The sequence below is a fragment of the Botryllus schlosseri genome, chromosome 2, assembly GCF_051294905.1.
Source record: "Botryllus schlosseri isolate E-star chromosome 2, Bs_hap1, whole genome shotgun sequence".
Lineage (NCBI taxonomy): Eukaryota > Metazoa > Chordata > Ascidiacea > Stolidobranchia > Styelidae > Botryllus > Botryllus schlosseri.
Genome location: NC_137237.1, coordinates 8448706 through 8652671, shown reverse-complemented (window position 1 = coordinate 8652671; position 203966 = coordinate 8448706). Strand labels below are relative to the sequence as shown.

General features: G+C 41.0%; 19 protein-coding genes across 23 annotated transcripts; 10 read left to right on the top strand and 9 right to left on the bottom strand.

Annotated features, from left to right (window-relative positions):
• The first annotated feature begins 2797 nt into the window (after positions 1–2797).
• LOC145433314 (serotriflin-like) lies at positions 2798–41453 on the top strand. Its single transcript, XM_080310379.1, has 5 exons — positions 2798–2885; positions 18589–18796; positions 35627–35803; positions 39635–39764; positions 41112–41453. Exons 1-5 carry the CDS (start codon positions 2812–2814, stop codon positions 41324–41326), a joined length of 804 nt encoding a protein of 267 aa, XP_080166505.1. The 5' UTR covers positions 2798–2811; the 3' UTR covers positions 41327–41453.
• A 1555-nt stretch (positions 41454–43008) lies between these two features.
• LOC145433315 (IQ motif and ankyrin repeat domain-containing protein 1-like) lies at positions 43009–45988 on the bottom strand. The gene is made up of 4 exons (XM_080310381.1): positions 45766–45988; positions 45464–45704; positions 45099–45227; positions 43009–43182 (listed from the first exon to the last, which is right to left on the bottom strand). Exons 2-4 carry the CDS (start codon positions 45505–45507, stop codon positions 43026–43028), a joined length of 330 nt encoding a protein of 109 aa, XP_080166507.1. The 5' UTR covers positions 45508–45704; positions 45766–45988; the 3' UTR covers positions 43009–43025.
• A 442-nt stretch (positions 45989–46430) lies between these two features.
• LOC145433304 (IQ motif and ankyrin repeat domain-containing protein 1-like) lies at positions 46431–53517 on the bottom strand. Its single transcript, XM_080310368.1, has 12 exons — positions 53376–53517; positions 52220–52355; positions 51845–51926; positions 50973–51137; positions 50737–50908; positions 50522–50667; positions 49865–50004; positions 49252–49399; positions 47538–47646; positions 47250–47481; positions 47034–47162; positions 46431–46908 (listed from the first exon to the last, which is right to left on the bottom strand). The coding sequence occupies exons 1-12, from the start codon at positions 53461–53463 to the stop codon at positions 46737–46739; spliced, it is 1719 nt and encodes a 572-aa protein (XP_080166494.1). The 5' UTR covers positions 53464–53517; the 3' UTR covers positions 46431–46736.
• LOC145433309 (uncharacterized) lies at positions 53515–56120 on the bottom strand. The gene has a single exon (XM_080310374.1). The coding sequence runs from the start codon at positions 56050–56052 to the stop codon at positions 55264–55266; it is 789 nt and encodes a 262-aa protein (XP_080166500.1). The 5' UTR covers positions 56053–56120; the 3' UTR covers positions 53515–55263.
• Positions 53738–55205, top strand: LOC145433313 (cystatin-A-like). Its single transcript, XM_080310378.1, has 3 exons — positions 53738–53877; positions 54639–54740; positions 54810–55205. The coding sequence occupies exons 1-3, from the start codon at positions 53806–53808 to the stop codon at positions 54927–54929; spliced, it is 294 nt and encodes a 97-aa protein (XP_080166504.1). The 5' UTR covers positions 53738–53805; the 3' UTR covers positions 54930–55205.
• Positions 56121–57012: 892 nt separating the features above from the next.
• On the bottom strand, positions 57013–69101 carry LOC145433302 (centrosomal protein of 78 kDa-like). Of its 3 annotated transcripts, none has more exons than XM_080310364.1 (17): positions 68059–69101; positions 67844–67987; positions 65625–65772; positions 65329–65501; positions 63377–63449; positions 63209–63312; positions 62234–62408; positions 61160–61273; positions 61032–61099; positions 60259–60367; positions 60093–60192; positions 59590–59644; positions 59344–59529; positions 58754–58837; positions 58067–58215; positions 57621–57876; positions 57013–57260 (listed from the first exon to the last, which is right to left on the bottom strand). In XM_080310364.1, exons 2-17 carry the CDS (start codon positions 67955–67957, stop codon positions 57222–57224), a joined length of 1947 nt encoding a protein of 648 aa, XP_080166490.1. In that variant the 5' UTR covers positions 67958–67987; positions 68059–69101; the 3' UTR covers positions 57013–57221. The 3 variants fall into 3 exon arrangements, with proteins under 3 accessions (XP_080166490.1, XP_080166491.1, XP_080166492.1); XM_080310365.1 differs by having other exon boundaries at positions 60093–60189; positions 68059–69100; XM_080310366.1 differs by lacking the exons at positions 67844–67987; positions 68059–69101 and adding exons at positions 65832–65950; positions 66027–66487.
• A 9761-nt stretch (positions 69102–78862) lies between these two features.
• LOC145433306 (uncharacterized) lies at positions 78863–81858 on the top strand. Its single transcript, XM_080310370.1, has one exon. It carries the CDS (start codon positions 79726–79728, stop codon positions 81184–81186), a length of 1461 nt encoding a protein of 486 aa, XP_080166496.1. The 5' UTR covers positions 78863–79725; the 3' UTR covers positions 81187–81858.
• Positions 81859–85224: 3366 nt separating this feature from the next.
• On the top strand, positions 85225–87428 carry LOC145433305 (phosphatidylserine decarboxylase proenzyme, mitochondrial-like). Its single transcript, XM_080310369.1, has one exon. The coding sequence runs from the start codon at positions 85684–85686 to the stop codon at positions 87193–87195; it is 1512 nt and encodes a 503-aa protein (XP_080166495.1). The 5' UTR covers positions 85225–85683; the 3' UTR covers positions 87196–87428.
• A 362-nt stretch (positions 87429–87790) lies between these two features.
• LOC145433299 (trifunctional purine biosynthetic protein adenosine-3-like) lies at positions 87791–91654 on the bottom strand. The gene has a single exon (XM_080310360.1). It carries the CDS (start codon positions 91648–91650, stop codon positions 88567–88569), a length of 3084 nt encoding a protein of 1027 aa, XP_080166486.1. The 5' UTR covers positions 91651–91654; the 3' UTR covers positions 87791–88566.
• A 25-nt stretch (positions 91655–91679) lies between these two features.
• On the bottom strand, positions 91680–100766 carry LOC145433297 (histone-lysine N-methyltransferase EHMT2-like). Of its 2 annotated transcripts, XM_080310358.1 has the most exons (3): positions 100616–100766; positions 100026–100552; positions 91680–96732 (listed from the first exon to the last, which is right to left on the bottom strand). In XM_080310358.1, the coding sequence occupies exon 3, from the start codon at positions 95692–95694 to the stop codon at positions 92239–92241; it is 3456 nt and encodes a 1151-aa protein (XP_080166484.1). In that variant the 5' UTR covers positions 95695–96732; positions 100026–100552; positions 100616–100766; the 3' UTR covers positions 91680–92238. The 2 variants fall into 2 exon arrangements, with proteins under 2 accessions (XP_080166484.1, XP_080166485.1); XM_080310359.1 differs by having other exon boundaries at positions 100026–100753.
• Positions 100767–100895: 129 nt separating this feature from the next.
• Positions 100896–103851, top strand: LOC145433307 (uncharacterized). The gene has a single exon (XM_080310372.1). It carries the CDS (start codon positions 101609–101611, stop codon positions 103010–103012), a length of 1404 nt encoding a protein of 467 aa, XP_080166498.1. The 5' UTR covers positions 100896–101608; the 3' UTR covers positions 103013–103851.
• Positions 103852–103870: 19 nt separating this feature from the next.
• Positions 103871–105436, top strand: LOC145433312 (TIMELESS-interacting protein-like). Its single transcript, XM_080310377.1, has one exon. The coding sequence runs from the start codon at positions 103871–103873 to the stop codon at positions 104372–104374; it is 504 nt and encodes a 167-aa protein (XP_080166503.1). The 3' UTR covers positions 104375–105436.
• Positions 105437–105459: 23 nt separating this feature from the next.
• LOC145433296 (codanin-1-like) lies at positions 105460–118983 on the top strand. Its single transcript, XM_080310357.1, has 18 exons — positions 105460–106362; positions 106425–106528; positions 107079–107206; positions 107275–107438; positions 107500–107583; positions 108015–108183; positions 108493–108580; positions 108643–108860; positions 109797–109935; positions 109998–110086; positions 110785–110980; positions 111357–111546; positions 111878–112081; positions 112899–113122; positions 116073–116196; positions 117696–117821; positions 117884–118040; positions 118679–118983. The coding sequence occupies exons 1-18, from the start codon at positions 105460–105462 to the stop codon at positions 118894–118896; spliced, it is 3525 nt and encodes a 1174-aa protein (XP_080166483.1). The 3' UTR covers positions 118897–118983.
• Positions 118984–121893: 2910 nt separating this feature from the next.
• Positions 121894–122992, bottom strand: LOC145433310 (demethylrebeccamycin-D-glucose O-methyltransferase-like). The gene is made up of 2 exons (XM_080310375.1): positions 122311–122992; positions 121894–122248 (listed from the first exon to the last, which is right to left on the bottom strand). The coding sequence occupies exons 1-2, from the start codon at positions 122969–122971 to the stop codon at positions 122214–122216; spliced, it is 696 nt and encodes a 231-aa protein (XP_080166501.1). The 5' UTR covers positions 122972–122992; the 3' UTR covers positions 121894–122213.
• Positions 122993–129321: 6329 nt separating this feature from the next.
• Positions 129322–157073, bottom strand: LOC145433293 (uncharacterized). 2 transcript variants are annotated; one of them, XM_080310354.1, is made up of 7 exons: positions 155364–157073; positions 149880–149996; positions 149657–149813; positions 146615–146770; positions 131303–131370; positions 131130–131242; positions 129322–129965 (listed from the first exon to the last, which is right to left on the bottom strand). In XM_080310354.1, exons 1-7 carry the CDS (start codon positions 156350–156352, stop codon positions 129385–129387), a joined length of 2181 nt encoding a protein of 726 aa, XP_080166480.1. In that variant the 5' UTR covers positions 156353–157073; the 3' UTR covers positions 129322–129384. The 2 variants fall into 2 exon arrangements, with proteins under 2 accessions (XP_080166480.1, XP_080166481.1); XM_080310355.1 differs by having other exon boundaries at positions 131130–131239; positions 155364–157071.
• A 6100-nt stretch (positions 157074–163173) lies between these two features.
• On the top strand, positions 163174–170276 carry LOC145433292 (cyclin-A2-like). The gene is made up of 5 exons (XM_080310353.1): positions 163174–163513; positions 164015–164876; positions 165979–166138; positions 169662–169747; positions 169814–170276. The coding sequence occupies exons 1-5, from the start codon at positions 163284–163286 to the stop codon at positions 170009–170011; spliced, it is 1536 nt and encodes a 511-aa protein (XP_080166479.1). The 5' UTR covers positions 163174–163283; the 3' UTR covers positions 170012–170276.
• Positions 170277–176904: 6628 nt separating this feature from the next.
• Positions 176905–181078, top strand: LOC145433300 (leucine-rich repeat and coiled-coil domain-containing protein 1-like). Its single transcript, XM_080310361.1, has one exon. The coding sequence runs from the start codon at positions 177573–177575 to the stop codon at positions 180531–180533; it is 2961 nt and encodes a 986-aa protein (XP_080166487.1). The 5' UTR covers positions 176905–177572; the 3' UTR covers positions 180534–181078.
• A 9-nt stretch (positions 181079–181087) lies between these two features.
• LOC145433301 (pentatricopeptide repeat-containing protein 1, mitochondrial-like) lies at positions 181088–189430 on the top strand. The gene is made up of 12 exons (XM_080310362.1): positions 181088–181274; positions 181851–181993; positions 182344–182561; positions 182730–182820; positions 184560–184709; positions 184831–184940; positions 185791–186247; positions 186306–186461; positions 186623–186748; positions 188880–188961; positions 189021–189151; positions 189218–189430. Exons 1-12 carry the CDS (start codon positions 181088–181090, stop codon positions 189320–189322), a joined length of 1956 nt encoding a protein of 651 aa, XP_080166488.1. The 3' UTR covers positions 189323–189430.
• A 925-nt stretch (positions 189431–190355) lies between these two features.
• LOC145433308 (homer protein homolog 2-like) lies at positions 190356–202610 on the bottom strand. Its single transcript, XM_080310373.1, has 8 exons — positions 202321–202610; positions 202099–202255; positions 200588–200745; positions 199378–199480; positions 197244–197386; positions 196384–196540; positions 194653–194844; positions 190356–193194 (listed from the first exon to the last, which is right to left on the bottom strand). The coding sequence occupies exons 1-8, from the start codon at positions 202323–202325 to the stop codon at positions 193015–193017; spliced, it is 1095 nt and encodes a 364-aa protein (XP_080166499.1). The 5' UTR covers positions 202326–202610; the 3' UTR covers positions 190356–193014.
• Positions 202611–203966: the final 1356 nt, after the last annotated feature.

The following is a 203966-nucleotide window of genomic DNA, read 5'->3' as shown; positions in this document are numbered from 1 at the left end:
ATAGTACAAAGCTAGTAACTATGCTGGAAAGAACATATTTCTGAAGTCATGATCAACCCATAACGCCACAAAGTGCAATGAACTGGTATAGTCGAAAAAATTTCTGACAGGCGTTATATTCGCTGTGGACGCATAAAAGATGCAAATTTGAACATGGACATCATACATACCGTTATTACGTCATAATGACTGATACTCGAAAACTCGACTCGACTCGAAGCATAATGCGTGATTCAGAATCGAATCACTCAGGTACTCGATTTTGCCCAGCCCTAGACTCGCAACTACAGGACAGATATGATAAAGAAAAAGAAAACAAAGAGCGAATGGGTCATGGCGAGATTATGTACACAATGTACAAAGCGATATAATGAACAGATAGGAGGGTGTCGAAACGACCAGTTGCAGTCTCTTGATCTGCCATCCACGGTGGCCTAGTGCTCGCTGTTATAGTTATTTTCGTTGTTACTATCTATGCCGTGGCTCATTCTTTCTCTTTCCATTCCTTGTGAGTAGTTCTTTCAACAGGTCTTTACCGGACTTTTTTAGTCGCCTTAACGGGTGGGAAGAGAAACCTAGACAAGCGTCCGACGCAGAATCGAACCCGGGCCGCCCTGGTAGCAGACGCTTATCGTTACCACTACACTAACTCACTAAAATAGATCCTGCGCCGCTGAACGAACAACACATATGATTAGAAGATTGGAATTGAGGCTGCAACAGTTGATGTGTAAACCGAGTTAAGAGCCAAAAACCATGTGAACCCAAAACAGTCCCAAATGCGTTTTTGTTTGTTTTGTGCGTATTCATGGTGATTGTCGACTACTATGGTCACTTACACCAGGCCGATACTCTTCATTTTTATTCTGTAACTGCCACTTCTAGGCCTTTTGTAAGACACCGCTTACGCGGGGATGGCGAGGTGGAGCCTAGATAAACCCCCAACACTTAGGTAGGAATTCTGGAGTCGACCTCGGTCGGACTCGAACCCACAACCCAATGGTATTGCAGCTGTGGATTATACCACTATGCTATCTCGCCACTCCCAAAGGCGTGTAGTTATCGCAAAGGATTGCATATGTGAGCGTAATTTCCCCCTACCTTTTCCTAGATCCGGAAAATTCTCAGCTCGTCAAAATTTTATGTTTTAAACCTGTCTGCAAGTTGATATGATGTGTCGGGAATCAATCGATTACAATTTTTCGAAATGAATAGCAATCCGGGTAGGCCTATTCCAGTTCAGGGGTTCTCAAACTGTGGGCTTGGAAGTGAGTCACAAACTGTTTGTGGACCAGGCCTTACAAACAGTGGGCCGTAACTGCCACACCCGAACCCCCAATTGGGGGACCAAGCTTAGACAGAATTTTTTCATGAATCAATACCAACAAAATATTTTTGGGCGGATTTACGGTACATGAAATTTACTGCATCTAGAGCAGTGGTTCTCAGCCTTTTTGGCTTCGCGGACCCCTTTTGACCGTCACGGACCCTCGCGGACCCCTTCAAGTTTTAGTTAAATTTTAGCTCTATTATGGTGCAACATCCATCTGTTTTGTGCAAATATGAACTATAGGCTTGTGATAAACAGCAGACTAATGATTTCTCTTGAAATAACATCATACTATTTATGTAAAAATTGATAGACTTTTATTATGTCAAATCTAATTTTGCTGCTGTATTTCTTGAAGTACGTGGTCGTGTCTTGAAAATCCGCGTCTTCCTTTGGATATGAACGAGGAGTGCCAAAAACCATTTCAGCAAAGATAGATGGAGGCTAATGGAATATTAACGCATAACGCTTCCGACCATACTATTGGTGTGATTGCAATACTTATGGCCCCAAAATGAGGAAACATATATTTTATGCGCAAAAGAATGGACCCAAGTTCTTTAACCTGAGAAAGACTGTCATGAAACGACTTGTTCTGTTCGGGTTTACGAGCAAACATTTTCGACCATGAACAATTGAACATTGACAAGACAAGGACGCATAGCAATATAACTGGTGATATGAATTTCAGGACTGGAGCGTAATGCTTTGATAGCAACGAAACACTCTTTGTTCGTCAGAAAACAGCCTTGTCGATAGGGCATCCGCAATAAGAATGCGCCAAATCTGATAGCCGAGCTTTAAAAGTAGCCTAGGTATATCATTTTCCGATTTATCACGAGTGTCAGCCGAAAATATTCGGGTTCATTTAAACATGAATATACTATTCAATTGTATATTGCAGTTCTGTATCTCCAATAAGCATTTCAAATAGTGGTTATGTATATCACAGGATAAAATGGATTTCGTGGCGAGGTTTCAATCTCTGCATTGGGAAAAATTAGAGATTTACTTCGGAAATTTTTATTTCAAACGACTGTTCACTAATTTGATGAGACTGACAACTTTAAATCGAGAAGGTTTCGCAGACGATTATTATGATGATATGAGTCATGAGGTTTTAGCAGTTGTGGTGCGAAACTGCCTCATGCTTTCTCAAATTAAAAAATAAAATAAAAATTAGGTCAACAGCCATTTCAAAAATTTAGAGGTCTCGCGGACCCCCGGTTGAGAACCGCTGATCTAGAGTCTAGATATATTGATCTTGGTAAATTATGAGTAGCCTACCCCTCCGTCACAAAGATAATATGTGGTCGATGTGGCGTTGTTTTGAATTGATAAAATAATAAACTGATGATGATGATGATGATGATGATGATGGTGCAGTAATAATAAAGCAAATTTGCGGAAGTGACTCAATATTTCTATCTGGGTTATTTATAAATGAGGCCATAACTCTCGCTGGCATTTATCATTGAGAGATGTTGAACTACGCTTTGTATGCTGTACTGGTGGCAGCTATATCAGCGACCACGTATGGAATTGGTCTAAACGAGTGAGTAGATATGCAAATTAATTAATGCTACAAATGAAGGGAGATCTCCAAATGGAGATCATATACTCATGGGCTGAAAGGTATTCTATGCTCTGTACAGATTACTACACTATGGAATTAGTGGGTTAGTAATCTATATCTCTGTGCTCGTTAGCGCTAGCCGACAATAATTAAATCGGCTAAAAGTCAGAAACTATATAAACGACTAATCGACAATATCCGCACTGGCCTTCATAGCGCGGAAATATATTAATTCGTTATTTCTAGACAGATGGGAGATCGTAACCCTGATGGCAGCCGATCCATCAGCGACCAGTAGGGGTCTCAGCTTTTCCGTGGCCACTTACTGGCCACATATTTTTTCATGGCCGGCCACGAATATCTCGTCGTCGGCCATGAAAAAGCAGTGTTGGGATGACTCGAGTCATGACTTGACTCGAGTCAGACTCGAGTCACTTTTTCGTATGACTTGACTTGACTCGAGTCACTTTGCTAAAATGACTTGACTTGACTTGACTCGGCGTATCCGAAATGTGGATTGACTCGTGACTCGGAGCAAAATTCACGAGTCAATTTCAAGTCATCAAGTAATCGGTGTCGATAAAAATCACTGTATCTTACATATGTTCGGATTGTTCGCGCAACGCTGGTGTAACCCAGGTGTAACCCGCGACCAATCATTCGTGCGTTTTACTGAACCTTCATTGTTCTCTCAAAAATATATTGATCGCTAACGAACTGATCGAAGCTGACAGCATACGTTGTCGTCTATAGTATAGTAAAGTAATTTAATAGCAAAATGTCTATTTTGTTCTGTGTTCTTAACTTAACCAAACCTCTTGTTTTATTGAAATTGAATTCGCAAATAGTTCATATAGTCCTCAACCATTGGCGCAGGCTCGAATTGTATCATATCAATTTGTAAAAGGGTAATGTATTGCATCTTATCAATTCGTTTCTCTATTCTCTATTTTGGCTGGTAACTATAAACTGAGGCTGTGCAATTACTTACGCAGTTTATTAGTTCTACTTATATGTGAGCGATACAGCGCCTTACTTGCGTGTATATTTAACTCTATATTCGTTTATCGGTTCAAAATCAATGACCACTCAATCTGTATTTTAGACAGCTAGCAAAATACAATGACGTAATCACGCCTCATACCTCGGAAAGGCAATTTGACTTGAATTGTGACTTGACTCGTGACTTGACTTGACTTGACTTGACTCGACTTGACTCGAGTCACCTCCGAAAATCGACTGACTTGACTTGACTCGAGTCACCTTCGAAAATCGATTGACTTGACTTGACTCGAGTCAAAATGTGTAATGACTCGAATTGACTCGTGACTCGAAGGTAGTGACTTGATCCCAACACTGTGAAAAAGCTTTGTCTCGTGGCCGGCCGCAGTGAATTTCATGGCCAGTTCGTGATTTTGGCACATCTAGTTGGATGAAAATCCGCCCTTTGCCTCTACTTTGACTATACTCGTGTGGATCTTCTTCATTTGCACTACGAATTTGCTGGCGGCTAGGTTTGTAGACGGCTTCCACTAATATCGCACGTACTCAAGTTACATTACCATTATATTGAGCAGTTCGGGGATTGGTTCGAAATTACCATGGTTTTACACATGTTTACCTTTTGTGTTCGCTGTAGAAATGAATTTAATTCCCTCTGAGTATGAAAAATTACTCTTGGGCGGTGTGTTGTAAACCATAACACCGAAACATGTGTTCCTTGAACTTCCTAGATAGTTGATAGAGTAATGTTAGAGCGTATATATCTTATTGCTCGGCCAGACAACAGAGATGAGCGGATTTGAAATTTCTATGTCCTAATCCAATCCAAATCCGAACCTTCAAATCCAAATCCTAATCCTAATCCATAACTTTTTCATATTCAGGTCCATGTCCAATCCTAATCCGATTCCAACTGAAAATTCAGAAAAAATACTAGTTTATGCAGAGGAGGGATTCGAAAATTTTCTTTCACAACCAACGATTCACTTGATTCAAGATAACTTGATGACCATAAGTACATTAATAACTGATCTGAATAAAGTTTGACGCCATTCGTCACACGACATTTCAATCTCCCAGAAAATATGTAAATCCAATCCAAATCCTAATCCGTTCTAAAAAAAATGTCTAATCCAAATCCAATCCAAATCCGACAAAATTTCACAAATCCTGTTTTTTCAAAACCTAATCCTAATCCATGCTCATCTCTGCCAGGCAAACGACTTTACATTAAAACTGTTGTCCACAGCTTCCACGCCAGGCGCTCAACGCACTGGGATTGTGTGGAGAGATAAAATCGTGGTGCATACTCTATAGCCTTGCAGTCTCTTCGCTTCTCCATCGTCCCATTAGTGATGCAAACGTAGATAATCCAACTCCCTAACCCTCCTTCCTTTTCTACGTAAAGAAACCGTCATATTTTTCTTCAAAAAGTTCGTTTATTCCCGTTATTACCAATTTCTCAAAATCGAAAGCAATTGAAGATATGATTACAATCACTCACATACAGGTAGTTCAATACAATGTGTCGAATGCATGCTTTTCATAGAAGACACCCAGGGGCACGAGAGATCAGATGCACTTTACACCAGACATGGGGTAATCGCGATTAGTAATCGTAATCGATTACGACGATTACAGCATTTTGAAGTAATCGTAATCGCAATCGATTACATTCGAAAAAAATCCGAAGTAATCGTAATCGTAATCGACTACTTCCCATATCTAATCGATTTGTTTGTGAAAGAACGATTACTTTTTGTTTGTACAAGGACTATGACATAAACTGAATATTCGTGAACAAGAATGAGATAATATACCACGTTAGCGTTAGCACAAACGTCTGTTTTCAAACGCCACTGACTCATTATTACGTCAGAAGTATTAGCTCCGCTCGTCATTGCGTAACAAGTATCCACACATAGTAAACAGACATGCGATGGACATTGTAGTGTGATTGTAAGAGCACCTCCCGTGGTGTATATCAGGTTATCAATACACTACAGAAGCCGCTACCTCGCAGCAGGATATTGATCACCACTCTGCCTATAGTTTCAAATAGTAACTTATGTATTAATGTTTGGTTGTGCTTAGTTAAACGCAGTTTACCATTGCTGCTTGGCGAGCAGGAGGCCTACGTACGCACGTGCACCTGACGAAGATTCGGAATTTTGTACTCGTCGAATAAGACATTGCAGTTTCCACAACGAAGCATTACAAATAAACAGCTGCTGATATATATCATAACCGAGCCGTGCTTAGCCGTTTCTCGTAACAGCAGCTCGCTGTATAAGTGTATATGTATTAAGTTGAAGGCAGAATTTTTATGTTAATCATATCTTATTCTCATATAACTACTTGAAACGGGCGTCAATCGTTATTTCACAGTTCGTTACTTAGCATTTGGACCTGCCGCCATAACCATCCGCTTATATAGCCTGACATGTTAGCGTGGGTTGTAGCTAGAATCAGCAATTCAGCCAAAACAGCAATTCCCCAGTCCAACCGTTGGTCAATTTTCAAAAGTGAATTTCGTCAATAATATTGGTAATTGCATTATATTACTATTCATTTATAACCTCTTTGAGCCCCGAGTGTCAGATTTACCTGTAAAGCTGGGGCACGTAATTCATATTCATAGCATCTGGTATGTTGTTATAATTACTGTATGTTGTTAATTCGCGACCTCCAGTCCGTTGTATAATCACAAGATATTGTACTCGACAAACGTAGCAGACTAAAAGAATATCTTTTGTGAGACGCACACACAAATTGTCATGGCTTTATTCTTTTGTGGATGCGCCGGGTGACATTTGCATTGTGGGCCCAGATTGGAAGGACAGGAGTTATTAGTCCCGCCCACTCAGCGCGGCTATTGACAATGGACGAATACCCTAAGTTTCGGCCAAGGTATTTCTTTGGTATCACATCACGTGGAGTTGCGTGTTGGCCGAAACTGCATATGCGTTTTGGTGTGTTGTGGGATCGTGGCGCGGTAATGACCGGCTACGAAATGCCTGTTCCCATAAAATATAGCCTATGTATGTTTTTTCTTGAGGGGAAGAGGTATGCATTTCAAACCCAGCTATGTACTGGAGCAGGGGTCACCAACTGTTTTGAAACAAAAAGCTACTTCTTGTGTAGTGTGTACTGATTATTGCGACGACCGACGGGTTACCTCGTACTCCCGTCGTTTATCCATGTTCAGTTGGATTTCTTCACTTAGAGCAGTGGTTCCCAACGTGGGCGATATCGCCCCCAGGGGGCGATTTGACGGTTTAGGGGGGCGAAAACAGACGAAGGGGGCGATAGGGGGCGAAAACAACGAAGGGAGCGATATGGGTGATGGTGCTTTAAAACGGCTATGTTGGAGTCGGGACCGTAACTATTGCATCCCAAACCCCCAATTTGGGTGGGGAGCCCGAAATCGAAGGAAGCCCAAAATTATTTGGTGAATTAACATGAATGATAGAGTAATTTTTTAGAAATTCATGCGACTTTCTCAAAAATTTTTAGCGCTGCGCGCGATTTAATATTTTCATTTATTTTGATGTTGGGGGCCCCATCACCCAACAAAAATACGTATGATTTAAAATGGGAGACTTCGGCGTCGGTCATTACTGCGCCGCGACGCACCAAGACGTATGAAGCTAGAGGCCATGTAACATGCGACTCCGAGAAGTGTGCCAGAACGATCAGAAGCGAGAAGACCTTGGCCGAAAAGGAATGCCCTTGTGCTGACCGAAAACTTCGATATATATACGATACATATATGTTTAATTGTCCATATAGGCGCCTCAATGGCTGGCGTCGAATGTTCCTGTCCTGGCGACCTTGACGCTACAGGACAAACGCCATCCCGCAAGGAAAAAATTACTTGCCAGTAAAGAAATACCAATATGAAATCCTGTGCGTCGTTTAGTTTGGTACGTTTTGACGGTTTGCATATCTTCTGACATAGCAGATATAGGAGGTCATGAAATAGCATCATGTAAAGAAGTCAATATAACAATGATCCCGCCCGAAGATGTTTAATTATTATTTAGGGGCCCTACCTTATCCAACATACCACATCCACCATATTTACCGATTCAAACATGAATTATATAAATTTGTCGCACTTCACGCGTTTTGGCGAAATACGGTGACTCACCAAACAGTACAGGGAATAGGGTATAGCTGATATGTAGCGACAAAAAGCCCACTGGCTGAGGGGGGTCAGGGGTCTGGGACCAAATACCAACGTTTCTTTTTTGGGGGGCTGACGAAGTGCTGTTTTTCGGTTCCCAATATTTGGGGGGCGATGATCGGTGCGGAGCTTCAAAAGGAGGCGATGAGTCGAAAAAGGTTGGGAACCACTGACTGAGAGTAAGACAATCAGAGCACTGGGCCGGGTTTCCGCCCCTTACCAAGAAAAAAATACGCTCACTCGCAGGGACTCACACCAGCTCCTCCAAGCTCAGTTGCGTTGCTGCAGTGCGCGCAGAAGCGCCGATCTCCGCGTCTAGACTCGGGAATATTAACTATATAGATTCCCGTTGAGCCGCCGCGTGGGCGAAGGCAAGCAATGCCCCGAGCGACTGCGTTCGTATGTTCCTTGGCGTCGGCCGACCCATGTTCAACTGCTGCTCATATGAAACGAGCTTCAACTATCAAATCTCTCATTTGGATATTTGCTACAGCGCAGTGGTGGCCATACGAACGGGGGGGGGGGCTGGACGAGACTTACCGGGGGCCCCCTATAAGTATCTATCCGTAACTTATGGGGGGCTTCGCCCCCCAGACCCCTCTTTCGCATCTGTTATTTTTATCTATCTATCAAGGTTCGGCCAGGTGCTGGATTCGGCCATGTCTATTTTTACATGTGTGCACAGATACACGACATTAAAACTAAGTAATTCTACCGCATGCAGAGACGTGATGATTATCGGGATATGGTACTTTTCTAACAAGTGCAGAGATTTCATAATGATCGACACATCTGTACGGAATCCAATTCTTGCCTTACACGGATTTCCATGTTTATTCGTTATTATCCTTGAAAAATGCGCATAATCCAAATAGGGGAGCCCTTCGGCCAGCCCCCCTGGCGACCGCCCACCTCGCCCACCGCAAAAGCCGCGGGCGACTCAGTTGGTCCGCGTTGGTGACCCCTGTTCTAGATATATTTGAATCGCAAAGCTCGAAAAACATTTACAGGAATTAATTAAATTCTCGAAAATGCTCTATAATATATGCTTGTTTACGAAATACTTTTGGGTCCCCTTCGAGCACGCTCCCCACTCTATTAAGGAATTTGGGGCGCGGCAGGTAAAGACCTGGCAATAATGCAAATCGTTGGATGCGATAAATCATCCACTATAAAGTTGGGCAATCGATATATTATGACGTAATAAGCAAATGACGCATGATGAAGAAAGTTGATATCTCATTAAGCCTTTTCATCGCAATCCTTGTATTTTCTTCCCATATATCATTTAAGATTATAGTCCTAAGCAAAACAAATGTAATCGTGAGTAATCGTGATTACTTTTTCAATGTAATCGTAATCGTAATCGACTACTTCCTGATTTTGCTGTAATCGTAATCGTAATCGCGTGATTCCGAAGTAATCGTAATCGCAATCGATTACATTCATAAAGTAATCACCCCATGTCTGCTTTACACAGCGATAAGCATTTGCACTGCCTTCAGATGCTAAACTATAATGAACGATTCGAACTTGTCTGTGTCATCAAAATTGTTCCCTGTACATTGTTTGAGGAAACATTCCATTGCTCCTTGCATTAACCACAAATATATTATGAGTAATGAGTCAATACGCAGGCATAGGCATTTTTTCGTCGGTCGATGGAACTGCATTTGATGACGCAAAGCATCTGGAGTGATCTATTAGGCCTACTATAACATAAATTTGATTATAAAGCAGACGTCCTATGCCCACCACATCGGTTAGCAGCTTGATCTAACAACGACATGCGATACAAAACGATCCTTGCACTTGCACCCAAGTAATCATATATCCTCTGGCATGCACGCCATCGATAGTGACTTCGACATCCATTTCATTCGTACATGGTTTGTTTCAACCTGGAAGAACGGCTCCTAGATGCATATATATTGTCGCAGTGGAATCAAAGTGACATATGTCCAGTTTTCAAATTTTGAAGGTCCATTTTTAAAACTTGTAAAAAAAATCAAGATCAATTTTTTTCGGCCATGGTTACTTCTGTTTCATTAATTTAAAGTTAATCAGGGCCAATATATGGATGAAAGAAGAATTTTCTCAAAATGTGTAAAATGGACATATAAGTCACTTTGATTCCACTGTGACGATATATACAAAATATATGGGATCGGAAACGTGACCAAAATCGAATTTCTGGGAACAAAGCCCCACATTTTATCATTAGTACCGGCAGTAGGTTAGGCTACATCGTTGACTTCTTTTTCACACATGCAGAAAATCTGCAGTGCGTCAAGTTCAAGTGCTGCTACAGCATCGAAATATTCATAGATTCATCGACACAATTATCATCGTCCAACAATATGAGTGCAGCAAGCTCCATTGATGTTGAGGATAGCGAACGTCGTATGTATAGCAGTACGATGATCAAATATGTATATGACCGTATATCGTGGACTTATCATAGACCTGATACAGAAAAGAAGGATTGTATCAGCCAGGCATTATCCAATTCACTGCTATTCAGCTATACGAAAGATAACAAACTATGGAATTGCTTGCAACTACATATCCTATCCATACCTATAGATTACTAACCTACGTAGGTTAGTATTCTATACTATACCTATGCTATACCGCTGGAAAGAGATATCAGATCGGGGGAAGCACCGGCCACAGCGAGCTGCTCTGTGGCCGGCCACAGAATGTTCAGTGGATTTCACAGCTTTTCTGCAACTTAAAGAGTATTTTCGACATATTCTTGGTTCTTTGATTCCCTATTTGTTTCTTTCGGGTACTGCGATTACGATATTTAGTACTGAGAACGAGAAAGCAGGTAAAATGACCGCATACTGACCGATTAAGTATTGCGATTAACATACATATGTATCCATAAGGAAATATAAACGTAAATCGAACAAATCTGCAGTGAATTAGGACAAATTTCCAGTACAGTATTGTACTGTTCATAAATTCATCAGGGTAATTCACGAAAGATTTTAAATTGCCCCTACATCCTTAAAGTACATGATCAAATATATATGTATAATTTCGCATCGCAGACTAATCCTAAACGATAAATATGGCTGAAAAATGAAGGACATAATCCGCCTCATATTATTTAATCGCAGGTATGCATATTTATAAAATATAACGAACTAAACAATCGATTGCAACTGTACAATGCACATCTTTCCGTAGAAAATCAATATCAGAACGGGGGAAGCACCGGCCACAGCGAGCTCAAATCTATTCTGTGGCCGGCCATAGAATGTCATGCGAATTTCACAGCTTTGGGGGAGCTTATAGATATTTTCTACCATATATTTGGTGTACATTGTTTTTTCCAATTCTATAAAGATTCTTACGATTAGCCGGGACGAGTGTCAGCCGAATATTCGGGTCTATTTTTACAAAAAAAAAATCAACACTTACCGGTTACCAGTTTTGATACTCTCTTCATTGCTTCCAGCTTTCTATACCATTATTTCCTATTTCATTTAGCGGATATCCCTATTTTTCTGCATTCTTTACATCATTTTGTGTGTTTTTAATTGATATTTTAGAAACTCTGCTTAACCGTTTCGACTTCTTTCTGTCGTTTCATTGTATCGCTATTCGTCTGGTATTTCGGGTGAAAATGCTTATAAACTGAGCTAAACTCTCGCTCTCACCTAGTTTTATTGACTGTACGCACATAATAGAACATAATTTATCATACATTTGACCATGGCCGGCCATAAAATTCACTGTGGCCGGCCTTGGAATAGCACTTTTCATGGACGGCCACGGAATATTTGTGGCCGGCCACAAAAAAAATCGTGACCAGTGAGTGGCCACGGGAATGCTGAAAGTCCGTCTCTCAGCGACTTTGCCATCTCTTTTTCTAAACTAATAACAATTTGAAACGGAGTAATGGCAGTTCGTGTCAACGAAGAATTCGGTCAATGCATCTAGCACAGGGGTGGGCAATTATTTTTCACCGCGGGCCAAATGAGAAGCACAAAATACGTTGGCGGGCCGAGTCAGAAATTTTAGCTGTATTCTCCCGCGTATTGATTTTATTTCTAAATTGAAAGCAGTGGATATGCTGATATTGGGGAATGAGAAAGTGACGGTTAATTACCAAAAAATATTTATTTGCCGCCATATTTCGAAACAATGTTAAACATGAGACATTTTGAACCCTCTTTAAACCCCTACTCGCGTTTTTCTATCAATATATTAAAATGTATTTGCAATGGCCGAAACAGCCCGTCGTCAGCCCCCCGAAACGTTGGACTTGGGACCTAATCGGGATGCACGTTTTTAACACTGCTTCTGAGCGAGATTTCTTGTATACACTAATTGGCAATGTTTTGTGCCCTAATCGCGCGAAGCGCGGCATTTTTTCATGATTCATGATTCAATCGGTTAATAATATTAGTAATTGCACATATATTGCTATATTTTTTATTCTCTAAGCCCGCGTACTCAGTTTTACCGCTAGAGCTGAGTGAGGTGCTGTCTTGGAAATATTCGGGAGGGCCTGTTGGTTTATGTTCATTCACGAAATAATTTTGGGTGCCCTTCTAGCTCGCCCCCCCCCAATTGGGGAGTTTGGGATGCGGAAGTTACGGTCCTGGGGATACGATAAAGCTTATTGTCTTGGTAGCGGGTTTCCGAGAAGTGTGCAGCTTGCCGAGATGGCTTTCTTGTTGACCTTTCTTGTTGACTTGCCGCTATTTCGAAATTCGCCTTCTCTTGATCGAGTGTAGCCGATGTCTTCGTGTTTTTGTCATAGAACCGACTTAAATTATACTCGTTAAACATGACGACGTGCGCAGCACTAACTGCTAAAAAGACGGTTAGTAAACAAATAGTTAGTCCCCCGAACCTTCTTTGAATTTCAACTTTCGACTTTCCTTTTATACATCCTTTACGGGTGGTGATATACTCATAGAAATCACGGGCACCGATTGATTTGTCTTACAAATTAAGGATTTGGAACTTATCACGTAACAATTTGAAACACAGACCGTTGTAATGCGTAATGTGACGATGGCAAAAAAGAAGGTTTGGTGACTTCTTGTGACTTTAATTGTAACGGCAGAATTTTGACGTTGACTCTACTTTGAATCTGGATTAGGCATGTGATGTACGTATAGGCTGCGTAATCGCGGCAAGTTAATGAACAGGCTTGATAGTAAACGAATTCACGGTCCAATTCATACAACCTAAAAAGTTTATTTTATATTTTCAATTTCAAGCAACCTTACACGGGCTGCACATAATAGCTCCACGGGCCGCATTTGGCCCGCGGGCCGCACTTTGCCCAGGCCTGATCTAGCACATGTCTCTTCAACCGGGAGTATCGTACACCCCAGGGTGTACCATAACTTGAAAAGGGTGTAGCACTCGGATGGAGTGTACTGAGGTGTATTAAATGATTCGCATTAGGATGGATCGATGACTATAGCTATCACAATAAATAGGCAAGTTTGTGCTTCATGACAGGTTGTTTATACCAGCTGTGCACAACTTGTAAATTACTTCCCTTTTGTGATGTCATAAACAGATACATCTCCTCATCATCTAACACAGTGGTTCCCAACCTTTTTCGACCCATCGCCCCCTTTTCAAGGTCAACACCGATCATCGCCCCCCAAATTTTGTGCACCGATAATTGGGCATACAGGCTGTAATCACCGGCGGGTTGACTAAAAAAAAAAAAAAAAAAAGGTCATCTTTCTCTGCTCAGAGCTGAAAATAACGTTTTTTCTCTCCGAATGGCTAGGTGGATGACTAAAAAAAAAAAAAAAAAAAAAAAAAAAAAAAGGTCAGCCGTTTTGACGCGTCATCGCCCCCCTATCGCCCCCTTCGCTATTTTCGCCCCCCGTCGCCCCCTTTGTCCATTTTCGCCCCCCTATCGCCCCCTTCGTAATTTTCGCCCCCCTAGATCGCCAAATCGCCCCCTGGGGGGCGATATCGCCCACGTTGGGAACCACTGATCTAACACATTGGTTCCTTTTGCATTGGATTAGGATGGATTTAACATGTGTTCAGCTTGCGATATCTGTCTATAATGATTCTCGTGAAAACGACCGCGATAGGTCAGACATTTTCAATTGGTAACTCCTGCGAGATGCTTATAAATAGCGCAGTGTACATAATTGCAGGGGCACACCCAGGAAGTCTCGGGGTCGATTTGAGAATCACTGTGTTTGATCGTGGTCCGGTAACATCGAGCCCTGATTAGTATTTAGCATTTCCTATACGTTGCAGAGTTGCTCATCTTCATTCCAATTAGGCCAGGTGTGGCCAACCTGCGGACGAACGGCCGCATGCAGCCGTAAAACAATATGCGACCGTATTCACATAATCAAATCATAGTGGCCGTCAATATGCAATTTGAATGAACGAAGTGGTTACCAAATATTTGAGAGATTTTAAATGAACTTAAAAAATTTCTTCATGCATATCGCGATTTGGGGTGACTTGGATTATTACAATCTGAGCTCAGCACTGTACAAATGCGAACCACAGAGAAAAATGATGCACTCCATAAAGAAATATCTAGTTAGAATCGTGAGTGTCTCACGAAAAAAGTTTTTCTGGTACGTTTGAGCGATTCCAATAAATTTTAACTATACCCACTATCCTGATGGGAGGTCAACAAATAACATCATGCAACAAAGTGGTTAATAAAAAACGGAAGTGCATCATCACTAATGTTGTGACCAAAATTATCAAAGACATCTCTGTCGGTTAATCTGATCTACTGGACTGAGAATGGATAAATATGTGACAGTGATATGTGAAACTATCTATAATCGACGAAATTCATTCACTAGTTAGAAAAAATTTTCGCGCACGGCGCGACTGGAAACCAGATACCAGTAACTTTTCCTGACATTTATACTCTCGATTTTGGAACAGATATATTAAGCCTGCGGGGTGCTCTGCTTCTACAATTAGGAACTTTTATACCTAAGGTATATCTCAAGAAATCAGCGATGGCGCAGAACACCACAATGGCTCTCTCCGAAGTTCCTAGTATCCAATTTAACATGAATATTTGTCGTCCAGATGGGTCATGACGACTCTCTACTAAGAATGCGGCCGTATGCTAAATATGTAATCGAAATATGGCCGAGAATTGCAAAAACGGTTGAGCACCCCCGAATAAGGCTTACTACGGAATCTATGTATCAAGGGTGTACGAGTTTTGAGTAAACGTTAAAAGGGTGTACGACGACGAAAAAGGCTGAAGAGCACTGATCTAGAATACGCGTATATCAAACTGATATATCAAAACTGATAAACGCCTTGTAATACTACGAAGTTATACTAAGGCTTCAATACAATTTATTGTTAGCCTAGCGCGAAAAAAATTGAAATATAGTTGGAAAAGTAAAACAAAACTCCATAATTTATGCTAATTCACGATATAATTTTGGACCCCCTTCGAGCTCGCTCCCCAATTGGGGGGTTAGGTGCGGCAGTTACGGTTCTGTAATATGTATACACCACAAGACTGCGATACAATGAAAGATAGTAAGGAGTCGAAATGACTTGGAGTAGGCTAGTCTTCGAAACCAGACACCCACCAAGCCTAGGCGATGTAAAAAGGAGGCATGTACACTGAATGAAAATTAAAAGATAATATAGAATGACAGGCGACAAATGAGGTGGCATGTGTCGGAAGGTGAGATCGATATGTCAGGTCGTGGTCCGGTAAACTAGTGGGCTGACTGGCATTGATTCAGTAGAAATTGTTTGTATTTCGACTTGAATGTGGACACTGGACAATGGACATGCTCGACGGCTGTCGGATAGCCGACGAGATACTGCCGAGATACTTCATCCGAATACTATAACGATGGCATACTGAATCAGACATAATGGCATAAAAATCGACAAGGAAAAATATGAAGTGAACATGGATGTGAGCGAGATAGTGTAATGGTTGTGCGTCCGGCTTCTCGAGCGGTAGGTCGTGGGTTCCCGGCCGGGTCATACCAAAGACTCGAAAAATGGTATCCGCAGCTATCCTGCTAGGCGCTCAGCAATCACGGATAGCATGGAGGAGAAAAAAAACGGGGGCGCAGACTAGATGACCTCATGGGGCCGTATCGCAACTCCGTCGTCAAAGCATCTCGATGGTGCAGGCGAAAAAGAATATCATATCTCTCTCTCTCTGCCTGTGTAACTGCTATTCATACTAGCTATATGGGCGAAATCGATATTACCTTTCATATTACAAGACAATGATATCTTTGATACCCCACTCCCCAGACCACAAATGCATGAGTGCGTTACACTATACGCTGACAATAGTCAGTTTCACACCAGCGAATTTGACAACTAAAAATCTACACCTGTTTAGTGTTCAGTTCAGTTTCAGTTCAGTTTCATCTTTTGTATGAATGCCGACACAGCCCTATAGTGATGTCTTGTGAGTTTCGTCTCAGGCCTCACATTTGACAATATTATTGTTAGCCTGACTCGAGCGAAAAAGCTGTCCAGTAACCGATGTGTCATCGTGGCAGTATAGAGTATGACTACTCTATAGTGGCAGACTTGTATACAAACTACTGAATTTTAAAAATGCGCTACTAGAATTAGAATTAGAACTAAAAGCACCTTTCAAAATCTGAACTAAGTGACTAAAACACAATCAACTAGATTCAATTCCGAAGCTACTTAATAATTATTGTCGGAATCGCATCGGCTTTCCGCACATGAACATCAGCACACGTTTGAAAGGAAGGACTTTTGACCTCCAAAATCCAGCCCATGGCTGCGCCATAGTTAGTATTGATGACTCTGAGCTTGCAATGACTGCAAGAACAACAAACAACAAAACACTGTTATCGCGATTCACGCCAAACGATGTCACGCGTTTTCTAATTTATTTATTAGAATCTTCAGCTAGAATTATAACGAGCGATATACTAACGTTTCAAAATCCGCGACTATAAGTCCAACAAGAACTACTCAGAAACCAAGTATGCTCGATAGTTTACCGTCAATCAACTAGATTTTTAGTTTAGTTTGTACAAGTCTGCATAATGAATTTCGAAATTCATGGGAATGTGAAATGCAACATATGTACTCTGTACTGTAGTAGGCTATGTAGGCCCTTCCATGTTATGTTCCACAACATAACAATCGCATGATGGTGCGCTGCTGTGACCCGGGCCGGTGAACACTGTCGAAACTTCAATGTGGCGTTATCCGTATAAGACCACTATATATAGGACCGTAACATATGCCGTCAATCACTCGATTCTAAAAATATTTATCGATTTGAATACCAATGATATGAGGGAAATGAAACTAGAATGGCGGCTTGTCGGTTCAATGGTGGCCAATGTCAACTCAACGCCGTCTTCACGCGGACTTCCCCCAATTAAGCACAACACACGGGGTGGCGAGACCCACAGCTGCAACACCAATGGGTTGCGGGTTCGAGTCCGACCGATGCCGACTCCAGAATTCCTACCCAAGTGTTGGAGGTTTATCTAGGCTCCTCCTTGCCATCTCATCCGTGTAAGCGGTGTCTTATAGAAAGCCTGTGGGCCGAGATACAAGAAAAACTTGGCCTTGTGTAAATGACCATAGTATAGGGTTACCATATTTTGGAAATCTGAAAAGAGGACACTTTTTTAAAATTTTTAGACTTGAGAAACCGGTGGAAAATTCTGAAAAAATGGTAAATTTTCCCCATTTCGTGGTCGGTTGACTAAAAAAAGGTCAACTTTCCAGCTCAGCTCCCGAAATACAGTTTTTCCTTCACATTATCCGTTGGTTGACTCAAAAAAAGGTCAACTTTCCGGCTCAGCTCCCGAAATACCCACCGGAGCTTTACTTCAGTGCTGATTTATTGTATCTCAGTCAATTTCGCCCCATATTTAACCAAAATTCTCAAAAAAGAGGACAAAATCTCAAAAAGAGGACATTTAGGCGTCCTCCGATGACACTTTCAAACAAGTCAAAAAAGAGGACAAATCCTCTTAAAAGAGGACGTATGATAACCCTACCATAGTAGCCGATAGACACCATGAATACTGCAAAACAACACAACACACGTGGGTCGAATAGCGGAGAATTGGAGCGAAATGCATAAAAACTCCACGCGCAAGAGTAACTTTAAAACGGAGGTACTTAATCACTTCTAGAACCATGCAGAGTTAACATTAGTGGAGCACGTTTTGAGATATCCTGCAATAGATCTTTAACTCGTGCCAATTTATGCCCTTGTCTCTATTTGTCTGCCCCATTTTTATATGGCAATTTCCTCATTTCCAACGAACGGTGTACAACTGTACGTACCCCTCATACAATGTCATTTTATAGGCCCAGATGGGTGTTCGATAAAACAGACTCCGTAATGTCGTTTGGGAAATAGTCTCGATTGATTCACATTATATACAGAGAGCAGAAAATTAAATCTGGATCTGGATCCGGATATAAAGAATCAGTCCTAACATTGCATATTATCATAAATAGATATCCTTGCCACAACATCACGAAGAGGGCTTTAAAGACGGCACACGATTTAACAGCTTCCCAGAAAAAGAAGATATTGGATAAGCATAATGAGATGAGGCGAGAAGTGAAACCGGTGGCAAGCAACATGCTTAAGATGAAGTGGAACGAGGATTTGGAAAAGTTAGCTACTGAATATTCGAGGAAGTGTTTGTACGCACATAATGAGGTAAGATTCAGGATTATATAGTAGTTAAATTGTAATAGTTGTTTTGCGTTCCGTAGAATCACATCGATTAGTCAAGGTGTTAACTTCTCATGTTGAGGCATGGAGCCGCAGTCAATCACCAGATGCTAACGCCCTATAATACTGCCATACGAGCCTATATACCGTGATTACGCCATCATTTGTGGATGATAAGCATATCTGAGCGGTCATGTTTCATTTTACGGGTACATGGGTCCTCTTGCATGACCACACAATCATCCGTGACTCGGTGCACCGCATGGGGTCACTATATAAGATTCTGTGCAGGCTGCATTTGAGAAAGGATGCCATTAACTTCCCTTTTGCCACATTATCAGAACGGCTCTCCAGTGATAGCTATATTCTGTTCTACAATTGTGTATGGCCCGGTATAGCTTATGATTTTGTGGGGATCTAAGCAATAAACCCCTATCGCATCCATTCTCCGGCGACGTAAAGGCCACAGATACTGTAAGCATCACGGAAATGTGTGCAGGTCTGATGTCCATGTGACCACTAAAAAATTGCAGGAGTTACAGCCAATAGTCGGATCGCACGGGTTATATTATAAGCTGCACAGTGCACAGTCTCACAAAATTTTATGAAAGTGAAAGTGGCCATCTGTAACAATGTCGGTGGTTTCCAACTTTTTACAGCGCGACACTAATCTGAGTTTTATTAACTTCTCCCGACCAAAGCGAGCTCCCACATAGATAGAAATGTATTTCATGTTAGCATGCTAGATGCTACATGGATATATGAAATAGAGAAGGTGCAGACAACCAGTTTTAGTACGCTACGTAGGCTAGCAGGGCTGTGGAGTCGGTAAATTTTACCACCGACTCCGGCTCCGACTCCGACTCCACACATTTTCAATATACCGACTCCGACTCCTGAGTCTTTAAACGCACCGACTCCGACTCCTGGGTCTTTAAACGTACCGACTCCGACTCCAGCATTATTACCAATTTACTTCTTTACTTATATGCCACATTGTCGTTTGAATGACTATCATACAACCATTAAACATATGCAAACATATGATTAACGGTGGCATGCTAAATTGTTACATTGTGGCACAGCTCGAATTATCCACTATGCAATTAACATTAAAGAAAGATTTGCTAAATATCCCTCCTTTTTCAAGTTTTTATAACATGGTCTCTGAAATGTATGAATCATTCAAATATGGCAGATATCCAATCCTGTGTAATAAAAATGTAGATAAAACATCCAAGGTTAGCTATTGTGTATGAGTCAGCAACTAATAAAGAGATTGAACTTACTAATTTTGTAATTGCACACTATCCTGATTACAAGCACACACACTCTTACTACTAATAGACATTGGTCATAAATGGAATTTAGTTAAGTAGTCAAAGACCATAGCCTATGTCTAGTCTACATGTACTTAATCAATTATTCAAGGATTGGGACTTGCAGTCTTTCTTAATCATTCGTTCGACCCAAACCGCTAAGCTACACTACAAATATTTGGAACTAGTGCACTATACACCAACATTACCCGTTCATGGTGATCATTTTATTGACTAAGTACTTTTACACGTCACCTTTTTTTCTTTTATAATTCTCTCGAATTGATATTTCATGACTCACCAGATTTCTAGTTACGAGGTTTCAGTTTTTTCCGTTTACGCCCATTACGTAAAATACTTCATTAGATACTTATTACATACGATGCGCCGCCGGTTTATTTTTGTACGCCTTATACCTATCGCAATGTTACTTCTAAAATTACCAAATTTATCACACCACACTTCACTTCTTCCATAAAACAAACTATGAAAATCACGTATTTATCTCCAAATCTCAAACACCCATTCTTACCTTCAGATTTAGTCATTCTCCGTTGTGTTCCGTATTACTCTTATCGCCATCCATTGACTTGTTCCGTTTCGTCTCCTCGTGTTCCTCATACGACTTGAGGTTCTACGTCGACGACACCTTATACAACCTACCCATAACACAATCAACAGAGCAACCAACCCTGTTACCACCATTATTACAACCACTGGTTCCACGATAGGTATCAGATTCGCACCTTCCATAATAATCCTATCGATCAAGGATAATTCTCTTACCTTATATCCACCTTCCATCATCACCAGTTCGTGCAGCCACCAAGTGTAGTTGTAGTCAACGAAACTTGTGGTTGTCTTCCCCACGGTGGTTCTTGATATTCGGGAATACTCAGGAGCGGGTGTTCCCAAACTTCGGGTTTTCTTCCCGGGCTGCGGCGATGTGTTAGCCATCGTTGACTCCAAGGTAATATTCATTAGTTCGACACTCTTCGAGGACGAGTCGTCTTTGTCGTCTCCTGTTAAATACAAAACAGTTGTTTCGGTACTTACCTTGCGGTTGTGATCCGGGTTTTGGTAATCCGCTCCGATGTCGGTCCTGCCGTCTTCCGTGGAGTTCTGCAGAGCCTTCGCAGTGGTGACCGGATGCACTCGCGTCGTTGTAGGTGTTTCACCAATGATTTTCGTCATTCCGTCGGTTTGGTTTCGCGCGCGAAGAGTTTGCAACTGTTGCTTCCCATAAGTCGCATCAGTTGGTTTGACAGTTTTATACTCCCCCTTCTTGTTAGCCATCGATTTCGATCGTCTTACTTGCACCAGCCTCGCTTTCATCCGCCATTGTATTGTTAGGGGTGGCAGATGTTTCAGCGCTGTAGTGCTTGGATCATAGTCTTTCGCCGCAGGAGTTACCCACGTCGGACTGTAGTAAGCGATCATGTACACTTCTTGGGATGGGGGTTTACCTCTGACGTCCGTCTTGCTACTATCGAGTGCGACTCGCCTTGTCTTGTAGTCTTTCATTCGTTTCCTCAGGAACAACACAAATAGCCAATTTTCATTCGGCAAAACCTTGTTCAATAATACCAAAATCAGGTATTATCTATTGCTTCCTTTAGTGCCTTCGCCTGGCCCTCCCGCGTCAGGTTATAAGGGCCAGAAACGAAAGGCTTAGTCGATGGGTCCTTACGTTCGATGTCGCATTGGTATTTCATGGATTGGGGGGCGCTGAGGTGGCCCCGCAGGCTATCAAGTTCGGAAGCAAATGGATTATAAACGGCTGTCAAGACTCCTTCAGGAACGGCGATATTTTCTAGGCCAGTCAAAAGTCAGGAGGTTTGTATGACAGTTTCGCCAGTGCTACCGATTGTGCACAGAGACTTTCGAGTTCCATCTACACGCTGGGACTGGTGTCTTGTCGTAAGGTTAGGCTACATAGTAATTGGGCCAGTTATTGGCCCAGTGCGAATCTCGTGATGAACGGGGTTTTGGTGTTGGTGGAGAGAGGGCGAGGCTCTTCGTTGTCAGCGGGGATTCCCAACCTATTCAATCTGACCTCTGATCTCGGCGTGTGCCCACGCCTACCGTCACGCCGGCGGATTCGGTCGCCACCGGGGCCCGTTTCTGGGGAGACGTGCATCTTAAAATCCCCAGACTCCTTGCCGGTCATGACCGGACATGTGTCCGGTTAGCCGGTAACAGCTGCTTTGTTTGGGAAATTACTCATAACTGTGGCTGTCGTCATGCATCTATGGGCCGAATCATTACAGTTATTCGGACAAGTGCATCCACGAGAGCATTTAGGACCAGTTTTCTCGTGCAGGTCCTTATTTACGCCAGCCGGGATTCCGCGCTCGACGTCTTCATTAATGGTGCCAGCAGGGATTCCTGACTCGACACATCTTTAGTTAGTGCCAGCAGTGCTAACTGACCCGACACTTTCTCGACTAGTGCCAGCAGGGGCTACCTGACCCAACACTAGGGATTTCCCATATTTTTGACCTTTTGGGAAAGAAGGTAAGACAGTTGCCGTCGTAAGATCGGCGTATTGATGATTGGTGCCAGCAGGGATTCCTGACTCGACACATTTCGCGCCAGTGGTGATTACCATCTCGACACTTGCGCCAGCGGCAACGGCCTGCGGCGACACAGACAACGTGCCGGCTCGACGCTTATCTGATTTGCAGCTTCCATCAACCCATCATCGGTTACAGTGTCGCGAAGACTGATTCCGACTTTGGTTCCGTCCCGTTGATCACACGAGATCCCGTCATGAAGCGTTACTAAAGACAACTCTTCGTTTGCATTAGGCGGAGATTCAAATTCAGTCGCTATGTTTGGTAATTGTTGTACATGATCAATCCATTTTAGACCTACAATATCGAGAGGTCTCCTTTCTCGATCGCGAATGGAGCCGATAGTCCGTTGAAATTGATTATTACTAAGGAGTCAACGTGGGAGGAGTCACCTATATTACGTAGTTTCATGTCTATAGGTTGCCGCTCCTCCCAGCTTGGCGGGTATTAGGTTTCTACGACGTTTTTCAATTTGAGGACGCTTCCCGTGTCGGCGCAGAAAACCCCAGTTGTGATCCTTCGACGATCTTTTCTTTTCATAGATTGGCGTTCGCAGATAGTAAGGAGGTAATCGATGTGTTCGTCTTCAGACTCTCCCCCGTCCACTGAAATTGCCAAGAAATGACGTTCAGCCCTGGAAGAAGTTCAGTTGGTGCCTCCATTTGATTATAGTGTAGCTTCATGGCGCTTGCCATGCAAGTATTCCACACTTGGTTCGATTTACTTCACAGAGCTCAACCCCATCTCCTGGCTTTTCCACATTTTTCCACACCCCTTATACAACCCGGTTTTGTCGACGTTGATTGAAGCCTTGGTTGTAGATTGATCGAACGAAGCAGTGACCTCGGAAGGTCCAGCGGCTCAAACTATTCATACAATAGACAAGCCCCTTGGCTTAATTCAACCAACATACTCCAATAATTATCATGCCGACAGCAATGAAGTATCTTAGTAAAACTCGGTTAAGTTGGCACACGGAACATACGTCAATCACAACACGGGTCAAGATTTAACCTATTCATATCTATGCACGATTAATAACAGTTCAATACTCCAAGGTGTGTTTACACCATAAATGTGACGGTATTTCCTGCCGACAATATACATGCATATAATATACAAGAAATATGCCAATCGATGCCACAAAAAACAATACCACACAGAGTTCAAGTTGACCAATTTGCCGACCACCTTGTTTATAAGAGTTCCCTAATCTTCCAGATGCAGATATCAAACCGCAATTAGTCCAGGAACCGACTCCTTGTTTGAGTCGTTACTACTTAGGGTCATCAAGTAGCCTACTTGCGTGCTGTCGATTCGGAGATCGGGCATTCCAAGTCCAACAGAACGCGGCGTTTGTTGAGGTTTCGTTGTAACGATATTCCGAATGCAATACCTCTATGTTCTTGGCTCTTTCCATTTTAGCTCATCGGTTTTATGGAGCGATTCCAGCAAATTTAATCGAGCTTTTTCATTTATGTATACATTGCAATTTCGGTTAGCAGTCGCTCCCATTTCATCGCACTGCTTTATTTCTGTGTACTTTGCAACTACAGCAAGCAGCCGATCCAATCAATAGCATGTCAAGATTTTTCAGAGGGACATCGGAACATCACCCTTCAATCTCAAAAGACGTCAAACCCTTCCGCAATGCCTCCGTCAATGTCCGGTTTTTTGGATATAGTCTGCTACTGGATGCTTCGTTTGGGGCTCTGTTTCAGACTGGCGGATTTACATTGGCATAGAGTCACAAGTTCGCCGAAACTAGCGGACGTACCGATGTCGTCTTTATATGCAATAGTTGGATACTACAACTGAGTGTACAATTCATGTGGACATCATACATGGCATAGATATGCATACATATATCAGTCATACTTCGGCTCACTGTAAAAGCTCGCATACATGAAAAAATGGTGGCGCCATTTTTGGTAAAGCAAACTGATGGTATAGCTAACACTTAACATGCATACGACACAGTCCCAGATAAGCACAAAATGATACCATCTCACTTATAATAGTCATATGTGAACCAATATCCCAATTGTAATCATGCTATATTCCTTAATTTCCAGTATTGGTGTGCTTAAGCTTTTTTATTAATTCGTATATATCGTGCTTCATAGGCAATAGACTACGCTTATCGCGAATTTCGAACTCACATATGCTCCAATGCCTTACCCCGAGAGGTCTTTAAATACCCATGTTTTTATTGTCCTATGGTCCATTACACATCAAATTTTCAAACTTTTGTCCCGTTGGGGTGAAGGGTCCTGATACTAGTATAGGGGCGGGGTCAGTTATGACGCCTTATTAATACCTACAGTTGTAGTACTCGCTGTTAAATTACTGCAGTAACAACCAACTATTCTCATATTAAATTTTCATAACTTATACCTATATCTAAGACATGTTAGCGTCATCTTAAAGCAATATGATGGTAGATGTCAAAGATTAGGTAAATGCAGTACTTGAACAATATAAGAAAGATAGGCGTCACGTTGCAATAATACGTCATAGTAAACCCTCACATGAAAAACCCTTTTGCAGATTGATTTTTGCCAATACAGTAAACTTTCATAGTTCTTACACGTAATGATTGCAATGCGACAAAATGGCGTTCGTCAGGCGCATTCACTTCGTAAAGTGAATACGCGGACAAAGCGGGTTTTGGCCTAGTGTCATTTTCCATCATCGACACATCAGTTTCGAAAAACGAATGTGTGGATAAGTTCAACCATGGGTTACTTTTCTAAGGTCTTTATATTAGCAGTACTGGCCTGAAGTATTCCTAATGTTATAGGCCTAGTAATTCCGGTTACATTATACTTCTTTATTAATCCTAGTTAGTGACCAAGGTATCGATGTTTATTAATCACAATAGTAGCCCTAAAATTTTGGAATATTAATCGATCTTCTCCAAGGTCTAGCACCAAAGGTATCGATGTAGCAATTTGAAATCCGTTGACATTGTTGTTTGCGATTAGATAGCCGGCAACTATACTGGCGCTTCAGCGCTAGGACGTAAACTCGACACAAGGCCCCGATATACATGACAACACAAAAGGGACACAGTAGCCAACGAACTGACTCGCTGCTCCGTGACCATTTACAGCAGAGGTCTCAAACTCAAATGAGCTCGCGGGCCATTTTCCCAGTTTTTACGACGCCGCGGGCCGCAGCATCAATAAGGGTATTCCATGTCTTTCCAAGTAGGCCTTAGTTGACGGGATGAAATTTTCCTATTGAATGTGTGCCGATACAGCACTCTGACATTCAACACACATCATAAAAATGTTATTTACTCTTGTATCAATTTAGGCCTGGCATGAAAAAAATCATACATTTATAACTATTTGAATAGAAGTGTTGTTGTACTTGATATATATTAATTTTAAGATATAGACGCCATGTGAGCGGAAAAATATACAATGCTATCATAAAAGCTATCACGTTATAATTTTGCAGCTACAATGAATATTGTGAATCAAACAGATTAATAATAGAGATCGATCTGATATCACAGCATGTGGGGTTTAGCAATGTAGCCCAATCCAATATTCGGGTATACTCCTGATAAGTGGGTTATTAAGCTCATGGTCAATTACCTTCGAATATTAGAGCGGAAAAATAACATTATAAATATATTAATGAATGTGTCATAGTTATAGAAATGCCGGAACGCCGAACAACCATTGTTGTTACATCGTTGGAGCGTAACGCTATACGGCACTCAGTACATTTAAGTGGCCTTATAATAACATGGTTTAGCGACCCAAGATGTAACTAATAGATTGCCAGTGGTTGCTTGCTTAGTAAGCGAAATACCTCGCTGCGACCTTCTGATCTATTACTATTCCCACGACTCCGTGTCCACCCGGGTCATTTTAATTTGGCCATCGAGTCAGCCCGAGTCCGAGTAATTCTAATAAAGGTCGCGTCCAAGTCTACTCACAAATTTCAGCCACGAATCGTCTATAAGCATAGTGCTGTAAACGACTATCGTCTAAGGGTCAGGGTTTATCATCATGAACTGGCAATGTGGCGAAATAGTGAATCTTCTACTGCATGGGCGCAAATAGTGAAAATTGTTGAATAGTTTCAAGCTTTCGGAGAAATTAAAGAGCGAATTTTCACTTTAAAACTTGAAAAGATATATGTGGCACTTATATATTGTAAAATTAATGAAAATCTTAAATGCCGTCGCGGGCCGCACAAAATGATCTGGCGGGCCGCATGCGGCCCGCGGGCCGCGTGTTTGAGACCTCTGATTTACAGCGTCTCCACAGGGGCATTGACGTCCTGATCAGAATGGTATTGAGTGTGTTGACCTTGCCGGAATAGTAGCGCTTGTGACGTTCAGATATAGGTAAATATATTTTCATTTCGAGTCAGACCCAGACAACTAGAAAATTTTCAGCTTTTCCGAATTAGATGAGATTTAGAGCTACACAGCTTTTTCCAAATTATGTTAAAATTAGAATTAGAGCTACGCAGCTTTTTCAAATTAGATTAGAATTATATTACTGGCATTTCGCTCTAATTTCGTGAGATTAGACGACTAGAATTATTTAGTTGTCCAAGCCTGGTTCGAATCGCCTGCTAGCAGTACCAATAATAAATCCAATTTGACTTTGTCCTTGTTATTACTTAATGCGACAAGTGGGTATATTTCTGAAGCTATTTTTGAGTTAGTGCGTTTCATCTTACGTCAGCGAGGTAAATTGTCCTCAAAAACACTAAACAAGAATGCTCTAAAATGCTGACAAAACCATGGAATATCTAGGTACAAAGGCACCCGCCTTATTGTCGGCATGAATATGCACAGCGAACGGCACATATTTATTGACGCACTGCGATACTACACATTTACAACGCCGCAACATACCCTACGGAAACTTTATCGCTGCTAGTGATTATTTTTCATCCTCACTAATTCTTGGTCCTAGCTCGGCCCATGTAAGCTTACACGAAATAATAGAGTGTTTTTCGGCATATTCAAATCTTGACTGGAGTCAGGCTCACTTTCAACTATAGACACTTTCATCTCGCCAAATCTGTCGCAGCCAATTACTACACGCGACAGGATAGTTAGTACGACTGCCCTGGATCGCAGTTTCGTGTTGTTTTGAAATGATTAAAATATTATTAAAACTAATTGACTAAACGCGGCATAAGCACTCGTCATTTCCTGCTTTTATATCTCTAGACATTAGTATCTCTGGACTTTAATTAAACTATACTAACTGTCCCACTCGAATTTTCGCGTAAATGAATTACATACCTTTCGTATTGATTATTCGAGCGGGTTTCTGCAGATATGGATCAATACCGTTAAGCATGATCCGTTTTGAATACTATTGATAAAACGTATTAATATAGTGTAGCCTTCTTTGTTTCATCCATGGCGACTAGGACTATGCACCGCACATGTTTGAGAACAAACGGCAATATTCGCGAAGGATTTCATATGTCATCACCCATTCGAATTACAACCGAATATGTCTGAAAGCGAGAGGTGGTCAGTAACGAAGTACTTCTACTTTTTGGAATTACTCAAGTAGTTTTCCTCTACTTCTGGTACTTATTCAAGTAGATCTGATTTTCTCTACTTCTACTTCTACTTCGTAATATTTTGTGATCTACTTACTTAATTTTCGCTATTTTCAGTTTGTCAAGTAGAAGTAGTCTAATTCCCCAATACGAACGATAACTTGAGGAATTCCGCGGCTGTTTTCATGGAGTACCAACATTTAATATTCATAAGAGTCAAGTAAAGCCCAGGAATTTTATTGCGCTTCGCGCATAGTAGTAATGGAGTCACAAATATGTTTTCATGAAAGTATCAGTGAATGTAATTTAGGTACCGGATTGCTTGGTTCCTCTCACACCGCATTGTCGTCCTTATCAAATATTTCATCACAGTAAATATGGCCCACCACAACATTTGAAACTACCGTTTCGCAATCTAGCAATTACCTATCATATTGTAATCTAGCAGCCCCTTACGTGTCTTGATAATCTGAAAAATCCAGCTTTTTTGAACGTTACACCTGTTTTAGCAGATGACCTTTTAAGCTTTGTGGACAAAATACAGGAAATATATTATCCGCTTTTTAGAAGTGGTATCTGTATTTCATTTTAATTGTGAGCATCATACTTTTACTTTCATAGATGCTAAAGCATAAACACATGTGTAGTAATGCCTCTATTTTCCGAAAATAAAACTAGCCGACACTAAACATAACTTTCGCGATCCACAATATTTGTTATTAACGTATAATAATCACGCAAGGTGATGTAACCATATCCGATACATCCTACACATGTAGGGCGCCATCCCATGATATTCTCTAAAAACGGGATGCTCTAGTAAACAAAAGATAAGTATCGCATTTTCATATCAGTACTATAATTTGCATCCCATGATGCGAAACAATAGTTATTATGTCGAAAGTTGATACCTCCTGGGATGCATCAATACGAATCAAGCTCCCTGCACGGGCCGCATAGCTCAATTCGCAGCTTTTGACAGTCCATGCGAACGAATTAAGACTGTTTTCAAAACTACTTACTTACTTGAGTAGATATAAAGTCAGTTAATTCTACTTCTACTTCAAGTAGTTTTAGGTGGCTTATTGAAGAAGTACTTCTACTTGTTCTTGAGTAGATTTTTCCGTCGCTACTCCTACTTCTTCTTAAGTAGCTTTCTTGACTACTTTGGCCACCTCTGCTGATATCATCCATAAGTCAGTTTTTCTTTTATTTAGCAATTGTCATATAATTCGGACCCTCTCTGTCTTTCAGCGTTTCCTTTATTTGAATTCAAAACGACTATCACTTTTTATACAGTTGCACTGTGTTCCAGAATAGCTATAACCATAAACTCTTGTGACCTCAGAACAGTGTGGAGATCAAACCACTACCTTCGAGTCACGAGTCCCCTTGAGACATTACACATTTCGACCCGAGCCCAGCCAAGTACCGTCAAGTCATCATTTAAGCCAAATTGAATTTTCGAAGTATGCATGATTGCATGATGATGCAAAGTCCCTACACTTTGCCAACTGGGTGTTGGACAAATTAATTGGTCATTTATCTTGAATCAAATACTGAATAAACTTAAATTTACATACGCTCTGATCTTCGATGACGTAACCTCGGTGCAACAATGCCAGCCTCGTCCGTGCGTAGATGCGGTCTGTCTGAGCTTCAATTCCTCCGCTTCGTGTTGGAGTCCGAATTGGACTGAATTAGGCTGTGTTGTGCGGCCGATTATATGGGTTTCTGATTCAAAGAATAAACAAGGCTTCCTCTACTTAATAGCTGGTAGTTAATTTCGGGCCTAGCTCGTGGCAAGTAATTTTCTTTCTACATTTTTTATGAGTAATTATTCGTGTTCTAGCTGGGACCATTGACCAATTGTTCTTTTGCTCCAAAGCTATTGAGTATCCTGACTACGTGCGCGATCTGGTCTGTTTTCGGCTTTATTAATGACCACGAGCCATGACTCGTGCGCAATTTGATGGTCCGGGAGTTTCGGTCCCCTTTTTTTTGAAAAGGCGGCCGCCATTTTGGTTTTGCGTCAATACAATGCCTTGCAGTGCAGTACCTTGCTCGCTGCAATCACCCTCTCCCCGCTCAGGGAAATACTTTACTTTTTGGTTGTAAAGTAGGTATCCTATTTAGGTTTTCTTTCGCAAGCTTACTCAGCAACCCACACACCACAATGTCTAACAACAAGGATCCTTCAATTCGGATTCCCATGCGAAGCGTAGCCAAAACTCCGAGATCTCAGAGTATTTTCTAGGCACCAGAGGCATACCCTTTACGTCTTAAGCTCCGTCGACCCATAATCGGCTGAAGCGCCGACTTTGAGATTCATATTTAGCCCCCCTTTTTATCAAAACACCCCTATTTCTTTAGGCCGCCAGCGGGCGCTGTTGCTTCACTATGCGCATACAAAGTGCAACCGAGCTTATTACAAACTGGATCATGGTATGCAAATCTACAGCATACATCTTAACAATTGGCTTCTTTTAACGTTACATTGAGGCCTAACCAGCCCATGGATCGTTTATCTACAACTGGGTCTTTCCTTACACTATTCTCAGGGTATAACTGAACCGAGCGCCATTCGTAAATCATGTCATTTGAGATTGTTCGCTCGCACCACTAACGGCGCCCAAGGTTCACGTCAGATCAATGTTGCAATGCTAAGATCAGATTACTTGCATTCGTCCCAGTTTTACGAAACATCCCAGTTTTCATGATGAACAGTATCGCCTTACAGTTGACATTTTCTGGTTACTGAAGCAAGGGGTACATTCCTTTTGATTTGCCTCGAAGGAATGAACTAATACAATATAGTCCATTATAAAATCATTTCGGCCGTACGGGATTATATTCCAGTTACCTTAGGACGACCGTCCTCGAAGCGCTCAGTCAGGAAGCCGCAGCGAGTTCATGCGGGTTTCATTATACAGTGACCATATGGCGCAACCTCGCTACTGTCACGATCTCATTTCCCCAGAATTGCGAATCCCGACGGTTTGAAATTCGACCCGTGAAGCCGCCTAGCCTGAAACAGTCCGCTCCGCTATTCTACTTGAATTCAAACTACTTGAACAAACGCAGGATTCGCGCGACAGCCAATCCCACGCCGAGCATTCCGACGATTGGACATAGCAATGTCGAAGGTTTTAGTCAACCAGCGACGGTCATTTTGGCAGAGGTTTTATCGTCACCGATCTTGTTGGCACCGGACTTTCCCTAGCTGTATGTCGGACAAAATTTAATGTCTTCATGTGTCCCAGCGTGGAACGGGTTAGTTTCGCAAGACCTTTGTCACATAGATACGCACCCGATCGCTGCACACCCCTACGTTAGAACATCTCCCATGTACAGGTGAAATCAGAATACCTATATTCTTGCGCGTTGCGTTAAACAGATGCGGCATCATATACCGACGGCGTTGATCACCTGAATTTAGTGCGAGTCTAGAATTCCGAATAATCGTTGATTTTCCTGAGGCGAATTTATTGGACTAATTTCAACAGCAATCCTAAAGGTCGTGTATTTTCTTGCTGCCGCAGCGCAATTCTTAGGCTATGCGTAGTTCTCATGGGCCGTAGCTGTTTGATACACCCGTATTGTAATTACCGCGTAACTAAAAGCCTGGATTGCAATCGTCTTGGTGGCGAATCCTGGCCGGCTGTGAATTAACTTTATATTTTCTTTCGCCGAATATTCGCAAAGATGCAGTGTTCTAAAAGGGTCAACAAAGTACAACTACAGGTCTCATTACTTTGGTATAGGTACAGTATCACGTCAGATACATCTTCGCTTGTATACTTATGTCGGCCGCATAGTCGTCGAGTTTTCATGGAAAGTGATACGTTCACGCGGGTTTCCACTATGCGGCCTATCCATATGGTAATCTCATTATTTCATGTTACGCAACCGACCAGCAAACCAGCTAAGCTTACGCACATCAGAACTCAACGGCCTATTTCGCACACATAATTAATCCTTGATAATTCTCAGTATGCGGCTTTCATCGTGCTAATTTGTACGTCAGTACTTCTGAAGATCAGCTGATATTCATGCAATGGAGCCCACCTCCAATACGACAGAGAATTCGAAGATCGCGCACCCAATCTAAGCGTGATAATCAAACCACGACTCGCACTTTATTGATAATGACGCCGTTTTGTCTCATTTTAATTTGGGGTCGGTGAGATTGACCGTTGCGTGATCAGTGGTCCATTTTTATGATATAAGCCAGCCTGGACCGGGTGCAGTACCAGTTTGATCCGGCCCTGGCCGTACAGGTATTACATGGGCTTGATCTAGCACTCGCACCCGTTCCCTGTAACGTAGATATAGACCGCCCATTTTGTTGCGTACAACGCAAGCTTCATAACATTCAATCCAGCGATACTGTCTGACATCATATCAATAGCGCAATCCTTAGTGGAAATGGCGAAATAACATGGCTTAACAAAGTTATAAATAACAATGGGCTAGCTCGAAATTAACTGCGGGAAACTAATGAATATTCTTCTCCGCGTAGCATGAATATATTGTAAGATTTACTGTAAAATTACATGCCGCGAATTTTCGAAGTCATCACTTCCATCGGGCGAATCTGACCACGTTATGGTGATATCGTACAATATGCAGAACATGCAAGTACAAGCACCAATATTGTTGAAGATATTCATTCCTTTGCCAACGTTGATCGGGGAATGCAGCACTGTACGGCGTTGCATTAGATCAGCTTCTAAGCAGCACAAATTTGTGATTTTATTCGATCCGTTTGAACGGGTATCCTCTGTCGATAAGGTCGCTGATCTTGTTCCCGTTTTCAATCAGACTTGAATATCCGTATCATTATATCTGACTGTATGTCTTGATAGTGACGAGCGCATTGCCGGTATTAAGACGTCACATCAGTGTTTTACCGCGGTAGGCCTATATCGATCGCATGTTTTGGTTTCAAGTGCGTTCTCGTGCATGTATGTCTGTCTTGTAGTAAACCCACAATATGTCACCATATCGTCATAGTGGAATCAAAATTACTTGTGTCCATATTTCAATATCTTTTGGCATATCAGATAGGAGGTCACAAAATAGCATGATGTAAAGAAGTCATTATGCCAACGGGTACGCCCGAGGATATTTATTATATTTAGGGATCCTACCTTTTCCAACACATCTCACTCGATCAGCTTTACCTGTAAATGTGATTACGTGAGCATAGAACGGATTAAAATTGATAGCAATATACGCAATTCCCGATGATATTGGCTGTTTTGATCCTAAGCTATAGAAATTTTTCGGCGCTTCGCGCGTTTAGTCGGAACGCCCACTAAACGAAGACCAGACATAGTTGATTAGTAGCGGTGAAAAGCGTGTAGCCTGAGGTGAGTCTTGCGGGCGAAGTCCCCCAGAAGTTCTGTTTATCACTCTCTAGGGGCTGGTTGCGCACTGCTGTCCAAGGGCCTGCGCAGTGAGTTGGCGTATTTGCGCAGGCTCGTGAAAAATTATAGGGAACATTGGTGACGAGCCTTTGGCCGGCTAGGTACTTTATTATAATCGCATCTCTTTGGTATCGAGTTTAGCGTATGGCAAAGATTATGAAATTCGACTCCTTATAACTTCCTGAATTCGCATCGCATCAAGCTTTAACGGATATATTCACTCTATCGGGCCAGATTTAAAAATGTTGCCGCAGTTCGCTGATTATAGCCGCGGCGTCGATTTCATATTTCGACTCATTCAAAATGGCCGACGAATTATTCTTCTGTCAATTTATGGTTGTTCCCAGCAATTATCCTTTTTACACGTACACCACATTAATACCCTCAAGTTCAGATTACTCTACACTACAATTCTACCATTTTCTTTACGCTTACACGTCAATTTTTGGTGGGGTTAAGTTCACCTGTTCCATATAAGTTCAAATAAACTTCAATAAATTATATGCTTCGTCATAATGCACTTCTTTTACAACCATTCTCTCGAATTTCAAACAGTGTTCTTCGTGTAGAGTAGGGTTCTTAGTATACTTGTACCAAATATTTTTAATTTTGTCAAGTGGGAAGCATCGTTCACATCATTTTTACAATTTTACAAAACCAGCCGATGCATTTGCTTTGTCACAGTATCATGGTATAATTCCAAAAATTGCATCAATTTTGACTGTATCGCGAAAAGGCATATTGCGATTTTCTTCCCCTGTGCAACTGAGTTGTAATTTGCAAGTAATGTCTAATTTTATCTATATCAGGGGTGGGCAACTTTTTCGGCCAAAGGGACACATGAGATTTACGAACCGTTGCGCGGGCAACTGAAATGTTGATAACCTGTTTTTAATCGTCCGATAGGAGCGAACCGAATTAGGTAACATTGCAAACAAGACTCCACAGCCCTGTAGGCTAGTCCTGTGAACATTATTTATTATAAAACAAAATTACTGATTCAGTGTGATTGATGCCCCTTCGTAGTATTTTCATGCACGAGTCTATTGTATTGTGAGGTATACGTACACCAATGGCTCCGAAAGTTTTTCACAGTTTTCTCGCATGAAACTTCAAAAGCTCACGGATCCCATCAGAATCATTCAAATTCGCGCTAACCAATGATTCTGCATAACCACGCATTGGGTGACAATATACTCCCGCAGCATGCTAAAGGTTATTATAGACTTGAATCAGAACTTCCACATGTCTTTGTTCTGGGACCTCCTTTTCCGCGGTACGACAATAACAGATGTCAAGTCGGTTCACAACCGTGACGTTGGTCTATTTTCAGCAAGCTGGACACCAATTCTGTGTCACTACCTCTCCACTGCGTGGCTATTACGGGTGCAATCTTGAGTTTTCTAGAGAAAACCAGATGACAGGAAAATGTTAATAAAAAATGTCATAGAACATGTCCATTTGTAAAATGAACTTGAGCGCGAAAATTGAGATGTAAAGGGAAGTAACCCAAGAGAAATATGACGATCATAAATCGAGGAGGTATTGAGGTAATATAGCATGCACAGTATTCACACCTAGAACCTACCACAGACTGATACCGCGGTGTAAATCAGAAACATCATGTTAATCAATCCAAATGATGCTTTTCACACGTATGGGGACGTATAAGAAGGTACATGCACTTACGGACGTATAGACACGCAGGATTTACAACCGTGATTTAATTCTCAGTTAGGTTCTGTTTTCGTGTATCACCTTTTGGGTGTGAATACACACCCCTTCCGCTGAGAGTGTACTGGTCGGTGAATTATGTGAACAGGACATTATTTTGAAAAATGCTCCTATAACAGTCGCTGTCAGACATCAAATGCCAAGAGAAAGTCAGTTTCGCTCTCACACACTTTATCGTATTATTGACCGTTTAATATACAGAATCGAAAGGTGGATGGAATGGATTATATTGGCGAGAATTTATTCATTTCTTCTCAACAAGACTTCACGGACGAATTTGGAACAAAAGCGGTTATTCGTTGGGATGCAGAGAAAAAAGATTATGACTATGTCACCGGGAAATGCAAATCAAACAGTGTATGCGGTCATTATACGCAGGTTGGCAAATTTATTGTCACATATATATATAATATATAATTGAGTAGCATATTCATATTGAAATGAACCCGAATATTTTCGGCTGACACTCGTCAGGGGTAATCTTCAGCAACTAGTAGCTATAGTATAGCGGTGGCTGTGGCTTCATTCGGTTAAATCGTTGTAAAGGTGAATTTCTGGTGAATTTGAATGTGTCATTGAGAATGTTCAATCTGGCTAGTGTCAGATCTTAAGACATTAGGGTAACACAGCACAGTGCCGGTATTGTACAACCGAGCCTCGACCAATGCGACGGTGAAGATATCGCGCCATAAATTCCGCAACAGGGTAATAAACGATGACGCGCAGCCGCGGCAGCTGGAGCGGAAAGGTCCTATGCAAATTTAACTTAATTGCAGCTCCATTACGGTGGCTTTCTGAAAAAAAATGGCTGCGGATACAAAATTTTCGATCTGCGCTTCAATTTGAGACCAGGTCATTTTTAGAGCGCAGAGCCCCTATAACTTTCACGGGTTTGGATTTCTTTACGAGTGACAGCTCGTTCTCTTCTCTCGATCGTAGGTGCTCCCCCGCAACCATGTAGGTGTACCTATCCCATTCCCTTCTTGTGCCTTCTTACCATTGCCACCGGTTTCACGGGACTTTTGTGCTTAATGTGACGCTTGAAGCAGTCCAGCTTCCAATTTAGCCTCCTAAAATTCGCTTGCTATTTTGGCTTCGCAACATATTTGCGGAGCAGAGCAGACCTTTCATGCCCGAAAAACAAAAAATCTCACCCAGTTTCAAAGTGTATTCTTCCGTTTGCATATTCGCATTACAAGTAGGGTTGTGTTTAAAATAAAAATCAATTCAAAACAAACATATTAAAAACAAGGCCCTTAAAACATGTTTTTTATTGGTTTTTTCAAGGAATGATGTCACGAATATTCTCAATTGTGACGTCATAGTGAATTGACATTGACAATTGAAAATATAGCTCCTTTGACGAAATAGGCTTCCAACCCCTGTCATATACGTACCAAAAATATCTTTAACCATGCAGCATTTTTAGGGTCGGCGGTCATCATCATCATCATCATCATTGGTTTATTAGCAATTTTATCAGTTCAATACACCACAAAAAAAATGCGATACAATGAAAAGACAGGAAGGTGTCGAAGCGACAAGGAGCAGTCTATGGAATCTGACACCCACCTTGGCATAGGCGATGTAAAGAGGAGGCATGCACACTGAATGAAAGTAAAGAAGATAGTATAGAAAAAGAAAGCGACAATAAATAGGGCGGCATGTCATGGGAAGCGAGATCGATAGGTCAGTCGTGGTCCGGTAATCTTGAGGATGGACTGTATTTATTTAGTAGTAATTGCTTGTATTTCGACTTGAATGTGGACATGCTCGTCGACTGTCGGATGGCCAGCATCATTAGAACATGCATTCCGTACCAATGATCTATATCTACGTGCTATAGCTGTTGAACCGACTATTTCGCGGGTTCCAAGCATTCCATATCGCAGTGCTTTTCAACCTGTGTGACGGTTCGAACTTGTCCAAATGAAAATAATTGCAGTGCGAATGACGAAGGTGGTGCAAATGGTGCGAATGAAAAATCCGGATTAGTGCGAATGAAAATCGTGAATAATTGCTGATTTTTTGACGTGGAATAATTCAAATAAACCTAATAGGAAATTCAAGGCCAGGGTAACTGTTTTAGTTGAGATGCAATTGTAAAAACTTGTTTAACTAACGACGCACCACTAATCGCAGCTCTCACAAGCCGTAGTTAATTAATATTTTCGCACTATAATTATTACGTAACCCAGAGTCTGGTTTGGAAGCTGGTGTTGTGGGTGGCACACCTACAGTATATCAGCGCGTCTGAGCCCGGGACAGGCTGAAAAACGACGTCAAATTTACTTTCTGCTTTCTTTCGCTAAACAACCATCATATTTTCGTAATAACTGTTCGATTAGTGCGCGCCACGAAGATCGTAGTAAATACCATCATTACAGACTCACATTTGCAAGTTATTGTAACGCAAATTTTTACCCCTTCAAGGTTTATTAAAATATGGACCGCAAAGAGTATAATTTTTGGTCGACACGGTGCCAGAGCTATCAGTTAATATGTATGTAACATTGGTTGAATTTATTGCAAAAATTTCTGCGATAGTTTTAACTTATTCAAGGTGACTATGTGTTAGGTACTGTAGCCCATAAGCGAGATACGCAGAAAATATGGCTTTATCATGAGAATTCATGATAAGATTTGCCCGACACTGTTTTTTCTGGAAAAAATGCTGGTCGAAAACCGTTGGGATGAACTAGTGTAGGGGTGAGCAAGGAGCGAGATCGGGCTTATGAGACTCATTCATTTCGAGGCCAACCACTTCTGCTTCGAGACATATGAAGACGTAAAGTTTTCGCCAACAAACCGCTGATAAAATGCGGTCCCAAAATCATAAGCGGTAAGAAAACCTTGGCAAAAAAAATGACCGATGCTTGGATGGCCAAACCTTTCGTTCTTGCAACCTGAGTAGACAGTGGTTACTGCGACACGCAGGGGAATTTAATTCACCATAATTTGAAATCGCATGCATCAGACATGTTTTGTAGAGCTGTGTTGGGTATAGAATTGTGGTGTGTGAGTTCTGTATGTCATACATGTCCGTAAAATATTATTGTAAATACTATTGTAATATTAAAAATGAATTCCTTCTCATGGGTGAGGCTCGGGTAGCGAGATGCCACGAAAACTCCGATTTTGGTGGTAGTCTAAAAATCTGCATTGCCGTTAAAACTGTTATGAATTCTCAAGTCAGATTGAGCTAAAGAGCAGAACACACGGTAGCGTGAGATTATTTGCTCTTCTCATTTACTCGCGAGACAGAAAATGGGAAGTCGTAAAAAAACAGAACACAAGCTGGAGCAACGTATCATAAGGTAGCGAGCTCTAATGTGCATTCTCTCCTTGATCGCTTTGGACCTTATGTTCCATAAGACATAAGACAAAAGCTTCAACAGTCAACACAAACATGCGAGTTTTTCACCCTTTCGGTAAAATGGAGCCTTCGGAACATTTGTGTCAGCTCTAAAAAACGATTTCTGCCAGCAAACATTATTCACTCACTAAAAATACGCTGTATTTTTGATAGGTGTGCAGAACAGATTTGAAGGGCTGGCCATCCAAGCACTAGTAGCACTAGTAGACGTTCTTGTACCCAACGACTTGTTTGGCCGAGAAGGGTTTTAGTGAAAGAGTTGACATCAGAACGAGCGAAAAAAGTTGCCTTTTTAATAAGACACTTTATAGCTTAAGCTACATAGTAGCCAATTTGTTGTATACACCTGAACAAAACGATGTTAAGTATCTTCATCTTCATTTTGTATAACAATTTTAGGTTATAGTTTGTGCGACTGAAATTTATTTTACAAAAAAGTGCGAATGGAGCTCAAAAAGGTTGAAAAGCACTGCTATATGGAATTCATGAAGTATGCGACCAGATTGTTGACGCCAATTAGATATTCATGGGGAAACACTAATATGTAAATAAAATGTACATGTACAAACACTAATATGTTCATGCTGCACATGAACGTGTATAGTAAGTGGGCGTCTGGTTCATGAGTTCCGAAGAATGGTCATTTTCTATAGGCCTACTTGCCGCAGCCCAAGAAAAATTGACTGCGGGTCGTAGTTTGGACACCTTTGTTACACCACATCACTTCATGATCCACACGGTGGTGTGATAAATTTTCCGATTGTCCTACAGTACATGCACTGCCGGATAACAGGCCCGAATTCCAGAGATAGTAAATATTCCATCTCTCATAGGTTGTATGGGCAAAAAGCGAGCTAATTGGCTGTGGTGCGTCTACTTGTGGCGAAGTGTACGTAGGAAAAGAAAAATGGGATCATGCAATAATATTCGTGTGTAATTATGCACCTGGCGGAAATACGCAAGGTACGTTTACTCTTTGACTACGTATATTATGATCTACGGCGGGAGAGATATAGAAGGGGTTCGAAACCGCATGTGGCTCTTTCACGCTCATATACTGTGGCACCCTGTAGCTTTTGAAAATATCAGTGAGTAATAGTATATAATCGACAAATTTGACAAAGTTTCAGTAACAATAATAAGAAGCATGATTTCTCGCTAATTGTACTAAAATTAATTGAGTCTGATGTCCGATTTCCTGCATCGGACTCCCGTTTTAGTAATCTCGTGTCACACGCTCTAAAATGGCATAGGTCATTGTGCAAACGGCTAAGGTCAGAAATGATGGCGGGCTATAGATGAATACCAATCCGACATAGCAAACCGAAACGTGAAAATATTGTCGTAGTTAGTAAATTTATCGTTTGCAGCTGCTATGAAGTCAGATTTTTGTGATTGAGGGATCTCACGAGCATAGGTTTTTCCTATGACTTGTCCACGATTGCGGTTGTGCAATGCAGAAGGCCGCTGTAATTATAATTAATTTTAACCACAAGTCGCAGTTGATCATCATGTCATTGTTTGTGTCATTAGGTCATTATAGAACCACTTCAGACTGATATCTGATCACTAATTTCCGAAAGTCATCTGGAAAACTCGCGTAGAATTGCTACATCGTCTATCTTGCCGAGTGTCGCCAAACTTGTTAGAGAAAAAACAGCACCAATCGTTGCATCGAAATGTCGACTGGTATAAACCTTGTTGACTATTCCTGATATTTCTGCTGTTCTTATAATCGTAGAAGAGGATAATACATATTTCTAAGATTATGGTTTCGGTGTGAGGGTTTACCTCAAAATTATAAGACAGAGCCAGTTTACAAGATTACAAATCAGCACCGACGTGGCATGCGCAATTGCGCATTCGCAAACCGAATGTGGCCATTTGGCCGAAAGATTGGACACCACTGATATAGGGCATGCAAATGCATATTGAATAGATATGTGTAGTTGTTTACAGATGAGGCGCTAAAAAGACATCGAGCTATGTCAGCAGCAAACGAACCTGCTATGAATGTTGTAATGTTCAGTATTATTGCAGCCCGGATCATTGACATTATCGTTGTCGTATGATTGTGATGGTTGTTACTGGAAATAGCTTAGCGCAAAACATAACCCTTATATTGGATTAGAATGATACCTGATTAAGGAAGCATTGCCTCGCTACAACAGACATGACATGTGGGCAACGGTATCTCGGTAAATGTTTGGATTATATGTGTAGGCCGAATATCATGTAGGCTACTGTTGTAAATATAGAGAGTGATGAATTTCACAACATTGGTTGAAGTCATCTCTTATTTACATACAGGGCAAAGCATTTATAAATCAGGATATCCGTCTTGCGCCTGTCCAGCTGGTTACGGAGATGACAACGGGCTTTGTGCCAATTCAACATCATCGGACAATTCGACCATCTGTGACATTAACGGCGGAATTAAATTGCAACCGGCAGCATTAATCGGACTGTCTCATCTAGTTATTCACGTAGTGTTCTCGCTTTTCTTGGAGCCTTATCTGGTATAACCTAAAATGTTCTTAATGTGAATTATGATTTAACCGCTTGATTGTTGTAGGCAAAAGTTCATATGTTCCATCGAACACTATAATATGGTACTTACAACGTAATGTTGATGCAGGCTATGTGCTATCGCGGTCTGACCGATTTTTTCAAAAGCTTCATGATATATCTGCAGAGATTCTTGGAGGTACAGAACTTCAATATACAATTAAATAGTATATTCATATTGAAATGAACCCGAATATTTCCGGCTGACACTCGTCAGGGGTAATCGTCAGCAACTAGTAGAGAATTGGAAAGAACATTGTATATCAACAATCGTATCACAAAATATGACGTCACCAGCATGAAATTTCGAATGAGAGAGCGTTCAATGTACTATTTTTAGGTGGTGCACGAACAAAAGGATGAATATGAATATACTATTTAATCTGCAGAGATCGTCAAACTAGTCAAGAAGGCTACTCAAGTAGACGTAGAAGTAGCAACGCAGAATTCTACTCAAGTGCGAGTAAAAGTAGTGCTTTTTGAAGGTGCCCAAAACTACTTCGAGTAGAAGTAACATTTGCTTTCTATCAAAACTACTCAAGTAAGTAAGTAGTTTTAAAAAGCAGTCATAAATACGCTTTCATTGGACGCTTTTGTCGCTACACCCGAAGCAGAGGATTTACGAAGGATTCGGCCGCAACATGTGATACAAATGATAGTTTTGCTATAGAACAGTGGTTCTTTACCTTTTTCATCCCAGTACCCCTTTTCTGAATGCATGACGGCATGTAGACCACTCTCGTATTACGAAGCACGGAGGTAATCATAATCCGACGATGAGCGATACGGATAAGTTGTTCGGATATTACTTAAGCGTTTTTCGCGAGTAGGAAGGCAACTGAAAATACGGTAAGTCGTAAAATTCCAAACTTTCACTGAGCTCTATTTCCGGTGATTAAACTATGCAATCTCCATAATTAAATCATAATGTCATACCATAGTGTCCTAAATGGTGTGGACACAACTAGATTGGACGGCTCACTGCATTTTGATTACGTCTCACTTTCAATTTGGCAAAAAGCAATTTTACGGCCATTTTTGATCTGCTATCCGAGCGCTAAATTTGATAAAACGGCTATCAATGGAAAGCTGCTACCGTACTAATTACGAAAATTTAAATTTTATTCTGCTCTTGGCCCTGGAACCCCCAAAATCAGCATCGAATTTTGTGTTGTAATGGAGTTCCGCATTGTGACGCAACCATGCTGTCTCGCAAAACGAGAGCAAGATGACGTAACCATGCCGTCTGGAATAACATGGCGCAGCTCAGGAGCAAGTGCGTACGATAGTGAGAGCATAGTGTTTTACCATAGTGTCCTATATGGTGTCGACACAGGCAAATCTCACGCCTCAGTGAAATTGTATCACGTCACAATTTCCATTTGGCTACAGGCAATTTTACGGGCACTTTTGACCGGCTTGCCGAGCATTAAATTTGGTAAAACAGGTATCAATCGAAAGCTGACTCTGCACTGATTACGAAAATATAAATTTTATTTCGCTCGTGGACCTGGAACTCCCACAATCAGCCTCGAATTTTTCATTGTTATGGAGATTGGCATTGGGACGCAACAATGCTGAACAATGCTGTCTGGCTCTTTTTCTCTTGAGCTATTCTCTCGTTTCGCCAGACAGTCCATAGGAGTCCCCATTGCTTTATTCAATTCTCACGGGGTAGAAAGTGCGCAGAAGGTTCTCCAGCGGTTCGGCTCTGCTTGAGGCGATAATCAACGAAAATTCCTCGGGTTTAAATTCGAATTGGTGATTATGTGAATATAATTCCCCATCTTCATCGCGAACAAGTTTCATATAACTGGAAAACAACGCAACAAATCACTCGTACTGCATGTCTACATCAAATGGCTTGTAAGATATACAATAGAATTTGAATCACAGCTCTACACAGTATTTTTGCAAATGAGATTTACTGAATGCGCAAAAACTTGGAAATTGATTAAATTACGAAGTAATACAACAATATCAAATTAGATTTCATTCTCATAAGCATGAGAATGGCAAATGTCTGAACACTGAACAGCAAGGAAAACCAAAAATTTGATTAGAATTAAAATTAAGAGCACGAAAACATTTCATAAATTATATTAGAATTACACTACATTATTACATTTCGCTATAATTGGCATAATTAGACAGCTAGGATTATCTAGTTGTAAAAGTCTGGATACGACCAGTAATTCCGGGTCGCTCCGTAAACTGATATTGTAATACGATGATGGGACGTGCTATGGCGTCACAATCAGAGAACGCTGCGTTAATACCATTGTATATATGTCACAGTATTGCGGCGCTTAGATTGTTCGGGTTCGGAGCAAGCAATTTTCGGGTAATTTTTAGTGCCGTTACCAGATTATAATATGTATTTTCTGAGTCAGCGCTACAGTAGCTTTCGTTTAAGAGCGGTTTTAATAAATTTTGCGCTCTGTTTGTCAGCTATAAGATTACCATATTTGTATAGGAAGCGACCAAAAACTGTTAGCTTTATCCATGTTTCGCAATCGTGCAATCACGTGTTCGCATCTATCCGCGGGTTAGTTATCTATATTCAAACTTTATATCATCCAGATGAGACCAATACTGGTCACGTCACCATAAATTTATCAACAGCGATCTATTTTGATGCCCCGCCGGAAAGGCACTTTTGACACTTTTGCACCGTGCGAGCGGGCAATCACATATAATTAATACACGATGCGTGTCTACGTTGGATTTCTGATATATGAGTGCCGACTCTCAAATATTTCACAATCGGAATCCGTCCCGCTTAGAGTGAACCTTACAAATTTAATTCTTCACAAACATTAAGAGTTCCACTGTTTCATCAGGTTGTAAACGTGGAAGTCTTTATGCAGTGCGAAATTATCGCGGGACACCGATCATGATGTTATCATGACGAAATAAGAATGTGAAAACGGAAACAACTTATTCACACCTAACACTGGTAGTATTAGTTAATATGCGATTTGTTTGACCACGCGAATAGTATATTGGATTCACAATTGAAAAAAGACTCCCAGATGTTGAGATGGTATTGTAATTTAGCTCTTTAATTGACAGTGACACTATATTCTAACTTCAAGTTGCTTTGGCCGCAGAACCATTAAAAAACTGTCATTTTCTTATGCAGTCACTTCAAATAAACAATAGCAAAATGTTAACAGAAAAAGGTTCATCTCAAACAAATTGCATGAAAAATAACAGATGTTTCAGATAGACCACGAGTAGCAGAGACTTGTAGTAGGAATGAATCAATGACATCATCTTTCTAGAAAAAGATATGAATAAGGTTTGCATAAAAAGTGTCAGATCACATTGCGTATAATGGTTAACAATACATATTGTATGTGGCTCATTGTAACGATTGATATAGGGCTGACGAGAACTGAGCTGGACGGGGCAAGTTGAGACGATCCGTCATATACGTGCTGTATTAATATCATGTGTAGGCTTGGTCTATATTCGGCAGATGACAAACGTTGTATTAGCTGTTCCTTTGTTTACATGGTTACTCTCAATTATAGACAATGAAGTTTGCTAAGAACACATAGAATATCGCTCGCTCACGTTTCGGGTAGATTCGTCACGCCGCAGCCTTTGTTACTAGTAGCATTCGTGATGCCTATATTTAGAATTCGTAGACGCGAAAACAAAGCCTTGCGGAGACCGTAGGTGTAGGATATCACTTTGCAACTGCTAAAATTTTCGACTCACTTTTCGTTTGCAAGAATTTCTTTACTGAATAAATCGTTCGCCAAATTCGGCTGGATAGTGTCCAACTGTTTCTTCACATAGTCCAGCATGTCAGCATCAAGGAAATCGATAACGAATGGCTTCCCAAATCTGTGTAAAAGGTATTGCTGTGTGAATTCCGCCACTGATAGATACGGTGATCTCTACGGGGCATGTTAGGCCTATCTGTAAAAGGATATAATTGTGTATCGGCCATATAACTGCCATCTCAAACCGGGGATTTTGCACTGGAGTTGTCGCAATTACCATCGTAGGTTTGTTTTGCTATAGCGGTATACCCGATTCAAATTTTCACAGATTAAGTCGATATAACAATTGATACGTACCTGATAGAGCCGATTAGTGCCTGTCTGATGGTATTCGGTTCCATATCCTTGCTGTTGGCAGTACAGAGGTAATTTGTGTCTCGATAACGCAAAAACGTGACGGCTCGGTCATTAGTATCAACGAGCAAAGCCCATCGTCCTGACTTCTTGATATCACCTTCCTGGTCTTTAACTAATACTTTATCGATATCTCTAAGAGAACATTTCAGACCCTCCAAGACTTGAGGCTCAGCCGGCTTATCTGAAAAAATATGTATCTATGAATTTTGAGCAAGATTTGCTTTATCACACCGTTAACGTACTCTTCGTGGATTTGGAACTACCTGCGTGCGGCCTGCACTGCGGGTTTCGCCGGTGTTTTCGCTGGAGCTTTACCCCTTTTTGTCACAGCAACTTTTCCTTTAGGTTTGCTACTCATGCTTACTTGAATTAGGATAGAATCGCCGCAAATCGGGTCTAATTGATGCCGAGTAATAGCCTATTCGCTACATAGTGGTGCTACTTATAGATGCTGCTTGCTATGGCAACTGTAGGCTTTTCTCGAGTGTTGTTACTCGAGCGCCCCCTCCGGAAATTATTGTAAACATAAATTAGTCATGAACAAAGTCACTCAACTATGTCATATGTCATAGTTGAGTGACTTTGGTCATGAACAACCAACAGAACTTGGTCATTGCCTTCGCAGTTGCCAGTTGGTTTGGTTGCATGTCGAGTATGTAGCTACGGTAAAATGGAGCGCAACTGAAAAATACCCGCGGTCAACTAGTTATATAATTGCTCAGCTCACAAATACTTCGATGAATAGTTAAGAAAAAAGCGAGGGCATTGATGACTGCCTGACGATTAGCTCACTGCAATACCTGGCGCTGGCAGTAACTTTACTAACTTATAAGTCCTCCTGGTCAACTCATGGACGTGTCAAATGTAACCAATATGGGTAATTGAATGAAACAGAGCACACTCGAAATAGCAGTCTTCAGTCTTATTTGGTATCCACAAAAAAAACGCCCGAATCACGTTCTTGATAATGCACAAAAGCAGCTCATATTTAGGCTCCTCATCAAATGTTGGATGATACACAAGTAGTATAAGGATTAAGGATACGTGCAATTTGGGTAACAGTGGCGATTACTCATTTCTGTCTAAACAGTATCACGCTGGTCAATCGTGACGAGAAAATTGTCTCTATAAATACTTCAGCTTCAGGTAAACATTCATTATAACCCAGCAGCAATAATGCAGAAGAATAAGCAGACATAAAGATGTGTAGGCTTCATAAACCGTCAGGCAGGACGATTCTTATTGCATATGTACTTTCAAGAAGAAAATCAGAAGGGAATTTGTTCTTTGTTACTAGTACAAACAGAAATTTATCAACTCTGTGATGCTGGAATTTAGATTTCTGATAGGAATCTCCATCATCAGGCTTTACCAATTTCATGTATCTGTGAAACATGAAGTGTATCTTGATAAGATGAGAAGTATGACACGAACAAGAATGAGGTGAAATTCGATCTTAGATAGACTGTTCTGTTTAATACAGATTGCCATCTTACTGTTAGAAACTTACCCTTCTTGTGTCAGAAGTTCCTTGCTCATAATGTCCGATAACAAGTTAGGTAAAATCTGATCAAAAATGTCACTTATGGTATCGTACATGTCGACTTCTAGCATATCAACAACCATTGGCTTTCCGAATCTAAAATAATTCAGTAACATTTTATATAACATGATAATTGTAGGATTCCCAATTGGATTTCAAATTTAGAAAAGATTTTTTTCGTACCTTATGGAGCCAAGCAATGCAAGTCGAATCACATCGGGTTGCATTTGTTGCGGATTGAGCGCACACAGGTAGTTGGTATCTCGATAACGCAGGAAGGTCGTTGCTTGTCCAGTTGGATCAATCAACATGGGCCATTTGCCAGAATCAGAAATTCTGTTGCCCACATCTCTCATCAAGACTTCGTCTAGTTCTCTTATATTGCATTTAACACCTGGTAATGCTTCATCTCCACCTAAAAACATACAGTGATATTATATCAAAGAAACTGGTTTGTTTGAGTTAACTTGCCTTCATGTTGTTGCTCTCTTAATCGCAGCCGTGCTTGCTCTAAATTGCTCCTGGCCTTATCAGCTCGCATTTTTGCGATTTCCAGTTCTCCTTCAGCATCGTGAACAGACTGCAAACAGGTCAAGCTGTGAATTAATGTGATCTCTCATATGCACTCTGGTAATGTTGGAAAGCTATGGAAAGATGTTGAAATTCTAGTTGCAGTTCAGTGCAGTTTATTAATAATTCCATCAACCCCACTAGATTGCGATAAAATGAAAATGGAGTCGGAGTCAAAACGACTTGGAGTCGGAGTCGAAACGACTTGGAGTAGCCTTTCAATCAAACACCCACCTTCGGTTCGGTTTAATAGCAAATTTTATCAGTTTATTACACGACAAAAATTGCGATACAATGAAAAGATAGGAAGGTGTCGAAACGACTTGGAGTAGTCTTTGAAATCAGACATCCACCTTGGCCTAGGCCAGGGGTGTCAAACTCAACTTGGGTAGCGGGTCGGATTCAAGCACATCAATCGCTCACGGGCCGGACCAGTCAAATAATTCCAATATGTTACGTAGAAATCCATATCTTTGTTTTCCACTGGAATGGTTTTTACCAACGCTATGCAAAATAGTATTATACACTCTATCACAGATCATGAGGGCTGAGGACTCTATTCGACCAACAAACAATGGAGTTGGCAAAAATACGATAATTGACCTATTGAATACAGTTATGTATTTTACATGCAACGGTTTCGGATTGTCGTTTCCGCCTCTGTGAATAACAATTATCTGGCCCATTTTTTCAGAAAATTCAGAACTGAGTGTGTACTATTTTGCCTTCTCAAAATGTAGTGTCAATGTCGTCGACTCATTGCTGATGGTTACTTGAGTGATAACTCAAAACTGCCGACAGATTGTTATAAGGTGGCCTATGAACATTTTCGACATTTGCTGTCTTGATGAGTTATAATATTTACGTCGCAGTACTTATTACTAAGAATCTCAACTTCTGTTAAAAAGCTGCTGAATAATGCGATAAATTTTCCATTTACTCAGTATGTTTGACACCCCTGGCCTAGGCGATGTAAGAGGACGCATGCACACTGAATGAAAAGTGAAAGAAGTTAGTATGAAAAAACAAGCGACAAAAATGAGGTGGCATGTCACCTTGGCCTATAGGAGATACATGTATACTAAATTAAATGTAACAGAAGATAAGAAAAAAAGGGCGAGTGATGAAAATGAAGTTTTATTCTCACAATATATTCCAAAATTTCTTGTGTGAAGCGAAACAGGGTCATTCGTGATAGCGAAATCTATTCAAAAACGAATACGGGTAAAAATTGCCTAAATACTGTGCTAAAGGAGCAATAATATGCAATCAAGACTTGTGGTGGGACCAGAGGTGGTCAACAACTAAGTACTACTTTTCAAAGTACTTCAAGTAGATTTTGTCTCAAGTGGTTTATGATTCTAGATTACTTCTACTTGACAGTTTTCAGTTTTTTAGGCAAAACTAGGCCAAGAATACTTACTTTTTTATTTACTTGCAAATCGCTACTTCTACTTGAGTAGAAATTTATGGCGTGACTTCTACTGTAGTACCAGGGGTTACTACATTGACCACCTCTGCTTAGGACTCATAGTTTACCGAAGTATTACAGTGATCAAGGCTGGAGAACAGCAGCAGTGTCCAAAAATACTCATCAACAAATCACAAATACAACCTGCAATGTGATTTCTGCGTGTTCCGGCGCTTCTAATGCGCACTTGTCATGCTCATGGATGCGTTTTTCCAATTCCATGTATGCTCTTTGTAGAACCTTCTGTGCTGTTTCGTATTGCTTTTGTATTTCTTCCAGTTCGTTTTGCAGCCTGGGATTTGTGAAGGTTGACATAAAATTTGTTCAGATCAGTTTGAGAATTTCATCAGATCGAACACCACAAGATTGTGATACAAGGGGAACGAAGGAGTCCAAATATCTTGGTGAAGTGAATCAATCAAACTCCCACCCTGGCTTATGAATATAGTAAAAATGGAAAAACGTCTTGAAAGAGGCGTACAGAGACAGACCCGATGAGAAATAGCCTACAGGATTATCAAAAATTACTATCATCCAGTCATCTGGAGGAATTGCAATTCTATATTTCAGTCGATTCATGTTAAATCTTCAAAATTGGAGTTAGATGGTGAGTCGTGCCACTTTACACAATCAGAATGGAGTCTTAAACAGGAGATGGAATGGAAGGCCGATATTCCAGAATCTGAGCAATGTGACTGAGGTCTGACTTTCCACTTAACACTGTCATGAAATATGAAGAAAAAAATCATGAACACACTTGCTAGCCTCTGCTTCTTTCCTCTTTTGATCTTCTGCTCTTCTTCGTTCTCTCTCGCCTTCCATCTTTTCTTTTAAGCTCTCGGTGATGGTGATGTCCCAGTTTTTTAAAACTTCATGAATCGCCTCAACAGAGCTAACCTGCAAAAGTCCAGGAAGTATTTTTACAACAGGGTGGTTCGTTTAAAATATTCGAAAATAAGTAGCCCTATCTGTGCAGTAAGAACAGATGTGGCGGTGGTTTTCGGTAGCACAATGTCATTTTCAATCGGAAATCATTACCAACGATCTCTGTAGGTAGATGTTCATTGTTCATTCACCAATCAGTTACTGACCAGAATTCTTAGCCAGCAAGGTCGGAGAGCGGAGGTAGGCTACTGATGCAGCACCATGACTTTGGAATTGACATTGCCTTATACTAATTTTATTCTTGAATTGTGTTTGTCCTTAAATTTCTACAGAGTTGTGACTGGCATAACGAGCTGACTATGAATTGGATCAACACAAACGGTCATGAGCACGAACGGTGTTTGTGCATGCAATAAGCAAAAACAAATTTTGTCAGGGTGGGGGGGACTTGGTAGCTGGTTCGTTACCCAAGAGGATTTTGTGCAAATATGTTCACGAAACACTGATATAGAACATACAAAGTTCTTACATGTTCAGGAGTATTTCCATCTTGGGCGTATATCCTCGGGTCAGCTCCGTACTGCAATAACGTTTCAACAGCGTCTAGATGCCCGCCAAATGCAGCCCTGTATAAAGGAGTCCGACCCCACGCACCTACTGTATTTACATCCGCGCCTGCATTCGATAGAAAACTATATTTCTCGGTCTCGAACTCTTGATATACAGCTGCATGTTCTTCCTTACCTCTTTCCACTAGGAATTTTATAGCGTCAACACTACCTCCACCAGAAGCCTCAGACAATGGAGTGTTTTCATTGGCGTCTTCACATTCAACGATGGCCATTTGATGATTCCTGCGGACGACACGTCCGATCTCATCGTTTGGAATACCATTTTTATCATCCAAATCCGAAACCTTGACAGAATATATAATGTCAAATGTGTCACGTTAATTTTCTTGAATTGTCGCAAACAGCAACCTCTTTGAGAATATTCTCGAGTTCTTCAATATCACCGTCGAAAGCGGCCTCCAGCATTCGTTTCCTGCATTTCGCTTCCTCTATCTTCCTCCTGCGCTCTTCATCTTCGCGAGCAAGCTGCTTTTCTGCCGCTTCCTGCTCTGCTTTCACCATGGCGACGAAAGCCTGCACAAAATATATCACCTGTGAAGGCTAAGCGTTCCCAAGGGTATTGGATGTCGGATCCTGTTACGATCGGATCCGTAAGTATTAGCATACTTGTAAGACATGAAAGAGCTCTTTCTTCAGCGCAGGGGTTCTTAAACTGGGGTCCACGAACCAATTAGGGGTACCATAAGGTAGTTTTAGGGGGTCTGTGCAAGGGCAATACGTTGTCAAGAAACTCCATAACCAAATTTTCCTTTGAGAATGACATAGTGAGTGGGACTGTGACTACCTTGTCTAGTCATTAGTTATCTTATTTTGGGCCTGGTACAGCCAAAATAGAGTTGAGCTTGATGCGATAACCCGCCATTCATTGGCTTCTGAAATTTTGGTGGTACAGGCAACCGCCCACAGAACTTGACGGGGTCGCTGATCAAAGAAGTTTAAGAACCCCTGCTCTGGCATGACTAGCAGTCCCGACTTTGAGGAGCTTAAAATTTCTGGAAGTAGAATTATAAATGTTTAGAAGTAGACGACTTCCTTTTACAAGTGAATAGGAATGTAAGCCTATCCATTCAGGTATTACTAAATCTCAGTTGAAATTGGATTGAACACACCGATAGTACTAGAATCATTCTAAAGCGAGTACTTGAGCACTTGTATAAATGAGAAATGTGGTCAGATATTATATATTGTTTCTGGGTGCTGTGGAGACAAAATAATCTCACCTCTCTCTGCAATCTTTCAATCATGTCATTATATTCTTCCTTCTGCGTTTGAAGTTTCTTCAATTGTCTCCTCGCTAGGAATCTGACACAATTGAAATGATATTCCTGATTTTACCAGTGCCCGACTGTATTATATTAGGATATTTGAACAGCCAATTTTAGGCCTTTGTCTTCATGTTTGAACTGATGAGACATAGCCTATTGGAGTGAAAGTTTTTGTAGTTTGTTCAGTCTCACGAATTGTATCCATGTCCATTGTACATTGAATAGATGGTTTTGAGGAGTTCTCTTTTCTTAATACTAGCCCAAGTTCCACAACATTTGTGCAAAATTTTGATGCCGGGTTTTTATCCATACTAAGTGGCAAAAACAAACCTTCTGATATTTTTTTGAATAGTGATCGCAGCCAAATCTTGAGGAGATGGTCCCTTTTTTTCTTCCTTTTTTTGAGGAGCCTTCGCACCACCCGCGGGTTTCTTTCCAGTTGCTGCAACTTTTTTACCAGGTGCACCTATTTCATGCCCATAACGAGTAATGCAATATGCGACTATATAGTTTACTTTGATCCATCATAACCACGAATTATTAGGATACTAAAGACTATATATAGTGTTTAATATCACGTTACTAACAGATGCGTTTGTGCTCATGCCTTACGTGTTGCCTTCAAAATTTGCATGAGCATGATGTAATCTCAGATATGGTCAAATTACATATTGATTGTGGGCCTACTCAAGCGCAAGTAGAATTAATGTCGTAAATTTCTACTTGCAAGACATGACAGAACTAAATTAAGAAGACATTGATGATACTCATGTATCCGACAAGTAAAAGTAATGCCATAAATTTCTTCTCAATTACGAGAAGAAGTCTTGATTTTCAAGACATGAATAAAGTAAATTAAGAAGTAGCCTACTCGATCAAAGTCTGAAAATCTCTGACGTAAGTAATTTGTAGAAGTAGATTGGGACAAGGTATAGCAGACTTTTGTTAGACGATTGCCAGTGATTACATTCAGGAATCATCAGTGCCACTAATACATCACGTTGATGCCTTAAATTGGTGAAACTTCTGGAGTTATATTGTATTACTGTGATACAGGGTTGTAACTATTGATCCAAATATCCTACCTCTTTCCACGTGACAAGATTTGAATCGTAAGAGGACAGTAGTTTGGCGTGCTAACATGTTAAAGTACAAATGAAAGTAGTCTAAAGTCATAATCACATGCTAGATCAAGTAGTCCAAGTATACAAAACCTACTTGAGTGGTTTGATAAAGTAGAATTACTTTGTAACTGACCAGTGACCACCCTTGCCACACCAAGGATAAAGAATATAGTGATATGCTTGGCCTATTGCGGTAAAGGCTGCTAATCTGATGAAAACACCTATGTAGATGATATGGTCTAGAGGTCGAGTACATGTCCAGTAATTGAGACATGAATTTGAAATGAATTAGTGCACATTCATCAGGTATAATGATGAGGTATAAAGATCATTCACTATTCAATATCGTGGTCTGAACTCACCTGAAACTGTTTTGGCTTGTGCTTGTCTTGGGCCGGGTGCCCTACGTACAGGTGCACTAGGTTTCGCGGTTTGCCTTTTAGGAGGCATTATGTGTATCAACGTGTCTCAGCCAGCATAAATCAACATATTTTTGTCAGATCTATGATGAATAAAGGGCTCACAATAAAAATGTACGAAACGTATATTGAATTGTGGAAGCTGACAATAGCATTGCTCATGTTTCTTTGTGACTCGTATACAAAACCAAGGAAATATGAAACTCTCAACCAGAAATCAACACTTCCTGTTGTTTTCAATAATCTCCTTTCTCAGCTCACTTAGTCACAACAGTGAGCGGTATAAATCGATGATGGAATGTTTTCAGATCATTTAAGAATAGACAGCTAGAGAATTCAACAGGAACTAGAAGGAATTCAAAGATTCAACATAATGACTACGATGATGGGTGGATTGTCTCCTGAGAAATCAGTGACAGAAGATGTACGGGAAATGGTGAACCAGGTAACTATAACTTCATCAAGATGGGTAATGGGTATGTGAAATATGATAACGATGGGCATAAACAAATGTTTGAAGGCATCTAATTTTCAGTGCTTCAATTTTGAAGGAAATACCTTATATTTAGGCAAGATTGAATATTGTAGTTCAATGACGATTTTTACACTTGAAGTACATGTATCTCATTCTCAAGTGGAGAATTTCAAATGATGTTGTTGTTTACAAAGCATCTCAGAATTGCAATACCGGTACTATGAAATATAGGAAGACTGAATCAAAATGAGATTGTGAAATCTACCAAATATTCAACTTAGTATTCAAATAGAAATGCACAAACTTGCTGAAAAGAGAAATAAACGCTGGGTGAGAAATCCAGACATTATCACATAAAAAGGGTGCCAGAAATCGAAGTCAAACGGCACGCGGCTACACAATGTTCACTGCGTTCTCACTTCAAAATTGATTCAGTAGCAAGGAATGAGGAATACTCTTCCACAGTTAGGGGTCAACAAACCTGATTGATTGATTGTGGTGGTTGTAAGAGACAAATAAAATACATCAGGCGGAATTATGCATGCGCACTGTTCACACAAAGTGATTTTGCTTCATAACAATCTTTTGAAAAGTGGAAATAGCTCAATATTCAAGTATTGCATAATTTGGATTGGGCGGTGCCTATACATCTGAATTCTCGCGTCTTTCATCACAAAATCATTCTCATTTTTGTGTGTCAGCTAGTACAAATGCATCTACTCTTTCCGTAGGTGCAAGCAGCAGCAGAGCAGAAAACAGGACAGAATTTCGATCTGTTTGAGGCTACCAAATATTCCTCACAAGTGGTGGCAGGAACGAACTACTTTGTAAAGGTGGTATACCGTAATTCAATACGAACTTAATTTTCAGACAGCAATCGTTCATGCGATATTGTCATACAGGTAAAGATCGGATGTGACTGCTACATCGAGTTGAGAATATTTCAGTCTCTGCAACAGGACATCGAATTGGCCGGGGTAAAAACTGGTCTGACCGAAGACTCGCCAATCACATATTTTTGAAAATTTGAACTAGTTTTGTTTGGAGACTGACATATAACTGTATTTGCCACAATTATTTTTACCCAATTAATATGCATACCGTTGTGTACTCGTGCTTCCCGCAATCTTTCAACATATTTTGTTTTTGCACTCTCCTTCTTGGGATGTGAAAGTGAAAATATAAAAATTCACACAGAATTTTGCTCTATAGTATTTAGTTTAACTATATCCCTCGTATAGATCTCTAGTAGGCTACTATTACTGAGCAATAAATTTTGATTACTTGTCTCTTCTGCACGCCTTGAATGAAATAAACAGATGCGACTGTGAAGAACAGAATTAGTTCCTTGTTCAACTACAATTGATTTAGGGTTACAACTGGAAATTCACCCACTAATATGAATTCCAAGCCTTTCCAGTGTACAGGTTTAGTCTTCATCATGTTACATCTCAAATCGACCTTTACCATGTCAGACATTGACAGAATCTCATCATCACTCACTGCCTCAATCATATTATGTGACAAGACCAAAACTTTGAGATTTTTTACATCTAGTAGAGGCGGTGGCACAGATTGGAACTTATTGCATGATAAATCGGCATACCGTAAATTTAACAATAAATATAGATTGCTTGGTAATGTCTCCAAATTATTTTCTGCAATAGATATCCATTTCAAATTTTTTAAATTAGCAATCTGTTTTGGGACGGTTTGCAGAGAATTCTTCCGTAGTCCAAGACGTGTTAAATTCTCTAGAGAACCGATCTCTTTCGGAATCGTTACCAACGAACATTCGGTAAGCCACAGTTCCCTCAAATTCGACAGCCTCATGATGTCTGGCGACAACGTACCAATTGGTGTGCGGCACAAGCTAAGCTTCTTCAATAGAATGAAATCCCTTAGTTTGCTTGGCAGTAAGGTGAACTTGTTCCCATCCAGAACCAATTCTTCGAGAGAACTGCATAAATGCATGATCTCCTCTGGTGGAAGCACAAGTTCATTGTCGTTGAGAAGTAAAACTCGTAAGTGCCGAATCTTAGCAAGCTCTTCGGGCAAAACACTAAGCCCTCGATGACTTATATTCAAGCATAGATGTCCGTTAGCAATTATTCTTTCTACAATATCCGCAACGGATTCTGCCATTCATAATTGCATTCCCCTTGATGTTAAATTCGTTTCGACGGACGCCGCACGATAGCAACACAGCTGATTTGGACTCTATCACCACCTTCCGGTGACATGGTAATGGATTTGGATGTTTAGAATCCCGGAAGAGAATATATGTCAGCACAGAGCACAGCATGGCAATTTACAGCGTTATCATCATCCTGTTCCTGGATAACTCAAATGAATATGCTGTAATCTCATATTGCTTAGCCTTAGGGTTAACATATTTTGGGATCCGGAAAGAAGGACACTTTTTACAAATCATAAAAGTCAGATTAACGGACTTCTACTTATTCGAAAATATATTTATCGAGAAATCCTATCGTCATTTTTGAACTACCGACTCCATAAAGACCCACTCCAATATTCATATCACGGACTTCGCATCATTTATGGCGTTTTTGTAGTTGTGCCTGTCCAAGTGTCCAGTGTCCAGTGATCTGGAGGTCTAGGGAGGACGAATTGCCAAAAGGGGGATATTTAGGCGTACTCGGACGACATTTTTGATTTCCAGAAAAATGAGGACAAATCCTCCTAAAAGCACACATGGCAGCCATAACATAGCGTCTCAAGCTCTGGTCTAGCACGGTTGGGAAGCTGCTTTCAAATATATCATATATTTGTCTTGTGATGTATATCAATCAGCTCGATGCCTTTTAGCCTGAACAAAAGGAATGCGACTCGTCTTCTTCAATTGGTGATTTTAGCGCTACAGATACACTAATGCAGATAGATAAAGGTGTGAATTCTAGTACATTGTGATTGCGTCGGAGCGATGCTGTAATCTACGAGTAGGAATTAGAGCTGTCTGATCGATCCTCAACTTGACCCTGACAGGACATCGATCAACAAGAAGGCATTGATTTCCAATCCATGGCTATCACTATACAGTATACACCCGCTACACAAGGACACATGAAGGAGGGGAACACTCAATTACAAGTATAAATATATTCTAAATCAATTACAGCACGAATCTTTTGAAAATAATAAAATAATACAAAGTATCGCTACAACTAATATCCACGTGACTTGATGGAGACGTTGATTATCGCCATAATCGATGAGTAGGCTAGTAGCTCGAGAAAGTGATGTCATCAATTCTGATTCCGGGATAAGATCCTCCGCAGTATAACTGATTTCTCCTAAGAGTCACCTTTCGCATTCGCTTCATCCTGTAAGCCCTGACAAAAGAGGATGATGATAAGTCGATAACAGTTTGGCCATATTTCTACTAGTATGCCAACTAGAAGATGTTTCAAACGATAATCGCCTTTGCCCCACACAATGTGATGTGAGATATCCCCATTGAGTTCACAGTGTTAAAAATATGCAATTGTTATCAAGGTCTATATTGTAGAAATAGGTTAAAATAGGAATGCAAAGTTTCTGTCATTTTGTATATTTTAGTGCAGTGGTTCAGATGAATCGCTGGGCCAGTCTTTTAAGGCCAACAAGGCTAGAGTTCAACACAGAAACCCGACTCATACTGCAAAAGTCACACTGATAGGCAGAAAATATTCATATAATCCGAGAGAACAAACCTGAAATCTGCTTTCGCGATTTTTCGACACCGGCGGCTTTGCGTCGCCAGATTCCCCTACGTTACTGCGACTGTGGATGGTGATAGGCGGGGGTACAGCAGCTATTTCATCACCGGCACTGTCAGACAGCTCAGGAGATTTCCCCCTCGAACGCTTCCTGGAATCGCGTCCTGATGTCGATTCCGCAGCGGTAGTACTTCCAGGCAGAGGAAACTTTATCGTCGAAACGCCTGCGTATGCCGCTAGACCCCCAAGGCTGTATGCGAATGAACAATATCGAAATTTCATGCCGGTGACACCGTATTTGGCCTACTTCACAATTCTCCGAAAATATACGGGTTTTATTTCAATACAACTATATTATTTAATTGTTTACTGAAGTTCTGTACCCCAAGAGTATCTTCAATACGGAAAAAGAAAAAAACAGGATATGTGCGTAATCCCACCCAAGCTTATCCAGCAGCTCCAGAAATTCGTGGAACTTATTGAAGGAAGTTTCGATGCTGTCCAAAAGCGTGTCGTCGTCGAGCGCCGAGCTTATGCGGCTAGCTTCTCTCGCGTCTTCCAGTTCTTTTTTCAGCCGGATATTCTCGATCTGAACCAGAGACGGACAAAGCAGTCAGCCTTGCTGTTACCCGTATATTTCTACTCAATTACAAGTACAAGTAGCCGTTTCCAAGATGTCAAAACCACTTCAAGCAGAAGTAGATACTGAAAGGTCTAATGAGTACTTGAGAATGTAGCCTAGTTCTAAGAAGTCGATTTGCTCGACAGTTGAATACTATAGGAAATAATCTCAGGCGACTACTTCCAAGACTGCGAAGTGTGTCTTAGTGACTAATTCAAAATAACTAATGGCGCAACAAACTTTGGAGATATTATATTCTGTTAACGTGACACAATGGCAATTTCCGTTGGTTCATATTAAATTCTCGGTCATAGAATCGAAACCAACTTATCACAAAACTACTTTTTACAAAATTGAAGGTAGAAATTAATCAGTTTTGACTAAACAACTGGTCAAGTAGAAGTGGAATATGTTGCAAATGTGAAAAAATTATACCCACTACACAGATATAGTCTACTGGTCGCGGATGGAAAAAGGTAACAAGCAAGAGTATTGATGTCGCTACCTCTAAATTCACGGCTCGTTCTTCAGTGATGCGTCTCGAATTTCTTTGCTCCGTGATCGCCCGGTGAGCGTGCACTAATTCCACCTGTAATCCCGCAGAAAGGGATTTAAAGTAATTTGTCGGCACAACATTGGCGACATATTGCGACTAGGGCTGAGCGCAGCGATCCGAGTGCTCGAATCCGAATCGACAGTTACTTGTAATGATTCAAGTCAGCAGTTAAAGACGATTTTTTCGATAGCCGTTCCACAAAGACTTGCATTATCAACGAGAATTATAGTTGCAATACTTTTTCCCCATCGTGTTCAATTCGTCGTATCACAGTATGTAGTACAAGGCTACGCACATTAGTGGAAACGACATTTCTCTGAAGTCGTGATAAACCCGGCAAAGAAAAATACCTAACAATCTTTATGTTGTGCTATCTCTTAAAAGGCATATATTTGGACATACCACAACATTCATACTCCTATGACATTATAAAGAATGATACTTGAATACACGACCCGAAACCAAATGCTAGTCACAGTCAAGCATTTGGTTTCGCCCAGTCCTATTTGCGGTGAAACAAATATCTGTAAATCCATCACCTGCAAATTCCTTATAGTCTGAGCCGGAGAATCAGATTTCTGGTTCCTTCCCGACTTCCTCTGCGACAACTGCAGGGCAGGTACCTCAGGCGACTTCAGATCGGAAGTTTTGATCGGCTGCTCTTCTCCTTCCTCCTCGGTAGAAGATGCGGATTCTTCCGCTTCTTCGACAGTGACTCGGAAACCCTGAATTCATAGACATTGTAACCGAGATATTATATCGGTCGAGAAAACATTTTAGCCAACCTCCGGGTTCTGTAGGTAGCGCGGTGTGCCGACGCTTCCTGCACCCGCGTATGCCCTGAAATGAAACCAAGCTTCATATTTCCACGTCGGTTTGGAAAACAAACAAGAAATCATACACGATGCTAACAGTTACTTGATTAATATTAACTCAGTACGTTAAAAATCGTAATCAACAAAAGGAATGGAACATGTAGCATAAGTAACGCAGATCCGATCCGGAAATGCGAAATGTTCTCTGACAGGGCCAACTATCCGATTGTTACATATCAGATCGATGTTCTGTACAACATTAAAACAAACTGCACCATCATTGTATCTAGGTGTCTGTATCACACGATAAGCGATAATGACATCTTGAGAGAAATTATAAATCAAAAGAAAATTCCTATCATCATATTTTGTGCCTTCGTTTACAAATTGGTCCAGACGAGCTCTCAATGTAATGGAAAGTATTGTGTACCGTCACCTCAACACAGTGCAAATCGCAATATAAGTAGACGTACCTTTTGTACTGCGATGCACGATACGCAGTTCTCCACGGCACTCCCTCCCGGCTGGGATTACCGGGAGTTGGACTTGTTGGTGCTTTCGCTGGTTTTACTGCTGACGTCGGAATTTAAATTCATGCATCCTTACGACAGACATGTTTTGGAAAGACATCGCACTCACCCGATCTTGTTGCAGGTTTTCTGCCGTAAGCACTACGAATTTGACGACCACGCCGACGTGGTCTTGTGCGATATGGGTCCTTGGGAGGTTCAGATTTAATCCAAGGAAACTGTGAAAAAAGAGACCGTAAACTGATGTGGTTGTCCAATGTCCATCTCGGCCTTGTGATGCCGTACTCAGGTATAGAAGAGGGTATTGAACAAGGAAATACCATCGGCACATAATAACACATTTTATCAAGAGCTGGAACCTGGAGCTATGATGTATTCCACACAAAGTTAGTGCTTCCAGATTTGGTCATCATAAGACATCGAGCAAGCACGATAAATGTGTCTTAAGCAGTGGTTGGATTCAGATGGTTCCACAGAGCCATCTCATAAATATTTAGGAGATCAGCAAACTGGTTTGCGTGATTGGTTACTACCAATGAGATTTTGTTACACGCAACTGAAGCAGGCGTAAATTATGTGTGCTGGGGAGATGGATACGCAAAGCAACTGCAAGATTGTCAAATCAGCACCACTATTATTCTAGCTACTTGCTATCCGAGAGCACTGAGCATCTAGCAGGGAAGTCTTTGATCTGGTACAGCCTGGCATCGAACCCACATCCTATCGATCAAGAAGCTGAACGCTCTACCATTCCGTTATCTCCCTAGTGCAAGGATAAGAGCTACAGAAGTACAGGTGAATAATAGAGAGGAATTATAGGATACCGATATTGAGCTTAAGATCATTGTTACAGAATAATTGGAATGTATGTTGACTCTTCACCTCTTTATCATCATATCCGTTAGAGTTGATGAGAACTTGCCCAATCACGGAATGCAGCAAACTACGATCTAACATAAACAACAATCATTAATTTCCTTGGACTGCCATCAATCAGACCATGTACTTACCTATCAGCGGGTTGACTCTCACGTCGACCACCACCAGAGTTTTATTCTGTGATAGCGTTTCTAAAAGGGCGTTAGCGCCCTCTCTGCCGACACCACATTTTTGAAGGTCAATGGCTTTAAAAGAATATCGCGTATCAGTTCAGTAAAAACAAATCAAAATCATCAGTGAGTAGCGCGTGTGACTACTTTCACCGTCTTTGCTAATGTGTCAGGCAGACTTGTGAAAATAATTTCAATACATATTTCAATAATAATCATGCACTTCTTGATATAAGGACCAATGCCCACGCAGTCTTGTTTCAGTTAAGATATTGCGGTACATTGAGCATAACACTATGCCAATCTATATTTGTTTCATTTGACCGTTTATGATTCACAATGAGTAGACAATGGGCCGCCTACAAGAGTAGGCCTATAAAGTAGGCCACAAGATGTAAAATATCAAATGATAAGTTCATCGACACTCGACAGTGCAAACATCTATGATGAAGGCATGTTGCACAAAAATTTTGACTTTGTAAACAATTTTGAAAACTTTTTGACCTAGCGCAACAATTTTGAAAAGATTTGGTCCCAAAGAGGCATCTTGTGACTCCCAAAGTAGCCACCTCCGAGGAACTACTAAATATATGCGACGCCTTGATCAAATCGACTTTTTGAAACTCAAGCACTTTTCAAACCTTCCATTTTTCAGGATGAGTTGGAAATCACTATTACTTGTAATTGAAATGAAATTTATGACATTACTTCTAATTGAGTTGAATACTTTGAACATTTCTGAGAATTTACATATATATTGCATGTTGATCAGAAATCTACAGAGGTCGTTAAAGTGTTGCTACTTAGGAAGAACTAGAAATAGCTCTGTCAATATTTACTCAATTACAAGTAGGCGTAAAGATTTCCAAAACATATAAAACTACTTCAAGTGGAAGTAAAACATATCAGGACTACGAGTAACCAACCGAAGTCGGTAGTTTCGTTTTGAGGCATATGCTTTTTGCAGTTAGTCGGACGTGGTTACTTTGAAAATTGCAATTAGTATCTCGCCAGGACCAATCTCATTCACCCCACCCTTAAGCCAGAGATCGTCTTTCAATGCGTCCGCAATCTGGCATATCCCCTCATCGCCAAGCATCGGATTGTGGTTCAAGGTGATTCTACGCAAGCCGGTCATGCTGTTCAAGTTCGGCTGGCGGTACCGGAGACTTTCTGCCCACGCTTCGCTGTGTCTCTCCGTGGATTGGTACTGCAAATTTCATAAAGATGGTGCCGAAGAAACTCGTGATGTACACACTTTTGATCATATGGTGGTGATGTGGTCAGTAACAACGCGAGTACAAAAGCAAGTCTTATTTACTCGCACCACTTACGACAAAGTGGTCCTATTTTTAGACTACTGATATCGGAGAACGGTATTAAAGTTTTCAAGTTTATTACTGATTCATTAAAATTCTGTGCGGTGAAATGTTGAGGTGTTCAATGAAATATTCATAATATCAGAAAAGCGCAATCTTTGTACTATGATCGTTGATGAGCGCTTCAAATCACGTCTTTCAAATACTTTATCAGCGGAAAGTCGTTGTCATCAGCTAGTTTCAGGACAATAGGTTATGAAAATTGCATTGTCCTACAGTCGCCCATACAATGTCTGTCCGTGTAATCAAGAACTTATTTCGTTCATATATTCAACTCTAAATTCAATAAATAAAACCCATCCTTTATGTCAACGTTGTTCTTTGATGAACACAAACGGTATTTTTATCTGTTGATTATGAAATCTGATTGAAATTCTGTTATTAATAAATAATCTTTCAATGACCATTTTGCTTCCATTCGAATCGGCGAGTCAACTGCATCAAGCCATCAGCAACTTTGGATCATTTAGCCTCTCTTCAGAAACACCCAACTACTTTTAACGCTGCTCATTTGAGTGCCTTTCCAATGGCAACTTCAACTGTATAGAACACTGTAGGCTATACACATTCAATTCAAGTTGATAAAACATTAGTTGAATGTATGTTACAGTTGTTACACCAGTATCCACACCTTGATGAGCTTCGATATAGTCTCAGCACTATTACGCGTTAAACTGCATCCGGTGAAGTTAATGTGAGTTAATCCAGGATGATGCTTCACTGATGTTGTCAACTCTGCGAAACAAATACAAGGACCTGACGAGTTCGACAAGTGGAAAATTATCAGAAGAGCACAAACTTTCACATCCATCGTCGCGGATATGGCAATACTCCAGTGAGAGGTGTGTAAGAGTGGCATTCCGTTCAAATCCCTGAAAGTCGAGCAATATCATATCAGGACACAGTTATAAAAGGTTAGCTACGAAATTAGGGTACCCATAGAAGTCAGTTTATTGCACCAGGGTATTTTAGGAATAGGAGTGCCCACTCTCTACCAGACTTGAACAATTACATAATTCTAGTTGTCTAATTAGACTATTTAGAGCAAAATCGAATTTAATTACTGGAATGGTTCTGATGCTCTAATTTCATTTCTAATCTAATTTGTGGTTTGCTTGAAAAGGCTGCAGGGGAACTGTATAGTGCTGATGTGTCTCAATTTCGTTATTTGGTGATTGTTTAGTTTCTCAATTATGGCTCATTGTAATTGAACACTAATCGACCGTGACAGACATCTCGCTTCGCACGTACTCGCCTGGCTTCACGCTGCGTGAGGGAGCTAACATTGTTTGCTTGTATTTCTTAATCCTTTTAGATCATAGTGTAATTGGGGTTATTGCCTATTAGCATACAATAAAACTGTAATCACACTCATACTGTGTATTGCGTGGGATTTATCAAGTGCTAACCAAGCTTGCGATAAAAACATTTGTGACTCTCTTGCTTATGTGGATAAACTCCAGGGTTGTAACCAAGTCACAAGGCTCCGAGTCACAAGTCAATCTCACTTTTATAGTTTTGACTCGAGTCAAGTTGAGTCATTTCAATTCACCACCGAGTCAAGTCCGAGTCCAAGTCAGCGAGCAGAGTGCTGAGTCCGAGTCATGGAATTATGACTCGAGTCCGAGTCCAAGTCATTGTGTTGACTGCTCAGTTTCCAGTTGAAGTCTTGGTAAACCCACTTTTTATAACTCTGTTTGGTGATATCGAATGGTTCGCATTTATAATATACCAATTTTCCTCACTTTTAGCAGTTTATGGTCGCATTTTCAAGTACCAGTACCAACAGACAAAATCCCAATAGTGTGTTGGCTTCGGAATTACAATGAAATGTCGGTCTTGGCCGTCTTTTGAGTTGAGTCATTTCCGTATTTTGATTAAATGACTCGAGTCAAGTCGAGTCATCAGAAAATCCTGCCTCGAGTCGGACTCGAGTCGAGTCATTACAACCCTGATAAACTCTGACTTGATATGAACTCGTCGAACCGACCTTATTCAATTTCCAAGATTTTGCGAATTCTGCAATACTAATTCTAATCTAATTTGGAAATCTAACAAGGGTTGAAACCAAGTCACAAGGTCCCGAGTCACAAGTCAACCTCATTTTTATAGTTTTGACTCAAGTCATTTTCAATTCACCACCGAGTCAAGTCCATGTAAGCTAGTAGAGGGTCGAGTCCGAGTAAGTGTTTTGACTCGATTCCGAGTCGATGAAAAAATTGACTCGAGTAAAGTCATTATACGCATTGGAAAAAATGACTCGAGTCAAGTCTAGCCACCAAAACTCGCGACTTGAGTCATTACAACCCTGAATCCAACCCTTGTGGATTTAATTCTAATTCTAAACAAATTTGGAAAAAATTGTGCAGCTATCATTCTAATCTAATTTGGAAGGGCTGGAAATTTTCTAGTAGTCCAACTCCCCTATCAATTCCAGAAAAACAATCTTTGAAGTGTAATAAGAATTGGCTAATTGAACAGCTGCAAAATTTTCAAATGGACTCACATAATGGCTTTGAACATAAATCATCAAAAAACATAAATAATTAGTATTATCAATTGCAATAATAAAACCGGTAATAACCATTGATCTCTATTCATCAACACATCAGTAGCAATATCAGAAATTAGTCTGCCAGCTCATTTAATCATGTCACTCATACGCCTATTCAGCGTCACATAGATTCGTTGAGTGTAATGTTACAATCACTAATCGGCTAAAGACATGCATCACCAATTATCAGCACCAACCTTTGCTAAGACAGTCAAGTCTTTTTGTCGAAATGGGACCCCTTGCATATCCAAGCATTTCAGGCATTCCGTTTGTTTGAGACATTCCGATATCGCTTGAGCCAACCTCAACGTCAAGTCTTTTTCTAGAATTGCCGGAGTTCGTCTTTTGAAGAAGTGTGATTTTTTCACATCTAAATATGTAATGTACTGTGTGGGGATATTTCACTTAAAAATGATTATGTACAGAATATGTCAGTAGAATTATAGCGAACGGCTGAAAGCATGTAATACAAGTTAAAAATTTGTGAAATTACCGTCTTTGATCGCTGATTGGGCGTAGTAACTGCGAACAGCAATAAATCGAAGATTCTTATTAATGCGCAGCGTATTGAGAATAGGAGTCCAGTCTACCAGGCGTATTTTGTCAGCATTGATATCAAGTACTCCTTGAGCAAGATGAGCCTGTAAAATTTACGATGTATCATTTTACGAATTCGAAAGAACATTCCTATATATCAGACCTGGGCAAAGTGCGGCCAGTGGGCCAAATGCGGCCCGCGAAGCTATTCTGTGCGGTCCGCGAAAGGCTGCTTGGAATTCAAAACATAAAACTTGCTTTTTCAATGGCCAAAACCATAGGCTGTATCAAATAAACAGGAAATTCGTTTACTTTGAAGCCTGTTTATTAATATGCCACGATTACACTGCCTACGTACCTGGCATGCGTAATCCAGATTCAAAATAAAGGCAATGTGGCAAAGTGTGAGTAGCAACAAGAAATCACTATTTCCATATAGTTGAGTTCAAACCTTCCTTGCTGACATTGTCACATTACGCATTATACGGCATGTGTTTCAATTTGTGACGTGACATGTTTCCAAGTCCCTAATTCATAAAAAAGTCAATCAGTGCTCACGATTACTATATGACTCATCATATCTATAACCCATAAAGGATCAACGAGCATGCCTAAAAAGAAAGAAAGTCGAAAAGTGAAATTCAATGAAGGTTTAGGTTTAGAATTTAGAGCACTAAATATTCGCATACTGGAGTCAGGGATAGCCCATCCTTTCAGTTTTTGCCGATCATGTCGCCGAGAATAAGGATTTTAATTAAAGCTTCGCTCAACATAAAGGCTATTCAACCTGCACACTTCCTGGAAGGCTGCGACCAAGTAAATACGCTTTGTACTATTGCATGTACATTTCAGTGCAATTATAGAATGTAAACGTGGAATGGCAGCGACCGATTTTGCAGTTTCGTTCCGCTTCACTGAAGCTTTACTCAGATTTATTTTACGGCAGCTACTGTAGGATTTATGGCAATCCAAAAGTTGTCTTCCAGAGCTCAGAACTTACTGAATCTGGTCTTGATCGAAAGCTACTGTCGCACTGATTCCGAAAATATCAATCAAAATACAGTCAGGCTCCGTACTTAGATGATAAATCACCCTCAACATCTAAAATCTGCATTGTTCAGAACAATCGGATGAACGCAAAACAATGACCACAACAATGACCCATTGCGGCTCTTCGATTGTTCGAACAATGCCGATAATTCAGACTTGAAGGGCGAATTCTAAGCGGCCCAGTGCCTGATCATATTTTCATTCACATTTTCGGAGTCAGTGTGACAGTAGCTTTCGATCAATACCAGATTCAGGTAATTCTGCGCCCTGGAAGACGACTTTTGGATTGCCATAAATCCTACAGTAGCTGCCGTAAAATATGTCTGAGTAAAGCTTCAGTGAAGCGGAACGAAGCTGCAAAATCGGTCGCTGCCATTCCACGTTTACATTCTATAGTGCAATGGTCCTCGAACTGAGAGATGTGAAAGCATCAGAACGGTGGCACGAAGTCGAAGTTTACTGAAGCGATATCATCCAGCTTGTAGGTATTGCCCTGTGTATTGTCCGACTTTCATACTACACAATTCTCTCATCAACAGCCATAATCTTTCATGCCATCAAATTATCCGTTGGGATTGCTAGCATTCTGGTTGCACTTTTTAATATTTTGTGATATCATCATGAGTGTTGCCGAAATTGTTCGCTATGATAAAGGGAGGAGTGCCTAAAAAAGTTTGAAAACCACTGTTTTAGAGTCTGAATAGAAGAACGTGGATAGGGGGTTAAAGAGAGCTAAAATGTAACATGTTTAACATTGTTTCGAATCATGAAAGCGAATACATATTTTTTAATCAACCGTCACTTTCTCATTACCTAATATCAACACATTTTTAACAATATAATTTAGAAATATACAATAAATACGCTGGAGAACATAGCTAAATTTTTTCACGTATTTATTTTTCTCATTTGGCCCACGGAGGAAAATAATTGCCCACCCCTGCTGTATATCAACAATAGTATCACAAAATATGACGTCACAGGCATGAAATTTCGAATAATCGGGGCGGAGTGAGCGCTTAAGCTCAATGTTCGGGATGGTACACAAATTCCTTCTGCAGCAACAGGCTTGGTTGGCACTTGTTTCAAGTTTCAAGTACGGGACAGCGTTCCCAAAAATCTTACCTTTACTTCTAGGAGAGGCACAGTATCTTGTAACGCACATAAACTGCAATAATGTGTTTCAAAGTCAAAAGCAGCTCTGTGCCTTATCGCTACACTTTCTGGAGCCGATGCCATAACGAAGTCCTGTTTTTCTTGACGTGGTATCTATAAGGCACAGTATGTACAAGATTGTGGAACAAAAGCAAATTACACCCGGAATAACGAAACAAGATTACTTTAGAAACGAATGTCCTTAACTTGGGCAATCTTGAAGACCATTCAATCTACATCCGGAAGAGCAGAACAAATTTACAGCACAGCGTGAAGACATCGACCGATCCCGTCCGAAACATTTGAATATGTTATGAACTGCGACCACTGTAGCGAATCGGCTAACGGTGCTGATGTTTATTTTGTTTATTTTGAACGGAACTTCACAGCTATATTTTCGCCTGCGCTTTCGCTTGCGCCAAGCAGGCCGGGTTATCACATCTTTTACTGCGAGTGGAATCCTTGTGTGCTGATATTGAGCGCCTATGGCTCGAAAAGACATATTCAATATTCGTCAGTTTAAATTTTCATCTGCCCAAGACACACACAATGCGATGTAATGAACAGAGGGAGGATGCCGAACGACTGGCATCCACCTCGGCCTATTGCCCGATGTCACAGTCTTCCTCGATGTTAATCTTTCACCGTCGCTATTTCTTTCTTTTTTCTTTCTTTCTGTCTTCATCGCATCTTTTTGACTGGGCTTTTTTGTCGACGTAAGAACAGCGAGACGGGGGACAAGGAGCCAAAAATAACCTCTAACAGCGGGACTTGAACCCGGGCCACTTGCGTAGTGCGACCAAGAAATCGATTTTTAAAATTAAGAATGGTCATTTCACCAAATCTGCATTGAACTCGCATGGTTGACATATTCGCTGTTAATCGTCAGATTATATTTTCATCTGAACGAGACACACACAATATACAATGCGATGTATTGAACAGATAGGAGGATGGCGAACGACCAGTTGCAGTCTTGCGGACTCTGCGGACTTAAACTGGCATCTACCTCGATCCTCGGTCTTGTGCCCGATGTCACGCCTTCTCCGCGCTTTAGAAACGTTTTCCGATATGCTCCGCCCAGATAGATTTCCATTTCTAGGTACTATGCCGGTTGGCAGGCTCTACATACCGGCCTACCCCTTCAAAGTTCACCGTGACATCGAATGTTCCTTCCACCAAATTCGCCTTGAAATCGCATGGATGCTTTTCCGCAGTTTCCGTGTTTTAGACACATTTTCAGCTTAATTTTATCAGCTACTTTGTACTCTCATCAGAGATGAGCGGATTTGAGATTTCTATGTCCTAATCCAATCCAAATCCGAACCTTGAAATCCAAATCCAAATCCTAATCCATAACTTTTTCATATTGAAGTCCATGTCCAATCCTAATCCGATTCCAACTGGAAAAAACAGAAACAGAAAAAATACTAATTTATGCAATGGAGGGATTCGAAAAATTTCTTTCACAACCAACGATTCACTTGATTCAAGATAACTCAGTAACCATAGGTACATTAATAACTGATCTGAATAAAGTTTGTCGCCATTCGCCACATGACATTTCAATCTCCCAGAAAATAGGTAAATCCAATCCAAATCCAAATCCGTTCTGAAAAAAATGTCTAATCCAAATCCAATCCAAATCCGACAAAATTTCACAAATTCTGTTTTTTCAAAACCTAATCCTAATCCATGCTCATCTCTGACTCTCATAAGGAAAAGGCCGCTGCTCATTTGCCGAGTGTTGGCATTCCGCGTTTTAGAGTTGCTACGGATGTGCAAGGGTTCCGCTATTTCATATTCAATGTTGTTTAGGAATATATTATTCAAATATGTTGTGATGTTCTGTACTCCTAAGCCGCTAAGCGTCTCTCGCTTTTCAGCTTTTGAGGGTGCCCATTACGATATATAGGATACGATAATCTCTTTGGCAGGAGGTCTTTAAGGTCCTTAGTTTTCCTAATGAATTCCTATATGGAATCTCTGTCCATTTTTTGAAATAAATCCTGCGTGATGAGAGCTTTTCTATATAGAATAATTAAGGAATTAAACAGAAAATCCTGCGTGACGTTGCCACCAATTCCAACCAGGCTAATGATTATTACCAGTCCAGACTATCACTACAAAAAAAATTAGACAAATATTTGGTCTCAAATTTAAGAAATGAGGATGATTTGGTCTCATTTTCAGCAATTTCAGTCTCACTGATGAATTGAGGTCTCAAAATTAAGAGTGATTCAGCTGTTTAAGACCATATATAATTGTGTCACAATTATTTGGTCTTGAAAATGAGACCAATAAAAAGCATCTCATAAGACATATTGTGCTTATTAAGACAGTTTTTGATGTGTTAGTATTTTTGGTCTTGTTTTTAAGGCAAATTTCGCTAATCAAGAAACGACATGATTTGTGGTCTTAAAAATGAGACCTGAAAGTTGACATGGGTCAGGAGCTTTAAGACATAACTAGCTTAATGAGACAGTTTTTGATTTGTCAGTATTTTTGGTCTTGTTTTTAAGACAGATTTCGCTAATCAAGTAACAATATGATTTGTGGTCTTAAATATGAGACCGGAAAGTTGACATGGGTCAGGAGCTCTAAGACATAACAAGCTGATTGAGACAGTTTTTGATGTGTCAGTATTTTTTGTCTTGTTTCTAAGACAAATTTCACTAATCAAGAAATGACATGATTTGTGGTCTTAAAAATGAGACCGGAAAGTTGACATGGGCCAGGAGCATAAGACATAACTGGCTTTTTGAGACAGTTTTTGATGTGTCAGTATTTTTGGTCTTGTTTTTAAGTCGGATTTCGCTAATGAAGAAACAACATGTTTTGTGGTCTTGAAAATGAGACCGGAAAGTTGACATGGGCCAAGAGCATAAAATTAGACAAATTTGGTCTCAAATCGATTTTTTAGAAAAAGAAGCCTCAAAACCAATTAGTCTTACCAAGTAGGCCTACATTCTGTCTCAAATCGGTTTTTAGCAAAAAAGTCTTGAAGACCAATTAGTGTTACCAAGTACTTTCCGTCTCAAAAGTAAGACCCAACTTGATCGATAATGGAAGCACTGCTTTGGAGGCATCCTTTTCAATGTTAGGTTCTGAGTGAAGGGGGAGAGTGAGAGAGACCATGGGACAATACTTAGGCTATCTAAGGACTTCACAGACACAGCTAGTTTATCGTGATAATTTTTAATGCTTCAGTTTTTTTGGTCTTGTTTTTAAGACGAATTGTGCAGTATTTTTGGTCTCATTTTACCCACTCACCATAAATGCTATTTTCGACTCAGACAACCATATATATATTGATCTGAATAGTACATGTGAGTAGTAAGTGGCATGTACCTTGATAACTTGTAAACTCTTGTAAACTCCTTAGTACAGTATCATCCCAACACTGCAAATTCTGGTCTCTCTCATGCTTCCCCTTCGCTCAGACCCTAACATTGAAAAGGATGCCCCCAAAGCACCCCTACTATTTTTGATCAATTCCGGTCTTACTTTTAAGACAGAAAGTACTTGGTAAGACTAATTTGTCTGTAAGACTTTTTTTGCTAAAAAATCGATTTGAGACAGAAATTACTTGGTAAGACTAATTTGTCTTTAAGACTTTTTCTGCTAAAAAATCGATTTGAGACCAAACTTGTCTAATTTTTTTTTGTAGTAGAAACACTATGGTTGTTTTCAGCAATAAGTTACGCGCGACGGAAGGGTTTCTTGCATAGTATAATTACCGTATGTAATTAAATGTTATGTTGTGTCGGCCCATGGTGAACTCGGCCCTCTGTGAATTTGTTGATACAAATTATTATCAACGTCGTGAATTTTATTGATATTATAGTCTCTTATGTCACTCTTCGCCGTGGTAGCTCAGTGGGTATCACATGGAGACAATGGCGAATTAGTAGTGACTAGTGGTCCTGGTGGATATGTCGTATATAAATGTCCTATTTAAGTTCTCGGAAATGAAAGTTTTGTAATGCTCGCATGTGGAGACATCCTATATGGGGCTGTGTAATGTTGATGAAGAGTGCGGAACGGCAACGACTAGACAGAAAAACCTCTAACATGCGCAGTCAGTCAGGCAACTACCCCATTCTCCAGCCAATAACACTGCTCACATACAGCTTTCTCTAACCCAGTGGTTCTCAACCACTGGTCCGTGACAACATTCCTGCCGGCTCGCCAAATATATCAGGCTTCTATATCAGAATTGTAAAATGCAAGAAGTTGAACGCTTTTATAGAGAAATGGAACATCGAATTTTATATTGAATTAGAAATTTGTAATTTGGAACGCATTTTTCTGCACAGTATCATAATGAGAGTTCATGCTCTGATTTGGACTTTGGGGACGTCAGAATGCAGATGCAGCCACTGTTGTAAACTTAAAACAACTGTACGCGCAACTCGTACAATTATACTAATTTCTTTGAATTTCGATCGTACCATTTAGCAATAGAGCAGATGCTAGCAGAGGTGCTCAAAGTAGTTAACGAAGCTACTCAAGTAGAAGTAGAAGTAGCGACGAAAAAATCGACTCAAGTACGAGTAGAAGTACTTCTTCCATGATCAACCTAAAACTACTTGAAGTAGAAGTAGAATTGACTGACTTTAAAAGTACTCAAGTAAGTAAGTAGTTGTGAAAACGATCCAAATTCGTTATCATTGATTGTAAAAAGGTGCAAATTGATCTATTCTATGCGAAAGGTGACGAGCTTGATTCAGATTGATGCATACCATCAGGTATCCAATTTTCGATAGCATAAGCATTCGTCCATATCATGGGATTAAAATGATAGCATTGATATGGAAATGCTAATCCTCTGTTTACTCGAACAGCACGTTTTAGAAAATATCATGGTATTGCGCACTCCCCCATGTTCTAAGGCCTGTAGTTTAGTCGAAGAGCAATACGGAGATATGGTGTTGGATACGGTGTAAACACTTTGTGCGATTAGTAAACGCTAATAAAAAAATATGGTGGACCGTAAAAATGCTATATTGTGTAGCTTTTATTTCTGGAAATTGAAGGCATTACTACACTTGTTTTTATACTTCAACATGTACGTTATCTAGACAAAAGAACTGATATTAATTAGAAATCAAAATATATGGTACTGGGAATTGAAACTGAAATATAATTCTAAAAACGGAACATGTATTTAATGTCTTTAGTCCAGAAAGTTTCGAAGGTTGGTATGCTAAAACAGCTCTTAAACTAAAAAAAGTCAGAGTCCACTTTTCCAGATGAGGACACGCCATGGACAGCTAGATTACGATATAAGTAACTGCTAGATTGCGAAACATCAGTTTCAAACGTTGTGATGAGTTATATAAACTGTGATGAAATATTTGATATGGCGAAGGGCGACAATGCGGTGTGAACAGAACCACGCCAACCCGCTACCTAAATTATATTCACCGATACTTTTGTGAAATCACATCGGATACTACGCATTCACTGCGCGCGAAGCGCGACAAAAATTCTGGGCTTAACTCAACTTTTATGAAAATTAAATGTCGATACTCCGTGAAAACAACCCCGAAATTTCTCAGGCTATCATCGTGATTGGAGGATTAAACTACTTCTACTTGACAAGCTGAAAATAGCGAAAAGTAAGTAAGTAGATCACAAAATATTATGAAGTAGAAGTAGAAGTAGTGAAATTCAGATCTACTCAATTAAGTACCAGAAATAGAGGAAAACTACTTGAGTACTTCGAAAAAGTAGAAGTACTTCGTTACTGACCACCTCTGGATGCTAGATGCTAGCACAGTTGCATTTCTCTTTAGTTGCATAGTCGTGCTGGCAATTTGGGTGAATTTTGATTATTATTGAAGGTTTGCCGGTCTGCGAAGTCAAAAAGGTTGAGAACCACTTCTCTAACCTACTTCAAGGTATTATTTGCATCAAGTCTCTGGCAACAAAATTCACATCCATAACACTGGTCAACATGATGGAAAAAAAAATTTTGGCAGAACATCTGAGAGCTGTTTCTGGGGTTTTCGAGGTTGCTGATTACGAATATCACATTATAGTTTTGCCGGATTGGCTCTTGTTCAGAAGATACTTATACCCCTCCCTATAAAAGCCTGAACAAAAGTAGTGCTGTTGCTGTATTTTGATTTAAAAGAGTTTTTGTGTGTAAAAATAACAAGTATATGGAAGGTCTAAGCTTGATAGTATGACTGAGCCGATTTTCTATCTCCAAAACAAGAGCCGATTGAAAAAAACTAAGGTCATATTCAGGTTAGTAACGAAGTACTTCTACTTTTTCAAAGTACTCAAGTAGTTTTCCTCTACTTCTTGTACTTACTCAAGTAGATCTTTTTTGCTACTTCTACTTCCTAATATTTTGTGAACTACTTACTTAATTTTCGCTATTTTCAGTTTGTCAAGTAGAAGTAGTTTAATCCCCCAATAAGAAAGATATTCTAAGGAATTTCGTGGCGGTTTCCACGTAGTACCAACATATAATTTTCATAAAAGTCGTATAATACCCAGAATTTTCCTTGTGCTTCGCGCACAGTATATATAGAGTGACAAATAGGTTTTAACGAAAGTATCGCTGAATATAATTTGGATACCGGGTTGTGTGGTTCCAATCACACCGCATTGTCGCCTATATCAAATATTTCATCACAGTAATTGTGGCCCCCATAACGTTTTAAACTACCGTTTCGCAATCTAGCAATTACCTATTATACCTAGCAGCCCATGACGTGTCCTAATCTGGAAAAGTGGGATTACTATCGCATTTCCATATCAATACTATCATACACATCCCATGATGTGGACGACTGCTTATTCTGTCAAAAATTTACACCTCATGGGATGTATCAATATGAATCAAGCTCTCTACACCTTCCGCATAGCTCCATTTGCAGCTTTTGACATTCCATGCGACCGAAATATGATCGTTTTCACAACTACTTACTTACTTGAGTAGATTTGAAGTCAGTCAATTCTACTTCAAGTAGTTTTGGTTGCTTATGAAAGAAGTACTTCTACTCATACTTGAGTAGATTTTTTTTCGTCGCTACTTCTACTTGAGTAGCGTTCTGGACTACTTTGACCACCTCTGGTCATATTCGGAATCAGTGCGCTTCAGACCCCCCAAAACCACTCTTACTTTGTCTGCCATCATCAGTGTAATAAATAACAGAGTGGCAACAAAATTCACATCTAATAATTAACAAAGCAGCAACAAATGCTTAGGAATAATCGGAGGATTTTTGAGCATTCATCATGGTGACGTGCTTTAGCAGTCAAGCGGGAGACTCCCAAATTCATCGTGAGCCGAGTTCACTGAATTTCTTTTGACATCCAGAGTAGGTACTGCACAAAGAAAAGATATCTCCACTCAGTACTCACGCCAGCGTCTCAAAAGTTCAGTTGGATTGCCCCAGGGTAATTCCAGCCCAAATCAACAGAATTATTTTCAAAAGATAACCCTATGGTCATGGATTTTCTTCAAATCGCACACAAAGGGAGACATTGATCGTCTGATCAGAAAAAACTTGATTTTATCAAAATCGGACAAGGCTTCGAGATTTTATCGCAATAAGAAAAATACCACTTTTTGCGTTCGTTGAACCATGTCAAAATGGCCTTTCTGAACAACTTATTTTGCAGTTATGTTTACATATAATGGGCTTGAGTTTTCGCGGGTGAATCAATGTTTTTGTGACCTCTGTTAACTGAACTTTAAATGTAAATAATAATTTGCTGGATATTCCAAAAGGTTATGGGTCAAATGAGCAGTGACAGTTGAACCACCAAGAAATCAGTCATGCGTGACACAATTTTCTGGGTCGAATTGTGATAAAAGGTACACTCCAAATTTATTGAGTAAGGTATCATATGAAAGCTGAGAATAAATACAATGCAGTAAAAGGAATCCCAATAGTGATTTCAAGGATATAAGCAGTTTAATAGCCTGAAAACTATGATCATGCTATTTCCCCTGTGTCTAAAGGTATTTTGGGTGGTATAATTTATACAGCTGCTTGGTCTTTGATAGGTTACGACCATTACTTGATTAAGTATAGGTATTAGCTAGCACTATCCATTTCATTGCATGGTACAAGTGATATCAGACATTTAATCATACTATTATTCAGTCAAAAATACGAATACAGAGACAGCCGACTGAGTGCCTAGTTCTATACTTCACATTACATTTCACTCTGACATCTCTGAGTAACTAATATACATAGACATTAGACAGTCATGGTAAAATGATCAGTAAAAGGACAACCTTTGTGCTACACTCTGATTCCCAGGCACTGTTTATGACCTAGTACAGTGGTTCTCAACCTTTTTGTCTTCGCGGACCCCTTTTGGCCGTCACGGACCCGGGGACCATCTCAAGTTTTAGTACAAATTTATCTCAATAATCCTGCAACAGTAATCCGTCTTGTGCAAATAACAATTGTACGCTAGTGATAAACACCAACAAAATGACTTGTCCTGAAAACAACATTTTACTATATGTAGAAATTGGGTAGACTTTTATCATTTCAAAGCAAAGTCTGCAGCTGAATTTCTTGAAGTACGTGGTCGTGTCTTGAAAATCCGTGCCTTTGATTTGATAAAAAGATAGGAGTTGGCGGAGGTAATATAATTATGTGTAATGCTTCCGACAATACCTTTCGGTATATAATCGCAGCATATATGGCACCAAAGGAAAAAATGGATTTCGTGATGAGGTTTAAATTTTAAACGACTCTTCACTAATTTGCTGCCTGACAACCTCAAATCCAAAATGTTTCGAAACCTGATTGATGTCAACCTGATTAACCCCTCGAAAATGCTTCGTGGACCCCCGGTTGAGAACCACTGACCTATAAGTAGTTGAAGTATTGTTGTCATCACAATATTTAGGGATATTCTCAAAAATATTTTCTCAAGCAGAGAACTGTTCATACACTTACAAAGAATAACTCCTATGGAACCAAATCATATGTGCCTAGTGTAGTTATCAAAATTATATTTTTCAACCATATTATCGCCTCAACAATCGGTCAAATCTCATACAGGTAAATTACATAGCATACTGGTAGAGCAATCATTCACTCATTTGGCCAGTCAACACTTGCAAAACATCAAAATTTGGAAATTGATTTCACAGAATTGTGAAAACGCCCAACGAGCAAGTTTACTCAAATCTGTTCACAGATTCTCAATAAAATTCTTCCGGGAACAGCTACATTTCCTGTACAACACCAGGGTTGTAACCAAGTCACAAGCTTCCGAATCACTAGTCACTCTCACTTTTATAGTTTTGACTCAAGTCGAGTCATTTTCAATTCCCACCGTGTCAAGTAGCCCGAGTTTCAAGTCAGTGAGTAGAGGGATGATGACTCGAGTCCGACTTATCAATCCGGTTTAACCTACTTTTCCCAACTCTGCTAAAGTGATATAAAATGGCACGGATTCATAATATTGTAATTTTCCTCAGTCCTAACATTTTCTGGCCCTATTTTCCAAGTATCAAGGCTGATAGACGAAATAGCAATAATGTGGTGACTTTACCATTCTTCGAAGTTACAACGAATTGTCTTTCTTGGCCGTCCTAGTCTCGAGTCATGAATAATGACTCGAATACAAGTCGAGTCAATACACAAATTGACTTGAGTCAGGTCATTTTAAACGTTTAAAAAAAATGACTCGAGTCAAGTTCAGTGACTATAGTCATTACAACCCTTTACAGCACTTCCGTTGTTACACGAATTCTTAGCTTATCACTTGCAGGTACGTTGATATTTTTTGTTAATTTGAATAGATCACAAGATTTCAGTTGCAGTTTTGTAGCTTTGTGATGATATAAAGTGGTTTGTAGTTGATGCTTGTCTCTGTTGATCAAGCTTATACTATAAAAAGTATTGCTGCAAATGTAACCCTGACATACTTCTGTACTACATTTCTAGTCAGAATGCCTACACAGCAAAAGTTTAAAATATGTAATGATATAGTTCTCATTGAAAAGTTCACATAAGCATTCCATCCTTATGCCGGGTCAGAGTCGTCAAATCCCATGTTTTTAAATCACAGATGTGACATTGAGCTTTCAAGTTTGCAAGATAAATCTTTGCCACTTACAAAGAATAACTCCCATGAAACCAAATCATATGTGCCTAGTGTATTTATTAAAATTATATTTTTCAACCATGCACAGCTGCTATACCGCCAGACTGTTTGAAGATTTCATTTATAGAAATGATGGTATGTATCTAAATAATCTATGCACGACTCACTTTATATTCTTGCTTTTTATATTTCATATTTTAGTAAGCCCTGCCCCAAGCTATTTAATATGCTTAATGAAGCATTAATCAATCATACATGTCAAGAATGTGTATAAAATATATAACCAAAAATACCTTGGGACACATGGAAAATACCTGAATATAGTTTTCTTGCTATAAGGCAGCTTAGATCCTTGAAATCACTAGTGGCATTGCTTTTATTGGACAGTGCTCATTCTTAGCTTTCATATGACACCTTACTCAATAAATTTGAAGTATACCTTTTTTCACAATTCAGCCTGGAAAAATTCATCACGCATGACTGATTTTACTTCTGCCTCACCTTTAGCCCCCCTTTTAACCCCAAGCGGATAGGTTATTATCATAATAAAAATATTCAAAATGAGTGTTAGGCTATGTACTTTCTGAAAATGTACTCCATTCAAAGCCATAGAAAAAGACTAATTTACATTAAAATTCTAAAGTTCATGTTCTAAAAATCATACCTTTTCACGGTTGACTGAGCACAAAAAGTGGTCTTTTTCAAATCCCCATAAATTCTAAACCGCTGAATGGATTTTCGCAAAATAACTTTTGTTCAGTTTGAAATATGTCTATGTTGCTGGGGAATTGCATTTGGTGTTTATTTTGAAACGCGTGGTTATCTGCATCAGTTGATTTGGGCTGGAATTACCCCCCACTGGGTGTCGGAGCGCCAAGATCCAAATGGAGGCATGGGAATATTATCTAGATTTCCTTTCAAACATTATAGGTGCGAAGACAAGCAACGCCTCTCTGGTCGAAAATTGCATTCACATGTTCATTAGGGTCGACTCGCCCATGTTAAAAAGCCGTTCACGTGGAACCCTTCTCTACATTGACCCTTAACGCTCATGAATAATTGCTACAGCCACAAATAACGACTCTTCTGGTCCTTACCTGTGACCTGATGCCCGCTGGCACCGCGCTGGTAAACCCCGGCTATAGTGACTATATGAAACAAAAGTGCTAACATCATGGAATAAAACAATATTGAGTTATGCATATGTTCCTTTGTATTTATTCAAGATAGGCTACAGTGTTTAGGGTCAACAACATCGGCCTCATGGTGCGCTATCATCATGAAGTTTTCAAGTTGGTTTAATATTGCACTAGAATTCTACCGTTTTCACGTATAGCAGATTCAGATCGCTACAAGAAGTTAAAATCACTATAATCATTTCATTAAGATATTGTAATATGTGTATCGTAATGAAACTGTATGTGGCGTCATGATTATTATATGGATGAAACAGGGTTAGCGGCGCTCCCTTGTTTTTATGTGATGGCAAATCTGTTGGAATAGCTCTTCCTGCTGATTGCTGGCCTAGAGCATCTAAATATGAGGCATGTGACTACTGATATATTAAACATTCTTCACACCATCTGGTCATCAGTTTTTCAGATGGATGATTTTCCCATCCAAGCCCTCATTTTCTTCACATTTATGTCATTCGGTATTTCAAGTTAATGATTAATCCCTATTTGCAGACTTGCTAACGTATTTTTTGTAGCATTACAACAGATCTTGTTGTGATATGGTGGTTGGTTAGCATGGAGGATAAGAAATGTGAATCAATAAAAGAGTCTTCTCCATCAACGGCAGTATTTCACGAAGAGGAAGTCGGTCAACAAATGGAGCAGCTGCAAATTGAATGTCAAGACGGATGCAGCGAAAGCAATAATGAACAACCAAAGAGAGATGAAACGGTTCAGGGACTACACAAGACATTGAGAGAAAAGCAACAAGCACTAGATGTTTTAAAAGACCAATACAACAAGGTGGTTATTGACCGTGAAAACTTACGAAAACAAATTGCAGGGGCATCTAACAACATTCACCCTGGTAGTGACCTATGCGTAAGCCCAATGGTTGGTGACGCTCGACTTCAGTCCGAAATTCAAAATAAGAATTATAAGATTGCGGAATTGGAATCTTTCGTAAGAGGGTATTACCAACTTGTGTTAGAGAAAGCTGAAGAAAATAACTGCTTGTCACAGCAGGTCAGCGCATTGAAGGCCGAGTTAACAGAAGAAAAGGAGCGCACATTGAATGAAGTACAGGATATCAAGTCTCATAACAAAAAGTTGTCCCTCCAAGCCGATGATTTGAAAGGAGAAAAAGAACGGCTGTACGACAAATTATCTAAAGCCGAATCAGAGCTTGACCTGTTGAGAAAGGCCAGGGACGATGGCAAAAAAAATTTCACTCAGCAAAATTCCGTACCCGAGACGGAGACAGAAAAATACGAAACCATGGTCGCTGACTTGCGACTCCAGAATCAAAAACTTAAACAAGAAATTGAGAACCATAAGCAACACAGTCGCGATCAGGAGGATAAAATCGAGAAATTAACTGTCCGATGTGGAAGAGCGGAAGAGGACGTTGAGAGGATGTCAATGGTCGATGGACATTCAGACAAATCTGCTCGGTCCTCTGATAGCAGAGACGCGATGATTGAACAGCTGAATTTAAACATATACCAGCGAGATTCAGAATTAGAGCGATTACAGCACGAAGTACAACTACTGCGTAATACTGCAGATCCAAATGAAGCGATGTTTGTGAAAGAGCAATTGAAAGCTTTTCAAGATGATTATCATCAGGAAAGACAAGAGAAAGAGAGCATACTGCACGCTAAGAAGGAACTTGAAAAGAAGAATGAATTTTTGCGTCAGCAGCTGCTTCACCAACAGAGTCCAAACCTATCCGGACCAGCCCATCCCCACGAACGCCACTATGCACCACCTACTCCCAGACATCCAAGTGGGAGAGAAGAGCCCTCACATTACTACAACTACAATACACCACCAACACGTTTGCCTGGGCCTCATATGTACGAAAATACCATTCCACCGAGGGATACTGTGCCATATGGCTCACATCCGCAAGATCAGCATCCTGTCCAATCACAACCATACCACGGTACAATGCCAGCTTCCAATCAAGACATGCAAGGTGGTGGTTATCACAACAGACCTCCTAACAGAGGTAACTCCCGGGAAAACTTTTGACAATGAAGCTTTAGTACGCTGCTTGATGCATCATTCATATTGACCGGGTGCTAGTAGTGAAGCTATTTACCGGCATGCTTTTGTCACTCGACATTGTGAAATTACTAAGAGACTAAGGTTCCTGCTTTGTGTACCATAGTGGTTGGTATGGATTGTAGCTTCCTAACCTCATTATGTATCACAGTGACGTCATTACCGTACTAAAGTATTCTGCGGCTTCTTGGGTGTAAAGCTGTTTCCACTACAACTTCTCCGTATTGACCATATACCCCTAGCAATTCAACAAATACCATCTCTGTAAGAGAATATCAGCGCTCCACTTCCACCCACCACTGTTGGTGCCTCTCCAACTAACCGGCATTTGTTAGTTCCTTTTACAATTATAACAATAGTGCGTCTTTTTATACATAGTTTATATTTGCAGCTCATTTAACGCTGGTTCCAACGTAACATTTGTGCCTGCAAAACTGCACTGCTATTGATAGCTTCCATTGCAACTTGAACCTATTTGTTTACTATTTCCTTATTATTATTATTATGTACATAATAGATGAAATACTTTTGAATTGTGATTTGAGCAAAGTTTTATACGACTTCAAAAATTCCAATTATTGATGAATTTGAATGTTCCATCGCCCTGATTTTGTGAACCTATAAATCGTTTTGAAATTACGCTGGTGGTGGTTGTATTGTCAGGGGATGATGCCACGATTGAGTGTGAAAAGTAGATGCAGACAAATTTTGAAGGGCTGTGCGAGTAATCTTCTTCATGCTGATCATTGTAGGAATTATCAAATCTTCCATCAAACAGTGTTGGTCGGACTCTGTTGGTGTTGAGCTTTCGGTGGCCTCGTCATCTGCCTGGTCAAAGAAGTCAGATGCATTCTCATAATCGAATCATCAGGTATAGTGCAGTTTTCAAATTATATTCTAGTGATACAGAGGCTACTACTTATTTCGCATGCTTGTTTTTGCAATTCCACCCATAAAGGAGATGTAATCAGAGGTGGTCAGTAACGAAGTACTTATACTTTCTGGAAGTACTCGAGTAGTTTTTCTCTACTTCTGGTACTTACTCAAGTAGATCTTATTTTTTTCTACTTCGTAATATTTTGTGATCTACTTACTTACTTTCCGCTATTTTCAGTTTATAAAGTAGAAGTAGTTTAATCCCCAATACGAAAGATAGCCTGAGGAATTTCGGGGCTGTTTTCACGAAGTAGCAACATTTAATATTCATAAAAGTCAAGTAAAGCCCTGAAATTTCGTTGCACTTCGCGCACAGTAATTGTGGAGTGACAAATATGTCTTCACGAAAGTATCAGTGAATATAATTTAGGTACCAGATTGCTTATGGTTCCGCTCACTCCGCATTGTCTCCCATATCAAATATTTCATCACAGTAAATATGGCCCACCATAACGTTTGAAACTACCGTTTTGCAATCTAGCAATTACTTATTCTATCGTTATGTAGCAGCCCATGACGTGTCCTGCTAGTCTGGAAAATCCGGCTTTTTAGAACGTTACTGTGGTTACACCTGTTTTAGCAGATCACCTTTATGGACAAAAGACATGAAATATATTTTCCGCTTTTTAGAAGTGGTGTTTGTATTTCACTTTCAATTCCGAGTATGATAGTCGAAGTGTCATACTTTGAGTTGGAATTACTTTCAGTTCTTTTGTATGCAGAACATACATGTTGAAGCATAAAAGCAAGTGTAGTAATGCCTATATTTTCCGAAAATAAAGCTACACTAAATTTTACGCACCACAATATTTGTATATTAATCGCGCAAAATGTTGAAACCGTATCCGATACAACTTCTACGTATTGCTCTTCGCTTAAACTTGGGGCCTTATTATATGGGGTAGGGCACCATGCATTGATATTCTCTAAAACGAGATCTTCTATAGTTAGTATCGCATTTTCATATCAATACCATAATTTGCATCCCATGATGGTGACGGATGCTTATAGGCTATTCTGTCGAAAATTGATACCTCATGGGGTGCATCAATACGATTCAAGCTCTCTACACTTTCCGCATAGCTCAATTTGCAGCTTTTGACAGTCCATGCGAACGAATTAAGACTGTTTTCAAAACTACTTACTTACTTGAGTAGATTTAAAGTCAGTCAATTCTACTTATACTTCAAGTAGTTTTAGGTGGCTTATGGAAGAAGTACTTCTACTCGTACTTAAGTAGATCCAGAGTTCAGTTAAACGGAAGACCAGTAGACAACAGAACACAGGGTATAAATACAAAGCACGACACACGAGGAAATAATGATTGGCGGTAATTACCAATCCTAGACAAATAAGAAACAAACGATACCAACGTAAAATGCACGAACATAACAGTCCTCCCCTGTAAGTTAAGAGTACAAGGTAATTTACGTTGGCCGATAGAACTCAAGTTTGTTTTCTAATTCTAAGCGGATAACGTCTGCCCGACGTTCGAGCAGGACTAGTTGCAGGACGTTGTGCCCTATTCCTGACCAATGGTTGCTCAGCTTGTGACCGTTGAGGCTGAGCAACTTCCCGTGTGGCTGTATTCTTGCCAGCTGAAATCAAGCGTGGTCGGAGTTGGTTTTTATGCCTTCTCCAATACCCATGATCTGTTTTAACAATGTACACAACAGTTCTATCAAATATGCCGGACCTGACATGTGGAACAGTACTCCGCCGGCCATCCGACAGTCGACGAGCATCCACATTCGAGTCGATTAAGCAACTTCTACTATGAATACTAGTCCGCCCTCAAGATTACCGGACCACGACCTGACCCATCAACCTCGCCTTCCGTGACATGCCACTCCATTTTTGTCGCTAGCTTTTTTTCTATAATACCTTCTTCTGCTTTTCATTCGCTGTGCTGTGCATGCCTCGCCTCCTCTTTACATCGCCTAGCTAGGCCAAGGTGTGTGTCTGATCTGATACCAAAGACTACTCCAAGTCGTTTCGTTATCTTCTTATCTTTACATTGTATCGCAATTTTGTGGTGTATTAAACTGATAAAAATTGCTAATAAACCGAACCGAATGTCGACATGTTCAATGACTCTCAGACAGCCGGCGAGATACTGTTTCACACTGCAGGTCTGGCATATTTGATAGATAGAGCGATGATCTTTTTTGCCGACCATATCGTATATGGACGACGTGGGCGCGCGTATGTTGTAGGCGTACTTATGCACTTTTGATACCGAGGTAAAGAAGTCATTGAAGTTTTCGAGACAGTGACCGCAGTGGAGCTGTTACATCATAAACTTGGACAAGAAATGAAATTGAAGTGACATGCTGTGTCATCTGTCGGTAGGAAAAAATCGATGTCATATCATTTTGCGCTAATCTCAAGCGTAGACTTGTATTCATTCAGTAAAATGTGCTTCTATTTTGCTTTGAATATGGACATGACATGCTTGACGACAGTCGGAATGTCGGTGAAATTATCGAATGTAAACATGTTTCACAAATACTGTTTCACAGGCGTGATTAATTCATCATGATCGATGACGAGTCATGCTATCTTGTGCTGATCTTCAGCGTTTTCTGCTTGAATTCTGAAAATTTATCTTACTTCTACTTGAAGAAAATTTAGTACAAATTTGCGACATTACTTCTACTTCCACTAATATGCCATGCATCAGCATTAATCATTTAGCGTCACTCTCGGCCTATGCATACTTCTGTAATTCTATTTTGGGCCGAGCTGGCTGTTTAATTAACAGACTTCCCCGTGCTATGGCGTCTTCTTTCTGTTTATATAGTGGCGCATTGGGTTCTAAAATATAAATCAACGATATTTGCACAATGCAAGCAGGCGTTTGCTGCGCATGAAGAAGAAGTCGAAATTCGTCGGTTCAGAGCCGCGCCAGCCCCCGTTACTATTGTCGATGTATGAACTGAACATGAAGATGAACATGAATTTGAAGATGATGAAATATTTAAAATTATAGCTCAACGAGTCGAACCTCTTCGCATGCATAATATGCGGCGATAGCGACAGTGGAAACATACAGAGTTGCTGGTTTAATTAGACATGGTCGACTGGCTATATTTTCAGCGCGAGGCTTCAGGTGCGACTGACCAAGGTGACTGTATGATACTGTATAAAAATATTCAGTATTTCGCGTTGCGTACAGATGTTTCCGGTCGCCCTGGTGATAGCTGATAATTCTTATCAGAACGTACTGTTTTTGTTAACATTTTACGGGATTTTATGCTCTTTGATTGAGTGAGGAACTACATGTTTCGCAATGTCGGGGCGAAGTCCAGGCGACAGCATAGTCATGCTGTTTGTTCGTGTTCAACGTTCATGCCAAGTAGAAGCTAAGGGTTGAGTGAGAGAGAGTGTGTTATGTAATCCAGTTCAATATATTGACCACATCATACGATATGCACTCATTAGCTAGAAATTGTTGTTCGATGCAGGTTCGGTATCATTCATTTTAACACAAAAGGGAATATATGATTTGATGCCGTAATTAATGGAATGGTCCTCATTTTTAGCAGATCGGTTCGGGTTATCTATTTAATAATGGTTACTGCTCTGAAAGCCCATGGTCTTCTTTTTGCCGCAGTTTTGAAATACATTGTGAAAAAGCCACCACAAGCCATGTATCATTGGACGTCATCGTTTGCAAACCATGTGAAAAATTCTGTTCCTGAGACTGGCTATGGAAGGCTTCAAAGTGTATTCCGGAATAAACCAAATTTACTTGGGCAGAAGTTGTGGAACCACCCAGTATTGAAGTCGGTGAGCTCATGTCCCAATCTATACTCAGCACTACCCTTTCCTGGGCAAGGTCTAAAAAAGAACGCCATTAAAGTAAATGATTCTAAGAGGATGCAGTCATTTGTAGAAAAACGCAAAAGAGACCAGGAATGGGGACGGCGCTTTTTCCCGGTATTTCCAGACCTGCTAAACTACTTGAAGTTCCTTGCAGTGACATCGTCTGGTATTTTGGTCGGATGGATATTTTATCCAGATTTTGTCGATCGCAATTCCGCACTTTCCGATCCAACCCTGGAATACAATCCGCACGTTGCACATCGTGTTGAGGATTCCAATTTAATGTTGCGGGTATATATGGGTATCCCGTGGCGCGCTTTGTCCCGTGCTTGGGGCAGATTCAATGCCACCATTGATTTACCGGTGTATCTGAGACCGTATCTGTACGGTATGTTCGGGAGAGTGTATGGCGTTAAATTCGATGAAGCGGTCGATCCGGATCCAAAAAGCTACTCCAATTTTTCAGAGTTTTTTCGTAGGCCGATAAAAAGCAGTGTCAGACCAATAGATGCGGGAGTGGATCTTGTAAGCCCTTCTGACGGCAAGATATTGCATTTTGGTAAAGTGGTCAACGGATCTGTTGAGCAAGTCAAAGGGGTTACTTACTCTTTGCAAAAATTTCTGGGTCCTCTACATTTTGATCCCGTCCATGAAGAGTGGGGCGAAAAAGACCAGCACGCTCACGACTGGTGCGCAGTTCCGTTGCCGAATTATGCCAAAGCTTTATTACACTATCCAGAGGAAAATGATTTATACCATTGTGTGATCTACCTGGCGCCAGGTGATTATCATCGCTTTCACTCGCCTACCGATTGGATTGTGCAGCATCGCCGACATTTTCCTGGCGATTTATTGAGCGTTAATCCGAAACTTGCATCCGTAGTGCCTAGCTTGTTCGTTCTTAACGAGCGGGTTGCGCTGATGGGAAAGTGGAAACACGGATTCTTCTCCATGACCGCGGTCGGCGCGACTAACGTCGGCTCCGTTGACATTTACGGGGATCTCACGTTGAAAACAAACAGACCAAAGCGTGTGTACGGTGCCTACTATGATGCAAAGTACGACGATGTGCCGGCCGTGAAGGGAATAGGAATGGGAGAATTCAACCTTGGCTCGACAATCGTGTTGATATTTGAAGCGCCCAAAGATTTCGAATATGCCGTGGAATCCAGCGACAAGATATGTTACGGTAAAGCGCTACAAAAAGTTTAAACACCTCAAGCCAGTTCAATTCATGATTATGCAATTAGATACGTTTAACAATCGTACAAAAATGTTAAGACTGTCTGTATCCTCTTATCTTCTTATACCTGCTTTCTTACAGCCAAACATACGTCGATTTTCTTTATACGTTGCCTACTGAAAATGCACATTTGAGCGCCAGATACGTTCTGCATTGACTATGGATGCTTTTTTTTTAATTGAAATAAACACTCTGAAATTGATGGTTCCTTTGTGCTGTGACAGCTGTTAAGGGGTAGTGGCGCTGAGTATTTGCGGGTTACAATGTTAGATATGCAACAAGCTCAGATCAGGGCTATGTCCTCCTTCAGGTTTCAGTGTTTCATATAGTTCATTTCTTAGAGCAACAACTTCAAATGTTATTACATAAATTACCCATATTGGGTGTACGAGTTAGGCTACATATTGCACATTTTTGCATCGACCTTGACACTGCTGCTTCAAGATCAAACGAGTACTCAGGTATTATGGCAAGTCTTTTATTGCAATTTCACGGTAGACTACATATTGCACATTTTTGCATCGACCTTGACACTGCTGCTTCAAGATCAAACGAGTACTCAGGTATTATGGCAAGTCTTTTATTGCAATTTCACGGTAGATGCGTAGTTTTCATACTGATAATCTCATGACAGTGGCAGTACTGGCAGACAAGCAGGCAACATTTCTGTTGCAATTTTTGAAATGATCGAAGGCGTTCATAGTGATGGAGCAGCGGGTGCGATAGATCTTAACCACAAAGGTAAGTTCTATATTTGCTTGGATTGCGATGGTCACAGTTGAAATACAAATGAAGGAAAGTAGGCCGTAGTTGAAAAATTAGGATTTACAAAAATGTCAATGCATGCACGTTTTATCAAGCCTTATCAAAATGCCGGTGGTCATGGTTCTACACGGAATAACGATTACTACTCCGGTGGAAGGTTGCAATTATAGTCACGGCATTGAAAATTTGTGATTGAGGACATTGTGTAAGAATAGAAATGAATAGACAAAGTTGACAAGAGATATTACAAATGCTTACGAAAGTATACTAATGTACCATTATGTCAGCTATGCGCAAAGTTCACGACAAAAACAGATATGATTGATGAATGTAACGGTAAATCAACAACGTAGACCAGGAAGTGAGGAATATTACGAATTCAGTAAACGAAAACTATTTTTGACATCAGTGAAATTATTTACGAAAGTCCAGGATTCATTAGGATGTTATTATGAATATGTCACACTGTAGAAATCAGAAATGCATGGGAATGGCAATAATAGGTACCTTAACAAGCCTCAAAATTCAGTCCTACATTCTGATCACCATTGACGATAGCAATCTCAATTTCCCAATTACTGCCGGATAACTCTGTTGCAGGAAGAATCCAATCCAACTTTCCTTTTAGCGACAAGATCCAACGCAGCAGGATAGGTCTTGTGCTCGTACCCTTTCACCCGTTCGGAGAGAGATTCCACATCATCGTCATCTTCCACATTCACGGCGGTTTGCGATATTATAGCTCCATCGTCCATTTTCTCTGTAACAAAATGCACCGTGCACCCAGTGACTTTAACGCCCGCGTCTAAAACCTGGCGGTGAGCGTCCATGCCTCTGAACGACGGCAGAAGACTGGGGTGGATATTCAGTACCCTACCTTGCCACGTTCGCGTAAACCACCCGGACAAGAGTCTCATAAACCCGGCGAGACAAACCAGTTGAATTCCATTTTCCAAAAGAGTACGGTGCACTTGTTGATCATACTCTTCTCGCGAACAAGCTTTTTTGCTGACCACCACAACAGTCGGAATCCCAGCAGCTTTAGCTTTGTCAAGGCCTGCAGCCGAGTTTTTATTCGACAGCACCAATGCGATAACGTAATTTGCTTTACCTGACTTTTCATGATCAATCAGGGCTTGCAAATTCGTGCCGGTACCAGATATCAGCACAGCGACTTTCGGCTTTTCAGCTGCATTGATATTAGGAATGATGCCGTTGCTGCAGCCATTCGTCGATATTGGTGTCCAGCTTTTCTCCAGTACAGGCTTGAAATTTCGCACCACAACCTTGTCACTAGTGTTGACGTTCATCGGTTCGATTCTGCCTACTAAATATGCTTCAAGGCCCGTACCCTGTAAATCTTTATTACACTCCTCGAGAACTTTAACATGATTCTCCCGATCGACGACGAGACACAATCCCAAACCGCAATTGAAAGTTCTGTACATCTCAACAGGCGATACGTTGCCAGTCTTTGCAATCCAGCCGAATACTGGATGCATATCCCATTTTTCAGCGTCAAGAACGGCACGCAGATGGACAGGAAGAACGCGGGAAAGATTACCGGGCAATCCGCCCCCGGTGATATGAGCCGCGGCTTTCACTCCCTCATTATTTCTGATAACAGACAGTATTGGCCTTGAATACAAAGCGGTAGGCGTCAGCAACGCTTCCACCAAGGTTCGCTCATCGTCGAACGGGCATTTCGAATTCAAACTCAATCGAGATAGCTTCACTACCTGCCGGACGAGGCTATATCCATTGCTGTGAATTCCAGTCGACGATATTCCGATCACAACGTCATTTTCGATAATACTATCGGTAAGAGGAAGAGGCGTGTGCCTGCCCTTATCGTAAGCGCCGACCGCAAAACCAGCGAGGTCAAATTCACCGCTCGGGTATAGCCCCGGCATTTCCGCAGTTTCACCACCAGCCAGCGCACAGTCACACGCCTTGCAAGCATCAGATACACCTTTCAGTATTTGAGCGGCAGTCGCGTCATCCAGCCTTCCACATGAGAAATAATCCAAGAAAAACAACGGTTCAGCGTTGTGAGTCAGTATATCGTTAACGCACATCGCCACGAGGTCCTGTCCGAGAGTGGAAAACAATTTGGCTTCCTGCGCGAGCAGCAATTTAGTACCGACGCCGTCGGTACCAGAAACCAATACCGGATTGGAATATCCAGCAGCCTTGAGATCGAAAACAGCTCCAAATCCTCCAAGAGACGCGTCACAACCAGGCCTTGAAGTCGCTGCAGCTAACGGTGATATTTTCTGCACAAAAGCGTCTCCCTGCCCGATATCCACGCCACAAGAAGCGTAGGTAAGTTTAGGCTTGGGCGCGTTGTACGCAATCCCTCTTTTGGCAATATCCCTACGATGGAACATGCCTTCGAAAGATATCAAACTGCAACCGCGCATGGACACGTCGACAGATTTTTCCAATGATTCAGCTACAGACGTGACAGATAAAACTCTTCCGCCTGACGTTACTTTCGCCTCGCCGACAACAGCTGTGCCAGCTTCGAATACTTGCACCCCTGCCAGTTGGTTGCATGCATCAATACCGCAGATCGTTTTATTCTTCTCATACTTTCCCGGGTATCCGCCGCTAGCCAGAACGACACAAGTCGCAGACACGTCCGTTTTCCACAAAACATTACCAGAAACGAGGCCTCCGTGGCAGCACTGTTTCATAATTGTGTAGAGATCAGAATCAAGTAACGACATCAAAACTTGACATTCTGGATCGCCAAACCTGCAGTTGAATTCTAACACTTTGGGGCCATCAACGGTCATCATAACGCCAGCATAGAGCACACCGACAAATGGATGCCCGTCTTCAGAGGCACCATCAATTGCTTTTTGCAAGACATCCCTTCTGATAAAATCTAACGCGTTTTGGTCCAACTGGTCGCAGGGGCCATAAGCTCCCATTCCGCCCGTGTTGGGACCTAAATCGCCATCAAAGGCCCGTTTATGATCCTGCGTAGGCGGCATCACCGCGATATTCTTGCCGTCGCTGAAACACAACACAGAAAATTCCTCGCCCTTGAGAAGTTCTTCGACAACGACCACCCCGCCCGAGATGCCAAATTTATTATCGTCGAGGATTTCCCTGGCCGCGTTGCGAGCTTCATCTCTCGTCTCGCATACAATCACGCCCTTCCCGGCGGCAAGACCACTGGCTTTCACGACCAGAGGTTCGTACTCGGCCGACGCAATAAATTTCTCGGCATCAGCCGACGACGTGAAGCTAGAAAATCTGGCCGTTGGTATGCTGTGTTTCACCATGAAGTTTTTCGAGAAGTCTTTACTAGCTTCCAGTAGCGCAGCCTTCTTCGATGGCCCAAAACAATCGACACCGTTCGCAGACAAAACATCAGCTATCCCATCAGCGAGCGGCACTTCTGGTCCAACAACCACGAGGTCAATATCCGAAGACTTGCACCATTCGGAAAGATTTTTAAAATCTCCGCACGGCGCTTCTACTGTGTTAGATATCTTCTGGGCAAACGCGTCTTTTCCTGCGGTAAGCTGCGAGGTGCCTCCATTTCCCGGACAAACGAGTACTTTCGAGACGTCGGCTGATCGTGCCAGTTTCCACGCGAGAGCGTGCTCTCTACCGCCAGATCCGATAACAAGCACCTTGGCCATGATTATTATTGCTTAGCGAATTAACAGACCTAAACAAACAGAAAAAAAGACGATTGACATATTCATCCGTTACCCGTTCAAACCCAGGCAATAACCGGGTCCAACAATAACATGCAGCAGATAAAATGGAAAGAGGAATTTTAAAGGCAAGTAACAGAGCCAAAGCGAATACACGATATCAGGATACAAGTTTTTGTATGGAAGCGTCTTCATGATGGAAAATTCAGTTGGTGTGTTGTTCAACAACGCTAAGGGCAGCAAAAACAAGATACAATTGTGTTCTGGATTAATAATCCTGACGGGTCGAACAGAACCTATAGTCTGCAGACCTGCGTCGGTCCAGGAAGAGTTTGTATACTTTTGCATAATGGTCTAGATTGCTGTTGAAATGTATATCGAAAGTTAATCTCTTTGATCGAAATGTTGTGCTACTGCCTTACTGGGCACCCTTTAGTGACCAAATAGTATATGAGCTGGAATCAATTTTTAATGTTTTTTTTTAAGACTGTAAAAATACGATTTTGAAACCAGTCCGCAAAGCAAGTAAGATTGCCTGGATCAGAATACAAATAACACTGGATTCACGCATCACACCGCAACATCAGTTTTTTCATTCTCTTCCTGGATTTTTTTGCTCTCCAATTCCTTTTTCAGCTTGTAAGCTTCCGCCGAGTACTTGCACCGACTCGATCCGCACCCGCACGTAAACGACCGAGACTTGATATCCCAAAAACGATCCCCGTAATCGAAACCGAGCTCTTCGCCAGCAGCAATGTCCTTTGTAGAAAAGTAGGCTAACCTCGGAAATCTCTTATCATGATGATCAATAAAAACACGAATGGGCATCAGGTTCCGATCGCAAAGATGGTTTATAAAACGAGACACGTTTCCGTAATACCGTGCGTCGATACAAAATATCTCTCCATCGCTGTTCTCCAAATCAAACAGATAAGAATCATCTTCTCTAATATCAGCATCCGCGTCCGATATCAACTCTCCGACATACTCACAAACGAACGCACCACGCGGTATTTCCTCTAGAGCGCGGACACTCCATCCCATCGTAGCGGTCCGGTGAACTTGCAGGCTGTATTTGATACCCTTTTGAACGACGCGATTATGACATGACGCAGGGCACCAGCACGTTTCGCTACATTCCACGATAAACGGGGCGTCTACAAAATCGAACTCATCGACGAGAAGTCCGTCTTTTTTGTACCAGCATTTTCCGCCCATTACGCTACACAAACACGACCCGTCTGTGCATTCGTTGTAGCAGCAGCAAGATTGTATTTTGCATTTCAGAGCATTCTTTACGATCGCATCGGAAGACGTTTGAACGCTGGCCGTAACATATTGGAATCCGTCTTGTCCGGCGGACGGGTCTATTGCGTCATCGACGGCGTTGATACAAGACACGGGGACATTTTCAAATCCTCGCGAGAGATCCGACGACAACAATTTACTGTCGCGGTCACGATCTTCCGCCAACTTCGGCAAGTTGAACATCATTTGTTCTTTCAGCTTAAGCAAAGCCTCCGAATCAGACCCGGCAGGGGCGCATTCCAGTGCGGTACTCCCTAGTGCGTTCTTGACTTCGTAGTCCGTCCCCCAGTTTATAAGACACAAAACGCATTCGACATTGTCCTGCCTTGCCGCAACGTGAAGCGCAGTGTCGCCGGTCAGATTTTGTATATTTGCGCATTCGCATTTCTGCAGACAAGCTATGATCAGATCCAGATTGCCAGAAAGAGCCGCCCAATGTAAGCAAGTATTGCCTTCGTTGTCGGTTTTCATCATGTCGGCACCGAAATGCTCCAAATATTTGGCAGTGGCGACGTGCTTATGCTCAGTGGCCCATAAAATTGGAGTCCATCCACCTTCGTCCTCCGTATTTACTATTTCCCGACTGTGCCTTATCAAAGCAGCGCAAGACACGATCCGGCCGTTTTTGGCGGCGTGATGTATGCACATCATGCCTTCAGAGTCTTTGACCATTATGTCCGCGCCCGATTTAATAAGGAAATCAATCAAGGTAACGTTTTCCTGTTCTTCGGCATAGAATAAAGGCGTTTTCCCTGCCTGATCAGTGACGTCGACGTCGGCAAAGGTGCTCAGGAGGAGATACACCATTGGTATGTTGGAACACGTGATTGGTTTAGTGAGAACAGATGAAATTTTAGCAGCCGATTTAAGTTCGCGAGCCCCGCTTTCACATATGAACTGAATCAACTTCATTGTGTCGCCTTGGTTGGTAATTTGAATGATTGTTTTGTGGAGTTTTTCGGGGACGGACTCTGAATACTCGCATAACGCCTCTTCCAAGGCTTCTCGGTCGGTGCCGACAGGGAATTTATTAGTGTCTACGGTGTAGACGCCGAGGGTTTTCACAATACCCGTACCCGAACTAGGAAAAATGCGAGTCTTATGACCCATGCGAGCAAATCTCTGCCTTGATTTCTTGTTCCTTTCCACTCTGGTCGGATCAAGTTTGGCAATGATCGCGCGCAACTGGGAATCTTGCTTCGGGTCGATGCACACTTCGCGCGTTTGCGACATCGGCGCCATACAATGAAGGCAACATTTCTCTTTGTACAACGACGAGACACATTCGTCGTGGAACCGATGTGGGCACTCTGCGTCAGCGACGCATATCAAGTAACCACCGCCAGCACAAAACATTCCGCACCCAGGACAGCATTCGTGTCTCAGCATTCTCTCCCGGTGTTCGTCGCAAAACGCACTCAACGGAGTCGTCTTTGATGCCTGCATCATCATTGATATTCTAATTGGGTAGATGCATTTGGACAATCTTGAGTCAACCCTATCGATCCCCATGCATTTCATAGGCTCGTTGCCTGATATTACAATATCTGGCTGCTTATCTCTGCAAATACATTTCTCTAAATCACGCCAGTCGTTCGCTGATGAGTCCTCTTCTTGCAGTACTGAAACAGGTTTCAAGTGAATTTCTCGCGTTGTGGCGCTTGTAGTTGAAAACGGAATATCGAGCGATTCACCCACAACTGGTGTTGTGTCATGGGAAGTCCTGTACTCTTTTTGGGCCTTTGCGCGTTTTTGAATTTTGGGCCTGCCCGGTTTTCTCTTAAAAGTCGGTAGGCCATCGCTACCAGAAGCTACAGCCTTATTTGTTGGCTGTTGATTGCAGTGCTTGGCTTTCTCAATTATTTCATGCAACGGAACACCGCTGCTGCTATTTTCCGGTAATGTCTTCCGGGCACGGTTCTTGGCCTTTGAAGAGGAAGATTTTGTTGGCGATTGTTCGGGTGTGATGTCATTCAAAATGATTTCACGAGGTTTTGGCTTTTTTCCACGTTTTTCCACATCGTTCTTTGGCGGGATGCTAGAGCTTTGTTGCAAAATCCCGAATAACTTGCTTCTTGGCGATTGCAAATTCTTGAGATATTCTAATCTGTCACAAATATCTGATACATCAACTAGAAGACTGTTTGCCTGATCGTGATTCAGCGACGAGAACAACTTCTTTTCCTCGATGTTTCTATCTTTGCAAAGTCGTAACAGCACCTTTTTGAAGTAGAATGTGACGGTGTAAGGAATTGGATCGTAGTCCAGTACTACAACAATAATCGACTCAGCTTGTATTTTCGATTGTGGATCATAGTACGGCGATGGAACAGGAGCTTTACGCATCCCTAACAGATCACGCAATACGGCAGCATATTCTGGTGTAGTTGAGACGCATAGCATCGGACAACCCCGACCGAAGTAAGATTTCACTACTGCAAGCTGGTCCGATGGTATCTTGATTTTTATATTTTCCGTTTTTTTATCGCGTGTCACCTTCACAGTGAATTTCATAGACTGTTCATTGAATCTTATGGGACTCGATTCCCCGTTACTGGATACTTTCATCGTTCCGATACGAGCAGTTCTGAACGGCGCTTCAAATACGGCATGATCTTCTGACAGCATCGTGAATAGATTCAAGTGAAGATTGCCTAGGGAATCTTGAAAAGTTAATATACAAGTGAAATATTGTACCTGGTATTGAAATTGAGGCATTCAACTGTAAATGTGAGCTCTTCACAACTAATATAAAACCATCGTTTCGGCTATAATAATTGGATTACAATTACGAAAAGTAAAGAGACATTCACGGCCCAGGCTGGAAACCATGGTTGTTTTCGGCAGTAAGTTGCACGTGACAGCCTGTATGGAATCGGTGTCCAGTGCTCACACCACGTTCTATTTTTTATTATTTTTTATCAAATTACTTTAACCTGGAGAATCATCCCTGCTCACCCGAAATATCAGGCAAAACGTACAGAGATTTCAGTATATAGGACGTGACAAAGGATTTATTTGATAGAATATGCAAGTTGCAAGTGACTTTGCCATTGCCACCACTTCTTTATGGCTAATGCAAAATTACTGATAATAATAGATTTAGTGGATATTCTGCTCAATGTCTGATGATAAATGAAAAACGATGGGAGGACTCACCTCCATGATATCCCAATGCATGAGCACCAAGCGGTGAAGTCATCGATACCAGTGTTACTAATCAGGTCTTTGGTCTGACCCAGCCGGGGATCGGACCCACGACCTACCGATCAAGAAGCCGGACGCTTCACCATTACGATATCTTGTCGGTTAGTCATTCTATACTAGCCTACCACTAAACCAGCAGGATTGGTTTACTGGTCGGCTAGCAAACAATATGTAATCCCTGGGCCTATACGACCAGAGTAGACGACATAAGACTGGAATTTATGAAGGCTAATTTATGGGTAGTACCGTAACTAAACATAGTTAAGGCGATGCAACCATAGTCACGTTCGATAATGAAACCACAAAGATAGCAGATATACAATTTACACGATGAAAGCGCTTCAAAATTTCCATTTGATTACCACCATAGTCCATCGGTACGAGTAACTGTTACCAATCAATTATATTTTGGGCGACATACCATGTTTATTTCACGGGAAAAGTCGCCGAAACACATCAAGATTCCACGAATTAGGCAGAACAACAGCAGTGCAGGCGTGCTGCACAGTACACACCACACGCCGTCAAGAGCCGATCAGCAGCTCACCACTACGGCGGCAATCGGGAGTAGGGGTTAAACCCGCTCAGAGGCCAAACGCCAGACGCCAAACGCCGAGCGGCGGCCGAATGTCTATACGGCGTTTGGCGTCTGGTTTTCTGAGACGCCGAGTAGCTATACGGCGTTTGGCGTCTGTTATGTTCAGACGCCGAGTAGCTATACGGCGTTTGGCGTCTGTTATGTTCAGACGCCGAGTAGCTATACGGCGTTTGGCGTCTGGTATGTTGAGACGCCGAGTAGCTATACGGCGTTTGGCGTCTGGTATCTCGGTAAACTGAGCAGAGGCTAAATCCTTTCATGGCGCGACTATTATGTTCTCGCAACTATATGATACCGAAGATTGCATATTGTTACATTTTTTTCATAATAAGCGTTGGCAGAATCCCAAATGATTGTCTGCCAAGCTGTTTAAAATTATTGTATCACCACCCAGGGTTGCAATGAATCGAGTCATGACTCAACTCACAATTTTTTTGCTGACCCGAGTTATTTTCTTAAAATTGGATTTACTCATTCTATGGCTTATTCAAGAATGGTATATCAGGACTGATAAATGAAAAATGTGCCCTAAACCTGCCTTTTATCTGTTACAATAAACATGTTCGGAGTGGGAAAAAATGAATATATTAATTATCCGAGGCCTTCGATATCACCCCCGAGAGTTCCACAGAAGTGACCTAAAGTTGAACTGGATGGGGTAACATTAAACACCATGACTTGGACTCAACCCATTTGCTCTCGGACTTGACTCGGTGGTGAATTGAAAATGACTCGAGTCAAATTGACTTGGTTCCAACCCTGTCACCACCCCATATCAGTGTTGGGATGACTCGAGTCATGACTTGACTCAAGTCACCTTTTTCGTATGACTTGAATCGACTCGATTCACTTTGCTAAAATGACTTGACTTGACTCGAGTCACCTTCAAAAGTCGATTGACTTCACTCGAGTCAAAATGCGAAATGAGTCGTGACTCGAAGGTAGTGACTTGATCCCAACACTATATCTGTACACTCACAATGAATTTCAGACCCAAGTCTGTAGATACAGTATGTAATGAAACCATAATAAGAAATATGCAACGAATACCACAGACCACAGTAAAAATTATCAAGAAACAAGCAACGAAACCACAGAAAAGTCACAGTGGAACCACAGTAGAAGTCAGAGAAATAAAATATGGAACCACAGTAAACGTCATTCAGAAATCAGCAGTGGAACCACAGTAAAAGTGACCGAGAAATAAGCAATGGAACCACAGTAAAAATCATTAGTAAATACGCAACGAAACCACAGTAAAATGTCCCCAACAAATATGTTAACATCAGAATTTACATCTGGGTACATAGCATATGCAATAAAAATCAGGATCAGGTATCTGCTGTCCCGGGCAACAGTGCTCGAGCGTCCATCGACCACAGCCGTCACACGCAACCTGGAAACAAGTTAGAATCAATATACCTGACAAATTTAATCTCGTAATTGCATAGGGGAGATGTGAAACCGATGGATCAAAAATTGCAAAATGATCTCCGGCCCGCAAATCTTCAGCCGAGAATATATCTTTTGCTGGCTCAACACTTAGATGCAATAAGCTCTACGTATCTCGGACATTTACATGAATATCCGTTTTTTATAAATATTTATGAACGTTCAAAATTTGTTGCTCGAACGCATCATTGGTCCCCACGGGTGGGTACAGAGGCACACGACCATGGGACCTATGAGACATACGTTCAAAAACTCAAATTTTTCGTATTGTTTTGTTTTGTAATATAATCTAAGCTACAGCAAGTCAATGAAGAATGTTTCGTCGCCACCTTCAAGAATAAAATAGATTATTTGATTACATCAACTCAAATGTTGGAGTAAAATCACCTTTCGATTTACGACCAAAATAACAAAATTATTGGCACATACATATTACCCGTAAATCGACATCTTGACATTCAATTACCTCGTTATAGCGATAAAGCACCACAGGAAACTATGATTTGCAGCCTTTATATGTGTAGGCGTGTTTCTGTTGTTAAGTGATTTTGCTTGATTTGGTTATGGTACCATAGGCCCCCCACCCGATAAATATTGTAATTGAATTGAAAATAGTCAACTCGAGGATGGTATTGAATTAAAAAAGGTGTGGCATTATATACCCTGATACAAGCCCTACACTTCACATTAAAAATAATGCCTGGTTTGTTAGTGTGATGGATTCTGCCAGCATGCATTTGTAGACAAATTCGCGTACTGTAATCGTAGGATTATCTCAGATAATTTTTCAAGTATTTTCGGTCCCACTATCTCATCGGTACCACATCTCCCCTACCAATTTCATGTCTTGTTTATTGGGTTTGGACTACTGCATTCAATGCAATAATCTTCCAATTCTTTTTCATCTGCATGCAAAACATGCTACGTATTTAAAATGGTTTCAATCTGACATTGACTAACATACCCGTCGCATCAAGCAAGATTTGACCAAACTGCTGGCGGTAGCTTTCGCAAGCTCGTCGAGAATGATCAAAATCCAGGTTTGCATCGGATAGAGTTCGGCGGCCTATTACGTGAAAGTATATTGCAAATCAATTTTCTCAAATCTCAATGCGTGAATGCATCACAAACCTTCAAAGCAAGTACTCCACAATTTCATTCATCTTTTTGAACATCAATCCTTCTCACAACCGAAGATCATTTGGAGTATACTTGTGTTGTGTAGAATTTTGCGAAGTAATATGGAAACGAAATTTTAGGTGTGTCTTGAATACGATCTCAGTGACGCGAACTGTTGATTTACCATAGCATACGTGAAGTGGAGATACAAAGGATTTTGCAGCTGTTTCAGTCTAGTCTAGAATCAATCACTAACTAACTATACTAGAAAACAATAAAATATCTTGTTACTTTACTAGTCACATACTGTAATCTTTTAGCGGTGGTTAAGTTCCCAGCAACAAATCATGCAGTAGCTGTAGTAACGTGACTGACGATCTGTCTAATACGAAACGTGTATGTTCTCAAGCAGCCAGATCAACTCCTGTTCAAGCCTCAACCTTCAAATCAAACCCTATTCTCAACATACCAGATGCCGAACGCTGTATGTATAGCTACTCGGCGTCTGAACAGACACCAAACGCCGTATAGCTACTCGGCGTCTGAACATAACAGACGCCAAACGCCGTATAGCTACTCGGCGTCTCAGAAAACCAGACGCCAAACGCCGTATAGACATTCGGCCGCCGCGCGGCGTTCGGCGTCTGGCGTTTGGCCTCTGACCGGGTTTAACCCCTGTTGGCAATCGGGGCATCATCAGATCACGCTGCTCTGCTGCGCCGTACCTACGCATTGTACTATGTGTTTGTTGGTGCAGCCTGGCGTAAAGATAACGATTATCGCAAATTATTTTGTGTTGTTGGGCTGAGTTGGGTTAAGGCCCGTAATCATGAATACGCTGAGTTGAATTGAGTCGGCTCCATGTGATGTTGTGTTATCAGGTCAGGATTATGAAAAAACAGAAAATGGTCTGGTCTCGTCAGATGGTCTCGACAGCCGCTTTGACTTTGACCGAATCGCATTGTACATTGTGTCTTGATCTGATGAAAATACATAATCTAACGATTATTACGATTGCGAATAAACCATATCATTTATAAAGGATATGATTAATCCATAGCTCACGACTCACGAGACACCCCAGCTCGACTCTCGTCAACGGTAGCAAGTTTCGAAGAGACGGATTTTCATCTGAACTCCCTCTCCCATGTTTTGCTTGTTATTACGGCGTCTTTACAACATAAAGCCCAAAGAAAAACCCTATGAAGGACACATACACGTAATCGAATGAAAATGAGGAAGAAAAACAGCCGGAAGACTTACATCGGGCACTAGGCCGCGGCCAGGGTTATGCGAAGTGGCTGTAATTTGTCGATTCAATATCCTCCTATCTGTTCATTACATCGCATATTGTCTTGTGTAGTTATGTATGGCACTGAATCGAGTGTGTCTCTTCTCATATGAAAATATAAATGCCTACACGATGATTGTCCCAAAAACATGCTTTCCGCTCAGGTGCTTTCCGGCCAAGCCTCAGTCAAGGTGGCAGTGGTCGGAGACACACGAGCTGGTTCAGATGAAAACCGCGACTTTTGAGTTGACTTTCAGAACAACATGGTTTTGGTACCACGTATGCCTCCATCGACAATTTGATTTGTCGATTTCTGCTTCTTCGAAAAATGTTTAGATTTAGCGCCAGACAAGCAGGGGTGAGTCTCAGACTGGGGGGTCAACTTTCCATGTTGGCACACGCCGCGAACCGCAACATCCCCTCCCAATACTTCAATGTTACCGTACGGCGTATACGGTATGCCCTCCTTCCTGTGTGGTATTTGGTGAGGTGAGGTGACTTGTTGCCTGGCATTTCACGAAACTTCATAAACATGAAACTTTGTAACAGGCCTGGAAATGCGAGTAAATCGCGCAAGGCGCGAAAAAATATACTGTTTACTTCGAAGATGTTGATGTTCTTGCGAGGTTGCGTGAGAGTTGAAGTGATTAGTGTGAAAATGTAGCGGAAATGTCTCACTGTTTGGCTGCATGGCTGCATGGCTGCATGGCTATTAAAATAACATATTTTCGTCATGGTATGATTTACACACAATTGAAATTGAAACTAATCTTTTTTCATTCTAATACTAGATTAGAAAATAGTGTTTTGTTCATTGCTTTGTGTGTCGACACTGACAGTAAGGGAGTGTTTTCACAGTGTTTGGTATTTCGAAGGGGTGGGGTGTGACCAGAAGAATTTATCGTTTTGGCACGTCATCGTTACTGGGCAACTTCCAGTTCCAGTTGACATCTATAGCTGTAACGATGTGGAAAAAGCAAACTGACAAGCTGATCAGAATCGGTCCTCAAATTCGGATTAAGTCGGCGCTGCGATCCAAATACACTGACAGAGTATGGATCAAATCGGGAACGGGTCCGCAAAAAAACTCTGGTCTCAGCGCCCAAGTGAGGCGCGGAACGCCAGTCATGTCGAAGATGGAATTTCAAAAGAAAATGGAAGCCTGTCTCACAGAACTGAAACAAGGCCCTCTTGTGCCACCAGATAGACCGATTGGGGATTTAGTGGAAGATAAAACTCTCAAAAGCCATCCGATTGTTAAGGCAATGGAAAGCACTGGAAACACACCATGGCCGGACAAGCTGTTGGATGAAAAATCAAGCGGTGTGCTTGCGAGTGACGAATTGAAACGTGAATTTGTAAAGCAAACTGCCATGGCGCACGAGTTTACTCACAAGTTGAACGTTCCCTCGTGCGAGTTTCAGTCTTTCTCTATGGAGGAAATTGACAAATGTCTTCGCCATAAGTACCAAATGACATTCATTTTAAGGAAAGCGGCGATGAAATACCGTGACGCTATCAACAAGAGCAAGAAACAGGCACAAACAGAAAAAGAGGATCCGGACAGGCCGGAGAGAAATGATCCCGTGCCTACATACAGATTGAAGAGAAGACAGCACGGGCTCACGGAGTACAGAATTCAAAATACGTTAAACGATGTGAAACCTCTCATCTTCGATATGTCTTTTGAAACGTTGATGAACGATAAAGGGAAGAAGAGCTTATGCAGTCAACTTGTTGCCGTTATGAATCATAATGTAGCTAACACTACTCCGTTCAATGTGGTGTTGTGTAATTTAAAAGAAAGCTCACACGTGTATCAGGTGATGATGAAAACTCGCCCGTTCAATTTTCCAAACGGTCTGTGGACTGTGACTGAAAACAGTCTGTTGGATGTAGAAGGAGTGAGTTTGGAAAATTTAATATACCTCACCCCTGATGCGAATGGCGACATGGATACTTTTGACGATACCAAGAGTTACGTAATTGGTGGTCTCGTTGACATAGGGGCAAACAGCTCTGTGAAAGCCACGTACAATTACGCAAACATGATCGGAGTCGAAAAAGTGAGATTTCCGTTACATAAATATCTGGTGTGGGGTAATCGTTCTGGCAGGGATGAGCTTACTCTGGACGTTGCTTATAAAATACTCCACACATATCGGGACACTGGTAGTTGGGTGAAGGCGTTTGTCCACACACCCAAGCGATTCCATCGTGGGCTAACAGAATTAGGTTTGTCAAAATGCACCGGTGAAGACGATGTTATGAAGTGGTACAGTCGTGTGATTGACCAAAGAAGCATGCCCAAGTACCCCAATTATCCTCGACTAAACAAAGCCTCGCCTTTTAAACTGGGGTGGAGGTGAATACTAATATATCCCTATTTATAATGATCTGAGTAAACATTCATCAATTTATCATTCTCGCCATTAGATATCCGTCATTCTAATAACTTGAATCCGGCTTCACGGAGCAAAATCACCAGGTGACATGTGAATACTTGCGTTTCCTATTTTTGTCAGGCTTCAATTATGGTTTGAGCAATGAGCATGTAGGCTATATTTTAAAACAGTTCAAGAATATAATTTCTCTGTGTGCCGCTTTAAAATGGCATTTCTAATAATTCGCTGCGATTGACCATGAAAACCAATACGCACTGCACTGGCACTATATAGGCCTATGGTAATACTGAAAATTGATGAAGGTCAGCATATATCGTATCACGTGCTGGAGAGCTAGTGCACATTTCTGCCACCTGAAAACCTAACCTATGTGGATAGCCATGTGCATACTGCCGATTTTACGCTTATTCACCAATTCCAAGAATTATTGCTTGTCACTTTAACGATGGAAAATTCATTTATAGCTCTTCTAGTCCAGAGTATGCTGATTTGAGTCTGAATCTATGCGCCAATTCTTCTGAGAAATGTCAAATTTTTCATGAAATTATTGAAGAAAACTGTTGAAACCTACAAAATCTGCAAATCCTATTAGGGGGCAACAAAGCGATCGATTCACTAATATTCATTGTTCACTTTATAGAATTGTACGGTGTTTATGTGGACCCCTCGGTTGCAGCTTTGGGAACTGACTCTCATAAAAACTGCCAATATGCTATTGCGCAAATTTGTGTTGTGTCGTACTATAATTGCCGCCTGAATCAAGTTACCAAGCAGTGATCCCTCATATTCCTTGCGTTTCTCAGTTTTACGTATCCAACCGTCATGGACGATTTAGATAATCTGTTCGATAATGCTGTCGGGGCAGACGAACAAGGCGAGAACGCGACTTCGGAAACTAAACCGCAAGAACTCGAAGACATCCCTTTGGCTGCCGTGAAAAAGAAACGCACTCTCAAACCTCAGCCGAAACTAGACACCAAAAGACTGATGGGAACCCGCGGCTTGGAGGCGTTGCAGAACGAATTCGATGGAGTTCTTTTCAAAGGCCGCGGGCATGAGGTGGAAGACTTGGACTTACTACTTGCGCGGCTGGAGCATTGGGCGCACAGGCTCCATCCGCGAATGACGTTTGACGATTGTCTGGAAAAAATCGAACGCCTGGGACATAAGAAAGAGATTCAGGTTTGCATGAAGAAGTTGAGGATGGGTATGCCGCTTTTAGGTACCGAAGGCGACAGCACTGTCATTACAGAGGACGCGCCGTTGACGGAAGACCGTGACACGGACGATGAGATTTTGAATATGCCGATGAACAATGATTTTTAAATTAACTGCAAAGGATATTCTCTCGATCCACCGGGTCTAAGTCTGAGTCACAATCGAAGCGGAAATGGTAGTGCTTCGTACTAGGCGTGCCTATTTCAAGGATTGTTCTATTCGCAGAGGTTTGCAAAGTCTTGACATCGTTCACCTGTCAGAATCTGGATGTTCGAAATGAAGGCACATGTTAATGATGATGTTATCCTATGCTTGGTAAGCCACACGAGGTCTGGTGACAAGCTGCCGTCATGGATTGGGGTCGAATGTACGGATATAGTGCCTAAAATAGGTCAAAACCACATTTTTTACATATGTTTGGTCACAATTATTGTTGTTATGGAGTTATTGATGTCATGCTATTGATTATAATTTCGTTCAATGCTCTGTGTGCGCGCTATATTGTAGTTGAAGTGGTCTAATATAACAGGACGCTGGTTTCCTTACTAGGGTTTGATACGTCTTCTACTCATTCCCGTAGGAGTCTGCATTGATAAAATCTAAATCGTTGAATATGACCAATGTTGACCGATGACTATGTAGTATGCGGTGTCAAAACATGCCATTGAGCCAGCATCTTTTTTGGTTTCAGTGTCATGACAGAGTCGGTTGCAAGCATTCAGGGCTGATGACGATCTGTACCTTTTTTTCAAGTGTCAGTATTCTTTATCGTAATTCATTCGTCACGCTCGACGAAGTACAGACATGCCTGAATTTTTGGTTGCTACAGTGAGACTGGCGTGCGAAATGCTTAAAGGCACGTGACCCTTCCATTGTTTGTCATAACGGGAACGTGATGTTTCGTATACCTTGTGCACATTTTTCATGTTCAAAGATTTGTATATTTTGTCGTTATGTCTTACCTTTATCTGACCATCATTTCTTTTTAATGCCTACTGTACCTTTTGTATTATTGCGCAAATGTGTCATCTTCTTCCTCAAAACTATCTGGAGTGATTCCCGTTTCAGTGTATGTATGTTATAGTAGTAGAGTGTGCTACTGATAGGGAAACCTTGCTCTTTCAGTTACCAACATATTCTGACACTTTTCCATCCCTGTTTCATCGATATTCATCTCTCACTGCCTTTTTTTGATGTTCAGAGATATTCTAGCTTTGGTTCTGCCATCCGACCACTGCCCCGATGGGATGTCTGACGGTTGTTTTTTTACTGCTCTCGACAACGTTTTGGACACGGAACTCCATCCTGTTGTCGACTTCAAAAGCTTGACCGGTTTAGACTTATCTCTTAAGCGAGCGCTCTACGATGAAGATTTTGTGTGCTTCTTTCTCGATTTCCTCCGCGAGTCGGCGTCACGCATTCTGTCATCACAAAGTAATGAAGCACATGAGAAGACGGTCGCAAAATCAGCGAATATTTCCTTCCGTCAGCCAGGCGGTAAAATAAATCATATGGTGGTGAAGCCAAAAGCAAAAACTCAAGAAGCTGATGGTTTGCGTAGGAGGACAAGTCCGAGAACTCAAGACTGCGTAACGCCGCGGTCCGATCAAGGAAGACATTTTCGTCAAAGTCGACGCGAACCGATTCATTTAACGGACTTTATGGTGCGTGATTTGAAGCCCGCTCAGCAAAATTCGCAAAGAAAGAAAGCGGGCAGAAAAGGGAAACGGGCGAACACGATACACTCTCCCGAAGGGTCTCGCAGCGATAATTTGTCGAGTGATACGAATTCCTGTTCGAAAACTTTGTTTGGAGAAGAAGATTTCCCATCGTTGTCCAATGCCGCACCAGAAAAATCTTCAAAGCCGTCTCGTAGGATCAAGCCGACGTTGATCGAAGTCGGCGGCCATGCAAAAACGAAAAGAATTGGCCCAGCTTTAATGTCTGTGCCTGGTACCAAGACATCGATGAAAGGAGCTTCGAATGTCGGTAATCCGTTTTTGAATGGCACCGAAGCTGACGTCGCCGAAAACGAACGCGATCTCCTTCTGAAAATGAAATCGGGATCACAGCCATGCGCTAATATGCTGGGAAAGGTGGATTTTTTCCAATTCTCGCGCCTCGATGGCATGACGAATATCGCATCTTATGCTTTCAGGAATCCCCGGCAGTGTCCGTTGTTGCTGATGATAATGCGTTTTTAAAATCCTGCCGCAAAACAGTTACTGTGGAACAAGTCTACCTGCCGGAAAAGTTGCACAGGTAACCAATTAGTCAATACTGTTCATTTTGTCATGAGCATTATTTTTTGATTCTCCATCTATCTACTATTCCTCAGTTTAATAGCCGTCAAGGTAACTTTAGGAAAGTGTATGTGTATATCTTCGTACATTTTCTGGTTATCATCTAGATGTGCAAATGCGTAGCCCAAATGTTTTTGTTGTTGTGTTGACTCCTATACATACCCTACTCTCTTGGATGCGTCGGTTCCAAAACCGTGGTTTATCAAATCGTTTTAACTGTTAGTTGTATATATCTCGTTCAAGGATTAGAGAACCCTATTTTATCAGTTGTTTTGCCCTTTATTCTGCTAGTCACAATAGTAACTGTTTTCTTCACTATTTGTAGAATTGTTTTGTAAGAGTATTGCAAAACTCAGGTACTGAAACATGTAGCTTTTGTTTCAAGAAACTTGTGCTCACTAAAGAACTCTCACCGAATCGTGCAAAACTGTTGAAACCTTGAAATCTAGGCTATCCAGCATACTTTTCTGATTTGGAATTACTCCGCAACACTGGTTTTGTTATTTCAGGCTTTGCGCTCTCTACTGCCATTACTTGAACACATTTTTGGTGCCAAGTTTCTTATCAGAGCTGCAATTTGTCATCGATCTTCTTATCTGTGGCTTGCGATGGAATGCCGCTGAAGAGTTACGTTCAGGTACCTAATGCCGTCCAATTCATTCCTACGATTTTTCCTGGGCTACTTCGGAACTTATGTGTTTCCAGACGTTACTGCGAAACAAACTTCTCCCCACCATGCCTTGTTGGCAAACGCTGCCAACTGTGTCTATTTTGCGGCACACGCGATACAAAGCCTGACCGACAGTGGTTTCATATCGGTCTTGAACTGCTCGACTCTGAGCTTTTTATCTCAAAACCAAGGAATCCAGGTAAAGCATGATTAAAATTTGTCGGTAAGTTGTGCATCTGTGTGGTCTCTGATTTATTCAGACTTTTCTTCCAACGCTGCCAAGTCAACTTCAGACACTAGTGAGCTCTATGGAACGCCGAGGCTGTGATGGTACATCGTCTGAGGTATTGGGTTTTGGCGATTCTTAGATTTAAATCGAGCATTTAGTTCCATTTTATCGAGTTGGAACTGTTTAACTGGTTCGAGAAATTGTTAATTGTAAGTGCTTGGACGGTTTGACTAAGTTAGCTGGTTTAGCACTGAAATGTAGAGAAAATTTGACCAAAATGTCTAAGATGTTGGTATTCATCGATTTGTGAGTTCCGTAGTTATCAACTACGTGGAATGTCTCTCCCTGTCCCTCTACAAGAGGAATATTTCAATTGCAGTGGCGAAGTATTATAGTTTGTCAAGTCAACGTCGTAATAGTTTGTATAAATGTGTGCCATTCATGTTCTAGACTCGTTTTATGTCGTTGACGATTGCTTAGGTAAGGTTAACCGTTGATCGGTATCAAGGGGTGACACTAAAATTTCTTCTTTTTTTTTCGGTGAAGAGTTACCAAGATGAGCAAAGGCATCGCGGGCTTTCGAGCGTCATTTTCGATGCCGATACCGACGACAGAAGCAACTTTTCGACGGACGGCGCGTTTCATTCGTTCAGGAAGCACCGCGACTTTTTCTACGTTATTCTGAGAGAGTACGAAGAAAGGAAACACGATCCAAGTATGACATTGATTAATAGTGTAATTTTATACGGCAAGCCAGAATTCGAACGTGATACAAATATACATTATACTTGAGCCTTGGAAATATTTTAACTGACGAGAATAATAGTGTCTGCCAGTATCAAATCTAACTATAGTTTGTTGATATTGAAGGCTGGTGCGGTAAAAGATCCGCTGATGGAGTTTCCTGGCTGATTTTTCAACCCACCAGTGCTGCCTCGATTTACCACTGCTCCTGTGTAGTTTTCCTTGCTCTGAAATCTAGCACTCCCACAGGAACAACCTTGGTACGTTTGATTATTTTCAGATTTCCGATTGCAGGAACACCTGTACAACAAGATCCACAGCATCGTGAAGCAAGTTCTTGTGTCGGGAACGTGTAGACATTTCGTCAGGTAACTCGTGCGTAAAATAATAAAATCAGATAGTAAAAGTTTACAAGGTTTTTTTCCTCAAGGCTTTTCGTCAACCAAATTCTGCAGGAAGTGACGTCAGGCTGTCGCGGAGACTCGGACCCGGGACTCGCCTGCGCCAATAAAGCCGACATACTAGTCAAATTCAGACAGGGCGATCCGGAAAAATTCAAAAGACTGCAATCGAGATTTTTCGGATCAAACGCTCAAAATTCAAATAAGGATCGTGACGTCTTGTTGGATAGCATATTCTTCTATAAAGGTTGGTAGGATATGGCTGTTGAGGTTATTGGGCCCAATATATGCCTTATGTAGGCAGGCATCTGTGTATATTTTGCCTATATGTGCCCATGAGAAGGGGTCAATTTCACCGATTTTGGTTTTGCGCCTCAATTTCTCGACCCCAGACATGGGTACCGGTAATGTACATGCAACTTGTCCAGTAGTTTGTGTTATTCGTGGTTCGATAACTGTTGAGACAGAATGTTGTTGGTTTTAAGCGATGTCATGCGTTAATACCAGGGGCGTAGCCAGGGGGGCAGAATTGCAGAATGTTCTACCCCTTTCCAAGTCATTATAATGCAGGTACAATTAGTATATGCGCTATGTTCGAAATGAATAGAATTAATACACCTAACAGACGTGTTACTCTTACACTCGAACTGAATCATGTCAAAATTCATCACGATATAACAGATTTCGCGCTGCATAGATTGTAATTGTTAGCTGTGAAATGTTCTTGTATATTTTCACGGTCGATTGCTTATTTGAATGCAAATGAGATCTGCTGCTCTGTTACAAGACGAGTGTGTGCACTTTGTAACATGATCCCTGTGGAAGTTGTTGATTGCTAACTCGCTTTCAGTAATTAGATTCGCCAGTTAGGTACACTTTCCAGCCAATCATCTGGTTATTACCGTAATGTACCGAATACAGAAGTCGCAAAAGATATGACTCAGAGATGTTTATTCTGCCCCCTTTATTCAGTTCTGCCCCTTTTTTTTTCTTGGCTGGCTTCGCATCTGGTTCTTGGTAATTTCTTGACAACAAATCGTAGATCATTTGATGTAATGCAATATATTTGCGAAATCGCTACCAGCATTTAGTTGAAAAAAGTCAAATTTGATGTTATTGTACACAATCGAATCTCGGTGAATATATAGCTATGTCCTTTGATCAAAATTCGCAACATTTGCAGAGTTTGTGTTGTGCGCCGATAACCACTCCTTGAACACCCACCTGTGCAACGAAATACGGAACAGGATATCAGACGCCGAGACCGTGCAGGTTCAACTAATCCTCGGCGAACTTCTGGCGGAATCGGTCGACATTCCAAGGTAAACGGACTGTGTGAAAATTTTAATCTCTCCAAATCTCACTGTCATCTGTATCGTTTTAGTGTCACGTCGTCGTTGACGAGACTGATATCATCCGTCCGACTGTTGGGACATTTATTAGGCAGCGTTGTGTTCGGACCTTACCGCTGTGGTAAGTACGCGGGTTGTCCGCTGGATGTGGTCGAAGTAGTCGTCGTTGGTACTCAAGTAGAATTAAAAGTAGCGGTGGGTATTTGTATCCAATTACAAGCACAAGTTGTGATTTTCGAGTCGTGTCAAAACTACTTCGAGAGGACTTGGAAAACGGAGATTTGAAAAATATGGAAGTGGCTTTGATCAAAACCATTACAAATTGACGTAATTTTCGGAAAATATTTAGTTAAGAGTTATTCTGGGGCTATTTCACCCAGTCGCTATGTCACTATGTCATTTGTAAGCGAGATGGAAATGTATTCCGAAACTACTTTCTACTTGATAAAATACAAAGTCTCGTCGGGTGGAAGTGGACGTGGTCGAAATGCAGATCCGTTTGAGTAAGGGGTGCGATGCAGGCAAAATGTGATTAAGGGCTCCAAAAAAGTAGAATGCGAAAAAAACTGTCCAAAATATGTTCTGGACTATTTCATTCATCAAAGTAATGCAAACTTATCCCAGAACCACTTTCTAATTCGACTTTTTAAAAGTAACTAGTTTTTCCTAACAAACTACGAGTAGAAGTGGAATTAGTCAAAAAACATTACCACTTCAGTAAGTAAAAGTGCGAGAAGGCGGAACCTACTTGAGTACTTCGGTAAAGCAGGAGTGCTTGGTTGCTGAGGAATATCATCACAACTATTTTTTCGTTCGCAGACGGTATTTCTACGGATGTCACCGAATTTTCCGTGTTCGATCGTGTTCTTCCCGCGATTCACGCGGCCGCCGAGCGCCAGCACGCGCTCGTCACCATTCCGTGGGCGGTCGAGTATTTGAGAGGTGCAACAAGTACGCCGTTGTCTGGATCGGCAAAGCTTGCCGCCATCATAGAAACGCTATTCTCCGTCTTGAGGTAGGCATATTCGTGTGGGCCACTAGAATCGAAGACAACACCCTTCCCAAGCTGGACTCCCTTTTGAAAGCCCTTCTTGTAACCTGCCTATCCTAATCTAGTTATCTGTTCTTTTGAATGCATTCTGATATTTTTCATATTGTGAAGGGTATCCCATCAGCACGTATCTATTCGCGCATTCAGTTATCAGTAGAAGCATCGAAATTTGTTTGCGGCTCTAATAAATCTCTATTTTAATGGCTCTTGGCTGGTATCTCCGCTATTTCAGAGTGCTCGAAAATGTTTTCCCTACTTGAACCGCTTATTCAAGTTGTTATGCTTGACCCTTTCCGGTCGACTACCTACTTTGGAATGCGACGATACATTTTGCGTTAAGGAAAAGTGTGTTTCTGTCGAACAACGCCCTATCCACCGGACAGTTTTACATGGTCTTGCTTGTCTCCAACCTTTCGGAAACGATCGTTCAGCCCGGCAACCGTGTTAGTGGCTTTGCCGGGCTTCCCGGCCCAGAATGCGCCCCTTCCGGGGTGATGAAAATGGACCTGGCGCCTAGGAAAAGGAAAGAGGTAAGGGATGTGAATTCTTCAAACCTAGTTATGCAAAAACATTGATTATTAGGTATGGATCTGTGACCGATCTTGCATACTTCTGAGCTAGGCTCCACCACGTAAACAGTTAGCCGGTTAAGTTACTAGAAATAGTAAAGAAAATCGAGTAAAGAAATCTTGAGACAGCACACTGTGACAAAATGCATCGTTGTATGATCGTCACAGCGACGAGATTCTGTTAACATTCCGAGTTCGGTTAACCACATTTATCGACATTAGAGAAGCTTATTAAACATATTGTTCGTTGCGATATATCCTTTTATGCGTTGAATTTTTCCTTTGCTGTCAGGCGTCGGAAACATCATCGTTCGATTCGCTCTGCGCGGAGCTGATCTCGTGCACTGCAATTTACGATTCCTTCCCGGCGACAAGGGAGATGACGACATCGATACTGACTTGCAATACGGGCTCGTCGAAAGCATCGCAAACGCCGTCCAGAAAAATCAAGCCCAACACCGAAAAAGAGCCAAGTGTTGCCGAAAAGAAGGAGAAGGTCGCGATTACTTTTGGAAATCAATACTTCTACATGTAATTGGGTTGCCCGCCATCTGAGCATGCGACACGATGAAAAACGACAGTTGAGCATGTGATGTTATAACCGAAAAACTAGCCCTACCCTAAACCTAACTTCCATCCACAAGCTGAAGTGGAGCATGCTCATAGTAGTATCGTGCCGAGTACGCAGGGTTGTAATGAAGTCGCAAGGTTTCGAGCCACAAGTCAATCTCCCTTTTATGGTTTGGACTCGAGTCAAGTCGTGCGATTTTCAATTCACCATCGAGTCAAGTTCGGAACCAAGCTGGGTTGCATAGGGTCGAGTCTGAATCATAGTGTCGAGCCTCGGGTCCAAGTCATTGTGTTGAATGTTCAATTTCAAGCTCGGGATATGTTCAACGTTCAGCCCACTTTTTACACCTCTTGGGTGATGTAGAATGCCACGCATTCATAATACAGTAGTTTCCTCAGTCCGGGCCCTATTTTTCAAGAACCAGTGCTGATAGACGAAATACGATAATGTGGTATCTTTACTATTCTTCGAAGTTGCAATGAAATGCGTGTCTTGGCCGTCAGAGTCTCGAGTCGTGCGCAATGAATCTAGTGCAAATCGAGTCAATACACAAACTGTCCCGAGTTGAGTCATTTTCCGTATTTTAAGAAGATGACTCAAGTCAAGTCGGGTCACCAAAAGAACACAAATCGAGTCATTGCAAGCCTGCTATCAATATTCGATTCGAATCGGAGTACACAAATGATTGTGCCCAGCCCCAGTGGTCGGCACTTCTTGATTCTTAACTTTCTGTTGTTTCCAGCAAGTGCAGCGCAAGCTGGAAGAGCATTTCTTCCGTGGACAACCGTCGTCCTTGAAGCGTACCGTGGAATTCGTGTCGGAGCGTTGCGCGTCTAACTGCGTAAAGCAAATCCGGTCTGTGTCCATGCTGGGTGTCTGCGACCAGGCTGAAGAGATATTCAGGGTGCGGTTAAGAGAGGGGAGCGTGGACTTGTCCAACCATTCGTCGAGAGTCCCGTTTATCAGGTGATTATTTGTCGACGATAACGTTTTTGACAAGGTAGTCTAATGGTGGAGCGTCCGCTTCTTGATCGTCCGGTCGCGGGTTCAATCTCCGGCCAGGTCAGACAAAGATATTTATTAGTAAAACTGGTATATGTGGCTTGAGGGGTGGTGTAAGATTAGAACGTCTTACAGGGCTATTTCTTCACCTTCCTTATACAACGGCATATGCACAGATCGTGTGTATGTGCATCATGAGTCGGTGTATATACGACAAAAACATCACAGACAAAATATAAAGTTTTCCAGGTCCGTTAAGCCCAGTGGCGGTCGGTGACGAAGAGCTTCGACTCGGGTACAAAGTCCTCCAGTAGAATGTGCCTACTTGCACAAATTGCCTCCGGTCAAGTCATTTTCCGTATTTTACGAATGACAGTTATTCTTCGAGTCGTTACAATCCTGGTGCTACTCCTCCATCAAATCTAGGTTTTGAAACTATTTGAGTATTTTTCATTCCGTCGTTTTCTACTTGCACCTGTCTTCAAAATTGCTACTGTAACTTGTAAGTTAGTAGAAATTTACAGCGTTAACGGTCCAACTCCTCTAGTTCTAGCACCTAGAAAATTTGAAAAAAGTATCAATTATCAGTTTATTCTTTTGGTAGGAATTTTTTACACGGTCCTTCTGTCATGGCCTTGTGTCACCGAAAAAATGTATAAAAATTGAAAAATTTCCATTTTTCTGAGCGTTCGTTTGGTATTTTCTTTTATTGCGAAATGTTCGGATGGTTTTCCTCCTTTGTAAAACTTTATTATATCACTTCGCCGTAAACTGAAAATTTTTACGAAATTTTTGTCATAAAGGACTCGCTCGCTGATATTGAATTCTGAAATTTGAAATTTCTCCATGATGAGTGGCACATAACACTGGTCTACACAAAATTTCAGGTTTGGGTTTTGACAATTGATTTTGGCTAATTTTGGGGCGCTGAATCCGAAAATGGCCTCAGATTTTCTCCATCACATCACGTTATTGAGATATGAAATATCCCTATTTCTTTTTAAAAATTCAATTTTTGACCCCCCTCTATTGTCAAAACAAAGAATTCTGATGCAATAAACACTGTTTTACCTGCAATAATCTAGCTTTAATTAGCAAACAAGCATTCTATGTTAGATTCATACAAATTTGTGTTGTCTTTATTAAAGTTTTATGCCCCGGAATTAAAAATAGGCGTGCAAAAGAGCAACCATAATAAAATTGAATGCTTCATTATGCTGACGAACATGTGGATAGGACAGTAGCAAGGTATTATCTGAATTACAGCCTAGAGTTCACACAATATGCACATAGACATTCCAACGAAGTGCAGAAATTCTGACGACGGACTTGGACAGGGCGAGTTCAGAAACAGTAAAAAAAGACCTTTCATAAAATATGAAGTCTTCACTTATAAGCTTAAAAATTATCTTTTGGGGGACTTTCTTTTACGAACAGCATCTGGAATTTTTCTTTTCCAACTCCATCAATAGTCGGCTATCATACGAAAATCCAGGTACATGTGGCAACTGTGTCCTTGTCCTTGCTGGTAGCGGATTTTTACTGGTGTGGGAAATAAATGAATCCATAAATCCCACCGACCTTGATAACGTGCCTCCAAAATTTTAATATCTTGGCTGAAACATTCATCACCCTGTTCTTCACTAACTTTCGCAAGGTTTTGTCTAAACTCATCCGCATGGCTCTTCAAATCGTTAATTTGATGCTCATCCTGCATCCCAAATCTTCATAACAAAGCGGTAGCTCCCTTGAGAGATCTTTATAATTTTCTGCTTTTTTGTTTCCCAAAAAACAGCACTGAAAGCATTCCAAGTTCTAGCCTCGAATGGCAACATTGATTATATACAAGGTTTTAATCCTTTAACAATTGCCTAATTTGAGGTCCATTGAAAATCCCAGTTCTTTTGTCTCTTCACTGAGACCATAAAAAGCATAACATATATCCTTTAAAACACCCCCCTTCACAATCTAAAGCTTTTACATATTGTTTCATGGGACCAGGTTTGACGTGAAGAGGAGGCAAGAGGTGGTTTTTTATAACAACAAACTGATCACGTATGATATTGTTGTCTCCAGGCTTCAAGGTGAGCCTTGGAGGCCACTCATCTTTGTTCCAGTAGTGGTGATCCTTGACCCTGCTGTCCCGGTAGCATAGGAAACATGGGTATTCGGTGTAGCCCCAGCAAAAAGTTCACCATTTTCAAATCTAGACAGATGAGCCAGCCATGGTCATGCTACTACAACTTTTCGAGAACGGGTTTGATGTTCTGATAATATTCTTTCATTGCTCATTGCGTTAAAATGTCACGCTTGTACCAGCTTTGTTAGTTGCTCTTTTGCCTGCTTATTTTTTATTCCAAGGCATGAAATTTTAATAAATGCAACGCAAATTTGTTTGAATATAATATAGAATGCTTGTTTGCTAACTAAAGCTGGATTATTGCAGATAAAACCTTGTTTATTGCATCAGATTTCCTTGTTTTGAAAACAGAGGGGGGTCAAAAATTGATTTTTTCTTCAAATTAGGGATATTTCATATCTCAAAAACGTGATGTGATGGAGAAAATCTGAGGCCATTTTCGGAATCAGCGCCCCCAAATTAGCCAAAATCAGTTGTCAAAACCCAAACCTGAAAAAAAAAGTGGAAATTTGTAGACCAGTGTAATCAATCCTTCGAACTTTAGCAACATATAGAACCGTCCTAGCTCTTCCTAAAACAGGCGTTGGAGCGGACCAGGAACATCACAATTTTGAGGTACAGTGTTTGGCGTGTCCGAGCACTATTTCTCTTGTCAAATCCAAATTATATGGGGTAGAACTACAATTTTAGATATTCTGTGGTGATGGGAGTGTAGCCCTTCGAAAGTTAACCCTGTTGAGGTGCTAGTCCCCTTGAGCTCTATTTTTCCGCCAGGGATATCGTCGAAGACGTCAAGGCCTGCGCCGGGAGAAGGATGCGTGACGAATGCGACCAATTTTGTTCCGCGGCGGTGACGGAATGCTTGCGATGCCTGTCCTCGTGTGAAACTGCTCCTGAGGTACTTCATACTAGAGGAATGTTCTCACTTCATGCAGCATTCATCTGGTTGTTCTCTACTCGTGGGGCTCGGCGAAATCGAGAGCCGGAGTGATGCTATTTGGAATAGAGCATTGGAGCACCACCTATTGTAACTACAGCCCGATTGGTATCAGACTTTTGATACTGATAAAACTAGCACCTTCACCGATAACCCGGTATTCAAAAGACGTAGCAACTACCTTAGAGGGGCACTGCACTCTAAAAATGATGTGGTCTCAAATTGAAGGGCAAAACAAAAAAAAAGAATTTTGGTCGCAGCCATTTTCTTCAGAACGCCACCGTAATGGAGCTGCAATTTATTGAAATTTCCACAAGTGTTTCACACTCCAGCAGTCTCGCAGAGATCAAACTTTATATAGTTGTCAGCCGATGTTAAGGAAGAAATATGTCGTACACGCCAAGGTGGTTTAGATACCCCGTTCAATGGACGATGTCCGGTAAGGAGATTTAGGTCAAAATCGGGCCTAGTGTATTCTATTCTATTCTAGTGTATAAAACATTGTTTATGTATAAAATATTGTTAGACTAGGCCCGATTTTGACATAAATCTCCTGACTGAACATTTTCCGTTGAACGCGGTATCTAAACCACCTTGGCGTGTACGACATATTTCCTTCATAACATCGGCTGACAACTGTATAAAGCTCAATCTCTGCGTGACTGCTGGAGCGTGAAACACTTGTGGAAATTTCAATTAATTGCAGCTCCATTAAGGTGGCTTTCTGAAGAAAATGGCTGCGGCCAAAAACTTTTTTTTCGTTTTGCCCTTCAATTTGAGACCACATCATTTTTAGAGTGCAGAGCTCCTTTGAGGTGCATTTACCAAACTTCGTAGCATTTATCTGTGTAACTTCACAGTCATTGACAGAAATGTCATATCTCGAATGTTTATTAGTCGTATGCAACATGTTTTACGATGGTGAGTCAGGGTTGTAGTGACTCGAGTCATTTTGCATGACTCGACCAAGTCATATGACTCGAGACTCGGATGGCCATGACTGCCGATTCATTGTAATTTCGAAGTTTAGCAAAGTTCCCACATTATTGGTATTTCGTTTGACAGTACTGGTACTTGAAAAATAGTATCACAAACTGTTAAGAGTGCGGATGCAAAAATGACCATATTATGAATGCGAGGTATATGATATTGTATAAGCAGAGTTGTAGCAGAGCGGGTTGTGTGTGACTCGAAATTGACAGTAAACACGTGACTTGGACTCGGACTTGAGTGTTAACACTATGACTCGGACTCGACTCGTTGCTCTGGACTTGTGACTTGGTTACAACCCAATGCTGAGTCATGACCAAAGCAAATGCCCCTAAAAATTTTTGTTAGGTTGAAAATGACGACATGACATTGTTTATAGAAATTCTGTCCCTCCCGCTCAATTTTCATCCGTCCTAGGTGACTACTCCCTGTTGCCGGAAAATATCTACCATGCGCCCATCACTCTGCAGGTTGTGCAATTGGCCACCACCATCGCCACTCGAAAGTCCAAGGAGAGCGTTCGCGCCTGGCTAAGCTCGCGTCTCGACGAGCTCGTTTCAATGTCGGTGAAGGCCAGGCTGACGAATATTTCCACGGTTCGCTTAAGGGTGATTGCCGGGCCGAGTATTTTTTGTTCTGACCCCTATTTCCTTTGTAGTCGTTGACTACTGTAGCAGTTGATCTTGGTGAGATGGAGATTACGGATTTTGTAGGGGCTTGCGAAGATTGCGCAGTGCCTGATATTACGTCGATCTCGTCGCTGTTGCAGGTCATGAAGGAGTACTGCGTCAGGATGACTTTTAAAAAAGAAAATGGTGAGTGGATTTGGCCATGCGAAACCGCGAGATTGTTCGTGCTGGTGACGTCGTATTTGTGATACGATTGTTGATATACAATGTTCTTTCCAATCCTCTACTAGTTGCTAACAATTGCCCCTGACGAGTATCAGCCGAAATTATTCTGGTTTATTTCAATAGGAGTATACTGATCAATTGTATATTGGATTGTTGAAAAATGGTTGTTTCACTGCAATTGATAGCTGCTGTGTCATGCCCTGTTATTTCACAAATTCTGCGGCAATTTGTAGGGACGGAGAGGACTCTGCCCCCGGTCCTACCTCACGCAACGCAACGAATTGCTGCAAAGATTATGATGACGAGTCATTTGCGGTTTATATCTACTATTCGAATTACTGAAGTGGGTTTTATCTCCTGCCACTGATTTCCAGAGGGGTTATGATTACAAAATTCGATGTTATGGTTTGGAAGCCACATTTTCGATTTTGTATTATTTAGAATGCGGTTTTGGAAAATGTTTGCATCACTTTTGCTAGTGAAATAGTCATAACAACTAGAGACTATTAGTCGAGGAAGGTCGTTCTGTGCATAATCATCCGCTTCGAGAGAACGAGTTTATGTATTTGGTCCGACGCCGAAGCATCTTTTCGATTCAGGAATATGTTCACAAGCTGTCTCGCGATTGGTGCCCGCGGATATCACCCGCGAAAATGTAGCCGGCCTGCTGAAGCTCGCGGACTCTCTGCTGCAACAGCGTTTGACGACGCCGGACTACAAGCTGATGGCGGAAGTGTTGAAGTGTTCGCCGCATCTGAAAAGTTCTCTTTCTCTCGCTTGCCGAGAGCTCTCCTCTCGTGCTCTTACGTATTTTTGACGCTTCGTCGCCTTTGTACTTCTTAGCTAGATCTCTATTTTTGCAATCGTTTTGATACATAATATATTGTGATGACTGTTTTGCATATTTCGGGTCTGTCGACTTTGCGTGCGTCACGTATGGGAAGTTGGCGATCTGGCTTTGGCGGTCAGCGAGCGACGACGAAAGACGGCTCAGTGTGTGCATTGGTAGGGATTTACTGTGACGTACAGATTGCACAGTACACGGCCATTAGGGCTCTTCAAAAATGACTTTTTTTCTCAAATCGTACTGGCTACTTGATAAAATTGTTAGGTTACCTAATTTAAGCCTGCACACCAAGTTTGGTACAATTCCAACCAGTAGCCGCATTGCTACAGGAGAAGAAAGTTTTTATTTATTATATAAAAATAAATAGCAAAAAATTTGAAAATTTTCTGTTCACACCATGAAACTGTTGGGTTGTGTATAGAAACTATGTTCACCTAATTTGGTTCAATTCCAACCAGTGGAAGCGGAGTTACGGCCGTCCAAAAATTTGGATTATGAATAAAATAGTATTTACGGTGACCAATTCTTTAATTATTTATTATAGTGGTGCCCACCGTAAATACTATTTTATTCAAATCCAAATTTCTCGACGGCGATAACTCTGCTTCCACTAGTTGGAATTGAACCAAATTTGGTGAACATCGTTTCTATACACAACCTAACAATTTCATGGGGTGAACAGAAAATTTTCAATTTTTTTTCCATTTATTTTTATATAATAAATAGAAACTTTCTTCTGTAGCAATGCGGCCTCTGGTTGGAATTAAACCAAATTTGGTGTGTAGGCTTAAATTAGGTAACCTAACAATTTTATCAAGTAGCCAGTACGATTTGAGAAAAAAAAAGTCATTTTTGAAGAGCCTTAACGGCCATGCATCATTTTATATAGCAGCTGTAGCCTACGTCTCGCCGAGGCGGCAGTGGACACCGGACAGGTTGAGCGGCATCGTTTTGTGACGAGTTTATATTAGGGTTACCATATTTTGGAAATCGTAAGAGGACACTTTTGAAGACTAGAATTCTCTTAAAAAACGATAAATTTTTCCCACATTGTGGTCGGTTGACTGAAAAAAGAAGTCAACTTTCCGCCCAGCTCTCGATATACCCGCCTTAGCATCACTTCGGTGCTGAATTACGGCATATCAGTCGCATTTTGCTATAAATATGACGTATACTCTCAAAATAGAGGACACAAGGGCGTCCTTCGAGGACACTTTCAAAACAGTCAATAAAGAGGACAAATTCTACTAAGAGGACAAATCCTTTTAAACGAGGACGTATGATAACCCTAGTCTATAACGGGTATTGCCGAGCATCTGATATAGGTCTGACTGATACTGAGGTGGTCAGTAACGAAGTATTTCTACTTTTGCAAAGTACGCCGCAAGTAATTTTCCTCTACTTCTAGTACTTACTCAAGTAAAACTAATTTTTGCTACTTCTACTTCACAATATTTTGTTATCTAGGCTACTTACTTTTCGCTATTTTCATTTTTTCAATTAGAAATAGTTTAATCCTCCAATCAGGTAGATATAGCCTGAGGAATTTCGGGGCTGTTTTCACAGAGTATCAGCGTTTAATAATCAGAGAAGTCGAGTACAGCCCAGAATTGTCGCCGGAGTGACCAATGTGATTTCATGAAAGTATCGGTGAATATAATTTAGGTAGAGGGTTGCGTGGAGCGTTCACACCGCATTTTCGCCCATATCAAATATTTCATCACAATATATATGATGGCCCATCACAACGTTTGAAACTGATGTTTTGCAATCTAGCATACTTATCATATCGTAGTCAAGTAGCCTAGTTCATATATCGTCCTAATCTGGAACAGTGGACTCTGACTTTTTTTAGCTTTAGACCTGTTTTAGAGTACATCCTTTTAAACTTTCTGGACTAAAGACATGAAATGCATTTTCCGCTTTTAGAAGTAGGATTTATATTTCACTTTCAATTCCCAGTATCATACTTGGAGTTCTAATTAGTATCAGTTATTTTGTCTGGAGAACATCATAAAAGGAACTAAATGCCTTTAATTTCCAGAAATAAAGCTACACAATATGGCATTTTTACTATCCACCATATTTTATATTAACGTTTACTAATCGCGCAAATTGTTTACACCGTATCCGATACAACTTCTCCGTATTGTTATTCGACTAAACTATGGGCCTTACAATAACGGGGAGGGTGCCATACCATTTCCTAAAACGGGCTGTTCGAGTAAAGTGCGGGTTAGTATCGCATTTCCATATCAATACTATCATTTTCATCCCATCATGCGGACGAGCGCTTATGGATACTTCATGGTATGCATCAATATGAATCAAGCTCTGCACCTTTCGCATAGCTCAATTGCAGCTTTTGGACAATCAATGCGAACGAATTACGATCGTTTTCACAACTACTTACTGACTTGAGTAGATTTTAAGTCGGTCAATTGTACTTCAAATGGTTTTGGGTTGCTATGGAATATACAATGAACTTACACAATATACAATGAGCTACGCAAGACACAATGCGATGTAATGAACAGATGGAGGATATTGAAACGACCAATTACAGCGTCTTAACATAAACCTGGCCGCGGTCTCGTACCCGACGTAACAGACTTTCGGCTGTTTTTCTTGCTTTTTTTCATTCGATTCCGTGTATGTGTCCTTCATATAAGGTCTTTTTTGGGACGTATTTTGTAAATACGCCGTAATAAAGAGAAAACAGAACATGGGAGGAGGATTTCAGATAAACACCCGACTCTTCGAACCTTTGCTACCGAACCGATCAAGCAGGCCTAGGGTTTATCAACCTCACATCCAGCTCAGCTTGGTGGTAGATCTTGATCTCTCTCGACTTGTCTTTTTTTCGACGTTTTGCTCTTTCAATTCGCTTCCTAGTATTGGTCCTTCTTGTTTTTCTATGTGATTTTGGCATAGAAAAACAGCGACTCAGCGGGGAGGATAAACCTCCAACACTTCGAAACAGCTTCGCGCCGATAGCGGTGGATTACCCAAGTACGCAAACACCCCCATTGCACGATTAATTGATTATGATTATGAGCGACTGATTGATAAGCCTAACGATACGTACGTGTTGCAATTTATAGTTTTCTCCGGCCATTGCTATCTGGTAGGTGCATGTGTCAAATCTTTTGAGTATAGCCCAGAAGTGACAGGAAACAGCATATCACCGCAAAGTAATTACTACGACCTCGGATACCAATTTAACTTTAATGTCATCTGAATCCATATTCTGCTTCGACCATTTCCTTTTCACCGCTTCCACGAGCTCAATAATCGGATTTTCCGTGCCTTCGCCAAGCTGCTGATAGAACGGAAGAGAGAGGTAAAAGCGCGACCACGACCCGAGACTCAAGATCGTCTCACCAGCACCAGCGTTCTCTATTTCATGTACGTCTCTGCTTTTATCCGCCCATTCCATCGCGTCGAATTGCGACCGATGGAGCTCGAAGGCGTGAAAGCACGGGTGTGCCATTTCTCGTGCCTTTTCTAAGCTCCTTCGAATCATGCGTTTCACCGGTGAGTCGATCACGGGTAGGGCTTCGTCATCGCCGGATATTATTTTCGATAGATTTTCCCGATAAAACAGTGCAACCCCGCCTGGCTTCAAAACTCGTTTGCATTCTGGTAGGAACGACTTCATGTCAACGAAGTGCAATGCAAACAGGACAGTAAGGACATCGACGGAGTGATTTTCTACAGGTAGTTCTTCTGCTTTTGCTATTTTAAATCCGATGTCTTTAGACTTGTTAAGGCTTACTGCTCTAGATATCTGCGGAGCACTAGGGTCTACCCCGATCGAATGGCGAAAGTGCTGTGCCAGCAATCCGGTCCTTGCGCCTTCGGCGCACCCTACATCCAGTAAGCATCCGGATTGGTTGTTGATTTTCCCCAGTCGTTTCAGCCGATCGACGATCACGCGAACCGGTCCTTCTAGAAATGCGTCGATTTTGTAACCGAGGTACTTTTGTACTGCCTCATCTGAGCTGTAATCATTCTGTCGTCCTATTTTCAAAGGAATTGACATTTTGTAGAATTCTGTGTTGGTTGAAAAGTGTTAGAAATTCAGAATAATAAGTCCGAAATCTGACAGTCATTCGGCACGGTTGTCCGTGTCGGATCATCTGCGGATCGCACGGATGACATAACATAATCGACTAGGGTTGCATTTAAAACAAATATCAATTTAGAACAAGCATGTTTAAAACAAGGCCCTGTTTAAAATATGTTTTTCATTGTTTTGCTTTTTCAAGCAATTACGTCACGAATATTCAACTGTGACGTCATATTGGATTGACATTGACAATTGAAAATATAGGGTAAATAGATCCTTTGACGAAATATCTGTACTATATAGCTGTTGAGTAGGGCTCTTCAAAAATGACGTTTTTCTCAAATCGTACTGGCTACTTGATAAAATTGTTAGGTTACCTAATTTAAGCCTACACACAAAATTTGGTTCAATTCCAGCCAGTAACCGCTTTGCTACAGGAGAAGAAAGTTTCTATTTATTATATAAAAATAAATAATACAAAAATTTGAAAAGTTTCTGTTCACCCCATGAAAGTGTTAGGTTGTCTATAGAAACGATGCTCACCAAATTTGGTTCAATTCCAACCAGTGGAAGCGGAGTTATTGCCGTCGAAAAATTTTGATTTGAATAAAATAGTATTTACGGTGACCTATTCTTTGTTTATTTATTATAGTTGTGCTCACCGTAAATACTATTTTATTCGAATCAAAAGTTTTCGACAGCAATAACTCCGCTTTCACTGGTTGGAATTGAACCAAATTTGGTGAGGATCGTTTCTATAGACAGCCTAACACTTTCATGGGGTAAACAGAGAATTTTCAAATTTTTGTACATTTATTTTTATATAATAAATAGAAACTTTCTTCTCCTGTAGCAAAGCGGTTACTGGCTGGAATTGAACCAAATTTTGTGTGTAGGCTTAAATTAGGTACTTTTATCAAGTAGCCAGTACGATTTGAAAAAAAGTCATTTTTGAAGAGCCCTACTGTTGAGCCGACTATTTTGAGGGTTCCAACCCTCCCATATCGATATACGTCGGCTGTATCGGGTGGTAATTGTCCGTAGGTTCATACAACATGCTTATGGAAAGTATTTACACAATTATGGCCTAGTTTTACAACTTAAAAAACACAATTTTTTTAAAGGCCTTTGTTTAAAAACTGTTTAAAACATGTTTTAAACAAAGTGTTTTAAAATACCGTTTGTTTTAAATGCAACCCGATAAATCGACACTGGGCATCGGCGTGCGGTATCTCCTTTTCGAACCCAGCTGATTCGAACGCCTGGCAAAAATAAAGACTTCAATATCAACCAAATACCAACACATATCTAGCCTATATAATCCATTGTTTACTGCCCAACATATCTACTTTCATCCAACCTATATAATATAGGCTTACCATATTTTGGAAATGTAAAAAGAGGACACTTTTTCAGAAATTTCAGACATGCAAAACTGGAGAAGAATTCTCAAAAACCGGTAAATTTTTCCCACTTCGTGATCGGTTGACTAAAAAAATAAAAGGTCATCACTTCCGCTCAGAGCTCAAAATAACGTTTTTCTCTCCACATTGCCAGGTGGATGACTAAAAAATAAAAAAAAAAGGTCTTCTTTTCGCTCAGAGCTAAAATCACCGCTTTTCCCTCCGAAATACCCGCCGGAGCTTCACTTCTGCGCTAATTTGCGGCATATCACTCGCAATTTCCTCTAAATCTGACCTAAATTTTCAAAAAAGAGGACAAAATCTCAAAAAAGAGGACAAAAGGGCGTCCTCCGAGGACACTTTCAAAAAAGTCAAAAAAGAGGACAAATCCTCTTAAAAGAGGACGTATGGTAAGCCTAATATAATATAGATATCCTGGACGAAAATCACGCAGCGAGTGAGCGACAACCATAAAGCTACATATTATGATCTGACCACACACCAACCAAATTCCCATCCAAATATTCTTATCATGATATTTGAGATTATGATGCTACAAGCATTTCACTGAATATAGAACCTGTCGTAAATATAGCCTGCTCAAACTTGGAATCTCGACCGCAATGACACAGTAACCGGAAAACATACGCATAAAGACAGAGTATCCCTATGTAATTCGTAGGTGAAACGTTTCCTATCGTGAACAAATTAAAATATATTCATGCAAAGTTCAATCGAATATAAGAGACTAGTAGTTAAAGCCAGGAATCAATCAAATTTTGAATGTGAACCTACTTAAATATTGCACAAGGCACTATTATATCACAAAATGGATGAAGGAAGTAATAGGGATGGTGTGAACGTGAGGTTCACGTTCGCGTTCTGTGTGTGAACCTCAGAAATTTAGAGGTTCGCGTTCACAATCGAACCTTGATAGGTTCTACACTGTGAACCTTTTTCATATATTACAATTTTCACTTCATTACAACATCTTTGGTTGAAATTTATTGCATTTCAACTGCGGGCCACTCTATGCATGGCGCTGGCAGCATAAAAACATCCACACTAAACGACCATGCACCTTGGTCATCTCACAAATTTCACTTGCTTTGCTACGAAAGTTTGCTCGAAATATCCAGCTTTCCGTTTGTGAATATTTAGTGACTCTCGGCTGTGAGCTTCACCCGCAATCACACAACATCAAGAGCGATATACACTACATGTAGGTATACCTATAGGTAGTCAGCGAATGATGGTTGTTCAACCAATCAATGAAATTGATATCGATGTCTGATGTAAAAAATCTAGCAGGCGTTCGGGATCAATCTTGATTTCATATGTTTATTGTATCATAAAAACCAATTCCTTGCGATTCGGGTATTGGCTACTGCTGTACGACTTGTTAATGCTATATAATATCGGTAGCAAGTATAAAAACCCGTTTTACACACTGCTCAATATCAACAGCAATATTCTGACGCCGAATATACATTGTCCGGTCTGGCCTATACCGTTAAGGCATAAGCTTATATTCCTTTGCAAGTCCTCGTCGAAATTGTTGGCAAAGCGACGGAAGATATTGATTTTCTGGGATGATTATTTCAATTGATTGCCCCAGTTGATACATCTGTAGACGTTTCAAACGTCGATATGTACTTCAGCATTGTGGCACTATGTGGCCCGAGTCGTCGCTAGGGCTATCACTTCACTGAAATGTAGAGTCGGAATTAGCAATATGACGTCACATGACGTCATGAGGTTCACGTTCACGTTCACACAGAACCTTTCAAAAAGGTTCGCGTTCACACGAACCTGAACTTTTCAGAGGTTCACACCATCCCTAGGAAGTAATTCCCTTTTCGACAAGCATGCATGCTTTAAATGGCCACAGCTACACATAATGTGATTTTCTTCTACTATGTCATTCAGGTCTCCCATGCAGCGATTGCCACAGCGTGCCACAGACACGTGTTAATCGTGATTTGTATTCGTAATCGGTTGGCATATTCATTGGCTTACCATACGTCTTCTTTTAAGAGGATTTGTCCTCTTTTTTGACTTTTTTGAAAGTGTCCTCGGAAGACGCCCTTTTGTCCTCTTTTTTGAGATTTTGTCCTCTTTTTTGAAAATTTAGGTCAGATTTAGAGGAAATTGCGAGTGATATGCCGCAAATTAGCGCAGAAGTGAAGCTCCGGCGGGTATTTCGGAGGGAAAAGCGGTGATTTTAGCTCTGAGCGAAAAGAAGACCTTTTTTTTTTTTAGTCAACCGATCGCGAAGTGGGAAAAATTTACCGGTTTTTGAGAATTCTTCTCCAGTTTTGCATGTCTGAAATTTCTGAAAAAGTGTCCTCTTTTTACATTTCCAAAATATGGTAAGCCTACATATTCAGGCCTAATCGTAATCGATGAGATTAAAAAAATTCAAAGTAATCGCAATCGCAATCGATTGTTTTGCCTATTCAGTGGGTTGCTTGTAAAAAGAGGATTAATCAACGTTTGATGACTTTAATCCGAACTACAATGAATCAAGTTATTGTTCATAAAAATGTCCTATTTGCGAACCTCGTGGAGGTGGATCACAGATATCAGCTGTATGCTTAGGGTTGAATTGAAAACAAAAATTAATTTAAGACAAGCAAATTTAGAGCAAGGCCCTCGTTTAAAACATTTTTTAAGCGGTGACGTCACGACTATTCGATTGTGACGCCATAGGGAATTGACATTCACAATTGAAAATATTGGGTAAACGTAGCTGTTTTGACGAAATATCTACGTACTACAGCTGTTGAACCGACTATTTTGAGATTTCCAATCATCCCATATCGTATACATCGGCTATATAGGGTGGTAGTCGTCTATAGGCTCATACAACATGTTTTTCGAAAGTATTTACACCATTATGGCATAATTATACAACTTTAAAAAACACATTTTTTAAAGACCTTTGTTTAAGACAACCATTAGTTTTAAATGCAACCCTATATATGCTCATCAATCTGGTCGTAATGAATTATCCACTCGCTGCGTAGTTTGAACATTGTACAAATTCGACCTGCTAGCATGATTGAGAAAACCCGTTGTGTCATATTTCTGGTCGTCGAGAGTTACCGCTAGCTCGTAGAACGAGAACGACAAGCACCATGCTGTATGAATACGGTGCACATGCGCAGCCACATCTCCAAAGATAGTAGAAGCAAAACACCTCTGCACGCCTGGACCCTGGTAGTGATTTTCACCATGATTCAAACACGTTCTAAGGCAGGGGTGGCCCCGCGAAATCTTCAAGTAACATAAAAACATTGATAAAATGCGTACTAAAAATCAAATTACTGTGGGTATAGGCTACTTGATTAAACTTTTTTTTTAAATATATTTCTACATGATAAGGATCAGTTATATTCTTACCATAATATTTTTATATTTCATTGATTACGCCATAGCCCGACCCCGAGTGCCATGCATTTTAAAGGTTTCAATTGCTGTAAGTGAAGCATAAATGACTTAATTCGGACTACGGGTGTGATTAGATTGGCAACAAGAGCGCAAGTTTAGTAATTTTAGTGCTGTACAATGGCAAAAGAGATTCGCGAGTGTGTTAGAGAGCATCGTTCTTTGTGTATGTAGAAGTATTTATATTTATAATATTGATATATTGTAAAAGCGTATTACTTGAAGGTAACATGGTAGGTTATGACGCCGTCAGCGTCGTATGTCCTGGGATTAAATCAAAAGTACAATCAGCAAATCTATGAACAGATCGCTGGTCACAGAATCCAATTTACACCCATGGTGGGACAACCGACTACCATCCCTAATTTTGGCAATCAGGACGATCAGCTTATAAATTCTCGTTAATGCTTCTGACGCGTATACGTTATCACCAAATCAATGTTTGGTTTGTGTTAAATATACAAATACATATATATTATTTCCATGTCGTCGGTCACTATATAATATGGTTACTATATTTTGGAATCAGGGAAGGAGGACACTTTTTCAAAATTTTCAGACTTACAATACTGGAGTAAAATCCGGAAAAAATGGTAAATTTACCACGAAGTAAAAAGTTTGCCCATCCCTGTTTTAAGGTGACCCAGATACGCTTGAATCCCATAGCATCGTCACCTACAAGGGTGTATTTTCATAGTACATTTAATTGTCTTTTATTCGAAATTTGATGCTGGTGACGTGATATTTTGAAATGCCATTGTTGATATGCAATGTTCTTTCCAATTCTCTACTAGTTGCTGACGATTACCCCTGACGAGTGTCAGCCGCAAATATTCGGGCTCATTTCAATGTGGATATACTATTCAATTGTATATTGAAGTTATGTACCTCCAAGAAGCTCTTCAGATTTATATATGGGTTGAAAATGGTTAGAATTCAGAAACTCGCTATTCGATCGGCAATGCTGCAATCTGCTCACCGTCGGAGGGCATAACATATCGACAGTAAATCTCTCATGATGAAGTCCCTTTACAACCTCGTTTGCAACTAGATAGGAAACTTTGCGAACTATGTACGGTCGTACATATTCACGCGAGCCCTTGTTGTCACACATGAAATTTAGAAGGAGCGAGTGTCAGGAATTTGAGAAAAGTACGTATTGTAACAACTAACAATCAGTGTTCTGCAGCAGGTTTAACCTTGATGTTGACACAGCATAAATTCTACTATAGGCTATACCCACATTGTTTTTCCTGATTATGTCATTAAGGACCAGTTGCATAAAAAAGGTTAGCCATCCCTGACTATACACTATATCGAGATGCAAGATATGTAATCCGACTATACTTCCTCTATTTCAGTATACGCAGCGACTGTAGTCGGACACAACATATGGCCCTTGCGCGATATAAGCGCAAAATGTGTACTGCAAAACTTTATCCAAGGCAGGCACACACACACAATCCGATATAATATCGAGACTTTTTAATGCAAAATGCAAGCGACAACCAACTATATCCATTCAGAACATCTTTATCTCTCGAACGTGTAAGGATTTATATTTGAATACTCCGGGTAAAACCCGGCGTGCGACATGTCGGCTGCGTGTTCGTACGGCGTCCGCACGTGTGGGGCAAGCGGATACGGCGCAGTCCTGGCGTGTGCCGTCGAAAAATACCCGCCGTAATGGTTGTGCGAGCTCGGGTGATGATACTTATAACTGGAAGTACGACCATCGTCAAACGCCACGGATCCAGCGTAAGGCGTTGCTTGTGAAGTAAAATGGTGGCCGGAAGCTAAGAAGCCACGCGCCTGGTCCTCTGGAGCCATAGACAACGGCATCGCGGATCCGGACGGACTGTAGTAAGGCGAAAATCCGTGCGGATGGTGGCCAGCCGTGAACCCACTGGCGGAATATGATGTGTTAAGTGGGTGAGATGATTCGGCGCCCAGGGCGCTGGCCAGTTCGGCGGCGCATCTTCCGGCGGTGGAAATGTTCGGGCTCATGGCGCTGCAGGCCGAGGCGCCGTGCGAGGACATGGACGGCGACTGGGCGGGCTGAGATCGGCATTCGCTTTTGGGCGATATCGGGCTTTCTCTTGCGGATTGGGAGTCTGTGATAATAGCCGAGGTGGTAAGTTGGTCTGAATTTGGATTCCAATCAAGTCGTGTGTTTCAGTATCACTCATTATGACGTCATAACATTATGAAAGACAAGGAAAGTTCAAATATGTACCTACTATGTTACTGCAAAGAATATATTGTCATTTCTACATTACATTGCAAAGGTAATTTGGAATTTTTTCGACTATGCCTATTTCATTGCATCGCGTGACAATGCTGTGGGATGAACCCGTCTTCGCAGTTACGTCATTTCCATTAACGAGCGTAGCTTTGTACTACATGCCTCGCAGGCTGCGATACGACCGATCGATATTTCATGACTTCTTTGTATCACTTTTGTGAATGAAATTTTCATGATAATTACTTGAAATAGCTTCTGTATCACGGTGACGCAATATATCGTCGAAAATCGCACTTATTTGTAGTGTACTTGAAGTAGATTTTGCCTACTCGCACTACTTATTAAGTAGTTATGATTTTAGACTACTTCTACTTGACAGTTTCCAGTTTTTAGGCACAAATAGGCGTAGAATACCTACTTACTTACTTACTTACTTGTGAACCGCCACTCCTACTTCTACTTGAGTAAAAATTCCGGCGTTACTTCTACTTCGAAGGTTTATTGCTTATAAAGGCTTAGTGCAGTATACAGTGCTGTGCTAGCTCGGTCACAGGCACTCCTAACACACCATGCGAATGCTATATTCCTAAGCGTGCCTTATTCGCTTTCGTTCTGCAAGAACATGGAAAATGCTTAATCCATAATTCGCGTCGGGGCCTTCGGAGCTTCGTCACCCTTTCGGGCAATTCATTGTTTATATCGCGGCCTTCGGGCAATGCGGTAAGTCGGCTTGCTCCACATGATCCATTCGTAGTGAGTAGCGACGGTGACTACTTTGACCACCTCTGGTGATCACGGATCAGTAACTTTGCATTAGTAGCGAATATTTCTATTACGATTTCTGAAGGAGTCATCTCCGATTGAGCGATAATATTATGCGACCTCGCAACTCTATATGTACTTTTTGAAACCACTTGCTTGAATGTTTTTGACACTTAAATTTTATGTATCTACTTTAAGTAATTTCCATTTGATCGCGAATGAAATAAAGTTTAAACTTTATTGAACGCAATCATAATCAAATATAATTTACCTGTAAGTTGCCTGTGCCTCGCAGCGACGCCCATCAACTGCAGAGAGCTCGGCCTGTGATGACTTCGCTTACGCGATCCTCCGAAAGGCAAATTGCCGAGTATTTCCAAGCTGCTAAATGCAAAAGCCATTAATCGCCGAGACACAGCGTACCAATACCTCGTTAAAACTCACTATTCTTCTGGGTCGTCATCCCTGAAGCCTTTCGCAAACGGATTATGATTAATCTTCATCGATGTGATCTGCGAGCGAAATGGCAGATAATGAATTTACAATCGTACTGACCCTAGCCACCGATATTTCTGAATGTATTCCCGCAATTACGGACGTTACGTATCTCGGCGCAGATGAGGAATGTTTTTCTCGTTATGTACTGCTTCAAACGGACGCGTTTCCCGCCGGCTTTCGAGAATTACATTGAAATCAATGTCGAGAGTTCAACAGGAAGGGCTATGTTCTGATAATTTATTCCCACGAGCCCGCGCGAATTACGGGATTAAATTCTGGAGGGTTTGTTGTACAATGTAGGCTACGCTGTACAGTTGTTTGATGCAGACAATCGGTAAGTACGTGGTTCAATAGGGCAAGTCAATTAAAATGGCATGTTTTTCGTGTTACCAAGATGTACTGTATAGACATTACACATGTGCACGTGCAGCCTTCTCGAGAGATTCGTTATAGGTTCGACTGTGGGTCAAGTCGAAAATTGGTCAGGAGTTCCTATCATTGGTAAGACAATTGATGCAGTGTGGTTGGGATTTGCTGTATCACATGCACCGATGTAGAAATTCCAAGTACCTGCTCAAATTCGAGGCCCGTCTGTCCGAAAAGAACGACGAGTCTTTCCTCATGCGCGGCAATATTTTGTAAAAGCAGTGGTTCCCACTGGTTCACGACAACGCTATTATTCTCGCAGTTAGAAGGGTACTTAAAAATTTGCTTCGTGCTCAGCTACAGCTATGATATGCCTTTTAAAATCTTCCGCGTTATCGCTAACTTAAAGGATTTATCAGTCCGTGATCATGAAAATATCCTGATTAGGAGTCCATCACTGGAAAGGTTGGGAGCCATTTTTATATATCCCGCTTAATGAAATAAAGATGTGCACTGTGCAGTGAAAATATTACGAAGTATAAATTTCAGCGACATCAACCACACTAGCGTTTCTTGTTTCATAAACTGTTTAGAGTTTAGCCAACCAAAATTGTATATAACGGTAAGACGGTTTACAGTGATGTCCTACAAAATGATGATCAGTCTTAGATTGGGTTGAGGATTTCTAAGGCACTGTGCAATAGGCAAATATTGCCCTGAAATCAAAAAATATTTTCTACAGTGAGGTTTTGTAGCACAGCATGCTATAACAGCTGAATAAACCCTGGTATTAATTACATTTACTTGGCTAAGTAAATGCGCGGGCACTCAAATTACGGGGGAATCCCGTACATTAATTCGATTTTTATGCAGCTGAAAGAGCAGATGCAAGGGCTAAGTTACAGAAAAACTATCAGCGACAGGGTCTTCAGGTATTAAGATTTACGAGGCATTGTAAGCAGACAGAAAACCACGAACTTCTGATAGTCGGTCAATTCTGAAAAGGCACGAGTCACGTTCGCAATTCACACCAAGTCAGACGAATAAATAAAATTTCAAGGCATTTCTAAGTCTTCCATATGTATATGTACCGGGAATTCCGACATAATATGTCGACCAGATTAGAGCATTAAGTGTAACCGCAGCGTGATTACCGATTACTGAAATCCCAATAGATAATTTTCCTTTAGTAGATTACACTCTCGAGCGGGCATGAGCAATTTCATAATAGGTACCGATTGCGTCACAATCTAACACCTAAATCGCCACTCATTTCGCAGCGCGCACCACTACAAAATTAACCCTATTAAGTGACACCGGGTATAAACAAATCGACACTTTATGCGCGATTGTGATAACACCAATCCTCATCGACTCAACGCGAGATCAGCAAACAAGCGACAGCGGCGCGTGACACAGCGACTTCGTCACCAGAGCCTAACAGACAGGACTCCTCGCAGCCCTGAGAATATTTGATCGATGCGCAGCGCGATTTAGGAAAAGACCCAGGTGCCACGAAACTCCGTGAGTACAAATAGAAAATTTCTACTTCGTCACGTATTCCGGCGCGAGTTAAATAACTTGCACACACAGAACTTGTAAGCGTAATATTTAGCGTCTGTTTGTCATCGACGTGCGCTGAATCAACTTGTCCGTCAGCGGCCGCGCGTCGCGCAACGAAATCAAAACATGATTGAGTGGCCCTCTCCGCACTGAAAATATGTATGCTTCGGCCTTTCGAGCCAACTACAACAAATCGGATGTCTTTTATGCGTCGCGGCCGGTGGATAGAGGCGATAGGCGGTAAATTTAATCCGGGCTATTGTTCCTCTCAGGGATGACAAGTCCGCTAAACAATAGGGCTTGTACCAACCGCCTGGGCCAGTCGCTCCGGTAAAGAAAGTTGCGACCGGCGAAGAGGGGTGATTAGCAAGAATAACTTCGCTTTCGCGCTGTACTTGCACGCTGGAGAAAGCATTGTTCGTACGGGTAGGGTTACCAATACCATACGTCCTCCCTTAGGAGGATTTGTCCTTCATTTTCAGGTTTTTGAAAATGTCATCCGAGGACGCCCAAATGTCCTCCATTTTGAGATTTCGGTGAAATTTACTGTGAAATTGGAGGGAGATACCGTACCAGCGGCTTTTTCGGGAGCTGAGCCGGAAAGATGACCTTTTTTAGTCAACCACCTGTAAACGGGAATGAAAACTGTATTTTGGTCGCTGAGCGAGCAAGTTGACCTTTTTTTATTTTTTATTTTTAGTCAACCGACCACGAAGTGCGGAAAATTTACCATTTTCTAAAGAAATTTCTCCGGAATTATATCTCTGAAAATTTTGAAAAAGTGTCGTCCTTTCCCGTTTCCAAAATATGGTAACCCTACTTATGGGTGGTTAAAGAAGTATTTTTGCCTTCGTCTTCAATATTCACGTGCTCGCGGGTACATCGGTACCGTACGTACAGCGAGTTTGAGGTTATTTTGTTTGTAGCGAATGCGTTACTGATCATCAGGCTTGTACAAACTACCGTATTTTAAAATTTTGAACCAGAACTAGAACTATACTCACTTGTCAATATCCATCCGTAGCTAGAACTAGATCTAGAACTCCTCAAATATCCAGTAGTTAGTTGACTAACTAGATTGATATAGTTTGTACAACTCTGGTTACCATTTGTATATACTAAGTTTAGCACTGGAATCATTTCAAGTCTCAAATATTTTACCTATAATCGCCACGTATATAGGCTACTAATGCGCCACAAATATGCACAAAGACAGAAGGCACTGAAAGATACAACTGTTCGTCGAATGTATAGGTTTCTAAAATTTATGACCTTAACTAGCAATGTCATTATAATATAAGTTAGACTTCAAGCTCAACAGCAAGAGAGAAAAAACACTTCCCAAATTCATCACTTTATGCATTGTGATGTCATATTACCTCATTGCGTCAAGGTATTAATCTATGCCTGGCGTCACTTCACATAAAAAATGAACTAGGCTTGGCTTGGCTTTACGCCCGTGTCCCAATGTCCTATGCTGGTCAGCTGATGTTCTGTATTCACACGAGTGTATTAAAGTCGCGACCTGTGTGTTATTCTTGATTCTCATATATTTGGAATCGAATAAACAACCTTGAAAGCAAAAAGGCGAGTTGCGCAATTGTTGTTGTTGTTATTGTGCGGTATCGCCCTATACGACGCGACCTTGTTCTGCCGTAGGAGAATATGGGACGGGAATAGATGTCAAGGATGAGTGAGGGTTTAGTATTCGATGACAAATAAGTTGATCGACTGGTTGGAATCCGTCCACCTGTTGTTAGTTTAGCGCGGAGAAGCATTGTTAATGTTTTAAATTAAGACGCTCGCGGCCGCTCGCTTTAAAAACCAAACCGCATCTCGCTACGCAGACACCCACGAAGATTTCTGATGATTCAGTTCACGCTCAGGTACCGCTGTCTCTCGTGCGTTTGAGTTCCGCGCCGGCCCACCGAACGATACCCTTTACTCTCCCTATCTCTCTCTCCAAGAATATCTCAGCTTGAACGCAACGGATGTAAGCGGACCAGCGCGCTAGTGACTATATTCCCGTGGCGGTATGACATGTGTATGACAAGTATCGGGTGTGCACGGTGTCGAATATCAAATGTGCCCGACTGAAGTTATGTACGAAATATTTCAGAAGCGAATAAAGCGTATCGCGAGTGGCTTTCTTATTATACTAATTAGAGCGAAATGCCTAATCTAATAATCTAATTATAATGTAATAATTTGTGAAATGTTTTTAGGCTCAAACTGTTTCTGCTTATGATAATGAACTCTGATTAGATACGATATGAATTGAACTTGAATTCAATTTCCAAGTTATCGCGAATTCAGTGATTCTAATTATAATCTCATTTTTAAAAAAACTGAGTATATAATCCTAGTTCTAGTTTAATTTGGGAAAAAAAACTATGTAGCTATAATTCTAAGTCTAATCTATTTTGGAAAAGCAGAACATTTCAAGTTGTCGAACTCTGATTCGGCATATATAGTTGCAGAAATTCTTCGCATCGTCGCTTGCGAAGATTGGAGTGATGTCCTTGGTTTAATTAGATTGTGGTATTTGTGAGATTGAGGTATACCAAAATGAAGTGTTTATAGAGTTTTAAATGCTCACAATATGCGATCACACAATTCCACACTGCTTTGACGTTGGTTGGCCCCATTTGAAAAGGAGAATTTCATTTTTCGAAGTGACTCTAGGCGGCACATAACTTCAATACACAATTGAATAATTCATTATCCATATACTCGAAATAAACCCGAACATTTTCGTGCTGACACTGATCACGAGCAATCACCAGCAACTGTAGAGAATTCGAATCTATTTTGTATATCAACAGCCGTAATTACGACGTCGCATGCATAAAAATTCGAACAAACACACTGGCGATTGTTCCCGATGAGTGTCAGCTCGAAAATATTGCGTCTTGTCGGAGCATTATTGAAATAGTAAAATATCAATGAGCAAAACGATACCACCGCCGACTATACGCGTCAATCAACCAATACATCGCAAGAGCGCAACGTAAAGATTCACACCTTTATCAAAGGCACCGTTTCCGAGTAAAAACGGCCGCAATCCCCACTTCCCATACCGCGAACGCCCAACGCAACAGCTTTTACCCATCCTTCACCACCGATTCCGGTTACACCTGGCCTGCCCGCGGCCGCGCCGCATCCCTTAGCGGCCAAGCGTGGAGCTTAGACATACAGGTGTTAAAGAAATTCCTTTTTGTTGCGATTATCGCCCGCGCGATCGCCAGCACCCGTTATCCTTTTCAAGGTGACGCGATTTATGTCGAATGCGATTTGTTTACCGAACGTCGAGCTAATTCCCGGGCTCAACTCCAATTGGCGAGGTCGCACCGTACCGGGTAATCTCAGTCACGGACCGACACGCACGTAGACAAACACACCCATCTGCGCGGGCTGTTGGAACGGAGGCGAACCGAAGTTTTCGCGCTGCCGCTAAACGTGCGAAGCCGCGGTGAGTAGCTTTTTAGGCGCATATCTGGACCGGTGTTTGCCGAAGATTTTCCGAGTTGAGAAATTTCAAGTGTGCGCGCGCGATTATGACACTCTCGCAGAAGCTGTTCGCTAGAATGAATGCGCATGCGACTATAGGCAAATAATGGGATTAAACTGAGGTTGCCGGTTTGTTTGTCTTCGGGCATCCGTCTTCAGGACGGAATGAGAAGTTTATTGAGATGGCACACAGTACCGGGAGAAATAATGATGTCCTTAATTACAATTTAAGTTGGCAAAGATTTCAAATTTGAAGGCGAGAGCTATAGTGGAATTTGGTCATCTAAAGATCCAGTATCGCATTCATAAATAGAACTTGGAAAGGGGCACTGATCTCGTTTATTCATACATGATCTCATTTTTGTTGCAAAAACCATATTGCCATCGATCGATTTTCAACACCCTCAACAACACAAAGTCATGTACGTTAAGAGCAACGACATTTATGTGAAATATATATAGTGCCTATAATCCCCAGCATTTTCTCAAAACACAATGAAATTTTCATGGTCGAAAAATTGCCGAATTATCTTTATAGTAGGGTTTAGCTCGCATTATTGTTTGTAAGTACAGATTTGAACTTTCCAAATCACCCATACTGTCGTGATACCGGTACACTCCATTCGAAGCCGATAATAGTCTATTGCAAACCGAATCTCTCAGGTGCTCGATTTTGGCCAGCTCTTGTTATGAGTGCCGCTGGTGCACGAAAATGCATGCCCGGCTAGGCATTTGATAGCAAAATCACCGACCATCATACAGTGGTTTCCGCCGCAATTTGCCTATTTTTATTCCTCTGCGTCTATAATTAATAAATTGATGTTTGATAGCACATAATTATAGATGGAGTTATGCCACAATGCCACAGTTACCCGAGATATGAGTCTAGGGCTGGACACAATGATTCGAGTACTCGAATCATAATCGAGTATTTATTCTAATGATTCGAGTCGAGTAGTAAAAGACGATTTTTTCGAGTAGCGAAATTATACGCTTCTCACCATTGAAAGTTAATTTATCAACGAGAATCATAGTTTTGATACTAATTTTCACCGTTGAAGCTTTGAACCCTTGATCGGCGGTATCGTAGCATACGAAACATATAGTAGAAAAGCTACCAAGGTTACTTGACGTAGCACATTTCCGAAGTCATGATTATCCCACAACATTGGCACCAAGTGGAACGAAATCGGTATGGTCGAAAAAATACCAAAATATCTTTTATGTGATGGATAACAGACATTGTATTCTTTGTGGTGGCACAAAAGGTACATATTTGAACTTTAACGTATCACACTATGTGATGATGTCCTAATGAGTGATACTCGATAATTCGATTCGAAGCATATTACGTGATTCAGAATCGAATCACTCAGGTACTCGATTTTGCCCAACCCTAGATATGACCTGACATTAAAATACTTACACACGTGACAGTATAAAAACGTGACAGTCGTACCTCACATGATCACATTGTTGGCACATAGATATTGTGCGAAAGACGAGACCCATTTGAAATTCATTAGTGATGCAGTAGGAAGCCCGACAAGATGTACTGAAAGTGTACAACAGCACTGACTACGTATATTTCATCACACACGTTAGGGATTCAGTAGCAATTTTAGCACGATTTTGTGAGAGTGTACAACAGCACTAACTATATATGCATACACCGAAGTATACACTTCGATGCATGTTAAAATTCTATTCCATAAACTATACGCAGTGAGCGTATAAGATCTCGGTGCATGTATAGGAGCAGGAAAATGTTCAACTTAGGTGTCTTCTCCCTGTTTTAATTTATAAAAATAGAAGAACAGCGCTCTGAATACGGATTGTGCGGATACAATTCACTGCGGAAGGGCGTTGTTTCGCACCCGCGATTCAAGCAAGGAGCGATATTAAAAAAATACAAACCGGAATGCCAGCCGGGAGAAGATTATAAATTTCGCTCTAACGAAGAATAGACTTGCCGACAGACGCGCTGTTGACTTTACCGTAGATGTCCGTCAACGGGCTTCGGCGCAGATCATTTGCCTGCTACAAACTCTATTTTCCAGTGTACGGGACGAAGGCCACTGGAAAGCGATATTGAATTTATTTGCCTGTTTATTTGTAGAAGAAGAATAATACGAAGTCCAGCGATCGCGCACGAGTGAACGCGTCCGGCGTCCGGTTTTATCACGTACCAAACGGAGATCACGTAGCGCGGTTTAGGAAAATATTTTTACAGCAACGACGAAGTCGCGCATGCACATTAATTGTTGCGCTGGTTCCAATGATATATATTTTATGACCTCAACAACCGGAGGAGAGTTCCCACCGGAATTCGGGTGATCAAGTGATAATGCGTCTAGTGATGGTCGGTACAGATGATCATGTTCACACATATTTTATAATTTTAAAATATTCATTGCCTTGCAGATAGATACATGTGCAAATCCAATAAGCAAAAATGGTTAATCTTCCACCAACCGTACGTTTGGAAGTGTTTGAAACGTTTCGATGTGTGGTCTCCTTCTCCATACATCCCTGGTATTACAGCGGATTTGCAAAAAAAGTACATAAAAATACCCGGGGAAGGACGCATATATAGCTATAGCGCCAACAAGAAAGGAGATAGCAATCACGGAGAATACCAATGGTGCCGTTATGTCAAGCATTATCATTACTAGCCTATATATACCAGTTGGTCAGGGGGATGCTAGATTGATATACCGCGCATGGTAGTTTCCCGACACCTTCCCATGAATCCTGTCTGCGTTCATCGCATTACATCTTGTGTAGCGCATTTTATATTGTGTACTGATACGTGTGCAAGGCAAACCAGTTTCCTAAAGTGAGGTGAAATTGCGAGAAGTATGACATAAATTCCCCGCATCTTTATATAATCATATATCTGTAATAGTTGTCATTTCAATAGTCAATTGTTAACTTAAAATGTATATTTGTGAAGACTGTTATATGTGGTTACAAAATATCTGAAAATAGATGTTCCAAGGCGAATTGAAGAGCAGAGCCAAATTATTGAATTTACTATGACAAATCGTGGCAAGCGAGGTCGTGTGGGCAAAATAGAATATTTTAACCAAGCATTTCTCCCAGCGAAGATTAGTGGTACAAGCGAAAAAGAAGTTATCATCCTAAACAGGGTTAAAATGGCGGATGCAGGCGATAAAAATGACCGTGTTATTGTACAAAATACACTATCGATCGTTGAATATTATTATAATTGAACTGCACCGGAATAATCACTGTAAATAATTATGCCTGGTCCGATTTACAATAATCATAAAGCACCACTCGTGTATTTTATATAAATTGCCCAAAGTTCCGGTTTTCTGAGCCGGGTAACATTGCATATCTTTAACCCCCAGTAGGGCGGCAGGGTATGAATGCCAATTGCTCAGTCAGTATAGACACCAATAAGGCCGCATATGTTGAAAGATTCCGTATCATATCTCATCAATGACATCTAACCGCCTAGAAATACTTCTATAATGGCAGACATGCGGCTAAACATCAGCTGCGCAGTGAATTGGATCCATCGGCATTACGTTAATCAGCAGTTGTTCCCGATTGCAAATTCTGTAATATAGCGTGCCGGTGAAAGATCCATGGATTTCAACGGCACGCGACTAATTTTGTCTGGGCCGTACTTTAGACGCATGCCGACGGTCTCTGTATCCCAGAGGCTTTGAAAATCTTATCCGGAGAAAGTGTGTCAGAATGTATTCTAGCTGGTAAGCGCCGACAATGTTGAAAGAAACCTGAAGACTGTGATTGACGATTGGTTTGCGTTGACAGGAATTAAAGGCCGCGGGCTGGTCATCTCTTGCTGGCAGTGTCGTCACTAGAGGTTCGCAACAAAATACTTGATTCGCATACTAAATAACATTAGATAGACCCACAGAAGACTAGTTGAAAAATCATGAAGTCAATTATAAACTATGAAGTAATGCATTGATTAAGACCAATAAAGCTACAAGAAGACTCGGCAAATGACGAATTAATCTTTTGACATTACACAGTATTGCCCTGCTTATGCGCACTACGCAATCGCGTCTGGACTATATGGTATAAGTTCTCGAGTCCATGTTAATATTTTGACGCGCGCCTTGACTTGGCAGTTCGTAAATGTGGGGTAATAAATTCTCTGCTACTGATAAAAATGTATGGCAGGCTAGGCGAAACAGTTGACTGGATCTCGTCCTTGTGCTACGTGAACAATTGTAGACGATTTTAATTGCCATCCGTTCAAGTATATAGCATAGCCTATTATATAACTGACATCAAACTAGTATCCTAGTTTGACTATAGGTTAGCAAAAGTTTGAAAAATATTACGATAGAAAACGAGTTCAACTCAGAATACACTAAATCTGGTGTAACGACACTGAGTGGCACCATCGCATATATTAATATGCTCGATGTAAAATGCTCTGCCGGGGGCCTACCAGTGCGTCCTTACGTCGACGCGCATAAGCGAGTACGTCGTCTTTCTAAATTTCCGCCTGCATCACGAAGAGGCCACCATTTTGTTTATTTCATCGATAGCTCTTGTAACATTCGCAGTGGCATTCGTCGTGATGTATAAATATTCACAATACTGAATGCACGTGTTTGTCTGGTAGCGACGAGATAAATGAACCCATGCGCGGAGTTCAAGAGATAGAATGGACCTCAAAAAGGCATGCGGACCTCCCGCGGTACATCTCTCGCGAAGGCACGTTTCGTTTTGACACCGCAAAATTCCGCGTTTACGTGCACTTTAGATTTGTAGTGCGTTCTCGCGTGTGAACTCGATATCAACAGTATCGATTTGTCAGTTTAGGAACGCATGTTTATGTAAACAGGTTCTGTTGTTGTGGTCGAGTGCAATATGTTTCTGCCCGTCGGAATTGTTTATATCCAAAACATTACGAAACACGTTCGGCATGATGTAATTACGGTTAGTAATCTCTAATGTAATACTACTTACTCTCTTTAGTTTTGAACAGATGAAACAGATGCACGATACTGCTGATAATCTGGGAAGTTTGGATAGTAAACCCAAGAAATGTATGCCAGAAGACTTTTGTAACATTGTCTAGAAATGAGGCGCAAAATTCGTAACAAAAGCACTGTTTAAAGTCTCGCCTTGTTTTTCGACGATTGTCGAAGCAGCGAATATGGACTGGACCACGGATATCTATATATATAGAAATCACTGGGATTGGACACAGCCAGGCGCGCAAGCTGCATAAATATATATGCAAAAATATCGCTATGTGGCCATTTTTATGACGTCATCATGATTTATTGATGTCTCGTCATTTTTAAAATACGTTTTACTGATCAAATACCCCCCGCCCCCGCCGAATCCAGATTCCCTTCCCAAGTGTTGGATGTTTATCAAAGCTCCTCCTCGCCATTAAATCCGCGTAGGCGGTATCTTGCCGTGCTTACAAGTCGGCAAATACGGAATCACGATAAAAAATAATATCAGCCTGGTGTAAATGAGTATTGTAGTTGAAACACATCATGAATATCACAAACAAACAAACCACGCGCTGAGTCTATCTCAATCTATAGCAACTAACAAAAATCAAAGATATCGGAATTTAAGCGTGCATTTTCTAATGTTCATGCTGTCGAACGTTTTAACGTACTGATTGACATTCGATTGTAAGTGACTGTATACCGCCAGTAACACTAGTAACGTGAAATAGACAGTGTGTGTGAAAGCCGTTTCGTGCCAACGCCACCGTACACGAAAGAGAATGGCACGGCCACCGACGTAACACAATATACTGTAGCTTGCCTTTTTCTATCAACACCTGGCGTACGGGCAAGTGCGAACAAACACATTAATGATTTTATAAGGGCAAAGTTTGTTGCACTGACGGAAGGGGTCGCGGGCGTATGGTGCGTAACCGCATAAGACAAGCATTATCCTACATTATCAAATGAAAACAATGATCGTATCTACTTCGCCTTTCCAGTATCAAAGAGTGCACAATTCAGATGGTCTGTGCCCCTCTATAATTTCTAACGCCAGTTATTATGAGTTCCCTTTTCGTTACGCGTAAAAGGAATTTGCGTGCCATAAAGGCGCTTTCCAAACGTTAAAAAGATGCACGCCGGTATAGAGAACGAAACACAAACCACCAGAGCTTTACCCCTGTTAACCCCCTGCTTCTGTAGGGTAAGGGATCATAGCTGTTTCGAAATAGAAAAAGACACGTGCGGCGTATATGACTTCTCGATGGCGTTAATCACCCAAAACCAGATTCTGGGAGGAACAATGTTGAATAGGCAGTTGCCGAATTATCGCTAAATAAAACAAATAATTTTCCTCCCCTCATCTATATTAGGCAAACAAGAGTGAAAGCTGCTCCCGTACAGCGTGTTAGGTACCGCAAACAGATACAGCTCAAAAGTCGAATAGCTATTTAACGGATTAAACACGTTTTCCCACTGGTGGTGCGGCGGAGTACAGGTGCAATCGAGCATTTATACCTTGTATTATGTAGTCGCAGATATTTCGGTGAACGTACGGCAATTCGATTTTGGGAGATTGAAAATTAGGCAATAATATTATAATCGCTGTCGCTATTAGTAATGTGTGTGAATTGGAAATCATAAATGATCTGGATTGCGGTTTGCTCAACAGCAATGCTTGAAATCGTTCATATTTTTCTGGTACATATTTTATAATCCTGACGTGAACAGTTCTGATTGATTGTTATTACAATACCACATATAATACGAGCCGCGCGGCGTTGCTTTGAAACCTGGTTAGTGGTTATATTAAGCTCGTATTATATTCCCAAGTATGGTATTGTAAATGAACCAGAACGCACGCGGAAATGTGCCGAAATTATTTGATTGCGACGAATGGTCAGATCGAAAATAGCTACCCAGTCGATGTCAACCAACTTATATATATCTTATCCGCGGATTTCAACTCTACGACTAGATTACACCAAAACCGTGGATGTATTACTAATTTTTCCCTCCCTCTTGCCATAAACAAGCATTTGCCGTTACGCGTCCATAGTTATTATCCATTTCCAAAAAGGCGGCAAATCGTAATTAGGTCGAGTGCATATGTACAATGTAGGTAACCGATTCACAAAACCTCAACATATCCAAAAGCAAGCCGTGCCGGAGGGCTAGCGTATACCACACTGACGTGGACGGACATGCTTGCCTCCCGAATACCTTTACGATATGATGATACAACGTTGAGTCACGGTACGTCAATTACAGGCAACGCAATTGTACAATGTACAATTGTACACGTACACTTTGTACAGTGTATGTGAAGTCGTCCGATCACACTTGTCCATACTAGGCTTACCATATTTTGGAAATCTAAAAAGAGGACGCTTTTTCAGAAATTTGAGACTTGCAAAACTGGAGTAGAATTCTCAAAAACCGGTGAATTTTTCCCACTTGGTGACCGGTTGACTAAAAAAAAAAAGTCATCTTTCCGCTCGGAGCTCAATATAGCGTTTTTCGCTCCGAAATACCCTCTGTACCAATTTACGGCTTATCACTCGCAATTTGCTATAAATCTGACCTACATTTTTCAAAAAAGAGGACAAAATCTCAAAAAAGAGGACAAAAGGCCGTCCTACGAAGACACTCCGAGGACGTATGGTAAGCCTAGTCCATACCCAACTCTACTTGACTGAGAGTTTACGAACCAATCATCATATACATAGAATAAAATATGCGATGTAAATGATAAAGGAGTAGGCCGTAATAGTCAGAATTAGATAATAACCTACTGTGCCCCGCCCGGCGCCTGATGCCACACGCGCCCATGTGACAAGCACAGATATACGTATGCAATATGCATGTTACAATCCACTAGATCGCAGTGATGCTAACGTCACAAAATGCCCTTGCCTTTGAACTGGACTAGATGTGCGCTTTGATTGGATATGGGTCCCTGTCGTATAGGTGGAATTGAAGAACAATTCCGTATAAGAATTTTGATTTATAGTAATACATGCGGTTTTCATAATATTTGGTACAACAGTATTTTGTATCATTTAATAACTGATGTGATGGGTCTATGACTCTATGTTATGCTTTTAAATTCCTACAAATCCCCTGGATCTCAACCATTCAGGCAAAATCCGGCTCATCAATATATATTGTCACAAACTCACAATGCACTGATTAATATAGTGTTTTGTGACTTTCAATCCGTATATACTTAAACCGTCAAGACTATTTGCTAAATCGCGATACCGGAAGTGGTCACATGACCACCGTGTCGAAGGTTTACCACCTCAGATATTGTCAGTGATCAGAGAACGGGAACACCTCTGTAACTTTGCTAGAGACTCCACTGGGAATGCCGGTGACACGAGACTCTATAGCAGTGGTTCCAAACTCTTTTCGAATAATCACCCCCTTCTCGACACAAATTTTCGCCCGCCAATATTTACGGATCCAAAAATAAGGACATATATACGAGAAATTTATTCATCTAACCCTGATCGCTGGTGAATTGACTAAAAATAAGGTCATTTTTCCGAGTAGGTGCTCTAAAAACCTGTTTACACGTCCATTTTCCGTTTAGTTATGACTATATAGGGCGATATTTGCACCTAAAAAGGGAAGATTGTGACCTAAAATATCACAATTTTGACATTTATTGACGTTACAAAACTTAATTTTGACCTCGTGTATGTAAATTAGGTGTTTCCCACATAATGTTAGAATTGTGCTACTTATCTTCATTTCTGGTTGGAACTGTCTGTCCTTACGAAGTAGTTTGGCCTGAAAAAAAACTTATTTAACTTGGAAACTGACAAATCTTTACATGAAAAAACTTTATTTTAACGAAATCTGGACCTACGAAGAATTCTAAGTTACATCACGCATTATGGTAGAAATAATTATAATTTGTTGAAGTACAACGAAAGACACTGTACTGCATTCTCGGGTAGAAAGTGTCTGTCCTTACTAAGTAGCTTGCCAAGAATGGAGAAAGAGTGTCCAACAGCAGCCGTTGTTGGCTTACAGTACTGAAGTTGTGCGTACATTGCTGGTGAGTGGTGACACATCGTGTTGCTTTATTCTGACAATGGTGTCTGCATCACAATTTTACATCATGCGCTTCTTGATATAAGAATCAATGCCAACGCAATCTTGCTGCAGTTAAGATATTGCGGTACGTTCAGCATAACACCATATGTCAACATATTTGTTTCATTTGACCGTTATGATTCAAAATGAGCAGATAATGTGCCGTCTACAACGGTAGGTCTATTAAAGCAGGCTAAAAGCTGTAAAATGTCGTATGATAAGCTCACAGACAGTGCAAACATTTACGATACAAACGAAATGCAGGTGGCAGAAAAATTTGGACTTAGTAAACAATTTTGACAATTTTTTGACCTAACGCTACAATTTTAACAAATTTGTAACTCATTTTGACATGTCAAAAAATCGCCCTAGTTATGACCTAAAATTGTCACACAATTGGCAAGGTTTATGACACATCCATCGGCAGACATGGAGAATATCGAGTGCGGATGCGAACAATTTTAACAATAACGCGACCTCACAGATCCATCGTGACACAGGGGAAAGAGGGACGACGCAATGTCCAAGCCTGTCCCCTCATAGGCTATTACGCCATTGGTAATGCCCATTGCCCATGGATATAAGCCACGGACAGAGGACGCAAATATATCGAACGCGCTTCTTCTCTCGCTTTTCTTGCTATTTTCGTGTTGTTTTCAGCTACTTAATCGCATGCGCACACTCGCACTTCCCCGACTCTAGCACAATCAACGCCGCTGCATCAACTCACCCTGTGATTCTGATACGCCGTGACCGCTATGAACTTCGTTTCTTCGAATACAAAAGTTTTGTAGTTCGCCTCGGCGTTCTGAACGCTGTCCTTGGAGTGGTCGACCAGCACCACGTGGAACCGCGGCTGAAATCTATGCATCGAGTTGAGGATAATCTGAAAATAAAGTATGTATAGTGTGAGAAATTAGCAATATATTGTAGCAACTGGGGCTTACGATAACTTATAATAAGTTATCTTATTTAACCTAATTTATTTAACTAGTTATTGGATGCACCGTGTCAACTTGATCACCTATCAACTTTCCTCGAGGCAAATTATAACTTGATATTGTAATCGTGTTCCGCATCTGGTGTTCAAGCCATATATGAGACTTTAATATATAGTTAAGGGATCTTTATTGTGTAATGCTCACAGATATGGACACCAAAGCTGAAAGAAAAAGCCCTCGAATATCTAAGTCGTCATAACAGAGATGAGCACGCCGGCGGGCTGAACAAAAATATTTTAAAATTATGGCCGGGTAGGGATTAGATTTGTGTTTTCATGGAACGAAAATTGAATTAGAATTAAATGGATTTTGGAATGACCATGGGGCCAAGTGTGTTTTCAAGATGTAGCCCTGGACTGATATCAAACAAATTCAACTTGGTTTTGGAATTACATTCGGAGCCCGGATTCAGAAATATTAAATCCGTTTTACTCCAGAGTTACGTATTTATAAACGACACCCACTTTTCAAAATGGCGACGCCAGCAAGCTAATCTCAATAGATCATTTAGTAACAGTTGATCATAATCACTCAACGTCAAACTCAGTCACATTTTAAGGCACGGAAATATGCAAAAAGCAATACACTATCGCTACACCATATCCCAAGCATTCATCAAATTATATCAGCATCACCACCAGATATCAACGAAAAATTTTCGCGGTCTGCACTGATCGACGCGGTTACTTCAATCCTAAGCAACAATTCGTAATTTGTATATTATCGAAATGACGTCACACAATAACAGCGCGAGGTTACAAAATCTCCCTGCGTAGCAATGGCAGGCATATCTGCGAGGTGGTGGCACGGTGAAGTAGCGTTGTCATTTTGACTTTCAATTCATTTCCCTCGGCGTCACAGCTATCAATCATCTGTAGTTGAAAACATATACCTACTGTTACGTCGAAATCTTGACCGCACTACAAGTACCTAATCCCAGAGCGATTTGTCATTCCATTAGGCATACAAACAGATTAAGCTTCTTCATCATCTCCCTTGAGATTAAGCCAATTTATGATAAGGCTACCTATACTGCTATTGAGTAAAAACGGGTGTTATCCAGTCACTTTTGATGTGTTGTTACGAGCTAAACGGACGAAATTTATGCAAAGGGAATTTGTCAAACTTCACATGTTTCCCAATTATGTGTAACTGTGACGTAAACAAGCGCGAGTGTGACGTAGATTGTGACTATTTATTCAGTTTCGTCATGTATACGGCATGACTAAGATCCTGCCTTTTAATGAGATGATGACGAAGAAGGGAATTTTATGAGCTAAATAATATTCATCGAATGCTATTGAAGGAAAAATACGCCAGCTGTAACCAATAAACATTGTTGTATCTGCAAATCTACACAACGCATTCTCCCAATGCCTTTCGATATCGCTCGTATTTAATGTAGTCTGTCGTGTAGTAGAGTAAGCTTCAGTGCAAGGTCTCGTCACATACATATCATTTACAATTAACAAGTCGCATCAAACCACAGAAACAAAATAGTTGCGTCAATCCGAGAGAAGCTCTTAATCATCAATCATCGCCTATATATCTGCTACATCTGTGACACGAACCTCATCATGCACGTGTACTGTGCAATGTGTATGTTATAGACTGGGAAATACGCCGGATATGTAATTACTAAATATTATACAACCGTACAACATGCGGGAGACCATGAGATACTGTACGCTACTTACGCTTAGGACTATAGCCTCACGCGTTGCCAAACCTATCAGCCGACCCCGCCTAAATGCAAAGTTACTAATGGCCACTGGCCAGTTACATTTGCATTTAATTACGCTAATCTGACATAGTTTAGAGGCAGGAACAACATCCCAGCATAGCGCAGGCGTCGATAACAGCGCAATTTCCTGCGTCAGTCATACGCCGTTAGGATGCGATCTGCTTTGGTGACCTTCCGACTTGGAACAGGCTGCAGGTATACGATAATTGATTTCTGATTAGGCAGGCCTTACACTTGGCTGTGCGTCGCGCAGAGCATGGTAAGGCGCTTGCGCTATCAAATCATTGTTGCTTCCACGGACAGATTTACGAGATAGAGTACAAACCGCAACGCGAGGGAGGTCTGGGAACACGCACCGCGCAGAACCGAGTCGATTTATTAAAAAGTAATCGTAAAAGACCGTGTAGCGACTATGAATACGGTAATATATACTGTGCGCTTTCATGTTGGGATATTTTTATATTTCATGCGATTTATAAGAGAATATAGAAAATATGTGGTGACCAGTAAATGGTTTACAAGATTATACAAAAGCGTTGCAAAACAGAAGCGCGCAGTCTATTCAACCATGGCCTTGTTTTTAGTAGGCCATGATTCAACATATTTCTGGACTCGATGTGTGGATAAAAAAACCAAGTTCTTTGCAAAATATATCGTTCAAACATAGGTGGAAGCGGACCATGTACAACTGTGAGTGTATATTGGCCTCGAACACAATATGTATGAACCCAAACACAACCTGAGCCCGAATATTAAAATAGCAGTCTGATTTAAGCCAGATATGAACCCTAACTCTTGAAATATTACATTTTGGATGAGTTGAGCTGGTAATTAGCCCGATTTCAGTCCGAAGTATAATTTCCAAAATTGAGCCTAAATCCGGTCTGAACCAGAACAGCCAGACCCGAATTTTAACCCTGCTTTCAAAAACCAGAACACTCATGTAGAAGTTGTGACTAATAAATTACATCGACCCGGGTAAGTACTCATTGTACAATGCACATTGCACATTGCACATCCAACTCACATGGCCCTTATCGTCCAACAGATTATTGGTGAGCTTCAACTTATCAAAAGACACGATCTGCTTCATCCAATGCGATCCCTTGGCGGGAGAGTCTGGATGTCGATGTATTCGAGGGGGCATGGACGGATCGGCTTTGCCGGCCACAAGCCAACTTGAACTGAAAAAGCAAAACGCGATGAGTCAGCCATTGCAGGGAGAAATTGAATTATGACAGAGATTCCACCTGTGAAAAGCGTATCGGTATCGCTTGTCGTCGACCGGCACGAAATCCACCATCAGTATGTACTCAGATGAAGGATCCATTCCGAATAGGTTAACTTGGAAGGTCGGGAACATTCTCCTGTGGACGGGTATAGCTTGTTTTCATCACAAACACACAGATTCGAACGTTATAATAAATGCGTTTCTACAATGAATATTGTTGTTGTTGTTTTTGGGATTCGTGGTGTTTCGACTGCATTGGTCGTTTACACCAGGCCCGTATCCTATATTATGATTCCGTATCAGATGGCGAGGAGGCAATGAATATTGTAACAATAGTAGCCCTCAAGTTCTGTACCACCGACCACCTATTTCACCATCTGATCCGCCTAAGCGGTGTCTACTGTCTACAAAAAGCCTAGAAGTAGGTCGTGCTACAAGTCCGTAACTACGTTATCATGATAAAGAATATGGGCCTAATATATGGTTGTATATGACCAATTGACCATTGTAGTCGAAAACACCATGAATTCGACAAATAACATCAACTATTTCGGTATTCACAAATGGATTGTGTTAAAGATCATGTAAATATCATCATGACCTCACAATGTTCATCAAGTTTCATATTATTCAGCTACAAAAAGGGTCATTACATGGCATGTTTATCGCACACATAAATACAAATTCACTCGGCTTGTCGTACCATTATATACGGGTGATCGCAGTGCGGCGTGGACTTTCCCGCGGGGAATTAGCCTCTCAATTTTAGGTGTGACGTCACAGTGAAGACGTAATACTCATTGCTGGAAATGCCCTATTTTTTCCGGACGCTACTTCACTACGCGAAAATATATAAGCCGAATAGTCTTTTCGTATAATCCTGCTCCAAATCGAGTCATTGGGATGGTTTCTCCATATATAGAATATACATTATACATGCAAAGTTATCCGATTTGCGAGGTACGAATCCGCTATATGGGATACTAAATGCACACTGGCGCAGCCAGGGGACGAAATACGCATTTGCCCTCTCCAAATTTTCGACCCATTAATTGGGATATCATCTGTATACACTACGTCACAATCCGTGACGTCATGACATTGTAGTAATAATTCGCCCCTCACCATTTTTATCCTGGCTACGCCTCTATGCATAATATGTAAGTTACGAAATTTCGGATATAGATATGGACTGATTTCATAGAGATCTTTACAAACGAATACTAAACAACGGATCCAATTTGCAAAACGAGAAGAGAAGATAACAACGTCACTGTCTCCTATATAATCCAAAGTTTCATTCATCATATTTCGTAAGTACAGCCCTAACTCGCCACGGCGGAAAATGGTGATTACGATCTCGCAAGACTCACACTTGGTTCGCGTGCCGCGGAATTTTGACAGCCGGACCGCCGCTAAGAGTTTGACTGGAGCGCGAGACATATATGGAAAGCTTTGGACTCCTAATTGACTGTTCTCTTTCTTATTTTGGGTAACGCTCAAGCATCCGTAACAAAAACAGGTATACGGGAAATCGAAACTGCCAGTGCGGACAAGGGCGTGAACTCTACTGTTACGATGACCAGATTTGTAGCATAGAACTCAGGCGGTTGTGGGCATGTATGAATCTCCCATAGTTTATGTGATAAAGTGTAGTTATTTCCAATTAGTTTCATTTTAAACTGGCAAATATATACATTTCATTCCAAGCCTTATGAATAAAGGCTTGTTTGAGTTAGATCGAGCTACAGCATTTTGAATACATGTGGTATAATTCCTCAGTATTTACGCGATATATTGCTGTGGCATGTATTTGAACAAATCCTGTCACGTGACGGCGTAAATGATATTTCAAAATACAAAATTACTGACTCGTGAATCTATAGATTTGCACAATGTCTTTATCAATTTCTATATGCCCAAATTGTACTCCGCAAGTAACCAATTATTATTATTATAATTAATTATTAAATCCAGATCCAAGCTCATCCCTACCTTTCAGAATAAATTCCTTATGCAACCTATACTACTAAACATTGTTACCAATTACGAATGCGGCATATGGCGCATAATAACTAGTTTTAATCATTAGTCATGAAAGTCACAACAAGGTATGTTCAGAAAGCATTTTTGATCTATTATCAAAACGCACTAAGTCAAATATGTCCAGGATATGTTATACTATATGTCCTGTTGACACCAAACACGAGACGACCCAACAGGGCATAGTATAAAATGTGTCCAGGATACATCGATGTGTGTGTTATTTATCAATGTTGGTTACGATAACCTATACTTAATCTGATGAACTAACATTTAAGATCTTCATTTAAAACATATATACCACTTTAAGATTGTACGTGTAATCGCCTGATGTCAAAATTCAAAATGGTGGCCTAATTCGTCAATGTGATAATACGTATAACAGATAGAAGTATTACATCGCGCTGCGTTATCTGCTCCGGCCGACGTTGTCCGTCCGTTGTTTAAATTTCATTCGCATTACACAGATTTCGAGCGATAAGTCTGATGCCCGTAAATATTCCGCGCCCGGCCATCGCGCCAGTGTCAAACTTATCCAGAGCCTCGCCAGGTTCGCGTGTAAACAATAAAATGCGAAATTATTCTTATCGGACAATTTCCTTGATAGGCTACAAGATGCGGTGCGCTGGCGAGATGGGTTCCAGGGGCCCGCGATCGTCTCTTCTGTTTGCTGGAAATTTGTGTTTAAAAATGGGCTGAGCAAGGGATCAGGAATTGGCAAGTTTGCATTCCGCGAGTAGGCTTGGTATAATAAACAGTCGATACTGGTTATGGTTTCTGTAAGCCGGAGCGACATTGGAGACAGCAATTAATGGACCCATATACATTCCAGATAAATCGTGCGTGTGGAAAAAATGTCCACACGCAGCATCACGTTTCGTAAAGACATGCGTATTTTTAATGTTTATTTCGGATTATCGCGGTAATGTACCATGCGTGAATTCTGACCACTGAAAGAAAAGATTTTTCGAATGAGATATGCTGTTATTCGAAATATGTGCGTCTATAATTATTGTGAGGTGCATATCGCACGCTGAAAAGGTCGCATATTATGTGAACGAGATATATCCTATTGCGTTTTAGAGACGTTGGGACAGGTTGACTAAAGTTTGAAGCCACTGAATATTCGACGTGTCGCATTAGCAAGAGACAATACATATCATGTTACAACGTTTGCGACATATTTGGCAGGGTATATAAGAATATTTATTTTAAGATAATATTAACATAATTATAAGCAATAATTGCTCTTATTATATGTCCTATTATTATTTGTAAAATAGGTCATGCCAAATATACAAAATCTTACCACTGCACATTGCAGGAAAAGTGACTCGAGCGATCAACAAACTAGATGCAATATTTGATTTGGGTGCTAGAGCAAACAGTTTTGAAAAATTGAAATGATGGCATCAATCGGACAAAATAGACATGCACCGTTGCATATACTTCCTATTTGAGTAACAATACATTATTGCTAGTGTCAACGGACAATGACAACACTCTATTTCAAAGCCAAACGCAAATTCAATGCCAGCGTTACGAAATAAATCACCTAATACCAATGTATGCCTACTTGCCTAGTTATATCTGGTTCAATCCCCCGGAATTTATCGCAAATCTGGCCAACTGTTTCAATAAAAGACCTTTTGTCTACCAGTTCCGAGACTTTAACGCCCCCTCGACTGGTACATTACTACCAAAATGAGGTGTCAAAAGTGTGTATATACGCAGAGTCGAGTCTTGTGACTAAGACTAAATTATTCTCGCAGAAATATATTAAACGACACGCACGATTGCAATACAGTTATCTGACTATTATATGGCGTTTTCTATGACTGGTGAGATGAAGTCCTGTTTGCCGTTACAATTTAATTTTCGAACACTAGCGAAATATTCGTTAGGACGAAGTGCTTCTTGGAGGTACAGAACTTCAATATACAATTAAATAGTATATTCATATTGAAATGAACCCGAATATTTTCGGCTGACACTCGTCAGGGGTAATCGTCAGCAACTAGTAGAGAATTCGTTTCCTCGCTGTGTATTCGAAGTTCTGAACACGAGCGCATACAGCTCGCGATTCTTACCTTGTTTGCGTCCGGGTACCGCGATCAATCAATCACTCGGGAGAGTATATCATTCTGAATTAAGCCGTTGTTATTTAGCAATAACATCGACTACCAGACACAACTGGAGGGATGGGTCATACAACAATTTGAACAGAATGATGGATCAATGTACCAGTAAACTAGATATTGACATACTCGATATTGTGCGATACCGGTACGTTATATGATTGAATAAAGGAATGGAGTATTATGAATTTACGTTTTGCATAATAAAGTACATAGTTTCCAAACCACCAAAAATTGTTTCTAATCATTGTGATACGAAATATATGGATAGCTAATGTGAATTCTGAATTCAATTTAGTGTATAGCTGGTGTCACTGTAACAAAAAGAGGTCGTGGAGAAAGTTAAACGGTATATGACTGTTGTTCCTATGTCCCTGATATGTATAGAATTCACACAATCTTCTTCGACGGGACCTGCGGCGTAAATTTTGGGTCCATACTGGTCAGTGTCACATGAGGTGACAGATTAAAAGATAAGAAATGTTGACGATATGAATCGTCCGAAATAAGCAATTATAAATCGAAACGGCACCACAATGCCCAATTTGTCACCCATGTTTTGCGTAGCAATGTTGCTGTTGTTTTTGTTGGGTTGTGTGTTATTAAGCAAGTCGCCTGCTGGTATTCAGCACCACGCTCCAAACTTTCGTACAAAGAAATGCAACACGGTCAATGATGGTGTATAAATATATCGCTCTGAGCTATTTTCCGGAGAAGAATCACCATTACTATTGGTGGGTTCGGGTGATAGGGGACATCCCTGATTGTGGCATTGTGAGCCACAAACATCCAGAATTAAAAGCTAAGTATATAACCATTGCTTTTTAAACCATTAGAAATAATATTTTTGGTATAAATGAGAGTTGTGTCTCCAGTGCGTACGGCCCATATAACAATTCTGAGAAATTTGGTCATGTCTAACCCTTATAGTAAGCTTGGTAAGAAATTTGTTCAATGGCTAGGTCTGTGGTGTAAGATAGTATAGTGTGCAACGGTAAGAAAGGCTAATTTGTAGTAAGCAAGATCTACTACATTCACAAGTTTGAACAAATGGCCTTTTCTGAATTACGAAACCGTTGGTCCAAACATCGGCCATTAATGTTTACGACTTTAATTCCGAACCAACACGCCTTACTTTTATCTTTGTTTCAAACTTCGGATTTACCAAGAACGATTAATTCTGATATCGGCGTCCCTACCATTACCAGCCAATAAACACCTGGACACTTATCTTATCTGTAGTAATCAACTGTTGTTTTTGGTATTAAGCCGCAGTAAAAAGACGAATGTATGGCAATCGTTACATAAGTAATTCCGCCTACCTCCCGACTTTCGTTACTATCATTTCCGTTCCCAAGTCGTTAAACTGATCCCATAACGGCTTCATTTCCAGCCTTGCTTGGATGGAGCTGACTTTCGGGTTTTTCGGGACCGGTTGCTTCGAGTCTTTTTTCGACAGTAAGTCCGGTGACGTCCTGCCGGATGAAGACTGTGGCGACGAGAATCCGGTGTCGTCGGATTGATTAGCGCTTTTGTTTGAAAGGGAAAACTGTGCGTTGAAGGGCGATAAAGGTTTGGACACGCTCGCTTCTAAGAGCGCAACGTTATTTATGGACTCCGCCGGGGCAGTGTCTCTGCGGTATGAATCAGCCGTTGATATGAGACAATTTATAGCGGAAGTGTCCATGTTTTCAGACTGCGACGCAGTCTCCTGAATTTGACCGGAGCTGTCGAAACGCGAGTGTTGCGACACCGGATATGCGCCGTTGCTATCCAAGATGTCCGATTTCCCGGTACCCTGCGCTGTACTCTCAAGACACGCGTATTTTCGATGACCGTTTCGTTTAAAGTCCTTTTCATCAACGGAGTGTTGTCTTGATTCTATTTGGCAGTTCGATCTCTCTCTGCCAATGTCTTCCTGTTGTTTAAACGCCGATACACCGTAACCTTCTTGAGGAAATGGTACCGCAAACGGCATTTGATGCCTCGCCCGGTACTGTTCTTGATTGAATTGGTGGTGGTCGTACGGATAATAACCGAGAGGGGGAATCCCTACCCTACTACTCATCTCCTTGCCGTGCCCCGAGCCCAAACCACCTGTCTGTAATTGGTGGACGTGAGACGGCGAGTCTTGTAACTCTCGGCCTGACACGCTGGCTGAATTGTCCGAACACGAATCGTCGGTGGTGCTGGATTCAACGCTCTTCCCGGCGGCGTACTCCTCATAGAAATCGCGACCTCTGGAGAAGTTGCTTTCTTCGAAGCTTCCTTTCGCGTTTCCGTACTTATGACTTACTACAACTGCGGTCATGGTACGCAAATTATGCCGTAATATCAGATTCTCCCACACGAAGATCGCCGGGAAATGTCTCTGTCCTGGCCCGATACGAAGACAACTCGATGAATTTGCGAATTAATGTATTTTCGATTTACGCTACCGATATACGTAAGCTGTTAAAAATCAGAGTTACGTCCATCTTTGTGATTTTTCCCAGCAGTGTGATTGTGAGTCATCTATTCTCCAAGGACCCATTCAAGACAAGCTGACTGATTGCATACGACACGTATTGGATTGTTATCCCAGAGTAAAACAATTCACTCTGAGCAATGTATGTCACAAGAGCAAATACTTAATTTCTTGCCGTAATAAGTTGAATTTATGCACATAAAAGTAAGTCTAAGTATTCACAGTATAATAAATCACAGAATCAGCAGGCAACATCTTCTGTCGATTCAAGGATCTATTTTTCCACGATTCTCTCTACGCTTCAGGTTCACCGTCAAAATGGCGAAATATTTTGACACTATTCTCACGACAACGAAAGACACCCTTTCTGACAAAGGTAAGGTATAGGGGACATGAATTAGGCTGCGAAGACTAGCTATAGTTTTCCACTATTTATAGCCTTATTACGCTTTGTACCATCGGTGCCAATTAAACCATATTTCGGGTTCTGCCTATACCAGACGATTACTGCAATCTTATATAATCCGAGTTATTGCCTTGCAATGATACCAATATCTATCTATCTGTCCGTGCCTGTAACATCGCATAGCAGTAGTAGAGCCACTATGTAGTAACTATCATACGGCAGTCTTCACACACTACATGTTTGAATCACAATAGGCCTGCCCACGGTTTACAAATATAATCTCAATAGCGATGTCGATCTACCACCGCAAACTGTCACTCATGGCTTGGCATTTGTAACGAAATTTTTCTATACAATAAAGCCTGCTTTGATAATTATTTTATTATTATAATGCAATATACCAATTATATATGTCTAGCTGTGCTGTATAGCTTTATACTGTGAAATATAGTGATAATAACTTAATTAGGTGAACTACATGTTTTACTATAAACCCATTGGTACCAAATATTCAATCGCAAGGGTGTAATTGTCAAGTTTTTCCGGATTTTAACTACTGCGTGTCTGAACCGCATATGCTGTTAAGTAGGGATGGTGTGAACCTCTGAAAGGTTCAGGTTCGTGTGAACGTGAACCTTTTTGAAAGGTTCTGTGTGAACACGAACGTGAACCTCATGACGTCACGTGACGTCATATTGGTAATTTCAATCCCATATTTCAATTAGGTGATTGCCTATATTAATCTACTGTACACGATACCGAGCGACGACTCGGGGCCACATAATAGCTCAGTACTTAAGTACATATTGACGTTTGAAACGTCGCCAAATGTATCAACTGGGGCAATCAAATGATATAATAATCCCATAAAATCAGTATCTTGCGTCGCTTTGCCAGCAATTTCGACCTGATCGGACAATGTGTTCGGCGTCTGAGTATTGCCACATGGATATTGAGCAGAGTGTAAAATGGGTTTTAACAAGTCATACAGCAGTATAGCCAACACCCCAGTCGCACGGATTTGGTTTTTATGATACAGTATGCATATGTAGTCAAGATCGACCCCGTACGCCTGCTAGATTTTTACATCAGAAAACGATATCAATCTCATTGATTGGTTGAATAAGGATCATTTGCTGACAAAATACAGTGTATTTCGCTCTTGATGTCATGTGATTGCGGGTCAAGCTCACAGCACAGAGACACTAAATATGCACAAACGGAATGCTGGATATTTCGAGCAAACTTTTGTAACAATACAAGTAAATTTTTGAGATTGTCAGGGGCATGCTCGTTTAGTGTTGAATGTTTATCCTGCCAGCTCCATGCATAGAGTGGCCCGCAGTTGAAAGTCAATAAATTTGAACCAAAGATGTTATAATGAAGTGAAAATTGCAATATATGAAAAAGGTTCACAGTGCAGAACCTACCAAGGTTCTGTTGTGAACGCGAACCTCAAATTTTCCGAGGTTCACACACAGAACGCGAACGTGAACCTCACGTTCACACCATCCCTTCTGTTAAGACCGTTCGAATTCCGGCCAACTCAAGGCATCGAGTTGTCACGATAAGCATTCTCAATCCCCACGGCAAAGCTAACATGTAAAGTGTAAACTTCTTAGTCACATGAATAAAACCAGATTTTCCGCTTACAAGCAGCGCAACACCACGTTAGTATTTTCAGATCTCAAGAGTTCGGACCGACCCGAAATTGAGGAAGAGATACGATACACGGCGTGTCTTGCCAATGATAATGTCTACGTATATAATCGCATTGACCTAGCTAGAAACTGCATCTGACAGAGGTCTATTCCGTCCATTAATTAGTGGGAACGCGACTTATCAATTTCAAAAATGATCCATCAGTCGCTTTTGCATCTACTTATTCGCCCATCCCTAACAAAAAGTGATTGAGATACTAATTTTCCTTTTTCTTTTAAGTAAAGTGATGTTTCTCTTAATGAGCCAGAACAGCATTGATTATCTCGCGCACGAGAATCGGCCCGAAAAGTCGTAACCGAGCGGCCTTTGATAATCTGCATTTTGGGGCGATTGGGAGGGTTTTGACATGGTTTCTTGGCGTAACTTTTTCAAGCTCTTTTATCTGGGGAAATTCGACACCGCTTCCATCACCCGACAAAGACACGAGACTGGACAACGATTAGGATTATTGCTTCTTCTAGTTTGCATAACATATTGAATAACAAATTTCGTCACACCGTATCGGAATTGGAGACCCTCCATACGCAAGCCGTCATTCGGAAATATATCCTTTTCATTTATGTATCAGATACTGACTAGACTAGACTCGATTGCGTCGCAGTGCCGTTGTAACGTCACAATCTAGACAGCGTCCCAACGCAAGATTGGGTCAGAAATCAACAGCAGAATGACTATAACTTTTCTGAGTTGATCCCCTCATTTTGATGTTTAGGGGTTGCGAATATTTACGAAGAAATATGATTAAGAAACAGTGACATTTCGAATCTACAAGATAAGAAAAAAAGATACCGAACTGGGGTGCTACATTTCAATCTATGTATCGGAATAACCTCAGGAATAAAAGTCGTCACCGAAATCAGACGAAGTCCAAATGCGTTGAAATGGGTGAAGCCATTTTGTTGTACTACTTCTCAGAAATTAGAACTTATGTCAAACCGACCGTTATGTCTCGATTTAAAATCGAGAGAGACGGTCTACGATTTTGCGGCATCGAGAAGATGTCTGTCGTAAAAAGTCATTCGATTTGTAGCACCAACAGCAAATACCAATTTGTAGCTTTGGCAGACGGAGGACGAGGAATTTCATGTCAAACAATTGAATCCGAAGTTTATGATAGCTATACATGGATTGACATTTTACAAATAAAATTCGATCATTAGTGAAATATCCGAGTACAACTTAGCAAGCGGTTGGAATCCGAATACATATTCTGCTCTATTCAACCTTTTGGATAAATACAGTCGATAAATCACTTCGCACATTAAAATAAAAAATTAGATTATCCAAGGTCCCGAAGCAGTTATTCGATGTAGCAATTCGTCGCGTCCACCTATTGCAATCACATGAATGCAATCCATCAAGTGGATGCGCAATATCCATGCACAATGCGCATGCACACTGCACATGCAGTTTCCCAATAATACTGGTAAACTACAACAATTGGTCCTTACACAAAATATCAATGTAATTCTGGTGTATTCTTTCAAAAATGATCTGAACATAATTAACACTATAAGATCTTCTATTATACAAAAGAATTGCCAGCCTTTGCCGACAAGACAGCGTAATGGTGAAGCGTCCGGCTTCTTGATCGGTAGGTCGTGGGTGCGATCCCCGGCCGGGTCAGACCAAAGACCTGATTAGTAACACTGGTATCCATGACTTCCCCGCTTGGCGCTCATGCATTACTGGGATAGCTGGAGGGGCGGCGCGAATGACTTAGAAAGCTGTAAAAGTCTATATCTGCACTTCCTTGTCCAGCGGCATATGCACATCACGCACTCGTGGTATGCATATGCACAGATCGTGTGTATCATGAGTCGGTGTATATGCCGCAAAAAACATCAAGGACTAAAATAAACTACGTCCTTCCGTCCTTGCCCAACTGCTGGCCGTCTTCTACATTGTCGGTAGGCCTACGTGTTTCTAGCCAGATTATATGATAACGTTTCAGATTTACGTTCAATGTGAAATATTGTAATTTTTTCCGTAAATCACATTGCGATTCTAACTTGGATAAGTATCATTTCCAATACAGGCTACTCCACAACTTAAATAACAATTCAACTATAAGTCGGATCGTATTCAAGACAGCTTTACTTCCTATACTTCCATATTTCCTATGATGATAAGACGTACTTACTAAACAGCAAAACTATTCCACAGTACAAGCAATTGCCGATTATGCTGAGTAAAAAATTCTAAGCTTTCGAGAAAAGATAGCGAGATTAACCGTAGTGCCCCACTTCCTCCATTGTTGGTCAGTTATTTTAGTCGCGTGTCGCAGCGCAGCGTTGGACGATTAGGGAAGGTACGTGTTTATACTGCAAGCCTGCTAATCTGTGTACTATATACAAGTACACCAGCAATCGACCGCAATCGTTCACACCTGATTCGAGAGATTAGAGTGTAAGCCATCGTTGACACTGATATTTCGCCACTACTAAAACTCCAAAATATCAATAAACAGTACATTTCTAATTGCAAATATCAGACAAGACGTACATCCGTAACCCTCACACCTTACATATCCAGCAATATGGGTCACACTGCTCACGCAAACCCCAATAGAATTAAGCGAATCCGAAGACGAAAGCATAACATCACGCTAATTGCAGTAGAGCGAATCAAATGGCCGATCTCAAGACTTGATTCATCGCTCGTCACATAAGACAAACAGTACCGTATGCTAATGATAAAATTGATTCTAATTCAACACGATCCAACACCGAAATACGAGGTTCGATAGGTCCAAATATAGTATATCTTCGTATAAATATGTATAAGGTTTTTATTAAATATTTGAACTTAATGATCGAGTTTTAAACACGGAAAATGCACTCGAAACTAATTAACTCTGCGCTAACCAATAAAAAAAATTTTATCTCCGTCTTCATTGTTTCCAAATATAGTTAGTAACTCCCGTTGACCTTTGGCTTTAGGAAACCAGCTCAAAAAGTAGCACGCGCACGCGGACGTACCGGACAAGCCAACTGCGATCTAGGACCATCGCCAGGATTAATCATTTTATCGGCAACCCGTTTGCTGTATATATACTGCTTCTGATATCTGTGCGGATATCCTCGATGCGCCATATTTCTACCAGATCCCGATAACGAGAGAGAGCGAGCGGAACAACCAGACGTACACATCCCACATTGAGCAGGGTTGCCGTTCTTCTCGGTGTTGTTGGCTATTACTGTTGCTCAGTGATGGATGTTTGAAAGTAAATTTGACAAGAAAAAAAATAGCTTACAACAAGAAAAAAATATCGATTATTCCCTGTTAATCGCATAAAATTATATTCATGACCATATTCATAGTATATTCGAACACTGGTCCCAAATACTCATTCTCAAAGTGAGGTGGCGAGTGGCATTGCGGTGCAACATTACTGGTTTGCAGGTTCGATTCCGACCGAGCTCGGCACCAGAATAAAAAGGTTTCTCTGGGCTCTTCGTCACTAAACGATCTGCTGAAGCGGTAGCGCACAAAAGCGTACAACAAACTTGGGGCCGCGTGTTGTAACTGGTAATGTAAGTTGGCGACTGAGGAATCACATAGATATGTATTCTATTCTAAGATTGGTGAAAAATGCTAAGACACCGTGAATATCAAACCAAAACTATGCTAACTCAGTCTGTTCTACCGTCAGCGTCAGCGAGGTGTCATAAACTGATGAGAATTGAGAATAGTTATTGGGCTCGTAAATCTGACCTCGAACCAGCAACTGTTGAAAATTTAGCCCGACACATATTTTCGTATATAGTGCAGTGATTTATGCACTATCAGTATATCATCATAACATTATTCAGGGCAGAAAAGTCGTGTACCCATATGGAGATTGGCAAGAAAACGTGCTCATGTCCACTTCTAATTAGAATGTCGGTGGAAATAAAATTCCGTGCGTTTGACAATGGCACTTTGCAGTGAAAATATATGCCGTGTACAAGACCCGGCGTGTTTTGAGTATAATGTAATGCTATTAATATATAATCCCTGTTACACTGTGTCATATAGTTCTGTAATGCTATGCGCAATGCCACCTGCATCGGTCTCCCAAGTCGGGAATTTTTTAGCTGCTATCTGCCGAACAACCGATAGTCGCAATCGCTGGACGTATCGTATACAGCATTTCAGCGCAGGATAATATCAACGGTAAAACAATAAAAAACATATACCTCGGGGTCCGCACTGACGGATCTGGTGAAAAGTAAGAATGATATATCAGGGATAGCAGCATAGGAAGTCCTGCATGTGTCGTGCATATGCAATGTACAGCATCACCCACATGTACGATATTGTTTACAATTCGCATACTTCATATTATTACGTAAAGAGAAGGTCTCAAGTCAATCATAACAATACAACTTTTCAAAATGATGATTGTGACGCCGCCGCGGTGCCCTTTGTATTTTGTTGGCATGGTGAATGCCGGACAGCCAGTAGATATTTGTTATTGAAGGAATTTAACGCCAGCAGTGCTGCGTAAATTACTCCGATAGCAGAACGTCGTCGTTGGGGAAGATAATACTTTTAGGCGTATGCGATCTACATATCTCCATTTTACTAATAATTACGATATTATATTCAGCCATATTCTCTTGTATATCAAATGCACCAAAGCCAGACTGTGTCAGACCAATCATGGCACTGATTCAAGGGCGAAAACCACTCGGAGCACTGGATGGAAACAAGCAAGGAATTTCAGATAAGCGTGTACAGCCTGCTAGAGCAGCTAAAACAAGCCACAAGTGGCTTGTACAAAGAAATGGTGGAAACGACGTGAAACAATTCGAATATGAGATAGCCGGTCGTTGCAAGAGCTTGATGCCTGGACTCGATAATAAAGAAAATTTCGGCGCCGAACGTTACGGGTACGCTGAAGTTACTATTAGCGGTGCTAATTATAAGCCTTGAGTCGTTCATCGAATCAGATATTAAATACCACCAGTCCACCAGACACACGGTAGCCGGGGATCCGCAAACCATTTTCAGGGTATCGGCGAAACCTCAAAATTTGTAATCTATGAAGCTGTTTTGTTTCATGAATGCTAACACTTCAGGGATCACATCAGCAGATTGGTCATGTGAGAGGAAATATTCCATACCGTGCAAACTAATTGCAATTGCCTCATTCAGTGGTATGTGCAGTATATATGTGTGCAGACTGTGCAGTGTGCACTTTGCATGTGCACTGTGCAGTATACAATGCGCATTACATTGATCGTGGTTCAAACGGCCGCCAAGCGACAACTACCTCCGATTAAATGAACCACAGCTTCTCATCTTGATCTAGCATGCCATCTGGCGTGCATAATTTCCAAAATTTCCCGCTCTATTCAACCTTAATTCAATTCCAAACGTTCTTTTCACAGAAACGCCGCCTTTCCAAAGAGCAAATCCGAACGACACGTTCAACACTGTAAAAACCGCGACAGAAAACCGCTTCAGACCTTATCGGTCCCGCCCATGAAGCCGTTTCCCCTCCGAGATCAGGCTGCCGTTCCCAATCTCGTCAGCGGGTACGAAGAGATATTTTACCCGTCCTCGAGATATCACGAAACCGACAGCCCTGATTCTTCCATGTCAGTAAGCCTGGACACCATATCAGATTCTTCGTTGTTAGAATGCGAAAGCGCAGAGCAACAACAAATCAACGATTCCGCCTTTTTCTCATGTAATCAAAACACCGCTCCGACGGCCGACGCAGAACTTTGCAAAAGCGACCAGGCTAGCCACAATCGCACGGCGATGATATCGCGTCGATCCTCTGTACATCTTGACCACGGCGTAGACATTATCAACGAATATTTCCCTGACATTCTGCGAAACATGCGCCTCGCAGAGTCTAAGTATCGCGTGCCGCGTGCTTTCATGGACAGCCAGCCCGAAATTAGCAGCAACATGAGAACGAAACTCGTGGATTGGCTGGTCGAAGTACAGGACGAGTACAAGCTTGAAAATGAGACTCTGGCGTTAGCGGTCGCTTACAGCGACAGGTTTTTGTCGCTCATGACGGTGGCGCGGTCGAAACTGCAACTTTTAGGCACGACTGCGATGTTCATAGCCGCCAAGTACGAGGAAATTTACCCGCCCGATGCTGACGAATTCGCGTACGTGACCGCGGACACTTACGCCAAATCTGAAGTTATACTCATGGAGAGGCTCATTCTTAAAGTGCTGGGAAGCGCGATGGCCGTGCCTACGTCTCATCAATTCGTGGGCTTGCTACTACACGTTGGTTTCCTTGCGTACTCCGGCAGAGCTGGACAACTAAAACAATTTCGACTTTTCCAAACTTATTAGAATTAGAATTGTTTCTGCACAGAGTTTTTTTACAAATTAGATTAGAATTACTGAAGTCGCAGAAACTTGGTGATTAAATTACGTCCCGAATTAGAAAGAAATGCAGCGAAAATCAAGTTCAGTTCATACCAAATCAGAGTTTAATCTCATTATCATGAGATTGGCAAATGTTCGTACACTGTACAGTAGGGCTGTTCAAAAATAACTTTTTTTCCCGGATTCCAGCCATTCACTGATTAAATTGTCAGGTTACCCTAAAAAACGCTGCACACCAAATTTGGTTCAATTCTAACGAGTATAGGACTCCGCAGATCCAATTAAAATTTTTAATTGATTAGGGAAAATTGAAAAAAAAAAATTTAAAATCTTCTTTCCGACCCCATGAAATTGTTGAGCTGTCTTCAAAGGCGATGCAAAACAAATTTGACTCAATTCCGACCAGTATAAGCGGAGGTATGTGAGTTTTTCGATGATAATCCTCGGATTATCCTTGATCGGTGGATCATCCGAGAATTATCAACGAAAAACTCACATAACTCCGCTTATACTGGTCGGAATTGAGTCAAATTTGTTTTGCATCGTCTTTGAAGACAGCTCGACAATTTCATGGGGTTGGCAGAAAAATTTGATTTTTTTTTTAATTTTCCCTTATAAATTAAAAATTTTAATTGGGTCTGCGGAGTCCTATACTCGTTAGAATTGAGCCAAATTTGGTGTGCAGCGTTTTTTAGGGTGACCTGACAATTTAATAAGTCAATGGTCGGAATCCGGGAAAAAAAGTTATTTTTGAACAGCCATACTGTACAGAGTACACCAAGCTTGGCTCGTTTCGCACTATACATTTATCCTGTATCATTTTCAGGAAAACTATATTTTGGATTAGAATCAAAATTAGATTTGAATTAGATAACCGGCATTTCGCTATAATTAGTCTAGTTCGGTAACTCGAAAATTATCTCGTTGTCCAGTTCTTTTCTCCGGTTATCCGAGTCTCTCCTTTGTAATGACCGTAATTTTGCTTCATTCGCTTCAGGACTCTGGCGCCACCTCCGAGATGAAGTCGCTGGCCGTGTACCTGACGGAAATCGCTATGCTGTACGATCGCTATCACCAGTATTCCTGCTCTGTTTTGGCGGGGGCAGCGATAAGCGCCGCGATTTGTCTGTTGGCCAAGCGGGACTCTAATGATGCCGGTCTGTGTCTGATTTGTACCGTAATTAAATTAAACACTACATATTGTTAATTGAACTATTTACAGTGCGAAGTTGTGGTTTCGTGTATAATTTTAAAAGTTTCGCATTCCGAATGGCTTGTATGTAATTTCATTTTGGGTAACTTGACTCCAGAGAGGATCATTGACGAAGTAGTTCTTTGCCAGAGTACTCGAGTTTTTCCTGTATATACTTACTCTCAGAGTGGCTATGTTTATGGACTACTCCCGCTTCTACGTCGCAGCTTTTTGAGAAAAACTACTTGTTTTTCAAACTGTAGATTTTTTAAAGTAGAATGTAGTTTTGGTGTATGTTTACATCAATTTTATGAAATTGTCATAGCAACTTGGATAAACTTCGCACTATCACGGTAACTAAACGTATTGTCGAAAATTGCACTTAGTTGTGGCCTATAAGGTCATTTTTCAAAAGACACTTCCAATTCCAAAAATAGCCTAAAGCAGTGGTTCCCAAACTTTTTCGGTGTGAGGGCCAAATTTAGAATTTCAGAGTACGGTCGGGGCCGCACGAATACTACGACTATGAAACGGACCCAAACAGTCATCATGGGTATTTCGGAGTAGTTTTATTGCCCTGGCGAGATTTCAAAACTGTCCACTGTTTACCGCTAATTATCTGCTGTATTGGGTGTCCGTTGAGTGAATCAGCTTTTCTCGTCTTAACGCGCGAAGCGCGAGAAATTTCTTTAGTTTCATCACTGAATCGGTCAATATGATCGGGAATTGCATGTATTGCTATCAATTTTCATCTTGTCTCCGTTCACGTAATCTGATTTACCGGTAGAGCTGAGTGAGGTGTGTTTGTAAAGGCATAGGCCCCCTCAATAGGAATTAAACATATCCGGGGGTATACCAGTTGGCATGAACGTAACGGCACTTTGTTAGGACCCCGGGCCCCCATAGGGTGATAAACTGACCCCGAATGACGTTGTTCGCTTTTGCCACGAAATTAAAGTTGTACTGTTTATTGAGACAGCGCGACGCCCGAATATTTCGATAATTCATGATAAAATCGTTGAATAAGATCGGGAATTGCGTGGTTGTCCTCTTTGCCCACGTAATCCGATTTACCGGTAGAGCTGAGTGAGAGGTGTCTTGAAACTGCAGACCCCGTAAAATTAAACCCTAGGTATGACTTCTTCACATGATGTTATTTCGTGACATCCTGATGTCTGCTATATCAAAAAATGTAGAATTGCCCAAACCTACTAAACTGGAAGATCACTCGATTTCAGATTGGTAATTCTTCACTGGCATATAATTTTCTTTCCTGCAGGATGGTATTTGTCTTGTGAGGTTCAGATTGCCAAGACAAGAACATTCGGCGCCAGTCATTTAGGTGCCTATATGGACAAATAAATCTATATGCATTTTGTATACATAACGAAGTTTCTGGTATTTCGAAGTTTTTGGTCAGCATAAAAGCAGTCCTTCACGGCCAAGGCATTCTCGCTGCCGACCGTTCACACTTCTTGGAGTCACATGTTACATGGCCTAAATCTTTATATGTCTTGGTGCGTTTTGGTGCGGTCATGGTCAACGCTGATATGCCCATTTCTATAAATCTTGCGTATTTTTTCTTGGGGGAGAGTACCCAATAATCAAGATATGCGGCGAATTGAAATCGCGCCCAGAGCGAAAAGTTATTGAAGAAGTTGCATAAAATCTCAAAAAATACTCTATAATTTATACCAATTCACGAAATAATTTTGGTCCCCCTTCGAGCTCGGCCTACTCAATTGGGGGGTTTGGGGTGCGGCAGTTACGGCCCTGAATATAGGACTGCCAATTATGCTGCTTTTAGCCGACTAAGCAGTATGCATCTCGGCGTATTCAACCGTGAGGCACGTGATGCACATCTAGTTTTCATAGGTTTACCATACGTCCTCTTTCAAGATGATTTGTCCTCTTTTTTGATTGTTTTGAAAGTGTCCTCGGAGGACACCCAAATGTCTTTTTTTTTGATATTTTGTCTTCTTTTTTGAGGATTTTGGTTGCATATAGGGCCAAATTCGACTGATATACATTAAGTCAGCACTGTAGGAACGCTACAGCGGCTATTTCGGAGCTGGACCGGAAAGGTTTTTTTTCAGTCAACCACCTGTTAATGTTAAAGAAAAACTGTATTTTCCGGGAGTTGAGCCTCTTTTTCATTTTTAGTCAAGCGACCACGAGGGAGAGATTTTCCTCCGGTTTTGAAAGTTATCAATACCTATTTATATGTATAGCTACTGCTCGTTCAACTGGAAAGTTAGGGCACATTGCATTGAAACAGCAGTGACATAACGTTAGCAGTCTATACTCACAACTTTGCTGCAATTCTATAATTAAAAACCACAGAGGTAAATTCAAGCAATAGTATTTTATAAATATATATTTCATTTTTGTCATTAATCGATTTCCTAATATATTTTGGGGGCCGCAAGAAGGCTATCTGGGGGCCGCACTTGGGAACCACTGGCCTAAAGTATGTGATCCCATGATCAAATCTACGTTGTAATTGCTTACTTGAGTGCTTTTCATACCTTCATTTTAACTTCTGCTTGAAAACATTTCGGGATGTTTAGGAATTCGCTACTTCAACTTGTAGTTGAGTAGGAATTTACGTCGTTCCTTCTACTTCTGTAGTAGTACCAATGCTGGCTACTTCGACAACCTCTGCAGGCATTTCAATACGACAGTGTGCGTAAAGTTGGACAAAGTATTCATCGTTGGTACTGAAGTAGAATTATAGAAGTAACGTTGTGAATTTCTCCTTCATTTCAAGTAGGAGTAGCTATTTCCAAGTAAGTAGAAAGCGTGTCTTCCAGGCCCAGTTTCACCTAAAAAACTGAAAGTGGATGTAGAACTAGTCATAACCACTTGAGGAAATAGTGCAAGCAGGCAAAGCCTTCCTTCGAGTATGGGTTGTGGAAGCGGAGTTATCGCCGTCGAAAAATTTGGATTATGAATAAAATTCTTGAATTATTCCATTATACCATCATACCATTTTACTCAAATCCAAATTTTTCGACGGCAATAACACCGCTTCCACTGTTTGGAACTGAACCAAATTTGGTGAACATCGTTTCCATAGGCAACCTAACACTTTCATGGGGTGAACAGAAAATTTCAAATTTTTTGTTATTTATTTTTATATAATAAATATTAAATTTCTTCTTCTGTAGCTATGCGGCTACTGGTTGGAATTGAACCAAATTTGGCGTGTAGGCTTAAATTAGCTAACCTAACAATTTTATCAAGTAGCCAGTACGATTTGAGAAAAAAAGTCATTTTTGAAGTGCCCTAGCCTACATTGTGGCGACAGACGTAAGGTGTATAACTGTATATACTTTGGCTCGTAGAAAGTGATGTAAGAATCTGGTTGCACATTTCATTTGAATATATACAACAGTGCTGCGAAATAGTGGATAAATGTATGCCTGTGCGCCTGGGGTTTGGGTGCGTTTGTTTCTTTTACTATGGGTCAAAAATTCAATTTACAGGAAAAGACCCAAAGACGCTTCAAGATGTGTTGCAGTGCGTGCTATCTTCAACGGTGCGGTCGTACATGAAAAACTTCCGCGATCAAGTGTGTATTTGTATGAGGGAAACAGCCGATTCGAGAATTCCCAAAACACTCCCTTTCGTCTTTCAGATATGCGCTTGCGCCCTCGAACTCATTGAGAGCCACCGATGTATCGAGACCGCTCCGCAGCAGTTCGTGCGCGAGAAGTATGCCACCAAGAAAAATCATAGAGTTTCCGCGGTGCCTTCGATTGGTCACGAAAACGGCTCTGGTGATTTCCGAGAGCATGGCAAGGTCAAGGATTTCATCAGAAGCTTATGGCGTTGAGAAGGAGGGGTGATACGGTTCAATTTCCCTGCCTTCGGAGAGTATGGTCTGCCAACCTCGAAGAAACAAGTTGAACCTCGACCTGACTGCACTTCACGTTCCTATATGTTACACTGCAATGCCGGCAAGGCGCAAGCAGCACTAATGAACACTAATGCAATGACAATGAAATGTGAATGTACGAAGCAATTCTATCTATATTTTCGCATCACTTATTATCGTATGTATATATCCTATAGTACTATATTAAAGCAATGAAATGTAATGTTTGTCGACTCATATATACAGAGTAGACTATACGTTTTGAAGTGACGATGTTAGAAATTCTGGTTCATGGACGGGCAAGAATCCTTGGTTACTTAGAATGCAGTGAGAAAATGCCTACTGCTACATAGTCCTACTAGACGGGGGTGATCAAAGTGATAAATATTAACAAAGTAAATTTGTACTCAATTGCAAGTTGAAGCGATAGTAAGACACCTTAAGTCTGTTAAAATGATTCAGATAAATAGTTGAGTAAGTAAATATATTAGGGACAATGCGTCGTAGACATTCGTTAGTCAATCCCCGGCAGTGATTTTCGAAATTGCAAGATTCTTCTTGGCTAGATGCTATACTTTCGAATTATACAGCGCAACCCCGGACGGCTCGTCGCGCGGTAGGCCTATGAATGATATCAGTATTGTAAGCGGGGCCTATGAAGTCGAATAATACTGTATTACAGGGGTTCTCAACTTCCGTTGTGTAACGGGCCGCATTTCAACAGTTAATGACGCTGCGGGCCGCAGAATATTATGACCATGTATTTTTGGGCTACTATTAAATTTGGGCTTCTGTAGCCTATCTACCAATCGCATACGGGCATTTAGGACATTTTTATGAATTCTAAAGCATTGATGGACGGCGTTCGTAAGTTTGCAGTTGCTGTTTTTTTGTGAGAATAAGTATCTTCCAGCGGCGCAAGTAACTCCCTTGATGGAGCGTGCAAGTCGTTATATGCACCTTCGAACTCTCCCACTAGAGAACCAAATTCTCTGTCTCAATGCGTGAGCGAGCAAGCATTAAATTACTGTCAGTTTTCTGTACTGAGGCAATTATCACTTTAAGCTCGCAAATATATGAGAAGAAGTCTGGCGTTCGAGGTCATTTCTGAGCAAACCAATCAACCCTTCTCCTTTCATTCCATAGTTACAAAAGTCAGCTCTATCAAGTTGATGTTTTTCGCTGGCCCCTCCCCCCTTTTGCCCAGCCAGCATTTCGTCTGCAAATATGCTTCCTCTGATAAATGTACCCAGATAATTAGCTCTGTAATGTATGTGGAGCCAGTGGATTAGTCCAATGCGAGGCTAGAGTAGTCTCCGCGGCAACGTGTTTCAGAACATGCGGTAAAGATCGACTGACATTGCTGTTACTCATCTGGTCACGGTTGAATCAGACAACTGTAGCGTCGAAATTTGTCAGGAGATGTTGTTCTTGGCGCTAAGCGCAGGAAACAGCGAATATTCCCGCAGTATTTTAAAGTTTAATTAAAATACATCTTCTCTGGCAGATTTCTTCGGTTTAGGGTTATTCCAATCAATTTTGAACGATGCGCCAGTAACGTCGTCGGCAATTTTAACAATGTCTCGAAATTTGAATTGCTTGGTTTGACACCTAGGTGGCAGCGTTCTTTCTAAGATCAGGTGATATGTGTAACTCCAGAAGAAACTGTCGTGGTATCATTGTAAGCTTCAAACCTTCTTTGCTACAAGTGTTCTTCGACAAATATGACACATTGGTTTCCGTTTATATCCGAGAAAGCAAATTCATTGTTGCGCGCAGAGTTACAAACCCAGTTTTCGACGACCCAGTTTTCGACGTTTAATGTCCCGTTCCCTTTTCTTGTTTCTGTTCAAATCATTCGCGGTGAGTGAAACACTCTATAAAAGTGTACTACGAAGCTGGGTCCGCTTGAACCAGAGTCCAGCCGAATAGCGATTCAAAACAAAAACAATCTAAACTCGAGCGTATATCAAGAATCCAGAACACATCAAAGAATGAGTAATTAAATGAAACAGAGACGGTGCGATAAGAGAGCCAAGTAGCTAAATTGATATGTAACAATACCGTCCCCCTAATAATTGCGTTCATGATGAAAAATGTCGCGGGCCGCAAAAAGAACGTCTGCGGGCCGCGGGTTGAGAACCCCTGCTGTATTACGTAGGCCACGTGAAAGTTTATAGTGCCTATTCATAGCCTACTTGACAAATTTTCGAATTGTCGAATGCCGGTAATTCGGTTCGGTCTATTAGCAATTTTATCATTTCAATTCAACTTCCTATCGAAGTATATACGGCACCACTGCAACGAATCGTAATGTATTGAGGATTTAGAGCAGTACGTGCATTAAAGTTTGGAGTCGGTTTAAAATTTCCGGCCTCGAAATCATTTTACGTAGGCCTAATGTAAGAGTCACATGAAATGATAGTACCATTGTATTGAATGTTCTGACATCGCAACTTACGTAGATACAGGACATACTATATGTAGGCTAGCCTACATTGTACAGCTTGAACATTGAAATATTCTTTCTCCACATCTGTGCAGTATCTCTTTCACCAAAGAATTGTTTGAAGCTGGCCCTGCCCCAATCCGCACCACAGTGGAAATAAAACGGCAATCACACAGTTGATGCGGGGATTAGATTATTAAGTTTCCCGATGTGAGCAGAGGTGGTCAGTAACGAAGTACTTCTACTTTTTCGAAGTACTCAAGTAGTTTTTCTCTACTTCTGGTACTTACTCAAGTAGATCTGAATTTCACTACGTCTACTTCTACTTCATAATATTTTATGATCTACTTACTTATTTCTCGCTATTTTCAGTTTGTCAAGTAGAAGTAGTTTAATCCTCCAATCAGGAAGATAGCCTGAGAAATTTCGGGGCTGTTTTCTCGGAGTATCGACATTTAATTTTCATAAAAGTTGAGTTAAGTCCAGAATTTTCGTCGCGCTTCGCGCGCAGTGAATAAGGAGCAACCAGTATGGTTTCACGAAAGTATCGGTGAATACAATTTAGGTCGCGGGTTGGCGTGGTTCCGTTCACACCGCATTGTCGCCCTTCGCCACATCAAGTATTTCATCACAGTATATATGGCTTATCATAACGTTCGAAACTGATGTTTCGCAATTTAGCATTTAATTATCATATTGTAATCAAGCTGTCCATGGCGTGTCCTAATCTGGAAAAGTGGACTCCGAATTTTTTTTAGTTTTAGAGCGGTTTTAGCATACCAACCTTCGTAACTTTCAATTTCAACTTTCAAAGACATTAAATACATGTTCCGTTTTTAGATTTAGATTTCACTTTCAATTCCGAGTACCATATATTTTGATTTCTAATTTAGGCCTATATCAGTTCTTTTGTCTGGATACCGTACATGTTGAAGTATAAAAACAAGTGTAGTAATGTCTTCAATTTCCAGAAATAAAGCTACACAATATAGCTTACGGTCCACCATATTTTTTATTAACGTTTACTAATCGCACAAAGCGTTTACACCGTATCAAACACAACATCTCCGTATTGCTCTTCGACTAAACTACAGGCCTTATAATATGGGGGAGTGCGCAGTACCATGATATTTTCTAAAACGTACTTTTTGAGTAAACAGAGAATTAGTATCGCATTTCCATATCAATACTATCATTTTCATCCCATGATGTGGACGAATGCTTACATGCTATCGAAAATTGGAGACCTACTGGTATGCATCAATATGAATCAAGCTAGGCACCTTTCGCATAGCTCAATTTGCACCTTTTTACAATCCATGTGAACGAATTAGGGTCGTTTTCACAACTACTTACTTACTTGAGTACTTTTAAAGTCAGTCAATTCTACTTCTACTTCAAGTAGTTTTAGGTTGCTTATGGAAGAAGTACTTCTACTCGTACTTGAGTAGATTTTTTCGTCGCTACTTCTACTTCTACTTGAGTAGCTTTCTTGACTACTTTGACCACCTCTGGATGTGAGTGCATGGAACAGCGGCCATATTAATGTAGACAAGAGTTATACGATCTACCAGGACCGTAACTGCGGCACCTAAAACCCCCAATTGGGGGGAGCTCAAAGGGGCCCAAATTTCTTTGGTCGTTTGTTTGTTGGGAGGAGATTTATTCAACTAGAAAGTTTTCGTCGGCTTTGCGCGATTTCATTACTTTGAATGTCCACATTTGTAATGATCAGTAAGAGAAAAATGCGCAGATTTTAGAGAAATAGGCATATCGGCGCCAGCGATGACCACGCCTCGGACGGGACTATGACTCTAGGATAAGAGGTGGACCCCAGATCATTTTCAAACTGGAAAATGGGCCACGGGCAAAGACCGGCTGAAAACCCCTGGCCTAGGCCTTATAAATAGGCCTATTCCCTACCTCTGCTTATGCTACAGGCCTGGGGCAGAGGCGGTCGATCTAGTTAGCTTTCCTGCTCAGGTAGATTTCGCTTCGTGAATTTCTACTCGATTACAAGTAGAATAAGTAGCGATTTCCAGGGTGTGCCAAGACTATTTCATTTAATATACAAGTAAAAGATAAAAAGTAATAGGCCTAGTCGAGTAAGTAGTTTCAAAATAGATTTGGCATGGGTATCGCATACCTTTAGCACTTTTAGTCGGAGATTTCTACTTTCGTAATTGAAAGATGCATATCCGATGAGCGATGCAAAATGACTAACGTTAGGAGAGATTCCACTTTATTCTCGGTACTAGCACGTTTACAGCGGAGGAGGTTTATCTCGGTGAATACTACCCAAAGGTGGTCAAAATAGTCAAGAACGCTACTCAAGTAGAAGTAGAAGTAGCGACGAAAAAATCTACTCAAGTACGAGTAGAAGTACTTCTTCCATAAGCAACCTAAAACTAATTGATGTAGAAGTAGAATTGACTGACTTTAAATTTACTCGAGTAAGTAAGTAGTTTGGAAAACATAGCAGTCTTAATTCGTGCGCATGGACTGCCAAAAGCTGCAAATTGAGCTATGCGGGAGCTATAGATACCTTGATTCGTATTGATGCATGCCCAGAGGTAGCAGTTTTCGACTGAATAAGCATTCTTTCGCATCATGGGATGCAAATTATAGTATTGATATGAAAATGCGATACTAACCCGTTGTTTACTAGAATACTCCGTTTTAGAGAATGTCATGGCATGGCGCCCTACCCCATATTATAAGGCCCCAAGTTCAGGCGAAGAGCAATACGGAGAAGTTGTATCGGATACGGTTTCAACACTTTGCGCGATTAGTATATGTTAATAACAAATATTGTGGATCTTAAAATTTATATTTAGTGTAGCTTTATTTTCGGAAAATATAGGTATTACTGCACTTGCTTTTATGCTTCAACAATCAACATGTATGTTCTGCAGACAAAAGAACTGAAAGTAATTGGAAGTGTGATACACGGAGTATCATACTCGGAATTGAAAGTGAAATACAAATACCACTACAAAAAAACGGAAATATATTTCCTGTCTTTTGTCCATAAAGGTTCAAAGGTGATCTGCTAAAATAGGTGTAACGTTCCAAAAAGCCTGATTTTCCAGATTAGCAGGACACGTCATGGGCTGCTAGATAACGATAGGATAGGTATAATTGCTAGATTGCGCAACGGTGGTTTCAAACGTTATGGTGGGCCATATATTTACTGTCATGAAATGTTTGATATGGGTGACAATGCGGTGTAAGCGGAACCATAAGCAATCCGGTACTTAAATTATATTCACTGATACTTTCGTGAAAATACATTTGTCACTCCATGGCTAGGCTACTGTGCGCGAAGCGCAACAAAATTTCTGGGCTTCACTTGACTTTTTTGAATATTAAATGTTTGTACTCCCTGAAAACGACAACGAAATTCATCAGGCTATCTTTAATATTGGGAATTAAACTACTTCTACTTGACAAACTGAAAAAAGCGAAAAGTAAGTGAGTAGATCACAAAATATTGCGAAGTAGAAGTAGTAGAGAAAATCAGATCTACTCGAGTAAGTACTAGAAGTAGAGGAAAACTATTTGAGTACTTCCAAAAAGTAGAAGTACTTCGTTACTGACCACCTCTGATACTACCCTCATTTCGTTATTTTTACGGAGTATTTGCAAGAAAAGGACAGAAAAATACCCGGTGAAGGACATCAGGCGTAGGCGGGTGGTAGAGCGTACTAGGTCGTTTCGACATCCCCCTATCTGTTCATAACATCGCATTTGTGTCGTGTGCATAGCATTGTTGCACGCCATTACAGGCCGTTATTTTGTACCATGAACTATATAGAAGCTAGTGAAACAAATGAAGTTATAATGAAGCTAACAAAATCCGAAGTGCAAAACCAAAAGTAAGTTTCTAGACGGCAAAATCTGTAGAGTCCAACCATAATTAGTGAAAATATAAACCACTCTAGTAAGTAGTGAAAGTAGGCCAGACCGACTTCAATACTTCGAAAAAAGTGAAGTAGGCCTACTTCTTTACTGAACACGTCTCTTCTGAGGTAACGTCATTATCATTGGTTTATTAGCAATTTTTATCAGTTGAATACACCACAAAAATGCGATACAATGAAAAGACAGGAAGATGCCGAAGCGACTTGGAGTAGCCTATGGAATCAGACACCCACCTTTGCCTAGACGATGTAAAGAGGAGGCATGCACAGTTGCACACTGAATAAAAGTAAAGAAGACAGTATAGAAAAAGAAAGCGACAAGAAATAGGGCGGCATGTCATGGGAAGCGAGATCGATAGGTCATAAAACTGCACTGACTTACCCACTAGTTACATAAAGATGATGAGCGTATTCACTCAAAATCACTTATTTGTAACATATTTTGAATGCCATCGATGTGCAATTTTGCAAACATTGGGGTAAAGTCATTCATCCATGATCGTAGCATAATATCATTTAAATTTCATGGTTGGGTAAGTTTTCAGTTAAACATTGTAAATCGATGCAGGTGTTTTGATGGCGGCGTGTTTTGATTTTGAAGCTATGCAATGTATATATACATACGGTATAGTAGAATGTGCAGGTTTGGCATCATCATTAGAAGGTATTCTACCAGAGGCCGCAGGATGTCTTTCTCGTAATTTCCCTGATAGACGTGAATGTTTCGTTATTTGAAAATCCGATGTTTTAATGTAGGAATTGCTTGAATCTTGGGCTGCAAGTTGCAACTCGATACCGTATAATTTTTTGGTGTTTCATAATCGATCTAGTTTTAGAAGCCAGTAAGCATACACATCCTCATCTTCTTCGCCTCTGATATAGTGAGGGATATCTCATAGCTGGTTACTTTTACACTTCTGTAGCTTGAATAATATTTTATCATTCGACTGCTGTAGTCGAGTCAACGACCAATCAGATAAAACTTCTCTAGATACTTTTCAAAGCTCCATAACCAAAATATCCCATAATATATCCAAGTCATTAATTCGGTTGTACCTATTATGTCTTAGTGTTGCAGAATTAAACCGTATACCACATAAAACTTGGTGCCGCATCATAGTCGGCCTTGCATATTCAAAATTGACAAATGAGTCTATCGGACCATGTGTCGGCGATTAATGCAGGAGTGACTTCATTCAAAGAACTGGATCTCAATCCGTCGGTGCTGACTATCAACGTCCATTCGAACTGCATTGAAACTTTTCACGGATTAGAATGTGCCCCTTCCTTGACCCAGCTCGATGCGTCATCAAACAACATCAAGAGTTTGTCGGGACTTTGTGGATTTAAACAACTCGTCGTTTTAAATCTGGCATCCAACCATATTTCTGATCTCAGGGGTATCGGTGCGTTGATAAATTTGAGACATTTGAACGTTTCTTACAATAACATGTCCAATTTGGACGGTTTGGTAGAAATGAATGGACCTTCGTATAAGCTGGAAGCGCTTGAGTTACATGGAAATCTAATTAATAATATTCAAAGCGTATTTGCCAGTCTAGGCGGTGTACTTTCATTAAGCTATTTGGTGCTTGGTCATAATGAAAGTCATGGAAATCCTGTTTGTAAATTACCAAACTATCGTGTTAGGGTCTTTGAACACCTACCACAGCTGATATCTCTTGATAATACGGACCGTAACAACCAGCCCGCATCATACAATCACCAAACTCATCTCAATGGTCTTAGCCTTGATATTACTTTCTCCGACCTCGATCACTTTTCAACAGATCCTACCAGTTCAATTTGTCAGCCTCCCACTCCTAGAGTCATGCCCACTCCTACTATCGACTCGGTGCTATCGTCCAAGCGAGCGCCTACATCACAATCCCAAGAAAAATCCATCAACACATTTGTCGAGTCCTTCATATCTTCTGTGGAAGAGAAAACATCTGACAACAAAGCAGATAACGCCAAAGATGCCGCGGAAAATGACCAAGAAAAGAGATTGAAGTATCTGGAATCCCAGCTCGCGAATCTTGTAGCCGCTCGGCAAGAAACTGCGAAAAATGATTCCAAGTCAAAAGATGCCACGTCGAACAATTTGAAATCAAAACAAACATCAAAAAGTGACAGAAATCAATCGTCTAGCAGCTCGGTATATGGTCCGAAATCTCGCCTGCCTTTAAAAAGTGTCGGAAATAAAACCAGGCTAGGTAGAGTATCGGCGTCTCCACCGAAAAGAAGCCAAGGTGTTCAAGAAAAGGAGACCTATCTGAATTTGGTGAAAGAGCTGGAAACGGAACGCGAGAGACGCTGGAAAAGCGAGCAAGCCGCCAGAAAATTAGCTGAACTTGTTCGCAATTTGAGTAACGATAAAGCAGAAGGGAGATCTCTACAAGACATGGCGGCAGAAACTGCCGAAAAACTGAAGCAGACTATCATCCGTGAAAGAGAAAAGAGTCAAAAAATCAACTCCGACTTGATAGGGTGTAGAGAAAAGATAGCGCAGATGTCCGATGAAATAGTCGAGTGTAAAAGAACCATCGATACGCAGAAAGAAGCTATCACGAAAGCGGAATCTAACGCTGACGGCGCCGTTGCGAGCAACTCCAAAATTTTGGCGGAACAAGCGAAACGAATTCACGAGTCTGAAGTCCGAGCGTCGGGAGCTGTGAGAGAAGTGGAAACGCAGAGGGCGAATAATCTACGATTAGAAAAACAAGTCTCGGAACTGCAAGAACTTCTCGTCGCTACTAAACGTCAGCACGAAAAAGAACGCGACTGCATGTTTTCTGTAAATAGTCCTGAATTCAAAAGCGCGCTGTCTAAAGAGATGAACAGGCAGGAAACTTGTCACAGAGAAGAGATCAGGAGTCTGCAAGGAACCATTGCAGAATTGAAGCAACGATACGCCGGATTGGAAGACGAATTCAGACAGGCTTTGTTCATCGAAGCCAACAGATTCACGAAAGTCAACTCTGAAAATGAATGTCGCGCAGCCGAGCTGCAAAAAATGCGGGCTCTCTACCGCAAATCGAAAGAAAAAGAGGAAAAATGCCAATCCCTGATATTAGAGCTCACTTCCGTTGCTAAGGAACAAAAATTAAAGATAACGGAATTAATCAACAGCAAGAGAGAAGCAAATCGGCAGTTCGAAGACAGGTTAAGTAAGTTGGAAGTAGCTGCTGAGAATGGTCGAAAAAACGGCGTGCAGTTGGAACTGGTTAAGCAAGAGAAATCTCGCTTGATCTCGCAGTTGGCTGCGTTGCAAACTGTAGTCGACGGCCTTCGGGATGAAAGAAAACTGTGGGGGCACGAATTAGCTCAACAAGGCGCGAGCTTAGCGCAGGACCGCGGCAGGCTGGAATCGAAAATCGAGTCTCTAAAACAAGAGATCGCGTCGTTAAAAAAACAAAACGAGAGAGACCTTGACGCGTTGCGGATTAAAACGAAAATAGTGGAGGACCAGACCGAGTCGATACAAAAGATGAAGCAAGCTTTGGTAGAAAAGGATCAGGAATTCGTGAGGCTACAAGATGAGAGTCTGGATGGTCGGAAGAAATTGGAGCAGGAATTGGAGGATTTGACGCAAGACAATGCAACTCTTAACGAACAGATCACTGCTCTTATCGAAAGGAAAAACGAATTAAAAGAACACGTGGCGGACTCGGAGAAGGAGTTAGATGATCTAAAGACGGTGCACAGCAGACTCGTCAAAAAATGGTCAGAAAAAGGCCAGATTTTGAGCCGCCTTGAAACACAAGTAAAACAGATGAAGGAGTCGTACGATAAAAAGATACAGGCCGCCGTCAAAGAACGTGATGACGCTCTCGAGTCTAAGTCACTTTTAACCAACCGGCTAGCGAAGGCAGATTCTGCTTTTCGAGAGCAGCTGGAGGCCGCGAACGCTGCCCATCAAAATGAGCTGGATATGATGATGAAAAATTGCGGCAACGAGTTGGAGATGATGAGAGGCAAGGTGGCTTCGGTCGAGGAGGAAATGAGAGAAGTATTGCGCGACGCAGAACGGCAAAAGAAAGCCATGGAGTCTAGGTTTCACAAGGTTACGAGCGTTTTTAAGGAGATGCAAGATGGGTTTAAGTAATGAATTCGTTGCTTTTCATGGTTGAACGTCTGTTGTTTTCCTTACATATCCTGAATCGGAGATGAAGCACGGTACAGTCGGGATATATGCGTTTTGAATCGGTAACATACGTGAACACAAATTCTTGTGCTACTGACCGCCGAATTGTGTAGGTATCTGTGTTGCGATATAGGCTGTAATAATGTTCAGTGTTCACATTTCTGGAATATAAAACATGGTTTATGACTGTTGGGTATACGGTTTGTATGTATGTTTTCAAGTTTAGATGTCTGAATATTTCTTACCATGTGTCTTGATGCATGCATGATCCTTACCGTGTTGGTGGTCCGTTTTTCTGTTATCTGTGCTTATGTTAGTTCCACTGAGACCGAGACTATTCAAAAGGTACCTGTAGATTGTAGTGTATTGAATACAGTATTTCCGGTTTGTCTTCATGTGCTAGTTCTTTTAAAGTGACAATGTCCACCACATTTGTTTTGCCTGTCTTTAAATATAGTTATATATTTTAAAACCGTAATTTTATATAACAGAGAAACGTATTTTTAGATTAAGTGATGTTAGGCGGCATTCTGAGGTCTTTGAGAGTCTCACGTCAAATCGGTAGGTCTTTACGTAACGAATCTCAATGCCATAGCCTGCCTCTGCGAGGATTCAGTGCAAAGGCGGAAAAAACAGCGGGAAAATGGGACCTTGATGATGACGTGACAGAGGAGGAGTTTGGGATGCTCGCAAAAAAGAAAGGTATCTTGAAACCTGTGAAAAAATGACTAGATCTGCCCAAAGAGTTGGATCTGACTTCAATAATCTGTGAAGTACGGTAAACCACTCGGTGGTTATCAAATTAGTTAATGTTGATACTCCAGTAGAACTGGAGGCTGCTCTTTCCAAGTCATGTGAAAACTAGCTCAAGTGGAGGTAAAAATGGGTCTGAAAGATACTCAAGTAAGTGGTTCTAAAAGTAGATTCTTTGGTTGAGGGGTTGAATACTTGTAGCAGTTTATAGGCGATTCGGAAATTGCAGGTTCCATCTTGGCAACTAACGCAAATGACTAATGATACGAACGGGTACAATTTTTCAAAAGTATATTAAGTTGTCATGATAAGGGGACCATTTGGCCTATTTGATATGACAATTTACTCTTTAAGGTCATGCAAGTATATCCCAAAACAGCTTTGCGTAAGTGGAGGTAATTGAGTAAAACCTATCGGAAAAAGTAGAAGTAATTTGTTACCGACCTCCTCTGAGACTACTTTACATGAGAGTAGGCTAATTATTTATGTTACCCGCGAGAGAATTACAATGGCTGATTATTTCAGGCGTTACAGTTTTTCGATTGCCACCGGAGCTACGCCTCTCGAAAGAGAAGGACGACGAAGAACCGTACCGCTCGCAATTCTTCAGCGACAAGCAACCTGCTTGGTATTTCCACAGATGCAAAAAGTTGGCGAAACAAAGAAAGGTACGTCTACCGTGCAAATTAATGTCAGATGGTACACTGCGTAGTTAGCCTATGTCAATCGCCAACGTCCGCATATCCATTCTCGACAACATGACAGGAAGAAAAACGACATTTAATTGCTACTTAACTATCCTCAAACACCTTTATATCCACCGCCAACCTCTATTTTCTCTGCCAGTGAAAATGATCTTATGAGTATTTATTCTGTAAATCTACATCCATAACCTTTCTGTCCTTTTCCACATATCATATCTCTTTACAAGCAAGCCTTAATTTATTAGAAGATATGGCGATTGTTTCATCGCGTGCCCATTGCTCATTTTATGCTCTAATCTGAAAATTCCTGTCAGTGGCGGGAATGTTTGGAGTTTTTCGAGGAGCGGATGTTGCAGAAAGACAAAGTATTTCCCGAAGAGTCAAATTACACAGTCGTGATCGGTGCCCTGGGCCGGGCCGGACAGGCGAAGAAGGCTTTTCAGCTGTACAAAGCGATGAGAGAACGTGCCATAGTTCCGTCCGCAGCTACCTACACCGCTTTGTTCAACTCGGTCGCGCAAAGCCCCAATCGGTAAAAGATTATGTTTTAGGATGCACAGGGATTAAACGATAGGCGGACTTGAGGTCAACCTAGTATCATTTAATTGTGCTCAACTGTACCCCGACATTATGTAACAGATTCGTCTCTATGCGGTATGTAACATATTTTTCATCTCACTATAATATATACTCTTTTCAGAGAGGACTTGGGACGTGCGTTGGGACTTTACTCGAAACTTCACAGGCACAAAATTCGGATGGGTCGCATCACTTATTGCTCGTTAATGAAGGTCAGCTATTTTAAAATTCTTTTATGGGCATTGCATTCGGACTAGGGCTGTCCAAAATCGAGAACCCGACTGATTCGATTCTGAGTCGATTGTTAAGCTTTGAGTCGAATATTCTAGCACCACTCTTTATGACGCCGTAACAGTACAAATACTTTGAAAGTTCAAATATTTATCTATATCCGGCTATCAGAGGAACAACGATAGATAGTTAGACATCATAAAATTATTTTGTACTTTGTCATTATGACGATTTCATCGCACTGTGACCACTCCGCAGGCTGATCACGGAAATGCGGTTAGAATTTTGAATGCTATGATGCGACGAATCGACATTTCGAAGCTACAATGGTGGAAATTCAGTATCAAAACTACATTGCTCTTTAGCGGTTGTAACCAAGTCACATGGTTCCGAGTCACGAGTCAATCTTACTTTTGTTGTTTTGACTCGAGTCAAGTCGAGTCATTTTCAATTCATCACCGAGTCGAGTTTGAGTCCAAGTCACCGTTTAAAGGGTCAAGTCCGAGTCATAGTGTTTTGACTCGAGTCCGAGTCTAAGTCACAGTATTGAAGTCATGTTCAACCCATATTTTCAATCCTGCTCGGGTGATATCGAATTCCTTGCTTTCCAAACATGCTTATTTCGTCCCTATCAGAGTCTTGGCACATATTTATTTAGGCAGATTACGAACAGTTCCTGGCCTCATTTACCGATGCTACAGATAGACGAGACAGGCCGCCAATATGATGACTTTACTAATCTTAGAACTTTAAATCAAATATCTGTCTTGTCAGTCTGCTACATCACAAATACAAGCATTCAGTTTTTATTACGAGCACATCGACGACAGCTCACAAATAGGTGATTGAGAACCAACGAATTCAAGTCTACATACTATCTGATAGAGAACCTACGAATTCACGTCTACATTATCAGGTGATAGAGAATCAATTGATGCATGTTTATGTAGATGTATTTTCGCCAGGCCAGATTGATGTAAAAGCGTGCATGCAGCTATGTGCAGTTACGAAAGAACAGATACCTTTTGATATTACTAAAGGTTTTCCCAATTGCATTACGGACTACATCGCAGTTACAGCATTGGAGAAATAATTGTACAATGGGGCTGCTAAAAAAACATTTTTTCAAATTTTCCGGCTACTTCTTAAAATTGTTAGATTGCCTAAAAAAAAACAAATTTGTCTCAATTCCAACCGGTAGAAAGCAATGCTATGAGAGAAAATTTTGGATTAATTACGAACAGAGATTTTCGAATTTTACCGACTACCTCATGATATTGTTAGATTGTGTGAAAATATGATTCACAGCAAATTTGGCTCAAATCCAACTAGAAGAAGCGAAGTTATTAGAGTAGGATATTTTTGATATGAAAAAATAGTCGGCTTACTACTAGTATGTAATTATATTATATGAAAGAATTTCTCACTAAAAATACTCCATTAATTTTCAAATCCAAATTTTCTCCTCTGATATCATTGATTCTACTTTTTAAAATTTAACCAGATTCTGTGTTCTTTTAATGCAACATAACAATTTTATCAAGTAGCCAGTCGTAAAATAAAAAATAAAAAAGTTATTTTTGAACAGCCCTATTGTACAAACATCACACAACATTTGCCATTCATTATTACTCGAGTCAGACTCGAGTCGAGTCATGACTCGAGTCATTACAACCCTGCTCTTTAGTAAGAAAAACCTGTGTTTTGGTCCACTAAACAGGTTTTCGGCAGACACGGCACTACCGAACAAATGATGGGCATTTTGAGAGAGTCGATCACAGCCGGTTATGAACCGGACGTGAACACATTCAACACGATTTTGCAATGCATGTTGGAGCATAAAGACGACGGACTCAGGAAAGCCATACAGGTAATAATATTGATAATATGGATTGAATCAAAAGCTCTCTTGGTGCTATGCTTCACATTGCATGACTTGCATCCGGTTTCAAACAGAATTTTTCCTTGACCTGAACAATTCCTCAATTCAGGTTTGGAGATGGATGACGATGCTGGATATCAAACCGGATGGAAAGTCTATCATGTACCTGCTGAAAATCGTCAAACAATGCGGAATCGGTGATCCAGATCTTGCGTTCAAGTGAGTGTGTATCAACGCGTAAAGAGTCAGTCTTTATCAGTTATTTTGACACAGTGGTTGGAGATGTGCTTTATATATTGATATAGACATTTGTGCAGCTAAATTAAGAAATATTCAATTCAAAACGTTAGATTAGTGGCTCCCAACCTTCTCGTCTTCATCCCCCACTTTAGATTTATTCCGAATCTTCATTCCAGTACACAAGACACACAACCACACCAGTACGCAAGATAATCGCCTATTACTGCAAAAAAAACGTATTGTGAACCGATTGCGGTAACCCTAAAAATTTACTGAAAGTGTTATTTCACGTCATACTGGTCGTGCTGGATGCGTTTGTGATGCCATCATTGGTTATCCAGAGTTAAAAATGAGTTTTTGTGAACAACACGCAATATATTTTTCGATACATACATTCCAGAGCAGGTAACTGGTAAGGGTAATCGCGCATGTGTCTCCATAAATATGTAGACTATACTGTATAAGTTGAACAAATTCGTTTATTCCCAACCAGAAACCATTGAATTCCCCAGCACCGGTTGGGAACCACTGCGTTAGATAGAATGGAATCACCCTTATATTTTTGAAGCTATTCTTGGACCTCAGTACTGGAACCAGAGAAGCGGTATTAATGGGCTTCGTATCAGAACCACATCAACCTAATATTTACGCCTGCTCCACTGGATACTATTAAATTTTGATACAAACACATAACTTTGCGGTGATTTCCTGCACAAATCTATCCTTTTTGCAAGTTTTTCCATTTCACAATCCCGATCATTAGTCAATTACAGTCAGACGCGTCGTAACTCCACTCGCAACGTTAAACGTCATACCATTTTCTACCCAGGAAACTGACGGAAGAAGCGCTGGATGCCGCAGATTACAAACACTTCTTCCGGAAGCACATCAGAAACGTATATTGGCTGAAGGGTCAGGTATCGATGCCGCAAAGTCAAGTTTCGGGAGAAATCGCTTCCGATCCAGAAGTGATAACGTTAGACGCACGATTGCTGGAATTTAACAATTTAAATCATGATATTGGCGCTGAAGCGAACGCTTGCGATGACGAATCGATTCAAAACGATGAACAAAAAATCGACACGATAACGAAGACCAGTGTGACGAATGAGAGGCTGAAATCCAGTCTTAATTTGTTGAATCTGCCCGGGGCCGATCGTGGCTCGAACTCACCATTGCTGGGCTTCAAAAAGGATTTGAGCATTACCGAAAGATTGGACCTGATAGGCGGATATGCCAACGTTCTCGATATGATTGAGAAGTACAACGTCGCGCCAACGCGAATGGTGAGAAAGCGAGTGTCGAATTGCGTGGTAATAATACCGATTTTATTTGATTTTGTAGCTCTTGTCTTCGCTGGTTTGGGTGATGACAAACAGCAGAGAGGCCGAAAATGAAATTATTGACTTTGCGAAAAAGCATCGCGTCGTGCTTGACACGGATTTTTACAACGCGATTCTGCGAAAGTGCATCTACCGGAATGATTTTGCGTGGCTCGGAGTAAGAGGATTATTTTGTCTTGGACTTGGGTGTGAATCCAACCACTTCATCGATTTTTTTATAGAATAATAATACATCATGTCGTCACTATGTCACTTTGATTTCTCACTATATTAACATTTCGATCATCCCACCCAACGTAGCATTGGAGTATTTTGCAGGAGATTCTCGAGAAGATGGTGTCTGACGGTTTGCAGCCTAATTACAGAACGTGGTCCATCATGGCCATGTCTTGTCGAACCGGATTTCAGGGCGTTTCTCTCATCAAGCAAGTGAAGGAGAAAGATGTGAGTTTCATTCCATTTCTTATTCCTTCAAATTGTACTACGGGTCAAGGGCTCGGGAAAGACATTTCATTTTTACCGCTTATAGCTTTGTATCATTGGGACAGTGTTGGGATCAAGTCACTACCTTCGAGTCACGAGTCATTTCGAGTCATTGCACATTTTGACTCGAGTCAATCGATTTTCGAAGGTGACTCGAGTCAAGTCAAGTCACCCGTTTTTTGGAGGTGACTCGAGTCAAGTCGAGTCAAGTCACAATTCAAGACAAATTGAATTTCGAAGTATGAGTTATGATTCAAAGCCATTACATTTTGCTAAGTGTGTGAAAGACAGATGAATTGGCCATTTATCTTGAGCCAAATAACGAATATAAAGTTGAACAAACATGCAAAAAGACATGGCATCGCACACGTACAACTGCTATTAGAATACGTGTGTAGCTGTACAGTTACATGCTACAGTCAGTTATAATAAGCCAAAATATAGGACCGAATACGGAGCCCCGAGAAGTTGAAACAAATTGATTTGGTACAATAGCCTACACTACCCATCTACACATCTGTAAGAATATAAACGCACAGACTATATTTGTTCGATTTAAATCATACAAGAGGGTTGGCAAAACTGAGCAATGCGCAACGTAAGCATTGAGCCGTCTAAGAAACAGACACATTGCTATTAGATTAATCTACTACTGGTACGACAACGTAAACTGTGATCGTTTCGTTTACGGTCAATTTATTTGTGATGTAACAATGGAGGATCAGTGTATCGTACAATCAGTGAATGACTGATTTCTCTCGCAAGTGACACCGGCGTATCTTGAACAATCCGAACATACACAAGATAGATTGATTTAATTGACACTGTTTACTTAATGACTTGAGATTGACTCGTACATTTTGCTCCGAGTCACGAGTCAATGCAGATTTCTGAAGCTCCAAGTCAAGTCAAGTCATTTTTGCAAAGTGACTCGAGTCAAGTCATACGAAAAAGTTGACTCGAGTCATCCCAACACTGCATTGGGAATCTTGGAAATTACAGACAAGCCACACTGTCAGGCATGCTGTTACATACAGTTTGGATAGCTGATGTATCCAGTAAATCACATGGTTAACTTAACACGGCATACCGTATACTGTACAGTACACACTTGATTTATAAAACACGGCATACCGTATACTGTACAGTACACACTTGAATTATATTTTTATACAAGATGTTTCCGTAACATTGGACATTTGTTTATTTCACTTTCACCCAACTTGAGTCGAGTCAAGTCAAGTCACGAGTCATGTCACTAATCAAGTCAACTTGATACGAGACATGATTCAGAGCTATTGCATTTTGCTATCTGTATTAAATACAGATGAAGTCCCCATTTATTCGTAATCGAGGCACGAATAAAGAGTGGATGATACGCGCAAAAGGACGCTGTATCGCTCACACACGCAGAACTACTAAACTACGCAGGCGGTATGGCCCCAGTCTATAATAATTATCAGCTATAATACAGGATAACATACGAAACCCAAAGAAAGTTCAAAAAATGATATAGTGCAACACCCTACTCACTTGCATATCCATGATACACAATTATCAACGTATTAACAATATTCGTTCGATTTAAATCATACAAAAAGGTTGGTTAAAGTGGGCCAGGTTACGTGAACGTAAGATGTAGTTGTATGTATAATGGGGATTATGGTGCTTAGCAACTACGGCCTTGTGCACCAAACTAAAGTGTCGTAAGCTGTAAGCTATCGTCAATGCATTTGCGATCAATTTATTTGTGATATAACAATGGAGGCTCGGTAAAACCCACAATCATTGAGTGATTGTATAGCAATGTGAACTTATACAAGATACAGCGATTTAGTCGACATCGATTACTTACGACTCGAAATTGACTCGTAAATTTTGCTTCGAGTCACGAGTCAATTTGCATTTCTGATGCGTCAAGTCAAGTCAAGTCATTTTGGCAAAGTGACTCGAGTAAAGTCAAGTCATACGAAAAAGGTGACTCGAGTCATCCCAAAACTGGGATGAGAAGTGTTTTTGCAACAGAATATTACATTTACAATCGATCTGGATTAATCACCCTCGCCTTGCAGACATCAAAATTCTGTTTCAGGTGCAATTAGATGAAGTATTCTTTACCAGTATGCTGTTAAGCGCTCTCAGCAACAGGCCAACTAAGATTGAAGGCTACAAAGGTCAGATTTTTTACCTTTGTTACTGAATTTGTATCAATAGTACATTGTTATGTTTCTAGATGTTCGTGGATACGATTATCGCTACCTCACCAGAATACTCCGAGAAATGAAGGAATCAAATATAAAAACTACGGTTAAGATGATAACTTTACTCGAAAAGGCATCTGACTGGCCAGAAGGGTACAACAGGGTAAGGAAGGGGCGTGACAGTTGACGTCTTTAAAATATTTCTTGACGCGATGGCGGTATTTTTCAGTGGGAAGTCGCCGACACAACTTTTGAACGTAAAGTATTCAGTTTCCGACGGAGGTACAAGGAATGGCTTGAGGTAACTGAAATGAAGGATGAAGCTGTGCTTTGATTTTCGCCTTCTTTTATCGTATCATGCTCACCCTGCCGATCGTTTTCTTACTTAACTTTCCTTATGATTCTACATTTTCCATCCATCGTATTAAAAAATCCATAGAGAGTTGTTGTGAAGGTTGCACGGGTAAATAGCTTTTTTACATTGACCTTCTGCATGTCTGCATTATTTTACAGGCATTGTATAATTTGAACGTACAATTCGGCATAGCATCCTATCAGGGAGGTACAGTCGCAAATCCTATGTTATTCGGAAGTGAGATCTCTGTAATGAGTTACCTTTTTGCTGACATCCTTGAAGCTAGGGGTTACCATATTTGAGATCCAGAAAGGATGACATTTTACAAATCCATGAAATGGGACGAGGTAACCGCTAATTTGGACTCCTGAAAGACTAGCTTCAACAATACTGTTGTGTTGACTAAGAAGAACGATCATTTTTGAAAATCGATGAGTTCTGGAAAACTCAACTCACAGGCCTACCCCAGTCCATCCACAGTTACTGTGATAGAAGGGCTAATTTTAGGGTTACCATACGTCCTCCTTTGAGAGGATTTGTCCTCCTTTTTCGGGTTTTTGAAAATGTTCTACTTTTTGAGATTTTGTCCTCTTTTTGAGGAATTTCGGTAAAATTCATAGCAAAATTCGACTGAGATGCCGTAAATTAGCACCGAAGTGACGCTCCGACCGGTATTTCGGGAGCTGAGTGAAAAGTTGACCTTTTTGACTAGTCAACCGACTACGAAGTGGAAAAAATTTAGCATTTTTTCAGTATTGTCCATCGGTATTCTAAGTTTGAAAAAGTGTCCTCCTTTCCCGCTTCCAAAATATGGTAACCCTAGCTAATTTGCTCTGCCGTTGTGTCAATTTCACTCATAAGAGCGACACAAGCCTATCCAAAAATGTCCAAAGCCAGCTTAGTAGTCTAAGAACAGTCCATTTCAATGGTACTTTAGTCCGAGTACTTCCGTACTGACCAGCTCCGAAAAGTGCGACTTGACGACTAAGATCAAACTGATACCCGGCACACATAAATACAGAGCGAGTGTATTAGAAATCAAATATCTGGGAACAAAAGCAGCAACTAGAAACGAACCAATCTTTCAAACACAAATTATACCTCTCACGACGCCACAAAGCAACGACGACTGCCCTATCACAATAACGCTTTGAAGACAACCAGGTAAGATAGATGAACTTTAAAAAAACTACTGACAAGGTTATGAAAATATGCTGTGAAGATATGCGCCGGTCGAGACAAACGGAAGTACAAAAATAGGGAATATTTCGATCATATGCTCAAGAAATCATGCACCATAAATTATGCCTTACCTGAAACAAGAAATTGGTGAGAATCATATTGCTGCGGGCGGATCAAGCACAATGACGACAAATTCAAATTATAACTACATCTAATATGACTGCATGGTAAACTTCTCAAAAAAGTCTCGTGTATAGTGAAAGCGCTGGCTACATGCGATTATTGATTGAATGCAGATATTGTAATCCATCCATAGAGTGGACAATAAATATGGCGCAGAGTATTGTATTAATATATCTCCATGAAGGGTGAGAAAGCAGATTACTAGGTAACACATACAAGATGTTCGGGGTTCTAAATGTATGACAAAATATAGGTAACAAGCAATTGAATAATGTCACACGTATGACCTACGAAACAATCCAGGATTCGGAACAGATTGCTGATTTTGATACGGCATGCGATCAGCACGGGGGAGAATTGTTCACTTTTGCCCCCTTCACGCAAAATATGCAGTGCAGAATAAATAGGTTCTAATAACAAAATGTTTCTTCCAAATCCAAATTTTCACCACTCAAACCGGCATGCTTTAATATGAATAATTGAATGTTTTCTATTGTATTTAGTAGTGTAGCTATGGAAGCAAAATCGCAACACCGAGAATGGTATCCATGACAAATAAGAGGCAACGGAAGGAAGAAATACCACTACTAAATAAGTAATCTTTGGGCTAACATATTTCGTTATTGAGGCCGTAATCGATAACCAGCATTATGGCGTTGTCATTAGTTCGTATCCTAGGGTTAATTCAACTGCTGAAACTACCAAGGTACGCGAGTAATATGAAATAAATCGAGGAAACTTATGAAAATCTATGTCGATATATGAAGATCACTACCCAAAAACTGCTTTAACAGAAAACATGGGCTGAGCAAAAAACCGAGTATTCTTGTGATTAGATTCCGAGTCTTGTATTAAGCTTCGACTCGAGAACTAGAGTACCACCTATTACGACATTAGAACTGTAATAATAGAATTCAAATATGCGGCATTTTGACGTCAACAAGAAAAATAACGAGTTACCAATATTTTTTTAATTGCTTGACCGAATGACCATCGATGACTATTTCAAATGGCACATACTCTACCATACTGCGCCACAATGTCGGTTCTATGAACATCCACAGCCTACTTTGACTTGTCGTGTTATGACTAATATGGGTTCAAAACCACCACTTATCGAAGCTCTTCTTCTAGTTGGTAAAATATCCCAAGCGACAATCACGTATAACTTATCTACTCAACGAAATCAACTCGCTAGTCGACCTTGATTGGTTATATCGCAACATAGGAAACATGTAGCCTAGTACGTGACGCCCGTCACTGGGAAATGGAAATAACGTATCGGTGATGTCGTGATCAAGCCTAAGCATTGTCACAAAGTGCAATGACATAGGTGAGGACAGAATCTTTCGTGTCATAATAGTCTTTGTGGTTGTCTTTTTCATACTGTGATCACGTCGTAGAGAGCGATACTCGACGGCTTATACTCAATTCAGAATCGAATCGCTCGGCCGCTCGATTCTGCCCAGCCCTTCTAACGAGTAAAGAAATATCGTTGTAAATTGTCACGTGGTCGAGTGTGTGATAACGTTCGGATCTGCGTTCATTCGGTTATGTGTAAGTGCAAACAGTACGCAACGTGACAGGCTGCGACAGGACAACGTATGTCTGGCGAGTGTGATTGTGGATAACTAACCTACCCAGTAGATGAGCAACACGTACCCACACAGCCGTGCAACCAGATCAAGCTAGAAATCAGCATTGTGGCGAACAATGGGAATAGCTCATTGTTACGATTGATCGCAACTAGAAAAGTTTCAGCTTTCCCAAATTAGAATTATAGCTACACAGGTTATTCCAAATTAGATTAGAATTGAATTCATATTGAAATGAACCCTAATATTTTCGGCTGACACTTGTCAGTAGTCAGTAAGTAGTCAGCAGTAGACAATGTTTTTTCCAATTCTCAACTAGCTGATTACCCCTGACGAGTGTCAGCTGAAAATATTCGGGTTCATTTCAATATGAATATACTATTCCATTACCACATCTGTTTACTGAGCTACCTGAAATTGCTAGCCCTATCCGGTTTCGCAACCGTGCGGTCATGTGTTTCCTATCTATTTGTAGGTTAGCTATCTATAGTGCGATACAAACGGCAGTGATGGTAGACAACGAGACTGCAAAGACGTAAGAAAAATCGAGTAAATCAACTGCAACAGGAAAGAAATCAGTTCGGTTCTGCTCAAACGCTCGCCGATAACCGTTCAACCCAAAGCGACGGTGACCCGTTGCATATTTCGTCGGTCTAGTCGCCTAGCTTGATAATAAATAGGTCCGCGGAAATGTTTCAAAAACTCCTTCCTTCACAGCGTCTCCTGGAGCTTCTGCGTGATCTCGGTGACGTCTGTCAGCTTGTCTGCGAGACGACCGAGACACGCCTGCGCCTCGAGCCTCCTTTTGCTGCTCGCCTTTTCGCTGGCGTCCACCGCGTTTTCGAGGCGGGTTATCTCGTCCTTTAGCAGCTTGTTTTCTTTTTGGAGTTCCTGCGTGTGACAGCGAACCGGTTACTACGGATAGCGCATAGATGATCAGTCACTACCAGGCACGTAGCCAGGGGGGTTTCGGGGGTCGATATATTCGCTGGCCTACACAATCGCATCTGCAATAGGCCTGGTACGAAAGATGTCATCGCTCGATTAACTATCGTGTCTTGGGCCTATCATGCTTTGGCTCCTATCTCCCGTTGACTTGGAGACAATGCCGTTAAATGTATGCTGATTAGCGATGGCGATTGAAGAGTGACATCACGAAACTGAATGAAATCGAAATGTCCGCAAACATGTGCGGTGCGTACATGCGTAATTCAATTCCGGTAATACTTAAACAACAGAACATGTTTATCAAGGCTTGAGTTATAAAAGATATGAAATGTTTGAACCACTTGAAATCGGTGTTATTACAGAACAGATTCCACAACAACTCGGACATTTTGAGTTGCGCAAATCGTCGCAGGGGCTACGTAACACTCGTTGATAAGCACACGTATTCAATTGTTCACAGATCAGGGACTCGCTAATTGAGAGCACTTCCGGACTCGTTGGCAAGTTCGTCAACAAGAGGAGATTGTATATTCGTAATTTACATATGTACTTAACCCTAATGAATTGATGCTGCTAGAAAATTAAAAAAAAATCGAACCCCTCCCCCTTGTTTTTCGGCTGGCTACGTGCTTGGTCTCAAGACATATTTGACATACAGTCTACTATTACAGAATACTCAAGTATGCTTTACCTACATTTACTACTTACTCATGCGGTGGTGTCTTCAGGCTACATCTGCATCAACTTGAACTGGTTTTAGGCAAAACTACATACCCTACCAATTTGAATTTTGGAGTGTAGGAATCTGTTTTATGATAAGTTTCTATGGCTTTTATGAGTGAAATTGTGACAAGAACCTCCTGAAATAGCCCCCGTATCGCTGAAGGTGAATACTTATTTTCAAAGATTCTATCGATTTGTAGTGTCATCGGGCATTTTGCGTTTGTCGCATATATACATGTATTAATTTTGTAAGTAGCCACCTTAACTGCTCAGAAAAAGGTCATTTTTTAGACTCGACTCCCGTAAGGCCCGCTCTAATGTAATCTATTTAGTCTTCCTTGCAGTCACTGCCGTCGAAATCCAGTTTTCGGACCATTCACAGCGTTCTTTACTTGTGCCTGTACAATACCTGGCTGTCACAGCTATAATGGAGGACGAATTGCAAACAAGGAGGACATTTGGACGGCCTTGTAGGACATTCTCGATTTCTTGAAAAAGGAGGACGTATGATAACCTTGACTTATACTTCTCTATTCGAAGTAGTTTACACACCTTGGAAATCGCTACTTCCGCTTAAAACCGAGCAGAACTTTACATCGCTTCTGTATCAAGCAGACTACGCCTCTGGTTAGGAGTCTCTTTTGAAAGTTCAATAATGTCAATGCGAGGATTTCGTACCTGATACCTGACGTTGAGTTCACCATGCTGCGCATCCACGACGGCCAGCACGTTCACTCTCTGCTGCAGCATGTTGTACTGCTGCGCTTGCTCCGACGTCTCCTTCCGTAGGGCGCTGATTTCGTTTCGCATCTCCGCGTTCTGCTCGGACAGCGTCTTGGTCTGCGAGACCCCCGTCTCCAGTTCAGCGCACTAGCGGTAAAAGCGTGCAAGACATGAAAAACTGAAATTGAAATTTTGAACAAACACGGCGACAGGAGCAGACATTAAGTGGAACAGTTTTCACGAAACGTCAATTCGCAATTTAACGTCTTCAATCAGAAAAAATGATGACTCGAATACATTATACGTTGTATCAATAATAATCGGCACACTACTATAAGCTACACGATGACACATAGGTTCATTTTGTCACGATTGGGTAGTAGGCCTATACAAGAGATCTAAATAAAAAAAATTAGAATTAATTCTACCCAAAACAACGTAAAGCATCTGCGAATCGAAAGGATTCTAGACACGGCAATATGCATATCACGAATAAGGTAATCAAAAAACAAGTTGAGATTCACCGAAACGTGAATTCAAGTATTTTCATCTTTCCATTTCAATGATAAATCCTATACATGCCTAATTGATTCGAAGCAGGGTTGTAACCAAGTCAAAAGTCAATTCAACTTTTATAGTTTTGACCCGAGTCAGGTCGAGTTATTTTCAATTCACCACAGTCCACAGAGTCAAGTCCGAGTCCAAGTCACGGAGTAGAGGGCGAGTCCGAGTCATGGTATGATGACTCGCGTCCGAGTCCAAGTCATTGTGTTGACTGCTCAGTTTCCAGTTGAAGACTTGTTAAACCCTCTTTTTATAACTGTTTGGTGATATCGAATGGTTCGCATTTATGATATAATAATTTTCCTCACTTTTAGCAGTTTCTGGTTGCATTTTCAAGTACCAGTACCAATAGACGAAATCCCAATAGTGTGGTTGCTTTACTATTCTTCGAAATTACAATAAAATGTCGGTCATGGACGTCTGAGTTTCGAGTCATATGACTTGGTTCGAGTCATGCGCAACGACTCGAGTCCAAGTCGAGTCAATACACAGATTGACTCGAGTCGAGTAGAGTCATTTCCGCATGTTGAGAAATGACTCGAGTCAAGTCGAGTCATCAGAAAATCGTGACTCGAGACGAGTCATTACAACCCTGGTTCGAAGTAAATCAGCACACAACTACAAGCTTCACAAGGATTGATTATGAACAGTATTTTTTCTTCTAAATCACACACCCAAATACAGAGCTGGCCAGTAATGAAATACTTCTACTTCTTTGGCGTACACAAGTAGATTTTGCCTGTCTGCCATACTCAGATGGTAATCGGGATATCTTTCCATCGCGTTTATGACCGAAATCATCATTACGACCGAGTGAAACAGCATCTGTACCACGGTAACTGAATATATTTTCTAAAATAGTGCCAATTTGTTGCGTCATTAGTACTTTTCATATCTTCATTTTCTTTACTTTACATAGTTTTACAATGTTTACATGAAATGTCTTGCAAATCGCTACTTCTACTTTTACTTGAATAAAAACGATGAATGCTCGCCAGATATCGGAAATGTTCATTTTGACAAGACAACGCTAGGTATGGCTACATCGTTAATCGAAACCAGAAATTTACCGTCAATCATGTTACCGAGCCCAAATCACACTATAAAAACAAATATGTTCACCTTCTTCTTGTATTTTTCATTCTCCTCCTTGTACATGGACAGCTGCCTGTGCCACTGGTCCACGTTGGTCATCGACTCTTGCAGGGCCGTGGTGAGGCGGGCGTTGGTGTTTTTCAACGCTTGGAGTTCCGTTTCCCATTTCTTGGCGTTTGACGAGCTGCGAAGCCAAGATAGTGCGACTCCAAGTGATTACGAGCACAGCGCTGTTTAAATTGGCAGCTGAATCCGGATGTTTACATCATTGGAACCCACCCGTTCAAATAAACATCGTCATATTGTTACGATCGTTTGAACTTGGATTTAAAAGGCAGTTTTCCCAGACAAGATAGAGACCCATGACGCTACGCAGAATAAAATCGCAATGTTGTTGTTTGAACAAGCGAGCCTTGACCGAGGCACACCGCCAAAATTTACGTGTAGCAATAGGGTGTGCAACCTTTTGGACAATTGGACCAGATGTCAATGATGCGAAAAAACCGGTAGCTGCAAGGTCCACGATTCCATTAAGAATGAGTAACATTGCTGGCGAGACTTATCAATAAAGTTCGATACCATACAATACATAACAATCTTGAATAGCTGCAGGAAAGCAAAGCGCATATAAATTGTCAGGTAATTTTGTCAAAAATATTTACGTGCAAAGTCAGCATATGCAAATATTTTAGTGATTTTTTTTAAAAACTTTCCTTCGCCCTCTTGACCCAAGCTGAAACGTATCACACCAAGATAAATCGGAATCCTTTTGCGGACAACACGCCATTCAAAATCGGCACCTAGTCACCAGATGCACACTTCCCCTCTCAGGGCCGCACATTACACCCATCTGATCCTACACTTTTCCGAAAAACGACCAAACCAACCTCTGCGCCAATGCCAATTTCAGCTTGTCGTTGCTCATACGCAGGTATTTCACTTCGGAATTGCTCTGATTCGACAACGATCGGCTGTCGTCCGAAGCAGAACTAACCAGCTCTTCGTCTTGCTCTTTCTTCAACAGCATGTCCTAAAGCGCAAACTCATTCTTATGAATCTCAGCAAGTTTTTGCTAACAATAGCCATAGCTGCACATTGGGAGATTAGAGCTTTGGCCATACGAATTTATCCAGCGCTAATTGGAAAATATTCCTGGCTGGTAACCCGGCTGTGTATGCGGAGATTAGCCTTGGCTGCACAAATTTAGCCTACGCTAATCGGAAAATACCAATCAAGCAACTGGGGATTGAACCACATTACTTTCCGGAAATGGGACACCGATTTCGAGAGTCTGAAGATCGCTTTTCCCCCCAGGCCATTAAAATGCCCTAAGCCAAAGCGTACTCTTTCTGTTACCGTCTTAAAAGCGATGTTAGGAGCGGTGTGAAATTTCAATTCGACATGATTTGTTGTACATGACAGAGTAAAGCCGAATGCAAATTCATGGACTTTCCGACCAGTCTGGTGTCAAGAGATTTTACAAACAAAGCATCGCCGCTGTCATGCTTGCTACAAATGCCAATACCTGACGACTGGTTTTCAGTCATTTTCTCATGCCTTACACTTTAAAAACGTTTTCTTTGCTTAGTTTCATTTTTACCAATTGCATCAAAGTGGTGCGATTTTACTCAGCCTACTAAATGTAATAATTACTTGGAAATGCAGATGGTATTTTTGAAGATCACCTTCACTAGCATTGTAAGCACGGCAAAACTGAAAACAAGACATCATGAAAGGTTCTACACCAACGTGACGAACTGGTGAATAAATCTAGATTGATACGGACGCCACCCTCAAAATGTATCAAAAACGAAAATGTGTGTCCAACGCACCGCGGGTATTAACCCAATCAATAAAGACGAGTAGCAATACGGCGCATGAGAGTAATATCAAGTTATGATACGATAGATCACTCTCACGGTGTTTTTTTTTACGAGTAACAACCCACGGTCAAGGGTATGAATTATTAACAGCTTTAATGCGGAAAAGACAAATTCACCTGCGCATCATAAAATAACTTCTGACGTTGAAAGATGGGCAAACGCTGACTGACGAAAAGCAGAAATGGCGAGGTGTTAATAACGTACAAAGCAACAGCTGAGGCCGAGTACCAAAGACAAAACAGTTTTGGGCAAATATCATTGAAATGAATTTGCAGGGATGGCTTCTAGGCTAACCCAAATCTGGATAAATCTCAAGGGAACGAAAAAAGGACTCCCTATGCCACGAATATATTTCCTATAACTGAGCTGGAGTATGATTAAGAGAATACCAACCAAAATGACACTAGGCCTAACACTTGCATATTGAACAATTTCTGATGATTTTCTACAATTTATTATGTTTGGAGTACACACACACACAGATCAGATGCAATCGAAGTTGGCAGAAAATATGGTTGGCGGCAGTATTATTCCAGAAACTTGGAATGTTAATGGACTCGCACATCCAACCACAATGGCTTGATAAGACCACGCGTAACAAACATACATAGGATTCTCAGTGATAAGAGCTTGTACATTATCGCATATCCAACCTATAAACTCCTAAATGTTCTTGACAGATGTCAAATTGCAAAAACTAGCCTATCTACGCTATGTTGACAGCACAGCCCTGACGTAAGCTCGGACATAAAACAGGTGCTGCAAAGCTGTTAGCTCTGTTAACAAGAACACCAAGTCAATATTAAGCTATGAATGGTCTTGTTTTAGCTATCCTTGAACGGACACAGCGCTATAGATACACGAGTTCCCAAATCAACGTTGAAAAACATTTAGGCATCAGTGATTTTTCTCAGAAGCCACTGCATTCAAACTGAAGTACTTTTGGGAAAATCTTTTAGTTGCGGTTGGAATACGAAGGCCAGAAAAATGGCTGCTATTCCTTCCTTCAATTCGAGACCACATTATATTTAGAGCGCAGTGCGCTTTCAACTTGAAATACATCAAATAGCACAGACAGACTATGGGCCATAGATGAGCGAGTTAATGTTCCAATATTCTTCATGTACATAATTCATACCTTTTCCTTCTGTGGCATCGAAGCACTTGTAGCATTTTCACTCAATTTAATACCGTTGGTCTGATTCAGCAAGGAGTCGACATCGAGTTTATTGGAACGTTCCCTGAAATAGGGTCAAAATGATATTTGTATTCCGTCATCAAGTATATGGAGTATCATTCAATATCAATGTCAATTAACGGTTGTCAATACTGCAATAGCACCCCACTCGCTTCGGAATAACCACGCTGTAAATTATAGCCTATTGATCGTGCCACGTAGATCATACCTTTCAATGAGTGTCGGAGTCTCAAGACCAGACTATTGACAAGATCAATGCATTTCAATTTACAAAACAGTTAACTGTGCAGAAAATGAATGAAAAAAAATCGCTATGATCTTAAACTAATTTAAGTCAAAGCTAAATTGACACTGCTAGGCAACACTGCTAATATTTTTATAGAATGCTCTTTAATGCATATTGTGATAATGTAAAACAACAACTTGAGCAAGCATCGGACTTTTCTCCACTTAATCGCTACACTAAGATATCACTACTTTCACTAAAAGCCCGAATCAATAGCGACAGACCTTCAAATTATCGTAGAAAGTCATATCTTATGCTACAGTCAAACAAACTGGCTGATAGCACCAACTTGGCCAATATACAACGTGATCCTTGTAATACATGCAAAAATGACATGAAATCCATATCTGGTCATAATTGATATGAATACAGACACAAATTGGATTTGACAGAATAGTCTATCGAAGAATGATAAAAGATGCATTATGAACTCAATTATGAGCTTGTCATGATGGCCCGTAATCGTAATTAGTCAGTTGTGGTCTTTGCATCAGCAACCATAGGTGCAAAAATGTCAAGGGAACACACATAAAAAATACTGCCTATATCATCAGGGTACGGTAGCACATTCAAATCAAACCATTTGAAAGTATGCCAAATTGGCCTATAAATGATATTGATGTTATGAGGAGACTATTTCAATGTTATTATTGCCGATGTAGTACGGTGAACCATACCGGCATACCACAATAACAGTAGTAATGAACCCATGAACTCTACCATCTCAAGTATTTTCTATTGCCAATAACTGATATTTTATGCAGCTCTAAGCAAAGTAAGGACACTGAAGGTCCATCATCTCAAAATATCACAGTACAGATATGAATGTAATAATAAATAAATGGATACCAAATTCTTACAAACCTAATATCTTCAAATTGATCGGCAAATTTATTTAGTAGTGTGTCAGAGGAGAAACCAAGCCCATACACTGTATTGGCGCGGACGTCGGCCCATTGTCCGAATTTTGTTGAAGTCTTGTTGAAAGCCATGTTTGGCGTGACAGTACTGTTTATAACGGGCTGTAACAAGATCATGCATACTGTCACTATCTGAAGTATTCAAAAATTCAATAAGTTGCAAACAGAGTAATATACATTCGGCTGATAACAAATAGGTACTATAATATCCAAATAAATTTACACTATTATCCAATGGTAACAACTGCAAGACATGAGACAGATGCAATTTATAACACTTGCTCTGTAGAGCGAAAAGCTGAGTCACATTTCATTAATTATTCAATGCCAAGTTGATTTTCATTCGCATATTACTGTTTCAATGGCATAAATTTCGTGATAACGGCACTATCAAGCCACCAAGTCACTATACAACATCCTAAAGTTGCCTAATACCACACAACATTGCGCTATAAGGCAAGTAACAAATCATCAATCATATTCATGGGGAAGAAAAAAAGGCATTGAAGTGGAGAAGAAATCCAATAAGTTTCCAGCACATTGCATATCAACTGCTGCACGCCTGCACAATACTCCAATCATAAATCAAAACTTCCAGAACCAGAAACCATTTCACATAGCCTACTGTACTAATATTGTTTGATGTGATGCCAATACAAGCTAATGAACCATTCAAGATTATGTGCAAGTGGTAAAAAATTCATGGAGATGATGAATTATTAGTCTTCAACCCCTGTCACAACTACAATGCATACCTAAATTTACTTCGACATTGTGTTTTGGAATAGTCAGTCTTCTGAATTTTTGCGAAGTACGGCGTACTTGAATTGTTTATTAGCCCATACAGAAGATGAAGGAATATTTAGGTTAACATAGGTTAATCCTGCACAAATACTAAAGCCACTAAAAGTGTGAACGATTGAGGAAGTCAAATATCTGCAATGAAAAGATGGTTTCTGCAATCGAAAATTTTAAGGAACGAGGTCTCCAGAATAGAAACTGAAATTTGATGAGTCAATATGACCAGTATCTCAGCATGGTGTATTGAAATGATAAAATTGTTAACAATAAATTTATTGAAATTGAATTGGAATGCCAGTGCTTCCAACGTCTGATGGAACATCACATAACCAAATCATACACACTAGCGGTAGTTTGTGAGTATGACACACAATGAAAATAACATTACTCTACCACTAACACAGAATTGCAAAAAGTAGCGTTAAATGGAACTGAGTCACTGACTGTGGTGAACAAGTGATGGTTGCATAACAGCAAATAATAGTATTATTCGTAACTCTATTGGACTGAAAAGAGTTCACATAGTATTCAATATCAAGTGTTTACGCAGTTTCAATATGGTGTCATAGTTCAACAACATAGTTGCTTATACATTATACATCTCGTCAGTCATCTATATTTCAAGTCATTGAAAAGATACACAAATTTTCAAACCTTGGAGTCCTCAACACCGATTATACGGTAAGTGTTTCTTGAAGAATCATAGAAGAAGTTGACGGGTATTGCATTTTTACTTGCAGGGACCCAAGACTTCTTGGTGACTGGATCAATAACGAAAACATGAGCCTTTGCCGTATAGATTGGAATCTCCCTGTAAGTAAAGGCAAACATTACATCCGTATCACATTAACAAAAGATAGCATCACAATAACATACCCCATTGCTTGGATAGAATGTTCCCACGAGTTCACAGTATAAGGTATATTTTCAGAGAATCAGAGATCCATTCCCAGCATAACAGGCACTGGTTACATAACACACCCAAGTTACTAGAAACGATTATGTATACGTAGAACCGGCGAGGGGTAGACCATACAGACTGCAATTCAGGTAGCTCCAGCGTTAAAATAACATCGTCTGAAGAAGCCAACATCGTAATCGATGTAAATAATAATAGCCATAAGCATATCTTTAGATGCATCACAGAAGATCAAAGCAAAGTCCAAGTTTGTAACTATCATTTGATCTACTTAGGAATTCCGATTTTCCATCCACTGCTTCAATTTGCAAACAGAACTGCATATAGACACAACGCGATCAGAAGGACAACGTCAAAAGATGATGCAGAGCGCCTTCTAACGGCGTAGCTTCGTATGCGCCAAGTATTTACGTACTACTACGTATCAGGCTACAGATAACTAACATACCACAAGACTGCTATAACATGAAAAGATTGGATGCTGAGATACTGAGATGCTGAGATGTGAGATAGTGTAATGGGTATGTGCCCGGCCAGTGGTGACCCTACGATTGGGGAAGGGGGGGAGCTGGGCGAGACTTCCGGGGGGCCCCCTATAAGTATGTAATCGCAGCTTCTGGGGGAGGAGCCTTCACAGGCATGCAGAGACTTCATTACTGTCGTGGTATGGGACTTTAATAACAAATGCGGAGATTTGATGATTTACTCATCTGAACGGAAACATCTTCTTGATTGGTACAAGGATTTCCACGTCTATTCGCTACAACCCTTGAAAAAAGCGGTAGAACCAAAGAGGGGGGCCCTTCGACCAGGGGGTCCCCGGGCGACCGCCCACTTTGCCCACCCCAAAAGCCACCACTGCGCCCGGCTTCTCGATCGGTAGGTCGTCCCCGGCCGGGTCATACCAAAGACTCGGAAATTGGTATCCGCAGCCATCCTGCTAGGTGCTCAGCAATCACGGATAGCATATGGAGAAGAAAAAACGGAGGCGCAGACTATAGATGACCTCACGGCCGTATCGCAACTCCGTCGTCAAAGCATCTCGATGGTGCAGGCGAAAAAGAATATCATATCTCTCTCGGTCGAAACGAATTTCACTTGTCTTTTGTTTAGTGTAGTGTTATCTAGAAATGTAGCCTATACATGATGTATAAGATAACTCGCAGAACGCAGATGGCGATGAGCCAAAAAGAACGCGATTTATGACTCTGGACGTACAATCATAGCCTTTATGGTACAATCTACATTGTACAATATGTGCATTGATTAATGTACTAGTTTCATCTCTATGCCAATTATATTCTATTACTAATGACAAAGGCATGAAACTAGTACGACATAATAGAGAATACGACCATAACTATTTACAGCGCTTCTACACAGTAAATTGCTATTGCGAGACACTCGCGTCATTCGATTTATCGCAGTGGGTCCCATTCCCAAGCCGGCGTTCATGAGCGGATTGCTAATCGACAGAGCAGGATGACTGTAAGCTGTAAAGTAACAGGTACGAAAACAGGTATTAGCTACGAAAATCATGGTATAGCTCCGGTGCGAATATTTCTTTGTTCATTGTCGAATTCAAACAATCAATCAATCAATC

Excerpts from the sequence above, each read along its gene's own strand:
- LOC145433302 (XM_080310364.1), bottom strand. The coding sequence starts at position 67,957 with ATGGCATCGGCTCCAGAAAGTGTAGCGATAAGGCACAGAGCTGCTTTT. Across the intron at positions 60,368-61,031 it reads ACGGATATGATGATAAAGAG|TTTCCTTGGATTAAATCTGA; the intron begins GTGAAGAGTCAA and ends CTTTTTTCACAG. Across the intron at positions 58,838-59,343 it reads AGACTATAAGGAATTTGCAG|GTGGAATTAGTGCACGCTCA; the intron begins GTGATGGATTTA and ends GCGGGATTACAG.
- LOC145433309 (XM_080310374.1), bottom strand. The coding sequence starts at position 56,052 with ATGGCAGAATCCGTTGCGGATATTGTAGAAAGAATAATTGCTAACGGA.
- LOC145433305 (XM_080310369.1), top strand. The coding sequence starts at position 85,684 with ATGGTCCTCATTTTTAGCAGATCGGTTCGGGTTATCTATTTAATAATG.
- LOC145433308 (XM_080310373.1), bottom strand. Across the intron at positions 194,845-196,383 it reads ATGAAAAATACAAGAAGAAG|TGCGCTGAACTGGAGACGGG; the intron begins GTGAACATATTT and ends TTTTACCGCTAG. Across the intron at positions 193,195-194,652 it reads AACTCAACGTCAGGTATCAG|GAACTCCAAAAAGAAAACAA; the intron begins GTACGAAATCCT and ends TGTCACACGCAG.
- LOC145433293 (XM_080310354.1), bottom strand. The coding sequence starts at position 156,352 with ATGACCGCAGTTGTAGTAAGTCATAAGTACGGAAACGCGAAAGGAAGC. Across the intron at positions 131,371-146,614 it reads CGGCGTATCAGAATCACAGG|ATCACATCGATGAAGATTAA; the intron begins GTGAGTTGATGC and ends TTTCGCTCGCAG. Across the intron at positions 129,966-131,129 it reads GAGGCACAGGCAACTTACAG|ACTCCCAATCCGCAAGAGAA; the intron begins GTAAATTATATT and ends CTATTATCACAG.
- LOC145433310 (XM_080310375.1), bottom strand. The coding sequence starts at position 122,971 with ATGTCAATTCCTTTGAAAATAGGACGACAGAATGATTACAGCTCAGAT. Across the intron at positions 122,249-122,310 it reads AATAGAGAACGCTGGTGCTG|CAGCTTGGCGAAGGCACGGA; the intron begins GTGAGACGATCT and ends CCGTTCTATCAG.
- LOC145433307 (XM_080310372.1), top strand. The coding sequence starts at position 101,609 with ATGTGGAAAAAGCAAACTGACAAGCTGATCAGAATCGGTCCTCAAATT.
- LOC145433315 (XM_080310381.1), bottom strand. The coding sequence starts at position 45,507 with ATGGAACCGAATACCATCAGACAGGCACTAATCGGCTCTATCAG. Across the intron at positions 45,228-45,463 it reads GCACTAATCGGCTCTATCAG|ATTTGGGAAGCCATTCGTTA; the intron begins GTACGTATCAAT and ends CCTTTTACACAG. Across the intron at positions 43,183-45,098 it reads GAAATTCTTGCAAACGAAAA|TTATATGAAACTTGTTCGCG; the intron begins GTGAGTCGAAAA and ends GTTGTTTTCCAG.
- LOC145433312 (XM_080310377.1), top strand. The coding sequence starts at position 103,871 with ATGGACGATTTAGATAATCTGTTCGATAATGCTGTCGGGGCAGACGAA.
- LOC145433296 (XM_080310357.1), top strand. The coding sequence starts at position 105,460 with ATGTTCAGAGATATTCTAGCTTTGGTTCTGCCATCCGACCACTGCCCC. Across the intron at positions 107,584-108,014 it reads GTGATGGTACATCGTCTGAG|AGTTACCAAGATGAGCAAAG; the intron begins GTATTGGGTTTT and ends TTTTCGGTGAAG. Across the intron at positions 116,197-117,695 it reads CGTGTGAAACTGCTCCTGAG|GTTGTGCAATTGGCCACCAC; the intron begins GTACTTCATACT and ends ATCACTCTGCAG.
- LOC145433299 (XM_080310360.1), bottom strand. The coding sequence starts at position 91,650 with ATGGCCAAGGTGCTTGTTATCGGATCTGGCGGTAGAGAGCACGCTCTC.
- LOC145433313 (XM_080310378.1), top strand. The coding sequence starts at position 53,806 with ATGACTACGATGATGGGTGGATTGTCTCCTGAGAAATCAGTGACAGAA. Across the intron at positions 53,878-54,638 it reads TACGGGAAATGGTGAACCAG|GTGCAAGCAGCAGCAGAGCA; the intron begins GTAACTATAACT and ends CTCTTTCCGTAG. Across the intron at positions 54,741-54,809 it reads GAACGAACTACTTTGTAAAG|GTAAAGATCGGATGTGACTG; the intron begins GTGGTATACCGT and ends ATTGTCATACAG.
- LOC145433301 (XM_080310362.1), top strand. The coding sequence starts at position 181,088 with ATGTTAGGCGGCATTCTGAGGTCTTTGAGAGTCTCACGTCAAATCGGT. Across the intron at positions 181,275-181,850 it reads GATGCTCGCAAAAAAGAAAG|GCGTTACAGTTTTTCGATTG; the intron begins GTATCTTGAAAC and ends TGATTATTTCAG. Across the intron at positions 186,749-188,879 it reads AGCAAGTGAAGGAGAAAGAT|GTGCAATTAGATGAAGTATT; the intron begins GTGAGTTTCATT and ends ATTCTGTTTCAG.
- LOC145433300 (XM_080310361.1), top strand. The coding sequence starts at position 177,573 with ATGAGTCTATCGGACCATGTGTCGGCGATTAATGCAGGAGTGACTTCA.
- LOC145433306 (XM_080310370.1), top strand. The coding sequence starts at position 79,726 with ATGGAGGATAAGAAATGTGAATCAATAAAAGAGTCTTCTCCATCAACG.
- LOC145433292 (XM_080310353.1), top strand. The coding sequence starts at position 163,284 with ATGGCACTGATTCAAGGGCGAAAACCACTCGGAGCACTGGATGGAAAC. Across the intron at positions 163,514-164,014 it reads TTCGGCGCCGAACGTTACGG|AAACGCCGCCTTTCCAAAGA; the intron begins GTACGCTGAAGT and ends TTCTTTTCACAG. Across the intron at positions 164,877-165,978 it reads TCGTGGGCTTGCTACTACAC|GACTCTGGCGCCACCTCCGA; the intron begins GTTGGTTTCCTT and ends CATTCGCTTCAG.
- LOC145433304 (XM_080310368.1), bottom strand. The coding sequence starts at position 53,463 with ATGCCTCCTAAAAGGCAAACCGCGAAACCTAGTGCACCTGTACGTAGG. Across the intron at positions 51,138-51,844 it reads TTGAAAGATTGCAGAGAGAG|GCTTTCGTCGCCATGGTGAA; the intron begins GTGAGATTATTT and ends TATTTTGTGCAG. Across the intron at positions 49,400-49,864 it reads AAAGAAGCAGAGGCTAGCAA|GCTGCAAAACGAACTGGAAG; the intron begins GTGTGTTCATGA and ends CACAAATCCCAG.
- LOC145433297 (XM_080310358.1), bottom strand. The coding sequence starts at position 95,694 with ATGCCTCAATTTCAATACCAGGTACAATATTTCACTTGTATATTAACT.
- LOC145433314 (XM_080310379.1), top strand. The coding sequence starts at position 2,812 with ATGTTGAACTACGCTTTGTATGCTGTACTGGTGGCAGCTATATCAGCG. Across the intron at positions 18,797-35,626 it reads GTTTGTACGCACATAATGAG|AATCGAAAGGTGGATGGAAT; the intron begins GTAAGATTCAGG and ends TTTAATATACAG. Across the intron at positions 35,804-39,634 it reads TATGCGGTCATTATACGCAG|GTTGTATGGGCAAAAAGCGA; the intron begins GTTGGCAAATTT and ends CATCTCTCATAG.